This window comes from Caloenas nicobarica, chromosome 5, assembly GCF_036013445.1.
Source record: "Caloenas nicobarica isolate bCalNic1 chromosome 5, bCalNic1.hap1, whole genome shotgun sequence".
In the NCBI taxonomy this organism is placed as follows: domain Eukaryota; kingdom Metazoa; phylum Chordata; class Aves; order Columbiformes; family Columbidae; genus Caloenas; species Caloenas nicobarica.
This window is the reverse complement of record NC_088249.1, coordinates 56,505,018-56,792,508: the sequence shown is the minus strand read 5'-3', so window position 1 is coordinate 56,792,508 and position 287,491 is coordinate 56,505,018. Positions and strand designations below refer to the sequence as shown.

General features: G+C 41.8%; 7 protein-coding genes and 2 non-coding genes across 11 annotated transcripts; 8 read left to right on the top strand and 1 right to left on the bottom strand.

Moving 5' to 3' along the window:
• The first annotated feature begins 12,827 nt into the window (after positions 1-12,827).
• Positions 12,828-24,881, top strand: TMEM9B (TMEM9 domain family member B). Its single transcript, XM_065636054.1, has 5 exons — positions 12,828-13,006; positions 14,443-14,534; positions 18,457-18,565; positions 19,478-19,612; positions 23,398-24,881. Exons 1-5 carry the CDS (start codon positions 12,923-12,925, stop codon positions 23,551-23,553), a joined length of 576 nt encoding a protein of 191 aa, XP_065492126.1. The 5' UTR covers positions 12,828-12,922; the 3' UTR covers positions 23,554-24,881.
• Positions 24,882-28,624: 3,743 nt separating this feature from the next.
• Positions 28,625-29,198, top strand: ASCL3 (achaete-scute family bHLH transcription factor 3). Its single transcript, XM_065636119.1, has one exon. It carries the CDS (start codon positions 28,625-28,627, stop codon positions 29,162-29,164), a length of 540 nt encoding a protein of 179 aa, XP_065492191.1. The 3' UTR covers positions 29,165-29,198.
• Positions 29,199-30,883: 1,685 nt separating this feature from the next.
• C5H11orf16 (chromosome 5 C11orf16 homolog) lies at positions 30,884-42,864 on the top strand. Its single transcript, XM_065636118.1, has 8 exons — positions 30,884-30,966; positions 32,233-32,368; positions 33,175-33,334; positions 34,511-34,739; positions 35,509-36,171; positions 36,583-36,775; positions 38,487-38,725; positions 41,611-42,864. Exons 4-7 carry the CDS (start codon positions 34,523-34,525, stop codon positions 38,668-38,670), a joined length of 1,257 nt encoding a protein of 418 aa, XP_065492190.1. The 5' UTR covers positions 30,884-30,966; positions 32,233-32,368; positions 33,175-33,334; positions 34,511-34,522; the 3' UTR covers positions 38,671-38,725; positions 41,611-42,864.
• Positions 39,888-44,840, bottom strand: AKIP1 (A-kinase interacting protein 1). 2 transcript variants are annotated; one of them, XM_065636121.1, is made up of 5 exons: positions 44,826-44,840; positions 44,136-44,213; positions 41,520-41,633; positions 41,170-41,220; positions 39,888-40,271 (listed from the first exon to the last, which is right to left on the bottom strand). In XM_065636121.1, the coding sequence occupies exons 1-5, from the start codon at positions 44,832-44,834 to the stop codon at positions 40,128-40,130; spliced, it is 396 nt and encodes a 131-aa protein (XP_065492193.1). In that variant the 5' UTR covers positions 44,835-44,840; the 3' UTR covers positions 39,888-40,127. The 2 variants fall into 2 exon arrangements, with proteins under 2 accessions (XP_065492193.1, XP_065492192.1); XM_065636120.1 differs by having other exon boundaries at positions 44,736-44,834.
• Positions 44,841-48,664: 3,824 nt separating this feature from the next.
• Positions 48,665-225,519, top strand: DENND2B (DENN domain containing 2B). 2 transcript variants are annotated; one of them, XM_065635154.1, is made up of 21 exons: positions 48,665-48,729; positions 87,439-87,527; positions 123,323-123,421; positions 152,423-153,634; positions 157,536-157,672; positions 171,925-172,073; positions 174,764-174,979; positions 176,365-176,461; positions 177,418-177,462; positions 179,836-180,020; positions 180,669-180,778; positions 182,843-182,912; positions 191,315-191,392; positions 195,183-195,323; positions 198,280-198,428; positions 217,464-217,641; positions 218,706-218,747; positions 219,744-219,855; positions 220,848-221,087; positions 224,219-224,305; positions 224,697-225,519. In XM_065635154.1, the coding sequence occupies exons 3-21, from the start codon at positions 123,348-123,350 to the stop codon at positions 224,729-224,731; spliced, it is 3,357 nt and encodes a 1,118-aa protein (XP_065491226.1). In that variant the 5' UTR covers positions 48,665-48,729; positions 87,439-87,527; positions 123,323-123,347; the 3' UTR covers positions 224,732-225,519. The 2 variants fall into 2 exon arrangements, with proteins under 2 accessions (XP_065491226.1, XP_065491227.1); XM_065635155.1 differs by lacking the exons at positions 48,665-48,729; positions 87,439-87,527 and adding an exon at positions 88,065-88,182.
• Positions 225,520-227,889: 2,370 nt separating this feature from the next.
• Positions 227,890-230,946, top strand: RPL27A (ribosomal protein L27a). The gene is made up of 5 exons (XM_065636198.1): positions 227,890-227,958; positions 228,260-228,323; positions 228,894-228,969; positions 229,819-229,993; positions 230,766-230,946. Exons 1-5 carry the CDS (start codon positions 227,956-227,958, stop codon positions 230,892-230,894), a joined length of 447 nt encoding a protein of 148 aa, XP_065492270.1. The 5' UTR covers positions 227,890-227,955; the 3' UTR covers positions 230,895-230,946.
• LOC135989960 (small nucleolar RNA SNORA3/SNORA45 family) lies at positions 229,354-229,485 on the top strand. Its single transcript, XR_010606352.1, has one exon. It is a non-coding gene; the product is annotated as a small nucleolar RNA SNORA3/SNORA45 family (small nucleolar RNA).
• LOC135989961 (small nucleolar RNA SNORA3/SNORA45 family) lies at positions 230,309-230,440 on the top strand. The gene has a single exon (XR_010606353.1). It is a non-coding gene; the product is annotated as a small nucleolar RNA SNORA3/SNORA45 family (small nucleolar RNA).
• A 5,678-nt stretch (positions 230,947-236,624) lies between the features above and the next one.
• Positions 236,625-284,464, top strand: TRIM66 (tripartite motif containing 66). The gene is made up of 20 exons (XM_065636436.1): positions 236,625-236,844; positions 247,477-247,580; positions 252,041-252,188; positions 256,817-256,949; positions 257,569-257,685; positions 258,944-259,058; positions 260,388-260,534; positions 260,673-260,790; positions 262,112-263,001; positions 263,993-264,154; positions 272,623-272,895; positions 273,098-273,326; positions 276,647-276,713; positions 277,441-277,615; positions 278,390-278,697; positions 280,211-280,334; positions 281,880-281,954; positions 283,129-283,281; positions 283,871-284,089; positions 284,405-284,464. The coding sequence occupies exons 1-20, from the start codon at positions 236,625-236,627 to the stop codon at positions 284,462-284,464; spliced, it is 3,837 nt and encodes a 1,278-aa protein (XP_065492508.1).
• Positions 284,465-287,491: the final 3,027 nt, after the last annotated feature.

The following is a 287,491-nucleotide window of genomic DNA, read 5'->3' as shown; positions in this document are numbered from 1 at the left end:
CACTTGCTGCTGATCTGAGCAGTAAGTCAGAGGACATTGCCAGGAGTAGCCTTACAGCAACATCATTCACATGCACTTTGTATCCTGCTGAGATGCACTAACATTTTTTCATCGCCTCAGCCAGCAGAGCAGCTGATTAAACCAGACCCACTGGGGCGTCTCTCCACAGCTATCTGCAGGGTAATCTGTTACCTAACAGTTCTCCAGAGAGGTCCTTTTTATGGGCTTTTCTATTACGGTTTTGCTGATGATAATGTGATGCTCAACATGTGAAAACAAATCTGATTTGTATGTCTCACAAGCAAATAACTAGATGATTTATTTCAATATAAACATAAGTTTTAGGGCTGTATATTGCTGATTTATTGAGATCTGTATTGCTTTATCACCTGCTTGCTTAATAAATGGAGGTGAGGTACTGGGTTTCCATCAATTGAAAGTCTGCTCCTTTACTTAAGTTGAGTTTTCTCTTTTTTCCCTTTCCCATGAGCTGTGCATTGCTGGGGCTAGCTCAGCCATGTGCTGATCTCCTCCTCCTCTTCTGTTAACAACCACATCACTGATGAAAGTCTACAGACTCTGGAGATGACACTGTAGGTATCGGTGACATTTCACTAGAGATAGCATTGCTGAAAAGTCAATTGATTTAACGATTTCATTACAAGAGTGGCACTGCCATGACTTCCCCAGGATGAGACTGCATAACTCTCAAAGTGGGTGTGAAGCCAGTCAACAACCTAAAAATACCAGGAGTTCAGGAATGACAGGAAGCCACAGCAACAGGAGAACTAGCTGGGGGGACAATGTGGGGTTTTTATTTCTTCCTTTTTTTGAATGTGGCAGGATTGATGTCTGGGGTTCATGAGAGAGCGAGTGGCACAGTGGCTGTCCCCACCGTGAGATGTGGTAGGACTCTCCGGAAAAGCATCTCAGCTCACACAAGTGGAAGAGGTGAAAAGCTACACGCTCATTAAATGTAAAACCGCTGAGTATCCTAGAAACAGATGGTGTATCTGCAGAAGGTGGGGAGCTCTTCAGGCCACTTCAGCTCTGCGTGTCTCGCCTCTGCTGCCCACATGTATCCCCTGGGCACTGGCAGGGCCAGCACTGATTTATTGCTCACCTCCTCTCACCTCTCAAAGACAGGGGAAAACAACCTCCTCCCTGCGGTGGATGTGCAGACACTGCTACTGCAGCTGAGGAGACAGTGACCACACCGAGGGGCCTTTTGGGGGGTCACAGCCTGGGGGGCTGGCACAGGCTGCTCCAGCCCCGTGCCCTGCGTCGCGGTGTCCAGCAGCACGGTGCTGCTGTTTGGGCTGGTCTGGCTGGTGCCACAGCCGCAGGGACCATGCTGGGCTGCAACTGCAGCCTCCCCATGCTCCTGCTGGGCGGCAGACCCAGAGGTGACACAGCGGGTGTGGAAACCCGGTGCCCTGCTTTGGGGGCAGAAGAAAGGCAGCGGTTGCACCCCTCAAGGGGTGAAGCACTAAGAGGGGGCTGCCAGGAAGTCTGAGGGGAGAGACGTGGACCCAGCCAGCTAAAAACTCACTCAGCGGTAAGGAAATGGCAGGTTGGGCTGAGCACCGCTGTCACCTGCAACCCCACAGTGCACAACTGGCCACCACATTTTCCAGATGTTGACAGCTAGGGAGCATCTCAATGGCAATGCAGGCAAAGAGAGCATTGAAAAATACTGCTTAAGGGAAAGAGCAATATTGAGACCTATGTTCTCAATGACAAAATCAATACATTTTCAAGTGTTGCTATAAACCCTGGTCCTCTGTTCCTCCACAAACAGATCAGATGGAGCAAGGAGAGTGATCAGGCACTTGGTGGCTGCAAAACACATTGAGTCACAAGGGCAAAAAGGCTCCATGAGGGAAACTCTGCAACACCAGATGACTCTGGCTGTTAATTTGAAAAGAAAAAAAAAATGTAATTGGGGGTGAATCATTTGTCTTCCCTGGATCACAAAGCCAAAAAACACTTCAAAATCCCTGGGTGGAAGACAAAGCCCAGCATAAGTGTGTTGCAGCCCCGTGACCTGGTTTTATCCAGGCCAGTAGAGATTATCAGGATTTTGTCACTAGTCTCTTTGGGTACTGGCACAGGAGGCAAAAACCCATAATCGGTCAAAATGTGACTTGGAGCTGGCGTAACAGGGAAACTGGGTCTCCACAGTGCAGACGTCTGAGAATCTAGTGAAGTGGGTCTGCTGTCATCAGTGTCCTAGGAAGAGCTGTTTGGCCTTCTGGCTTGGCAGGTTTAGAGAGGAAATTTGTGGGTTTTAAGGTCCTTCTACTCACAGAACACTCCTCTGCTGAAAGCATAGTGATGTCTCTTGGTTTAGGCTTCAATGACATTTTTTGGTTTGACTTTTCATGCTAACAGAAGGGGAAAATGGGCTCTTGTTCCTCCAGAAGGAGACGGCAGTGTATTTTTAAAAATAAATTATGTATGAGGGCTAATTAACTTGGCATTTACCACTTAGCATTCTCTGAGATAAATTTTCTCCAAAGGAGACCACATTTTGTTGCAAGCAAGCTTCTGTATACTGTCTCTCTCCTCCTGCTGCTTCATATGCTGTGATATTTAGGTCATGAGCCATCTTCCAGTGTCCTGTTCAGTGCCTTTGAATTAAGTAACAAGTGAAGCAAAGATCTCAGGTATAGTTTAGCTGTGAGGGCTGAGACATATCTCAGTGGGGCTCCTTATGGTCCTGGTCAGTGTTTTAACAGCTAGAAAGAGCCTACTGGGACAAGTTCCTAGAGGAGCTTTCAGCAAAGCAATGATTTAACTAGTGGAGATGCTGTTCTTTCTGCTCATTGTAGTGAGACGCTCGGAAAAGGTCATACTAATGAGGGGAAGGAGACTACGTAGGTGAGGAATTTACCTCCTCCTCCAGCAGTAAGGTTTTGCTAAATAATTTGCTCTCTGAGCGTGCTGTGGTTATGGTTAACAGGCTGGGAGGATGGACAGTCTGGATGCGTGGGTAGGATGGGGCAGGCAAGAAACTCTTGTCCTGGCTGCCACAGGCCCCCCAGACCCCTGTGAGGGTGTGCAGGACATCTGTCCCACCACGGGACAGATGTTTACTTGTGCTGTTCATATGGCTCAGGGTTATGTAGCAAAACAGGGCCGCGCTTGCTCCACTGACCAGGGAAACGCAGCCTAAGAGAGAAAATCTAAGCTAGTTTTGACAAGGAATAGTGACTTTATGTTGACATTATTTACGTGTTATTAATACTCAGTAAAGTCCTCACTGTCTTGCCAACATCATTTTCCACCCCAGGGAGCATTCCCTGCCCTCAGGACAGCATCCAACTGTGCTACTGGGAATTCATGCATTATCTAAGTAGTTACCATAAAGGAGAAGGGGTTCGCCTGAACCCATACAGAGAGCAACCAAGCAGAGTGGCAGCTGGAAAAAATCTGCCCAGAGAAAGCACTAATGTCATGAATCACCACAGTCTGTATGAAGGGGGAGTTAATAGGAAGCTCTCATTCAAAAATTGCATTAGAAGATGCTGATGGCAGCGAGCCCACATCAGTTTGTCTCCCCGCACTTCCGCTCTCCGCCATCCCAAATTGAGTTAAGGTGATCCAGATGTGCCTTTTATTGCTTTAGGAAAAAAATATGGCTTATTTTTTTCCTGAGAGTCACAGGTAACTAATGCAACATATGCCCAGCACAGCAAAGGTAAAGCCCCATCCTCAGTGGTGTGACCTGCCACAGTGGCAGTAGGATCAGTGGGCTTTCCCCAGGGCTCAGCTTTGGAGGAGAAAGTCTCAGGAGCCTGCTTGAGAGGACAAAGTGATAAAAAGCATCACCATGACAGTGGTTTGTGGGAGGGCTGCAGGTCTGCATGACTAACTGCGTTATGTGCAAACCTAAAGCTTGAAATTCTTTCACTCTTTCAGATTTTTCTTTTCTTCGTTTTTAAGCCTAAATGGACACATCTTTAACTAACAAGATCAGTTATTTATTTTTCCCACTATTCTTACAATACCAAACTATAAACATAAGTGGTGGTGGTGGATAAGTAAACGAAGGAACACAAAAGACACATACACAAAAGCCAAACAAAACATTAAGTTGTCGTAAAGCTCCAAGGCTCTAATCCTGCCTCCAGTATATTAAATGTGCTACAAACAGAACACACATGGTGTTCAGCTTTTGAGGCTGTTGAGTTAAAATGAGGGCAACTTGGCTAGTGAAGAAGACAGAACAGAGGGCAAAAGGAAGGACATGACAAGGTTTTAGCAGAAACAACTGTGAGAAAAAATAATCTGTAAGAGACTGGTGTTAATAATCAACCCTCCCTCTTCTCTTACGCTGCCTACCAGAAAGCCCATCACAGTTGCATTTAGGCAGGTGCAGAAGAAGCCTCACAGGGAGCACTGCTCAGGGCAGACTACCACCAGGTAAACCTCATTTTACAGGAAGAAAAGCAAGGCTATGCATTTAGTAGAATCACATGTATGTATTTATTGACCTCCCCAGAGAGCATGGCTGCTCAGCACCACTAAACCACAGGCTGTCCCAAACTCCTTTTGAAAAAAGCTGCCCCACTCTGTTTGAGAAAGGGTCCAAATTCAAGTCTTTTTCTTGATGCAGCAAAATTCCTTTCTGCCCTTGAGCTGAGAGAAGCGGGTGCTCTTGTCAGGCAGAGGACAACCAGAAGCACATCTCAGAAGCACATGATGTACGGTGCTCTCTGGGGTCTGCTAATGATGTTTGATTAATTTTCATTATCAGTGTGAGCAATCTTTGGGCTCCCTCTGCATCTGTCTTATTTAGAGTTGTCTTTTCTTTCTTAGTTAAATGGCAGCTTCTACAGACAGTGATCTAATTGTTCCTCAGCACCTGCTTGAAGCCGTCAAAGTTACAGATGGACATTGTGTAATTCGCAGTAGACGTGATTTGGTCTTTAAGGCTCAGATCAAATAAAATGCAATAGCAGATTAGCCAGTAATTGAATGAAGTAGGAGGTAGTGTGCAGGCTCATGCTGGGGTCACAGAAATGCTTGGGCTGGGCAACACTGAATAATGGAGCAAATCAAAATATGCATGTTGCGGTCACCATGCGGCAGGACAAACAGCCTTTCAGCAGATACCCTGAGCTAACAGCATGCAAATCACTGTCTGCCTACCAGGGCAACGAGCTTTTGCAGTGGGTTTTATATTGAGTCTTTGCAGTGCTATAAAAAGCAGATGCAGCAGCCCAGGGTGGGTTATGTGCTGTCACCTGTGGGCCAACACATCGCAAGGAGTGCCTTGTACTGAGATGTGTGACGGGTAAACACAGCTCCAGAGTCAGGGTCATGCAAGTCTTTCAAGTGATGCAGAGGGATGTGCGAGGCCAGGGATGCTCAGAAGACCGCGGTCGGAGGAAGGGTGTGTTGGGTACGCCTCACAGAGGCTGCTGTGATGGCCTCTTACAAGTACTTGCTGCTCCAGGACATCAGAGGCGGTAAGTCAGCCCTCCACTCGCACCTCAGACAAAAATCAGGACACCCGACCTTGGTAAGGCCATGGGGGTGCCAAGACAGAGCACATGCTGATCCCCAGGTTTCTTCATGTTCTGGAAAGGGTATAACTTTGTCAGTATTCAGCTGCAAGCTCCTCTCGGCTGGGCTTGGAAAAGCCCTTCTGTGGGCTACAGCCCTTCAGTGGGTCCGCGCAAGGATCCCAGCCCTTTCTTTGTTATCAAGCTTAATTTTGATTCCCTCCTATCTGGAGGACAACATGCACTCGTTGAGACAAATACTGAGCAACTGGGAGTGATAACAGTCAGAGTCACAAACTGAGCCCTTAGTCTACATATAAAAACCAAAACAATCTTGGACTCTGTACCAGAAAAAAAGTTTTAAACATTATTTTTAAATATTATTTAAAATATTTTTAACTTACCAAAAAGAAAAGATCCTCCAGCTCACTACAGCACTGCACTGGACTGGGAGGCAGGAAAGCTCAGTTCACTTTCCTCTGCTGCCCCAAAGCTTCAATGTCCTGAACTCATCTTCATGCTCCACATTTCTCATCTAGACAGCCAAAGGCATCAAGTCCAAAGACTTCTGCCTGGAGAGCTGCTGGCTTGACTGATCCGTACTTGGCCCTCATGAAGGCCTCACTCTCAGGGCACTCCCCAGCTTTTGGAGGACAGGCAGGATGAGGCTCACCTCCAACAAAAGCAGATCTTCCTCTCTCCAATAATTAGTCTGAGCAACTACTTGCCTTCTACTACATGAATTCAGGAGTTAGTTGAAGTGCTATTTTATTCTAATTCACTTCAGCGTACATGGAGAATCAGGCACACTGTACCCAGCAACAATGAAAAAAAATGTAGTCCCTGGAGCAAAACCAAAAGTCCTTCCTGATTACATTACTGTGCAGCCATGCACAGTGTAAAATGGCAAACTCAGCCACCCTCCCAGCATTTGGGTAGCGGAGAGCTTAATACTCTGTGCTCTGACAATCAAAACATTGCTATTTCAAATAGATATTATTTTCCTTGTAAACCACGTTTTGTTAATTGAAGGAAGAGGTGTTGTCTGGGATTGAAAGTCTCAGCCTGGGCACGGCTGTGGGATGCAATGAGGCAGCCAGGGCAGCTCGCAGGGAGCTGCTTTGCAGGGTGTTGTCATGGGAACAGAGCAAGTAGGGCAGCCGCTGTCTTCTGCACAAACTCTGGCAAAGCGGTGGCACAAAATCAATGGCGTTCAGCAGCACTAGGAGAGCCAGTGATTAGGTTGGCTCTAGTAGAGATTTAATCTGAATGAAATGCAAAAGCCAGAACATCCCTTTGTGTGGAAGTGGTGTCACTCCTTGAGATCTGAATGGAACAAGACTTTATGCCAACCGAGTGAGCATCTCGGCACAGACATCAGAGGGAAAGGACTTACAGTAAAAATATCTGGGCGAACCACAATTTCTTTTAGGAACACTCTGAAATAAGGTCAAGTTAGAAAGCAGTTACTGAGGGCCTTGTTTACTTACATGGCTTCACTTGATTTTCACTGTTTGTGCACATTTTAACAGCCTATGAGTTGGGCATCCATAACGATCAATGGCTAAAGACAAAGGGTTGAGCCTGGTGTGTACGTCACCACAGTGTATAAGCTAAGAATACAAAATACTGCCATAGTGTCAATATTTGTGGTTGTCTGAAGTATCCGACTCCCTTTGCACAGTGCTGGTTTTGAATGCAACTCACGTCCTCTGTGCTGGTCTACGTATCTGGAATTATTAGAATTTTCTTTATGTTTATAAAAAATACCTAGTGCGATATTGTGGTTGCTAGGTGTAAGCAATGGTTAAGAATGGTTTCCTGTATAAAGAAGAAAATGGAGATTCCTGCTCTTGCAGTTATAAGTGATGATGTATCTAAAAAAAAGAAAGATAATATTGTTAATATTACACCGCAGAGACCAGTGAAAGTAGAAACAAATGCGATAGATAAGCCAAGATCTAAGAATGGTTAGAAACGCTAACTAAAAAAAGATTAAAAGAGCAAAACTCAATTCATTACCTCCAAGCTTTCATTTTATCTTGCCCAGGTCTGCTGACAAAGTAAAGAGCTCCTAATTAAAGCAGGCATCTGCAGTGTAACCATGCTGCTGCCGCTGCCCCAGGCCAGCACGATGCTGAGCGTATGCTCCTCATTTCCTATCGACACCAAAGTGTGAATGAGGGGCCCTCATCCATCCAGTGCTCATCTGATGTGTGCTTTGGAAAAGTGACCAAAATAGCAGGCAAGGGAAGAAGACGGAGCCAACACATGGAGGGGTTCCCAGTTTATGTATTGAGGTTATTGATTAAAGCCCCTCTGCTTAGCAACAAGTTTGAGAAAAGTAATGATAAACTTTACCATAAAAAGGCCGGTAGTTGTATCGTAATCACAGTCTTGCCTTGCCTTTAACGCATCTCTCACGGGCTCTGGTGTTTCCAGGGAAGTTGCAGCAAAGATTGGAATGAAATGGCTGGCACTGGGTAGTGCATGTTCTGGATTCATAGTGACTTTCCCTTTAGTGCTGACCTCTTTGAATACAAAACAGGGAGCACAGATTTATAAGAGAAATCCCAGTGGATTACTCTGTATGGGGAAGAAACTGTGGGTCCTTTTTGGACACAGCTGCCTCTATGCAAACATGGCTCTGGCAAAAGCTCTCCTGGGGAGAAGGAGGGGGAGTTCCAGACAAAGTACATGGAGCAGCACCGACCTTGTCTCTCCCAAGGGCAATGCACGCAGGGTGCCCGAGGTCCTGCTGGGTCAGGCCTGGCAGAGGCTGTTAATAAATTTTGGATTAAATAAACAAATGCAAAAGCTGTTCTTCATGCTGCAAGGGATGAAGTCAGAGTTGTGGACTTAAAGATCATGGCTAACCAGCTGAAGCTCCCTTCTCATCTACAAGCTGCTACTCCTGGTATTTGCAGCATGTCTCCTTTGCTGAAGGAAGGGACATGGACCAGGAATTGCATTGATAAGAGCATGACACATCTCACTAATTGAATCCATATGCAGAACGCGGCATGCTCCCCACGCGTGCGATATGGGGAGCCAGCCGCCACTAGCAAAATGTTCACGTGTGTGAGAGTACTGACTGACCTTGCATTAACAGAGAGGGACCTTGAACTCTTACAGCCCGCAGAAAAGAGTGGATTCACTGAGACAGAAAGATAAAATAGATGCAGAGCTCTTTCAGCACTTCCCTCCATTTGCTTCATATCATAAATATCAATACAAATATAGAAATACAGAGGTAAACAGTTTGTCCAGCTTGTCCTTTCCATATGCATGTATTTCTGTTGTGAAAGGCTTTACGTAACTTCTAACAGCAGATTGCAAAACAATGCCCCAGTTACGGAAGGAAGCCACCAGCCATTACATTGCACTAATGTAATGTAATGGGTCTCTGAGATGACCTATATTTGGAAAGCTTGCTTTTATTGTAAACCTTGAACCCCATCCACCCACCGGCATTGATTTATCTTTATATTCTCCAGAAGCCAAAGACCACAAGGCCAGAATACCAGCTAGACCTGAACACAGCCACTGAGGTTTTGGCCCAAAATGGAAACTCATGAAACAAAATTGCGCTGTTTATTTTAAGGGATGCAGCACCAGGGACAGAACGTATTCAGAAGGATTCTGATGACCGAAAGGTGAATTTCTCATTAGCCTAGAGCAATTGACATTGTAATTAATTGCTTCCCACACTTCTTTGCTAAGTAAAGGCTGCTCTAATAACAAGTGCTGCCAACATTTTAATTTTTTAACTGAACATAGGGAAGAAACAAAAGACAATCTGTATTTACTTCGTTTTTCTTTTTGTGCAAATGTCACATTGCTTTCATGTTGGCAATGACTGCAGAAGTGCTGATTCACTTACTTTTTTACATAATCCCTTCAGATTTTTCTTTTATATCATTGTTGATCATGAAAAGATTTTCTCAGCTGAAAAAAGGAAGGGAAGCAGGCAAGTTCTGAATCTGAATAGGCTGAACTGACATAAAAAGATGGTAATTTGCATTCGTAAGAAATAATCATAATGCATATGATTAAAATTATGGTAAATACTGTCTACTCTACCTGCACCAAGGAACATCCACCCTGTGACAGTGAATGCCTGTTCAGCTGCAGAATGTGAAGCAACCCTACGCAAATTGTTTGACACAGCACAGCAGAGTCCAATGTTACTACCACTTAGTGCATAAAGTTATTTTACAGGAAAAAGATTTTAAAACACTCTTATTCGCACATGAATCATTGCAGAGCAGTAAGGAAGAGCAGAGACATGGCTTAGTGCACTGCTGGCTACAGGGATGATGCGACTCTGGGAAGGCCCCTGCAATGGGAAAGCAGCAGCCTGCTCTGCACATACAGCACCTGGAGGCATAAAACTCTGCATTAGCTATTTTTATAAGATGACTGAGCAGAAAAGAGACACCCCTGGAGTGGCTCCATAGGGATGCACTGCCTATGCTGTGTCCTTCATTGCACAATCTTGCCTTTTGATCCCAAAAGCCCTGCTCAGACTGTGCCCTAAAGCCCAGGAGGATCTGCTGCACCCCATGGTTCCCCCGCTCTATGGTTGGGGTGGACCAGGATTTCAGCCTCCCCAGAGCCTCAGAAGCAGAGCATCTGAATGATCAAAGGGACTGCCAGCAGCTCTCGGGGGAATCAGGTGTGTGAGTGTTGATGATGGAGACAAACATGACGGCAGCTACAAACCTGTAAAAAGCTCACTTGTAATTCAATGCAGTGCACTGACAGTAAAGCACAAGGTTTAGCTTAGAGAGGCCAGCACATATGGCAAGTCTCAAAACAAATCTTGTTATTAAAGCATGTTCTGTGTTATTTTTAAAAAGCAAATTAGATGTGAGCGCTCAGCTCAATTAACTTGTAGAGAGTTGGTCTGGTAAGGACTGAGCTGGCAGCACAGGGAGCAGCGCATGCGCCACTGAAGCTCAGACTCACAGATAAACCTTTGAGAGCTCTCTTGGAGAGGAAACCCTTCTCCATCCCTTCTGCAAGATTAGATACCTAAAGAGCAGTTACACTCAGGGCAATAATTTAATAATATTTTTTCTTAAAATCACCTTCTCTTTAAATCTTTTATCTTTTTTTTTTTTAACCTGTAGTTTAACATTATTGCTTTTGATATTGCTGCGCTGACAAATAAATTTTTAAAAAGCCTGAAAAAATCTAAATGTTAAGATAAAAACTTCCACTACTTTTTTTTCTTAATAATTCATCCAGCAGTTTGCTGGATTTGCTGGATTTGCTGCTTACTGTTTTACAGGTGAAGAATGGACTCATCTTCTAGAAGGAGTAATCTTTACCCCCTGTAGCACCAAGAGCCTGTGGCTCACAAGTTCTCGTTTCTTTGTTTTTGTGTCCCTGGGTGGGAGTAAGCTCCAAGACTAGGCTTGAAGGTCCTAAAGGCTGTCCCAGCCATCTAAAAAAAAGTGCATTTATTACCTGTGTATGAGAACTTTTTGAGTGTGTTAGAAAATTTGTCTCTCAGACTACGTATTAGAAATTTTTTCCTACAGTAAGCTGTGATGATCTGAAACTGTGCATTACTTACTTCAGCTCAAAACTCAATCCACATTTTTCTAGAGATTCAGCATGTTTTTCAACTTAGCAGTCAATTCGGCCATTGCAGACCATGAGCGTGGGTGGTGAGGAAGACACCGAGCCACCTTCACGCTTCAAAACACTTTCATTGCAGATACAGTCATTAAACAGACAAATTGTTTGGCTAAGGCTGAAACCTGATGTATGCTCATTATACTCTGCTGGCAATTCTCCCTGAATTTTAAATAAAGGTGTTTTGTGTTTCCATAGTAACCCAAGCTCCTTTACTGAGATGCCTGATACACTGTTAGTATCACACAACTCACTGTATTAAAACAAAGTGTAATAGCACAATTGAAAAGTAAACTATATCTAAAAGATTATTTTAGTTCCTGTGAAATTATGGCCACTTACTGGAGGCTGGCGAAGGAGAGAGGAAACAGAGCAGCTTTTGACAATGTCCAGCATTGCTACTTAGCAGTTTAGGATTGAAAATGGGTATAAGAAAGACACCAGGTATAAAAAGTAGGAGATGGAATAAATGGGCTGAGTCATGCGGCCTGCTGTTCTTCTGTGACGCGTGTCAGAGAAGCTAAAATAAGGCCAAATGTTTTCCCCAGTGGGGCTGGAGCACTGGCTGGACATCGCTCCCATGCGGGGGACAGGCTGGGTCCAGCCCCAGCAGCACCAACTGGGTCTGGGGGTTCCTGCCCAAGCAGGGAAAACTCTGAAACCGCTTGGTCTGCCCGGGCTGAAGGGACTGCGGTTGGAAATGCTGCTGCTCTTCAGCACTGGTTGTCCTCTGGAAGAAGGTGAACACAGCTCTTGGGTGGAAATAATTCACCACCGTGCTACGAATAGGGAACATTGCTGGATTTAGTCATGTTTTCTCAAGAAATGTGTCTGTACATCTTATCGCTGTCTACAACTACCTGAAAGGAGGTTGTAGCATGGAGGGCGTTGGTCTCTTTTCCCAAGTAGCAAGTGGTAGGGCAAGAGAAAACGGCCTCAAGTTGCGCCAGGGGAGGTTTAGATTGGATATTTGGAAAAATTTCTTCACAGAAAGGGTTGTCAGGCATTGGAGCAGGCTGCCCAGGGAAGTGGTGGAGTCACCATCCCTGGGGGTGTTTGAAAGACATACAGATGAGGATCTTAGGGATGTGGTTTAGCAACAGTGTTGGGTCAACGGTTGGACTCGATGATCTTGAGGGTCTCTTCCAACCAAAATGATTCTGATACTACATATATTAAAAAATGCACCTTATTCTCTATTTAAGACGCTGAAGACTTGCCAGGTTTATTAATTAATTTTTTACGATCTTAAAGGTCTTTTCCAGCTAAAATGATTCCGTAGTATTCTATTCTAATGTGTCTATAAAATGTATCACAACTTATATAAATCGCCGTTGTATGTTCAGGTATGGAAAAACCGGATTACCGGCCACCCGAACGTCCCATTACGGCACCAGGGGAAGGGCTCTCTGCTGGCTGCGGCACGTCCCCCGCTATGTCACTGAGGGGACAGCCCGGCGGGGATGAACCGCGCGAGCAGCCGTTGGGGCTGTGGGGACCGGCGGGTAACGGCCACACCGCGCCCGTTGGGCGCTCGCCCCCTCGGGACCCCAGCGCTGCCCTCCCGCCGCGGGGACGCGGGTCCCGCCTGGGGCGGCCGGCACCACCCCGGTACCACCCCGGAACCAGCCGGCGGCGCCGCGGCTCCCGGCGGGGCCGCCATGGCGGCGGACGCGGCCTCACGTGAGGCGGCGGGAGGCGGAAGTGCTGGAGGCGGGCGCTGGCGGCCCGGCGGCGGGAGGCGGTAGGCGGTGGGCGCTGGCATGGCGGCCCGGTGCGGGGCCTGGGCGCTCCTCTGCCCGCTGCTGGCGCTGGCCGCTCTGGCGGGGCTGGGCGCTGCGGCCAAGGTGAGCGGGGCGGCGGGGAACGGATCGCGGTGGTGCTCCCCGCCCCCTTTCCCGGTTCCGGGGTCCTTCCCTCCGCTCTAGGCGGCGGCCGGAGCCGGTGGGTTCGGCGGGGCTCTGTCCGCGGGACCTGCCCGGCTCTTCCCACGGGGCCTGCGGTGGCTCTTCCCTGGGCACTCGGCTTTGGGTCCTTCCCAGGTAGTATTTGGGACCGTCACCTCAGTGTCTCTGTGACTCACGGAGAACCTGGTGTCTCTCCTGTTTTCAGAGTGCCCGCATCTCTGATTTTTCACCTTTTTACTGATAATCAGCTATTCGACTTTTCTACGGTGAGACCAGAAGTGACTCGGTATATAATGCAGTCGAGGTTTTCCAGCTGAGCTACGCCTATTTTGTGTTATTGTGACCTGATTGCTCAGTATAGGTGTTTATTACCAGTAGCTCTTAAGACATTCCTTTATAATGCAGTTAGAAATTGCCTTGAACATCTGATAAGCCAAGTTTATCCACTGTCTCGTTTCATTTGGTCAAATAAGTTTTTCTGATTTGTGTTTGAAAATGCTTTTATCCATAACCCCTTGCAGACCATCTCTGGTCTCTCCATGGGGTTTTTGTTCTTGTGCTGTTGGGGAAAAAAAGAAATTATCCTATTTAAATATACACAAAGGGGTCTTTTTTTTTTTTCCTGAAATTCTGTTGTTCCCAGTAGTGATCTGTTAACTTTGGATGCAGCTTCTTTCTTACTGTCCCAAACAGTAGGCAGTTAATTTTCCTTACTGCTTTCTGCAGTGCCTCTCGTTGCTTATGCAAATTTTAGTTTGTTTCTCTAAAATTTGCTTTTACAAGTTTCTATCATTTTTTGCATTTGCTTTACCTTCATTTGGAATTGCGGTTTTGTACTTTTTTTTTTCTCTGCTGCACAATATCCTGCTGCTTTTTAAGAGGAGAGCACCACAGGTTGTACTAGTCCCCCTACTAGTTTTCCTTATAGAGCTGTTTCTGCTGTGGTCAGGGAGGACAGAATTACCCACAGAGGTTTCTTTGCCAGCTTCCATTTGGGGTTGATATTCTTTCATTAGTTTTAAGCTCATTGCTGTGTCTGTGTTATACAGCTGTCCTCATAAATTCAACAGTTGAGTGTACCAACATCAGTAACTTCTGAATGTGTGTTACTTCTTAAAAAGAAGAGTGAGCTTAAACTCTCGATTTTTCTTGTGAAGAATGTGTGTGCTATCTAAAATAATAGTGTTACTTGACAAATTGCTCTGCTTGCTTGGTAATTTTGAAGAGTTGTTTGTAAACTTGAAGGAAATCCTGAGTAAGATTATTCAAAGATACTTGAAAGTAGTCTGTGTTAAACATTTCATGTATTACACAAAGCGTGCTTTCTATATCTGGCTATGGTTACTGATGATAATTTGTTGTTGTTTACTTTACAGAATTCTGAGGATGTCCGATGTAAATGCATCTGTCCTCCTTACAAAGACCATTTGGGCCAGATTTACAACAAAAATATTTCACAGAAAGACTGGTGAGTGTGTGTGGTATCAAGAACTATAATGAGTTTTACTGGTTAAGAACTTGTTCCCTAGTGATCCTGTGTGAGTCTGCTGTGGTGCTGCCAGGAGAAATTACATCTCTTGCATAACTTACTGGAACTTTTATTTTAAAAGTACTTCAGAATCAGCTCTAGCAAACGATAAGGCTTGAAATCCAATGTTTTTTTCCCCTGTATTTGGTTTTGGTTTGCTTGCTTGCATGTTTATTTATTTATTTAGACTTGGAAATAGTAGAAGGGAAGGGGATGTTGTAATTTGAATTCAGTGATTTGAAATGGCATAAAGGCAAAGGAGCACAGCCATGGAACTAGGACTCGGGAGTATTGTCTCCTCGGTCTCTACTCTTGGAACCCATCCTGTCATTTAGAGACTTTTGTTTCTGGAGATTCTGGAGATTTCTATTCCTCAGAGTGCTCTGAGATTCTTTGATCAACCTATAAAAACATGACATACTACTTATGTATTGACTCTTGTTCAGTTACAGAAAAAATTTATAAAGGCTTTTCAGTCTGATGAGTAGCAGCAGGTTGGCATCTTGATTATGAAAATTTTGTCATCCTGAGTAGGTCCACCACAGTAATTACAGGAATGAAATTAGTGATACAGCTACCTGTAGAGCTGTGCCTTGACTTATTAAAGTACTTATAAGAGAATTGTGAGAAACAACGCTGTAAACTTCAGTCTAAACTAATGAACATAAAATGTACTGTCCAATCGAATTTTTGTCCTACATGATTTACTTAACAACATTAGTCCTGCTATGACAAATTAAGTGGCAGTGATGAAACATACTGGGAGAATTCCAGCTGCAGCAAGCCTTTCAGAGTAGCAGTGTTACTGGTTTTATTGTTCATTACCGCTAATTGCAAATGAAAATGGATTTTTTCAGTGGGTATTGCTTAGCGTGTGCCTTGCTAGCAGAAAAGACCCTGTTTTCCTTTAAATAAATATTGGTACTTGTTGCAGGAAAAATTAGCTTTGAAGGCCTGACTAATTTTATGGTTACAGATACTGATGCATATAGAATCTCAAAATATCTGTTTTTCTGTCTTAAATCTCATTTCGTTGAGATCATTTCTTAAGTAACCATCTGGGAATGTTTTATGGCTTTGATCTGTTTGAGATGTCTTCCTGCCACCTCTGAACGGCTTGACTGTTAGTTCATGTGCAATAAATTCAACAAATTTAGTGCTGTAGTTTGACATCTGCATCAGTGCAAGTGACTCGTTATTGAATAAAACAGTGAGGTATAGCGTCTTTTAGGTATTTAGATCAGTCATTTGTGTGACAAGAACCAGATGAATTTTTAGTGTCTTTATGAATTATGTACAGTATAATGACCACTTACTGCTGGCTTGTCCAGACATAAAATGAAAATTTAATTGTTAATGTTGAACCAGTAATGTGCATCGTGATGCTCTTATTTAGGTGTTTCAGTTCTTTGACTTGGAGTAGTCTGTTCTCCCAGCTTCAGACTGCCAGGCGGCATGTTATGTGAACATCAGGATGTCCTGGGGTGCACCAAGCACAGCACTGCCCCCCGGGCAAGGGAGGTGATTGTCCTGTTCTACTGTGCACTGGTGCGGCCTCACCTGGAGCACTGTGTGCAGTTCTGGGTGCCACCGGATAAAAAGGATATAAAGCTACTGGAGAGTGTCCATGAAGTTGTTGAGGGGTTTGGAGGGCAAGCCGTATGAGGAGCAGCTAAAGTCACTGGGTTTGTTCAGCCTGGAGGAGACTGAGGGGAGACCTCATCGTGGCTACAGCTTCCTCACAAGGGGAGGAGGAGGGGCAGGTACTGATCTCTTCTCTCTGGCAACCAATGACTGAACCCGAGGGTATGGCAGGAAGATGTGCCAGGGGAGGTTTAGGTTGGACATTAGGAAAAGGTTCTTCACCCAGAGGGTGGTGGAGCACTGGAACAGGCTCCGCAGGGAGCCTGACAGTGTTCAAGAAGAGACTGGACAAGTCCTCAGACACATGGTGTGAACTGTGGGGTTGTCATGTGCAGGGACAGGAGTTGGACTCGATGATCCTTGTGGGTCCCTTCCAACTTGGGACATTCTATGATTCTGTGACACCAACACAAGTGTTCACCCTTCTGGGCTTGGACTAGAAATTATTGCAGGCAATCCTGGCCTGATGGACAGCGCGCTAGGCAGGTGTAGTGGTGCCGAAGCACCCGCAGGGTTAAATAACCCACTTGGAAAGTGTTGGTGTTTGTATTTTGTGCTTTGAAAGTATTGGTATTTCACGTACAGAGGCTGACTGCAGTGGCAGTCGTAAAGGTGCAGGGAGAGAAGGAGGAAGGAAGGACGGACGGACCGACAGACGGACACCCTGTCTGCCGGTCGAATGAACTGGAAATCTGTGTAGAAGCTGCCCTTCCGACCAGCCTGGCTTCCCGTGGGAGGGCTGCTGCCTTGGTGCTGCTACTATGGGCACAAGGGAGAAGGTGCTGATGTAGAGGCAGTTGAGTGGGAATATTGTTTAAAAAAGAATCAGCCTTTTCTGCATTTTACTCTGAAATTGCTGTGGAATTGCAGTCCAAGCAAACACATAATCAAAATTCTAAGGTTCTGATAGATTTTACACTTCCTAGCAACTTGAAATACTGAACTGGAGAAAAAAAAAGCTGATATTATTATTTTATATATTCGCAGTAACAGACTTACTACTGTACTTAAACTACATACTTGTGCAGCATATTGATGTAAGCTTTCAATCACATGAACAGAAATTGCACAGATGATAACTTGCATGTATTTTTGATTTTGTCACTTGAGTGCTGCACTCCCCCACAGAAGAGAATGTAATTCTACTTTCAAATAAATGGGAAAAATAAGCCCTCCACTCCCCTCCAGAGGATGTGACTTGACACTCAGTTTTAGTTATGAAGAAGGAACACAAAAAAACCAGAAGAGATGAGTTAGTGTCTGGCCAAGTGTTTGCAGCGTTGTAATCTATCCCAGCAGAGTGGTGAATCCTATGCTGCTGCTGTCACATCAGGTGTTTTATTTAATTACCTGCTTCTGACTGTACTAACATGGAGTTAACCAGGATAAATGTGAAACATCATTTTTGTTCCATCAGTGCTTTGCAGAGACGCTGGTATGTGAACGCTGAAAAACCAACCTGAGTCAATAAAAAGACCAAAATTACATAATGTATTGGTGGAAGCAGATGTCTCATGGCAGCTGGATTTTAGTGCTATGGCATACGGTGCCCATGAGATTGTCAGCCATGCTTTTTGGCATGGGACTTGATTTACCTTTTGTAATCTTTTAAGTCAAATTACGCTTTCACATCCGGGTCCGGTACTGAAAGCTGAATGCTATTTATTCAATATTTTGTTGCTTAGAGAAACAACCCATCTGACTTTTTTTTTTTTCTCCTTTTTTTTTTTTCTTTAATGCCTGTAACTTGTGATGGCAAGAAAAAAGAACTTCTGTTCTTAGACACTAAAGAGAGGTTAATCTTCCTTCAGATGGTGGAAGGGTAGAATAAGGCTCTTTTGAGTATGGTGAAGAAAGAAGCATGTAGCTCGAACTTACTTTGATCCATGATGTCGGTGTCAAATGATGTATTCATGCTGGGATTCAGATCCTTGGACTTGATTCGTTAACAGCTTTAATACTTTCTCTGAAAAATGAAAACATTGTATTGAGTTAGAAAGGTCTTAAAACTTGTTTAGCAGCTTGCCAATAGCTGAATTTCTTGTTTAAGTAAGATAATTGTGGAATAGTGATTTATTTATTTTGATTTTGGATACCTATAATTTAGAACAGGTGAATTTACACAAAGGTGACTTCTCAGCTCGTGCAGCTGGGGTCTGCCTGTGTAGTGGAACAAAACCAGCTCAAAACTGACCGAGCAGTTTCTGTCTTCCTTCAGTGATTGTCTTCATGTGGTTGAGCCTATGCCTGTCCCTGGACCTGATGTAGAAGCATACTGTTTACGTTGTGAATGCAAATATGAAGAGAGAAGCTCTGTCACAATTAAGGTAAACAATGTCATTCTGTTGGCATATGTTAAATGCTTCAACTCATTAGTCAATGTGTTTTGTCTTTTAGAGAAACATTCATTTTAAAGGGAAAGATTTTCTAAAGCAGCCTAATATTTAACTTTTTTCGTGATAGTTGCTCAGAATTTATCTTGAGGAGGAACAATAGCATCGAGCTATAACTGAAGGAGTAGGCTTGAGATCCTTTATTGAAGATCTCCACTTTTGAGATAAAGCTTTACACCTTACTGAAATTCTGAGTGTTCTAGGGCATTTTGTCAAGCTTTGGACTTTGTTTTCATTATTATTTTACAGGGCCGCTCATTATTCAGCTGTCTTGCTTTGTATGTTGGCAAGTTAAAAAGAGCAAAATCATATATGTTTGCTCTAACAGGTCATTTCTTTATTCTTCACATTCTTATCCTTTTGTAGCCATTGAGCCCTAGGCTGGGGTGAATAGATTGCACAGTGCATCTTCTTTCATCTTCTACGGTCTCCTTTTTTTTTGGTCTTTTAGAAGTTTGGTATTTCTTTTTGCCTTCCGTGGAGACCGTGCAGGATCCCCCAAATTTTTCACTGCAGTTTAATGGCCGAACTGAACAGTTATCTTGGTTGAGGTGAGATTTGTAACACCAGGTTGTTTTAAGAGTGATAGCATAAGGTTTTTAGCAAGGCTTCACTAAGATAAACTGTTTCAAGCTAACATCTGTCTGCCCAAAACCCTTTTAATACCAGGTTGTAGTTCAGGGGTTTTTCTCTGCTCATAGGCTTTAAGTCATCTAGTGACATTACCAAAGATTGACAGGCTCATCACAGGCTTTGCATGTACTGTTCTTTTGGTCCTTGCTGCCTGCTGAGAGATTGTGGGGGCAATGTCACAATTCTGGCATAAACTGTGTTTGCATTGTGTAGGTTACAATCATCATATACCTGTCTATTTTGGGCCTACTTCTTCTGTACATGGTGTACCTTACTCTGGCAGAACCCATACTGAAGAGACGTCTCTTTGGACATTCACAGCTCATACAAAGCGATGAAGACATTGGGGTGAGTTCACCAGAGTGTTTGTGTACTTCGGTTAACGTAAAGATTGGGATGGTTAGTTGTTAAATAACTCTTTGGGATGAGCAGCTTTTTTGCCAGGCAGTGTAAATGCTTTTCCTGAAGGGAGAGATAAAGAAAGCTGCAAGATGACTTCAGTGAAGCCACTCTCTCATTTTTTCACTGGGCTAGAAAGTAGTAAGATGAGGACTACTTCAGTTATCCAAGCTCTAGGCACAGATTATTTTCTCAGAGAAGGAACAGAGTAGGAATGGAGGTAAGCATACACAGGAGGTACAACTTCTTAAGTGTTAATCAGTCTTGCTACTGATCACATTTACACAAATTGCTCCCTGCTTGTATTTCTGCAAAAAGGAAGAGGGGTTGCATCTTCTGTTGCTCCAGTTTGAATTTATTGGTGCTAAAAATTAAAAAAATAATTATTATAGTGAAGTAAAACAGTGACTGATGCTGAAATAGTTTCTTAGTATTACAGCTAGAAACCAGAATGGATAGTATATTCCAACAGATCAGAACAGCCTTTTTTGGGAAGGAAAGGGGAGTAGTCCATCCGTGACTTGACTTCCTGTCATTACTGGCCTTCCCAATCTCCAACACAGTGTTTTTGACTTCTGATAAATAAGGAACAAAATTGTCTTCAGTGTCATTACAGGAAGGGAATCTAAGACCTTATGAAACCTTACACTGGCAGGAGTGAGTCACTTTAGTACTTGATTGGTGTGGATAAGGAATTCTGGTTGGTGGGAGGAGGTCATCTGTGTGTTGAAGGGGGACTTAGAATAGCATAAAAATATGGACTATGGCTCTGCATTTGATAAATCTGCGTGCATCTGAACCTGATGAATCTGCCTGCCTGGGAGAAATATCACCGTAAAGTAATGAGAGGAAAGCTTTCTAAAGTGGCAGCTGGATTGACTGTGTCAGTGTTGAACCACACAAACTGATAAAAGAATTCTTGAATCTCTGTGTCAACGTAGTTTCTCTATTGAGTCCTCAAGCAGGACTGCTTTTACTGATGAAGTACACTTCAGATGTGGCATAACTTCAGAAAGAATTTCTGAAACCAAACCCAGAGTGTGCAATGGGAAGATTGCCATTTGCTTAACCTAAGCCTTTCAGCAGACATGAGCGCTTTATTGCTGCTGGAGTAAATGGGACCTAGTCAAAAAAATGTACAATATTTATTAGTGTCTTACTATAGAATCATTAAGAATATTTTAATCATTCCTTCCAGTAAATAGGAAGTTTATAGTAGAAGATAAATAAGTTTCTTCTTGGCGAAACAAAATTATGATGGCAACGCTTTTAAAAATATTTAAAAGCCCTGTAGTTTCGCTTCAGTGGCTTCACAGATCTGAAGGTTTTGTACCCAGTAAATGCTCATGACTCTGTTATGCTCAGCATCTGTGAATTTTAGTGTGAGATGTACTCAGCTTTTCCAGGTTGTTTTTGGCATGACAACTGTCATTGCTAGTAAACTGAGGAAAAGCGTATTCTTTAATTCTACTGTTTTTTCAACAGTGGCCACATCAGCTATCCTGACTTAAAAAGGTGTTTCTGTTCTGTGGGGGGAGGATATTAAGTATTCTAAATCAAGCATTTTCCTGGATAAGAGTTTTTATCAGCTATGCCTTCTTTATTTATCCGGACCTCGCAACAAAAATACATGAATGTTGCCCAAGTTTGGGCTACCATTGTCTGGAATGAAGGTTCTTCAGACAGAGGTATACAATTGCTTTTGTGTCCCACTGTTTCTGCACTTTCTTGTGTATTACATGGAAGCACATTCCAAATGATTTTGTATTGACATCTTAAGACTTTCCCAGTCACTTCTAGGAGGATATTGGGAGGGTTTTTTGGAAAGAAGAGATTTGAATGCATTCTTACAGCAAATTGGGCAGATCCCTACCTGAAATAAATGAATGTGTGCTGTATGCTATACCTCAGACAAATTAATTTGATTTTATACCCTAGGTAAATTATAGTAATACTTCAAAATCTGTGTTAAAATATTCTGATTGTAAGCAGAAGTTAAATAAGTCCCCTGGCAGAGCTCAGGTTAACTGCAGAATGAATTTCCTTAAAATCTGAATCCATCTTGATGAATTTCATGTTTTGCTGTAGCTGTTACTATGACTCTTAACGTGTGCTTGTGGAGTTGGTAGTGCTTATATCTGCAGTAGTGCTTGGAACAAAAAGCACTCAGGTGCTTGTTTAGTTCATGCTGCTCCTTTCCTATTTATCCTTCTGTGGCAGTGAACATGAAATAATTCAAGGTCCCTTATGGCTTATCCCCATCTTTGCCTTCCCTCTTGAAAATTCTTGAGGTATTGATCCTTGTCACACTTGGGAAATACCACGTGTATCGATTTTCTTGCAGAATTTCAAGCTAGTGTGTTTATTCTTTCTCGTTGCCCCTTGGTGGCAGTGACAACTGATGAATGTAAGCTACTTCCATAGACCTCTTTCCTCTTAAATTCTTTTTTCTCCCCTTGTTTATGTAGAAATTGATGGTAGCTAGCCTTTGGGCTGAGATTGTTGTTTATCAGGAAAGCCAGTGCCATCTAGCTTGTCCTGCACTCTCCCTTCCACCATCTATTCTATGGTAGAAATGTGTTGCTATTGTGATTTTTGTTTCCCTGCAAATGAAGTGATTTGTCACCTGTTAAATTTCCATTCTAGATATATCCAGCTGCATAGTTTTTTATGGTGAGATCATAGCTCTTTGGGTCAGGGATTGTCTCTTGTTCTCTGTGAGTGTATTTCTTAGCCCAGTGAGTCTCGTGTGGCTGTGGAACTTGTAGGCATCACTTCAATGGGTATCATTAATAATAATCTCTGTGCTGTGAAGAATTATTGAGCTACTCTAGGGAGTCATGTTACAAAATAAAGTATCCATTAATGTCAATGTCTTCAACAGTGTTCTGGGAAAAAAAAAGGGAATATGAAGTGTAGACATATAAAAAAGACATTTAATATAGCATATAACTACGTTAGTTTTCATTATGCATTGTATATATGATGCTTTTTGACACAGCTTTAGCAAAATGGCTTTGTCCAAACCAGTTTGATAGCCAAATAAGAAGTTCAGTTCCAACTCTTACTGTTTTTAACTTGATTCTATTTACTAGAAGAAAATAAAGCTTTGCAGGTACTGTCAGAAAATACAGTAAATATTAAACAAGCACTGGGTTATTGTTGAGCTCTGTCACTTAAACAGCTGTATTGACACTTTACTTTTAGAGAGCTCAGTACAATAGGTTTAGTTTGGTAAACATCAGAGTGTGTTGGTTTTATACAGAAGCTGTGTGTGAACATCCTGAACTGCCTGACGGTAAATGGCTTTGAGCTGGCAGAGAACTGACTCTTTAATTCAGTTTTGAAGTGAAGTGCGTTCACGACAATAACAGGAGCCTGCTAGCGCCTGGGTCTGTTCCAGGCTTCTCTCTCACCAGCTGCTAATGGATGCAAGACTGTGCTGCTGGTCTGGCAGCTCCCTGTGAGATCTCTGGGCAGCAGGGAATTGTTTGACAGTGTGATGAAGTTTGGTCTATTTGGGAAACCTGTGGAAGTTACTTTGAATGAGAAATTGAAGTACAGTTCTAAATACTAAAAAAGTTTGCTTGGTCATTATTACTAACCAGCTCGTTGAAACAGCTTGTTTACCTTAAAAACAAAACCCCGTCTTTTGGAATGTAACAACAAAAAAAGACCAATGTAATTGCTCAGCGGAATTGTTGAGATCTAACTAGTGATTTTTGCCATTCCAGGATCACCAACCTTTTGCAAATGCTCATGATGTGCTGGCTCGTTCTCGGAGCCGCGCCAACGTATTGAACAAAGTGGAGTACGCCCAGCAGCGTTGGAAGTTACAGGTCCAAGAGCAACGCAAGTCTGTCTTTGACCGTCATGTTGTGCTGAGTTAGCTGTGTCTCAGCAAAATAACTCCAGGGAAGTAAAGTGGACTAATTGAAAGAGCTGACTTAGGTCTTCCTGATCCTGCCAATTCAGAAGGGTTTTCTTAAATGGTTCATTATTGATTTACAAAAAAAAGTAAAGTATTTGAACTTTGAAGGAATGTACTGGAATGGAAGCAATTTAAAAAACTTAGTTAACCAAAAGCTTAAATCTTTACATTTTCAAATGGCTTTTACTAATAAAACTGAAAAGAAAACAAACCCGAAGGTATCTTGGGTTACCACTGTGGTACCTTATTTACATTTGTGACTTTATGGTGGTTTTTAACTATATATTTCTCTCTAGTATTTATGTGGTTAAAAAGTACCTGGGAACACAGTAATTACTTGCGACTCACTAATCACTTTATGTAAACACCTTTTGTAAATATACTTGGATTTTCTTCTGACTAATGCTAGGTACTGGAAATCTAAATCTTACAGTGTAGTTTTCTTATCGGAGAATGAAATCCTGATTGCCTGTATTCATCATTTGGTTTCTTGCACTCGTACTTTCAAGATGCTTGTATGTCAAGTGATGTTCGCAGATTTAAGGCAAAACTTAAATGGACACTGACTCTTTGAGCTGATACTTGAAGTACTGTGACGTAGATAAACACAAATGCAGTGCATATCAAGACAGTGTTGGAATTTTGTTCTATTTTGCTTTAATAGCTTAATATATTATATGTGAGTATCTCTTTAAACAAATCTTCACCCTCTCTTTCCATGGGTAAAGTCTCAGGATTTAGTATATGATGAAATATTTATTATAAAAATCTTTCTGCATTTGTCTGGATTGATGGTGTAAGGCACATACTGTATCTAGCACCTGTCATCTTGGGAGTTAGGTGTACTTTTTTTATCTGTGATTCTGTACTCATCTCTCTTAAGAGGTATGCAGTTGCTAGATGACTAACTTTCGTATATCCCCTTTCAAATGTAACAATTAAGGATAAAACTTGTTTTTGAAAAACAGATGTGCATTATTTGTATGTCATTTTTCTCCCTCATCACCCTGCATGCAAACTCCATCTATAAAAGCACTTCTCTGAAAATGCTTCAGAGTAGGAACATGTGCTTGTTTAGTGCCTAGATAAAAGAAAGGCTCACCAAATTGCTAATTGAAAAAAGTGTTTAATCCTTGACTCAAATTTAGCTATGCATATGTAGTTACTTTATTGTCCTGTACAGTTTTCTGTTCCAGTGTGGAAGGAAATGGTACATGGGACAGTACTGTATGTTGCTGGGGGGGGGGGGCAGAGAAGCATGGGAAATAAACTGTACCTGTACACATAGCTCTGCCACATCACAAACACAGTTGTCCCATAACATTTGCACTTGATTGCAGCTCTTTTGCAGATACAGAGCTTCACGCTCTTGTCAGTCCTTAGAAAAACTGAGTTAATCTGGAGGGAATTATAATGGATAGCTAATTGGTGGAAGCACAGGATTCTTTCTTTAAAATAGAAAAAAAAGGCGGCACAAGGTGCATTGACAGGACAAAAAAATCCAGATTTGGGTTCAGTTACTGTGCTCAACATCCTACCCTGGTGAGTCAATAACCAGTTACGACTCTGATGTTCCTAGGGTCCCCTAAATAAAAATAATGTGACTTGCTTGTTGCAGACATGCCTGTCTACCAGTTTTAGTAGATATTCCATCTCTTGGCTGCTTTTCTGATGAGGTCTGATCTGGCACAGCTGGGAGGATGCAGAATACGGCGTCATTGTGGCCCCACACCAGGGCAGCAGAAGCAGGATGGCTGACAGTCCCAAGATGACAAGACGGGGTCTGTCTACTACTGTCTACTACTCTTTTGGTAGTAGTTCAGTCATTTCTAATCTTACAGTGTCTTCTGAAAGCTTTAAGATGAACTGGTTTGGTTTTGGATTTTTTGTGTGGTTTTACTTCGATTGATAGAAGGGCCAAATAGTGAGATAGTCTAAGGTGTCAAGGTAATCCTGTAAAATGTAGGGGTTTTGAAGCTAGATGTCATATTTACTTGCATGTGTACAATCAGACAGCTATATGCTGATATATGAAACATCTCTATACCTATATATATTTGATTATACACACTGGTTGCTCCATACTGTGTTTCTAAGTTCAAGCAAAACTTTAAAACGTTTGCCTTGCTACTGATTGCTCGCTGGTTTCAAATTTTGTTTTGTCTACCCCTACCAGTGCTTTATTAGAGACCTCCTATATGGTGTTTTACTTCTTAGCACTGAGAGAGTTTCCCAAAATTACAGATATAATGAAGATTAAATGTGAGGGTATTAAGCTAACTAATGTGGACCCTCACCTCAAATCTGGAGACAAATGCATCACAAATTCCTTCTAAATAAATGCTGATTTTCTGTGTTTAAAATGGAAGCTATGAAAACTAGTTTGCTTATGCCTTGATGGTAAATGTTTAGCTAAATTCTAGCTGATTGTTTGATATTTAGACATGAAAGGATGAAATGCCAATAAACGAAAATACTGCTTTAGTAAACTGTAACAGAATACATACAGGAAGTAATGTACCTTCTTGATTGCTTTTTCAGGTAATCTAGTTGTGTTCAATACAGTTTTAAAATTTCTAGCCCTTTATGCAAGTTTTGTTGCCATCGTAGCTGTGGTGTGGGTGGAAAAGCCAAACCAGAAATGAGCAGATCTGACTGTAAGCTACTTTGCATGTTGTCAGTTGACTATAAATTGCAGCAGTCATTGACTCAGCGGAACAAGCTACATAATTCAGGTAAGAGACTTGTGTATTGCTGTATTGAGCAACAGATCTTTGCTGAATGTCAATATTTTTGTAAATCACTTATGCCAGTTATTCAGTAACAGAGCTTCCGTAGTTTTTAAATTAATCTTGTTTAATATGATCTCTTATTAAATAAGGTGTAAGAAAAATGGAACATTAACTTCTTTTTTAATATCATTCAGATATTTTCAGGTATTATTCATCAGTCTTAAAATAGCACATCTTGTTTCCTTGGATTTTACTTTCATCTGAAGACTGGTGAGTCTCTAGTCTAAAAGGAAAACAATCCTAACACTTGCATTTTGCACTTCGTGCAGATAGGAAGGCAGCAGATAATTGTTTTATGTAATGCTATTATGCAGCAGAAGTGTCAGTACTAAGCAACAAATACTGCAAGTATTTCTTCTTGAGGGGTTGTGGAGGATTTGTTTTCTTGCTCTATAGCGTTGTTTCGTTATAAAGTGTTTTTTGCTATGTAACAGACTTTTTTCTCAGACGTTTTTAAGTTATTAGCAGTAGAAAGTTTTTAGACAATAACCCAAGCTGTGGAAGTAAAAAAGAGAAAGATGACTGTCTACTATTTTCATTTTATAGAGTCCATATATTCACCTCTGTTCTGCATGTATATTAATGTAAAATAGATGTATTCATGCTTTCAGCCTACGTACAGAAGTACCTGTTTAAGATGCATGTGACTCTCTCCTGTCTAGCAGCATGCTGTAAATGAATTATTAACTTGTAGGATTTTTGTTGTGAGACCTATTTGCATTAGAAAAAGAGATGACACTGAATACAGAGGCTTTTTGATAGAGTGTCATGTGAGGAAAGGTCCATACTGAGTAAAAATTCTCTCTGTATTAAATGTGGCAGGTATGAAATCATTAGCAAATGTTAAAATATGTTCTTGTAAAGGATTAAGAGGATGCCATTTATGTTATGGAACCATGGTCCGAACATTGGAAGCTTTGCAAGGTTTTTGTGAATATGTAATCTAGATGTTTCTAGTAACCTAGTTTAATGTTCAGGGGTAGTTCCCATTTTTAAGGGTGTACCTCAGTGTGTTAGACAGCAATGGGTGGGTGTGGAAGTGGATGGTAAGAGTGCTTTTGGGTAGATTCTTTGTAGGCAAGTATTGCTTGCAATCAGTGAGGATGGTTCACAGTCATTTTTAAAAAATTAATTATTTAAAATTTATTTTCAAGTAGCTATTAGGTAATGATCATTACAGTTATGCTGCTCTTTAGCTATTTGTATAATGATAATGGGAAGGCACTATAATGTAGCTTCCTATAAAACACTGCAAGATTAACTTTCTAATAAAAGTATAAGGTTGATTTGAGTAGTTACACCTGCTGTAATGCTGCTCTGAAGAGAGGGTGTGTGGTTTTAGTAGGCCAGTCTTAGTTTCTAGCAGTGTTTCAACCACTAGGTGCTGTCCCTTCTTAGTAAAATAATTTATAATTGGGAAAATACTATGAGGACATGTGGGTTTTTTTCCTTGAATAAATTGATTGTTTCGTGATCTTCTCTCAGTAGGATTGTATTTAGTATTTCATATCTGTGTTAAATATGCAGGTAAGTGCAGAAGCAGTATGAGGGCCCAAGGAGATGTCAGGTTCAGCAGAAATTAATCCTCTAAACTTTTTGTAAAACTTTTGATGTAGAATGGATTTAATACTTGACAGGCATAAAATAGATATTGAGATCCATTCCCTGCACAAGTTTTCTATCTAATTAAGTTAGTGTAGTGAATGAGACATCAAATGAATAGGGAGAAAAAGTAATTTGTCTTTGAAGGCTTTTTGGAATGAATAGGAAGTCTGTTACTGGAACAGTAGATTTTATTTTTTTCAGTGAGGAGAAGGAGGTGAAGAGAATGCCTCAGATGTTGACCTTCTTTTTTATTGTCTGTAGAGGTGTAAATTTTGGAGGATTCAGAGCAAACTATACCTATGTGGGGTACATAAAGGTAGATCATTTCTAAAGCTGAGGTGAAAGGAGACTGCTGTTTCTTTTAATAAATTTTAGTGGGTTTATTTTCATAAAATCTATAATTTTTTTTTTAAATCAGTATTGCTGACTTGCACCTTCTTGCATTTTCAAATGGGACATTGTCTGCTCTATGTAACAATCTTCCAAGACCATTCTGAAATGTCACAAATGCATTAGAAGTCTCTCCTGGAAAATGCCGGTAATGCCAAGTGTTAGTAAGTCCAGGTGAGTTTTTTTTCTCCTGTTCAGTATGACTTGTTAAAACTATTATGTGATTACACATTTCCAGGTTAAATGCAAAGCCCGATGGATGGCAAAAGCTACTGTAACCTCATGGGCAAGTTGTCTGTCTGCGCTGAGACTCAGCGCATACAACTGGCCAGACCTTTCTGTGCTGAGCCGGTGGTCACGTTGCACACGTACCCAGAGACACCAAACCGGGTCACTTGCTCTGAAGATTTGTCGTTCCTTCCTTCCATGTCTGAGCATCTCGTCGCAGAGAACTTCTACAGTGAGCCCTGCACCTTTCCCTACCAAATGTCCCATTCCAATTACCGCAGAAGTGAGTGCTCCTTTGGGCCAGCTTTCATCAGAAAGAGGAATGAGAGGGAAAGACAGAGGGTTAAATGTGTCAATGAAGGCTACGCTAAGCTGCGGCATCACCTACCGAAGGAGTACTTGGAGAAGCGGCTCAGCAAAGTAGAGACACTCCGTGCTGCAATAAAATACATTAGCTACCTACAGTCTGTTCTGTACAGTGATTCTGTGGTGGCAGAAAAAAATGTCCTGGAGCCAAGCCAAGTGCCTAAAGCAATTAACAAACCCAGTTTTTGAAGATGATCTAAACCGTTCCAAACTAAGCAAAAGCTATCCTGTCTGGGCACCTGGTAGCCACTTATTATTAGTGACACTTATTATTAGTGACATGCACGTTCCTGGCACATCTTAGGATCAGGTCATAGCACACATCAGTATCAGCCCACAGAAGAGAGTTTTAATTTTGCAGATAGTAACTATGCTTAGATATAAAAAAGGTGACCGAGGAAATTGCATCTAAATGGCTTAAGTTAGTTAATTCATGGAAATTGGAAAACACTTATAAAATTGTCACCAAACCAAAAATGTAATACCTATATGTGTGAAGTGACTGTATACATCATCACAGCCTGTGTCCTTTAAAATAAATGCTTTCCTCTGATGGGACTGAGATTCCTCTCATTTTCTGTAATTTTACTAGTTTACTCTCAAATGCGCTTTCTGAAAAGATTTTTGGTCTAATTGCTGGTGTTTCTCTTAAAAGATTAAGAGTTCCCAGGAATGTTGTTAGATGCCGACAGAAAGGATAACTTAGTTAAAAAAGGGGAATATAAAGGGCAGGGGAGCAGCTCTTTGAAGCATGGTTTCTGAACACAGGAAGAGCATAATATCTGGCAAGTGCTGTTCCATCCTTTCCTTATTAATGAATATTTACTTAAATCCCAGTAGAAACTACTGACTGAGCCTAATTTCTAGTGAAAATGGGATTCTTCAGCTCTCGGTGCCCTTAAAAATTACTAGGACTGCTCACAAATTCCGAGTGTAAAGAGGGTTGGCAAGATCTTGGCCTTGGGGAAAAAGAAAAAATCCTGCAACAGAAATTTTTTGGGACTTTCACTGCTAATGGTTGAGGTCTGGGATGGTCTTCCCTGACCTCTGTTCCTCTGTACTATTGATGGTTTCGGCTAAGTGGTATAGAATAGATTTATGTGAAGATAGTGAAGAAAGCTTAGCTTATGACTGGCAAAACGTTCTTAACATTTGCTATATGTAAGGGAATTGTATTATTGATATTAATCAATTCTGCTGACACCATGGGAGCAGGTAGTCTGTGGGTGCAGCTGAATGTACAGAAAATGGCTATAGACTTCGTAAGTGCTGTATCCTTGTCCCTAATTGCAATCATCCTGTCGTTTTTATAGCAGTGAATTGAAAAACGCCTACCAAATGCAATTAAGTATTCCTCCCCCCACCAAAACAAAAAAAAAAGTTAACATTTGTTAAGGAGAAAATGGAGATGAGGGATCACAGCTGGATTTCTGCGCTGGATTTCTGCACTGTATTCTGGCATTTTTTTGGTGTGCACTTTGCAGGAAAAGGGTAGAATTAATCCTTTCCCTTTACTGTGGAAAGTTTGTAAAGTGATTTGACCTCAGTTTGTCTCAGCTTCAACCTCTATGTCCACATTTCAAACCAATTTATTTGTCACACTCTGTGGTGGTAGGCACTTTGTTTCTAAATCTGAACCGTAACTTTGTGTGATGCTATTTTTTGCCCTGCGATAGTAGGCAGAAAGCCTAGAGGACACTGTGCCCTCTTACAATCCCTTCTCTGCCCCTGCGGTCTTTCAGTGCAATGTCTAGATCAAGGGGGAGCTGAAAATTGCGTGGATGTGTGGCAGATAAATGGTCCTCTCTGTAGTCACCTTCCGCTGGTTGTGAACTGGTGAGGTCAGGGTGGCCCGTCCTGGTAGCAGCGCCGGTGACAACCTCCTTAGCAACGAGGAAACACTGGCACGAACGGCTCCCTGCCTCCGGTGGGCAAGATTTCTGTGTTGGGACTAAATCCAAATCGACCAGACATAGTGTTGTCGATCGCTGGTAAGTTTGAAATGCTGCTGTATCCAAGTACTTGGAGTTATCCAGAAAAAAAAAAATCTCATAAGGTGTTGCTGCCTTTGTGAGTGCCCTGTTTCATACAGAAATAGTGAACCTGGCGCTCAGCAGTGACAGCACCGAATAGATTTAAAATGAGGTTTAATGTAGAAGTGAGAGTTGGTTTTCTTTGTGAAGTATTACTGATTCTGGCTTGTTTTGGTTTATAATAGGGGAGTTTGTGTGGCTGTGAAATGAGTGAATATATTGTGTTAATTTGCTGATTTAAAGATGTGTTTTGCAGCAGTTAATCTGCTCTCGTTTGGTGTGCTAGTTTTCTGCAATTAGATATATCTGGGAGTCCTCATAAAACGGACTTTCAGATCATATCTCTTGTCGAAGAGACAAAATAACATTTAAACATAATATGAGACCTTAAACAGTATTTTGTAAAGTAAATTAGGCACTTAAAATTTATATGTTGTTGAGTTTCCATGCACGTGCTAAACATTTCTAAGCAATATTAAAAAAAAAAAAGAGTGGAAGCTTGTCCATGAAATCTTGTCATATTCCCAGAGATAGCATCACGTCATCAATCTTACTGTAACAGCCTCTGAATAGTTTTCACTTGTCAAATCTGAGCATGTCGTTCTTTCTTATGACAAGCCATAATCCTACTGTTATAAAACATGACAGGACAGCTGAAAGATCAAAATATTTCCTCTTAATACATCACTATAAATAAGTAACAGGCAACTGTAATCTAATGTCACGTTCAAAAACTGTCACATCTACTCAGCTTGTCAACAGCAGCTGTAGTTTCTGTTGCAGCTTGTAAAACAGGGAAGATTTGGCTGGGACTGTGTACGAGAAAGCTTTAGAGGAGAGTGTAGGTATAAGAAAAGAGGGCTGGATGTTACAGAGGGAAACAAAAGTTGGAGGGAGGTAAAAGCTCCTGCTTTCCTGGGGATTTTCACAGCATTTCTAGTTTCCTTGGCTATTTCTGTTCCTCTGCCAGATTGGGATTTGGGTGACTGAAGATCACTGAAGTCAGTGATATGGATTCATCTGACCAAATGCCAGTCTGTATATTTTGAATTCACTCTTTTAAAATAAAAGTAAACAATAAAAGCTACTGAGTTCTTGGGGTACACTGGAAAGCATTTGTTTGTGTTGGAAAATGCCAGTGCATTGTCTCTTTTCAACTACCAGCAGATCACGACCAATTCCTGCAGGTAGCCGCTTTTGCAAGAATGTCTCATTCGACTCCAGATCACAGGTTCTGCAACGCAACTCCAGCTCTGGACAAGTTCTTGTGCTCCAGCGTCGTACCTACTGTCAGCCCCTGCTGCAGGAGCTCTTTTGTGGTGCATCCCGCCTGGATCGCCGAACCCCTCACTGCCCAAAGGTAAAACCAAGTTCTTGTTTGAGTCTGTGATTTGTTCTTTCTTATGATATCTAATAGGATAAAACAGGCTAGAATGTGTCAGATTAATAAATTAGCAGCATGAACATCATCTGAGCTTTTTCCTCCCCTGCACTGGCAGTTTTTTAGATGGTATTAACTAAAGTGATTTGCTACCCTGGAGATTATGAAAAGGAAAGCCTGAGTAAACCTCCTATCAAAGAAACATTCATTTAATATTATTTTGATAGATAAAAGCATCTTGCGTTAGCAGCCATCTTTTGTGAAATGTTCCTAATGCTTTGTGACAGGGGATTATTTTTCCTGTTTTGAACTCGAACCTGTCATATACCAGCAGTTTCGTTGTTTACTTTTCTACTTTTTGGTTGTTCCCTGAATGCCCAATGTAAACCATCAGCTACAGCGCTCTGGAGCGCACCTACGCTGTGCTGGCGATGGATCCTTTCTCTGTCCTGGCCTTAAGGGTGGTGTTGGCTTTCCATGTAAGCGGCAAAGGAGCCAGTGCAGGTGATGCTGGCCCAGGATTCCAGCGTGTACCTGGCTCATTTCCTCTAAACCCCAAACCAAAGAAATCTGGGTAAAAACAGACACTGATGTTATTTTTTTTCCGCAAAGCAAGGAACTGTTCCAGCAATAGCAAGTTTCCTGTTTCTTCCCACATGCCTTGGCCTGTGGTAGTGCTACAAAATGAGATGGAATGATCCAGTTCTTAAATTTTACAAGATTTTTGTTTTCATGGCCTGCAGAAGCTGTTTCTCTCAGTGCTGACCCATTTTCTTTTCGTCAAGGTGCCAATGGCTTAGCCACTGCCTCCCGTCCCCTGGTCCCGCATGGAAAAGGCTGAGCGCATCAGGGAGATCAGTGGGCTTAGACAGCAAGGCCCCTGTGCTGGTGAGAGGGGAACGAGATGGATTTTATTATCGTGGTACAGTAAAAGAGGAGACAGAGGTGAGTGACGGTTGCTGTGTGGCAGCCATGGGGATGTGTAGGGTGTCTGGTCCACCAGCAGTCCTCACACCACCTGAGTGCTGTGTAGCAGGTTTTGATTTCAGGTAGTGCATGAGCTGGAGAACAGATCAGCAGAACAGCTGATGGTCATGATTATGTTGATTTATAAAGCTCCCGATGTGCCTGATTCCAGGCTGTCCTCACCTCCTGCTGCCTTGCACACCGGGTGAGCCTTTTGCCTCAGGCACCAATAAACTGATGATGATCAGGCCCTTGCTCTGCTCAGCCCGCTTTACTGAGTCCATTTCTAGGAGTGGACAGGTGTGTTTCTGGGGATCCTCATCTCGTGCAGAAGACGGGTACCCCCCAAACTCCCAGTTCCCGGTGAAAGAGGTGGTGTTTGCACCTTGCAAGAGCAGGTCCTCCGCTTCTGCCAGCGCTGGGCACTGGGCCAGGCTCGGGCAGCACGAGTGGTGTTGGGAGCAATGTGCCGGCCACTGTTGTGTGTAGACACATCAACAGCACAGGGAAAGTGTTAGTGTTTTATATACACACTTCCAGCTTGGGTCAGCTACAGACCAATGGCTCAGTGTCTTTTCAGAAATGTTAGTGAAAGCTTTAATTCATTAGTTTGTTAGCACTTCAAACTTAACAGAAAAAAGAGTCTATTATTTCTTGTGAATAGGGAAGTGGCTGCTTTTGTTGTTGACAGAAAGCCTCTTGACAGGCCTGAATTTAAAGAAAATAAAAATTCCCAGCAACCCACAACCCCCTCAAGAAGCTGTGAGTTAACATCATATGTAATGAGAAAAGACTTGGGCACGACTGAATAGCAGGTCTGAACAGCTTTAGTGTCCCCTGTTACCTGGTGCACACGGTGTAGTTTGTGAAATCCAGTTGCACGCTATCTGTAGCTTTTACTTTTGAAGAAGAAAATACAGGTGCCAGCAGCAGTGAATCTGTACATATGCTTCACTTGGCCTGCTTTTTGGTGAGCCTCCCAGGGTGTTTTTCTGGCTGTCTTGATGCCAGATAGACCCCACAGACTATTAGTTATTGTTCATGCTTGGCTGGTGTTCTCGCCTCGCCACAGAATGGCCTTATGGTGAAGGTTACGTGACCTGACGCATTACAGACTGTTTTCCAGAGAAACTCTTATTTTGTTCCTGGTAACAGAGTGACAGAGGCATGTTCCTGGTAGAATTTGCCAAACCACTTGTGTCACATGGAAGGCATCCAGTGTGTGTGCAAAAAACAGGAAAGGACGACATCCTGGAATACGTGAATGGGATGAAGCACTCCTTGCTCCCTGGAGACAAAGTGCTGGCACCCTGGGAGCCAGATATGGCTAGATACGGCCCAGGAACTGTCCTCACAGGAATTGAGACAAGGGACCCTTTACGAGGTAAGAAAGATGCTGCCCTCTTCTTCTTTGCCTTGATTGGGAACATCAGTGAGACTGTCAGGATAAACTCTTGTGGCAGTACTACTGCAGAGAAATATGGTGCACAGACTGTAGTTCAGCCTTGTTTAAAGCTTGCAGGAGCTGATGGGACTTGCTGCTGGCTATCTGCATGTAACCACATCAGTCTGACCCTAAGGAAGTTGCGACCCATAAAAATGTCATCTGTGTCCACTGATGTGCACATCTGCTTGGACAAGGCTGTGTCTGCCATTTGCAGGATGGTGGCCTTTTCCTGAGCGATCCAAGTGAGGCAGCTCTCAGGAAGCACCTATCTGTGCTTGAATGCTCATATTTGTACTGAATGGTACGTCTGGGGGTGATTTTATTACCCAAGCGTAGGAGATTTCAACAGCCCTTTCATTTTTCCCATGTCTGACAGTCAGGCTCCACTGACATCAAAATACTGTTCTCAAAGTAGTACTGCTAACTTTGGCAGTAACAACAAAAGTTACTCAGTCAGCGTTTTCTTGTTCATCTGATGACGAATTGGGAGAAAAGATGCTGCCAAGCCCGTTGTCGCACCAACAGTGCCCTAGCTGCACACTCCACCCTCCATGACATGACGGTGAGGTGTTACAGAGAGGGGTCACAGCTGGTTCTACCGCTTGACCAGAGTAGAAAGTGCAATAAAGCTGCAAATCCTGATCTGTATGTGTGTGCTGCCCAGGCAGACCAGCTGCTTATGGCTGCTTACCTTTCCTCTCAACAGCCTCAGAAGATGAAGAAATTACAGTCCAGTTCTGGAATGACAAGAAAGTGAAGCTCCCACGCGGTGTGGCTCTGTGGATCCCTCCTAGCCTGTGGGAGAGGGTTACAGAGATGATCCACATGCCCTTCACCAGCAGGATGAAGCCTGGAGACAGTCTGGACACTAACTCTTGTATTTTTTCCTGCTGTCCTAAGCCAGCCCTGGCTCCTGTTTGTGCTGTACATCCCCTTGCCAAGCACTGCTTGCCCTGCTTACCCTGCTGGCCACGTTTCCACTGTCACTGTGATGGTGTATGTTGTTTGTCAGCACATGTAAGGTGCGTCAGCTGCTGCCATCCCCATTTTGGTGCCTGGTGGCCTCTTCCATCCAGGTCTCTGCTCTTTCAGAGCAAAACTGAAGAGGCAGAGTCCAGTAGTGAGCCCTCTCCACACCTTCTAGAACTGGAAGGTCCGAAACAAGAAGAACCAGCAGCTGTGGCAGCATCTCCCCCCTCTTCTGATTCAGAGTGGGATCTGGAACCCTTCCCCACTGACAGTGCTGTGGTGGACAGTGCTGTTAACAGAGGCTCCGGTTGTCTTGAGAAACCCAGGCTAAAGGGTTCTGCAAGACCAGAGGATAAATACTGGAGAAGAAGCTGCTACAAGTCTCATCTCAGTAATTCAGGTACCTTTTAACCATTTGCATAGGCAAGCAGCAGCCAGAGGGAAATAATGAAGTGTGTTCTGGGTCCCCTTCATCTGGGCAATCACTTTGCCTGGGATACAGCCTCTCATACAATATTTTCTCCTCCCCGACATTTCTGCTGCCTCACCTTGCATGCCAGCTCTTCTTTTGGCAACTCATCCAATGGAAAACTGCCAGAACAACAAATTTCGTGTTCCCCATCATTTTGCTATGCTTTTTATGATGTTAACATCTTCATTAACCTTCGTAGCTAGTCCATGCAGAATAAATTGCCTGACAATTCCCTTCAGGCTTAAAGCGCATTTTCCTCTGGTCTGAAATGAATGCTTCTCCATTTCAGTTCTGGTTTCACTCCTCCTAAGGCTAAGATACAATTTTACTCCTTCCCAGGACCTGGTAGTCGCAGCAGCACTTGCAGAAAGGACAAGTTGGAATCCAAAGCTGTTGCTGTTGTGGACATGTCCCACGTTACCCCGACAAATCAGAGGACAATGTTTGAAACCATCGAGCAGTCTCCCAGAGGGCAACTCACAGTGAAAGAAATCCCGAGAGACCAAGATTGTAAGCCATCATCGGGGGCAAGGTAATGTGTATCAATATTGTATTTAATTAAGCACATGGTTTGTTCGAATGGAAGAATGGTTATGGTCTTGTGGCTGGCTAGAAAAATACATCATTCCTAACTTAACTACCTGATAAAACCATCTGCCAGTTTTGTGATAGGAAGGGAACTTCTTCACTAATTAAAACAAAATCTCAAAACTCTAAGAAAGGGCTGAAGCTACTTGGTAAAACGGAAAAGATTATGCCAGTAACTGTGTCAGCATTCAACAATGCAGGTTTCAATTCAGAAACCTGCCAAATGCCCGTTGACATCAAGCCAGTGAAGTCCTGTGGGAGTAGGGACCTACATGAGTGGCCCTGGAAAAGGGCAGCTCTGACTGTCAGCAGCAATAAAACACAGGAAGATTCCATCTGGAAAGGTGCTGGGCTCTGCTCACACTCTGATAGTCATGACCTTTATCTCTGAACAGTGGAAGTAGATATTTTTAACTGTATTTACTGAGTATCTTCTCTTACTCCCCTACAAGAAGCAAGCAGTATAAACAGCAGATCCTTCCCCTGAAGCCAGGGGATACAGGGTAAGAAAACTATGTCACAGCTAGGAACAAGGATGACACCTTGATTTTTAGGCTTGGTTTCTATTGGCTATGGTCCCCTCTTGCTTTAGAAAAAAATTGATAAAAAATCAAAACATTAATGCCAAACAAAGAAAGCACAGAAAAGAGGAAGAAAAAAGCCTGCAGGAGGAAGGGGAAGGTGAAAGAGAAGGCCAGGATGGACAGAAACACTGCTCTGCGCCAAGAGCACCATTGGTACAGTTAATAAATTATATATCAGAAATCAAATAATAAATCTTCTCTACCTTCATACTCCTGCTACTGTGGGCTGACTGCAAAGTAAAACTTAGAATGTGCTAAACTTGCATGATCTTCTTTAGGAGAAGATTAATCTGTTAGTGACATGTCAGTGAGCAGAGAATGTACCAGAATATGTCTTGTATTCTCACAATTAGAGACATTGGTTTTAAGCAGATGCCCACCAACTTATTAACTGTATGGTTCCTACTTTATTATTTAAATAGTCATAATTGCACACCTTTGTAATTGATTTCTTAGGATTTTTTTTAGGCCAGTATGGAGCTCCAGGCAGACATGCTCTGTGTTACCAAGTGTCACAGCTGTGCACTGAAATGACATGCTTTGCCTTTTGTTAAAACTAAAAAGAGACCAGAGTGGCGTCATTCTAGCCCCAAACCGGCAGCATGAATTATGGTAGTGGACGCGATGTGATCATAGAGAGTATAATGACAAACTTTTATTCCTATAAAATAGCCCTTGGTGTTTCTAAATCCAGAAGATAGATTGCTACTCCTTGAGAGAGCTGAAGCAGTGTTATCATATAATGCAGACTGCATCCAAAGTAACTTGCAACAAGCAAGTAAAGCCAGACAGCAGGCTTCTTGGGGGTGCTCCCTGTGGGGGGCTCATATTCCCCCACTGTAGTCACCAAAAGTCCTTCTAACTTCTAAAGGAGCAAAGTTTGGTCAAAGCCTAACCACTTCTGAAAATCCCGTGGTCTTACTGTATGCTTCTGCATTTCAGCAGTAGAGTTAATACTGGCACAGAAATGATACCATTATTAAAGCTACGTGAGGCACAGGTACCCATCTTTTAGCCAGGAAAGCAGCAGTTACAAAGACACTTCCAAGGGATTTCTTTTCTGTCCTCCAGGAAGAAGGTTTTGCAGTATCAAAAAACCAAAGATATAAAACGGCAAGAAAGAGAAGAGTCAGATGTTAAACATAAAGCCACTTGCATGGAAGATGATGAATTTGACAATACAGACCATGTTAGAAGAGGACAGACAGAAAAAACAGCAAAGATCTCACTTGCAACAAAGCAGAAAGAGACATGATCAATGGGAATTCAATAAATGTACAACCGATGAAGTTTAGGAGCTGAAATTTCAGGTAAACTGCTTATAATATAACAGTGTTACATTTATTAAACAAATCAAGTTCTAGTTTAGGTACCACCTCTGTTAAAAATCTTTATGGATGACTGTATAATTTTAATAACTGATAAAGTCTATTTCTACCCAAATCTAATTTCAGCATCCTCATTCTATACTCCAAGGTGTTATATTAAGTTCCTAATTATTTGGACTTGACTTTACAATTATGGAGAGATCAGGTAAACTAGTATGAACACTAAAATCCTGAACAGATGCAGAGCAAGGGTCTAATAAACCTCAGTTTGCCTCCAGTTCTCTGGAGTCAGCCAGAGAAATTCAGTGTAGCGATTTATTTTTGTAGAATGCCAGAAGGAAATGAGAAACAGTAGGAGCTGACAGCTAAAAGTACTTTTTCAGAATTAAAGCAAAAAAGAAAGTAGCCAGAGGATAAAAGACCTGCTACTGTAGATACAGATAACAAAATGCTCGGAGATCCAGCATTCAAGCCACTGAATTCTATATTCCCATGAAAATTAACTAAAACCTTAATACCATCAGCCACAAAAAATTATAGATACATATAGGTCATGTCACTAATATCAACCATGAAATCAGATCCTTCAGGAGAGTTAAGCATCCAGGGAGTCTCATTAGTGGGACTGCTCATGGTTTAAAGCACAAGAACACGGGTGCACGGGGCAGCGTGCAGTTGGTCAGCAGGACTTTTCCCCTGTAGCAAACAGGGTAATTCAGGGCACCCTACCGCCTCCTGAAAAAGGCAGCCAGCTGGCGCTTAACCAAGGTAAGAGCCTGCAAAGGGACAGGACCCGAAGTGTCAATGGTTTATGTGCCTATACTGAACATCTGACACAGGTTTGAGTACCTTCTTGACTTGGGGTCCTAGATAGTGAATGTCATTTGTATTTTCTTTCTTTATCAGAACAATAAAAGTACAGACAGGAGAGATGCATTGTGAGCCAGCTGCCCTAAAATCAGTGCCAGCCCACAGGAGCTAATATACATCCATATTCATACCACGTGGATCATGCTGTCTGTGGTCAAGAATGTGACATGGATATTCTGTCTGAGGATAATATAAAAGAAGGTGTCACCACAAAGACTAAATTATGTATTTTATTCCATTGATTGTATCTTTGTTTAAAGCATAAGAACCTGGAATTACATAGTCACATAATTGGATTTAAGGCACACAATGTTCAAATATTTATAAAATCAGTGTACAAAGTGGGCTGCATATAATTGCATTAAGTATAAAACAAATATACAGGCCATAAAAATGGAGTCTCAAAGAGAAGGATACTATTAAAGTGCTAAAAAGAAAAATATATACATAGTTCATTACATGCATTAAAACAGTCTCATATTTTATTCTTGTGATTGCCAAGAAACAACAAACATCATAGAACAAAGGTTAAATCAACACTTTGTCCAGCGTTGACATCTACCACGTGTGTTTGTTGCACCATGTCCTCTGAGGTTGCTGTGACAGAATAAGTGCCAGGAGAAACTTCAATGTAGATGTCTTTGGAAGCTTGTCTGGTCTTTGAGGGGAGGAAAAAAAAAGTTTCATTACTGTTTAGTCATCTCAGATTTCCCACAAAAATAAAAATTTTGAATTTGGGTAAAAATTTTATTTCAGCTGCTATACAAACATACTGAGATTTTTCAAAATATACAGGCAGAATGGACAAAACTGTAAAATGTTTCTGTCAATACAAAAATCAGCAAGTGCCATACTCAAAATATTTCATCTAATGTTTCAATCAGTGGAAATAATCAACATGCTGTAATCTCTGCCTCACAAAACTGAAAGTTGCCAACCTAAACTGTTTTGAACATAAACCTGGAAAATATCCATACAATAAAGGTGCTCTGACTAATGCGTACAGATTCCACGCTTCTCGTCTTCTGTGGCTTAGTTCCCAAAATGGGTTCAGTGAGGTGTCAGGCATTTAAAAGTTAAAAAAAGCTTTCTCCTTGAGGGGTCTTCAAAGAGAGCATGTGAGGGCGAAGCGTAACTGGCTGAGCAACCACCGCATGTTTTGCTGCATGTCTTGCCTCAGCACAGGGCGGGTGTCTTGGAGCACAAATGAGGTGAGACTGGACGACTACTGTGTTGCTGTCACTGATGCAAATCACAGGAGCCTGAGGATTAATCACAGTGTTTGATATTCTGTACGAGTCCAAAATATAGAGTCTTAACTGGTTATGTGCCAGAATGCCACAATCTAGTTTATCATTAATTGTGCAAGTCTCTGTATGTCCATTCTACTGCCCACCCATACATATATCATTAATAGGATTGTGAATGCACCACTGGTTAATCTTCTGTGCCATCACAAAGTCTCCACACCTGATCACAAATTTTAACCAGCTTGATGCAAAATGATAAAGAAATGCTACACCTTCATTTAAAAACAAAGTATTCTATAAACTTACATGTTGCTGGCAAGTTTGAGCTCGACTGGGTGCTACAGAGGCTTCAGTCCTCTGCAAAGAAAGATACTGTTTTCTAATGATACAACACAAAAGGCAAATTCAGCCCCTGAGAGAGGGGATGTCCATGAAATTCTCCCCTCCACAAAAGGACTGATATGACACTGACTGGTGCCACAAGTTACTCTGCCTCCTCCCCAACAGAAGGCTCAGATCAGTCCAGGTGTTCATATGCCCATCATATCAAACCACATACATTAGTGTAAGCAAGTGTCACAGACAGCAGGTGGAAAACAATTGTCTCAAGGGAGGGAAGGAATAGCCTTCAATCGAAACAAAGACCACCTACTTACCGCTTCTTTGGAGGACCCCAGCTCTTTTTCCCCTGCTTGCCTGCCATGGTATCTGCAGATGTGTTTGATTTCATGCTCTTTGCATTTACAGGCTGCCACGAAGCTATAGTACTTCTGGACAACAACAGAAACAGATAATATTATGTGGAGAAGCATCAAAGCCATACTGACAACTACAGCACATTTACAGTTAAAAATGGAACCGCAGAGCTACTGACCTTAATTGGCTGCTTTGTGCTCACGTGAGGATGAAAACAATGCCTGGATGTCCACAGGACATGTGCCTTCTGGTACAGGACTGTCAGCCCTGATTTTATGTGCCGGTGCCCCATACATAGGGACTCTCTGACACCTCAGAAATGAATTTGTGAAAATGCAAGAAGGAATGCTCTGAAAACATCTACCTGCTCTTTGAGAAAAGCCCTGGCAGAAGCAGCCATAGTTTATGGGTCCCTAACAGGATGGATATGCAAGCTAAGCCCTTTGCAGCCTAGCCAGTGAAAACTAGTTCTGCAGGGCACACGCAGGAGCAGTGCTCTAAAAGCAGAACACATTAATTCTGAAAAATGACTTGGTGAAGAAGCTGAAGTGTCTTCAAGGCTGGTACCGGTAGCATAGCAGTTTTGAGAATTGCATTTAATTCCACAGCAGCCCTTTTTTGGCTCCACGATAAAGGTACTTGAATCTTCCCCACTGCAAATTGAATATTTGAGTACAGCTCTGCTGCCATCTGGTGTCACCACAGAACTCCTCCCAGGGTTACCTTTTTGATGACAGAGGCCAGAAAGTTCCAAAATATCTATTTTATTTCACTTGTGTTTTCCTTGTGTCTGACTCTCAAGACTAACCATAAAAAAAATGAGGCCAATAGCAGTTTTTATTTCCAAATCTATTGCTGTGCTTTATTCCTTGAGGTTATATGTACATTAACAGATTTGGCTGCTTGTATTGTGGTTTACTGTGGAGCTACATCCCAAAATACATCAAATATTCTGATCTACTGCATAAGGCTTCACAGAGCATCTGTGTATCACAGGTGAGCTGGATTCTTTTACATGATGTCACAGAGCAAAGAAATGAAGTCAAACTTTTGGTAAGAAACTTTGGTTTCCAAATAATTCTAAACAACTCATCTTAAGTCATGTAATTTTAATCATTTCCACTCTGTGGCATTCAAGCGTCTAAATGGTTATGTACCACTGCAATTTTTTATTTACACTTCGTAAACTTTATCCATGAACTTGTGGGTCTGAGAATTCCTCCCCTGCCTTCTCTATAGAAGATGACTGAAGCAGTAGTGTCTGGCTGATGCATAACCGTGGAAGTCATCCACTGCTTGTTCCCGCTCCATTACAGACTCCTAACAGGACATAGGATGAGCCTCTATACATTGTTATATTTTTGTTTCATCTTCTGTAAAACTCTATTCTGCCTGAGTTGTTTTAGGATTAACTAGTTACTAAGTAGTGCTTTAAAATGATAAAGGAGTTGCTTAAGAGCTAATCATCTGGTGTGTCTCTAATTTAATTGAAGACTTAGCCTCTGTAATTAACTCTGCAGACAAGGAGCTCCCTGACACATGATGAGAGCAGACCCCAGAAGGCAAAGATGATGTAAACTGTGATGGAGTTTTCAGAGACTTTTACTGCAGTAGTTGCACTGCAGGGCTGTATTCACAAGGATGGGCTGGCAGAGATGGGCTCCCGGTTCACCTACCCAGCAGAGCAATGCCAGGTGCAGCCCGAGCGCCAGCACAGCTGTCCCACTGCAGTGAGCACACGTGTGCCCACGTGGGAGCAGTGCAGCTGTGCATCTGCACCCACACCTGGATTTCTACCTGTCACAAATAAAGATACGGTGCTGCTCAGAAGAACTGAGCCCGTAATCCAGTAACAACATCTCAAATCTAGTTTGCATAAACGATACAAGACATGTGAGATTCAGACATTATGGATGTAAAATGTCTGAATTCAGACAAAGCAATCTCTTTGCTTGAGATTCCAAACCTCCCTTCCTTCCACCACCCAGAACACACTGATTCTATCAGCCATCACGAGAAGTTCATGTTGGCACAATGAAAACAAAGGGTTACTCTGTCATAAAGCCCATGTTGGCGCAATGAAAACAAAGGGTTACTCTGTCATAAAGCCTCTCCGTAGCAGAGGTACCTTGCAGTAGTGGAAACAATTCTGTACATTGTGACACGTGACAGGGGCTGCCACAATGTAATTTGTGACATCATCTGATGTTTCTGTCTCTCTAACCATATTGCCTTTCCACTAAAAAGTGGAGAAACCTGCTGCTAAAATCCATACAGGCCTACTGGTAGTCCCTATGGAAAATGCTGATATTGCTGTTTATCAGCCAAGGTGGGATCACTTGGTCAGGGTAACACTGGTGAAGAAGCAGTATAGAACCTACCACACGATGGCGAATGCCCCAAATTTGTTAATCCAGGCCAGCATCATAGGCTTGCAAGCTAAGCTGTTGCTATGCAATGAGCAGAATTACTCTGAAGTCTAATTTTTCCAGTTTTAGCAAGAGTAGTGCACACAGGCCTCTGCCAGGCACATCACAAACATTCCCCTTTGCGCAGGTCTGGCTGTAAAACCTCACCTCGCATTCCTTTGTGGCTTCATTCATCAAGTTCACGATTGAAGCAAATGCTGCATTGAGACGTTCTGAATCTTCTTCCTGCAATAAAAGACATTTTTTGTAACTTCTAATGTGCTCGTTGCTTAGAGATAGAATGTGTCAGGTGATTCAATAGCAAAGCACTCTCTAGTGTTGGAGACTGTCTCCGGGGTGAAGCAGACACGTGTGGCCCCTCGCTCCTTAGTTTTAACGCAGGGCGCCCACCGGCCTCCCAACACCCGGCATGCGGCAGAGAGACCAGAGCACCTGCTACAGCCCGAGGCCACCGGGCGCAGCATCGCCAAGTGCTGGTCATCCACCTGTCAGCGCCCTCAACGCTTCGCGCTGGCTTTGACTAGGAAAAACACGGAGGGGGATGCAACCGAGCGTGAAACCGCGTTTTTAAAAGCCTCTAGCTCGTTGAAGCACGTAGGTGCCTCAATCCCACGCATATATATATATGCATATATATGCACACTAGGCCTCTACAGCACCCGAGCTCCCCCGCCGCCACGCACGGACGCATCTCCCCGGCGCTCCTTGCTCGCGGTGCCGCGCTCCCCCCGCCCCGCCCGCACTGACCGGGCCCGAGCCCGCCCGCGCTCCCGCCGGCCGCCGCCGCGCCCGCTCCAGCACGGCGCGCGCCAGCCCCGCCGTCCGCCCCGCGCGCACCCCGTCCATCCCGCCGCGCGCCGTCACAGTGCGCACGCGCCGGCGCCCCGCCCCGCCCACACACACACGCCCCCGCAGAGCCGTTAGGGGGCGCCCCCGCCCCGCGCCGTGGTACCGGGGCAGGGCCCGCGCGGGGCTGGGGCCCGCGGCACAGCGCGGGGTTCGGGGGTCTCCTCACGCCATCGCTCCCGGGGCGGGCCCGGGCCTGCGCTCGCGCCCTGCCCTGAGGTAAAGCCGCCGCCCCGCACGGCCCCGCCGTGAGCTTCCCGCAGCGGCGCCGCTCCCGCTGGTGGCAGCTCCGCGGCTGTCCCGCCGGGCCGCAACGGGGGAGAGCCGAGGGAGGCTGGAGGGCACCGAGCCCCGGCTGGGCTGGGCAGTGCTGCTGTGCCCGGGCGGCTGCACCCCATGGCCTCCGTGTGTGTATTAGAAGTGGGGTGGTTAGTAGGTCGAGAGAGGTTCTCCTGCCCCTCTACTCTGCCCTGGTGAGACCGCATCTGGAATATTGTGTCCAGTTCTGGGCCCCTCAGTTCCAGAAGGACAGGGAGCTGCTGGAGAGAGTCCAGTGCAGGGCCACGAAGATGATGAAGGGAGTGGAGCATCTCCCTTGTGAGGAAAGGCTGAGGGAGCTGGGGCTCTTTAGCTTGGAGGAGACTGAGAGGTGACCTCATCAGCGTTTATAAAGATATAAAGGGTGAGTGTCATGAGGATGGAGCCAGGCTCTTCTCAGTGACAACCAATGATAGGACAAGGGGCAATGGATACAAACTGGAACACAGGAGGTTCCATTTAAATTTGAGAAGAAACTTCTTCACGACGAGGGTGACAGAACACTGGAACAGGCTGTCCAGGGAGGTTGTGGAGTCTCCTTCTCTGGAGACATTCAAAACCCGCCTGGACGCCTTCCTGTGTAACCTCATCTGGGTGTTCCTGCTCCAGCAGGGGGATTGGGCTAGATGATCTTTTGAGGTCCCTTCCAATCCCTGACATTCTGTGATTCTGTGATTCCGTACTGGAAAGTGGTACTCCCTTTTATTGATTTATTTATTTTTAACTTAAGAGGTTCAAAATAATAATTACAGTATACAGGGTTGGGTGGCTGAGTGAAGTAACATTGGTACAAGGGCAGAGCACCAGGTGAGCCGCCAGTTCAGGCCGCCTGCAGACTACCTCCGCATCCACTCTCACAAAGAAAGAAGCCCTTTCGCTTTGGTAAGTAGAAAGAAAGCGCAATGCGTTTTGGCCTATTGCAAGCGAGATTTACCAAACAAGCAAATTCGCTCCCTGGAACCTGCTTCTGGCCCAGAAGGATTTTCCGGCAGGGCAGCGCATACCCGTGAGGCCTTGTCAGCCCCACCATGTGCGAGGCTGCAGTTGAAACAGGCTGGGAAAGCGGCTGTGGCTACGTGTAAATTAGAGCCACTCTGTGGCTTTGCTTTTGCTTGTGCTGAGGTGATGGTAGAAAGTGCAAAATAAGCACAGAAACTTTAAGTGCAGTATGGCCAAGGTCAACAAGTAGGCCCTGTTTTTTCAAGTCCTTTGTTCTTGTTTGTGGAGCTTTGCTGGCTGTAATCTGTTTGGTGAGCAAGAAAAGTTCTCTCCCAGTTTACATTTTATTATCTTCCAGTTGCTTAACCAGAGCAGCAGCTAGCCCCTATAATAAACAAGCCCTCCATAGGCTGCTTGTTCATTAAAACACATTGAAGGCCCAAATTCAGTGTTCAAATACAACTTTAGATTGGGTGTCCTGTAGTCAAAGGAAGATGTAGGCAGCTAACAAGTTGGTTGAGGTCTGGGGGACTGAATGCAACATAAATGGGGGAAAAAAATAATACTTGATAAAACCAATGTTAGCATGTTTGATATGTTTGTTTGATGTGCTGGAGAAGCTGCCAGGACGGACTGCTTCCTGCTTACTTGGAAGTTGAACATCTTTCTTTGAGCATCATTCTTTGTTATCATTGGTCTCCTGGAGAGGCAGATGGGTTTGTTATCTTGCTGCACTTGTGAAATATACTTGAAAAGGCCTGCCTATGTTGTTTTCCTAACGGGGAAAGAAAATGGTATTCTTTTTATATTTCTGCCAGGTACTTGTAGCGGTAGCTTGTTATTCCTCGTGTGTTGAAATTTAAACTCTCACCATTTTTTGATGTTCAGTGACACAGTACTCCTTTCGCAGCTGAGTAAATACATCTGTCCCAAGAAGGCTGATGGCTGAAGTAGCTTTTGCTTTGAAACACACACACACATCAGAATGCAGATGAAAGTTACTCTTACTTCCTGTGCATTTGCTCTTTTGAAATATAGTGGAAGTTTGTGAAATGCTGGACATTTATACCAGATTTCATTGTCGTGTGGGATGACAGATGAGGATATCTCAAGACAATATATCTTATTTTGTTGATGAGGTGGCAAAAGCCAAAAGTATTTCATCCTGAATACTCAGCTCTGGGTTCAGATAAATGTCCTTAGGTAGGAAAGCTCGTTAGCATTTACCTAATGCTGAGCACCATTTCGGTTCTATTTCAGTTAGTGGAAGGAAAGTTAGCATGTGCGGGAATTTGTATTTCCAGTTACAGAATACACGTGTCGCTCTTATCTTTATTTGTCTTATACTCCTATTATCATTTGGTTAATATATTGTGAAGTGACTTGTTTTATAAATTCCTACATAATACTTCAAGATTTAGGTGCAGTCTTTGTATTTTCCGATACTCATGGTTCTGCTAACACCTAGTATATCCTGCCTCTTTTGTATGGTTTTTACATCAAACGTCTTGCGCGGGTTTGTCATCAGTTGATCCGGCAGAAGGACATGGCAGGCGTCCCAGGGAGCTGGCCCCCACCACGCTGCTTGTGGCCCGTGTGGAGCACGTGTGATTTATCGCTTGTGCCATGCGGAGCCCTTCCTCGCCCTCCGGTACGCGCGTTACCGTGTCCTGGCTGCGGAGGGGCCGCGGTCGGGCGCTGCCTCCGGTACGGGCGAGCCCCGCGGCTCCGCTCCCGGGGCGCTGAGCGTTACAAAGCACTGTCAGCAGCCGGTCCCAGCAGGCTGCATTCGAACCTTGAATGAAGTTCAGAGGCGTGCCGCAGCCGCCCTCTCCCCCTCTCTTTCTCTACAGGTACTGTTACTCTGAAGCTACCCCGGGGAGCTTGGAAAACTCGGGCCAGCGCCGCAAGCTCGGGCGCCCCGGCCCCGCCGCCCCGGGGGCTCGCCCGCCCCCCGCGCCCTGATGGAGACCATCTGCTCCGGCGCCCGGGCGCAGGAAGCGCGGCGCTGCGTTCCTCCTTCCTTCTCTGCCCCGTAAGCGGCTCCGCGCGGAGAGGAGCCCAGCACTCCTGGGTTTTTAAATAAAAAATAAGCGGTACCGCTCCTCTGGGGTAGAGGGAGGAAGAAGATTGTCAGGCGCGGGTCTCGGTTCTCTCCTCCTCTCCCTGCCCATCGCATCTCCCCGCGGACAGGCCTGTCCTGCCCGGCCCCGCCGGGCTGCTCCCCTTCCTCCCGTCTGGCCAAGACCCGGGCTTGGGGCCGGGGCCGGGCGGCGCCCACCCCTCCGCGGGGCCGGGGCCGGGGCCGAGCGCTGCCGGCGGGAGCGGTGGCTCGGCCGCCCGGGACTGCCCGGCCGCGGCGGGGCTGCAGCCCGGATCGGGCTGCGCTGGGGGAGCAGGTTTCTTTGTTGGCTGCCGGGTGACTGGTTCCCATTAATCTCCCGCACTGGCCGTGGCCGTCTCCACTTCCTGCCTTTGCATACTTCTCTCTCCCTCGATCTGAGTGCCTTCCCTCCCCCTTCCCTCCCCCCTTTCTTTCTCTCCCTTTTCCTAGCTTCTCCAAAAAAGCTACAACCGCTGGGTTGCGGGACGGGGGCTGCAGGCGTCCGGCGGAGGGAGCGCATCCCTGCGCGCCTCGGTAAGGGCCGGGGAACTGCGCTGCTCGGGCGGTGGTCCCCTCTGGGGACCTGGGCAGGGAAGCGGGGCTGAGGGAGAAACGATTGATCGTGCTGCGGTTCGCCGTCCCTGTTCCCTGAGAGCCTCCCGAGAGCGGGGCGGGCCGGGGATGCTGGGCGGCGGGAGCTCCCCGGGCCCTGCGGCTCCCCGGACCGCGGAGCCCTCTCGGCAGCGGAGCCGCCGGCCCGCGGGGAGCGCAGATGGGCGCTGGGTCCTTGCGCACGGGCGGAGCGGCGAGTTGGTGCTCCCACGCTGGTGCGTCCTGTGCCGCCGCCGGGCCTCGCGGGAAGTTTCTTCTCGCGTGGGTGTCGAGGGCAGAGGCACCCCGGAGGGACAGAGCCCAGGAGACCACCTCGGTGGGACCGGGCCAACGGCAACCGGGCCGGGGAGCCAGCCCGCCGAGCGAGGGGCTCTGATCTGCAGAGCGATGGGGAGCTGTGGCACTTTTTTCCCTTCCAGTGCCCACTTGCATCGTCTGTCCAGCCGGCTGTAATGTTTGCAGGCGTGTTGACAAGAGTAGGGGAGCCACCTGGACTTCAGCGGAAGACTTTAGGATCCCAAGACAGATTTAGCTGAAGAGCTAAGGGAGCTGCTTCAGCAGTTCACTTGGTGGGAAAATCAGATGTACTGCTCTTGGCTTGGTACCAAGCATTTACTTTACTAAGGAGCAGCGGTCACTGCAATCAAAGAGTAGCGGCTACATATGAGAGAGCCTTCTTATGTTTACTTCAGTTTTATAATTCAAATGTACTCAAATGAGTATTATTAGTCAAGGTAAATGAAGCTGGATGCATAGTTTTATTGCATAGAGTATGTTAGTAGTAGTGTTTTCCACACCCTTGTTTTACTGTTGCACTGACTTCGGGGGATAGGTTTTCTTCCATTTTTATTCTGAGCAATCAGTCTTTAACTTCAGCCAGATATTGGATAATCCAGTAAAAACCACCTGGAGTGTTCAAAACTTGAGGAAGATGAAAGATGAAACTGTTAGTTGTAGTGTGATTTCTGGTGATGCGGAGTAGGATGAATTGAAGTGAGGTTGTTTTGCCTTTAAGACTTGATAATTTTGTATTTATGTATGATTAATTTATAGTCAGTAGATGAAAATATTACATATAGTGAAAGGGTAAGTTAACAGAAGAAAGGTAAGAGTATCTTGCATTTAAGGTGAGATTTGAGAAAAGCATGTATGTTTTAGGAATATCAAAATTCAACTTTGATTTTGATGATTGGGTTATGCAGGTAGCATAGTGGAAATGTTACCAGGTTGAGGGGTGAGACTAAGATTTATGGCTTTGACCATTCATTTCCTTCTTACTTTACAATTAGTTATTTAAAGGAAAACTGCAACACCTTTAAGCAATTACGATTACTTTATCAAGTTACCTAAGAATGTAATCCAGCACCTTTTAAAGCTAGCTACAGTCTACATATTGTTAAGAGTGACTAGGCTGACAGGGAACTGCCATGTTGCTTCTGGAACCAATTTCCTCTGCTAGTATGGAGGAGTGGGGAGTAGGGCTCCTTGGGAAGGGCAATAGAGTGGTGGTGGTGCTGGGCCTCACTGGGCACGGAGACCATCCTGCTCCTAAAGGTGCACAGCATGTGTTCTCCTCTTGTATGCAGAAAGAAGAGAGTTCTGCCTCGCCTGGCTTTCTCCTGCTGCCTTCAGGGTGCTGAACTCCCCTAGACAGATTGTTTGGTGTAGTCACTGCCCTTCCCAAGTGCTGGGGAGGAGAGGTGCCTCCTGTCCTCTCCTACCCCTACAGCATTTGTGCTGTGGCTGCCAGAATTTGCTCCAAGGATCTCAGGACCAAGCGTTGCCTTTCCCTTTAAGCAAGTGACTTTTAACATATACTGTAGCTCTTTAAGGAGCATGTGACCCCTGATTATTGGTGACCCTGTAAACCATTGTGTAATCTGTTGACTGTAACGTACTATGCCAATTTATTCTTGGTTGGGAAGTCTTGCCAAGGATTTGATGGAATAGCATGATTTTATCCACTTTATTGTTTTCATTGTGTTTCATAAACATCTAAGACCCTCTGGGAAGAATCACTGGGGTGGCTGGGCCTCCTTTTTTTTTAATTGCTGGTTAAATAAATGTTGCCAGTTTTAAAAAAATAAAGTGGTATGCAGGATCTCAAAATGCCTGGAACTGCTAAGCACTCATGTTTAGGAAGCAGGACTATTTTTACTGTAGGGGCATTTAAAGAAATGATACTAGCCCCTGTGAAGAGGTCACTGTGAAGTGCGCTGAAGAGCCTGCTTTTAACTGCAGAGCAAGACCAAGTTTCCCACAGTTGAGTAAAGCTAAAGAATCAGATTTGTACTTTTCCCACTTGACTGAAGAGGGAGAGGATAGACTTTTTGTTAGTTCACAGTAGTGGGAGTGAAGAGGCCCAAATTCTTATAATTAAAAAAAAAAAAATCCTGGTCTTGGAGCTTTCTGATTCCCTCCAGTGAGTGTCTGTGATGGAGCTGTATGACTGAAGGATGTTTAATGCTTTCTGGGAAGGGCTGGGAACTGGCAGCTGAGGATGTAGTGTATCCCTTGGGATCTATGTTTGTGGGAGGTCACAACTCTCTTGAATGGATCCCTGGCTGCCATCCTTATCTACAGCTAAAAGAACTGGGGTAAAACTTTTTTTAAAAAAGAAAAAAAAAAGCATGAGTGTTAAGAAGCCAGGGTGATTTGGGATCCTAAATCAACTCAGTACATGGGACTGAGGTTGCTAAATAAATTACTTTGGATCCACAGAAGATTTTCCTCAACTCATCTGCCTGGAAAATAGAAGTACTTGCTTTTGATGGCTTGAAAGAATGTGGTTTAGGTCAAAGTTACCACTGTGTGCTAGACCCATCATTCCATCTATGGGGTCTTGAGTAATCTAGAAACGGTTAATGTAATCCAGTCTCTTGCAGGTCAGAGGACCAACATCTGGACTGCTCAGACTTTCAAAATGTACCAAGTGATAACTGAGCCAAGTCGAGTTTTGGTCCAAACTTCATTGATGTCTTGTTTAACATAAATTCAGTTTATATTATGAATTACTCTTTTTTTTTCTTTTCTTTCTTCTCTCGATGCTTAGTACCATGTGTGTTAATTTTGTCTCTGTGCTGTAAAGTGTGTGAAACTGTTGCTTTTCAGATTTTCTGGTCTGCAGTTGGGATTTAGTTGGCAGTGCAGACAGAGGCAAGTTTGGGGAACCGAATCCAAATATTTACATTCTCAATTTGGCCCAGTCCTTTTGCTTGTAAACACTCATAGTCATATTGAACTTTGGTGAGGTTAAAAGTGGCTTTGCCAAGCCCTGGGGAGTCACACCCTACAAGACCTGAAATTCCCCCTTTTGGGAAGAGTTCTGGAAATGTTTTTTGGGTGTATGTACATCAGCTGAGCATTAGTACTAGTCACTCTTACCCCTAATCCAACTGCAAAATCTTTTCCTGTATCTTGCTTTTTTTTCATGTAGAAATGCCTCATGCTGGTGGGATGTGTCAAGTTGAATGTTGTGGAAGAGAAGTCCTGCCCACCTAGAGGTGCTGTGCAGACTCCACAAATCCTGGTCTTCTGTGCTGCTCTAGAGCTCTGCCCTGGCAGAGAGGGGCTGTGGTGAAGATCTTCCTCTCTCCGCAGCTGTTGTTTTCCCAGTCCTTGCTGTTTGGGTGTGCAGAAACAAAGTTTGAGGACTGATTTGAACAATAGGGATGTGTGCTCATGGAGGATCATATTTAAGTCCTCTTTCGATTCATACAGACTTTGAACAGCTGTCAGGTCTTGTTAGAAACTTTTTATTCACTAGGGACTGAGTCCGAAAGTTTTGTTCTGCATTAGCAATTGAACTTTCTGAAGTTCAGTTTACCACAAACTGTAGGGATAGGGATCAGCTAGTACATTAACACTCCCTGGCCAAACCACCCTCTTGTTTGGGTCTGTCCTTCTGTTTGGGTTTGTTACTGTTAACCAGAGATTGAAATTAGATATGATAGTTTAGTTGCAGAGAGCTGGAGACTATGAATAGAGGTGACTGAGTTGCAATGAGTTACAGTAAGAGTTCCTGCTCATCAGCTGAGGCCCGTAACTTTGTATTCTTAGCCAACCTAGTTTGGAAGAAGACTGCATTAGCTTAATCCACAGTGAACATGTTTAGAGTAACCTAACTTTGTTCTCTATCTGGAGTGTATACCCAAAGAGTTATAACTGTTCAGGTAACAGAATGCTAGAATTCATACAGCCAGTGCTTTTGGGATGTTCTGCCATATGCTTCTGACCTTGGAGATGCATTTGTTAGGTTGAGGAACACAGGAAAAGAGTAGGTGTTCATTTTTAATGCCACCTTTCACTGTTCTTCGAAAATACGTTTGTCTGAGCTTTATCTGCTGAAAACGTGTCGGCCACTGCAGTGTAGATAAGACTTCGGTGAATTTGTGCAAATGGAAAGTCCTTAAGGACACACTTGAAAGCACCGTGAGTTTTTGTCGGAAATGCACCCTCTGTGTTTTTGCACACACAGGAATGAGATGTTATTTCAGTTTAAGTATATCTGCCTCCTATTTTCTCTTTAAAAAAGAGACGTAAAAATGCTTGATGTATGAACATTTAGTGTTAGCACTGGTGCCAACACAGGAAACCAGGTCTTTGAGTTGAAACATTTAACATTATTCCTCAACTCCCATGTTTTTAAAAACAGTCATTGTGTGAAGTTTTAATACTATCATTCATCTCATCGTTTTGATGGGGTCATCACACTGAATTAATGGTTTGCATTTTTTCTGCTTAAGAAAAAGATCGGTTGGTCTTCATGGGAAATCCAGTGACAATGGCAGGGGACAGATGCTAACCAGCTAGCATTATGCAAAGCACCCTGCTTGGCCTGCTATTCCAAGTATGAGGGCAGAGACCAAAGCACTTTAGGAGTGCTGCCCTGGAAGATCTCACAGCCCTTCTTCAGCGAGGAGCAGATGTTCCGGATGTGGACTCTGCTCATTGTTCTGAGAAGTCCTTCAAGTTAGGAGATGGATCTGTCTCTTGACATTTTTGCTTTCAACATTGTTACTTCTTTGAGGGAGTGCAAAGTTTTTGCAAGACAGGGTGGAATGAATGAGGAGCTTTAATGATTTTGATCCATTGTCCTGGTGGAAACTCTTATCACTCAAGGTCACTGGAAAGGGAAATACATTTGGCCTGAAGTCACGTTGGTTTCTGTGTGGGCACAGTGTGCTAAAGAAAAATGGGACATATTGACTCTCTGTGTGTGAAAGTTCTTCTCATTTGTGCTACAGGATTGTAAGAATTGGAGGTTCCAGTTTGCCTTGTCTTTCAATTCTGGCTCTAGGCTCACACAATCCTGTTAGCCGGTGGTGTTCAAATGAGCTTCATTACCAGGAATATTGTTTTGAAGATATGGCAGATCAGCAAAGTGCAAAAGCTTACCAAATCTCCTGTGTGATGGCAGGCTCCGATTATTTCCACTGTTAAGTTGCAAAATAGGCAGCAGTTCTACACCACAGCTTGCATTTTACTGCCTGCTATATCCCTGCTGTATTGTTAGCTTCAGTCTCCGAGCAGAACTTCCCCTATGCCGCTTAAACTGTGTAAGAAATGGCTGACTTGAAAGGAGACGAGATCAGAATAGGAAAGGACAGAAAGGGATCAGAAAGAAGATGCCTAAAATAATCTGAACCTCCCTATAGGCCTTATGTAAATACTACTTAATCTCCAAAATTGTTAAAACAGCATTCAGTACTTGTCGATACAATTAATATACCTTTAGGGTATGCATATTTCTCTGTTTGTGTTTTATGGATGTATCCATTACCATTTCTCCTGTGGAAATGAGTAAATATCCTGAATTATTTAATTGTAATGCAAGGAAGGCCAAGGACAAGCACTAGGAGCTCATGCTGTCGCCTTCTCGGCACCTACCTTGTCTGAAAGCCCACGTGACACTCATGGGCACTCCTGAGCTTCAATGGCACAACCTTGATTGTCTGGTTTTGCTGTGAACAGGCCTCAGGATATCTTTTAAGCCTCCCTCCCTGCTTTCGCAGGTGGTGTGCTTCAGCTCTGCCCTCCCTAGTGCCAGGGATTGGTGCTGATGGGTTTTGTGCCGATTGGCTCGGCGCTTTATTATGCTCTGAACCAACACCTTGAGCAGGACTCTCTGAGGCTTTTGCTGCTGTAGTTGCTGAGCAGCCAGCAGAAGAATTGGTCTTTGTCTCCAAGCATGTCCTCACGCCTGGGAAGCGAAGGGGGATATTGCTGGGTGGCACAGCTACCTTTGCATCCAGTGCCAAGGTGAGATGGGGATACTTTTCATTGTCTTGTCCTGCTTTTCCTGTGACTACATAGCTTGGATGACACAGATATATTCCTAGAAAAAATAAGTTCAAGAGAGGCAGGGGCTGTCAGACTCCTGCCAGTTTATGTGCAAGTAAAGCTTCATCTAAACCACCGTGCTTTGGCAAAACTCACCTGTTAGTTCCCAGGAAACATTTGCCATTCTTTTTTCTTCAGGTTTTCTTAGTGAGTTTCTTCTCTTATTTCTCCTTTTAGCACTTGAACTTCCCTCTCAAAGCACCCCAAGCTCAGCAGCTGGGCTTTAATGGACTGTGTCATACCCTCTAGTTGTGCTGCTGCTGTGTCTAGGCTGTATGTGAGATCTAGGTTTTGTGGGTACCACTTTAACTCTGACTTGAGCTTCGTTAGGATCTACAAATGGGATAAACAGTGACAGAAAGATTCTTCATTTGCCTGTGAGCCCTGGGGCTTCTTGTCTGTCATAGATGTTCTCTGATAGCAGCTATCTGAGCTGCAAGAAGTCAGCTGGTGACTTATTCCTCTGCTTGGCCATTTTTTCAAGTGTTCAGATGTGTGTTTAGTGGAACACTAAGAGAGATGTTAGATTGTACTTTGCACTCTAAAACCAGCATCACATAAGATTTGGTTGAGATTCAGCTTTAATTCTGGCTTTGTTTGCTGTTGAGTTCTCTCCCTGCAAGACAGTTTTCTCTAACGGTGAAGCTGATGAATGTGCAGCTAAGATGATGTCTCCCAAATGAAAGAGTAAGAGACCCACGAGGTCTTCAGTGGCAAGCACATGCTTCAGAGATAGAATAACAGTGGAAGATAAAAAGTTATGAGAAAAATACATTTTTTATCCATCCACCTCCATGAGATGCGCCTGGTGGGGGGACACTCCAGGATATATGGCTGAAGGGAAATGATTGTCTTGTCTCTTTTGTTGGGTGGATCATTGTATACTGTGATATTTCTTGCAACAGAAAGACCAAAGACCAATAACTAGCATAACAGCACAGCCTATAAGAAAAATAATTATTTTTAGCCAAGCACACAATTATGCGCAGAGAGTGTGAGATGAAGCAGACTGTAGTTTTTGGCCTACTACTCAGAACTACTGTGAATAGACTGGTGTGATAGAGGAAAGAATCTGGCCTGTTCTTAAGTTTGGAGAGATAGTAGAGCTTTTTGACCTGTAAAGTGTATCTGAGCTATGGGGCTGGAGGTGTGCTCTGGAAGCAGGGTAATAAGGTTCAGTGGCATGTTCATGTGAGGAATTAAAATATGTAATGAACTTTGCGAGTCATGCATACTCACGAGTCCATGGATAAAACATCAGGAATCAAGCCCTGGAGAGCTTAGTGCTTTGTGTTGGATTAAAACTTCCTTTTCCCTTCCCCATATGCTTTGCAGCAGAACAGGTGGGCAACCACATCTACTTGTCAGCCCAAATAAACATGTAGTGAGAAGGTTAGCTGGGGCGGAGACCACACAAACCAGTGGGATTTGGACCAGGTGAATTATTCCATCATATAGGATCATACATCACATCAACTCTTCCTCACCTGGCACTTTATTTCTTCTGCCTGTGACTTTTCAAATTGTTTAATTGTTTCTGAAACCAGCTTTTCCCTGCCCCAATCAGGCAAAGAGTAAAAGGCAAGTACCTATCAGCTGTTTTGAAATAAAGTTTTTTTGTGGAGGCTTAGCTTGACCCTAAATGTTGGCTAGTCAGTGAGAGTTTTTGATCCAAGACTCATTGACATAAAGGAGATACGTTTATATATATATATGTATATTTTTTTTTTCAATACACAACAAAGCGGCTTACCTCCATAACGTCTAAAAACTGTATGCAGGAATTGTACACCTGGGGCTAATTGAGGTATGTTATTTTCATCTAAAGGCTTTAATATACAGAGTTTAAAAGTCTGAATGATGAGGGCTTCTGAAGCAAATAAAGATTAGTGGTTTCTGGAGTAGGGCAAATGATAATATAAAACAGGAGCTGAAGTCAGACAATGGCAGAAAGAAAATGAGATATTGCAGCAATGTAGTATCTTTCATTTGTAAATCTAAAAGCACTTAACAAAATGTAAATGAAAGAAAGACTGCATATAACTTTGGTAGATGGAGGGAAGCATCAGGTCAGGAGAGTAATCCTGAGAACAGATAAAACCTTTTCTCTCCATTTTCAGTTTAAGTCTTAGGAAAAATAGAAATTTATTGTGAGGCAAAATATTTTCTTTCATCTTGAACTCTAAATAAATACCCAGCGTAGTGCTTTTGAGGCAATACTACTGCTGCCCTTCAGTCCTTCAACAGGCTTTTTTTTTAAAAAAAAAAAAAAATCCTAGAAGTTGATTTCAAGTGAAGTTACCTTCAAAAGGTGTGTGATTAGGTGGCGAGACTAGCAGAATAGTTTAGGCTTTTAATACCATGTTTCTTAACTACTTAATCTCGAATATTTATTAATGGACTGATGTATATAGAAAGGCATGATGTTATTCCTTTTTTTTTCTTGGCAAGCGTGAGTTATTCTGTACCTACTTATATTTGATTTTTGAGACTTAGTCTTAACCATTATTTCTGGTTACAAGGTGGCAGTTATTTTGTATCTACTCTTCCCTCTCCCCTCCCTTTCCCCTTATTATAAACCTATGCCAAGAGGCGAAGATACACTCTCGTAGATCAGTGTACAGCCCAGGTGTACATCCTATGTAGAGTATATTTATCATAACTATTCCAATGATTGTAACTTGTCCATATAATTTTGCGAGTATTCCAAGCAGCATTTTCTGTGTGCTGATTAAATTAGCTGTAAAATCCTTTTTATTGATATAAAAAGAGGTTAGCTTTGATGCACAAGGTAGCACAGCAGGTGTTTCAGTTATTCTCTAAACTTCATTTTGACCAGGGAGTGGAGGAGACAAGACCATTTCTGCCTTCACAATTTCCTATCTTTATTTATGGGTGCTCAGCTCTCTACAAAGCCTTAACCAGGCTAGATTCAGATAGCATAAAAAAATGCTCTGGCTTTTTGTACAGCCCTACTGAGATGCTCATTTTCCATTAAAGTCAGTTTGAACCAGATACAAAAATCCTCAGTGTGGCTTTGGCCTAATTGTTTAACAATAAAACCATCCACATGTTCTTCTTAGAGGGAGCTCAGGATCTTCACATTAGGAATGTGATGAAGTATTGCAAGCAAAAGTCAGCAACTTATTGTTTCAGTGTTTTTCTTGTATTAAAAATACTTATACATGTCTGTATACATTTCTATTGAAACAGAAAAGTACCTCTTTTTTAAAACAATTTAACCCCAAAATATCTGTTTTACTTTTGTTCTTAAACTTCAAAGAAAACAGCTTTGCTGTGTGTATAATTTTTTTTTCATACTCTTATCCCTTTGAGTTTTATCCATCATGGGAATAATTGCCAATAAAGAGGATTGTGTTTGTCTTTCTCCAAAAGAGAACAACTTCTTTTTCAGAAGCAACTAGTATTAAGTACAGTGTCTATCGAAAGATGTAAACCCAGGTAAAGAGATACTAGTTTGCAAATCTCTTGTTCTGTTCCATGCTTTGTTGTTTGCCTGCTCCGATGTACTCTAAGTCATTCCATTATCTGCAACCTCAGTTTCTCTGTGTGTCTGTAAACGGATAGCTAATAAATCTCTCCACGTATTCCTGAGATCTGCACATTAAAGAGGCAAAGATTACTAGATGTTTGTATTAAACTAATTGTTATAACATGTACCTTTGCAGTTTGCTGCATTTCTTTCCTAACCTGGAAAATATATGATCGGCCTGAAATTGCACTCTGAAGGCTGATGGCAGTTTTACTGTAAAATTTCAGTGAGCAGAAAATCCAGCCTGAAAAGTGCATGCGACTTGGGGAGCTCTGGACTTAGGGAGACAGTACCTTGTGTTCTGCACTGGCACTTCTAACCAAGCAAAGAAAAGGTGTTGACATTGGAAGGAGCTGCAGCTCTGCTCCTTTGCCAAATGTGAGGTGAAGCCCTGAAGGGAAGGAATAGCAATGATGTATGACCCAGCAAAGAGTATTCAAGACAACATTCTTGAAGTAGCTAAAACCACCATGGTACCTGAAAATTCACCAGCTGCCAGCTGGGCATTCCTGTTAGAGCTCAAAGCATGTAGGTTTTATAGGCCTATTGAAGCAGGACTGTGCAAGGGAACTGTTATGCCATTTTTTGTGATGCAGCACAAGTTCTGATTTTCCTTTTTCTCATCACATTTCCCATTGTCCAGTAATTGTAGCATCTGTCAGGTTACCCTTTCATTTAAACAAAATAGTACAAATACATTTACAGTTAAACATGCTATATAAATACCTTATTTTACTGTGTTATTAAATGTGTAACAAATCTGTTTGGCAGCCACCTAATAGGAAATGGTGTATAGGTCTGTCTTGAGCATTTACTGGGCTCTAAAGTGTTCAGGTTAAATTGGGTTTTAGATAACAGTTTCCCTGAAAAAACTTTTGAGTAACCTTATTTCTTTTTCAGTCCCTTGGATTCTGTAAGAACTCTCTTAGTTTTTTATATATGCTGCCTGTTAGAATTGCTAGAGTGACTTCAGTCCTGTGAAGCAAACCTCACTGCAATGTTTCCAAAAGACATTTTTGTACAGTGTATAAGGATTGCACTTGGGTAATTTTTTTTTTTTTAAGCTATGTGGATAAAATACAGAAGGATGAGAATAAGCAGTAACAAGAGCCATATTTACATCCTCAACTGTGCTTTGGTTTCCGCAGTGTCTTTTTACTCCTGCTGGGTCCCACAGCTATAAGTTTTTCTCCTGTCCCCTCTGCTGTGTAGGGGATGCAGGCTGGCTAAGTGAGCTGCTCTCTTTTCCTCCCCCAGTAATTTTTCTGGTCCTTTTCTACATTCATGTAGACATTTCCACAGAGCTTGGATCACGAGCTGAGTTGTCTGATCTTTCATGACAACACTTTATTGTATTTACCAAGTTTCTTTCAGTACCATACTAGATTTGTTGCTACTCTGGAAACTCTCTCCTTTCCTTGTAAGCTGGTGGTGGGACATTGTTTAAACAAACCACCAGTCTGGGTGGCAGTTTCTGGCTCAAAAGGAGGGCAGAATAAACACTAAAGGGACAGAAAGTGGTTTCAACTCATGTATCATGAGACTGAATGGAGGTGATTTTAGTATACTTGCCGCTTGTTTTCCTCAGAGCTGTTCTTTGGCCTGAGGGAATCGCTCCTGCAAAGTCTCCTTGGTTTAGGCAGTTTGTGACCTGCCCCCTGGCCCCACAGCTGCTCCATCCTCCGGTGGTTTGGGCATGTCTTTACACCCGGCCGAATGCCAATTGCATATTTGGGACTGAAACCCCATCTGTTTTTTGAGCCAGAAAAAAAAAATCCTGAAAATGTGTCTGTCTTTTATATTTTCTGAAGCATGTTGTTCAAAATAGGGGAAAGAGAAGTTTAAACCTTGAACTGTATAAATACTTCAATTATCTCGGCAAAATATAAATGCAATAAAATGCATGAAAACCAGCATGATACTGTGTTTCTTAGAGGAGGGTAGCGAAGTAATGGGAAAAAAATTCCCAACAAGGTGAAAATGAAATTAGATCTTCCAAGTGGTTTTGTTTCTCATTTGGAAAACTGATCCATTGATCGCTTTCTGTACTATGCTTATTAGCAAGAGCAAGTGAATTTAAAAGCAGGGACAAACAAGCATTTTTCCACGGCTGATGCTTAACAAGACTAGGGTTATGTATACTTCCCAAAAGCTGAGTGATGCCCAGTTGTTGCCTACCTGAGAGTGCAGTTGTAAGAAAACCAATGCCTTTAATACTTTGATTCCCTGCTCCATTTGTCTAGAAAGCAGCTCCTGAGGGATCATTGCACTGTGAGGAGCACGCTCCTGATTGGAATTTGTGATGATGAGTATTTTTTACTCCACTGAATATAAAAGGGGGAAAAAAAATCCCAGTATGGTATTGTTTTACTCTTGCTTAAAGGAGAATGTAAATTTTTCAGGAGGATGGGAAGCAGTGTGGAATCTGCCTTTGAGTTAGGACTAGTGGGTTTGGCAAAGCAAAGCGTTTGATGCGAAACTAGTTTGTGCAAGGTCCTTTAAGACTTTCTGACTAAACAGTTTCTCATGAGCTAAACACTACTGGGAAAGGCTCGTTATGTGAGTAGGAGACCTTCCAAGAGCATGTTTGGTTGTGTGATTGTGCATCTGTCCCCTGAACACAGAAGACGTGTAGCCATGGTCCAGCAAGTGGCTGAGGGCACAGTCCTGTTGGAGACCATGGCTAACAAATGAGATGTGGATCAAGTGCTGGACTTCAAGTAGTGTAACACTTGTGCCTGTCTGCCTGAGGAGTTACTACATCTCTTAGGTTTAAACAATTGTTCTAGGCACTCTGAGCTCACCAGAATGTAATAATGATTGCTCTGCAACCTTAAAGTTTCATCTAAAGATAACACAAGCTCAGCCCACCAGCACTATCAATCAATCATAAACCGTACAGATTAAGTTAGCCAGTAAATCAAACCAGGAGAAAAACCTCCCTTCTACCCTTTCCAACCCCTGCAGAGACTTGTTGATTTTGACTCCTCCTTGGAAGATTACCAAATTTGGAAACATGGGATATTTTTGACCAACTTGGCATCAAGCACAGAGTGCTGTTTAAATTCTGGTTTGGTTAACTGCACTTTTGCTTCTTCAAACTTCCCTTTTTGCTCTATATGGATACAATAATATTTTTTCCTTTGTGCCCTCTACACTTCTGTGGCTTCGTACTGTTAAATGAGCATTATGCTTTGCTGCAGAGACAGCTGTGTTTCAGCAGTAGATGAAGCAATTTGTGTGGGTGCCCACTTTTCACTATTTATTTTTCAAAGGTGTTGCAAGGTTATTAATTGTTAAATGCTTTGAAATTCGTCCTTGAGGAATATCATACGACTTGGAGCAGTGTTTGAGTCGATGAAGGCATAAGGATGTTCTTGTATATATTTTGGAGTCTTCAGGTCATATTTGTGCAAGTGATCATACCTATCTCCAATACAATGCTTTTCATTGCAATTCTCCAAAGTGCTTTGCAAAGCTGGTTGGAGCCATTACTAGAGCTAGCTGAAAGTTTTTGATTAAATGAAGTATGATTAAATATCCTATTTTGATGGTGCTGAACATTTTGTGGAATTAAGTTAATGCTAGGAGCTTCCTAAAAACCGGAGTGGGCTAGAAGCCGAACTGAAACAAACCCAGCAACTGCTTTTTGTGGGAAAATGGGTGTATTGGCACAATGGTCTTATTGTGCAACACAAGGATTTTTGGTTTCATTCAAATATTAAATAAAAGCAAAGAAAGAAACTGCGAATATTGTAATGTCTTTGAATGACTTTAGTCAGTATCTCCATTTTGTAGATTAAGAAATCAAAGCAGAGGGAAATAAAATTACTGGCATGACTGGAGTTGCTTAATATGCTGGAGATGGAACTGAAAGAGTCCTCTGGCCACAGAGTTACCTCTCTGGTACTTCACCTTAGTTTAATAAGGTACTCACTTTACTACTTTTGCATAAGCTCTATTATTTTCTTCCAGAAATTAGACTTACAGTTCCAAGCAAAGTGAAGTATGTACATAAATAATGACAATGAATTTCTCCTGTTCAAACAAAAGGGAGGACAGGTCTACCTTTAGCTTTAAATACACTGAATAAAACATTACCTGTTTCACTGCTGATACATTGCAACAGTTCTGACTTTCTCAGATTATAACAGGAGTTTGGGAGCAGAGGTGGAACTGGAATTTATTTCCTCAGATTATAAAAAAATCAAATTGATTCTTGCTGTTTCTCAGTATCTCTAACAATGTACCTGTTATGACACTACAGAACAGATGTCAGGAAAATACGAAGATATACCTGTGGCAGGATGGATTTCATGTTGAAGTTTTTGGAAGTAACTGATCCAGCCAAGTGATACTGTGCTGCCCCACTCTATCTTCTTTTAGGTCATTCTAGAAGACAATGCGTACTCCGCATTGCTTTGCTGTTTATGAAGTGAAAACAAGGTACAGCCTTCAAGTCAGAAAAGGCCTTCCTCTAATGAACAGCAGAGATTCAATGCCCCATTTATTGTCTTGACATTTTGTTTTAGTGTTCCAGTTGCAGAGCGGCCTCCGGAGATTTCTAAAGTATGCATGAATAAGAGAGAGAAATGCACTCCTCTTTTCTTTTGGGAACATTGGGGATCTTGGCTTGGAAACAGGTCTGGCTTTTTATCTAAACCCATCTCTCTCATTCCTGTTGGCATTGGCAGAAATCCAGGTGGCACAGAACCCTCCTACCTCATCCTCTACTTTTTCTTGCATTTTGTCTCTACATCTACCTTCATCATCCATGCCATGCTGTTTGCTAACAAGTCCTTGGTCTCCTCGGTTGTCTTTTCCACTGGCTACTTTCATTACCTTTATTCATATTCCAGTGTTGTCTACAAGCACCAGTTAGTGATTGAAGCCAGATTTCTTGATCTTTCTGTACACATAAACTGTGTGTGTGTAAGCAATAACAAAGGTCCCTTCTTGTTTAGAAAAAGGCAGATATAAGAAGTGGACAGGAGGAGGAGAAATACATGTTAACCTTCATCCATTTGTTGGTAGTGTACTAAAAAGTGGTTGAATATGTCACCCTCTAACGATTCTCAGAGGTTATGGGGTGACTGGGCTCTAAGCAGGTTTATGCAGTGTTGGTCTTGAAAAATTATGTATGGGAATCTTCATCACATATGGGAGAGAAGTTATGTTTATATCCCAGAATATAAATGAGATGTTAACTTGAATAGCTTTGTAGCATGGAATGTCTCTCTTTCCTTCAGAGCTTTACATAGCTCAGTGCTTCCCCTGCATGTCTTCATGCCTGAAGAATGCAGACGAATAGCTGAAAAAGGTTTGTCTCTAGTGCTGTTAGGTCATTAAGGTTCTTGGCCAAAAAATATCCCTGACCTCCCAGGTCAGAGGAAACCGCATCAACAGCAATGGTTTTAAGGAGATTATAGCTAGCATGTCTCAGCTGTTGTGTATGAGGCCTGAGGGTGCCTGAGGGGATAGAGCACAACCCTCTGTAACTCTTGTTCTCATCCTTAAGCATGTGTCCAGTGAAAGCCTTTATGCTTAATTTTGTGCAAGGATAATGCCTGCAGAAGACAGAAAGGCATTCTGCCTGTGTCTGTGTTTTTGTGAATCTTCAGGACACTGCCCATCAAAATCCTGGGAACAGAGCATCTGTTGACCACTCCAGCTGAAGAAATTCAGCTCTTTGAAGGAGCTGTGCATCAGTTATGCCAGCGTGTAATCGACACTCAACTAATTGTACCACAAGTTTTTGCTTTTCAAATTTTGGGGCAAACTACTTCCAACAAATCCATGCATGTGGACATGCAGCATTTTCATTTTTCTATTGGGGAGCAATCAGCACAGCTTTCTGCAATACAGCTAACGCCTCTGGCAAATTTTCTCTGAACTGGAGCCGCCCTATGGCCTTGCAGCACCAATGAACCTTTGACAGGTATGATCTGAGACTGTTTATGACATACACTGGAAATGTCAGGCTGGCACCAAGGGAGCACCTGAAAAGCTAATACTTGATCAAGGAGAAGCATCCACAGCCAAATTCCAGGATCTTGAGTTGCAGCCAGAAAATTGGAATTCTGCAGGAAACAATAGAAAAATCCTGTGGAATATTCTGTATTCTGCCTGTATTATAGCTATATATATTTGTGTATTTCTGAATATAACCAAATACCCTAAATTGTGTAAGTTGTTTGCGAAGGGGTTAATAGGAAAATAGTGGTGGTATATGCCTTATCTCTCAGTATTCCTTGTAGTGCATATTCCTGGTCCTTCACCGTTTTCACTCATAATTTGTAGTTATCTCTGCATTTCTAGCTCACTGGGGTCTGTGTCCAAGTCGTGTTTTAACTTTTGGGACCCAAAGCTTTTAACGTTGGGTTTGATGGCAAGAGGGCTCTAGGGAAACATCTTTTGGGTTCTTTAAAATTCTTCTGTTTCTGTTCTCTTACTTGTGGCACTCCCCTTTGTATACAGACCTTTTCCAAACTGCTCCAGTTTGATTATAATTTTTTATTCCCCACACCTTGTGTTTTCTTTCATCTTTCTTTTTCCCTTTGGCTTCACAGTCCTCTGAAGAATATTAATCTCCAAAACCTCCCATTTCAGTTGCCTCATGCGCTTGCCCTAGTTTTTGTTCTGTTATTTGTACTGTGACTTGTTGGATTTTTTAAAAAATTTATTTTATCAAGAAAGTACTTGAATCTTACTGCTTCATTAGAAAAGCTCACAATAAAGCGTGTGATCCGGTTTCCATATGGAAGGTGGAACACACTGTCTGTATATAAACTGAGCCCTCAGCAGAGATTCCTCTGACTCTAGGAATCCTCTTCCATTGTGTCTCTGAGGAACTTGAGGAGAGTAATCAAAGAACATGTATTTTAAATCCAAATCAATGTGCAACTCACATCTGTTATTTGAGAGTATAGTGCTTCACCCTTTCTGATAAAGGACCCATACATAGGGAGTTGACATAGTCTTCTTTAAATGGTTAATACCTGATTAGTTTCAGATAAGTTTATTTTCTTTCAGTTATTGTTTTTGTTCCTAGTCCTAAACTTTCCTGTGTTGTGGAACCTTGAGGGAAGGTTTGCTTGTGTGATAGGGCCAGGCTAATTTCACCTCATCCAGAAACCTAATGATTTAAACTTCTGGATGTGGTTCCAAGTGGCCTGTGTTCCCATAAGCCTTGTGTTCATTGCTGAGCTTTGTTTTATGTATTTTCTTTATTACATGAAAGACCTTTTGAAAGTGGTCACCGCTATGTACAAGTACCTGCAGAACTGAGTATCCTTTGGGGAAAGTGAGTTTCAGTTCTTTGAGCAAGCATGTAGTGTTGAAACAGAGCAGTGCAGACTGATGTTAGAGCCCTAAAGGTGTCCGCAGAGAGAGAACATACAGAATCTCTCTTCTTCCTCTGGGTTTCCCTCCTGGAAACCTGGACTACCTGTGGGACTCGCAGGGCACCCAAGCCAGCCCACTTTTGCCCTGTATTATTCTCTCTCATTGTCTTCGCACAGAACATGAGTGTGTCTTTTGTAGGCGCGTGGACCAGAATGACCACCAAAGGCTCAAGAAGCCAGTGTTGGTGAGCAAAGCTCCCTCTTTATCTTCTGGGGAGGAAAAAGGTCCACCCCCCCAAACCAACCAACAACAACAAACTCCCCCAAAACAGGATATGTAGGCACTGACACTGCAAGAACTTTTGCATGGCTATTTACAGAGACAAAACTTTTCTGGAAAAAAAAGAAAAAAGAATCAAACAAACAAAAAAATCCCAATGTTATATTATACTTTACTGTGTACACTGTAACAAGAAAGTATAAATTGCCCAGATTTACCAAGGAACAATAAAACTCCCTGGTGTCTCATGAAACCATTGTGTGTAATGACACGCAATACCTGAACACAGCGTTTGAGCTGAAGTCTGTTGAAATAAAGGACTGTCATTCTAATGGTTTGAGTAAGTAGACTTTGGGCAAAGCTCTTGGGGAAACAGCAATGTCACCTGAGAATTGGAGTATAGTTCATAGATTGTTTTCTTTTGATAAGCAATGCTTTCTCCATGGCTTTTCTTTTAGAAAAGTGATGTTTGCTGTGCAGGACAGGAATCACTGCAGATGGACCTGTTCATTGATTTTAAAAGTGTTGCTTCTTTACTTGACTAAGCAAATAAAACTTTGGTGCCAGCCAGGTGATGGCTGAGATTGTCACAGGCTTAATATATTTAATGAGATAACTATGTATATGTGTATATATATATATTTTTTTTTTTAGCAGAGGGTATTCTATTTAAAAGGTAGAATCTAGATTCTGTGTGTGCACACTACTGCTAAGCACAGGGAAAACTAGTGAGGTTGGCACTTGTGTAGTTTGCTAAGAGGCATCGACTTCACAGACTTTCGGGGTTATCCCTATCTGGATTAGAAAAGAGGAAGGAAGATTCGCTTTGGGATTTCTTTTCTTCTTGAAGTGTAATCTGGATCAAAAGAATTTATTTTTTTTTTTAAATTTTGCAAACTTAACTGCAGCTAAACTTCAAAGTACAATTTTTGTTTTGAAACGGTCTCAATACACTTCATATTAGAAAATGTTGCAGAAAAACATGTCCTTAATTATCTACAGACTGAGTATTTCAGCATGGATTTTGTACCACCAAATCTTACTTTTTGATGAACAAAATGTTCAAAGCAATTCAACTCGCTTGAATATTCTCATCCATTTTAACAGTCATGGAAACACCCAGATCATTTAATCTAAATCTCCTCTAGATTCTGGTAGCATAGTGATTTTTAAGGCAATCTCTACTTTCTGAAAATTGTATCGAGCAAACAAACCATGCAGGTAGGTTATCTAGAACGTAGAGAGCTGTATGTAAAATGGTACCTCTCCCAAACCATATCGAGAAATGGTATGTTGGTTTTCTGGTGGCATATACTATAGGAAGCCACTATGAAGGTGCCTATGCGGTTTATATGATATAGAAAAAAAAATAAATTAAAACTCACTTGTGTAATTTCCCTGACCTTATGCCCCATTTCTGGCTTATATTAGTTTTACACATCACTGTGTCACCCTGCAGAACCTGCAATAACTTCTCAAAGTTTGTCCAGTGCACCTGATTATTGGTGTCTGTATTTAATGAAAATTAGCCCTCTGGATTTCTCTGCCTTTACCTATGAACAGGAAAGAAAGAAAAAGAGGTTTGTTTTGTTTTGTTTGAAAGGGTGGTGTGTAAAGAGGAGTGAATCTCCAAAACCAAAAATAAAACTGCTCCAAAACTGGACTCCAGTTCTGTGCCAGTGCTTACAGCCTGTGGTCCCAACAGGCAGAGGAATGCGAGGCTGGAGCGAGTGCTCACAAGGATTACTGTATATCCCAAGGAAAGCTCGCTTGCTGTGGTAGTTCTAGTTTTGCTGTGGGGCTGCAAAGAAGCTCCCTGCCACGTTGCATTTAGTGAAAATGCTAGAAGCTTTTGATAACTTGTTTCCTCAGGGATAGCAAACTCAAAATAAGATTTTGGTTTTACATTCAGGTTAGCTAGGAAAATCTGCATAGCTGAGAATCCTGCTAGGTGTGAATAATTGAATTTACGCATCAGTCCTTTCTGTGTGCTGGAAACTGTATGTTTCTGTGATGCAATATTCCTGTTCAAAGGAAAGACGCTAGCTTGCAGAAGTGCCTTTCCTGTTCACTACGTCTTATTGTGTAAGCCGGGATGTTTTGAACTCTGCATGAACCAGATCAGTATCTTACCCTAGAATTAATCACCAGGAAAACCAGTGACCCGGTTCCCCAAAGCTTCTCTGATACCAGCATAGCTGCTGCTGCTGCTTAAGCTCCTCCATGGGTCAAAAGCAAGGTGCTGAGTACCCCTGGAGAAGATGTTCTGATACTTCTCCTTTCTCCAAAATTCACTTTTAATGCCAGCCCCCCTGGCTATCTCATGATATTAATACTTGTCCATCAAGCCCAGGAGGATGACCAGCAAAAGGAAGCAGAGCATGGTGTGCATGATACTGTCAGGGAGCATAGCAAGGGCTGTCCCCTGAGGGAGGATGAACCGAGGGTGACAACAGCACAGGCAGGACAGTGCCCTCATTAACCACGGCACAGTCCCACAGTGCCTGAGGGGGGCCAGGTTGGTGACAGTGACAGTAGTCACTGGCAGCCCAGAGATCGCTGGGCAGTTTCAAAGGGAAGTAGCCGGGTCCAAGTTCAATCCAGAGAGCAAGTCAGGCACAGCAAGGACAGGGCTGAGGGCAGGCAAAACCTGCAGGATGGCTCAGCCTGAACTGAAACTGGGCTTCTGGACCTAAGGTTGAACTGTAAACTCCTCTGCTGGCATGTAGGTGACTGCTGAGTAATGGGGACTGCTCCTCTCTGGAGATGCTTACTAGTGTAAGATAGGCATATTCTGCCCTCTAGCATCTTTCACTTAAAGCTTTCCAGGCATTACTTCTGTTCGACAAGATTTTCTGTTAAGGCAGCCTCACTCTGTCGTGCACTGGGTGGGATGATTCCCAAAGGGCCCACAAGATTGTCCTTGGGTGGTGGCACTGGTGAACTTTATTTGTTGAACCAAATAACAACAAAGTGAAAAGCACAATGAAAATGCATATATTTTCATGGCATCCTGCTGTCTTACACTTTGTGTACTAATTACATTTATGCATGCCAAAGAGAGTAGCATTTCTGTATTAATGAAGAGTTTGAGTGAGTACAGGTTTTGGAAAAAGGGAGAAAAAGACTGTTTTCCCTGAATCTGTTTCTTTAGGGCCAGTCGACATTCAGCCTACACACTAAAGGAGCATAAAAATAAATTTTGTTCAGTGTATGGTATTGTTTTGAATATTAAATTGAGCTGCTGAAAAGCCCAGGTGCAGAACCCATGTGGATGAGAAATCTAGGGAGGGAGAAGTGCCATCTGCTGACCCAAGCATCACCCCTTAGGTGGCCTTTCCACTCTCTGATACCAGCTCCAATGCTGGCTTACTTGGTGTGTGGCAAATTCCCAGGGACTAGTATTTCCAAGCAACATGAGCTCAGAAAACAGTGTCTGTCCCCTCCGGTTTTCTCTTGTTGGGTGTTGTATATGCCCATGAGCTGTCCTGGCAGGAAGGGCTCAGGCTGTGGTGAGATCAGGGTCTGGCAGTGAGGAGGTTACCTGCCTGTCCCGTGGTGGTGCCTCAGGGGTCAGCAGCCCTAGAAGGTTCCTCTTGGGCAGTCAGAGCCAAAGCCTTGCTGCTGGGAGGTGGATGTATCTCTTTTAAATGATGCAGCAGGTACCGTTTTGACCCTGTGGTTCTGCTTGTTGGAAAGCTGTTCCAGTACTTTGCTAGTCCAGTGGTTAGAAATATTTTTCTAATTTCTAGCCTACTATAATTTGCGGCCAGTTTCCGTCTAATTTGTTTTTGAGTCAATGAGAAGAAAACAAATGCCGTGTGCAGTGAATGAGGTCTGCCTTGAGCTTGTGGAAAAAGCTGGCTGAGCAGGTCGCTCTCCTGGTCTTGCAGCATTAGCCTGGTGACTCTACACTTGCCTGAAAACATTGTGCGGCTCTGACGTCCTTTAAAACAAAAGAATGTGGATCTGGTCCCAAGCTTGGAGAAGCCTGTGGAAAGGCCTATGTTGACTTGAGTGTTCTTGAGAAATAAGCCTAACAAGGTTTGCACAGATCTGGTGCCAGATGCATCTCCCACCCACAGTTCAGGCAATGAACATGTGTGCACAAGGCTGGTGCAATTATGGGAGAGTTCAAAGGGAGCTATACATCCAAGGAGAAATATTCATAGGCTCATCAGTGCCTCAACAGTAAACTTCCACACAGCTGCCATCTGTAGTGTGGGGCCTCTCCAAAGAAGGGAACATCAGACGTGCCCTGGTCGCCCAGGATTATGAGTTGTACACACATGTTCCCTGGGGACTGGGATGAAGTTACTGCATGTGGGGTTCCTGTGAGTTTATTTTGTGAAAGTCCTGATCAGGTTGTTTAGGTCAGGAGCATACAGCAGCTTGCTTGCTTCCAATTTGATCTGGAAGAAAGGTCTCTGGTAGCATGTGTTTTTGCAGTCAGCACAGATATTTTCTGGGAGTGTGTCTGAAGTGTAGGCAGCACATGGTGATTCATGTGGAAACAGTAATTCCAGGAACACCACAGAGAGGATTACAAGTAGAGCTAGTGAATAGGAAGAAGACGTTCTCAAACACCATAACCTGTTGAGAAAAGCCTGATGAGCAGATGAATATGCTTTTGTTTGTTCCAAGAAGATACCAGAAGGTTTTGATGGTGTGAAACCTCATGCCCTGGGTTGGTGGATCCATTCTCAATTGTTCTTGTTTTACATGTCCAGAAGTGCCATTTTTGGGATATGAATTCCTCTGATTTCTCAAACACAGCAGGTGTGGGGCAGGGAAGAGTTGACCTTCAGTAGGTAGGACATGGTGCCAGAACATGGGGTAGGTCACACCCTGAATCCATGTCTCCTTAGGGAGACTACAGCTGTGTCATGCCCCAGCGTGGTGGCAGCGTCCTGCAAGTACTTGTCAGCTTTCCCATGGGGAGAGAAAGGTATCATTTAAATGACAAATGGTTGTCACATGTCTCTCGCTTGTTTCATTAAATGTAGCATTGCAGACATTTTGGTCAGGGTGTGCTGGTCTGGCTTTCCAGTATTCCAGTTCCAGTCACTTCTTTTCACTCTTCATCTTTATGCATCCTGTAAGGGCTGCCTTGTTGTGGACCACATGCTGCCGTGTTTTGCTGGAAAGTGAAGCAGTTTGTGTTTGCTCTGTAGACAATCGCAGTGGCTAAGGACATTTAAAATGGGAGCTCACAGTGTTTTTTCACAGGGTGATTGTGTAGGAGGTGATGGGTGATAAATGCAAAGCAAACCAAAACAAACAATCTCCCCCCCACCCCGAACAAACAAAGCCCAAATAAACCAAACCAAACTTATTTTTTACTCTTGTCAACCCTACTAATTTTAATGTGAGATTTTTCTTTGGGGATTTTTTTTCTTCCTTTTAAGGCCCAGGTTCCTGAAGTTCAGTGATTATTAGAAATCTTGACCCTTTCTGGCTTTTAGATCTACATGTGAAAGCTTAGAAACATGAGCCCCAAATGCTTGAAATCTGTAAAGCTAGTAGAAGGAGTTCAGCCTTTATTTACACCTAAAATTTTGTGATTTGTTTAGGTCATCTCAGAGCATCTTGGAGAACTGTCTCAAGGCATCGAAGTACTTAAACTCAGTAGTATGAGTTTCTTTTTATTCTCACTGGCCACTTGCTGGTGTGGTGTCAGAGGGAGAGCAGGAGATGAGACTGTGCCTCAACCTCTCTCCCAGGGAACTGATAGGCACAACAAGAGAAAACTGTGTCCACATGGAGTGGTGAAGCAATTGCAGTCACTGAATGGAAAGGAACCGGTACCTTGTCTTGGGGCAAGGGTGAAATGGTGTCTTTCATTATCTTTAACATGGATGAGTATCTACAAGGGATGGTCAAAACCACACTTTTGTGTAACCATTATTATTTACAGCACAGTTACTTTCCTACTGATGTCACTGGAAATATATTTAATATTGCTAACACCTCATACCATGGCAGAAGATCTTACCAGAAGAGAACCTGGTAGTCCAGAATTCCAGCTCTGTGTAAATAAACAAATATTTCAGTAAATCCCTGAGAATGGAAGCTGGGGGCCTTGGCATGACAAGCAAACCCATCATAAATGGATTTTTTGTTTGTTTGTTTTGCATTTGTTTTTAATAACAGGCAAAATTTTCCAAGCAGGAGGATTGCACATACTGTATACTATTTGTCTAAAGAATACCTTCTCTAGAAGGAGAGCAAAAAAAAAAAAAAAGAGGGGGGAAGGAATAACTTTTCAGAGAGAATCGCCTACTGCTTTTGTCTTCCATTTAAAATGAGGTGCTAACTCATAAGCTGGAAGCTTTCTCTTGCATCAGGATAATACAGCTTTATGACCATTCTCTCTAATTCCCTCCTGTTCCAGGAACAAGGAAGGTGAGCAGGGGTGTTTGACCAGGGCTGTTTGCTACCCAGGCACTCCTCTCCTATAACACCTGCTTTTCAGAGCAGAGCTTTGCAGGAAATCAGATGTGATTGTGCATTGAGTCGTGGGGGTTTTTTCGTTTGTTTGGTTTGGTTTTCCCCCTACCAGCCACCCAGTCTAATTTGCTATCAAGGTTTTTAATTGGGAACAAAGTGTTTTGAGGTTTCATTTTCAGACTCTTGAAAGTTTGATTGGTCCTTGGCACCTTCGAATGCCTGTCAGTTTTATCTGGTAAATGGCAGACAGGTTGAAAGCATCAAACTGTAAAAAAACCAACCAAACAAAAAACCAAAAAAACTTCTATCCAACCCTTCTGCCCCAAAAAACCCTTCCAGGATTTGAAACTTCATAGAAACTTGTCTGTTGATTTGGACAGTAAGGCATGCAGGAGTAAGATCTTTGCATCAATTATAACCAAATGAGTGGAGTGCAGCTAGTTGCTCTGCTGCGTGGTTTTTGGGCAGCCTGCTATTTGACTGCATTGTTACAGCTTTAAACCTGGGCACATCACCAGGGCGCTGTGTTTACATGGCTGTGTGCTCCGGGTCAGCTTTGCAGCCCAGCTGCTGGTATGGTGTTTGCATTTTTGTGGACACATTAATGACAGGAACAATGTTTTGCCTTCGAGAGTCTGTGTATAGAATTTCTTATCAGTCATTTCAGCACCTGATTAGTGGGTGCAAACAAGTCTTGGGCATCTAAAACCTTGGCTAATTGTGGGCATGAGCTGCGACTTCAAAACTAGATACCACCCACTGAATGAAGCAGTATTCAGTGTCTGGTAGGTGCTGTACATTTGCAGAGCGCTAGCATGGTTTACTTTGCATTACCTTAAGGTCATAAGGTTAACCTGGTATTGCCTAATACGTGTTTGTTTTGGTTTAAAAAACTTTTATAGGGCATTAGTTGTTTCATCAGTGGTCTCAACCCACAGGTAGCTGTCACACCTTTACGGGCATGAGAAGAACATTAGTAACCTACAAATGGTAATGATCTGGCTTATTAGTAAATAAGTATATGATAACCCATTTGTTAGCCAAACACGTGTTATAACCCTGCATGGAGGCACAAAGAACTTGATGTAACTTTGGGTAGGTTGGTGGTACCAAGCTAAAATTGAAACTCAGGGTTTAGAAGGTGGGTGAGGACAGGGATGGCAGTGCCTGGCTCCTGGCTCCAAGCTGTCTCTAGGTGACCTTTCTTTCTACTGGAGGGTTGCAGAATTTTTTTCTTCTGACATCTGTCACTGCATGATTTTGGGGAACAGGGACAGTAGATCAGGACAGTTAAAATAACCTGACTATTACATTGTGGGGAATCAGAATGGCTTTACTTTGCCAGAGAAGAGTCATGCTTCACATGTGAAAGATCTTCCTTTTGACCTAAACTTAAACCATGAATTCAGGGAACAACCATTTATAGAATTGGCTAGGTCTGTAATTCGCTGTGTGAATAACAGCATGGTCTGAAAGAGAAAACAAAGATCCTTACTTCTCAGCAAAGATACAAAATAAAGGCTATCAAATTCTCTTGGGTTTTCTTGTTACTGGGGTGTGTGTGTGTGTTTTCTTTTTTTTTTTTTGAGCAGAATTGGTGGGGTTTTGGAAATACTTTCAATTAGTGTAAACTATTTCCTATTGTGGCTGGCAGCTGTTCTCTCAGTGTTTGCAGATGAAGGGCACAGCAATACTCCTTAAGAAATGATTGCTTGTGAAGAACAGATGAGTCTGAAGTTCTGGTTAAGGGAGACTGCACCCCCATCAATTACTGCATTATTATATATCAAGAATACTTTTGTAGTCTGTCATTGGAGCAACCATTGAGTGGGATTCTGCATCCCACACTTGAAAATGGTCCCAGCTCAGCCAAATACTTGAGCACGTGTTTGAAAGCTAAGCATTGACTTGAGCAGCTTGCCTAAGGGCTGACTCAGGTTTTGTGCTGGTTTGGATGGCTGCTGTAGTTCTCACAACTGTTCTCAAATGGTGTTTCCTCTGGTGAGAGTGGACAGCAATATTTGTGTGCTTCCTTTGCTTGTGAAATACAATCATCACGCCTCCTCCCTAGAAGTGCTAAACTCTCGCAATGCGAAGAAAAAACTTATTACATGGCTGGATCACTGGGGAGGTGATCCAGGGTGGGTGGGTGAGTGGGTGACATCCACTGATATGCTGCTCTTGAACTGGAGTGAGTTGGCCCAGATCCATGTTTGCTCTAAGTTCTCCGATTGCGAGTTACGGTGTTGCTGTGTGCATGGCACAGGGGACAAAGTTGACACGGAGCAAGAAGGTTATGTTAACTAGCGTAGCTGCCTCCCGTTAAGGACAGAGGGCCAAACAGAAAGATATGAAAATGATTATTCGGATTCAATGACACTTTTGATTTTCCATGCCACCATCTGATTCTTGTAACATGTGACCAGCCCAAAGCCTGCTAGGTGTTTGCTGTAGGGATGATATGTCTTAGTCGCGATGTCTCACCCTGAATGGCCTGAGATGTGGTATTACTGTGCTGGGTATGGATATTGCCATAATTATTTCCACCCCCACCCCCCAATGTTGTTTTATAGTGCTTTTTTAAGAGGAAAAGCACTAAATCAGCCTCTAAATGTTGATGACCAATTGACATCCCAGAAGGTTAGCTACTGTGGAAGGTAGGAAGCTGGTGATGGTTGGGGTCTGTGCTGCTGTAAGGTAGGAGACTGACTGCAACCCATTGAGCATAGCTGTGCTGATTCAGGTTTTCATACAGATTGCTGGGAGATCAGATTCCCCAAGCATATATTCCTTCTGTGTTGATTCAGCATGCTAAAGCAAAGACAGTTCAATATAGACATAAGAAAGAAAAAAAAAAGGGCTGACAGGCACTTTATCATTTTTGGCAAAAAGAAATGTACAATATAAAGCAGTTTGCAGAGTTGCACAGCCCTGCCTTTGTGTTTTGAGAGCGCACGTGATTTACTGCAGAAATCAGTTTGGCATAGCCTAGCTGTGCAGATTCAGCAGGACCTACCATTATCTTGTCATGTTTTTTAGCAAACTGACTTTTACAAGGCAGCAATTCAAAAACATGAAAGAGAAATGTGCTGAACAACCGACTCCTTCTTGTCGCCCCATCCAGTGTGTGCCGGCAAATCTGCCACAGCTGCACTCGCGGGCATGGCAGTACTCAGCTCCCTCACTTGCAGGCTGTGGACATTCTACGTGCGTGAGTGAGTGGGGGTCTTGATTTTATTATTGTGCTCTCATACTCCCAAGTTGCTGACTTTTCAGCTAAGTACGGCAGCTCGGACATGGCTTTCTGTCATGTTTCGCTTTACAGACTTGATAGGTATAGCAAAAGTAACAAATGCACTATTAGCACAATTTTATACATCTTGCTGCTTTTTCAACCTCTGCTCACCCACGGCGTGCAGTCTCAGATGGACAAAGAAAAATGACCAGAAAGCAGTGAGGTTCCTGGCCTTGCCCCGATTACCATTGCCTTTCACCGCCTCTGAAGGCAGGGTATTGAGCTAGATGCACCACTGGTCTGACCCAGAAGGGCATTTTCTGTGTCTTTAAAGTATGTCTCTGTTCCAGTGTCACCACTGAAGTAGCCATGGATACAATATTTCTGCATTCTCAGATGTTTGGCAAATGTGCCTGGATTTTTCTTTATTTTTAAGGGGTTAATTTAAAATGTGTAAAAGTTTTCTGCCTTCTGGGAATTCAGGACATCCAGCCCATATATGCCTCAGCAAATGGCTTTTATTTAATAACGTCTTTGTATGTTACCATTAAGAGATGGTTATCTTGGAGAGCTAAGCTGTGGATGTGCCCAGGGGTGAGAAAAACCCAAGAAGTAAGACAGAGGGGAGATGGGAGGAGGAAGGTTATTTGCAGGTTTTTTTTGTTGTTGTTGTTTTTTTTTTTTTCAATGGATAATGTGTGTGAAGGATAGGGGTGGAGGTGCTCTAAGGAGCGTTCTGAGGTAACAGAATAGCTTGATTAGCTAAACAGGATGGATTGAACTGACAGCTCCACCCATCCTTGTCTCTCACTCTTCTGCAAACCAGAGCTCAAGCACCAGTGTTCATGTGTGGAGCAGGGCTGTGTGCAGCTCCTTTTCCTCTTCCCTTGGGTTTTGAGATGAAACTTCAGGGCTAGTGCTGTTTTTCCTCCAGCTCCTCAGCTTAGCAACCTTTGTGTGAAGAAGGTTAATTGGCCAATAGCGCTGCCTGCTTCTTGCAGTTTGACAGGTCCTCTGCCACCAGTGTGTGCCTGGGTGTCACCACACTCCATGAACCTGCTCAAACCCTGTCTCAAGCCACAGTGGTCACTTTCTTGAAGGCATGACTATTTCCTCAAAAGAACTTTCCTCTGTAAAAAGTACTTTTTTCCTTTCCTCTGCAGAAACTTATTTGTCACTCAAAAGACCCTCCTGGATTTGAAGATTAGCCAGGCAGACCAGAGATGCCAGTGAGGGACACCCATCCCAATGCAGCAGGTTTCACATCCCCCTGCAGCCTGTCCCTTGTGTAGATTTTATTTCCTGCCACAAATAAGGTCTTAAAATCTTTTGAATGGCTCATCCAATAGAAAAACCTCTACTCTGCAGTAATGGGTCTTTCTAGCAGATGTAAAATCTAGTGAAACATACACAGTTTCTTTGGTTTTAACAGGAACAGATGATTTAATAAGCAGCTATAAATCCCTTGGGAGTGTATAGACATAGTCAGACAGCACGCTTCTGCCAGATTTTTCACTGACTAGACTTATAGCCTATGAGTCATAGTGGTCTGCTCTACTCTCCACCTCAAATGCCTGTTGTTGTTTGGGCTTTTAGAGCTGCTCTGTGCTGCATGTGGGGGTTTTTATCACCTTCTCCTGTTAATGCGCTTGCTCTCTCATCCAGGAGACAGCATTCAAGCCGTTGACTTCTCTGCGTGTGCTTGACAGGGCATGACATTTCTTTTCCATTCCCCAGCTCAGCTTGTGATTTTTAAAATTGTATAGTGAAAATGTTTCTGATTATTATATTAATAGAGCCTGCTAAATGGGCTTAATAGTGGGAATCTGGTTAAATTAAAAGAGATAGTCAGCCTCTTTCTTAATACAGCAGTGCTTTCCTTCCAGCAGTCTGTAGCTAATTTATGAAGTTTAATAAATTTATACTAACAGTATTTCTAATAGATTCCGTTGTTATCAGCTCTTCAGAGATAAGCAAACCATCACAGAAAGCAGAAAGCTGTTTCAGTTGCCTATGGCTAGTGCTGAATTGCCAGGGAGGTTATATTTCCCGAAGTATTGAAGTGCCATTCCAAATGGCTGTAAAATGGCAGTGTGTTTTACAAATGTCTTTTATATTCTTTTTGTCTGCTGGCTTTCCATAAATGTCACAGAAATCTAGGAACTGGGATTGCAAGCTCCTGTTTTTATTTTACAGTTGGTTTGCAAGCCATGTGAATTACATTTGAGAGCTACTCTAGAGGAGGTGAGGTATTAGAATTGCTTAAATTTGCTCCAGGTCACACCTGGGTAAACCAGAGATGAAACTAGTGATAAAACATGAGGTTTTGTATGGAATTTTTAACCATTGTGGAGGTTCTTGCAAGACAGGTGCAGTGCAGCTTATTTTGAATGCAGCTGGATGGAGGGGATTTTAAAAATGGTCCACAACATACTGGTATAGTGTGGTGTGTTTTTTTCCTTTCTTCCTTTTTTCTTTTTTTTTTTTTTTCATTTTTTCCTTTTTTTCCCCTTTTTCCTTTTACCCTTTCTCCTTTTTTTTTTTTTTTACATATATATATTGCAGTGCAAGTATCTAATATTTTAAAGTGTGACCAGATACAAAAAATATCTAAAAAACTGTGCAATGTTCTGACTTCATCATACACAGGCAGGAAGAATCAGGCTCTAAGTCTTTCACTGGTTCAGGACTGCATTTGCATTTGTTGTACTCCAGGACTGTGTAAATTGTGAGGAACATTTCATATTTCACTACCAAGAATGATGAAGAAACCCTGTTTGTGTTTGGCCTTTTTCAGGCTGGAGGGTGTATCAAAAATGCATACATGTGAAGCAGGTTAAGAAACTGGAAGCAGCCTTGGAGGCTGAATAATGTGCAGAATTGTATAATGTGATCAAAGGTACATATTGTTTGAAGTTTATGATGAAATTGCAACTTACTGCACCAGTCCAGTGCTATTTGCTTCTGATTTCTCAGTGCTTCAGAAAGCCAAACAGGTATTGTGTTACTAAGCAAAGAAAGCTATCTGAGGTCCTATAACTGGATGGTGTCAAAAACAAGAACAACATCTGATTCTTCTGACTCCTTGTTAGGTCCCTGCACACTGCATAGGAAGCAGAGTAGAGGGTTTCAACCCCATGCATCTGTAAAAAAAAAAAAAAAAAAACCAACCAAAAACCCCCCCCCAAACCCCCCCTTTCAGCTCTTTCTGGCAAACTGAGAGTGTTGCTTTATGCTTTCAGTAAGCACAGAGCTCTCATGTTTGCTGGTGGGATTTTCACATGTCAGGAAATTAGAAAACTGGAGCCGCAATCAGCATGTCTGTTCTTGAATGGGGAATTTTCCCCAAAGCAAGTTGTGATGCACGCTCCTAATGATTTGAATCTTAGAGTTCAGACTTTCCATAAGCTGCTTCCAGCATTGTGTAGGCACTAACCCGTGTTTGCAGTGAACATACACCCAACTGCAAAGGGTAACAGCCCTGTTATATGTGTTTGAATCTCGGCAGAAGTCTGTGTGATTAGTTGGGCATGGCCTTTAGAAGCCTGCACCTACTGCAGTGTTTAGATGGAGACTTTGGTGCACTGCTCAGTGCTTGTGCTGCTTACTGCAAGTCACGTTAGGGGTTAGCTAGATAGCAAGACTTCTAGCAGAGCTTTTGCTAGCACTTCTTCACTGGCAGCAAGGTCTTCTGCAAACTTTCTGGTGTGTGGTCTTTGCACACTAAACGGCTAACAGCCTGTGTTCTGGGATTTCAGCGTTTTCATACTAGGAGCAGCAAGGAGCAGCAGCTCCAGGGAGTCCATCCCCTTAAAGCAATGTACGTAGTGATGGGGAACGTCATATGATTACATGGACCTTATCCAGTGTTTTAAAGGAAAAATATCTGTAACAGAGTCCTGGCCTATATAAGCTGTATAGTTTTCCCAGACTTGGAAGGAAAACACTGGTACTTTCCCAAGTTCCGCCCTTTTCAGTTTGATGTAAAAAAATGTTGATTCTTGCTTTTCTTTTGTCTCTTAAATGGTAAATACTTTAGTTAAAAGACTAAATTATGCTTTTTCATGGCAAGAGGCAAAAATCTTATCTTTGAGCCATCCATTTCAATGAGAGTAAAGCAGAATGTGTACTTTTTTTTTCTTTCTTTTTCTTAAATAATAAGCTCTACTGGTAGAGGTGAAGAAGAGACAGGTAGGTGTGTCATTCCCTAGCAGCCTAAAAGGGAATGTCGGGAGAGACCTTGCTTGGATGTGGGGTTTCTTTCAGAGGCTTCCCTCAGCTCTGTTTGGAAAAGCACACAGAACTGGAGGAGGAGGAATGACCTTGCTTTTAAGGCATTCATCTGGAGCTCGGGTGCCGGGAGCTGAATTCCCAGCGCTGGGACCGGCTTCCTCTGTGATCTGCAGTGTGGTGCCCAGGGGTGTCTGTGCCGCACAATGGAGCTGGGCACAGCGAGCCCTGGAGCTGACTCCAGGAGGTCTGCGTGGCCCTGCAGCGCAGTGGGGCACTGTGTGGAGGCACGACCTCCTTCCCAAAAAAATACAGCTGTGCTAGTTCAAGCACTGGCTTGCGCTGTTGGGGCTGTGCGGCTTCCAGTTCTGGAGTTATGATGGTTGCAGCTCATTTGGGCATCTCTGTACCACACTCTATTGCTAAACCCAGGAAGCACTGAAGGACTGACTAACACAGAGTTCACAAAATGTTTTTGATCTGGCCTGGTTTTGAATTTCTTTTGTTTTGCATAAGCTTGTCCTAGTCACTCTGCTGTCATTGGCTTTCATTTCCTCTGTGGCACTGGAAACCAGCTAGAAGGAAAACTTAATTTCAGCTGTTTCTCATGCTCAAATTGTTTACCTGGAAAAAAAAGTCCTGATATCCCTTGGTGTTCAGCTGACCCCAGCTGCCTTTCAGGTCCCAACTGTGATCTTGTGGGAGACAACAGAGCCTGGTGCTCCAAACCCAGTTGGTCACACACTGTTTCTGAGGGGCTGCTGTGCAACCTCACACACAAAGCCACTTAACTCCTCTGTTCCAAGCAGCCACGCAGGAGTGACATTTACCCGGCTTTGTAAAGCACGCTGAGGGCTGTGAATGAAAGAATGGAAGGAGCTGTGCATATTCAAAGCAATATTTTGTTTATCTGTTCTATCCAAACTTGAGTAGAAAATAGCTTTATTGTCTGTGGCTTGAAAAATCTGCCTGCTGTGGCGATTATGGCAAAATGAAAGACAAACTCATTAGATGCTTAAGAAAACACATGCTGTGACTGGCTTTGGTTTTGATGGGGTGTAGGTGACAGGAGTAGAGCTGGGCTGGTGCTTGCCATACCCTTCCTCCCCAGAGGTGCTAAGCAGAGCTCACAGGCATCTCCCGGCATGTGCCCAGCATTTCACAGAGTCTCCTGGCCAACTTGGAGGTTCAAGTCATGACTGAAACACAGGAAGCCAACTGCAGAAGTCAGCACACAGAAAAGTCATTGCTTTTTGTCCAAAGGAGCATCAGGGTGACACTTTCTCCTCAGAGTCTCTTGGCTGATAGTATTTGGAAGATAAAATCTATCCAGTAAGAGGGGCTTGCATAAGCTTCCTGTGAACTTTCATAGTTGACAATTAAAAGGAATCACAAAGCATGTTGTAATTCTCTATCTATTTATTTATTTATTTAGACATTCAAGGAGTGCACAATGCTACTGGTTGTGATTTTTCTCATGTAAACAAGGTGATATTGTGCTGGATGCTCAGCCTTAGGCCCTCTTATTTTCCATTTTGAGTTTAAAGTAAGAGCTCTCTTGCAGTGTGTGTGTGAAATACAAAAACTCCAACCACTGCCCATAGTCTGCTTCAGAAACCAGCACTGCATTATTGAATATACCTGTCCTTGTGTCCATTGCTTTGTTAAGAGATCCTCTTCCCTTTATTAGCTCCATATACAGACCCAATGTAACTATAGAGATAGTTCCCAACAGCATCATCTTATTCGTCCCACTACCTAAATGCAGGAAGGGCTACTTGGACAACAATGTGAAAAGGGCCTCTTCAGGTGAGGATTTGACTTAAAGGATTGGTATTCCCATCATTTATGTGCTCTGACAAGGATTCTGCCTGTCCGCTCCCATTGAGACAAAGCTTTGCATCACTTGCTCAGATACACACAAGATTTAGTCCTCCCAGAGTTATATTCTTGTGAGTCCTGCTTGCATTGCAATGCCAGGTGTGAGGGGATCTGTTTTTTAAATTGCCTTCTAGTCCCATCTGTAGCATCTTGTGTTGCAGGACATGTACTATGAACAAAGGCAACAGAAACTTGTCCTTTGGCTTTTCCTTAAAAGAAACAGTAGTGAACTAAGACAAACCGAGCTATCTCACATTCATGTAGAGTCAAATCAGAATTGCTGTGGAATTTCAAGTAACTCATTGACATCTCTCCTGATATGGTTGGTTCCCAGAGGAAGCCTGCTTGTCTCATTTGCCCCTCTTCTTGGGACATAAATCCACGCTTTATGGGGATATATGCAGTAAAAAAAAGGTGTAGAAAAAGACTAACACCTATAAAGGGCAAGATTTTCTCATTTCGTCCAGACGAGGTAAGTAGTCTCTCCTCGGGGACCTCCCCTGTCCATCAATTTTGGTCCTACAGCTTCCTGCCTTTCTGTCCAGGCACGCCTGGGACACAGCACAGCCCTGCAGAGGATGGGTGTTGACTGGAGTGCAGATGGGTTGCAGACAGGGCTGGTTCTGGAGAGTTGAGGAGCAGAAGGGCTTCTTTACATGAGTTTCCCACCTTTTGGTTATCCCTATGGCTTGGCTTGTGCCTTGGCCTGGTGCCGTCTGACACAGGGGATGTTGAGGGCTGGCTGAATTGGCTGCCTGGGCCCAGAGCCAGTTTGTATGGCTTGTTTGGCTTCGCACCGCTTTCCTAGCAGGGTGAGCTGTAATATGTGTCTCCTGTCATGAATCAGACCATAGGTATGGATAATTCTCAAACCAAGCATTTACATGAGCTAATTCCACACTGTTCAGGTTTAACGTTGTTTTATTAAAGAATTATTCATCTTATTGCTCAGCAGATTTTCAGCCTCATTAGTACGTTTAGTATGGGGAGCATGTTCCAATTATATCACCAAACAAGGTCTTAAAGCTTTAATTGCCAAATAAAAACTCTTGCCATTTCTCTTTTCTGAAATATACAGCATTACTAAAGCACCACTTTGGTAAAATATTGTAGCATATGTTTGGCATATTTTTCAGTTCTTTTGAAGTCAATGTTTGAGTGCCTTGCTGAATCAGGGCCTAAAACAATAATAGTCACAAAGTTAAGCTGCTTTATTTCTGAATGGATGTTTGCACAGGAGTTGAATGTGTGTCAGCTTCTTATCATGACCCCCCTAGGTACAGATACCATCTTAGTTTCACTGAATCACTTAGCAACTTTTGCAAATTGCTGTCTTGCACCCAGTTGAGACGTCAGGGCCAGACCCAACTATGGCAGGCTTTCATTTGCAGAATGAGATCAAACTGAAACGGGATATAGGGCCATAAAGGGATTGGCAGCATCTCAAAGAGTGCACAGCTATGATTAGTCATTTCCTATATGTATATAGGATGTGTGTATGTATATACACACACACACACACACACTTTTTTCTGGGTTAGTGAAATCAGTACAGTGCTTCAAACATGATCCTCATTGGGCTATGAAAGATGTCATGGAAATTTTTTAATTCTCCTATTAGAAGAGAGAGTTGTGGAAACACTGTGGGTAATGTATCTGGTGCTGAAATGAGGGAAGAAAGCAAGTTCATAGCTGACTGATCTTAGACCTACATCTGTGCAGTCTCATTGCAGTCAGGAGGCCACGTATATCGAGTCAACTCCTTTGCTTTATTGTTTGCAGGGCCATTATATACTCTTGTACTATGATACCACAATCTTGGCAAAACCTGATGCGGTGAGGCCAAATTGAAGTTAATGTGCCACTGAAGTCAGTGGAAGTTTTATTCACTTCAGTAGAATGATGCTTTTGGGGCCAGAGGTGTTATCTTGTGCCACTCGCTTTCTTGCCATGCTCTTACGCCGTTGTGTTGGAGTGTTAACAATAAAGGCCAGTCCTGTGGACTATTAATTCAAAGGAGAACTCAATGGTGTCATGGGACTGCTCCAAAGACTATGGTGGCTACTGTCCTGGGTGTCACAGTTTTGTCCCTCTGGGTAGTCACAGAATGCCGTATGCAGAAGTGTTGGTTGCTGGACCTTTAAGTAAAGTGCAAAGAGCACAATTTTTGTAGTGTGTGCACACTTTGCATTATGAGCTGGTTGGGGCCTTTTCCCTGATTTCCATACCTCTGCAAGTCACTGCCTGGTTGTGAGGAGGTGCTGCTTAGCACTGCCTCTCCCAGTGAGGTCAGCAGGAGCTGCAGGCACTTGCCTTTCTGTAGTGTTGGGTTAAAAGTGTACTGGGACAGGGTACTCAAGCTCCACTTTTTGCTGTTGAGTCTTACAGTTATCTAGGTTCAAACAGAAACATATCCATTGAGGTCACTGGAAAGATGTTCAGTAACTGTGATGTAGCGATGACATGAGAGGAAGAGAAATAAGATGGTGATCTTCTGTGGGAAAGGGGCAAAAGGTCTTCTGAAGGGAAGTTATTTGAGGAGGGGGAGAAATAATAAATCATTTTACAAGAGTATTTTTGCATGAGACTTCATTTTATTTAGAAGCTGCAAAGGAAAATGTCATTGAAGTTGCTGCAGTGAAATATCTCAATTTATACCTACCAGAGATTTGTGCTGTTGTGGGCAGCTTTGGCTGTAGCTCATCTCTGGTTTTGTCTTTTTTAATCCCTAAATTAATGATGTGTTTTCATCTAGGAAAAGTGATAAATCTTCACAAGTCATTTAGATGCAAAGCTGAATTTGTTTCCTCTCCTGTTGCTGATGGTGGCTGTTTGATTTGGAAAGGTTCAGTAAAGAATCTCAGATCACACAGGCTCATATTTCCCTTCCCAGTCTCAGAGGCAGAGGCGCCAGGTGTGCCCTGGGGAGGACTCTCTTGCTGCACACTCATCCTTTTCTGTGCATGTCTGCTCCTGCGTGTGGCTTCTGCATCCTGCGCTTGTGACCGCCGAGCACAGGGAGGAGTGTGTTCAACCAGTCAGAAATGGGAAGCGTATCAGAAATAAGAAACTAAACATCAGTTGTATGTGAGTAATGGATTGTCTGTTTCCTGCAGGGGATGAGGATGCATATCCTAGTGCTTTTTGATCGCAGTGTAGCCATGACGCTGTAATTAATGTAATAGCAGCTGTTCATCTTGTCCTCTGTTTATGATCCTGAACTCTGTCCTGATCCTAAATTTTGTCCTGAGGTGTTGATGTGCTGACAGAAAAGCCCTGTGAGGAAAAAGTAAAAGCTGGGAAGGATTCTTGTTTCACTGGCACCAATCTGGGAAAAAATATTTCACCTTTTTGTAAGTAATTGATTAGGAATGTATTAGTGAGGCTTATAATAGAAATGTGCTTGTCTGGGGTCTTCTGTGGTAGTCACTTGCCCAAGACCAAAGTTTGGGCCGTAGTTTTACTACTGCGCTTTGTACTATGTATTTGTGCATGCATAATGTATTTTAATAACTTCATTTGTTTTGTTTGGAACTTTAAACTGTAACTGAGTGTATACATAATGCAATGAGCATTTTCAATTGTTTATAAATGCTAGCTTGTGTGCTCCCCTGATATCCCTGCCAGATATGCAGATGTGGTCACCTAATGAAGTGCTACAGACCCTTGTGATAAACTCTGGAGTGGGACATGATGCAGGTGGTTGGTATATACTCCCATGCTAGTAGTAATGGGGTCTATAGAAAACCTGGGACTGATCAACCATTTCACCTGTCCATTGATAAATTACTATTTTTTTTCCTTACTTCCATGTCTTTGAGCACTCCCTTTGCAGTGATGTAGGGTGAAACATTCCTTTGTTGGGATGAGCTACCTGTCTCCCTCTTTCCCCAAGTTACACTGCTGAAACTGTGTCCACTTACAGCATGTGATGAGTTTAACTCGGTCATACACCAAAGGGAACTTTTCAAGACAAAAACATGTCATATTTTTGTATTTGGTTCCTATGATGCTGCTGGGCTTCACTGATGCATTCTTAGAGGGAATTTAGCTTGAATTACAAGCTTAGAATGTGGTGCTTTCATGTTTAGAAAAACTATTTCATGTGATGTCATTTCAGCATCTTCTGGGTTCTTGACAGCTGAAGTAGCTGCCTTTTTATATTCATCTACCTGTGAATAGTCTGCATGCAGTTTTTGGTAACTCTAAGATACGCCTCATGTATACACCTTTGGGTAGTGTTTGGGATAGAAAGAGAGGTGGTTTAAGTGTATGATCAGCTGGGAGCTCTGTCATTCACAAAATGTACAGTTTTCAGAAGTGTACTCAATGATACACTCCAGCATAGCTTATATCTTACAATAGCTATATGGGGAGACTGGTGTTCCCATAAGACATCTCAGCTGTCTCATTGTCTAGTTTTTTTTTTTAATCCCACCTTTGCTATCAGGTCACAAACACAACAATAAGAGTAACATGTTAGAACTCTTCTATATCTCCTGGTGTGTAAACCTAGCTGTTTTGATTATGGAATGCACATACACATTTTCTTGTGTTCAGCTCCCTAAATAACATATAATAGGTTGCATATGCTAATTTTATTTAAATTTTGTAATGCATGGGTGGAATATAACAGCATAAGGAAGTGGCTGATAGAGAAAAAAGTTGATTTCCTACTTGGAATGGCACAGTCAGCTTTGCAGTTCTACGCCCGCTAGAGGGACTGTTGCTTATACTGCTCCTTGCAGAAAGCAGACTCATGCAGTCCTTAGTATCTTTTATGAAGTTTTAAAACTTTGAATGATTGACTCCAGTTAAATCCTCTAAGAGTACATCTCCAAGCTGTTTCTCAAAGTGTACAAACCTTGAGCACAGCACTGTTCTTCTGAGTCCAAATAGTCTTTACTGAATTTTCTTACGAAATGGTCTCTTTTTTTTTTTTTTCCCTGAAGTATTTTCTGTTCTCTTGATTTATCAACCCAGGCTTTCCTATTTGACATTGCTGGGGATTAATTTAGAATTTTTTTGTCAAGGAAAAAATGTTGTGTGTCTTATTTATGTTTGGAATAAGTTTTGTTTTGCAACCATGGTGCCAGTGAATATGGTAAATTAATCAGTTCTTGTATATGCAAACATCATTGAAATATGCTTCTTTTTTAAGTGGGAGATAGTGAGTTTTGGGTAAGAGGCATGTAAACTTGTAGTCAGTATGAGAAAACTTCCAAATGTATCTATTTTTTCTTGTTTGGCTGGGGGATTTTTTCTGTTTGTTAGAGTTGCATGTTCCTGACCTCTACATTTTTCTTCGTAATTACAGAAACATGAAAGAATACAGGAAGTCCTGCATGACCACGATGAATACCTGTGCGAACTAAGTCACTGCCTGGGTACTGGGAGAATAGCAAGGTAAGCAGTCGGGTCATGCCAGCAGCATTTCTTGTAATCTGCATGACTGTATTTCAGCAAAGCCTTAGTGCTTTCAGATATCAAATTCATAACAAGTCAGTCAAAGACAAATAGCCCGTAGGTTTGAACGCAATAGATTTACTTATAGTTCAAAGCTTTGGCAAGCAAACATCTCTGTTTTCCTTCCTGGGGTAAAAAAAGTACAAGTTCTGTGGTGGTTGTATTTTTTTTTTAAAGGCAATATCTCTAATTTCGACAATCGATTCATGACCAAAGCTCAGCTTCCTGGGCTGACTCTAGGGAGGGCTTGGAGGAGGGGTGGAATGCTTCAAAAACGTAGCTGATGAAAAGGCATGCTGTTTTGTGGATGCCTCCCAGAATTGTTTAAATCTGTGTGTGTGTATGCGCGCGCGCGTATGAAAAGAGAGAGAGAGAGAGATCGCCATGACAACTGGCCCGGCCAGTCTGTGTTCCCTGCAATCATTTTAGCTGGAATCAGTGCTGCGAAAGGTCATATGAAGGAGTTGTGGGAAGCACAGCAGGTATTAGATGCTAAACGACTGGTTTTCTGATTGCCTCAGATAATAAGACAGAGTTTTTTCTGGGAAATACAAATCTGAGAATGGAGTGGAGAGGGAAATGCTCCAAATTTCAGGTAACAAAAATTGTCTTTTTAATGTTATTTCCTCCTTTTTTTTTTTTTTTCCCCCGCGGTGTTTACTCCCAGCCGAGTGTCTGAACGAGCTTGGATTCCCTAGCTCTGGGCAATGATGTCATACAGCAACAGTTGGATTCTATTAGCCAGGGAAAGAGGAAACATCCTGCGTTTAAAAAAAAAAAAAAAAAAAAAAAAAAGATACTTTGGTGCTTTGTTGAATCTTGTGCAAAAGCTGCAAGAAGTGTTTAAAAAAAAAAAAATGTTTCTAACAAATTAATTCCCACAGAATGACATTTAGGAGCTAGACAGCATCTAACTTTAAAAGCACCACAACAATTACTCCTATATGCAAGAAAATGATTATAGAAGTGTTACAGAATTCAGAAGACCTTTCTTCTTGAACACTCCTATATTCATCTTTAATGAGAAAATTAATTGCACCATAATTAAGCAGAGGATTTGGAACTTCCACACACTTGGGATCCTTTGGCAATTGTTGGGAGAATGTGCTGCTAAAGAGTTTCTTCTGGATTGGTCTCTGTCTCAAACTGTTGCTTATGAATAGATGATGCTGGCAGCATTGTTCTTAACGTTTTCAGTGTTGGACTGTGTTTTTCACAGCTTTAAACCAGCCTTTTTTGGGAGAGGGTAACAGAAGAAGAAAACAGAAAGCTAATACTTTCAGCATTTTGAAAAGTTCTTTTTTTTCCCCCTCTTTCCTCAGAGATGTTTGTTAAATGCTGTGTTCAACACTCAACATTAGCATAGCATGCATAGCATTGTAAGCGGAAAAATACCTAATGATTAATGTACAACTGCTATGTCCTAATGAAAAGACTTAGAAAATTGATATAATCCTACTTGCTTGAGCATCACAAAAATACACTGTACCGATAACTGTGGAGAAAAGATTAAGTCACCCCTATGCTGTTTAAACTCCCCTCTAGCAGATGCTCATTGCGACTTTCGTGCTGCTTTGCTCCCTTCTGTGCGCTTCGGGCATGATCCAAAGCTTGCGGGGAGTCCACAGGACTTTTCCCGTCAACTTCAAAGGGCTTCAGCTCAACCTCTGCCTGAGAACTTCTCAGCCTCTGCTTCAGTCTTTTGACTGCAGGACCAGGCCACAGGCTCTCTGCTTTCTTTCTTGAACTTTCCAAACAGAAGGTCTTTTGTATTCCTCCAAACAATGCCGGGCGCTGCTGACTGGTTTCAGCGTGGCAGCTCACACGCGCTGGAGATAATGGTGATGCTTATTTCCGCTTTCTCCTAAAATCCTCCCAAAGGGGGAAAGTGCAGTGAATGGAAATTGGATCCTTCTATCCCTCCCCTCCTCGCAAACAGCCCTTGTTTATGAGTGAATCTGTGTGTGTGTGTGTGCAAATTGTTCCTTGATTAAAGGGCAGTATCGGCTGGGCTTCAGGGAGGAGCTCCAGGAAGACGGAAGGAGGAGAACACTGTTAGTGCAGCACTCGTGAGAGAGAAGCAGGCTGTCCTGGAGCAGACAATCTTTCTAGAACATGTGGACAGAACTGACAGCTGTCATCTGTGAGTTGAGGGCTGATTGGCACAGTCTGGCACTTCGTGTCCCCCTCTTGCCTACCAGATTTGACCAATTTGGTATTAAATAAAATACTGCTGTTAGTGGACATCAATAACATGGTTAAGTGATTGGAAGAAATTTTTTTTCATCCATTTAATGTTTGGGAACAGATTGATAAGAAATTCTTATGCCATTCCTGAGTAGGAATGAAATATCTGTGGACCTGTTAGTTTGAGCTATCCTTTCCTTAAGAAAGAACACTGGTGATTACCCAAGTTTAAGGCTTGTTTGCAGGAAAATGCTATTAGTCCCTGAAATTTCTCAGACAGAAAAGGATTATGATTTTTGAAATTGGAAGCACTGCTTTTAAGTGCTTATATTTTGCATAAGGTCAGCTTGAGACTCCTGAGAGATCTCTGCAAGGTGTTACACATTGGTCATTCCAAAGGCAACAGTTGCTTTTTGGCATTTATTTGTTGTGTGGTGCGATGCAGAAGGAAGCCTGGTGAGTTCTCTCCCAGTGTTTCCGTCCGAGTGGCATTTCCATTAATGGTCTGTGTTGTAGTATTTACACGTTACTTTGTAAAGCAATACAAGGCGTCATTCCCATAGTCCTTTAATATAATCTCCATATGTCCTAGAATTCTGAATGGTTCCAAATGGTGTTTGCATATGTTATATAATACGTATACCTTACCAGGAGGAAATAAATAAAAGTAATCAATAAATCATAATATATATATATACATAACACTACCCTCTTAAGAAGATACCTTGTAGCTGACTTACTATGACTGGGCGTAAATGTAACCAACAGCACATAGACATTGGCGCACTGTATTTCTTTCATCCGTTAAAGGAGTAAGCAGCTCAAGAAGGCTGCTGCTGGGCCTGGTAACACGCATGGAGTTCTTGCAGCAGTGTGTGCAGGGGTAACGGCTCTGTGCTCAACACAGCTCCTGGGACAGGTACCCCATGGTCCTTAGCCCAGCGTTTGCAGCCTGCTGCAGTTGTGACTTTATAACTGCATTAATTTCTATACCTTGAAGTGAGTGGCTTGATGTGGTTGTCCTGACATAAATCTCCTTGCTGGTCCTGTGCGTCCACCATATTTCTGTCAATGGCTTTATGCCCACATTCTGTCTGTGGATAGTCTGTGGCTCTGAGTTTTGGAGAGAGCTTAATATGTTTTTTGATAGGATTAGTTGCGTCCTGTCTCATTGCACTTAAAAGGAAAGTGAAAGGACATGGTAGAAATATTTTTTTTGTTTGTTCTCTTTCCCTGATTATCTAAAGAGTAATTTTTATATTCTGAGTTATAATGTTTTAATTGGTTAATTTATCTTGTGTAAAGTAATATTTTGTGTAACTGCTCATGCTCCCTCTCTCCATAGGTTGACAGCTCATCTTTTCCTATTATTTGTTGCAGTGAGTTCCAGGTTAATTGCTATGTTGACATATTTGCCTTTATTACTTGGAAATACACTGCTTTGTTTGCAAATAAGATGAGGCTATCTAGAAGCCTAGGACCGACTTTGTATCATTCAATACTTGTTTTTTGCTCTTACTGCCTTCTCTAAGTAACTCTAGTCCCTTTGGTTTTTCTTCTTAAGGAAAGTCTGTGAGACACTGGAAAAACACTGTAGTTGTCTCCATTTCTGCTGTTTTCTTTGAAGGTCAGGTGATCTTCAGAGCAGCTGGTGTTACAGTTGTGGGCAGGTGCAACTTTAAATTCTTGAACATGAGATCAGCATTCTCCATCTGTAACCTTATGTGCACAATAGGTGGAATTCATTGATTGAAAACAACAGTGCTTTATATTTAGGAGAGCTGCTCATGAGGATGCTCAAATGTTTCCTTATTTTCTGTAATTTCAATTCCATGTCTGTTTCCTCTTATATGCTGTTTTCTGGTTGTAGTGACTCTGAATTACTTTCTAAGGTGTAAAATGTGATGTGCAAAAGGATTTGTTCTGAGCAGCTCGCACTGAATATGAATGTGGCTACCTTGTAAGTACAGCAAGAGCCTTGAAACGATGGCTCTGTCATTCTGCTCTGCAGGGCAGTCTCTCATTAGTGCTAATCAGTGATCTCTGTTCTGCCTTTGCATCTTTGACCCAGTTACTTTGCTGAACTTAACACAGTTGCTAGTGTGACGCAAAGCAGACTCTTGGCACAGCCCTGATCACAGAGCAGGGAGAGATCTGGCAACTTTCACACAAATCTGTTATAATTAAGGCTTCCGGTTTGGGATTTAAACTTCTCTTAAAAGCCCGAGACTTTTTTTTTTTTAAATATTTTTCAGACTGAAAATCAACCTACTGCTGGTAGAGCCAAAGTCCCCTGATGGTACTAGCTGCAGGCAGACCTGGAGGCAGGTGCTGCTCTTCTTCCTTCATCAGGCTTTGCAAATGTGCTTCCACTCTGAGCGCTTTTTAACAGAACCTCCCAGTTATTCTTCAGCTTCACATGACAACAGCAGAGTCCCCTAAGCAGTCAGAGGAGTGTGCCACAGTTGGCTTTCCTCCAGTGCCAGCTCTTATTCTGAGTTCAAGCCTCATGTAACATTAATCCTCTTTGCTCACTAGGAGCCAAACTGCTGTATGCAAGGGGCTGTTCAAAGGAGTCCCATTTCCCCATCCTGTCTGAGGCAGTGCTCCCCTCCTTGAACCTTTTTTCCTTTCCTGTTGCAGTTTGACAAATAGATGAATTGGAGGCTAAAACTTCTGCCAGTGGCAAGAGCACAATTTGGCATCCCTTGTGCAGCTGGCACGCAAGGGATACAAGCCGTCAAATTATCCTGTGCTCCCGGTCCAGCAGAGCCTGTCAGTTTATAACAAGAACATCCCTCTTTAAAGTGTGCTTGGAAGTTAAAAGGCATCACGAAGCATTTGCCACGTTATGGACATACAGAGGACAGTTGGACAGTTTTGATAGTACAAAACCTGCTCCCTGCAATGCTATTTCATACCTCCTTGGTAGAGAGTAAAAAGCAATTTCAGAGCTGTAGCAGTATGGAAGCATGTGCAGCTGCACAATTCACATTCCCATGTTTCAGTCTCTCACAGGCCCATGCAGACCCTCTATTATTAGTTTTTAAAAGGAGAATAGCTGACAGCTGATTAATATGAATGGCGTATTCCAGAGAGAGCTGTTTTATGACTGAATTGTCAAGAGTGGCAAGCCAAGAAACTATTGACTAAAGTTACATAGAAAAATCTCTGATGTAGAGCACAATCCTGTTTATCCCGAAGATTTGTAGGGGACAAAACCATCTTCATAACAGTCTGCTGTCAACATGTTCAAACCCATGCTGGGGGAGGTGAGAAGCTGAACAGCTCAGCCTATTGCCTTCATCCACCAGCAGCTCCTGGGAGAGCTCCCTGGGGCTTTTCTGATGCGTTGTTGCAGGGAAGTGGACATACTGCAACTCAGTCTTCAGAAACCTGCCCAAAAAATAACTTCAAGTGACTTATTCTGGTCTTGGTTTTTGGAGAAGAGTCGAGTTGATTTCAGAAGAAAGAGTGAAAAAAACTTTTGGATGCTGGATGTGCTTTGTGTAATCAGCTGATGCTCTGGATTAGAGCTGCTCCTGCTGTGCATCAGACTGGGTTTCACCATTGCACTGACCCCGCTACACTCATGATTGGGGCAGCAGATTGGCTTTTGAGAATGTATGAAGACCTAAGGGCAAACACTGTTTTTTCAGTGGTCTTTTATTAGCAGCAGTAGTCTGCAAGTTGAGTGGTGTCACCCAGGACATGCTCAGATGTCTGTCTGGCCAACCCTTTTGTTTCCTGTGGAAAGCACTGCCCATGTGTGCCACCTGTAAGCCAGACCTTACTGCTGGCCTGGGCAGCTGAAGCGCAGCTCTCTTTCCCTGATCTGAGGCTTTAGTGGAGAAGCAGGGCCAGCTGGTGATCCAGTTAGGTCTTCTGTCTCCTACAGTAATGAGCCTCTGCCAGGATGCTGTAATACCATGGGACTGCTCTCCTGCCCTTGCTTGGGATGCTCTCATGAAAGGTGAGAGCAAAGAGTAGCATGAGGCGAAAAGGCTAAACTGTCCCCCAGTCACTGTGGGCTGGGAGGAGACAGCATGTTCTTCGGCGTACAGAGCTTGTGTCCTTGACAGTGATCGGGTGATCAGCTGGGCAGGAACACTGTTCCTTGAGCCAGGCCAGAGCTGCTGTCAAGGCACAGAGGAGATGGTCCCGAAACTGTGCAAAGCAGAGGTCCTTGCAGACCCTGCCTGTCACCATGTGCTGCCTCCACCCTCCTCCGCCTCACTTTAGGGACCATGGAGACAGGGAAAAGGGTAGCAATGGGAGTAGGGCTTCTTCACTTTCTATCCGGTGGTTGAACCCAGGTTCCTTTTTCAGCAGTCTCCCTCGAAAAGGCATTTGTTTCATGTAAAGGTTGAGTGCAGGCAGAGATTGAACGCTTACTCCATGTCCTCATGTTTGGAGCAATTTGTGTGTGGTGAGGAGGCTGCTACACAAGCTCGTTGTACATGGCAACTCATCAGCAGGTTAAATCTTTTCTGTGCCAGACCTAGTGGATAGTATAATATACTGTCAAATTTGGCATTTGCATTAAGATCTGCTTTCCTCTTCTATGGAGATATTATCCAGTTTTCTGCTGAGACACATCAAGAGCTACGGTCCCTGCTGTGTTTTATTTACTATTGGCTGACATACATGGACAGCAGAAAACAAATGTAAACATGACTCGGCGCTGTGTGCTACAATAGCACAGAATGTGTCCTGGGGATTTATGACTGTCTGGAAGAACAGGGAGTCCCAGGGGCAGCCCGAGGTCAGCAGCTGCAGCACCTTGTCAGCAGATCCCAGCACAGTTCCTGTGCCTGTGGCACTGATGGCTCTGATAACATGGGTGTACCGGCCTATTCCAAAAGTATGACCAGATCCTCATGTAGAGGAACATGAAGCCAGTGGACTTATGCTGAAAGTCATGTAATTTTTCTAGAAAATCTGTGCAGTTCTTGTTCTGGATGTGGCAGACTGATTGCAAAGTGGCCATTGACCTGGACATTTCAGGTGTCAGTCAATGGCTGCTCCGGCCAGGCTGTGTCATATCCTGAAATCCTGAGCAAATGGCCACATTCCACTTTCTCCACCTGAATAAAATTTCCACGTGGAAAACCAGGCTGCATTAGGTGAGGCTCACTTGTGCATCAGCCTCTTGCTGAGTCGTATCAGATGTGTAATGTCACTTTTGGTGGTTTTGCTGCTGCTGCGGTGTATGACCTTGCCCACAGTGACAGTGCACATGGGCTTACTGTCTTCTGAGATCTGTCATCACATATGCCCCTCAGGGACACAGGGACAGGACAGACTCCAAAGTGAACCACCAGTGTTTCTGAGAAGGGTGAGTTCTTGCTGCCTGTATTCATGCCAAATGATACACTGGCTTATGGAAGTATTAAAAAGTTTACTATTAAAAAATGATTTATCATGAGTAAAGGAGAAATGTGTTGCTTGGAGTGAGGGAATAGATGGCTACTCCTTAGTCTGGGTAGAAAAGGGAGATGCTAGGAATAGGTTGGAGGAAGAGTGAGGAAAAGTGTCAGCTTTTTTTTTTTTTTGTGAAAGAGGAAAGAAAACTTTGTTACAAGGTAAGTATTCTTTTGGATGAGTGGTTGGCTTCCTGCAAGGTGGGCAGAAGAGGAGCAAAGTCAAACCCCAGATTTCTGGCTCAGCATAACACTTATCATTTCAACATTTACTTACAATCTGATTTAAAAGCAAACAAACCCAACCCATCATTGCAAAGTGGGAATACTGTAAAGTATTTATAGGTAACACGGACATATGGTGTTCCCAAAACAAAACAGCCCAGACCCTTGCGGCAGCCGGGTGATGTTGAGAGGCTGCAAGGCTGTTTCACTGCTGCCCGCTACTGAACAGGAGCAGTGAATCTGTTGGCTTGGGCAGATTGCCCTTGTGACAGTGGCTCATTAACAGTCGTCACATCAGTTATGTTTCCATGACAGCCTCAGGTCTGACAAATGTGACAAAGCTGTGTTTTATCAGCAAATCTCCCAGCAAATCCCCTGCTGGCCCTATTCAGGAAAGCATATGGATAAGAAGAGAAAATTGTTCTTCCTGCTCTTTGTTACTGACTGATTCTGCTCTTTGTATGCGAACCAGCCAGCTAGGACTAGTTGCATTCCTCTGTAATTTGCCGTACCTCCTGTATGGGGCTGAACCAGTGAAGAACTAATATCTTTTTCCATTTGTTAAGAAGTTTTATTCATTGTTTCAGTGACTAAGGGAACTCTAAAGGTCATATTGTAGTTTTGCGGAACGGAGCAGAAACACCAATGTTCTGACCATTACAGGGCAGGCTTGGGCACCCTTGAATCAGGCATTTTTGCAGAAGGATTATGGAGATTCAGATAGTTATGTTGGCCAGGGCTGAACCTGTGGGGCAAGCAGTCAGGCTTGTTCTGTTGCAGTTATTAAAAAAAACCCAACCCAAAAAGAACAACAAAAAAGCAAATAAACCAAGCCCTAGCAGGAGCATTTTATTTATATTCAACTAATATCTCCCTTTGAAATTCCTCATTGAACACTACAAGATGAAGCGGTCTGCAACTGTTTGTTTTTTGTAGGTTATCTATTGATATGGTGTATGCCAAATCATACTCATACATAAAATGAAGAAAAAAAAGGATAAAATTATAGACATACAGAGATCTCTTTCTACCACAAATCTATCCACCTTGAAATTTAGCTGAATCTGTACTATAAATATTTGTCCCTCTTATGCAGGGAAGGGAAATACTAGTTAAATAAATTAGATAATATGACGTGAATAATAAAATGAGGAGGGCTCCAGAGCTTTGTGAAGTATAACATGATTGCCCTTTCCTGAATAGAATCAGATTTGCTTACAAGCATTCAGTCCATCTCTGCAGGGAATTGCAAACAGGATGCAGCTTTGCTAATATTGGCAGGTATTGAAGGTTTTTCTTAGCTGAAGTGATAGACCCTGGGGCTTTGCATCAGAAGGTCATGAGTTTGGATCCTGGTGCTACACAGCGCTGTGGTGCCGTTTAGCTGACAACTCTGTGTGTGCCCATATATCACATGTGCACATGAATTACTGCTCACCTCAGCTATCTGCGTTAACACACCGCGAGTGGTAAAACTCTCACCAGGAACATTTTGTCTCCAAATCAGGTAGAAACTTTTGTTTGGGAAATCCTAGCTTTGCCCAAGGGAGGTTTCCAGGAGAGTAAAGGCAAACTACTTAGTTCAAGACTATGTTCTGGGACTGACCATCTCATCTGACTGCAGCAAGCATGGCTGGAGATCGCCAGTGTTATCTGTGAGATGGGAAATGGTGATAATTCAGCTGCTCACTAGTGCACTCTTGTTTATAGTGCCACAGTTGTGTCATTCCAAACTTGAAGGTGATGACTCTGACTGAAACACAGGTACATAGGCAAATATATTTATTTTAAAACAATGACTAATAAATCTAATTATTATTTATACAGTTACTCTTATAAATTAAGTCAATGCTTTTTAAAGCATTGTTGGAGGTTCTGGACAAAGCTGCCAAATGAAACACGTGAATTCTATTTTATAGCTCATGTCTGTTAGGTGCTGAGGGGGAAGCTGAATAAAAAGAAATCAGAATATACCTCAGAAAGACAAAATTTGTCATCTACTGATGGCAAATGTCTACTCTCCTCGTCTCCATGGGAGCAATGGCAGTGAGAAGGAACAGATGATCTTTATGACTGATCAAGTGTAGTCAGTAGGAGAATGGAAGGCAAGGGATGGAAATGTGTTTATTCTCAAAGAATGCCATGTACCTCAGCACAGCTGGGTATTTTGTGAGGGAATACCTTTTGATTTACATTTTTAAGTACAAGCAAATCTCTATTTTGAGAAAGAGGGAAAAGACTTAAGAAGGGGAAGGCAATGCTTACCAAATGAAGTATTCCTCTGCAAGATTTGAGATTCTATTGTGTCTGTGGCATTGAAAGTACAAGAGGCATCATTTGAGGACAGCTGATCAAAGGAAGCCACCAACAATTTTGTACTGCATGAACTTTGCGGGTAGCCAGACTGACATCAACATGACTGTTTCCAGAACTTCAGTCAGACTTCAGGGGGGAGCCTGTCACCGGAGCAAGGACAGACCCAGCCATAGCGAACCTTGCAAGGGGAACCTTGGCTGGGAGCTGAAGGGCAGCTGGTGGCAGTGGTATGCAGCATTACTAATCATATTGTATATTCTTTTTCAAACTATAGCAAGAGGAAGTGTTAGTTGACTCGTGAAGTTTACTGCTGAGTTTTCCTTCTCTCCTAGTAGCAATCAGTTCCAGCAGGTTACATCTTCATCGCACCTTTCTGAGATGCAATGATGGCGCAAGAAACTGGAAACATCACAGCAAACTCAGCTTGCCATAATGGTTGAAGAGAAACTACTTAAGTGAGACTAACATTTTGGTTTTTGTTTGTATAGTGTTCAGTATGCTAAGTTCTAATCTGTGGCTAAGTTTCTGGGGTAGTGTGTGTAATAATAACTGGCTCAATAAAAATCAGGCCTGATAAGCATCACTGTTGAATTGAGTAGAATACTGCCTCTTTCTAGATGTAGCTCTCCAAAAGATACAGACTTTTTTTTTTTTTTTAAGAGCCATTAATTAATCTTTTAGTTAAAAGGAGAGGAGAATGAGTCAATGCATATCCATTTGCTTGTTACCTTCTCCCAAGCCTGTCACAAATTTGTGGCTAAAAATGGACTACTCACAAAATCTCTCCATCCTATATCGTAATGGGAAGTTTGCATTTCTGTTGTGTTTCTGTGGCCAGCACATTCCTGCAGGCAGGGACATGGAAAACCAGCTTCTTAGAACTATGAAAAAGTGCCTCATCTCTTAACTATCTGCATCCTACTTTGGAATTTTTGTTCTGCCTTTAAAATATTCCCCTAGAAAAATGAGTTTGAAGCCCAGGCGGTATTCCCATATAAGTAACTGAGTCATCTTCCTTGGCAATTGAGGGATCACTGTCAATAAACGACTAAGATGAACAGATAGTTAGGAATTTGTTGTAAATTTATATTGTACCATTTATTATTGTTTGTTTTGAGTGTAGTTATACAGGGAGAAAACACACATCATTATTATGAGACAGGTTTTCTTTGTATTGATGTAGTAGCAGCCAAAGCAAAAAATGGTGATACTCGCAAGGAATAAGATGGAGGATTAATATTCAGGCTGTTGTAATGCCAGGTCTCTTAGTCTCTGTAGTAACATATTCTGCAGTAGCGAGAGAACAGCCTACATGTGATGACCCAATTTGGAAGCAAAATCGTTCTTCAAATTCACAAATAACCTCTAAAGAAACACTTTTTTTCTGATATGTTTGAGCACTTGATTGCACAAAGAAATTTTAAAATTTTAAGAGGTAGTTTGAATTTCCATTGAAATAATTGATTTGGCTTGTTGATGGATGTGGCAATTCCACTGAACAGTCACATACTTGGAAATCTCTAACTGTGCTTTTGGGGTCCGAGGACAATGTTCGCAAAAGCCCTGAGGTCCCACTGACTTCCAGAAACGTTGGAGTCCTGAGTGCTCTGCAAGCAGAACTCTAATCCTGAAAGCACCTTTGCAAAGTGCTCCTGTCTGCATGCTCTGTGCTCCCTGTGGGCTAAAATACCCTGTCTTCAAACTGTTTCTAAAGTCATTGGTTGAACAGAAATTGTATTTATGGGGTTTTTTTCAGATAGAGCAGTTTATTTTCAGGCTGGCAACTATGTAGCCATTTCACCACAGTAGAGAAATATAAACAGTTTGCATTTTAGATAGAAAGAAATTGAAACGAAGTTATCCTTCTGAGCTGTGCAGAAGCTGGCTCAGCAAAGTGCATCCGTTTGGGAGTCCTGGGGCTTTGAGCAGCATTCCTTCGCAGCTGGGAGACTGAAAAGCAGTGAGAAGAAAACGGTAAGAGATGAGGGGAAAAAAAAGGAAGAAAGCAAAAGGGTAAGGGGGGGGAGTGTCTGCACCCTGCAAATTGAGAGATGTTGAGTAGAACAACAGTTGAGAGAGGTTTTATCTTTCCTCATCATCAAAACCTTGCAATTAATATGCTTCTGGAAGCACTTCATGTTTTACAGTTAAATTTAAGTTTTGCCTGCTTTAACATAGCTAGGTGGATCTTATATTTGCAGTTTCAAATCTGAGGCTACATTAATAATCCTAGGTGTTCAGGTAAAGGTAAATGCTATGAATACCTTTGCGAGGGAGTTAACTGGCCCCTAGATTAGGGGCAAGAGATCTGTGATATACAAAAAGTGGCAGATCAGGTCACAGAAAACTGTGTATGCGAGTAGAGGGCTAGTCAGATTTTTCTTCTTCTTCCCTACCTAGATAAAAAGGACTATATCCAAAGGGGCTATGCAGCATATTGTATTCACTTCTGTTCTCAATCTATAAGCTGTTAATGGGTGGGAAAGAAATCACCTGCACTTCCAGTTGTTGGAAAGATGTGAGGACAAATGCCCTGAGGAGTAAAAGGTGTGTAAGGCTGTGAAGAAATAAGGAAAGGAAAGGCTTTAAAAATAATGGAATAATTAGATGTCATTCAAGTGACGATTCATAGAGCTTGGTCTTGGCTGTCTTTGGACAGAAACTTTGGAAGAAGCAGCAGCCGAGAGGTGGATGAAAATGCACCACAGTTCTCTTGGCATATTGCCTTCCAAAATGGGTGGTGAAACTTTTCCTGATGGAGCTACAGCTGCTGTGCTAAAAGTATTTCTTACCTTAGTGACAAACAAAGCCACTCAGAGCTGAATTTAAACAAGATATTCTACAGCAACTGTAGTCAAACAGGGTTCATTTTAAATTGTCATCCATCCTGTAAAACAATTGCCCAGTGTCAGTCAAAGAGAGCTGGAAAACGTGAAGGGATCTAGACTGATTTACTGTACATGTTATTAGGTGATCAAGTAGATAAAATGTAAGAATGCTATGTAAAGGAGGCATGGTGGTGGTTTTACACTGGACAAAACACATGCTTTTAACTTATCAAATGGAAAGCTTTTTACTGGCATGTAAAAGTTTGGTTAATAGTTAGCAATTAATAAATTTTACCATAGAAGAATTCTGCACCTGATGGCTGTCATAATTTCCTTTGACTTCATTTAAAAGTTTATGTTAAGTCTAGATTCTACTTCTCCATGTATTGTGGAAATCTGATTTGTGGTCTAGTAAATTCCAATCAAGGTAGAGATTTCCAGTGCAATAAGCTTCGTGAGAAAAATTAATATTTAGAAATGATGTGTTAAATCACAGATTGGATTGCTGGGTTTCATCCTCAGGCTGAAGGACCACGTTACCATTTTTAAAGGGTTTGTGCCTTTCCCCCCTGCCCCCTTTCTTCCTTTTCCCCTCCCAAAGGCGGAAACTGTACTAGCCCAAGAGTTGATGGGGGTTTTGTTGTAGTTGCTTAAATTGCTTTGAGTTAGTGGTATCCTGGCATCAGATGCTTCTCTCATCTTGCTGCATGCAGAGAGCTATTGATGAAAATTTTGTCAGCTCTGTTGCAATTTTTGGTATAGTCTTTTTACAAGAGAAATATTTTAAGACACTGTGGAAAAATGGAGGCAAATGCTGCAAAAGGCAGTGAGCCTATATGTTGAAATAAGTCATACTGACCAGTGTTGTTGGATCCCAATTTCCCTTTAATTTGAACATTAAAGGGTAGTCACTCCCTTGAAAGCCTAGGGTGGCTGCTGAGACAGCTCTGAAAATTCACCTGGTGTAAATAACCCCATACCTTTGTGGCACCTCTTAGCTGCAGAATATGCAATGAATGAGAAGCACTGGTTATTTATTTTAGGGTCTGAAGTTGTCAGGGAGCATTACCGTGATAGTACACAGGAACAACAGAGCCAGCCTGCTCTATAGACAGTGTAGTAGTGAGCTAGAGGCAGAGCTGAGGTAGATACCTTTGAGATCCCACTTACGTGATTACTAAGGAAAGGACCTTTCTGATGCCTTTCCAGCTTAAGCAGTTGGAGCTGTGTCTATACAGTAGGTTTTCTTTTCTTTTAGCTGTGTGGACTTGCTTCTTTGTGTCTCCGGGCAGTTGGGTTCTGCTGCATTTTCCCTTTATGGATGATCCTGGTCGCGAATTCTGCTAATCTCCACTGGACTTGACAGGGAAAAATATTAGGGATATGGTTTTGAAACTGAAAAGTGCAGCACTATAATAAATTGTGGCTCTCTGGTTGAACATGAGGATAAAATTCATTCCAGACTCTGTGTTCAAATGGAACAGTTTATGAATGGAAGCACAGACCCTGGATTGTATTTCAGCATTAGTCTCTGGTTTGGAATTGTGTTATTTCCAACATAGACAAGGGTACATATTTTATAAGCTTTCATTATTCCACTGTTCAGGTTGTTCAAATATAAAATATCTTGTGCTGGAGATGACTGTGGAGTATATGGCAGAGGAAAAACTTTTTCTAAAGAAACAGGTTAGTAACTGTTGTCTGCAGTTTGCATATTGAAAATAGCTTTATATTTGGCTGAAGGAGAACTGGCTAATGTTCAGAGGTATCACAATTGTATTTGTGCTTTATGTCAATTTCTCATTATCCATGTCTTGTTTTATGGTAATCACCTCGGCCTCAGCTCTGTCACCTCCTAGGTAAGGAGAACTCTGCCAGACAGCAACACAGCCATAAGAGTTGCTTACTATCATCTGATACAATAGGATGTTTAGATGAAAACCATTGGCTGTAGTAAATGGGAATAGTAATAGTATTGGTTTTATTCAGATGGACAAGCTGGAAGACAATAATGTTGTAGTTATTAAAGAAACAAACAAATTAAAAGAAAACATGCTTAAGCAGCATGTATTAGGAAATTAGGAGTCTTGGACTGAAGTTGTAAACTTTGTAGCCTCTGCTGCAGTGAAACAGCAGCTGAGAAATAGATGCTTAAAGATGAAGAATAAGTCAAAACCTCCTGTCAACATAATGTGGTTTCACCCACTGCTTAAAACCATTTAGTTTTAAACCTCTCAGATGGATTATGCTATAATGTTGACAGAAGAAAAAATGAGATGCAAAAAGAAAAACTTAGGCAAAAAGTTTGAGGTGTGATTTTACATCTGTTAACTGGAAACTTAAAATTTTGATTTATTCTTTCTCACTGTGATATTTAAATATGCTGACCTCCTATTACTTTGGCTGCGAAAAGGTAAATTCTATTTTAAGGAAATACGTCTTTCTTCATTCTTGCTGGTTTTGCTAGGTCATAGCATTAAAGCGTAGAAACATCAGACTTTTTCTTTGAGCTAATAAGAATATTTTCTAAGTAACAGCATGTGGGGCTTGGAATAAAAGCTGAGACATGGGCAAGATTTTTAAAAGCAGCCGTTTCAGTTGCACCTGTGAGAAGCAGAAGGACAGGGCAATATTGAACGCTCAATAAATCTTTTAAAACATCAGTTACTCTTATTTTCAAAATAAATTGAAAGAATTAGTAATGGCTCTGTAACAATGTTTCTTATTTCAAAGAGCAAATTGTGATAGAGCTATAGCAACTAGTTAATAGCATGGACTGGGCTGAGTTGGACAGGTACCTAAATATGAAGTAGGCCTGGAATTTCCTGAAATTAGGGGCTCTAGACCCACCAAGAATTGTTGTCTCAGGAAGGCAAGTCCCAGGAAATAGCCATAAAGAAAAAATAGGAAAAGTCTAAAACAAAAGGACAAAAAAACTCATAGGTACATAAAGGTGCATTTTTGAGGTCAAGAAGCATAAATACCAAGTGAGGACTGCCAGAGGTTAGGTTAGATTAGACACTGCTAAAGATATTAAAACAAAACAAAGTAGTTTTCCCCCCAACATTCATGAAAACAGAAGTAGTAAAGAGACATGGGATAGGTGGAATAGTTAACATGAGAAGAATGGGTTAGTGACTAGTCACTGTACAGAATATGCAGAAACTAAACTGTGCTCTGCCTCCATTCCCAAGGGAGTAAAAGGGGGTTTTGAATAAAGTTGACCTCATGTCTGAGATTGGCCATAGGGGCAAAGAAGAAATACGAGAGTAGAAAGCACGTGAAAACAGCTGGTCCAGCAAGAAAGCTTTAAGGGCAGGACTTCTGCCATGTGCTTGGAAGTTGCAAATATAGTATCTGTGTTGCAGAAGAGATGCACATCAGTGATTCCGATTATGATAAGCCAAACTTGGAAGGAAAGGATATGTGGAGTCTTGGAGTTTAAGAGTGAAAGGTAGATTGTGCTGACTAATCTGATAGCTCCCTCTGATAGCCCTATTCCAGAGGCAGGAAAGTCGCAGGTTTGTTCTCTTTGGACTTCTGCTTGATAGCAGAACCACAGTGGAAACAATGAAGTGAGAGAAATTTGAGATCAGTAGAACAACTGGGAAGTGACTTGTTAAGGATGAAAAGATAAGGCTAGTGTTGAGAGAACAATACCATGTTGTAAGGAGATTATTAATGAACTGCTACATGACCATCTTGGGACTGGTTTTGTCCATTCTCTCCATTAAAACATTCATTAAAAGGAATATGCTAGTTAAATTTTCTCCTCTTACACAGCTGAGCTGGTGATTTTTCAGACTGAAATAACTGAAATGGCATAGCAGTGTCATTACCTGAAGACAAGGAAAGAACCGATGTACGCTGATTAGTGACAAAATGTGGTGAGAATGGCAAACCTGATCTAATGTGCATATTTTTGGAGATAAGGGAGGCACGGAGGAGGCTCACTCTGGCATGCTGTGGGCAATGCTGGTCATCCACATTCAAAGGGGTGATATATTACCTGGAGCAAGCACAGAGAACAGCTGTCAGGACGTTCAACATCACAGAAGACCAAAAATGAACAGAAGAGTGGAGTTTCGCAAAAACAAAGCAAAGTGAACGCTGAGAGGAGCTTTATCTCTCTATGAATGAACTGAGAAGAAGAGCAACAAGAATCAGAAGACAAGCAAACAGCAATTCAGACTGAAAACAATGTCACAAGAATGAGGGGCTACCTGAAGCAGCAGAGGAAGGTAGGATCACTGCACCGGCAGATCCTTTGGGTCCCTTATTTTCTATGTAGAAGGATTACTTTACACCCTTCCCTTTCAACTTTAAATTTTGCTTGGTTTCAGCTTTAGTTCAGCTTCTTTTAATAGCCCTCACTGGTAAGGAGGTATGCAGGCAGCAAAGTGGGAAGGGATCTTTTGCTGAAGTTTTGAAACATGCTAACACAATCAAGATAAAGTAGAATAGTAGGATCATAGAATATCCTGAAGTGGAAGTGACCCACAAGCACATCATAGTTCAGTGGGTTGGAACAAAGACTATATTTTGTGAGATTGTTACTGACAAATAGGTGTTGAAACAGTGCACCTTTCCTAGTTGCGAACTACTATTGTTCACAGAAAAACAAATAGAAATGCTGTTTATGATTTTGAGTGGACTGAGCAAGCAGACTAAAATGCTTGCTTTTTAAAGCTGATCTTACTGAGCCTTTGGGCTGACAGCTTTGTCAGCCCAAGGAACAATCATCTAGAACAAAGAGCAAGTAGTTCACGAGTCTCTGGTCATGGTGTTTTTCTGTCATCCTGGTCAGTCCTTTTCCTATCTTCATGTCTGATTAAGAAGCAAGGTACCTTCTGTGCAGAGTATGACAAGAGTATTTCTAATTTAGTCTGTATTTCTCCTTAAATGGTTGTTTCCAGGTGACTGGACAAGTCAGGCAGTAGTAATAACTGAAGATGAAGATTTTACAGTACGTAGTACTAGATAAAATATAATAACAATTAAAAGTTGATAAATTTCTTGTGTTTGTGTGAAACATGTGAAGTTCTTGACTAAATTAGAACTGAGTAAACACTTTTTACCTTGGTTTACCCTGATCTTAGCACTGAATTTTTCGGACAGGTTACTGTGTTAAATCTTCAGTGTGATCTGTTGACATCAAAGCAATCTTGTTCTCTAACAGCACAATGAAGAACGGGGCTTGGCTGAAGCAGGGTAGCTTTGAAAGAACAGATTTAGCTGGCAAATAGCTTTAATTTCTTCCATGAGGAAAAGCAAAGTTTTTATTGAAATAGATGTGCTTGTCCTTAGCAGGGATAAAATACCTTGTTGACAGTGCTTTGCAAGATTTCTGTAATACATTTAAAGAGATTACTAAGGTGTTTCCTCATGTGGAATTTTGACTCAATGTTTTCTGTCTGGTTTTTTTGGGCATTCACTTGCAGAATTACTCTGAAAAGATGCTGTATTGACTGACGTACACTTGAAGTCTCCCTCTTGTTTCCCTTAAGAAGTGTGATTCCTTCTTAATACCTGAAAAGCTCATTCTGTGAGGCAGGAGTGAAAAAAATCTCTCTTGAAAAATGTGAAGCTCAGCAGCTGCTCCCTCGAAGGCGCACATATACCCTAACCTGACTGCCTGACTTAATACCTTTGCATTGAATGAGTTGCCTGCTTAAAGCAGATAACATCCAGTTTATATCAGCTGTGTCGATGGTGATTCACCTTTTCAAAAGCACCTAAATGATTCACGCATTGCATGCTATTGACTTTCAGTGATACTTTGTCTCCTGAGTACACAAACCATTGCTGGGCATGGGAATAAGACTCTGCAAAGTGTTTCTGAGAATTGTATGAAGGTAGTGTTTGGTAGTTGCCTGGAGCGGTGGTGTCTGATGGAAGTGTGTTTTCTTTCACCAGCAGAAAAAAGAGATGCTATGCACCAAATCAAACGAGTGGGAAGGAGATAAAAGTGGTGAGAGGTTGGAACAAGTAGAAGCCTGGCTCTACTTCACCCGTAGGCAGATACATGCCCATATGCATTCCCTTGCTGCCGAGCTGCTCTGCTTACCTCTGGGATGTTCAGCCCGTGCTGTAGTTCCTCCACAGAAGGTCCATTTGATGCTTTGCAAAGCTGCCTTTGAATAGTCCCACATCAAGACTGTATTGTTTGTGTCAGCAAGTCAAAGACTTCCAAGTTGTGTGTGTTTCCTTTTGGGGACCATCTTTTTCCTTTTGGGGAACATCTTTACATTGGCACAGGTGTACTGTACCTCTCACATAGCACTGGAAACGAATGCTCATTCTAGCACTTGTACAGCACTGTTAAGTACACAAAATGCAGAAGAAACTGCTCTCTCTTCCCTAAAAATTATATGTAGGGAAAGGAGGGACTGATTAATCTCAGCACAGAAAATGCTGGATATATCATTGTGCATTAAATCTTTAGTTAGAGATTTAAGTATTGCACTGTCATGTATGAGTGTAGCCATAGTTAGCATCTGAAAGAACTCTCTGTCAACATTCTGTTCAGTTTCAGCTATGTTATTCATAGGATTCATTCCTCCCTCCAGCTGTTTCCACAAACTGAAAGATTTTATTTCAGTTTATAAATGCTATTTCCCCATTGTTCATGCCCACAGCTATTTTCCATCCCCAAACATCCATTCCCTCAAGAAAAGAAATACCAACCCTATAAAAAAAGCCATGTGGAGTGATCCTTTGAGGAGAAAGTCCAAAATGGCACAGTATTGGAGTTGCCATCTGTAGAACTTCACCAGCTGGTATTTCTCTGTTGCGTATCTGTGGCTGGATGGGGATATCGGGCATGGTGCAGAATATGAGCGGGCTGTGTTGCATTACCAAAGGGTTCTCATTTTTTGTGTTGTGGTTTCAGTTTTCTCATTAAAACTGGAAAGGCCAAAGCTTGCTTCTGTGAGAACTGGATGGAGCAATTGCTTGATCTTTTGGTGGTACAGCTACAGTGTGAGAAGAATTTGTCACTCACAGAAACTCCAACTGTATTGGCGTTTTGAGAGGAAGACTGATCCAATGATTAAGAAAATACATATGTCTGGAACAGCAGAGATAATATCTTGAAACCGTGCCATAAAATTAAGCTTTCTTTAGAGCCTCACCTGGAGTGTAGCTGTTATGAAGATTCAGCTAAATGGAATTTAATATTTTTCACACCCTTAGACTTTCTAGGATCAGAAAAAGGATCCTTGTCACAGCTCTTGCATCTAAAACATAAAGAAAACCCCTTTTATATAGATGTCTTACTATGCTTTCTTCTTTCAGGTTAAACAAGAAAATATTTGTCTGGTAGAACGAGGTAGGAGTTCAAATTGTCACACATATTAGACACACACCAGAAAATAGATGCAGTTATTCTGTCAGGAAACTTGCAGGAATCTGTGCTCTGTAGGAGCCTCTGAATCCTGATGCATTTAAAATGCCTACAAATTTTAAGGCAAACCATCAGTTAAAATACCTCAACCCCAAATTGTCAGATGAGTAGATAGTCATAAAACATATTTGAAGCATGTTCATAATCTCACAAATCATTACCTTTTGGAGATGCAAAAGGCATTTATTTTGTTCTAGCAGGATGAAATCTGCAGTTATTCAGCTTTTGCCTGCTGTGCACTGGGCACAGGTACGATTCTGTCTGCTTCTGTAAGAGAAATCACTGTCCTGTATCATTAAAAGTTTCACAGGTATTTACCTACCTTTTGGAGGACTAGGACTGAGTTTTGAATGAACTGTAGCCAAGTTTGTGGTATCAACTGGAAACCATGTGGAATTTTGTAATGCAGACTTCATGCCAGACAAAACTGATTCATTTTTGTCTTGAATGTTTAGATTTGTTCGTTAATCAAACCCAGGAAAAACTACATTCACATGAAGCTGAAACTGAAGAGTTTTTTGCCTAATAGATTTTATAAGCCTCAAAGGCTGTATTTGTTTTATGATGATGAAATTTCTAGTAGGAAAGCATTATTTATAGTCTGTCTGTATACTTTATTCTAGCTACTATACTTACTGGAAGACAAGTTTTGTTTGTGAAGTTTGTTAACAAATTGTGTGTGCAGTATTGTGCATATATAACTGTGCATAACTGCACTTATGTATCTGTAATAATGTGTCTATTTGTAGCTGCACATTTTCAATTCTCTGCTTACCAGTATTGGAAAGATCAGTGTACATGCAAGTGAACTGGAGGAGGAACAGTGAAGAAGTAGGAGACAAGTCTGGGATGTGATTTCATTTCTGTATCATCATCTATGAGTAAAGCAGTGTCTGAAACTGGAGTTTAGCTGACAACTGCATAAGCATAAACTCTGGGAAAGCAGAATAGAATTCAGGTTTGCCCTTTCACTAGGTCAACTATGTGTTATGATTGAGCATAACAAAATGTGTTTTGACATTTTTGTTTGTTGGTGAATTGTGTTGGGAGCAGACAGGTGTGATTCTGAAGGTCAGGTTGATGCAGAGTTACTTTTCTACAGTAGTTGCACTTTAAAAGAGACAATAAAAGTATTCTTGTATAGGGAGCAGATCCAAATTAGACCTTTGCTGCATTCATCTTAAATCCATAAGAAAGAAGAAAAGGAAGAAGGATGCCAGCTTCAGTGCTGGGGTGTACGACGCCACCATTTGAAAGTTTGCTCAAATATGGACTCCCATGAGATGGGGAAAGTTTGAATCAAACTGTGCTATAGGTGCATTCACTTTTGGAGTGAGAGAGCAGATGTGTTCAGATAATAGATTTTACAACCTGGACTTGTCTTGAAGAAGATATTTCCATATGGGTGCTATACCGAATTTACCCTACTGTGTGTGGAATGCTCTCTGCTTGGCAGGAGTCCAAAACATTCCCTGGAAGGGAGAAGGGGCTGAAATTGTATCTGATTTGAGTGTTAATCTACGTCCCTCAGGCTTATCCCGTGGCTGTTTCTGTGTTGCGAGGGCAATACTGGATATGCCTTTTCAATGAGATCATTGCAAAATCAAATTGTTATTAAATTATACTTTATTCACAGTTTTGAATTGAGTTAAAGTAGGAACACCAGTGCTGAAACTTTGGGTAGAAATGCTGGTGCTGGAATGACACTCCAAATGCTGTCTGGATAAAATTAATAATTTCACACAAATATTTCAAGTTCATGTTACATGTTTTAATGTTGCTAAACATAAGCAACAGCACGTTACAGCACTGCGGCCAGTCTGAAAACAAGAAAGGGGACCCTATTCCTGAATGCACTGGCTACTTGTTCTTCCGTGACACATCCCACTGAATGGAAGGGCAAGGGATCACGCTTTCTTCTTGGCACGGTTTTAAGTCTGCGTACTCTTGTGCCTTCTCTGGCATTACAGCTGTTAAGACTCGCAGTGCAAGCAGAGAAATAGGATTTGAGGAGTCTGGATCGCCCATGCAGGGTTCAGCATGGGCACAGTCTGCACCTGGCCGAGTGAGGAGTCTCAGTTTTTGGGCTCACGGGCAGTGGGGCTCGTCTGGCTGCTCCTGCAGGTCTTGGACTTCTCCAACAAAAGAATGAAATAGTTAAGTCTGTAATGCTGCTCTGCATCAGGTTTACTTCAGTTCTGTGGACTGTGAAGAAAGATCATTCCCTCAGCAGAACTCACCAGCACAGTGGGTCTATTCAAGCCTGTATCTGGGAAGATATTTAGTGCCTTCATTTATGAAATTCCTGTCACAGAACTGTAAGTTCTTTGGAACAGTGGCTGGTCTCTTGAGACGTCTCTAACATGTCATGTATGCAGCAGTACCTAAATTTTTTTCATAAAAGGGAAGAGGAGAAGCTCTTTCAAATCATCAAATACCCTCTCTCAGCCTGGAAGGATTTAAAAGATATTTGATATCATTCACGGTTTGTTTGTGGGTTTTTGTTTTGCCTCTGTCTAAAACCCCCTCACGGCCTTCTGGCACTCGGAAGGCAGCGCACACAGGAGCAGAGCTGGCATGTCTGTGGCCACTGCCCGGCTTCCTTGCACTGCTGGGAACGGCTGGTGCTCCAGGAAGCCTCAGCAGAAACCATCTGTTGGCAGGAGCCCCGGTCCGTAGCGGTTAGGTGGCTGCAATCAGCTCCGGTGGGTTGAGTGGGTGTTTCGCTGCCTTCTACTATAACGAATGTTAAACCAGGTTTAAGTGTTTCCAGTTGTGTCACTGTATAGTGGTTGGAGACCTGATGAAAGGAGGTTTATAACAGTTATGTTTCTGGTAGCATGTCGAAACTTTCAGGCAGATGACAAAGGTCAGTGCTGTGGGAGCTGAACTCTTTTCCCAAGAAAAGTGCCTCTTCTGACAGCCATGTACACCTGTGACTGAGCAACAGCTGGGAAGATGCTCTCTACAAATTCACAAACCAGCTTGTAGTAGTAAGGGAAGAAAGCTTATTTGCACAGTAGTTACAAAGCCAGGGGAGATGACTGAGGACCATGGTACCATTTCCTTTGCAATAGATTCAGTTCTTTGTCATTTTAACTTATAAAAACATCCTTTCTAGGAAGAAACAGCTCCTTCTCTATTAGATCTTATTGGTGTTTTTTACATTTGTGAAAGGCAACTCTTGGAATTCCTTGTGTTTCTTTTAATGGCTTTTCAGTGTTGATTCACACTTTCCTTTTTTGTTTTAGTGTGGAAGAGTGAAATTCCAGCAAGGCTGACTTAGTGAAAACTGAATTAGTGTTGATGGCTGGAGAGAAATGTAACTTGATCTTCTGTCTCCAGTGCTTGAATCAGGAACTGAAATAATTGTTCTAAGACCCTGGTGGAGTTGCCAGAAAATGGAGTGGTGCTTCTGCCAGATAGTCACTGCAGAAGTGCCAGACATTCCTCCCCTCTTTGAGCCTGCGAGTGTGTGTGTTTGAGAAGGAAAATACACACAGGCAGCGGGGAAACAAAATGCTTTTCTTCCTGAGATGCTTGCTGAGTGTGCAGTGCCCTGGCAGCCACCGTGCGTGTATCACTGTGTGACGGCTGGCAAGGGGTGTATGCACAAAGACTCGAGCACAGGAGTTTTTTGCCTGATTTTCTCTGTTGAGTAGTGGCTTTGCTCACTCTGTTGCAGGGCTTGAGAGAGGATGTGAGGTAAAGCCACTAGCAGTGGGACTGAAGGGCACATTGCACCGCAAGAGAAGCTAGTTCAGTCCCTGAAGAAGTCATAGCTCACTGGAAGAGATGATGTTGTCTGCCAGCTACTAAGCCCAGCTGCACTGGTTAATGATTCCTGCTTTTAATTGAAACCATTGTGCACTACTATAGCCCTGCCTTGTGGGAGCTGCTGGTGCAATAAATTTTAATTTTTCCATATTAGAAAGTTGTGTTCTTTGGGGATTTTAAAAAGTCTTGGGCTTCTTTTGCCCCCCTCCCCCTTCCCCCCCTCCTTGTTGCTATAGCTACTATAATTTTTGTTAACAAAGGCAATATGAAGTAGTTTGCTGTGTTTAGTTTATGTTATTGTGATTCTGGTATAGCTGCCAATATTCCCTCCATCCTTTCTCCTCTCTCATCTTCCCCCCCGAGTCAATTCTCTAAAGAAACTGCAGGAGTCTGGGAACTGCTGGTCTCCTGCAGTCACTGCAGGGCTGTATGTGTGTGGGGGATGAGGCTTCTACCCATGCATTAGGGACTCAAAAACTTGAGTTTGCATTTGAGTTTGGGCTTGTGTATTGAATGAGCAGCTACTCAGAGTTTGACCACTTTCCACACTCATGGAGTCATACCCACTTTGCAAGACAGCAGGAGTTTCTGTCTCTTTCAGTGACATCTCATGTCAGGTTACCACAGTATCATGAATCCATTTTTTTTGAAGTATCTTTGGGAAAATTCAAAGTTTATTCCATGAAAAAAATTTTAGCCTTGGAATGAAAATGTCCCTGAGCATGAGGAAAGATGGGCTGCTTTCTCTGGGGGACACAGAACGCATTGCCAGCATGGGAGGAAGAAGGGGAGTGTATTTCTGTTCCCTCCTGGTGTTTCTTATTGCCTTTGTTTGCTTCTAAATATCTCTTCACTTCCTTGTTTCCCACCTGTGTTTTTCTGACACAGTGTGTTACCTATCCTTCATCTCACCCATGTTCTACCAGTCTTCGACTCTACCAATGTTTGTCTGGTCCCCACCCCTCCTCCCTGTTTCTTCTGTAATGTGCTTCCTCTGTTTCAGTGGCGCAGCCAAGAGGAAGGTTGAGGTTCACTCATTTTGCTGGCACCACGCTTCTCTCCAATGGTTCTTTTCTGTTTGTTCGGCCGTCTGAGCTGGGAGGTGGAACTTAGGCAGGCAGGACGTGGACTGCAGCCTCCTGATCAGCCTGCTTGTGCCCTGCTGTGGCTCATCATCCTGGGAGCACAGGGGGCTTGGTTTTATTTGTTTTGGCTTAGAATGTGTAGAGTTTGAAGGAGAGGGAGGCAGTATGCAAGAGGTTCATACAGATGAAGGGAATCGGAATCAGAAAGCCACCATGCACAAAACAGGTGCTCGTTGCCCTGAGAGATGCCAGTTTGCAGGAAGGCAGCCATGGCAGATAGGAGAAGGTGGGCTTGGTGTCAGCAGGAGCTGCTGAGGAATGGCTTGTCTCTGATGCTGATGTGTTTACCATTGGTGAGAACCACGTCTGGACCCCACCATGTTTCTGGAGAACTGGAACTTACTAAAGAACATGTCCTCACTGCTTGTGTGTGAGCTAAGTCATAAAGTTACTCATGGTTCGTTAGTAGAGCAGTGATATTTGGAGAGATCAAACTATAGATTTCTGGAGTAGAAAAAATAGGAGAAACCCTGGGAAAATGGGCCACTCAACCAGATGCCAGAATGTGGGCGATGAGTTGTACCCCCTGGCACTGAATTTTCTGGTCTCGCCTCTATGCAGCTTTTCTAAGACTACACAAGAAATACATGCCAGAGCTGAAACACAGCTCAGAGCTCCTGCATCCTGCAGATGTTGTTTTAAGTGCAAGAACATCATTTCTAAATGTAAACAGATAGCTCTCCTGAGTGGTTCTTGCACAAATGCCTAATACAAACAATGGACTTGCTTGCCATCCTGTTTGCTGCTGATAATGCCTGTGTTCAGGGTCACTTCTGGATGTACTTTGGATACAGGGGAATTAGGATCTTCTCTGTGCCTTTCTACAGATTCCCTGGGTAACTGCCAAGAACAAAAGACAAAGACTCAAGGTTCTCATCTTTTTGTAAAAGCCAAGACAGTTTTGGCTAATATTCTTTACTTACATCCATGAGGTCTCCAGCCAGTTCCTCATCCTCCCAGGATGCTTTATATCATCACATTGAGTCAGTCCATCCAAATTAATAGTTGCTTCACTAGAAGTGCTCGCGTTGGCAGCTGAGGTATCATGGACATGACCTGCTTCTTGGAGATACTGACTCAGAACAGTAACACAGTTACTAGAACATACTGATCTAAACAGAAGGAGATTCATAGTAACACCACATATCACTTCTTGACCTTGTTGACGAAGTGGTATCAAAGATTTTCCATTGTGGCTTGAAACTTAAAACAACACTTTGTGATAATGTTAGCTTGCCTTCTACTTATACTGATGAATTTAGTTTTCTTTTAGTGCATGGTATTATATTAAAGTCAAAGGACTCTGTGCAGGATAGTAGTTGCCATCAGTTACTTCCACTGAAGACCTCTATTTTTCAGTCCTCCTCACACTCATGAGGCACAGAATCATACAACCACAGAATGGTTTGGGTTGGAAGGGACCTTAAAGATCATCTAGCTCCAACCTCCCTGCCATGGGCAGGGACACCTTCCACTAGACTATCCATTCCACATCCTTCTTCAGATGCTGCTTGCCACCTTCCTCTGAAGTTGGTTTTCCTGGTGACATCTGCATTGGCCAGGAGAGCTGATTGTCCTCAGACTGTCCTTCACTGGATGCTCCTTACAGCCTTCTCTAGGAGCACAACACTGTTTGGATCTCTGTACAAACTTGGTCCTTAAATGATCTTAGATTTTCTTCTACTCGTGTCAGCCATCTTGCCCATTCCCTTCCACTCAGCATCGAGGAAAAGCGGTTACACACACTGGATGCTGATCCAGGGCTTTTGCTTCATTGCTCTGACTCGAACAATGCAACTGCTTTGTTTCTCTCTCCGTTTACAGCCAGGGCCAGCATACTGAGGGTCACCTCATCTTCTAGCAAAGCAGGCTTGAACCTGAATACTCAGTGTGGCAAGTGACCTGACCTGCCTCACTGATTTGGGAGTAACATTTTCATAAATCCTTGTTTATTTTTTTATTCCTCATTTTGATTCTGTGTTTGCTTTCCCACTAAGACCTCCTTTTTAATTTTTTTAAAATATTTTTTTAAATATTTTTTTATCCTCCTCCCCCTGCAGATCTATCTTTTTTTTTTTTTTCCAGACCATTTCCTTTTCTTGCTGCTTACTCCATCGGGGAGGAGAGCCAGGATGAGGTACAAATCTGTTTGTCACTCTTCCCTCCCTTCCATCACTGACCATTTGTCTGTGTGAGAGATGGAAGCGAAGTGTCTCCCCGACCATCCTGGCCTTGGTTTGCTGTCTTTCCTCCTCTCTGCTCTCAGGAATGGCTCTGCAGGAGTCTGAGGCAAGCATGCTAAAAGTAGTCTCGTGGCCTTCTGAAAATAGTGCCACCAGCTGCAGTGGCCACGCTGGTCATTTAAACCCTTAGATCTCCGTTCTTTTCTCAGTGGCACTGTTTCCCACATGGTCACAATTAGTTGGTTGCACAATGAAAGGCCATTTCAAGAGTCTTCATACTTTGTGAGTGTCAACTTCACTGCTGTCTATCAGGATGTGGGAGAAGAAGCTCAAGGTTCTGTTTGTGCATGCAGTGGGAAGCCAAGTTATTAATTTATAGCTCACTGCCTGCTCTGAGATAATTCTAACTCCTAAGCATCCCCTTATACAAGGTGATTCAGAAAGTGTGTTACCATCCTAAACATGTACTAAGAACATCTGCATGCAGAGTTCATATGAAGTATTTAGGATGCTGTGAATTCTCCTCTGTATACAGGCAAGTTCTGACTTGTATCTGCTTTGTGGAGTACGAATTGAGAAATGAAAATTAAGGTAATTTGTCTACACTGGAAAGTTAATTCAGGTTTAAAGTACAATATAATAGAGATCTTTTTAGGCCACTCTCCATATGGCGGAGTGTACTTCAGACTTTATTGGATAGCACAGCTTGCTTCTAGAAAAGATGTCCATACACAGACATAGTCAGGAAACAGCTCAACTAGCATAACTCGAGCCATTTACACAGTGACTCATAAGAAATGTATGGCAAAATGAAGACTGAATCCATCTCTCTAAAGTCTTTGTGCAGCTGCATCAAGATTCTCCTTCCTCCCATCATGTGTTATTAAAACCTTGTACAAGGCATATAACTGCTATTAATTTTGCAGTTTGCACTGTAGCAGTGCTCTGAGTGGAGGCATGTGAGTCTGGCAGGAAGGAAGGGAGCTGTGCTGACAACACTGGGGACAGCAGCGTGCTCTGTACTACGGCTGTGACTCGTGTTTTGCCTCACATGATACTGTAATGAATCAAAACCTACAGTACTTGCAAAGTCAGGATGCTGCTCAGCTGCCCAGCAGACTTTGTCAGTCAGCCTTGAGGTGAGGAAGGTTCAGTCTTCAGTGTCAGCTCAACAGGGAAGTTCCTTTTAAGAGTCCCTTAGACTTTCAGCTCAGTTTGTTCACTGTCTCCCCTGCAGCCTGTGCTCCCAGGCACTCTGTACTAAGCAGTGAACTGTTCTTTGTATTGTGATGTTTTTAGGGACTGGTGACACCCTGTGGGAAATACCAAAGACCAGCCTATTTTCTCATTTCTCATATTCTTTGTGAATCAAAATAATACTAATGAAAAAGAATCTTGGTTCCTTAAAGCTAATATACTCTCATCCCTCAACAAAATTATATTTTTTGTGTCACAAGAAACAGTTCAATATTGTGCAAATGATAGCGATGTTGCAATTAGAGGACTGTGACTTAATTGAGGAACAAGCAACAGGAACAGGTGAGCTCCTGAGACATGAATCAGTGTTTTTGTGCAAATATCCTGAGGATGAAGGGAAAGGACAAAGGAAGAATTATACCCGGGAACTGTGGTATATGTTAGGCACAGTTTGTAAGTAGGTGGTTTTCATAGCAATGTCTGGTCTTCATGGAAATGTTTGTTGCAAAGGCCAACATATATATGCCTATGATTATTTTATGCTAAGCCTTTATTGCAAAATGCAATTACTAAGGGTTTTCAGCGAATCAGTGAATCATTAAGTTTATTATAGGGCTTGTAGAGAGGATTTACCAGATTGTGACTGACACTCAAATGCAGCAGAAGGAAACCAGAAGTCACTTTTCTGTAGTAAAGCCTGAGCCAGATCTGAGGTGCACACATATTTTCCTTGCTGAAGACACATGAGGGTAATGTAGATGCTTTGCATCTAAACCCAAATTTTAGTGTATGAAATCTGAGAGTTTTTGTTACATCAAATATAAGTGTTTCTACTGCATTCATATCAGAGAAGATGTCTTTGTGAATGTTTTTTATCCTTTTTGCCTCTTTTTGTTCTCAAAAAATTAAAAGCGAAAATGGCTTGCGTGTTTGCAAGAGCAAAGTTGTATTTTATACACTGTAGGAACATCTAGAGTTGTGTCCATAATAAAAAAGATTTCTCTCTTAAAGAGAAAGCACACAAATTTAGTTTTATGTAACACACAGTTTGAAGGCGCTTTTAAGGTATGTTTTCCTGACAGTTTGGAAGAACCCAAAGAATGGCTGAAAATCAGCCTCGCCAAAAGGAAAAAAACAAAACAAACAAACAAACAACAAACACAAACAAACAAAAAACCAACAACCCCCTTCAAAAAACGGTTGATTTTCAGATGAATCAGTTCGCTCAACCAGATAGCTGTGTAAGTGATGGGGTGAGAATGTGTGGCTGTAGTAGGCATGAGAAAATAAACCAGTAGCATTTCAGATTGCCATCAGCTTTGATGGCAGGATGAGGGTGTGTTTCACGACTGGCTAAAGCCACATGAGTTCACACTTCCACCAAAATGTATAGTTAAGTTTCCTCTGAGCTCATAATAATACCAGCTAAACTGTACTGTTAAATATTGTAAACTCCTTCTGCTCTGATGTCTCAAATCAAGACAGTTAATCTTGAACTAGTCAATGTATTTTTAAAAATACAAACCTGTTCTTCAGCCCACACAGGGAAATACTGACTTCTGATTCGATAGCAGCCATTTCTTTTTTGTTAACGTCTCCATCTCACTTCCCTGGGCAGTAGTCGCTTTTAAAGGAACCTTCAGCTTATTCCAGTTTGTTTTGTCAATAAATGTGAACTTGTTACATTCAGTGAGAGCTCTTTAAGCACTCATTTAGCACAAAGGAGCAGGTAGAGGTCACAGCGAGGTTACTTCCCTGCTGGTACAACAATCGCTGTGATTTATCTAAACTGGAAGTCTTGTATAGGCTACTACCTAGGTGAAAAGCAGCTATTGGTGACTGTACTAGATGTGGCACAAATCAATACATCTTTCCCATATGCAGAAAGGGAGAAAGATTCAGTCCAAAGCCTGGATTCAGTCCAGCTTCTTCAGCTGAGATGCAATTCCAGTGATGTAAGAGAGCGAAGAACAAACAAAACCTTATTGGTCCTTTTTAATACTGAAGCAAGATAAAGAAAACACTTTGCCAGAGAGTTCCCATAATTATATTCAGAGTTTTGTCAAGTACAATGGGCGCTCCATAGGCTGAGAAACATGGTCACCCTAATATTAGTGAAATTTCCTACATGAAAGATAAGCAAATCTGCACACTAGCATTGATGTCTTTGATTTTCATGTTGTTTTCCTTCCATTTTGAAGCTGTGATTACCTGAGCAGTGCTGAAGGTAATAGAAGAGCTTAGTGTTGAATTCTTACACAATTTAGACAAGAGTTTTGGACAGCAGTGCATTTCAAGTGAAATGTGTTCTTTCCACCAGGTGTTGCCCATTTTCAATTCAAGGGAAAAAAACAGCTCGAGGGAAGAGAAATGAAGTAATAAGAAGGTAAAGAAGGGTGCAGGAGACAGAACAAGGAAGGTGTGAAATAGGCAAGTGCAAGAATATCAGAAGGGAAAGGTATTTTAGGTGGTAGAGAAGTAGGAGAGGAGGGTGGGGAGTGAGTGGAGAGCTGTCTTTGCTGTAGGCAGCGTGCCGGCTTTTCACCTGCCTGGCTCTGCAGCCCTCCAGTTAACCTGCCAGTTACCAGAGGACGTCACTTCTTTCTCCAGTAAGTGCTGCAACATCGTTTTCCTAGTGGTATCGGTTTCAGTGCAGTGGAGCCTTAACTGCTGAGAGAGTGTATTGGCATCACAAGGTTGCAATGACAACCAAGTGCACCACCGCTATTGGTTATCCTAGGGAGCCTGTGCTGGAAGTAAACTTGTCACTTCGTTGTGACAGCCTAGCAGAGAAGACCGTTCATTGACTTGGTTTGAAACAGGCTATCTGTGGATTGTAGGAGGGGAAACTTTGGATGAGATTGTGGAGTTAATGCCAGTTAAAACCTGTGCCTCTTGCAGTGTCATGAATGTGAGAAGTTTGTCAAACCCTCATCCTTTGGCTGTGTTATCCACAAACATTGTCGCTTGCTCTCAATTAGGAACTTGGATATATGTAGCTGTGTGAATGGCTTGATCTTGTTTTCTCACTTAGCGATTACGCTTGAGCATTATATGGCTCAGGCATGTACACACTGCTGACAGCACAAGGTCTGTTTCTTCAGTCTTTAAGACTAACTTTGAAGGCAGTTAATTCTTGTGTCTTGCAAGAAGCCTATTGATGTGATCATAGTTAGTCTATCTGTGTGCTGTAAAGACTAAACTTGGGATTAAATAGTTAAATTAATACTTTCTGAATATCTCCATGCCCCTGCTGAACAGATCATATAACTCTTCATGTTAGTTTGTATGGTATTGCATGGCTGAACTTACAGTGGCCCAGCTTAGAGAACAGGCATACCTGATAAAAGCAGGTCTAACATTCTTTGGAGTCTCCACAGAAGCTCTCTCAAGGCAGAAATCTTTAAAGATTTTGTTGGACTTTCCAGTTCATCAGAACTGACATTGTTCTGGGAGGACATAATTACCTGTTTTACTGGAAGGGAATAGGCAAATTGCCACAAAGCTAAGGTACGACTCTTAAACAAAAATTTAGCTATGCAACACCACTTGAGATGTGGGCAAGATTTCCTTAAAGCACTCAGAAAAGCGTATTAATGTTTTAAACTGACTTCTCAATGCTAGAGGAACAGCTTGCACTGTAATGGGGCTAAGGGTGGGTGCTTCCAAAGTGCTGGGATGCTTTAGAAAATTAAGAATAATTTTAACTGATAGTGGGGAGTAGCAAAGGATTTATACCTCCCCTGCTAACACCTGTTAATGGAAATAAAGATTCAATGATGTCATAATGTTCACACTAGCACAAAGTGTGATGGTTTTCAGTGCCTCGTCTGTCCATAAAACAAACTGCAGGCTACGCTTTCATTTTGGAAGTGGAAGGAAACCCTTAAGGGCAGGGAGATGGTCCATAAGGGATATTCTGTCATCGGGGCTTCCTGCAATGATAAAACTCTGTTAGGAAATGTCTGTATTGCAGCAGCCATTTTCAGTCAGGATGATGAACCTTGCCTGGTACTAGCAGCAGGTCCCATGTTGCCATCACACCATTTTTTATATTTGTCTGTTCTTTCCTCTTTGATCACGCCAAATGGTTTGTGGAGGTTTTAAACAAAATGGATGTAATAATGAAGAAGGTCCAGATTCTACCATCTGGGCACATTAAATTACCAGTTTGAGAGTTGTCCTAGTGAAATCAGTGAGACCATGTCTAGAGTAAAGCACAAATTATGGCTCAGTAAGGGTTTCAGAGTAACTCTTTACACTTATAGACAAAACAGAATTCTACATTTTTAGGCAAAGTGTAGTTAGATGGTTAACTAGGCAATGTGGGATCTGTGTGACATGACTATTTTTGGAATTGTTGTTAAGTTTGTCACAATACTTGAGACATTTTGGTTTTCATTGCTTTGTGAAGAATAATTTGTAAGTGCTGTGATGGAAAATGCTCTCACACAAGCCCAAGGGATGTGATTCGTAGCATACAATGATTCATATAAACTCACAGGGCTGTCAAACTCATTCAAAGGTTCTGAAGTAACATGCTACATGACCATAAAATTTAGTTTAGTCTTTGTCTCTGTTTTTCTTTTAGTGTGGTGCTTTTTTCTGCCATGTTCAAGTTATTTGGGTTTTTTTTCTGCATATGGTGGGATGATACCAGCATCACCTGCAGTAAATATTCATGCAAAATAAACATTAAAGAAAAATTGCATAGGAAATTAAGTTGATATCATCATATATACCAGAGTCTCAACTGCATGGGAGGAAATGCACATAATCAAATTTGACATATCTTGTGAAATTGTCTTTTAGAACTCAGTTCCTCTTTTGCAGAAAACAAACCAGTTTGGTCTATTTCACACTTAAGGTAACTTTGAAAGGTGAGGTTTAAATAATCACTTTAAAAAATATTGACCATCGTGGTTTTTATTAAACTTTGATGTACAATTATGCATACTTTTTTTTTTTTAATTGGGTTTTGGTATGGGAAAAGTAGACTCTTAGAAAACAACAACATAAAAGCACACTATTTTTAAATTTTAAAAATTTTTTTTTAATGCGCCAAGTCAGTATCCCATATTTTTGAGAGTCCCTTCAGCTTATTTTGTTCTTGAACAGAAAAGCAAATATTGGAAAAGGAATGTAGCACATACATGCTAACTGTTTTTCACCTTGTGCAACAGTTGTATCTCTTATTTTTCTCACCTTAATAAGTGATTTAGACATATTTAACACAGTAAAAATATTGAACTGGTGAGTGCAAAACATTTTAAAAGCTGCTGGCTCCCTGTGGAATGTACAGTCCTAGAAAGCTTGGCCAGCATCAGCAGGTTTCCTTTCTTTTCCCAAGCAAACCCTTTTCCAGTCGGAACAGGGAGTTCTTTAGCAGTCTGTTATCTTGATAATGTAGCACTAATAATAACAGCGAGATACTGGAGGAATCTGGGGAGCTTCAGTGTAGAAAAAATGTTACCAACTGGGAAAAAAATCTCCACTTAATCAGGGAAAATTGGTACACACAAGGTGATTGGAGAAGGACAAGTGGACCTGGAGTCTGTGGTCAGCATGATTGAATCTGCCTCCTGAGCTGCAATCTGTAGATTTTCTGACCTTATTTATGGCAGAATCATTCGGAATTCAGTGGTTTAGAGAACGTTCTCTTCACCATGATCAGTCTGTTAGTACAAGGATTTTGTGTGTTGTCAGTACCCAGCTTGCTTTTCAGCAGCACATTACAGTTGGCTTCTCAAGCAGTCTGGACTTACTGTGGGTTTGAGTAAACAAGAAGTTTTGTAATACTCCTTATTTTTGCATTAGCCATTAATGGTCATAAAAATTGGTAGTTCTGGTTCAGACCCTGGGTGGCAGTTCTGCAAACCATGGTAGATATTTTAGCCTATAAACTAAGCAGCATCTTGGAAACCACCCAGAGCACATGCCAGCAGAGCCACAGAATTCTTGATGAATAACTCCTGTAGCATCAGGTGGAATAAGTACTGTTCCATTTCTTTCACAAAGGACTCTGCTGGCACTTTAGAAATCTTATCATGACATGAAAATACATCTTTTCCCGCATTTTGCAAAATATTTCTCAAGTGATTACATTGACAGAGGAAATTGCCACAAAGAGCCGTGCTCTACATCAGAGGAACATTGGGATATAGTCACCAGAGGGCTATGATGTTATCGGTTACTCCTTTTGCGTCTTTGGGATTAGATCTTGGCCTGTATCCATATCACCATATTCTCCCCTCAGCCACAACATGATATTGCTATTAAGATAATGGGATGAAGGCAAAATAAATCACGGTAGCATTACAGAAGTAAGGCCCATCTTTTAGGCACTTAACTAGACATATAGGGTTTTTACCATGACTGAAATTAAATATACAGCTTTTGGGTTGTTACCAAATTACTAGGAAACAACTATGAATTATTAATGATTCTTTATTTTACCTAAGGTCTTAAAAGTGTCCTAAGATAGCTTTACTTAAAGAATATTGTAGCTAATAGAGAAAACCATTTGTAGATATTTTCATATCACAAGCAGATTTGAAAATTATATTCAAGATATTTTCTATTGAATATATTTCATTATTAGAAAATATTTCCATAATGGAGCTGCACTTTAAAATTGAGAAAATTTCTTCATTCCTTGGAATAGCTTTTGTGTGGCCAAAATTCCAGTCATTACTATGGTATTTGCAAGTATCACGAAGTGCACTTACTGGATTCTCCTTGAACACTGATGGATGGAAGAACCACCCCAAACCTGTGAACTTACTATTAAGCTGTGTTCATTAGACATGCCAGAAATTGAAGCACACACCTAATTCCCATAAGATATCTCCCTTTATAGCACTGGGCTCTGATAAACTTGGCTGTGAATGTAAAAGAGCAGCAGCAGAGAGGTAGGGTTTAGATATTTAGGTTCATAACTAGACTGATTGTATTTTATGGACTCTGCCTTTATGCAGCATAGTACTTCTAGCAGTCTTGAAGGCTGTCATTTGGGCTTGTTGAAAATTAATTAACTTTTCTTCTCACAGATATACACTTTTCTAGAAAGCAGAAATGACTGCCAACAAGAATGCCAGTGTCAACAGCAGAGCTGGAGGGAGTAAAGTGCCTCAGGACACCCTGGATAGGTAAGTGGTGAACTGCAAGCTTTGTGGAGTACGAGAATGATTTGTCTGTGTTTGGGACAAAATCTCTGTTCAAAGGTAAGTGACCTCTGTTCTGACACAGAAAGATCTTTTCTGAGCTGAGAGAAGTTTTTGTAGGGATTGGAGGAACCAAGGTATGAGAAAAGGTCTGCTTCTGGCATATTTCTCTCGAGCCATTGCTGTTTGCTGGCTGGTTGTGATGAAAGCGATGGCAAGGAAGGATTTCTGTGGAAGGCGCTGTGTACGCCTCTGGAGGTTTGGACTAAATTTCTTGGCTATATGACTGTGTGTAAGCTTTTCTACATTGCCAATCTCCAGTTTGTATTTTGTATTGGTTTCTGTCACATTTTTTCTGTTGTATCTGCCTTGATAGGCAGTGGACAGAGACTGCCTCCTGTTGCAGGTCAGGCAGCGAGTGTGAAAGGGCTGAATGTAAAGTACAGGGCTTATCTCTGTTGTTTTCCTTATTTGTCCTCCTTTCTGTAGCATTTAGGTAATTTACAAAGTAGATGAACTTTATTATTCACGGCTAGGAGAAAACTGTAGCCAAGGACACCTTGAGTCCCCAAGCCTGGCAATACTGAGGGAATCAGTCTGTTTAGACTAAACCAGACAACAAAGTGCACTTGCAAATTTGTGCATGTTTACTTGTGGCTAAGAAACACTATCCTGACAAAGTTCCAGCCTATTAAAAGGCTGTGGCATGACTGCATGCAGTGGTGCAGGTGTCTGTAGATAACAGATACCTCTCACTCATGAACTGGTACAGTGAAATGGCAACAAGGGTAGAGTCAGTTATTGCTCCCTTGCCCTTCAGTTTACACTGATCAAAGGCTGTGTTTTGAGGACAAGAACTTTTCTTTGGGCAACTCTGCTTTGAAATATTGCTTTTGTATGCAGGTAAACAACTCAACAGCTGCCAACAAGTTCGCATATCCATGTTAGAAGGAGTCTAGTTCTCAGCCACAGCCCTTGGAAAGTAATCCTGACTGATTCAGCCTGTAGCCTTCGCGTAGGACAAGCCCACCAGCTGTTCTCGTTCTGGGACTGACAATTGCAAACCCCTTACTTAAATCTGCAGTCCCACTAGGGCAGCCTCGGTATGCTTTGGCTGGGAAAGTTTAGGCAGCCATTGGATTAAAGAACCTTTATGAATTAACTGTCTGAATACAGGAGCAAAGCTCTAGGCTTTGGATGTCATCTTAGTGAGGTGAGCAGAAAGCCATCCAAACTGTGCAGGGTCTCTCTTCAAATGCATGGTGTCTGTTGACATATCTCTCTGTCCTTGCTGTAGCGTTTTGTCCAGCTCTCCAGGGGATTCTCCCATGGGTACATTGTCCTCTTGTGTTTTGAGGGGCTGTTTTACACTACCTTACATAATAACATGCCAGTGTCTTCATTTTTCTTGTGGTTTGACTCAAAACAAGACCCCATTATAAGCAAGCACAAGGGAGGAACGTGCACATAACTTGCATTGACCCTATAGAGTCTCCGTACTGTAGTAATGCGTTTATGCGAGGTATTGGACATAGAAACAAGGAAGACGCTCTTTGTCTTACAAAGTCCAACAAGTAACTCTGCGAGGCATTAAGTAGGCTGCGGTAAAATGGGTCTGTGCCCAGAAACGAATGTTGTAGAGGAAAAAAAGCAGTGGAGGTCCCATTTATTTGTTGGACACCTTGAGATAGGAGTGTGGGTTGTGCCAATGTCAATGAAATGCTTCGATTGCTTTGGCCAGGCCAGGTGGCATCTGTTCTGGCCATACCTGACTGAGGGCACCACATCTGAGAAGCTGTGCCAGAGTTGCTCCTAGCTCACAGCAGCACGGTACGTGCACAGGAAGATTTTATTGGGAGAACTTTGCTGTTTCAAATACATTAGTAAAGACTGTGATGCAGGTGAGTAGATCACAGAACTATTGTTTGATTTTATCCACTTGAAAATGAAATGTCAGAGGCAAAATGTTGCTATATTGGCAACTGCCAGGTAGAATAGCTGGCATTAACTGGAGAAGTTAAGACAGAGAAACTGAGGAGAGTTGGCTTTGATCCTAGCAGGGACCTGCAGGTTGACTTGAAAGTGATATTGAATATTGGCTTGGTTTGGCATACCCATTCTTGTGTTCTGAACTTCTCCAAGCACAAACAATGGAAAAGGGAAAACCTGAGATTTTCAGGATGGAAGCAATGGAAGAGATTTTTTTTTGTTGTTCAGTTTATTTCTTTTCTGTTTTTATTTAAAGGAAAACATCTTTTGAATGACACATCTCTGTTTTGCATTTAAACACTCTGGGTTTATTTTATTTTGGTTGTCTTTCCGTATTTCATGCACATATGGCTGCCTCTGCATTTCCGTCTATATCAAATAACTTATTTCTCTGTTTCAGCTCTCTGCCACACCTTCCCACTTATCTACACATTACTGAAGCACAATAATCCCACGCAATTTTCCTGAGTTAGATGAAATGACCTTATCATGATTACCAGGGGATGGGTTGGCCTACAAAGTAGCAGTGAATTAATAATAAAGAGCCTTAGGTAGAACCCTGACCCTAGTCTGGTCTCTGCTAGTGACCCCCTTTGTGGCATTGTCACACCTTTCCCATGTCTAAATCCTTCATTAGGTTGATTTACCTTTCTTCCTCCTGGTGCTGTTCTCCTTTCACTTTTTAAATTGTGCAGTCAACTAAAGAGACAGATAACAGGCATCCGTTCTAGAGTCTTTGATTAGGCATATTGTGCTGTGTTAAAGCTCAACAGGAATGGACTCGATATCCTTGTAAGCTTTCCAGTTTTAGTCTGTTTGGCATCTCAGTACAAAAAAATAAAACCAGTAAATTAATTGGGGCAGGGAGGGCGGCTAGAGGAATTTCTAGAGAGATATTTGTATGTAAATATTAAAACCAGATCCCTAGTGATATCTGGCATCCTCAAGTTGGTTTTCATCCTTCCATCAGTGCAGTCAGATTGGTGCTGGGAACTTGGGTCTAGACTTTAGCAAACTTTGGACCTAATCTTTTGTTTTAAAATCCTTTCCATTCTGACTAGATTAGAAAGTACGGTGAGATACTAAATTATTGGATAATAACTATCAAATAAACTGTCTTTCCCTCTCATCACCATCTGTTTTGATTAGAATTTGTCAGGAAAAGGTTTTGTAAGAACAAGTATAGACCTGAAGCTAAGGGAAATCTTTGAGCTGCACTTGCGTGACAAGGGAGGAGATGAATAAGTTGTCACGCATCAGTTGTCCATCCATTATTTTGCCTTCTGTAATCTTCACCTGTCTTTTTGAAACCCTATAAGAAGATGTTATTTGAGTCAACCATGAGGATTCCTCATTTTATTCAGACTGTAAATCAGTGGAGTAAGTGCTGGCATAATAAAAGTTTAAGGCTTGCAGGATTTATTGCAAACATGTTCAAAGATTCACTTAAACTGAACAGCCATTGTCTCTGTTTAGTATGGGATTTGACTGGAGATGGGGAAATCTGCAAATGGTGCTTTCCCTATAATTTGTGGGAGCAGGTTTTCAGTAAGTACTGGCATAACTGGTGACTAAAACATCTTTTTACTGTTATTTTCTTGACAGTCCTAGTTCTGGTGGCATTTATTGTTGCAAGACTGTTAGGTTGGACTTGATCCTAAAGGTCTTTTCCAATGTAAATGATTCTATGATTCTAAGACACAAGGTGTGTTTCAGTCATATAGTGTCACCATCTGGTTCAACCTTTTGTGATTCCTTATGGGTCAGAAGCAAGGGTCATTAAAGTCTATAGAAGTCTTGCTAATTACTTTGGCGGTGAATCAGACCCTTGTAGATCATGGATTTAAATTTTAATAATAAAAATCTTTGGTGGAAAGGAGGTGCCTACAAGTAAGCATCTATACACCTGCATACTTTCCAAGCATCAAGATTCTTGCAGTGACTAAGACTTGCTTGGTCCTTTCTGGGGTGCGGGTCCACTGGTGTGAGGCACCACAGCCGTTTTTCCACCAGAGCTGTGCTAGTGGCAGTTTAGGAAATGAGGGAGAGGCAGAGAGCAGAGTGAGGATGTTATTTGGGAGGATAACAGTGAATCTTGTCTGAGAAACAGGTTGTGGGCTTCACAGGTTTCTGCTGTGAGCACAGGATGGGAAAATCTGTGGATCTGAAGAAAGTGAAGCAATTTAAATAAAAATCCACACTAAGGCATTCTTTCTGAAGTTATCGGAAGTTCATTCACCACATGTTACAAAAGGCGTTTTTTGTGTGTCTTAGGTGAGACAAACTTCACCGTGCTCCAAATAGGAAAACTGTAGAAAGAAACAAGGGTGGTCGAAAGTATAGAACACTTTCACTACAAGGCAAGAATTAGATTGACTGGGTCTCTTCATCCTGGAAATAAAAGAATTAGGGGGAAAGAAGAAGTAATAGAAGTCTCTGAATTGATATATGGAACAGAGATAGTAGACAGGGAAAAAAAACCTCTTTCCATTTAAGAACTAAGACGAATCAAATGAAAATAGAACACAACAGGTTGAAAATCGGTTGAAAAGAAGGTACTTCTCTGCAGCATGTTTTTAAACTAGGGAACTTACTGCTACAGGATGTTGCAATTGGACAAATTCATGGAAGAAAAGTCTACCAAAGGCGTTTAGCCATGGAAGCAAAATCTGCGAGTCAACAGTGTTAAGCTGGTTAAGTTGCACTGCATGCTCGTCTTGTTCTTACTCTCTTCTCTAGGCACCTGCAAACTGTCACGGCCAGTGACCAAGCCTGGACTGGGAATGCCCTTTTGTTCAGGCCAGGGGGGACACTGATATTGCTTGGAACTAGACTCAATTATAGGAAGTGAACATTAGAGTGTTTGCAAAGGGATTGCTATACTTACGAAATGAGACTTTCTGGCTTTCGGGCAACTTCAAGGACACAACTTTGATCCTTCCTTATGAGTCACTGAGGTGAACGCCAAGGAATAGGAGGTTAGGAAAGCACCTTATATATAGCTGAAAGTGACTTATTAGCAATTCTGGCGGGAAGCATCTCTGTGCAATCTTACTACCTCTTCAACAGGAGATAAAGGAGCCCATACCACGCTTGCAGCTAATGCGTGAGTCTCTTGCATCAAATGACTACTTGGTTTGATTGCACCATACTTAAGAGGATCAGTGGAACTCTGAGGAGACCTTAAGAGAACAGAAAAAAGAAAAGGCGTAGCAGTCAAGGAAAAGGCATAGTGGTGTTTGTAGCTCTCTCCCCACAATGTGGCTTGCTTTCCCTTAGCAAATGGTTTGAATTGATCTGGAGTCCGTGTTTTATGCTGAAACTTTAGTCGAATTAATGAATTAATTTATAAAGTATTTGTCCTCATCTTGTGTTTGCTCCAGTGCAAAGTTAAATGTAGAAATGAAACTATGAGCTCTGACTTAAAATCACCTCAACATTACACCATATTAAAATGTGCCTATAGTTATGTCTATGAGGTCATGCTCTACTTAACAAAATATACTGAAAAAAATACTGAACAAAACAGTTACATATTAGTGTATCATTATCTTAAAATTGTAACTTAGTTTGAGATACTAGATGTGACAAGCAACATTCTAGACCTGAAAAAGATTTAGAGTAAGCCTGGCTACACAACTGCTGTAAATCACTCCTAGTGCTTTCACCTCTGGCTAGTATGCTGTGTCTTAACTTGGGTTCTCAATGTGTTTTGTACACTTAACTTGAGCCTTCTCACCTGCTGCAGTTACTACTGGAGTACAGGAAGTGTTTGTTTTAGAGGAGCCCATTGATTTACAGTTTTTTATCTGAGGGTATTGCATGAGGCTTAAGCAATTTCAGAATTTGGATATACAGCCTTCTTCCAATGTATTTGTCAGTAATTGTTATCATTTTCCTTTACCTCCATCATTTCACGTGGTGCACGCTGTGTCTGACATGCGAGTCCCACCTTGTGAGCTGGATGCAGAGCTGAAAATAGTAGAGCTGTGCTCCTGCCAGGCAGTGTTGCCCTGATACAGGCCATGGTGGAATGAGAAACAGAATAAATATTTTAAGACACATTTTTACTATAGGATAGGATTTTAAAATAAATTACCTAATTAAAAATATTTAAAAATATGAACAGTATCCCTTTGCTGCAAGCACAGAATATATCCCTGCAACAGGGGTACTTAAACAATGATTTGATATACTTTCTCAATTAATAGCTTTTGGCTAAATTTCTGTTAATCTGGAAAAAAAAATTAAACACATTAATATGTATTTTTGTAAATGGAGTACTTAATGTAGACAATACTAGGAAGATATTTTGATTAATTAAGCAATACATGCACTTTACCAGATATCTCAGAATAATATAATAAGTTATTATCAATTTCTTGAAAAGCAAGTAAAGGTGATTGTCTTCTAACTTCTTACAGAACAGTGCAAAGTCTATCCTATATAAAGCACATTTAAAATGTGTGCATATGAGTTTCACAAATCAAGACTTAGAAGAGAGCTTTTGAAAGCTTAAGCACATTTGTGTATCATTTACAGTGAACAAAAATCAAGTTTGCTGTGAGCAAGTATTTTACTAGTGTGATAACTTTAGCAGGATATATAGAGAGACTGCTATGATGAGCTAGAACCAATATCTTTTTAGTTTTATGTCTCTGGGCTTGACTTAGGAAGACAGCCAAAGCAGAAACTGATCCTGGTTCCAGTTGTGCAAAAGGACTATTGCGTCTGAGGAAAACTATGTCACCAGAATCATGTGAACTTCGGTGTGGGTTGGATTTTGTGATGTGGGCTGTCGTCTTTCCACCCAGTGTGCACAGGAAAGGGATCGTACTCAGGGGGTTGGAGAATGTTCTCCAGCTGAGCAGTCATAATTTAATGACACAATAAACTGAGGGTGCTGATGTCAATCGGTTGTATAGCAAGGCATCAGAAATTTGAGCTAGCAAAGGATTCCATCTGCAAATTTCTGCGAGCATGGAGTTACAGGTTGTTAAGTTCCTAGCCTAATAACATTCATAAAACTTCTCCTTTCTACATACTTTTAGCTGAGCCTTTGAATGCTTGTTCAAACTGAAATCTGATTTCTGAGTTGCATCTTTTTCCTTGCCTGGGAAGAACTGAGCTGAGTACCCACAAACCTCTAAATACAGGCTTTGGTTTTTATCTCCCAGCAGTGTGTGAGCCCATTCCTGCTGTCACTGACAATTTGTCAGCCCCATTATTCCAACACATACTGGGATATGTTTGCACTGGCTTTGTGGCCCACGCCTTCTTCAGAATTTAAGTTAATTGGACAGAATTTTAATTGGCAAGAGATAGCTTACCTCCAGTGAAGGCAATGGAGATGCACCACATAAACCAAATTATTAGCTGGACTAATATAACTCTAGAGGTACCTAAGGAGTGTTTCAGCTGAATCATTTATAATTCTTTAAATATCAAATTAAAAATTGACTTATGTTTCCTAACTAAGCATGCCTGTGGGGTAGTGTTATGTCCAGCTTTATCATGAGTCCAGGATTATTCGCTGTTGTTAATTGTAGGTAAAATCACAGTTGGAAGTTCAAAGGGAAGGCTCCTCAGGCTGATGCATTCACCTGCTGCTGGCTAAACCAGAGGCCAGAGCTGGACCTGCTTGCACAGGGCCTCAGCTTCTGTGTAGCCATCATCAGCCAGGCAGAGGAGAGGCCAGATGCTCCCCTTCTGGAACAATGGCTCTTGGCACATGCTCTGTGCTTGTTGCTTTCTTTTTGGGGTTACAGAGGGCTGCAGGAGGTGCGAGGCTGTGGAGGACTGACTGGCGGTGTTAGCAAAGCCAGCAGAGTCCTGGAGAAGTGCTCCACCTTGATTCTTTTGTTTGGGAACCTGGTAAATAATCACTGCATTTGTGTAAGCAAACACAACCTCTCTTGTTTGTTTTAACAGCAGCGGTCTTCTGCTGTTCTGCATGAGAGAACACAGCAAAGCTGGGCTATGGTAGGAGAAATATTGCTTGGGTTGGTTACTAGGAGAGGTATTGTTTTGGGTTGGTTACCTGTCCCCATCATACGTGCATGTCTGTGCTCGGCTGCTTCATGTGCCCATCCAGTTCTTGTGTTTTATCACTGCAAGTCTTAGTTAAAGGAAGATTTAATGTCTGTGTTTCAGCCTTAAAAAACTGAGATGTGCGATCACTTCCAAAGTCAGTCCTAGTCAAGCCAAATTAGTTCAGTTTTACGGCAAATTTATTTATTCATTTAAAAGTGAAATTAATTATTGGCCCACATTAATAAACCCAGCTGAAATACTTTGTTTCCTTTGAAGAAAGGATTACGTGGTTGTGGCCTGGGCAGAAGACTAGAAATATTTTGCTTTTGGAGTTGAGACCTTCAGAATTCTTAACTAAAAGAATGTGCAGATGTGTGCAGCGTTGGGGTTAAGCAGCGCTGCACTGCTGTCAGTGCTGCAGTGCAGGTGGCAGTGGCAGTTGTTTGCTCTGCTGGCTTGTCCTGGGAGTGCTCTATTCCTTTCCCTTTCCACAGGAAATTTTTCATTTCAATGGTGGTCTCATGTCAGGAGAAAAACCTGTCTGTATAGGGAGAAGTATTGTCTTCAGAGAGGCAATGCCTGTGCAGTACTTTCTTCTCATTTAGAGAGATGCAGCTGTAGTGCCTTTTGCTTGCTGTTACCTGATATGTAACAATATGATTTTAACTTAATTCGTATAATTTCAATCCTTCTGCTATTGTAGCTCTCCACCCCTAATAAAAGAAAAAACCCAACCTCTTCAGCTCTGTGTTAACCTGTAGACAACCATTGAAACTTATTGCCGGGTCATTCATCCAGATGTGGTCCAGTCTGCCTACATTGACAAATGAGTTATCTCATGACTAATGCGAAAGAGCTGTCTGTGTTCCCGTCCAGGCTGCGTGCCTCGAGGGACAGATAAGGCAGCTCCATGCAGAGCAGTTCCCTCGCTGTTACTGCGACAGAGCATGGTGAGAGCGAGCACTCTGCATCCACCACGCTGGAGCCCTGATCCTACTGCAAGAAAAATATTAATAGTAGGATAAACAAAATGTTTGTATTTTTATTTATGTTTTTCATGTAAATATAAATTTAAAGACTACAATACTTATTACGTGTCCTGACTTTTCTGAATTGAGAGGGTTGTGAAGAAAGCAATAACTTGGAAATCAAAGGATGCATCTCCAACTCACTGTATTTCTCTAAAACAGTGAGGTTTTGGTCTTAATTTCAAACTCTAATGAATACAGTTTTCCCACTGATCATTATGTGTGATTGCCATTGTCTTAGCACAGTTATGATAAAATATTCTTTCATCTCTTTCTTTGCTAACTATATGGACAGTGTTGCTGTGAGTGGTAGAAAGCTGCCTCTGCGTTTTTTGGATGGCTGCATTTCAGTTACAGGTGAAAGGCTCTCTCTGGGCCCTAGAGTTAGTCGCATGGTTTAAAGAAGTCTCCATAACACATTGTCTATTAGTATAGCTATCCTGTTCTTCACAGTTGGATAAAATTTTCTGCGTGGATGATGTTCCCATCTATGCTTACTGGAAAGTTTAGTGGGATGCTTGATTGCCAGTTCAATCTGTGTTATAATGATATGCTGTGGGAAAAAATGCTGGTGTGTTTGCTGCTGCCTCGGCTGTGTGCTGACATGCTTCCCAAACCACCCAGGGTGGTGTGTCTGCATGAAAACCTTTCTCTGGAGGAGACACACGGGTGTAGATGCAGAAAACGGTGACAGAGAAGGCAGCGGGTCTAGGAGTGGTTGACGGTTTTGCACAACTTTAAGGAGATTTGTGTGTGGTTTGGTAGGTTAGTGGTTGCCATTTCATGCATATTGGGGTGTATACGTTCCTGTTTTCAAGGCACTCTGGCAGGGGAGGGGTGAGACTCTTGGAAAGGAGAATGAGCTACATATGCCTAAAGCAAGGAGTCAAGTCTTCATTATATACATCTTAAAACAAAAGCTTCTTTTACTCAGTCAGTTGTGGAGTAGCCTAGGCTAAAACAGTTCCCAGTTTTCCCAGTCAGAGCAGCCCCCGGGGACTTTGTTAGAGCACCAAGAGGCCAGTGGCATGAGTCCAGCTGATGTCCCTGCCTCACCAGGCAGCAGATGAGGCAGGGCCGGGGCCGCTGGCCTTCGCTGCAGGAGAGAGCTTCTGGCAGCTGAGCCTGGCTTAAGGCAACAAGGAGCTCCGCACTGAACTGCTCAGGTGGATTTTCCTGCCAAAAGTATTTGTCTGCCGCTCAGAGATACTAGTGAGAATCTTTTAAGCTCTTTATGAATTTGTGAAACGAATGCCATAGAAAATCTTTTATTACTTTAAAAAAGAATCAAGTTTTAATATTTTGACAGTGAGCTTGAGAACAGGAAGAACAGTGATTCAGTAAAATTCTGCTAAGAGTAAGTAATATGCTCAGTTATTTGGGCCATGATGAGACTCAACAAAACACAAAAAAACAACCAGTCAAAAACTAAACCATTGAGGCTTAGAAAACTATACAAATAAACTTCAGCAAAACAACTGTGAAAACCAAGTAACTGATGTGGGTTCTGTTGGCAAGTATTGTAGTCCTTTAAAAGCAGAAACAACTTGAGCTGTGCAGCTGACAAATTTTCAGCAGGTCGGTTTCCAGGAGCACAAAGTTATATTTGGTTCGGAAAGGAATAAAAGCTGTTATTTACCCTGTGAGGTTGGAAGTGTGTTTGGGACATAAAGCTCAGGCAGCTCCATTCTGAACTGGGCCATGGAAGGTGGGGGGACGCCTACTGTCATCAGGAACAGAGACATCAGCAATGGGAACAAGTCAAAACACTGATTCAAATGACCCTGAAACTGGGCAGAGCTTGAATACAGGCGTTGACTGTATTACTGTCCTTTATCTGGGTACGTGCCATCCGTGGGCTGCTGATTTCTGATGGTCTGGGGCGTGATGTTCCCCTCCCTGGCCCTGCTCAGCAGTGACCTCAGGGCGATGGATCAGAGGTCTTGAAATCTCTTTAGCAGGGTTGCAGAAGTATTCTTATAAGCACAGTGGTCTGGAGACATCAGAGAAGAATGGTTTGTAAGACAAGGTAACAGCTTCTAATTAGATCAAGAGACAGAACTGAAGAAATGGAGCTGCTTTTGCAAACATCCTTTGGGCTTCCTCAAACAGTTGAATATGGGACTTGGGGACTTTTGGTATTCCATTTCAGTCGTTGGCTATTTTGTTTCACTTTAAATTTAGGTATTTGTTCAGAAAGAAGCATTACTTACTTTATATGCACTTGTCATTCAAGCAAAACACTTTTTCTTAGACAGAAATTGTGTTAATATATCCTTCCCATTTGCACAGGTTTTTAAGAAATGAAAACCCAACCTCCTAACATTTTGATTGCATTTTGCTTCATACAGCTTCAGATCAATTTTGCTTTGTTATTACTTAGAGGCTGCAGAAATGTACCCTGGCAAGTTACTTCCCATTGTAATTTAATTGTCATGGCAGTTTGAATGCTTTATGCTTTTCTATGCAGCAAATCATACATCCTCATTAAAATTACCTTTTCTCTTCTATTAAGGTTTATATTTGCTAAAAACACTGGATGCTAACTAAAAATTGAAAAGTAACAAGTCTTTTAAAAAGAAGAGTTGCAGTTGACAGGTTAGACTAAAAGTGGCATGTTTTAATGCAACTGTGTCCTGTTCCAGTACAAAGACTACTTAGACTAACACTGCAATCTTAATTTGTTTAATTACTGTATTTATATTAGCATACTCAGTAGTACTAAGACCTGAACTAAACTGTTATAAATTTTTGCAGAAAATAATTACAGCAGCATGGTTTTGGAAATGTTTCTGATATCTTTCTTGTGCTTTTACTGTACTGAGATATAGTGAATAAAAACAAATAGTAAGATACTTGCCAAAACACTTACGAGAGTCCTTCTCGATGTAGTGTCAGAAAATCAGAGCAGGAGTCTTATGTGAGTTTGGTTTTTTTGGTGGTGATAAGAAGTGAGACAGAAGTCCACAGGGGATATAGCGTAATAGTCATGTGCAAAACATATTTACATCGTAATGCCAATATTTCAATTTTTCTGGAGGAAGTCATTCTTAGGAATGAAAATCTATTGCCTTCTGGACCAGAAAAATGCTGGCAATCTCACTGAAAAAGACCAACAAAGGTACAAGTCATGAGCGTTACTAATGGTGTTTCATGTTCTGTGAGTATCTGTCCATTAGGAACTGGTGTAAGAGCCTCAAGTCTTTACACTTGAGCTGTTGAAAAGCTGTCAGTATGAAAGAACAATTTCTGTTCTGTGCTCTAATCAGTCTGGATTTGAATTAGTGGTTTAGAAATGAAAAAGTCTGTGTTCTCTTACCAGTTTCCTGCACTGTTTAGTTGTCCTAGAAAGATATTTTCCATTTAAGCAGAACAGAAAATTAAAAGACATAGCAGAATTTGTAAAGAGTAAGACTGAAAGGAAGATTGAACATAATGAAATAAAGATAAGTGAATGAATTATTGTGCATTTTATCCCTGGTAGGAAAAACCATTTGTCCGGAAAGCCAAAGCAAGAAGTGCATTGATGTAGCATCCTCACAGTGTTTTCACAGACTTTATCCTCTAAATAGCATAATAACTATTCACCAGGTAATATTGTGTACAGAAACTGGGAATTTGCTAAATGCTTCATTCAGTCTCCACACTGAGCATCACCCTTACATTTGCGCTTGAGGAACATTAACATCAAATGGGATTATGTTTTCTTTCAAGCAGGAAAATGGGAGCTAATGGAAATAAACAGGTGCCATCCATGTTATTACAATATACACATACAAAACCGCCCAAAGTGCCTGGGAGACTTTGAGCAAGAGATGTGTCCACGGGAGCTCTTTGTAGGAGAGCAACGAATCTTGGTTGTTCTGGTGTTGCTGTCAGCACAGAGCAAAGGACCTGCAGAAGCATTCCTGGAGGCTTGAGCTGTGCATAGGACTTTTGGGTCAATCAGCTTTATTCTTTTGCATTAGATGTGGCTTTTTTCAAAACTTTTGTCACAATTCACATAACACACTCTGAGATTATTTCAATTTTGGCCAGCTCCTGTGTATAGAACTTGTTTTCTTCTCTCCTTAGCTGTAGAAAGACAAGGTTAGGATTGCAAACCAAGGCAACTTCTTCAGAGTAGGCTGTCCACAATACTGTGGCGAGTACACCTTTATGGCAAAAAAATAGCAGATAATAGATGGAAATTGTATTTTGCATTTTGCATTCATAGAATAAGCCCATTTTGCATCAGAACTTCTCAGAAGTAATCTTTTTCCAGGTAACAATGTAACTATTTGAACTGTGAAAACAGAATTCATTGTGGTAGCCTTGAAATGCTTTGTGTGTCAAATCCTGCTGGCAAAACTTCAGAAGGTCTTTTTTCAGCTGATGCTCGCAGGCAGGTGGGCTGGTACAGGAGATGCCTGTGGGTTGGGATGGGGTAGTGTTGAGGATGTGCAGGTATGAGTGGTGTGGGTTAATCCTCTTGTTATCACAGCGCAGGTAACTCCAGCTTACTCACAGGGACACTGACCCAGGGAAGCTGCTGCATGGCTGCGCAGCCGCTGAGGCCGTGAGGGACTTGTCAGTACAGAGACCTGAACAAATGCCCAGTAATCGGACTGCTCTGACACGAAACCTCTACCCTGTTGATTTGCTGCTGATTTGGAAAACCACTTTATGTCAACACAGGCAAATAGGGGAGATGGCAGATAGCCTGTGTCTGTTTGGAACTGTTGGCAGAGACCCGAAAGCATTTTAATGTGGATTTTTAACCTCTCCCTTTCCTGCCAAATACTACTGTCACCCATGTGGACTTGAAGATATGTGTTGAGTCTGGCAGGCTTGTTCTCTGTGTCTGTGTGTGTGTGATTTGGTACCTGATACAGCTGCTTTGAGTTTGTTAGCAACAGGCTGCTGGATTGCCTCTGCTCAGAGACTCGGGAATAAATTCTAAACTGTTGCTCCCAGCAACTTTAAAATAAAAACCTAAACAAAAAAAGATTTTTGCCAAGCCATGGGTAACCAGGAGGAAACTTCTGGCTTGCCAGGTTTCTCACACACCTGTCCCTTCAAAGTCAGAGTGTCGGCTTGCAGAGAAAGGCTCTGCTACTGTTAGTTTTGTTAAACATTAATGCCAGTTTCCTCCCTTTAAGCATACAAAGGGACAGAGGTTTGACAAACGCGCTTGGACCGTGTGTCATTTGTTGCTCGAGAAGCGAAGCAGGCAGAGTTCAGGAAGCACGGAGGCTGTGGCAGGACACAAGGGACCGAGAGCAGAACTCCATCTCCATTCTGCATCTTTCCTGGAGGGAAGAGCTGCTGAGTAAGTCTGGGATGGGTAGCTGAAGCAATCGCACTGATGGCTGGTTGGGTGGTTGTCAGAGGCTTGAGAGGAGGCAGCTAAATAAAGCAGGAGTGAGGAGGATGAAGTGCCATGGGACTGAATACTTTAAGATCCTTTCCTATAACCAGTTTTGCAGTAGGTGAGCTTTCTACTCATAGGCTAGAACTCACCACCAGCCTTCTGCTTACTAAAGACAGCGATAGGAGTACCTTTAATTTCCAGAGTTTGCAGCTCTGGTATAGGACAACGGACTTTGTGAGACTAAAACTTGCTTTTACAGCCCTGTTCTTCCTCTCCTGCCCCTACTTCTCTTGTTCTAAGACAGAAGCTAATTTCTCTGCCTGGCTAAATGCATGTTTCTTGTCTAATCTGAGATTCCACTTTTTCATCTTTATTCTTAAAGGTGATTTTAAAGTTATGCAGCAGTATTCATACCCATGTATTCTGCCACTGCTCTCTTTCCCCCTCAGATATACCCCTGGATGACAGTGTGTATGAGGGCCGACACCCTTTTTCTGGCATACTTAGGGTGCATACTTTGGACATACTAAACTAAATTTGGGGTTATTCTACAGAAAGTGTTAGTCCATAGGGAAAGGCCACATTTATACTGAGGCTGAATGTGGTTTACAGTGACTGTGCTTTTCTAAATGCTGGCCAGCTGCTGAGATGGAAACTCAGTGTTAAATGCAGTGCTGCTGGCACACTTTTCTGTGTTGTGTTGGCTTTGATGCCTGGTTTCATGTTTGTGGTGTGGTTTTATTTTATTTTATTAACTTATTTTATTTTATTTTATCTTATTTTATTTTATTTTATCTTATTTTATTTTATCTTATTTTAATATGTTTTCTAAGAAGCTTACTTTCCAGAGTATGAGACAGCTTGAGGTTTTTTTTCCACTGAATAAATAGAAGTCTTATGGGTTTGTGCTTTTCAAGAAAAATCAGAATTGCGGGCCAAACTCTGTGGGGCTCTGAGGGATGTAACTTAGGGTGAGAGTCTGGACTTCAATTTGTTGCTTCAAATATTCATTAGTTGAGAGCCCCTGCAAAGAGTTTGTTGTTAGTTTTTGTAGTCTTTACAGAGCAAATATTTTCACAGCTGATGAGCTTATAAACTTTGCTAGTTGCTTTTTCTTGCTGCCTTATACACAGATGTTGAAATTGCCACATTTGCTCCATAAAATTTTCGTTTTCTTGATGCTTTGCCTGATGCTATCTACGTATCTTCCTGTAGGGACATGATGTTTATTTTTGGCTCTGTTCTGAAAGAAAAGGATGGGTGATAGAAGAAATGTCTACTTGTTTTTAGTCGCTCTAACTTAAAATTTAGTTGCTGTAAATTAAGTAAAACTTGTAGTTCCTTACTACTGTGCAGCATTCCTGTCACATGACAGTGGTAGCAAAATGTTTTCATTCTCAGACTTATAATACATGCAAATTGTCTCATAACATATGAAAAGTAAAAATGTATTGGCCAGCTCCTTATAAAACCTAATAGGCCAGCAGAAGAGTATAAAACTAAATTCACAGTTTTATAAGAAGCCAAGGTCTTGTGAGAGTGAAGTGTTTATAAAACATATATAAATCCCCCAGATATTATCCTGATTCCAAATTTAGGCTTGAGATCCCACAGCTCTTGTAGGTGTGGTGATGAAATGTGGTCTGGGAGGCTCATTTCAGCTGGGTGAGTAATGTACACATTTATGTTACCCTTGATCACGGTGAAGAAAGTGATGGGGAGTGTCTTTCCCTGACCTAACTCTGCTCCCGTTGACAGTTACGGTCAGCAAAAAGCAGAGAGAAGCCAATGTCTGAATCTTTCGGAAAGTTTCTTTTAGATCATGTTTTTGGCTATTGGTGTGTGCAGTGCTTGAGTACTGGCTGATCGTTCTTTTGTTAATATTCGGTGAAACTGAATTAGCGCCAGATGTAGCCTTTGGTCAAGTTAAATTTGGCCTCGTCTGGACTCTTAAGTAAATAAGTATGATAGCAACAAGCACTGCATGTCATAGCTTGGCTTTTTCTTTTTCTTTTCTTTTTTTTTTTAACTTTTTCAGTTTACGTGTGTCTGCCAACAGATTGGGGAATAAACAGGCCAACGATTTTTTTCAAAGCTGTGTTCAAGTAAACAAACCCCCAACAACTCTTGGCCGGCAAAGTCTTTCATATGACTCTCAGTTGTGGGTATACCCTACACATTTCCTTATTTTCCTGGCTTGTTTAGCTAAACAAAGTAGAATGAAGCATACAGTAACCAGTCAGATATAGTAATGTGATTTATTTTTCAGTGCAAATGTTATTTAGACTGAAACTTTGTTTTTCGTAAGTGTGCGTTTGCGCCAGGTTAATGCCTTGAATCTTCCCATAACAATGAGTTTTGTATCAGTTTGCATCTTTTGCAACTTCTCTTTAGTAATTCCTGATTTGTGCTGACATAACTCAGAAGAAAATCAGATGCTGATTCATAGATATTTAAAAACATGAACGAAAAAGGGCCATCGGTGAAACTGAAAAAAATTGCCCTCTTAAATTCAAGCGAAGTGTTCAATTTCTTCTTAATCTGTACACACTTAAGATTTCTTCTTAATCTATGCGCACTGTAACGTGTACCAAGGGTCATGTTTGTCTGTCATAGCTGGAATTTATTTTGCATTCCATAAGGTCAGAGCTACTAGAGCAAATTATCATGATAAGAGAGGCCAGGGTTGTAAACCCTCAAATCCTTCCTCCTTCAGAGGCAGGATGCAACCTCCAAAGATGAAGACGTTGGATACTCAATTAACAGATACAGGATAGACTCTTAAGGTGTATTTTATATTATTTTACCCATAGTTATGTTCTTTTACTCCTCTCACCATAGCATCAGTAAAACTTAGAGTGTATCTGTGAATGTCAGGCGGTGCAGCTGTGGTTTGCTGTACAGGTTTGGATGGGCTCTATATGAGGATATGAGGAATGTCAGCTCACAACTTACAGGTCAGTAGAAGTCATGGTGGGCAGTGGCACCTTCAGAGATGCTGTTTGTATCCTTGATCTGTCCTAATACCAAACCTGTGCTGCAAGTCTGTACCAGTTGTTTCTTCTGAATATATGAAGTATTATGTATCACTTGAGTGTGTATTTCTGGTAATTGAGAAAGCAGCAAATGTCTGTGTGTTTCCTTCCCTCTCCCTTGCTTCAGCACCTCTATGAGTCGTATTTCAGTGATTAACTGGTTCTTCTCTTTTCTGCCTTTTCAGGTGCTGGAAAAAAATCCTGCATCTAATTTTGTTCTTGCAGTTGTTCACATATAAAGGTCATGTGTTTTGAGAATAATACAGTATCAAACAAAAAGCTGTCAGACTGCTTCATCCGTATTATAGAAACGTACAAAAAGTGGCCTTCAGAGGACAAATGGGCATCCTCAGTGTCATGTAACCTGGAGCGTGCTGATTGTGTGCCATTATTTCAGCTTTTTACTTACAGAAGACATGTTTGCAGGAAGTTGAACTGAGTTGCTGAGGTTGTCTTGATGACAGGATGGTACCCACCTACTGGTCAGAGATGAGACAACTCAGAGGCCTGAGCATTCTTTAGACAAAGATTAAAATCAGAATGACTCCCTCTTTTCCTCTGCCTCAGATAGTCCTTATTGCTTGTGAACTACCTTTGCAATACATGAGCTGCAATTGCGTGGCGGTCGGACAGAGCTGGGTCGGACAGACTGTCTTCAGGCAGGACTGATGTTGAGGTTGTTCTGGATTCACAGAGATAATGCAGGAGCTTCCGTCCTGCTCTTCTAGGCTGCCTTCTCACTGTGTTAAATAAACTAGTTCACAAAACCAGAAAATTGGAAAAACGAAAATCTCTACAGAAAGACCTCGCTGGACATTGGGAGCACACTGGGGACCAGAGCTAAGCTGGTGCGTCTGGAAGGAAAACGGGGAGACTGGTAGGAGAGACAAATAATAGAATTTTGTATTTATTCTGAAAGCAGTTTCTCTGAGTGGATGAGATTGAGAATAGTCGTTAAAGATGGGATAGAGTAATGAATTCCTTTTCTTTTTCTGTCTCTATTAGATATTTATTCTTAAGGCTATTTGTTGAGGTTTTGTGTGACCTAGAAGTTGATTTATATGTAAAGCAGGGAAAGTAAGCTTGACTGTAGTCTGGATTAGTGTACAGCCAGGAATCACGACTTTTTGGCTCCCAGCTCAGTTCTTTTCCCTTTGGGTATAGAGTATTTCAGTAAAGTATACAGTGACCTTGTAAGGTTTTCTGACTTGTCAGAGCAGAAAAGGGATGAACCTATTTTACAACAGCTTTTCCAAACATGAATTTCAGACTTGGAGCTTGCCAAACCCAGAATGGCCTCAGAAATTTTAAAAACTAAGCATCACAATTTATAAAAGTAATTTTAACCCTTCCCAAATTGTGTGTGTGTAAGTGTAGAAGACTTGCAAAGCTCTGACAGAATGGTTTCCAAAGAGTTTATTGCTTTGAGATTCCAGGGTAGATAAACAAACATGTTGAAAAATCACCTGTGCTTTGAAAAAGCAAAGCTGAGAGCTTCTATGTGTGCTAGGATTTTGAACAGGCGTGTTTAGACATGCTGCTAAAGAACAAGTTTCAGGGCCTGGCAGTTCTTACAAAAACAAGAGCTTGTGCATTCTGCTTGATTTAAGAAAACACTATCAGTTGATATGTTGCCACTCTCTCTCCAACAAAACCCCAAGATCTTAAGAATGCAGGTGAGATGTAAACATGCTGAACCATTTCCAGAACATAATAAAAATAAGTAACGGTGGAGATATAACAGTGGAAATATCTGTTGCATAAATTATTATTCAGAACATGTTATGGGAAAAGAGTAACTGTGAGGGAGGCTTCCATTTTTCAACTTTGAATCATATTATTTTTTTCAGGAGAAAATGAGAGATGGTCCTGTGAAGCCAGTGCACTGTACTTCAGCAGAAAAGAGAGAAAGGTGCTCTCTGATATTTCAGTTCTTGCTTTTGATATTTTTCCATGTGCAGGCAGCTTCTGATCACTGTGATGGAAGGTACAGCACAGGCTAGTCATTCTCCTGTGCTTTGGGTAGCATCGGTATCCAAACAGAGGGGCTGAAAAAGGCTTAAACATGACATTATTTAAAAACCATCCTGCACTTGCCTAGTAACAGAGCAGAAGACTGCCATAAATCTAGAGCAGCAGGGAATCTAGCCCTCTTAGTCTAGATAATTTCACAATTTCCTGTTATCTTCTTCACCCTTAGAAACTTCTTGGCAAAGGCACGTACCTAGTGCATGTTGCTCGATCACATTTTATTTTATAGTCACTTGTCATTGTCAAATTTTCTTGCTGTCTTTACAGATCCAGTCAAATTCAAGTGTTTAAGATCTGACTCATCAGCTTTGATTTATCTGCCCTTTCTTTGTACAGTTGTGGAGCATAGTTGCCACTTCACGTAATTTACTTTGGCAGAATGACTTCAGAATTTCACTGGTGTAAATCAGACATTTTGCTTCTAAGCCGTAAAAACACAGTTCAACTGCAGTCAGCTGGGTTTTTGTGTACTTCTCTTCATGAACTGACTGCAAAGACACTGAGCTGTGGAGGGGTTTTATACACAGGAATTCACCACAGCGTGCTCCCAAGTGTGTCCCACGATTGTTATCATTGACTCAGTACTTCTCGGAACCCTGGAAACCAGAGCTTTTATAAATGATCTTTCTTTGTTTGTTTCACAGTCCTAATGGCCTATTGTTTTGTAACTAGTTCTGATACTGTCTCAATTTTTATTTAAATGGAAAATATCAAAATTCCCTGGGTAAAAAAAAATTCAGAAGTACAAACAAAAATAATTGGTGTTTGTATTTTTGTTCTATCTTTAAATATTTTGTGATATTAATCCGCCTTGGTTTTATTGCCTCATTCTCTCTAAAAGCTGTGACTTTTCTATCACTAGCATGTGTTCATGAGAGTGAGCCTATTTCAAATAGTCTTATAACGCAAATTCATTTTTCAGTTTGGAAGGTATTTTCTGTCTCGTTTTTGTCACGATCCCAAAGTCAACAACAAAGGGAGGAGGTTACCTGGAATGCAGATTTTTGGGGATTTTGGGCTGTGCTCCTGGTGGGAGCTCAAAAATCATAAAGAGTCTGGTGGAAAAAGGGTTGTTCTGTTGCCACTTACATCACTTTCCAAGCAAGAGGCAAGATATGACAAGTTGTACTGCTTTCTTCATTACTGGTTGAATCAGCTCAAAACCCACCTTAACTACCATATGCCCAGCACTGAGTCTGAAAAGTTCAACTCCTTTACTCACCATAAGCTCTTATTTATTTTTAAGATAATTTAATGTAATTTCTAAGTGTGTACTTGAGTTATGTAGAAAACTACAATGCTGTATGCTATGCCGGAGTACAGGATATATTGTGATAGAAGGGTTTACTTCTAAACAAAATTGGATTTAAATTCAGTAGTGCAGGAGGTCCTTTTTGTCTGGTCTTCCCATAATCTCTAGTTACAAGGAGTAACAATAACATTGATTTTGAAGTCCTTTTCTACACCTGGTACAATTAATACAATGAAAGATTCAACTAATTTTCTTCGTAGTATACAGGGCAGTTGTCCAAGCCTAGATGCTCATTTATATTTGGAAAAAACCCTCAGAACTCAAAGTATCATCAATACATGGGATCCTTTTGGGCCACCGCAGCTAAGCAAAGAAGGCCTTCCATACCACCTATTTTGGTGATGGCTGTATGTTGGACCCTCGTGCTAACCACCTGGTAGCCCAGTCAGACCAGTCTGACTACCTGCATCTGTGCCCTGAGCATTCCCTCTTGCTGCCCCGCAGCGATGCTGTGCTGAGCGCTCTGCAGCAACCACGCTGCTGCCGCTCTGTCCCCACTGGCGAGGACATAGCTGGGGTGAGGGAATGGAAGGGAACAGCACAGTGTCACGAGCAGATGGTGCTGAATCTTTGCTTCTCTGTCCAATGGTTTGTTTCATAACTCGTCTCAAAATGCAACCAAACCACCAACTGGTAGTGTTGGATAGCTAACAGTGGACTTCTCATAGCTCTTTGGAGGAAAGCGCAGAGGAAATTATTCCTAGCTCTTGTACAGAGAGGGGAAGAGGGATTTTTTTTTGAGAAGTGCCCCTCAACATTGCTTCAGTCAAAGTCATTAAGGTTTTTTGGCCTTCTTTGAATTACTCTGCTTTTTTTGCACCTGAAGAGGCACAACTGTAGATTGCTGTACTGCAGATAGTGCCTCTGGTTTTTGTTCGTTTAAAATTATTGATTCGTGACAGGAGCTTTCACAAGTGTGTGTCTGACAGAGGCAGAAAGGTGCTTTTCTGTTTGTTTGCTGGGTGATTTCCTGGCAGCAGTGCCCTTAGGGTGGTGTGAGACTGTTCCGGTTACAAGAAGCTGTCAGTACTGAACCTTTCAAAACTCCAGGTCATAGAAGTAATGACACAGAAACACTAGTTCTAATCAGAGCTGCTGTTGATCCCTCCACATTTTCTCTCCTCTACTTACTATGTCAAATCAAGTAGTTCAATGGAGATGAATACCATAGCAAGCTGTTACATCTGTTCTTGGTAGTGGTTCATCAAAACGTGTGCAGTGCACTTGGCTCCAGTTAACAGGTGAGCAGGGTGTGCTTCCCTGTCACTTTGCCTTGCTCTGGGAAGGATGGATTCCAGTATTCCCACTCGTGCTGACTGACACCAAGTTGGAGCTGCTCCTGACTCCAGCGACCTTTCTGTGCTGCTGAACCGCTCTGTTGCAGTGTGGCCACACGAAGCTCTGCTTTCAGGTGGACATCGTCCTCCCTCTTGCCGAGTTCAAAAAACGCGCATCCTCACATCCTCATTTTTGTTTCTGCATCGTGAGTATTGGGTAGAAGTCAGGTCTGAACCCACGATACAACACATTTTTAGTCTGAATACAAAAATGCAAGTAGAGCTTTTTAATATGGTGAGAAGTTACACTTGTGTGGCAGAAAAAACCCTTTTGAAAATCCAAGGATCCAATAAGTTATATTTTGTACTCTGAGTTTCTTATTTCACTTGCCTTTCAAATATTTGGAAGCTTATACCAATTGAAGATCTGGACATAGATAAAATCATCTGGACACACAATGAAATCCCCAGGATTTAGGGTTTTTTCAGCATTGTTATAAAGATAATTTCAGTTTTTCATCCTGAAGTCTGAACAAATCCATTTTGTTTCCTCAGTAGCCAAAAAGACTAACAAGGTGCCAGAAAGGTATGGGCTTTACTATTCTTTCCAATGGAATATTAACAATAGATGTCTGAATTAGTGCTTCAAATGATAATTTTTGTGCAATCTTTTGCCTGGTAGAGGTTCTTTATTTAAAGAAATGAAGATCATCATTAATCATAAAAAATTTTCTTAACTTGTAGTGTTGTATGAGACAATTTGAAAGTTGGTAGCTGAGCATTTCCTAGCATTCTCTCTTCCAAATTTCCAGAGAATTTTGTAGTTGCATCCTCAGTTACCTGAAATCAGGGCAGCTGCTCTTGCAAGGAGAAATTTCTGTGGCATTTGTTTCAGATTTCTTTAAATATTAGCTAGAGCAACAAGAAGTCTCTAGTCTTGTGTCGCAGGCCCAATCTGCTCAATGCACAAACTAAAACGCTTATGGTCACAGCTGATTCTGACATTATTATCATTACTCTGAAACAGGTTGGGTTGTCCTGACGAAATGACACAAAGCCCTGAGAAAAATCAGGGATAATCAGAAAACCTGAATAAAAATACTAATAAAGCAGTATTTTCCTAGGCAAGTGGGGAAGTCCTGAGGACTAAAACCATCACCGTGTGACTTTGCGTGAGCTCACCAAACATCAGTGTCACTGTGAAATGACAGGATCTCATCAAGAGGAGCCTGGAAAGACCCAGTACCTTTTTGTCAATGCATTTCTTGCTTTTTTTTTTTTTTTTCGGTAAATGGGCTCCTGAGCATGAGTATGTTGAAGTGGGAAATTCCCTGGGCCAGAGAGCCAAAAACTTGTCTTATTATTCTGTCAGTGTTGGTTTTAGCAGGGCAGACGGGATTAGCAAAACTGAGCAGCTTCTGCCAACTTGTCTGTCCTCAGCACAGGATGATCTGTGGAGTCGCTCCCAATGCTTCAGGAGAGCTAAACATGCGCTGTGGAGTCTGAGCTGCTTCGCTCAGAGGTCAGAGCAGGGCAGTGGGAGTCAGGAGTCCTGTAACTCTGTCAAGGCAAGTCGTTTAACCACCGTCCAGTCACCTTTAACACCGGGGCTGAAATGCAGCTTAGTATTGTTATTAGTGTTTATAAAAAATGTGTGGATCATGGATGAAAACTCAATAAATGCACATTCTCATTATTAACCTTACTCTGCCTTCCAAAAGACATATAAAGGCAGCTCTTTGGCTGTCATTCTGACTGCCTCCTGTTGTTGAACACTATCTCATGGAGTTGTGGGAGTCATCTGCACTCTGCCATTCATTTCTCCTCTTTTCTGGAGGTAGTGATTGGCAAAGGAAGCAGGCAGGAGCTGTGTACCTGCTCAGCCGGATCAAAAAGCCAGGCACACTACTTTTGGTACTCATTTTGTATTGCTTACTTTCAGAGTTGTCTCCAAGAACTGAATTCTTCCTCTTCTGCACACAGCCTAATGTCAGCACCCATGTTTTGCAGGTAGGAAAGATTTTTGGCTTTTGGGTAAGGTACAACGTGATGGGTCAGGCATTTTATGGCACCAAGAACCAATCCTTCCCCATCAGTATGGACTTTTAGGACAAGTCAGCCTTGCTAGAGGCCTCATAAAGAGGACAAGAATTCCATGTTTTCATCTTTTTTGCTTTATTATGAGTAGGGCACAAATTATATCAAAACAATGTGGCAAGTGATTCTGTTCTACTCTTGATGTTGATGAGATACAGCTCCACTGTTGTCTATGGGTGTTCATTGGAACTGGTGGAAGGAGATACTTGACTTTATTGGAGAAAACAATATGAATACACACATTGTTATGGAAACTATATATTTGAGAGCAGGCCTGAAGATTTACAGGTTTTGTAAATTAAAGTTTTTTTCTATGTATGGGTGAGTGTCGAGGTTTGATTGCGGGGTGACAATAAAACCGTGGCAGATGTATTGTTAACCCCCTCTCCCCCTCTCTCCCACGTTCGCCCCTCCCTCTCCCCCCTCTCCACTAAGGACAGGCGACTGGGAGGGAAAGAAGGGCAGAGAGAAGAGAGTTGAAAAAATTAAAAATGTTTTACTAATGCTACCAATAAAAGTAGAGAAAATAATACAAAATATACAAAACCAATCTTGAAAGTCCCGGCAACAGCTCCGGCAGGTGTAGGGCCGGCACCCGAAGTCCTGGACTGGACTCTGCAGCCAACCGGAGCTGGATTCAGTCTGTCACTGGGCCTCAGTTCGCAGGGACAACTTGCAAGGTCCTCTCCCAATGTCGGCCATAAGGAAAAGGGACAAGATCCTCGTGATTTCCCACTTTTATATGAAGTATCACATGAATGGGATGGAATATTTAGTTGGTCAGTTTTTGGTCAGCTGTTTCAGTTCACTGCTCTCGCGGAATGTGCATCCATCCTTATCAATGACCTCGCATTCCATTGCTATGTCTACCAAAACATGTATCTAGCTTTCAGGAAAACTGCAGTTAGTAAGAAGACTTTAGCTGACAGAGAAATTCACTAAAAGAGAAACTTGTTTTGAACAAAACCAGGACAGTGAGAAACAGACAAACTGGAGAGAAGAGACTGCATCATAATTTAAAGCTTAATTGTATCTAGGGTTCAAAATCCTACAGAGTGTTGCTGATATCTCTGCCCATGGCAGCAGGGTTGGACTAGATGATCTGTAAAGGTCCCTTCCAACCCAAACCATTCTATGATTCTATGATATTATAAGTTTTCTTCTACTTTGGGTAATTCTGCTGACTTTTTGGAGAGCAACTCACAGCAGCAAAGCTAAGCATGGTCTAGAGGGCTGGAAAACACGTCTCGTATTGTGTCTGCTCCCCTCCCTGTGCAGCAATGAGTCCCACCAGGAAGGCAGTTTCAGGGTCCGTGACCTGTTTACAAGACATTGTGGGCTGCTTGGGGAGTGACTTGCCTCCGAGACTGCAATTCACTGCCGGCTCACCAGCGGTTTGAGAGCTGCACACCTGAGGGTGTGTGGTGGAAGAATACTCCCAGCAGATGGGCAATGGGAACAGCTGATTGCAATGTGATTTGTGAAATGCTGCTATTCTCAAAGAAATGTCATTGCCCAGAGAGAAGGTACCGTTCAAGTGAATTTGTTAAGAAATCTGAATTTGACCCCATCATTTTTATTTATGCTGTTCATACATAATATTTTGAAGGTGTATGTAACAATACGCTTTGTAAGGTGTTGCTTGTATCATGTATGTAGAAAACTTCAATAAAAATGTTTTTCTTTACAATCTTTGTATGGAAGATTGCAAATTATTTAATTATTTGTCCCTGCCCAATAATACTTGTTTTAAAGTCTGTGGAACTGTTGTGCCTTCAAGAGAATATTCTTCTAATGGCAGCAGGTTTCTTGGGTAAGGACCATTTTATTATCCGCTGATTGGCTTTTGGACCTTTTTTTTTTTTCCATTCTGTTACTTGCCACTGTCTTTTAGAGAACGTGTGCCTGAAGTCATACAGACAAAACTTTGCTTCTCTTTCTTGTTTAATTATTCCTATAGCTTCTATCTCGGTTACTTCAGTTTATAGTACAATGCAATGTAAACCAGAATCTTTTTCTTAACTTGTGATATCCCAAGTACTTAATAGCATACACCTCCAGAGGGCCTGTTTCTCTGCAGCCCCAGCCTTGTACAGTGGAAGCGATTAAGACTTTTGTGACTGAATTCGGGGGTTTCAAGATTGAGTCTTTAAGCGCAGTTACCTCACCAGGGACCTGGGATTTAAAAGAATGTCAAATATCTCTAAGAAGAGATGTTGTACAACTTCTGCAGTTTATGCAAATCATGCTTTCCCCCTTTTCCTCTTGTCCTATTGAGTCAACAAACTTTTTTATGACAGTGAAAACAACTTAAAAAATATTTCTTGGAGTGCAAGGAGATGAGGGACTATGCCTACAGTATTTTCTATATAGTGAGTCAAAGGCAAATAAAGGATTGTCAGCATGTCCTTCACCTCTGCTGTCCCATTATTGACTTTACCCCAGTCATTTTGTATTTTATTCTTGCTATTGTCAATATGGATTATCATTTAGAATCTATTAAATAAGTTTTAACATGCTAAAGCATTCCTCCTTGCAGGGTCTGCTCCTATCCCTTGGCTGAATCCTGCCAGTGGATTTAGCCAACACATGACTTTAAAGACTGCAGTGGAGGATCTAGTCTTTATATGTAAAATACGCTTTCACCAGGCAATACCTGTTTCATTGAGAGAAATGTCAGTGCAGCTCTGGAGCCAGGCCTGCACAACATGCAGGAATTAAGAGAATCTGATCTCAAGTCTAAGATAAAGGAGTGTCAAGAATAAAATAAAATTTATGACTTTGTGGTATTAAACTGAAGAGACCGAGAGATGACAGACGGGAGTCATGAAGAACCAGGGCACCCCACCAAGTCTGAGGAGGCTGATTGAGGTTGCATCTTCAGGCATCGTAAGGGTAGTTGGGCCAAAGTAATTCCAGGTGATTCACTACAAACAAGTGTTGCAACAACCAGCCAAAACTATTAACCGCCTGTCACCTACCTTTGATCTACTGAGATCTCTTAAGACACCTATCTGAAGCTACATAGAATCTCAGGAAATTTAACTTTTAGGATGAGAAGAGTATATTCTGACATGCATCTTTTCTGTCCTGAAATTAGGAAGCTTTAAGCAGCTGTTAGTGGAGTATTTTCTATTGTCTTTGGCATGAGATCTCTCTTTTCCTGTGGGCACATTTATTTTTCAGAACAATGAAGAAACAGAAGTCATCAAGCAGTGCAGCTTCTGTTCCAAAGAGACTTGATTGTCACAGGACTCTAAAAAAGACATAAGTTCACTTTTGTGGTAATTTAATCATTGTCCTTTTCTGACCAGAACTTTCCTCTTTTGGGATACTTCCGAGCTTCACTTGCAAAGTATCCACTGCAGGTAACTGGGATGAAATCTGATAATTTGGTTTGGGAATGTGTTTGAAGGAGAAGAAAATACCTCCTTTGTCAAAGCAAATTTGTCAGAAATTGTCCCAGTGCTCTGGACTTTCAGATTAGTGCACAGAACTTGGCACCGGTGCATGTAGGTATTGGCCGACCTTTGGGGAGAAAACCATATAGCAGCAGGGATCTTCTGAATCTTTTCTCCCTTTGCTATAGCAGAGACATTTGCTCCCATAATTTATTTTGGTGAAATAGTTCTTTCGTTTAGATTATGTGTGTACAGGACAGTTTACAAAAAAGCAACTTGTTGTCCACAGTCTTCACAGAACAGAAACTTAAATCTGCATGCAAGGCATTACCTTTGGGTCTTTCTTCTCCCTTCCATGGTATTTGGAACAGAAAGGTTGCTAAGGCAAAATGTTGAAGGAGTCATGATTATTTCTGCTATGGTTTGTATGTATGTATTGTGGCAGATCAGTAAAGCCTCTTTTTTAACATGTTTTTGTCTTAATTTTCTTATTGTTGGCTCATTGGTGATGACCTAACTGATTAATGTGCTGTTTAATTTCCTAGTGTCTTTTTGTTCTTAAGAGTCTTTGCAACAATGTTCAAAATCCCAGTAACAATGCCTGATCTTGCAAACTGTGGCAAAAATTTGTTCTGAGGGTTTTTTCCTGGGTAACACTGAGACCTTTCTGTATAGTTGATATGCTTCAACAGGTACTGTGCGTGAATTAATGTGTTTTTTCAGTCTGTAATATTATCTTGATAAGAAATTCTGTTTGATCAGGAGAATTTAGTCTGTTGGCCACGATATGACACCAAAGACAATACAGGTCTTCCATTTGCTGTTTTATTTAGTTTACTGTATACATCAGGGACTTGAAATGCCGTGGCTAAAATACTGCAGCAGTTGAGCGTGGAGCTACTTTGCTTCAGATGTTATGAATTAAAAACTGACACATTTTAAAATTGGTTTGCTCACTGCAAGCGGTCAGTAAACTGTGCTCCTTGTTGGTCAGTCTTTCCCGTTTTTGTTGCAGTGGGAATCTTCCCCCTGACAATCCCCTCTTCCTGCAGGAGGAATCCTTAATTTGGGAGGCCAGGGAGCTGCACAGCTGGAGGTGGTAGATGCATTTGAAGCAACAGTTTGCTATGAGAACCTCAGCTGTTTTTAAACTTGAGAAACTTGGGAAAGCTGGGAATCAAACAGAGGTGAGAAAACCGGCTTTGGGTATGCTGAATGCTCTGTTCATCAGCTCATCACTGACATCAGTTAATTGCTGCCACCCCTCCACCCCCAATTCTGCGGCTCAATGGTATTCGGTGTCTTCATGATGCTTTGGGGTAGTTTTGTGGTGCGTAGGCATCCTCTGCTCTACCTGCAGCCAGAAGAAATTTGGCAAATAACTCTAGTTTCCCCAAGGACTTGATTTTTTTATTTCTTTCTGCTTCTAGGTGTCAGTCAGCCTCTCCACCGCCTCTTTTGTCCCTGCGAAGAAGCCCAGCCTACCCCCTCAGCGACAGCGAGGACTCTTGCCGCTCCACCCGGCTCACCAAAGCCTCCAGCTCCAGGTCGCGCCTCAAGGACTGGAGCAACCGCACATCTACGCTGCGAAGCACCTCCACAAGCCCGTCAGACACCGAGTCCCCGAGCCACCCTCTCAAAGCCCTCAGTGTGGGAGCTTTGGACAAAAGACTGTCTGTATTCAAGGCCGAGGACCAAAAGGAGAGTCCAAAGGACGCTCAAGATGGGGACACGATAGGGAGCCATCCACTCGCCCGGAGCACTCTGTCCTTGGGCACCGCTGCCAACTTGAGGAACCTCTCCCTCAGCCGGGCGAGTGTCCGCTCCCAGGCACTGGACATCAGGCAGAAGATCACAGAATGGGAGTGTCGCCGGGAGCTGTCCCCCAGGCTGAGCGCGTGTGCGGACAAGAGGGACGCTGGGGAGAGGTCGGGCAGTGAGAGCTGCCCCAGTGTGCTGACCTCTCCTTGCAGCGAGAAGACTTTCGACTTCAAAGGGCTCAGAAGAATGAGCCGAACGTTTTCCGAGTGCTCTTACCCGGAAACGGAGGAGGAGGAACTGCTGGATTCCTGCCATCGGTTCGAAAAGAGACCAGGCAGGAGCGAGCCTCCTGCTGCTGCTTTCCTCAAGGGCCACGTGAGGAAAGAGTCCTCTGCCGTGCTCAACAGAATACAGAAGATCGAGCAGGCACTGAAAGAGCAGCCCGGCAGAGGCCTCCCCCAGTTACCAAGTAGCTGTTACAGTGTTGATAAAGGGAGGAAAAAGTCTGTGACTCTGACTACTGTAGAAGGACTGAGTGAAACCCTAAGCGATGGCAAAGGAGGGAGTGTTATTTTGGGGAGTGAACCAGAAACACCTACTGAGGCTGAGAAAAGCAGTAAGACAAAACAGGGGGTTACTGCAAACTCATCTTGCCCTAAACTTCTCCTTGAAAGCCCAGCTAACACTGCGGTGAATCCTGTCCCCAAGCCCAAACGCACCTTTGAATATGAAGCAGACAAAAACCACAAAAGTAAACCAAGCAATGGTCTACCTCCATCTCCTACAGCTGCTGCTCCTCCTCCCCTCCCATCCACTCCTGCACCCCCCGTGACCCGCAGGCAGAAGAAAGAGTCGCGCTTTCACAGAAAATCCCAGAATAGGTAAAATTCAAGGAAATGTCTTATTATCGATCTTCTAATAAACAAACATGCTGTATTTTTTTAGTAACAATGTTTTAAATTCTCCCTCTAATGCATTACTTTTGACCTGAGAAATGCTAGGAATTGCGTGCAAGGCAAGTAGTTTTTCTGCTGAACTGCACTGATGGGATGCATTGGTACAATACCTCTACATGGCTACAGTTTGGGAATTCTCCAACCTGCATTCCTTAATTCCTGGAAAGGCTCTAGGCCATGTGTACTAAAGGTTATCTCATTCATTTTGGCACAAATGCCCTTACTTGAGATTTTTAATGGAGCATAATTTCATTATCCTCTTGTAGTAGGACCACAGCTGATCTGTCACAGTCCTGTCTGTTCACTGCAAAACATACCTGCAGAGGCTTTGTGTTTCCAAAGCTTATTACCGTAGCAGTTGTGTCAGTTTTATGCAATGTTGATGATTTTTTTTAATTTAGTGCTTAGAAATGTTGTCTTAAGTTACTATCAATAGCTGTAGAGGATTAATGCTCAGGAAAATTATATTTTAGCACAGAAAGGCCTTTATATGCTTCCTGAATTAATGAAGTGCAGAGTGTATGGCTAGATTTCCCCAGCAGCCTGTGGAGCTTGGCTTGTTTCAACTACATGATTCCCCTGGACTTTTTGGACATGGTACAACTCTGCTCACTGCTTGGAAAACTGTAGCTGGAGTTGTTAGTAAGCATTCAAAGTACAGCATTTTTAACAAGTTCATCTATCTGTGCATGCGTACGATAGACACACACTCTTGGTATTTAGTGATAAGCTTTGCAAGTAACTGCTAAACAGAATCTCAGTGCACACTATCAGTTCAGTATTTGGTGTTTGATGTTAGCTCAATTAATTAAAAGTTTATGTCAGCACAACCTGACCTGAAGTACGCTGAGGCAGGAAAAGGAGAAGAGGAGCCTTCAGATTCTGCTTTTTACTTTCAAGAGACACCTGCTTCTGAAATGGATCAAACAGCTCTTCTGGTGATGTCTGTTGTTTCTCTGAGAGAGGCGAGGGAGAATGCAGAAAGCCAGGCTCTGATTAGCAGTGCTTTTCTTTGTGTTCTGGCAATAATCTCAGTCCAAGAAAGTAAGTCTTGTTTTAAACAAGAGTTTGTGAAATAAAGCTGACCTCATTTTGTTCAGCACAGCATTTCCAATGTACGGAAGACCATAATTTTTGAATGTTCAGCTATAAATGATAACCTTTGTTGAAAAATGAAGGGGCAAGTGGTAAAATGGTCGGTGGGGTGGGTGGTGAATAACAGGAGATAGTTCTTGCACAGAATCACTGTGTGACCTACAGCTAAGTGATCAAAGTCAGTCTCCGAGTACACACACTGAGTTTGAGACCGTACAAGTCCTCTAAGAACCACGGTATTTTGTTACAATGACTTTTGAAGATTAAGTTTTAAAACTTCTTTCAAGAAGGGGTACAATTCATGCTTGCATCGGCTGCTCTGCAGGTTCAGTCTCCCATCGCAGCAGAGTTAGACAACAGGATGGTTCAGCAATGGAGCCTTAGCCCTGGGTGGGGCTAGTAGGTATGAGCCCAAAACAACAGCACTATTTATCAATTTAAGTTGTGATTAGTGGAGTATACGTTGTAGGATTTACAGTGTTAATCATGTATACCAAATGATTCTTGCAAATCAGTTTGACATTGTACAGGGTAGGTTTCCATTTGCCTGTCACACCTTTACCCTACTGTAGTTTGGTGATTTATTTGGACTTACCTCTGATTAATGATAATCTAAATCCAACCTCCTAAAATTGCAGGCTTGCCATCTGACTTCAAGGCTGAGTGGAAATCCTTTATAAAATCTTAACTTTATTGTCTTTGCTACTGTCCTTCCTTTAGTTCCTGTAAGCAGAACTCCAGCATTTACAAAGCACTTGACACCATACCAGTCATCTAAGAATGACAGCATTTTGTTAATATTAGTTATTGAAATCTCAGTCTCTGAACTGTTTGAGAACAGATGTAACTCATTACATCTACAGCTTGTAGCTGTGTGTTTCAGATTGAACATACATGTGGTTTGCACTCCCTGGAATGTCATGAGAATGGATGTGGATATTTATTTTTCTAATATTTTGGTTGAAAACACCAGTTTGTGGTGACTAATTCAACATTATAATAAAATGGAGAAAAAATCATATTTGCCTGCTGGCATAGAGCCAGTCTGTATTCAGAGGACCTCCTGTCCATGGTAGCTCCTGCACTTTAGATCGATGTGAGCTGGACGTTCCCTGGTGGTTGGAGATCCTCTGGCACAGACACAGCACAGGAGAGGAGTGTCATAGGACAGGCTTGGGACACCTGGACCACAGCTGAGTGCCGGTCCACAAAACCACTCCTGTGGTCCTATGCGGTGTCACTGCATCGTGGCATTTCCTTGAAATCTACGAGAGTGGGATATTTAACACCTTTAGAAAGTCTCGTTTCATACACAGGTATGTCTTCAGTGCCTAAGTATCCTTTATAACTGCCAGTAGGTGTGGAGGAGCAGATGTCTGAATCTGAAAACACGGCTTGTTTCTGCCACTATCCTGATGTGCATAACAGGGACCTGACTATTCTTAAGATTACAGAAAGGAGGGAGAGGGATCTCCTAAGCCTGTCCCAGACCCGTAAGTCTGCTCCAGCAGACAAATAGGAGATGCTCTTGTCAAATGCAGTGTCTGTATGATGGGCACTGTACTTCCTAGAGGGACATTCTTGAGTCAATTAACAGGCTGAAGTATGTCTCAGGAGACTCTGCCACTGCCATATGGATGTGCCATCAACATGTGTTTGACTCCAGCTGGGGAGAAGAGGAAAGGGGGTTGATGGCAGGATGATTTACTGTTCATCTGGCGTGGGTATCGATGAGTGAATTCAGGGCATCAGCACAGCCCCTGCAAGCCTTTCAGCCCCTGGGATTCACACTTCTCAGTGCAATTTTCATACCATTTCACCGTCAGCCCTAAATAGATGAAATGAATGCTAGCCCTTGTACAGCTGCAATGCAAACTGTGCACCTCCCAACTTCAGTGTAGATATTGCCTCAGAGAATGAGTGCTGGGCAAACTGGAGAACGGAGTGTGCTTGGGCTCCTCTTTACCCAGAGCTGTTTGGCAGCACTGGGACAGGTGTGGGTGAGAGGCGATTAATCACCTCTCCTTTAAGTACCCAGGTGGGAGACAAGTTTTAGGGATTTATCTGAACCAGTTACCCCTTACCTTCCTGCCAGAAAGCCCAAACCTTCGGGCCCCCAGCCACCAGTCTGGGCTGCTTGCCTACCCTGGAGAGCCTTAACTTCCTCCGTGCTTTGTCCTTTGCTGCCAGGGATTGACACAGGTTGTGCAAAGGAAATGGCTGATTTTCACACCGGTCTGCCTTTGGCATTTGTATGCTGACCTTTATGCAGGAACATATCTGGAGGTTGAAGATGTGTTTTCAAACTCCGGGCTACATCTCCCAGAGCAACTGGAGGAGGAACTCTCCGGAGAAATGTCTTTTTCTTGAGGAGAGATGGCCACATGTTTCTGGGGCCCCTGGCAAGAGCAAAGCGATTTCTATTCTGAGGACTGTGCTGCTAACTTACTCTGTAACCTTTGGAAAATGTCACATACTTTCTTGGTATTTTCTCCCTGTCCACATAATGGGGATAACAATAGTTTCAACCTCATAAAAGTGTCACAGATTGCTATATAAAGAATACTGTGAGTACAGGACTTGAGGTTCTCTAAAAGTTAGTCCTTAAAGCATGATGTGTAATTTTTTTCTTCTGGTCTTTTTTAATATATTTCTTAGTAAACAATGCTCAGCTAAGTATTTGAGTCTTTTTGCATTCTAGTTACTAATTACTTATTGTTTTAAACTTTAGAAAATCCTTTGAGTTTGAGGACGCATCAAGTCTGCAATCCCTGTACCCTTCCTCCCCAACTGAAAATGGGACTCAGAGCCAGCATAAATTTGGATCCAAGAGCACTTTAGAAGAAAACGCCTATGAAGATATTGTAGGTAAGAACCTGTTGCAGTTCATGGGCTCACAGCACAATGTTGAGCAGTTGTGGTCAGACTGTGCGTTGTTGAATATGTGCCCTGTGCAAGAACATTCAGTGCTGTCAGTAAAGATGGACTAAAATGGAGGGTAAATGGTTTTGATGCATCAGTGCAAATGTAACTCTCTGTCTGCATGCAGGAGGTCTTGATTCCTTTGGATTTCTTTGAGCAGTGTTGGAAACAAACTGGTCAGCTTTTTGCCGTGCTTTTCAAGAACCAAATCATTCTTTTTATCAAGGCCTTGGCTTGAAGCCTTGAGCGATGTAGAAGTGTGAAGAACTGAACTTGAGATAGTGTTTACAGAACTATCCAACAGCAAGATTAACCTCACAGGCCTTGTGTGGTCAGCCTGAGCTTTTCAGGACTGCTATGTGGACTGCCCCAAAGCAGTTGTTTGCAGCACCATTCCTTGTCTTCCCTCAGTCCCAGTTGCTGGTTAAAGAAAAATTAATTTCCTTTAGCTATACAGCCATCAGGAATGCACAACAAAAACGCTGTTTTGATTAAGCTTCACAAGAAAAACATGTTTCTTTTGGTCTTAGAAGGAAATGTATGGCCTATGCATACATTCTTTTAACATCAAAAAAGTTATAATTACCAAAAATTGGGCAGCCCTTCAGAGCACAGATTTACCACACAAATGATGAATGTCTGCATTGTTTTTAACTCTTTCAGTGTTGTATTATTACAAGAGATACAAAGGGCACTTCATTTTACTTTGGACAATGAACCTTTATCTACTGAAAACTGGAGGGCAACCAAGATAGTCGGGGCCCTGGAGCACAAGTCCTCTGAAGAGACACTGATAAGCTGGGCTTATTTAGTCTGGTAAAAACAGGACCTGAGGCACTGTAATACTGCTTACAAATGTTTGAAGGGCAAACAAAGATGAGAGAGCAAAACTCTTCATGGTCATATCGATACAGCAAAGAACAGTGGCCACAAATTGCAGCTTGGGGCTCTTTGTCCTTATACCCAAATTCTGTCTCAGGCTTGTCAGCCTCAATGAAAACAGGAATTTACTTTTTCCATTTTCATCTGTACTCTCCCTCTATGCCATTCAAAAAAATGCTTTCAGAACACAAAAAAATGCTGCTGTTCAGTGACTGTTAATAAAAATGAGAGCTTCTGTAGACACTAAAAAGCTGTTTCTGTGGCGAGCATCCTTATGTGATTGTCAGCCTTCTCTACGAACAGTCAGACCACCATGCAATTCACAGTTGAAAATTTATTACGCCTTAATTACAGTGCTTATCCTTTATCAGGACCTGTTAAGATGTAAGGTGGTAATGCTTCTTTTCCTTGCTTTGATTTGTTAAATGTCAAAGTAAAATCTTCAGGACTGGTAAGAAGCTTTCTTCAAATGAGAAGAAATCTTAGATTCAGTAAAACAAAATCTTAATGGGCTCTTCCAACTCAAGGGAACTATAAGACAGCTCCCTGCAGATTATAATTTGGGCATTTTGGCAGGGCAGTGGGAAGAGAATGCAAAATTTCAGATCTGTGGACAAACACAAAACGTCATTGTTTCATACTGCTTTTTAACAACCTCTTTCCAAACACTTCATTCAATACAGGCAGTGTGGGGGGAATACCAAATCAGTATAATTCTTATAAACTGTCAGGCATGATGAAAGACAAGCCAAAATAGTTTGATCTCTGGCTTTAAAGAAACTGTTGTAGTTTTGTGTATCACATCTGCATAATTTATACCAGTAGTGCGAGACTCCAGTCTCTAAGTAGCACTTTTGTACTCATGCAGAGCAGGTGTCTGTAAGAGTGAGTTTGTTTTATAGATTTCCATCTGCTTCGGAGGCATAAAGGACTCTGTCACTGCTGCTTTGGGTTCTCTTTGCAAACAGTTACCTTAAAGGTGGTGGTGGGTTTTTTGTCTATACCTAGTTGAATCTCCTGCCTCCCTAAGTGCTTTTGTAGGTAGTTAAAACATTGTTACTGTAGTAATAAATTCAATATAGTCCCCTCCCACCCTATCCCATGTAAAATTAAGATTTCTAAAGCACACAAGTGTTGAAACACAAGAAAAAAAGGCTATAGATCTTGAGCAACGCTCTGGGTACTCTAGTGTGAGACAGAATCAAAAATAAATGCAGGTTGGAAAGGATTCTAGAGTCAGCTGGTCCGACCTCTGTTCAGAGCAGGGCTACTTTCAAAGTTAGATCAGGTTTCTCAGGGCTACATCTGATTGAGTTTTCAAAATATCTTAGGAGGGTGGTTCCACTGCCTCTCTGTGCAGCTTGCTCCACTGCTTAACTTCCATTGTGAGGAACTTTTTCTTGATATCACCATGAAGGAATTTTTCTTTCTATCCAATCAGAATTCTCCTTGTTGCTATTTGTGACCGTTGCCTTTCATCCTTTCACCGTGCACCTCCAAGAACAGTCTGGCACGATCTTTTCTATAACCCCTTCTAGGTAGTGGAGGACAGCAGTTAGATCCCCGTGACCCCTGACTTCTCTAGGCTAAACCATCCCAGTTCTCTCAGCCTTTTCTCATTTATGTCATATGCTCCAGCACCCAGCCAACTTAGTAGCCTTGTGTAGACTATCTCCAGCCTGTTGATGACTCCCTGGTACTGTGATTACTCCCGATGTGCCCTTGCAAGGGCCAAATAGAGGGGAATTACCACTTCCTGTGACTTGCTGGCCACGTTCTTGCTCGCGCAGGCCAAGGTGTGGTTGACCTTCCTTGCCACAGGCACACTTTGATGCCTTATGTTCAGTTCCTTGCCCACTGGGACCCCAGGCCCTTTCTTTTGCAGAGTTGCTCCCTGGCCAGTCAGCCCTGACATGTACTGTCGCAGGGTTAGTCTGACCCATGTATGAGACCATATTCGTCTCAAACTTCCTCAAGTTCCTGTTGAGCTCTTCCTTCAGCTTGCTGAGGTCCCCCGCGACAGCAGCCCACCTCTCCTGTCTGTCACTGTGTACCGCAGCCTGGTGCCCCTCAGCAGGACATTTCTTCCTCACTGGAAAGTGGAGGAGAGCTGTGGATAAGTTGTGAATTACCTAGCAGAGAGTATCTTCTAAAAAACATATTTAGTATGAGAGATCTACAAGATACTGTGTTGGGGTATGAGTGCTCTCAGACCAGTACAATGATCAAAATACAGCTTCTAAGCATGTGAATGCTAGGATTAGAGTCATTGGTTTTGAGGTTACTACATGTCCTCATCATCTGATGCACATGCATGCTAAGCCTTTGTCTTTCTTCTGGTGTCCTGATGCTGTTTCCTTCTTTATTGGCCAGGACACTGATGAACTGCTGTGGCTAGTTTATATTATTCTGAGATCTGACTTAAAAAAAAAAAAAGTTTTAAGGTACATTGAAACCAAAAATTATTATGCTTTGAAATCCAGTAACATCATGAGCCAAAAGCTTTGTTTAATTTTGTAATATTTGTTTACACTTTAAGAGACAAAGTATCTGCACGTTAAGTTCAAGACAGATATTGGATTGGAACATAATGATCCATTCTGCATTAATCAAGAAGCAGTCAATAAAAGGGTGCACATTCCTAATATTAATCAGAGCTGTATTCCATGTGCAAGGAACCATGTGGACTTCATTCATCCTCTGTACTAGCACTCACAAGAACGTGGCAGTCATAGTAAACTTAACATTGTTTTGCTTTTTGTGGTTTTGAATGAGTCTTTAATCAGACCAAAATTGATGTGGCTTTATGAATCCAATTGGGGAAACCATGCTTGGCTTTGTGCAAATTCAAGAAACTATCATGGTATTAAGAGATGTCTGAGACAGTTGCTTCTGCTCTGTTTGTGGACAACAGAATTTCCTGTCATATGTACCATATGGTTTCAGTTTTCCAGTCTGTTTCCCTAAATGCAATTTAGATATTTGAATATTGTTATTTAACCTCTGGGGTGTCTGAGGCATTTTTCGCCTGACGTCTAGAAGAAAGCACTTGTTATCATCATGAAAAAAAGCTGAATGCATAAAGTGAAGGCAAAGTTAAGGGCACAATATTAAGTTTAACTTAAAATCTAGTAAAACCATGTAAATTATAGTTTGTGTTTGTAAGAGAAATTGTGTTCACAATTCAGAAATTAAATATAGTGGAAAACATCTTTGACAAGGCAAGCCTTCTTACTCTGCAACTCCTCAGAGTGCTGGATACAGTAGAATACGTGGAGATTTCCTCTAAGAAGACACTACAGAGGTGTGTATAAGACACATTGCTCAGCTGGGCTCTGCATGTTGCATCACAGATTGAGAATGTTTAATATGATGTTGCACAACTCCATCTGCTCTGCCAAACAAGAGCCATTTGCTCTTATAGCTGCCTGGCTTTCATGTAAAACTTTTTTTTTTCCCCTAAGAAGAATAAAAGTAATTAAAATGCTTTTCCTCCTTGGAGATCTGTGACTAACAGGTTTTCTTGCTTCTCTGCTGGTTTTGAAGTCATAGGTGGACTATTCAGCACATAGCCCAGGTATATGACTATCAGATTATGCATCTTCTAAAAGGCTTAGCATGTTACTAGTGCAATAAGAACAGTTTGTGTAAGAATGGGTTTATTTCACCCACATAGTGCAGAGAGGTCTTGCCCCAGGAAGGTTCCCATTCTGTCTGACTGGCTCACATGCAAGACTGGTGCCTGCTCACTAAATTGCAATGGCCCAAAGCACTCTCAGAATTCTGTTAGTTAACATGAAAGACTATGCTAATGAATTACCCTCTTTGAGAGTCCCCAGATCATGCTGTGCTTTTCTTTGGGACAGGACTGGCTTGACTTTGTGGCTGAAGCTTTCTGGAGTGGTCACCATACTGGGTTGCAGTGAACAAACCCAATACTCTGTCCATCTTGGCATGTGCCTTGGCATGTGCCTGGAGTTTGGGGTGACAGTAGCCCTTCTTCTGTGTTGTTTGACAGGCTTCATGCTAGGCCTGTTCTCAGGGCATAGATCTGCTGGAATTGCTCCAGGGCTGAAATTGATCTCTTCATCAAATTCCTGTGAGGAGGAACGTAAGTGTCTGCTATGGCCCTGGGGAAGTTTTGGTGTTTCATAGGCAGCAAAGTCCCTAGAAACACAAAGTCTGGGGACATCAGCCAGTTACTTATGGCCAGGCCTGGTCTATGCCAGAAGTTAGGTAGCCTGCCAAAGGCATGGTGGGCATCAGTGCCAAAACTTGTGTTAGAGCTGCTTGGTGGCAGGTCCCAGTGCTATGTAGATCAGTAGGCCATGCATCTCTCCTTTAGCCTTACAGTTGATAGAGTCAGCAGTATGGGGCTCCTTTCTTCATTAAATGCAGGTATCTTTTCAAATGACATTTTAGGACATACTGTGGAAGATGGAGTCCATCAAATATCCACTGGCTGAAGACATGCTCTTCTCAAGGAGACACCAGCAGCTGGAACATGAACCTGGGCAGCTGGAATAGCTGTTAAAGAGGGACAGATAACCTGGGTGAGAGGAAGGATAGTCAGAAGTGCATGGTTTGGGCAACTGGCACTAATTTCTGTGAAAAAAATGGCAGGCAATGCCACAGTTACGCAAAGTTAAAAGTTGAAAAGCTTTTATTTTAAAGCTGCTATTCAGCAGTTGATTTCTCGTTTTAGAAGAGCACAGGACTTTGGATCCAGGGTTTTCATATTGTCCATGGCAGCAGAGGCCAGCTTGAAAGCTTGCCTTGGAACTCAGTTCCATCTTCTCATTTCTCCCTGCCTCCACATCACAGTTTCTCTGTGGTCCAATGGGAAGACTAGAGTCAGTCACAAATTCTTGATGGTTATACAGACTTCTTCCCAGCTCAGAAATAAACATTCAGAGGCAGAGCTTGGGTTCAGGCCCGTCTCTGTCTGTATTTATGTTTGTTGAGAAGTAATTGATGGTACCTGTGAAGCTCTCAGTCAGCAGAGTCAGATTGTTTCACATCGGCTTTAAATAAAAGGCGACAGTTAAATTGTGTGGGAAATCTGTCCAGAGGGGTAAAAGTGAGAAAAGGAAGCAAACAGCAGAACTGAGACAGTCGAAGCTGCCGACAGCTACCGAGTCTGCTTTGACAGCTGGAGCTGAAGCAGTCTACAAAGTAAAGCAATGCCCCAGGAGATACTTCTGTGGGATCTCTAAAACCAGGATGAATTTCTGAACTGGATCTCGCTGGTAGACTCTCATGGGAGCATCTTGCAGTCCGTGGTCTGAGGGGCAGCTGGGCCTCCTGGGGAGGGTTTCTTATGCGTCCTTCTGCTATCTGGACCTGTTCATTGTCACCTTTAGGAGATTTTAAGCCCTTTCAATAGCTAGATACCTCTCTTGACAAACATTTTTTGCACCTTAAGAGTAGTTAGACTGATGATAGCAACTTAATTACTGTGCTTCTGGAGGTATATAATTAACCCTTGTTAAAAATGACACACAAGGTGACTGAAAAGTGAAACAGTGTAGTTATACACAACTGTTTAACTGTTTTCCTCTGTCAATTTGAGTATCTAGCTTCAGTTTGGGGTGAATCGACTTCTTGTTTACTTCTGCACTATAACAGGACAACTAGTCAGAGAGCTGAGTGAAATATAAATAATTCTAAAGCCCCAAACCTGCCAGATTGGTACAAGGCCTAGAAAAATGTGTGTGTGGTGGGTGGGTGGTTGGTTGGTTGGTTTTTTGCTGTGTGTGTGTCTGTGGTTTTGTTTGTTTTGTTGGTTTGGTTGGTTGGGTTTTGTTTGTTTGGTTGGTTTGGTTTGTTTAGTAAAATAATATCCACATAAATCTTGTATACAGGTTTCAGATAATCACTCAGGAAGCAAAATGTCCATCCTTTGGTGTAGTCATCTCTTCTTGATGTTAGTGAGGGCCAGATTGTTGTTGTATTTGACTAAGTACAGTCTTTTTCAGAGAGATGAGAACAGACACATCTGGGTCTCTGAGCTGTTTCCCAATATGTCAGAACTCATAAGAGAAGAGATGGAGCAATATGTCTCAAATTAGCATTATGAAGTGGAGTGTCAGGGCAAGCCAGGTCAGTGGCTGAGCAGCTAAAATAGGCAGGTGTGGACCCACAAGCAAGATCTGGAGTGTGGAGGGAATGTCGCTGGCATAACCTTCCTTGTGGAGCCCAGAACAGTGTGTCATTCCCTTTATCCCTCCTGCTAAGGCACCTCGTCTCTCCTAAACCAGTTAGTTGTTTTGAATTCTGATGTAAATTGGACATAGTGCTTGTCATGTAACAAACGGGATGATTTAGCTGTTTTACTGAATCCTCCACTGTGGGTGCCAAGAGCTGCAGAAATTATGACTGAGGTCCAGTTGGAAGATGTTGCAGTTTGACCTTGCTTTCAAATTAGAACATTTGCAAAGTTCTTCCAGTAAATGTGGAAAAAGGTTAAAATGACAGCAAGCTGATCTTTCCAGTAAAATTCAATCATCACATATCACATTATTGCCTGTCATGCTTTCATATCGTATGATTGTCTGTCACATTATTGTCTCACATCAAAAGGGTTGTACAAACCTGGAAGAATCTGGCATTGCTGGCCTGCTGTGAGCTGAAACAAACTCAGAGATATTGCACCTCTGCCAGCAGTGCTGTGCTAGTTGCTTCTCTGAAAACATGTTGGGTTTTTAGTCAGACCCTTACCAGGAGGTCTCTGGATAGTTGTGACTCAAAGTCAGAGCTAGGGCTGCTACAGAATGATGGTGCAGGTAGTGATCAGGGAAACGTATGTTCTTGTCTTCTTCTACACTCCCAGTCTGCCTCTCCCAGTCTAAAAAGCATGTGAGTTTTTGGAAAGTGTAATAGTGGCAATTTTAATAATAGACACTGTAGGGTAATGGCAGCCAGAGCACATTAAATCTAACAGTATTCATATGGGACTGCCAAAGAAAGACCAAATACTCCAGATATCTGATCCTATTGGTGATCAGCTTGCTGCTTTGTTTCTACATTGGGATGTGTGGATTTCAGTTATTTTTAATAATCATCTCATGCTTTATTTAGATCTCCAGTTTTCTCTGATGAGTCTGTCTCACAGCCATACCATGCGCTACAGCTTCTTTTGACAGTCTCTGTCAGCTTTATCACCTGGTTTTCTAGTCAGTGCTGCAGGTTAGTAAAGAAGAGAGTAAAATGACCATGAGGCTTCTCTCCCAAATCCTAGTTTAAATTCAGAGACTGTATTGAAGTCAGCAGGGTTAGACCTCTGTGACGTGCAAGCAGTTTAGGCATGCTGATGCTGTACTGTGCTAACAGTTGCACATCAGATGTTTTCATGCACATGATTTTGGATTGAGTGTTAAGCGGGTAATTTTGGGGGGTGAAATTTCGTATTCATTTATCAGCCATGCTAATTCTTCTCCATTTAATGCTTCATTGTGTTTACAACTCCAAGCTCTTGCAGTCCCTGTGGAGATAGCAGGGGGCTGAAAGACTCTGCAGTGTTTCTTCTGCTTATTGCAAGGCAAAGCAAAACTGGAAAAGTTCAGAAAGCACAGGCTGTTGCCTACAAACTCTATGGACCAAGGCTCAAAAGGCTGATTGCATTTTAGATTTGTCACTCTGTGTGTTATAGATGCTGTATTACGTCTCTGAGAACATGGTACTGAGCTCATACACTGGGTGGTAGGATGGTCTATAACAGGGGTGTCAAACTCATTTTCACTGGAGGCAATAAATGCAACTACTCCTACATTTATACAGTCCTAAAATTACATTTGGCCCTTTGAAGGCAACCACGAGGCTGATGTGGCCCCCAGTGAAAATGAGTCTGACACCCCTGATCTGTAACTTAGTACTGTTCAGCAATAGCTTTTCAAAGCAGCTATAATGTGTGTTAGCTGTAATTTGATATTGCAATAGTTCCTCTTTCTGCAGATTCCTGGGGTAAATTCCTCAGCTGAGATGCACAGTTGCAGATTCTCTGATGTTGAAAGAGTTCATCTATGTGCTAAGGATCTAAGCTCAGCTACTTTATGAGACTTTGAAGATTTTGTGGTTTTCATCCATTTGATCTGAACATGCTCATAAACATGCCGGTGGCTGAGTTTTCCTCCAGCACTGGCCATGTGAATCTGCATTTGTGCAATTTTATGAACAAAATGAATGAGTAATACTTACGCACCTGGATTCTCACCATTGAGCAGTTCTTTGGACTTAAGTGCCCAAAGATGCCAGAGAGTCGTAAGTCCACACAGTGCATGAATCCTGTGCTGTTCCCTCGTGCAGTGTTTGCACTCCGAGGTTCATTCCCATTGCCTCCTCTTTAACAGCAACAAAAGCAGAATTCCCCAGCCACCCTTTTCTGCTTCCTTCTCCCTTGTCCAGTTGTATTCCATCATAATCTTCTGCAAGGGCTCGTGTGCACCAAATGTGCGTGAGCTGGATGCATTGGGCTATATCTACAACTGCACAGAGGTCAGGAGCAGCGGGCAAAAAAGTAGTTCAAGGATTTGTAGATGCCATCAGAGGGATTATGTATGGAAAGGAGTTGATGTTGTACCTTGTGTCTGTTATAGAAACACTGCAAAACATTGAGGGGATAGGAGCCAGAGGATGAGAGGTTCTTACAGACAGCTCACTTGGGTATTTTCACTTGTCTGATAGTCAGTCCTGATTCTGTCTATCTGGGCCTCTTTTTCTGCTGCTTTATTGCCACTATTTCCAGCTCCTTGCCTTTGGAAGTATGTGCTGCTTTTTCCCAAGTCTCTTCTGGGATGGCAGCTGAAGTTTTCAGCTCCCAGTTCATTATATCGTAAAATACATTCATTGCCCTATATTTTGTGCACATACTCTGGTATGCAGGTCATACACACTTTGCCATTTGAGGTGCTGACTCTGTCTAACTCAGCCATACAGCTCAGGACCCTGGACTTTCTGTGTAGCCAGTGGGGAAGGCAATAGGCTCCAAGCCTGGGCACTTGGCATCACCCTTTGGAGACAGTACCTACTCTGTGAACACTGGCTCCTGATTTAGGCACCCAAGGCACCAGTTGATGACCTCTTTCCCTTACTGTATGGCTGCTGTTCGATCCTTCTCACTTCCAGGCAGTGAAAAGGCAGGAGGCATAATCAGCATTCAGTGAACCACTTCATTCCTCTGATAATTATTTCTCCCATCTAGAAAGAAGTGATGCATTTCCTTGCTTTCTGCCATTTATAGGGAAGTGTCTGCCTGTGTTTTTTTTTCCCCTCTTGGCCTTATTTTCACTCCTTTCTCAGCATGAGGCAGGCTTGCTGAGTCTGCCTGTGCTTCCCGTTCACCACGTGCGAGAGGCTGAGCAGAGGAACATTGTGTGCTGCCCCAGGACTCGGCGGGGCTGACTCGCAGAGCACCACTGAGTGAGGAATTGCAACCACTGGAGGAAACTTATCCATGCTTAAGCTCAAGGCACTACATTCCTTTTCTAAAGATCACTGGTTATTTTATCTTTCTCTTTTTCTTTCCCCCATGGACCAGTCATTAAATTGCCTGTGAAATCTTCTGGAGATGATTGTCATGTAGATAAATGTCCTGAGTTAACTCAGCAGTTTGATACACAGAATTCAAGAGAATGGGAAACTTGAAAAAAATGCTTGTAAAGGGAACTGATCTGGAAGTAGGGATGGAGACTATTTGCCAAAGGCTTGCTCTTCATGTGACCATACGCATTCTGGGAGTCTGATTCAGCTTCCTTTGAAGTCACTGATAGTCTGCTGTTGTCTTGGGTGGCAGTTGGATCAGCCTCACTAAGACAAGCCTGGCCTCTATACTGCATAATGTTTCTCCTTTTGGTTTCCAATAGAGACATCCATATGGAAGGCACAAGGATGTTTCCTTGCGCTTTCGTTGTAAATATGTTTTCTTTTTGCAGCACATCCAAATGAATGCAAAAGCACTGCAGCTTGCAGATTGGGAACATTCCTTGCCTGGGTATTGGGACTGAAGAATTGATGGTGTTGGAGTGAAATGCAGAGATCAAAGCTGCAAACCTCTGGGCCAGCCCAGCTGTATGGAAGATTTCTTCATTTTTGTGCTGCAGCAGCAGTGGCCACTGCCGCAGCTCTTTCCCCAGAGCCTCGCTCCAGTGTGGGACCTGCAGCTGCTGGCGGCCATCAGTTCCCAGGTCTTTCTCCTGTGGAAAGGAGTCACAGTGCAGAGTGGTGGGGTTAAACGCTACTCTAAGGCAGTTCAGGGGACCTTCCCACATCTTTTTAGCTTGCTGGCCTTCTTGAGTTTCTTGTCACTTGTCCCTTCCTACTCTTGGCACCCAGAAACCAGTCTGTCTGGGCTGCCTAGTGCTCTTTTTGCATATCTGGTCTTTTGGTCTCATCCACCCTGGTGAGTATATATACTAAAAAATGGTGGTTGTCTAAGGTTTTAAAATCACTGAAAACCTAGACAAATAAATTATCTCTTTTAGTTCACTGGCTGAACCAAGTGCTGGGTTCAAACACCAGATCAGCAAAACCAGATTGTTTCAGATTGATCAGAATATTTCATTATCAGAGATTTGGTGGGGAAGTTTATTCTTAAAAAAAAAGGAATAGGTCAGGCATATTTGTTCTGAAGGCATAATGTCAAAGTGAAAAGAAAACATGAGATAATTTTTAAGCAAATGAGAAAAAGAAAAGAAACAAGTGTTCTTGAACTGCAAGCCAGTCATCTGAAGAAACTCTCACAGCTCTAGGGAAAGGGTTAAAACCCTGTGGTTTCTCCACTGACCTCCACATTACACTAAAGAGGAATTTGGCCTGAGCTTTCCTTTGGTAGAGAATCTGAGTCAGAAAAGCAGCCTCTGCTCATGGTTCCTTGCTCCTCCCTCTCCTCTCATCCAAGACTTCCCTGGGCCTGTTTCTATACTTAATATTTTAGGTCAACATTAGAAATGCTGAGTTTAACTGGGTTCAAGCAATACTGTTTTACATTGTGTCTCGGAAAGAGAATCACCCTAAAACTTTTAAATGCTTTACATTTCACAAAAGTTTGCTTTTCAACTGAAGGGATTGTTTCTTCTCAGGAGTTCGGATACTATGCAGACTAACGTAATAACATTTGTTCTCACAAGGAAGCATATGTTTAAGCACTGTCTAATGTAGCTGGTTATTTTGAAATCTGTTAATCCATCCTAAAATGCTTACTTGACATATACTTGACTTGGCCTTACAAGAAATTTTATTATGCCAGTACAGTCCAATTAGCTGTAAGCAACAACATTTTGTGAAGTTGACCATTTATGGTTGTTATGATTATCATATCTAGAGCTCTAGAGTTTACAAGTAATAGAATTAGTGTGCAATATCTATTTATTTTTCTTCCTGCAGAAGGAATCAATCAATTCCATAGTCCTCCTAGAACATTTGTAGCTTGAAATATTTGTAGGACTATTTGTTGCTTAAGATTTATCCCACTCATTGCATTAATGAAAAGGTTTTTCTTCTAAGTACCCCGTGCACCTGGGGGTGTTCTTCCTGTGTGGCATGCAGATTGACTATGATGATAGTGCAACCTCTAGAAGCAGATTCTCTCTGGATGATATAATAAGCTGTGATTGCCAATTCAAACATTCTTCAAGAGCAGCAGTTATTCAGGCTTCTAATTAAAACAAAGCTAAAACATTCACTCTTGTGCTTATATTTAACTAGAAATCATTAGGGTGATGCACTACTTAAGCAAAACTGTACTTTTACTTGTATTGTGAATAGATGAACTTGCTAAGCAATAGCTTTTATTGCTGTAATTGATGAATCAAGCAGTCTCACACTTCCAGACTTAACAATAAAGTAGAAAGCACAACCTACTTTTGTCGTCTTTAGTACAACGAAGAAATGCAATATTCTGTCTAGAACCAAAAAAACTGGTAGTCAAACAAACTGGGTATTAATCCAGGCCTTGCTCTCATTGAAAACACCTTGCCTTAGCTGTCATCTCTGTAAAAGCAGTGAATATTTTCTGTAATGGCGTGAATAATAAACCATGCTATATCTTCCTGTCCTCAGTTCTTAATTGATACAGTATGAAGTAAAATCTGAATTTCCTATATTTAATAGCTTGTATTGCAATATATATTGTACCAAACCCATGAGTGTTAGAGTAATCTTTAGATATAACACCAAAAGCAAGTTGGTTCAAAAGCTTTGAACTTCCTGTATGTTTCAAGTTTCTGCAAATTCAAATCTTGAATTTCGGTAGGTTACTCTTTTGGGGATGATTTTCTTTGTAAGACAGTTGGAAAACTGGAAGGACCCTGTGTTTGAAGAACCTGAAGTTCTAAACCAATTGCTGATTATGAACTGTCTGAAGACATGGATTCAAAACATTCATTTTACTGATGCCACTCATTCATCTTCATGCCTCATGGTTCAGTGAGAGGTTTAGTGAATTCAGGAATTTTGAGATGGTGGGTTATTCCACTGGTCCTTAGGCTGCCCAAGGGTAGTGGAACTTACTTAAATCTGGAGTATACATTTTGGTTCCGGTTTTCAAATGCTAAAATTCAAAGATTGCAGTCTGCTTTTTGATGTATTTTTCATGTATGTCTTATTTAGTGGTTAGCTGTTCAAGCCTCTCTATATAACTGGCAAGATGAGTTTCCTTCTGGGAGACATTAATTTTACATAATTTGAAATGAATAGCTGCTTAATTAGAAGGCATGATGTGTTGTAAAGAACACTTTGAGGATGCAGTATGGTTGGGGCAGGAATTCTTCCCTCATCTTCTACATTTTCCATTCTTCTCTCTTGGGACTGCTGAGTTGAAGTGTTTATTCTGTCTTTGCCTTCTCTCAGGGGAAGAGAAAAGTGAAGGTAGCATCAAATAAAAGTTGTCTTATTGTGTGTAAGGGTGGTATGCCGAGAAAAGTTATTTATTGCTATTCATTTCACCCTGTGAGTGGCTGCTATAGATTTACAAAATCTACTGATACACTTTATAAAGTAGTTATGTGCCTTAGCTTTTATATATCAATAAATTTTCCACAGCTGCGGATGCTCAGGAGCACGTCTAGTGAAATCTTTGCATTTTATTTAAAAAAAAAAAAAGGCAGTAAAAAAACCCCAAAGAAACTTGTCGACCTCATAGCCAAGTTCTCTTCCAAATACTTCCAGCTGCAGCTCGAGGGATGAGTCATGCTGAAAGCCGAGAAGCTTTTCTAAAAGCTTTTCACTTGGTTCACATGATTTTTTTTTTTTTTTTTTAACTTTACATTCCTGTCTGTTTTCCTTTTCTTGGGAAAAAAACCAAACCAAAACAAAACATGAAGGCGAGTCACCCAAGGAAAACCCGTATGAGGATGTGGAGCTGAAAGGCCGTCACGCGGGCCGAAAATCCCATCAGCTCTCGGAGAATTCCCTGGATTCCTTGCACAGGATGTGGGCGCCGCAGGACAGGAAATACACATCACCTCCCCAGGTACCAGCTTGAAGCTTACTTAAAACTTCTGCATGAAAATCGGTCGTGGCATAGGAGGAAGAGCAGCCGTACTGAATGAGAAAGGGTGTGTGGAAAAAAAGAGTGCGATCAAATGCATAAGTGGTCTCTGGGAATGCTCTTGGCAGCTGCAGCTCGGCGGCTCAGCGCTGATGGCTCTTTGTGCTGGTCCCTGATGAGTTTGAGCAGAATCCTTCCACCGGTGGTTTGTGAGCTGAATCTGGCCCTAAGTTATTTGTATGACTGCACCTCTCCGTGAATTGCCTCTGTGTTTGCTGCTGGGCTTTTGGTAGGGACAGGAGAGAAAACGTCGGCTGCTTAATCCCCCCATGTATTGTTATGTGAGGCCTGCTGCGACTGTGCTTATGTGAAGTACGTAGTGTGGCATGCTTTATTGTAAAATGGAGGAGGCCAAGAATGCCCTCCTAATAAATAAAAGAATAATAAAATAATCAGAAAAATCTGAGCGTCTGCATTTAACAAGGCTGTGTAAGTTGTGTTTACAGCATCAAGTAAAAGACCAGGAACTCTGCAGACTTTCCATTTTGTGGTGAATTTTCCAAAGCAGTCTGTTTTTTTGTGAACGCTATGAAATGCCAGCTTGCTTTGTTGTTTACGGGATATTTGTGTTCATAAGGAAAAATATAAATTTCATCACATACTGAATTTTGAGATTCAAAATGCCCTTTAAAGGAGCTCTTGTTTTGCACTGAACCAACAGAAAATTTGCAGACAAAGAAAAGGTCACAACAATTTACATTTTTGTCTTGTAAGGAGACCTAAACCAAAACTGAATATATTTTCTTTCACTTATTTTGTGTGCTTTTGAGCATCGCAGTCCAAGAGAAAAAAAAGTGTATCACCAGGTTTCTTATTATGCACCTAACACATCATTTGTAAAACAGGAATGATTTCAGCAAAGCTACTGAAAAGGGAACGAGTGGAAAGTAGTAAACAGGCAGAGTAAGGAGAAACAGAAACCACAGCCATGAAGATAACCTCGTAGTGGAGACATACGATTATGCTTAACAATTATTCTGGGTTGTGTGTGTGTTAACAGGAATTATGTAGCATCTAGAGGATCCAACACGGTGTTCCATTAGAGTGGGAACCATATAGGTCCGTAGTGAGGTACTGTCGTTCTCTGTTTTACACAGGGTGACTAAAGATTAAAATGACTTCAATAAAGTTGCTCAGTAAATAAGTACTCTCTGGTATCTTTGCAGCAGGGCTATCTTTATTCTGGTAGCTTCTTTTTGAAATGCTGCCAGGAGTTTCCTGCCAGGAGTCGGTCCTGCCATAATTGCGCTGTCATTGTGCTGATATATAAAGCGAAGAGACACTAAGAGCAGGTCAGCTGTGGGCCTGGGTAATTCTCCAGTGACCAGAAATAGAAAAGTCTCAATTTCCTGAAGAATGTCAGTTTTGGCAACGATTTATCACCCGGTTTTTCCAGCATAGCAACATGGCTGGATTAGCAACATTAGCAACTTTTCCGTCATGGATGATGATAAACAAGATGGAAGAGATCAGGAGGTCAGCAGGCTTGCAACGATCATCACCGAAAAGAATCTCTTTTGTTAAAGTATAGGCTGCTGGAGATTCTCCTGGCATGCTAACCTGTGGTAAGCAGAGACCTCAGAAACAGTGGCTTGTGGTCATTTTGAATCCCACTCTGTCTTCTCCTTTCCCATTTGTTACTTGCAGTTTTTGAAGTCACCAGATATAACAGGAATGTTTTATTGATGACACTGTATTTGTGATGCAAACCCCACACATACAGAAACACCTGCACTTAACCCCAGATAGTATGGCGCTGTGATAGGTGAGCCCTCTGAGAAAAACAAATGGGACATTTATTACTGCAGATTTATAGCTCATAATACTGCTAATAGGATATTAGTGAATGCCAATTGACAGCTCTTTGACATAATAGGACTTTATTCTAGACATACTGGTTAAGCTTCTTACAGTGTTTGTGTTTGGAAGGAGAAGGCAGGACCCGGCCTTGCCAGCCTGCCGATTAACCTTTGTGAGAGCTGGGCAGAGCTGCTTGAAGGGCCGCTCCAAAAGAGCCGCAGTTTTTTAAAGATAGCTGTTACTTGGTGCTTAATCCTGTCAGTGAGCTTTTCCCTTCCCCCTGCAATGAGAACAGTTTTGGGTTTTAAAGGGGATTCTTTGCAAATGCAGGACGAAGCTGTAACCACACCTCTGCATGCTGGGAGATATTAAAACATCTTAACACCCTGGAAATATAGCAAGCTTGATTTTCTACTTTTTTCTCTAGGACAAATAGCAACTTCAATGTAATTGCTCTTGATTTTCACTACCGCAAGTGAAAGAGACAGATCAGGCCCATTGGGTCAGTGTTCCGGTGTCAGCCAAGCCTTCAAGTTAGGTTTGAAGGCTTATAGAGTTGATGTGATGTGGGTGCATGGAAATTCACCAAAGCCAAAAGTATTACTGTTTTGTTTTTTTTTTTTACTTTAAAGTCTTAGATACTGACTCCTGTCTCTTCGTTTTGACCTTGAACCCTCTCTTTGCACGTATCCCACAGAGCAGTGGCTCACCTGGCATGATGTCCTTGTATGGCCACTGCTCACTCACAGAGCTGCCTGTGCACTAAGCGTTGCGGAGAAAGGGAAGAGCTCAAGCTGTTCTTGTTCCTGCAGCTCCCTTCGAAGCCCGGCAGCCAGTCTCTGCGCATCGGGAACTGGTCAGAAAGGAAGAGCCACCGCTTACCACGGCTGCCCAAGAGGCACAGCCACGACGACATGCTGCTGCTGGCTCAGCTTGGCATTCCCTCCTCCCCTTCCAGCCTCAACGAGGACAGCCTGAGCACCGCAAGCGAGCTGCTGTCAACACGGCGGGCCAGGAGGATCCCGAAGGTACTGCCAGTGTGATGAGGCTCATCCTGAGGATAGGTCACCATCCAGCCTTTAGCCAACACTTCAAACTATCCTTCCTAGGCTAGACCCTTCTCCTCTGTTGGAGGGGTTCTGTGAGTTTTTGTTCCAGTCTGCAATTGTTCCTGGCTTTCTATTGTGCCTACAGTGAATTGGTTTCTCTCACTGAGTTTATTTCTCTCTGCAAGCTGAGGTAAAACAGCTTTTGCAAATTGTATTATAGTCCTATGAGTAAAGCTGCTATGGAATGAAATATACTATTCCTGACTCATAAAAACTTTATGAAGATTAATTGCTACATTCTATAAGATGTATAAATGAGGTTCTTAGGGACATGGTTTAATGCTAGATTTAGATTATGGTTGGACTCGTTGATCTTAAGGGTCTCTTCCAACCAAAATGATTCTATGATTCTATATTTATGACTCTTTAGAAGTTAGAATATTCTGCTTAATTACAAATTCTTAGTAATCCCAACCTCTTGTTGAAGGCACTAAACACAAGTTATCTCATTAATATTTTCTATCAACTCAGATTTTTTTGGGCAGACAGTTATTATCTGCATTAGCCCTACTGAGGGAAGTCATAAAGATGATTACCAGGAGTTAAAATTCTAGCTAGTGCTGGCTAAAGGCAGCACTAGTAGCTAACTTCAAAATGCTTTTGTAGATAAGGAAAAGACTGGAGAAAGTAGATACAACACCTCCGAAGTAAGGTAAGTACAGCATGAGTTGGAAGGGAAGGGAGCAGAAGCCCATATGGACCAGATCCTCAGCTGGTACGATGTGGCTTCAAAGCAGCTGGTTCACTCTGTACCTGAAAGGGCTTTAGAAAGTCAGGACCATCTCCTTCTGTGCTTATTTGAACACACTAACATCTCAGTTCAGAGAAGTACTAACACATGTTACTCTTCAAAATGAGAATATGATCTTAGGGTCCATGAAATTTTGGCAAAGTTGGAAATGGCTAATGGATTGCTGCTACTTAGACAATGCAAGTGAAGAGAGAAACAATAGCACAGAGAGAGAGGAATGAGGTGATAGAGAATAACAGCTGTCTTGAATCCTCAGGCTCATTGGGCTTTTATTGCAAATGTCTACAATTTTTGAAAATGGGATTTAGGATTCTGAGTAATTTGGTTTTTTAAATGCATCCATAGCTAAAGGAGTGAGACTCAAAATCAGTGATTCAGACAAATGGGATTCAAAAGAAGGGAGATCAGAAATGCACTTTGAAATAGTAAAGGCTTTAGGGGCTTCAGCTGGTCTGTCATCTATGGACAAATTCTTTGTTTGGATAGATTAATTAAAAGTTTCCTGGCAGAAAAGTGTTTGGTATTAGTGATTCCTCATTTTCTTATTTTGCAGCTTGTCCAAAGAATTAATTCCATCTACAGTGCAAAAAGAGGAAAAAAACGACTGAAGAAACTTTCTATGTCCAATATTGAGACAGCGTCCCTACGAGGTATGACACGAGCATCACAGTTCAGTGAGTCCATTTGAATGTTACAGGATTAAGAAGACTCCCTTCTTTCCTCCACATCTACCCTGGGCTCTACTTTGTTTAGAATTTTCTTCTCCAAGCAATGATAAATTTCTGTCTGCAAGAGGAGAAAATGGGGATGAGCTAAAAATAAACGAAATTCTCAGCATTGTCTCTCCTATTCATCCTATGAACATCTAGAATTAACCAGCTGCTTCTTCAGTTCATTTTTTGAGTAGTTTGCTTTTGTAAGTTTTGTCCAAAATTCACAGTTTTGACCTCGTAATTCACTCATGCTTTTTCCTGGCATGTGAATGTGACTCACATTGCACTTCAGACTGCTTCTGGAAAAGCAGGGACCAAAAGCAAATTCAGGGCATGTTTGTAGCAGGAGTACAATAGAGCTTTAATGCGTGTACACCTCAGAAATGCGTCTTGTCATAAGATTACTTTTGCATGTTACTCTTGCTCAGTTTGGTGAGTTCCGGTGATTGAAAGTGTTACCCAGACAGACAAAGCACATAAGGCTTACTTTGACTTCTCAAGTGCTGCATAACTTTTTTTTTTTTTTTTTTTTTAAAAATAGCCTGAAAAAGAAGTGGAAGGGTTAAAATCCATTTTCCAAATGGCACATTCACCTTTGTAGCATAGCACAGATGGGGATTCACTGCAACCAGTTGCTGTAATGGAGAGTGAATTTTACACTTTCATCAAAACAAAGCTCTTATTCTCAAGCAAAATTGAAGGTTAATCCAAGGAAAACACAATCTAAGGAGTCATTCAAACTGTTTATTTCAAGATATTTTAGAACTGAGGAGAGAGCATGCATGGATCACGAGGCTCAGTGCGAGATATGATTTTTCCCAGTTTCACTACAGTAAACCAAGTTTATGTTTGCTCTGGTTTTGTATTAACTGATCCCTCTATCTCCTCTGCAGATGAGAACAGCGAGAGTGAGAGTGACTCAGATGACAGGTTTAAAGGTAAGGGGTCAGCCTGCAATAATTCTAGTCAGCCACTGTCACAGACCTTATCAATGTACATTCTCCTGCTACTGCACGTTGTTCCTGTCCATGGCCTATATTTTCCTTCCTGTACTATGCTATCGCCATTACTGCAGAGCTCACAAAGCTCCCAGCACAGGAGCATGAATGTGGAAAGCAAGGACAAAATGAGCTCTGAGGATCTAACAAGGATTTGGCAACCGTGTCATATAATGAAGAACAGGACCTTTGATAGATTTGCTTTGTCAGCCTCTTCACAGATGCTGATGTTTTCCAGACTGACTACTGGGTGCAAACTTAGAGGGATGAGATTGGATAAATATGCTGTCTTCTTACTCATATGCGTCTTTAAAAGTTTACTGCTAGCTGCTGTTGGAGGCAAGATTCTGGGTCTGATTCAGCGTAGAAGTTCTTATACTCTTTTTTTATAGGTCTGCAGTCTCCAAATTGTAGAAGTCCCTTTATTGGTACACAGCACCTGCACAAACTCTGCTTGAGTCAGGCCAGTAAATGAGTCCCTCATTTTCAAGAGTCCTGATACAAAAAGAGAACTATAAAAAAGTTGAAGACAGCAACAACAGGCTTTTACTAAAAACCTCTCAAATTCTTAGCAAGTGTGGGGAAAAAAAAAACCAAACCAAACCAAACCAAACCCCAAAACCAAAACAAAACAAGAGTGTAAAGCTGTGGTTATAAGATTAGGGGCAAACATATGTGTCTATCTACTCCAGATGTCACCTGCTTGCTGTTCATGCAGGAAGACTTGCTGTAAAAAATTGTCTTAGGGAAAAAGATTTGTTCCAGGTAGGTGGCTGGTGGCAAGAGCACCCAAAACAGACTGTATGCAACATTGTACAGTGATGTGTGGAAAAAGTCTCATTGCTCCTTTGTAGACCAGTACCAGCCCAAAAGCACTTTCAGTTCTGTTTCTCTTTGTGTCAAAAAAAATAGGGGTTGCTGGGAAGCTCTTTCCCCCGTTGTCGTGGAATGGAGGATCTTCACTTTGATGACTCCCTAACCAACTGATCCTGCATGACCTTTTATCTACATTGATACTCTCAGGACATCCTGAGCCAAAGATCCACTTATCACGTGTAATGTGACCGGATTCACTGGGTCCCCATCTGTTGGGGTGGGCTCTGTGGTTTCACGTCTTGCAAACATGAAGCACTGGCCAGCAGCGTGGGGCTATCTCAAGGCAGGACAAGGCAGGTCATTTCTTGGCATTTAGCTTCCCTAGTTATGCAGTCACACCAAGACCCAAGTGCTTTATCGAAATAAATTTTAATTTTTTGTGTTGTTGAACCAGTTGTATGACAGCTCGTCATTAAGGGGTTTCCTTTTCTTTCTGTCAATTAATTACTGCTGTAATCAAGTGCTTGTGACATCTTATTTCCCTACCACAAGGGACAGTCTGCCTTGTACAAACCATGGGCAGTGTCAGTGAATATAGCCTTAAGGTACTGGCATGTGCTGCTGCTAATTCATTTGCCATTGCACAGAGATCCTGGTGTGAAGAGGTGGGAAAGAGCACGTGGGACACTGGTTTTACTAAGCTGTTTTCACTTCCTGGTCTACCAGAACTGGTAATGATGTTACTGACTAGTCCACCCTAGATGTCTCATAGCAAGCCACTGGATCAAGGCATATCTTTGAATCATGACTAGATGTGACCATGAATCCAAGACTGCCCCTCAGTCAAATTGACACAAACAAAACAGTCCCACAGGAGGCAATTTGCAGCTTTTCCTTTCCCTTCCCTTCCCTTCCCTTCCCTTCCCTTCCCTTCCCTTCCCTTCCCTTCCCTTCCCTTCCCTTCCCTTCCCTTCCCTTCCCTTCCCTTCCCTTCCCTTCCCTTCCCTTCCCTTCCCTTCCCACTTCCCTGGAGATCATTCCAGGACTATGCCTGTGCTGTTGGGAGGGAGAAAATACACATTCAGTAGTTCTTGGCATAAAGCTGTGCTACATGGGGACAGGTCACAGAACTGGTTTTCACCAATGTAAACCAGGTCCAAGTCAGGCCTGAGCTGCATCACCCTGGAGGCCCCAGTTGCATTTGCACACCCACATAAGGATTATAAATCTTGGCAGGGGTAACAGTTATGAGCTGTAAATTGTATTAGTGAGTTGGAGTTGCATCACTTGCATACTTGGAGAGAGTTTTGATTTATGGGTGTAATTAGTGAGGGAGACAACAGTATGAAGGTTTGGTTTTGAAAGGAGAACATGCTTGAAATTGAAAGTCCTTTGTGAATGGTCATGGCTTACACATGCACATCACAGACCCAGGTAATGATCTGTCTCTTTTCTTTTTCTTCTTTTTTTTTTTTTTTTTTTTTTTTTAAATACTAGCTCATACCCAGCGTCTAGTACACATCCAGTCAATGCTGAAGAGGGCTCCAAGTTATCGAACCCTGGAACTCGAGCTGATTGAATGGCAGGAACGGGAGTTATTTGAGTATTTTGTGGTAGTGTCACTGAAAAAGAAGCCCTCTAAAAACACTTACCTCCCAGAGGTGACATATCAGTTTCCCAAGGTAAAAGAAAAATTCTTACATACATTTCATTCTAAGATCAATAAAGTGAATAAGTCAGAAAAATAATAGAAATCTGTTTTTTAAATGGAGTTAATAATTCAGCTTTCATAATTGTTCCAAAGTGATCTGTTACAAAGTGAAGAGCATAGGGAAGGTGACTGAAAGCTTTCCCTGTTTACAAATCCATCTTTTCCAGTGCTGGAGAGTTTGCCCTGACGATAGGTGCTTTAAAGACTGATTTTAAATGCAGTTTCTAAATATTTCATTTTTAACTCATTTTGGCTATATTAGGATTTGTTCCAAAACTCACTGAAGTCAATGGAAAGGCTTTTGCTGATCTGTGGCATTTCTCTTGTGCTCTTGTAGCAGAGAGGAATTTGAGTTAGGACTGTGTTTTAAGTGGCCATTGTGCAACAAAAGAGTTTTGGGCAATTTTAAAGAAAATTAAAAAACCTCAGCAGTGATTATTTCTATTGTACTAGCATCTATAAGCCTGTCCTGGGGTCATGCCTCACTCTGCCAAGCACAAATAAGGTACAAGCTGATGGGCTCTTGTTCTTCAGAGTTCGTTAGTAACCCCCCTCCTGAGAGGTGCTGTGAAGCTGGCACTGACAGCAACTGAACAAACCTCAATTTTCTCCCCCGCAGCTAGAAAGACCAACCAAGCAAATGCGTGAAGCGGAGGAGCGTCTCAAGGCCATCCCTCAGTTCTGCTTTCCCGATGCCAAGGACTGGCTCCCCGTCTCCGAATACAACAGGTAAAGCCTCCGGTGCTCCCATGCCCAGTTAAGGAATTAGCAGTTTGAGTCTTGGCCACTTTAGGCTCGAGCAGCTGTATTTATTTTACTTTTTTTTTTTTTAAAGTTCTGTGTTGTATTTCTTCCCTTTCCTACCTGCCTCACAGGCCTATATGGCTGAGGGGAAAGGGTTTGAAGGTTCCTCTCAGTGCTAAACCCAGAAGCATAAATGGTAGTATTTAAAAAAAAATCTTAAAAAGGACAGGGCCCTGCCCACCACCTGCCCTAGTCATTTACCCCAGAATGGTTGTCCAACATTGCAGGACACCTCTTCATTTGGCTCAAAGCAATGCTGTTCTGAGAACTTTTTGGGAGTCAATCTTACGTCATCAGAGGAGCCCTATCTTCCTTCCCTCAGAGATCAATGACTAGAGGAGAAGGGCAAGGCGAGAGCCAGGCTTGCATTTTCTTTTTCATTTAAAAGAAACCTCAAAAAATGTATCTTTTTTTTTCCCTGCATCCATGTGTCAGAACCTGTTGATCTGAAGATGTACAAGTAGTAGAATAGGCAGAAGGGACAGAATCACAGAATAGTTTGGGTTGGAAAGTACCTTCAAAGGTCATCTAGTCCAACCCCCTGCAATGAGCAGGAACATCTTCAAATAGTTCAGGTTGCTCAAAGCCCCGTCTAGCCTGACCTTGAATGTTTCCAGGGATGGGGCATCTACAGCCCCTTGTCCTATTGCTACAGGCCCTATTAAAAAATCTGTCCCCATCTTTCTCATAAGCCCCATTTAAGTACTGAAAGGCCGCAATAAGGTCTCCCCAGAACCTTCTCTTCTCCAGACTGAACAACCCCAACTCTCTCAGCCTGTCCTCACAGCAGAGCTGTTCCATCCCTCTGATCATTTTTGTGGCCTCCTCTGGACCCTCTCCAACAGGTCCATGTCTTTCCTGGATTGAGGGCTCCAGAGCTGGACACAGGACTCCAGGTGGTGTCTCCCCATGTTCATCTAGAATATTACATGGCTTTTTAAGATGCATGGTGTGAGATGTGTGTAAATGAAGAAAGACCTGTCCAGAGTGTGTCTGGAGGGACTCTCAATGATGGCAAGGAACTAGCATTCACCTCCAGAAATTACTGTAGCCGAGAATATGTATGGAACTTTTTATTGGCTTATGTGTGGCACATGCAGCATAACCATGTTATATTCTGTGTTGCTTGGCTGTAAAATTCAGTATGTGGAAGCACCTGAATAATGAGTTGTTGAAAACAGTGAAGGAGAAGTGGACAACTGTGTGGGTAACATTGGTATTAGAAGCACCCAGCCCCGCCTACACAGCATTTCATCTCCGCTGCTGCCACTCTTCAGGACAGACTTTTAATGAGCCCATGTTTGTGAAACAAGATATTCTTGCCATATACAGCTAAAATTATATAAACCTTGGCATTCAAACACAAAGAAAAAGTGGTCTATATAATGCCATTTAAAACTTGCAAAGCAGTCAGGAATGTTTCCCATTCCAGGCACAAATTCACAGACCCATCCCTTTACCTGTGCTGTAGTTATAGCCTTAAACTGTTGTTTTACTTCTCTGTCACAAATGGTCCTTATCCTGGACAGGGATAAAAAATGGGCTGGATTTTGGTAATCTCGGTTGTTTCTGGCTTAGAAAATGATTACTCTTAGAGAATATCTAGGGTTGTCCCTTTAAGAACAATGCACAGTCCAAAGATGGGATCTAACCAAAAGGTAAGGGAGATACAGCATTTGAATACTGCCCTCAAAATCTGATTCTTGTGTTCCTTCTGCAGTACAAAGGGACTGCCATGTCACTGAAATTCAGCACCCATCTTTTCTTATAAGAACATAGCTAGGTTGTCCACAACCGTGCAGATATTTTTGCTCTACTGCTGATGGAATTTGTCCACAGAGTATGTCCAGATGATGGGCAGAGGGAGAGAAGACCCTCCAGTGAGTAAAATCTCTCACTGGATAAGGCAGTATCCCTTTCAAAATGATCTACCTCATAGCTATGCTGTAGTTCTGATTGTAAGATCTGGTCAATTTTATTTTCTTCTAGTGAGACCTTCTCTTTCATGCTGACTGGGGAAGATGGGAGCCGGCGGTTTGGTTATTGTAGGAGGCTGTTGGTAAGTACATCATGTTCACCTCAAAATGCAAAATCCTTTCAAACAATATCTCAAGACTATAGTCTGAACTTTGAGGCTGCTTCTCATGGTTTTAAAAGAAAACAGAGTTATTCACTCTGAAATTTGGAAATGTAAGGAGCTCAAGTAAAATAAGAAGCATATAATAATAATAAATAAGAAGTGTCAGTTAAATAGATCCCAAGTCATTCATGAGAATGTGGGAAGTTTATTGTGTGAGCACTTTTAAAATTCTTTACATTATGTGCTTTCAAGCAGAATCAGAAATACTATAACACTGCAAACAAAGGCAAATGTGGTATTTCTAAACATTTGTGAGTAGCATTTATCTCTTGGACAGCTGCTTACATCTCCAAAGTACTCTGCCAGCACCGCCTCATCAGTCTGCAGCAGGTCTGTGATGGAGGTAAATCAACCCTCATGACCAGGGGTGGTCAGCTGGTGGTGCGGGGTCCTGACTCAGCCTGCCAAATAGTTTTGTCTCATCACCTGGAAAATCACTGGTTACCTAATAAATTGAGAGTCTGGCAGCCCGAGTGTGTGCAGGGAAACAGCACAAAGGCTTGCAAAGTGTATTAAGGCAGGCGAAGCACAGTGCAAACAGGGGTTTTGCTGTCCATCCTGCAGGCCTGACTGGATGGCAGCAAAGCCTAGAGCAGTTGGTTGTTCCTGAATAAGCCTGTGCTCATCACCTCTCAGCTAGGTTTGGAGCTGGTTGTGAGTGCCCGGGTGGGGAGCCATGGCTGTTCACATGGTGGTTACCTACACTTGGCTGGAGAGCTTATGTGGCCATTGGGTGCTACAGGAGCCTTTTGCTACTCTCATGGCAAAATGAATGCCTGCAGCATCATTGCAAACTTGTAAATAGGTACCCTCTATTTAAGAGAAAGGGACAATGGCACTTTCCCTTTCCTTCCCTCTCTGGCATGATTTCCCGTCTTCCCAACCAGTGAGCACCTGCCTGCAGTAGCTTTCAGTGGCTTCCAGTAGCCAGAGCAACTCGCTGTTATTAGAACAGCACTCTCCATCCTGCTCCCTGTACCTGACCCTGCTTCTACCCTGCTCTTTGTCTATGGCAAGGCTCCTTGTCGTGCAGACAGCAGATGCTCTGTCTGGGAGGTATTGCTGTGTGGGGTTCCTCTATTTGTAAGAAGTTTTGTTTAAACTAACATAACAGAAAACTTGTTTATCAATTCTGTGGGTGGTATTTGCCATAGGTAGCATCACAGAGACTTGCTTACGCTGTGTAACACTGTACTCAAGTGTGGGTCACAACAAGGTTTATATGTGGAGAGGAAATGCCAAAGGAGGCTTGTGTTGCAGCAAATCTAGGGCTGGTCAGGGGGTTATTCAGAGATAAACAAGTGGAGCACCTAGAAGGTATCCTCACTGCTGTAAATAAGCATAACAAGAGGCAGGGCAGCAATACAATTCAATTACTTTTTGTGTGTTGTAATTTAAAGGATAGTAAGGTATGTTTGGAAAAAATAACAAAACCTCAGAAAGCACTGGCTAGAAATAAATTTTGGAATGTTTTCAGTCTACCAGGTAAAGGTGGTTTAAGACTTCTGTATTTCTGGGAATGTTAGCAAGTTTGGAATCATGCACAGAGCTTACATTTGTGAAATGCAAAACAGTTGATCCTGGACCAGGCTGAGACTGAAATAATCAACCACAATAAAAAAGATGTATAGACAAGGTTGTTGAGTTAGTCAATGACAGTTTAATGTATGCTTTTTTTTACTCACTTAAGGCTCAGTGAAATCCACTCTACATTAAAGGCAACATAAAAATAGAGCACTGACTTTCAACTGGTACAGAAGATGGGTTTGCATAGTAAGAAATACCAGGAACAGAATTAAATCAGTACTGCACACTTTTGTATAAATGGTGTTTTGAGAAGTCTTGGAGATTGTTTTTATCCCCCATTGTCCATAGCAAAAATTGATCAACCAGATAGCAAAAAATAATTTAAGAAGGGGAAAAATAAGTACTGTCTTGCTAAATCTATGTAATAATTGTGAAGTCAGTTATAAAGGTGATCTGCTGCTGCCCTGGGAGATCACTTAATTCAGGATGTTTCCTCTGGTTCCAAAAGCTGACATGCAGAAGCTGACATCTCATCTACCTGGCACAGCCTACCCAGTAGAGGAAAGCAGGGTGATATCAATGTACTTCACCAGCTTGTCCCCTTCTGGGGCAAATCCTACTGTGCCTTCTGAGAGCAAAACTGACACTGTCTGGGGCTTAGAAAGAAAGAGGATTTTGGAAGCTGCAGAGAAATATTTCAGCATTATTCTCTCTGGTGAAATGGCAAAACTAGCAGAGATTTGCTGCTATTTGGATCCTGTGACCTCTTTCTGTCCTGCTGGGAGAAATGGTAGGATTGGGGTTGTTACCTGAAGTGCCTCCTCCATAGGGTTCAGCTGTGCTCACAAAGCGTAACAATATCTTGTCCCCTGCAAATGTCGGTGCATGGGTGGAACAGCCTCACTGGTGTATACCTCCGTGTGTATTTATTCTATTTACAGACACATGCATACTTTCTTATTTCATACATGCAAATACAAGCTTGTACAGACAACAAGGAGCAGGTAAATTCTGCAGGCGCTGTTTACGTGCCAGAGGCTTGGGCTCTAAAGCAGATTTTTGTATTTGGGTGTACAGTTTCCCGAGCAGTTTCTGAAAACTTAAGTTAGAGTGGTTCTGATGTCCAGGAGTGCACAGCATCTCCTCCGATTAGTCCCATTCCTGACCGACAAGTTCTGTCAAATGCAATAACCATAATTTGGGAATTACATGCAATCTCTGGCAAATGTTACCTAAGAGAAAGGTGGGGCCGTAGTGTGTAATATAGAACCATAAGAAAACCCAAAAATCATTATAAACTGCTCTGCTTCAAGACAAGCCAACTGCTGTGAGGCTAATTCCTTAGAAAATATTCCCCAGCTGTCCTGGCGAGGGATGCTCTTCTAACACCCAGCAAGAGGTGTCTCACACCTTCTGGAGCATTTGCCAGTCCTCGGCAGCAGCTCCATGGCTGGACAGGCCAACCAGCCCGATCCTGCGAGGATGGTGAGGAGGACGATCTGTGTCTTCTGCAGAGGCTGGTGTTACCATTCCTTTGTTTATGAAACAATTACTTTTTGTCAGCCTTGTTCTCCTTTGGCATGTTTTGATACAAACAAACTGCTCCACTTTTTGTTTTCTGCCTTCAGATTTCAGATTCTTCCAGACCCATTTTTTTGGGGAGTGTCTGCTAAAACCCTGCCAAAACTACCTCAAGGGATACAGTGACAATTACGTCCTGTTTGTACTACAAATCCTGTACAGTATCCCCTTTAAATGTCTCTATATTATTTTGTTTCATTTTGGAACAGGATTAGAATGGAATGTAACCTATTGTACCACAGCAAACAATCTCCACTTGCATAGATAGCACAAAGTTTTCCAGCTACATCTTGATACCTCCAAGGCAATTGTGTAACAGTTTTCCTAGTGACTTGACATGAGAAGTATGCATCTCCATATAGAAGGAAATGGGCTGATACATAGTAGAGATTTTGACTCTCACTACTATGCCATTTTCCTGCAATAAGACATTTTTCTTTAATAATCAGATTAATTTAACTTTCTTTTCCATGCTAATTAATCCATCAGCTTGCTAGGCTCCTTTCCAGAGCTGTTCTTGGACTGTGGCTCTGCCATATGTGCATGTTGGCAGCAGAGATGATTGGAGCAGTTCCTGCTGATGGTTCAGTCTCACCTGGCTGGTCATGGCCATCTCCAGTGGACATTCCAATGGCCCCGGTGCTGCAGTGCAGCAGCCTGGGTGGGGGCGGAAGGGAGAGCAGAAGCACAGGAACAGCAGGAGAACATGGTGGGGAAGGAACAGGGTTGAAGCTGTTGTAACATGAATCTGTCTGTACCTTGCAAAATGCAAATTTTTTATTTGGTTCGGTGTATAATTTCATTTTACTAATTGCCTTGGTTTAGTATGTTAAAAAATTGCTTTCTAAAGGGTGTGACCAAAGTCTTAGCTCTTCTCTGTCAGTGCAACCCCATAGGCTTGTGCCCAGTAAGAACACAGTGGATACACAAGGATCACAGTGGTGAAATCAGGGACCTTCTCAGCGGATTTCTGATGACAGAGCCTCAGCTGCAAGACCCACCAGTACAGGAAAATCTGCAAAACTTTCCTTATTGGGAGTCCATGAAAAGTCTCTGCAGCCCAGAAAAAGGGTGTAGACAGCCAGAGGGACACCAGGCCTCTACCCTTTGGGAGATGCTTGGAACCCATGCAGCTCCTCAGCAGCCTGGGCTGTCAGTGGCCTTATGGCTGGGATCCACAGCTGTGCCAGCCACTGTCCCCAGGGACAGTCATGGCATGTAAACTGCTCTTTTATGGGATCTACACAAGCATCTTGGCTTTTTTTGCCATGGGAGTTGCTGTGGTTGCTGAGAGGTGCTAGTTCTAGCTGCTGGAGCAATACTGGAGTATAAGATACTGCATCCTCAAAACAATGTTCTGCAGTTTGTTGCCACAGCTGGCAGCTGGTCCATGGGAACAGTAGGAGAAACACATTTCTATCATATAAGGCAGACATCTGAGAAGGCACAGTTCTCAGAGCAGAAAGCCTGGCAATGTCAGGATTTTCTTGGCTGGTGACTTTGTACTTGCAGAAATAAGATGAAAACTTGCAGGGTCTGTTTCACCCTATCCTACCTCTCTCTTCCATCTCACATAAAAAATGCTCTTCCAGTACTTTTCCCAGGTAAGATGAGTCAGTGGAGGAGCAGATGCCTGAACATGAAGTGTGTACGTTAAAACATGAAAAACAGTCATTAGGTGGGACTAGTTCGTCCTACATTTGCTGGGGCAGGAGAGGGGAGTTCATTACACTGTGAAAGCAACTTTTGTGGGCTGCAGACTAATGTTTGTGAAACTGAAAAAACCTCACTGGAAAAGCTTTTCATCTTTGAGATGGCAGGTGGGACTATGGTGCATGTTCCTCTCTCTTGCTGTTTGGCAGTCTGTTGTTGCTGCCTTTCCTCTCCACAGTGTATCTTCAGGTCGATGCGAGAAGCTGGGAGGAGAAGGGCAGGAGGAAAAATGTTGTGTTTGGTCCGCACTGCTTTGGTTCCTCTGATGTCAACAAGCTGGGACAAGCATTCCCCAGTTATTTCTGGGGCTGTGAAACCAGGAGCTTCCCTGACACCCCACAGCCTCCCCCAGTATCTTAAAAAACCCAAACCACTGAGTTTTGTGTCTGAATGGCTGATGAGGACACACACTGCAGGGATGGCCTGCCTTGCTTAGAAAGCAGGTGTGTGCAGTGTGTGAGAGACTCTTACTGCTGTGCCAGGCTGGGAGGAGATCTGTGAAGGCTGAACATGGGCAGGGAGGTACGATTTGAAAGAGAAAAATGGCAGGCTTATTTTTTGGAGCAAAAGCCTCCTGTTTGTCCTGCCAAAGCAGGTTTTGGAGTGGGCTTTAGTCAGTAAACTTCAGATTAAACTCGCTCTAAAAAAGACTGTCTTGAGCCACTTGCCGACCAGCCCTGATGCAGATCTCCGCTTCTCCACCTCGTAGCCAAGTTCTTGTCAGTTTATATTCATCCTCTTGGGAAACCGTCTTGTTATCAACAAAACTCCTTAGCATTTTCATTTGTGATACTGAACTAAGGCTGAAAATATCCTGGGATCCATGAAAACAAAATGAAAACAAAACAAAACCAAAACATCATCCTCTCCATCGCTTTTCTTCCAGCAGGAGTGCAGTGCACTACGGCAGTCACTCAGATGCCTCTCAGCTGTGCTACTTTACCACACAGCTTCCCTGAACTGGACCTGTTCATTGTGTGGAAGAGTGGCCCTTGGAGGATACAACTCCAAGGCTTTGTAGTCACCTTGTCTGCAACTTGGAAGCATTCTCTTCTGGGAAGAGAGGAGGTTAAACCAGTACTGTTAGCCAGACCCAGTGCACAAGTCTCCCCTAGTGAGGAGAGATGAGTCCAGGCAGAGAAGGGAGGAGTGTCATGTCCTATATGATGTTTTTCTGGGAAAGAAGCAAACTAAAGCACAATGAGCAGGTGTTTTAGATCCGTCTTTGAGATATAAACTAATGGCTGAGAGGACAGGTTACGTGAAGAGTTGCCAGTGTCAGAAATTTGAGAAGTCCTGCCCCTCAGTATGGCTCTGCCTGAGGCTGTTGCCTCTTGCCTCTTACAGATGATTTGTGTGCATCTGGGAGACTGTGCTTTTTGCAAGAAAAAGTCTCTGAAATAACAGAAAAGGATGTACTATATGATGAGTGTGAGGAGGGAAGAATCCCAGCTCTCAGATACATGTAGCCTTTAAGACATTTGAAAGCAATGACATTTCATAAAGGAGAATCTTTGAGTAAGCGCTGAACAGTTATTGTTTCTGGTCTTATAGATGACCCAGGAATGCGATGTTTTTACTGGCACTCGGTGAGACAGCTCTTGGTTGGGAGCTCTCCAAGGCTCCTGGCATGGCTTCGGCATTCCTGCAGATTTGACACAATGATTTTAACCAAAATCCCACATGCTTGATATAATCACTCAGTGCCTTTAGAAAGGGTTTTATACCTAATATGGACAAAAAAGGGCTCTGCTTCTTCAGAGATGTGACGTGTAGTGAGCAGGTTTGGATCCAGAAATAGACTCATCTGTGTTCACTTAGCTTTGGTATTTTTTTGTGATCTTTATTATAACAGGCAGGCACCTGCTGACTGTCCAAGTCTAGATTGCAATATTCAGATTTAAAAAGCACAGTTACCCCTCATTTTCTCTTGATTGATATCTGTGTGGCATGTAAATGTCAAACACACAGTGGGGAATTTAATCACTGTATTAGCAGAGCCTAATGGTGAGACAAAGATAAAAATGTACTGGCCTTCCATGCGGATACAGAGGAGATGATCAGCCACTTTGGCTAAATGTACAAGTGGGCAGAAGCTGATGGAAACAGTGACTGAGCTCCTTTATCACGGAGTCCTTATTAATGGGGACAATTCTGTCACTGCTGCATATCAATAATGTACAGCTGCACAAAGAGGCTAAGTGACGCTAAGTGATTCTTTCACAGCCACTTTTCACTCCATGCTGCACAAGCACAGCTGACTCCATGAGATGCAGAGATGTTGTAGGCAGCCTTGCCTGTTGTCTCAGACTCCGCTTGCAGCTTTTTGCTGCCGGGGTGCTGGGCCTTGCTGTGGACCCTCAGCCTTTCTGTGCCTTGATGGACGTAGCTCCTGGACGAGGCAGTGCCAGGACTTCCCTGCATTGTATCTTGGGACTCTGTGTGACTCCATCTGAAGTCAGCAAACTGCCTCGTTAAAATAACAGCCCCTGGGAAGTACGTGCCTGCTGATCTGGTGAAAATTGGTTGCAACCACACAAAGCTGGAATGCTGCATTGCAGCTTATTAAAAATACAGTGGGAAGCTGCTGTGCGTGGATGTCGCTGCCATCTGTGCTCATTGTACACATGGAGGACACAAGCAGACCAGCTTTCTGCTCTGAGGACCTTGCCAGTGAGGATGGTTTTTCTAAAGTGCTCAGCATCGGCCTAATTCTGATTGTTTTCTAGTAAATAAGCTGAATCCAGCAAGTGGTTGTACCCTTCTTTCATAGGGCTTCCCTGCAGTGGTACAGGTGGGGTTGCAGGGTCCAGTATGCTGGATGTCAGTCATGCCAATTCAAACCATTTGCTTTTCTAGGAAATGTCTTCAATAGGATGGTTATAGAGGACAGTATTTATAGGGTTTTTTTTGGGGGGGTGGATGGGGTGTGCATCATTGGTTCATACTTGACACTGTTTAAGTTATTTAAGAATTCAATATTTATCATGCATTAATGTGAGGAAATTAACGATTTAGCTCACGCAGCTTGCCTTTGTTTAGGTCTATAAGCTTGCTTTCTGTGAGATGAGCTCTCTTTGAACATCCTGGAGTGAGTGGGGAGCTAAAGCCATCACAACCTCCCTTAGCATTGCAGTTCTCATCTCCCAGCACATGGCCCCGGGGTGGCCCTGCTCCTCGTGCTGCAGCCGGAGCAGAGGACACTGATAGCACAGGTGTGAGCTGCAGTCGTAGTTAAATGTGCTTTTATGGCTGCAGGCTGGAGCAATATTGGAATACCGCTCCAATGCGCTGTGATTTCCAACTGGATAAGCACTATTTATGCTTTTTAGTTTCCTGTCTAATAGAAGAAATATGATGCTTTTCCACGAGTGGCTGTTTTGATGGAGAAATGGATAGTGAAAGATATCACATGATGGCTGCATGATCAGAGAGAGAAGTGTATTTCCTTATGACTCCAAATTAATATGTCATCTCAATCTCCTTTTTACTGTTATTAGCCAAGTGGAAAAGGCCCACGCCTACCTGAAGTTTATTGTGTCATCAGCCGGCTGGGGTGCTTTGATTTATTTTCCAAGGTAAGATGACTTTTTTGTCAATATTGCTTTTTAATTTGATTGTTTACTGAGAGACATCCGCAGTGATGAACCAGACAAGAAGAATTTCTTCCTTTGATGGGAGATAACTATATTTTATAGTTGCTGTTTTGAACATTCTACTCCTATTATTTGGTTCATCAAAGAATGTCTTATTACTTCTGTGACTGAGGCAGAACTTGATTCAAAAAACATCTGGGTGTCTGTATGATCTGGCTGACTGAAGTTTTTTCCATTGTTTTCTAAAGCCACTCTGTGCTGAGCTGTAATTCTTGGCATCCACAGTTTGAATGATGGGCCAGTGCCACTTTTACTCCAATATCCTGTGAAACGATGAGGTTAAGAAGAAAGATTTTTTGATATATGAGTTATGCATGCTTAACTCTATTGACATGGTTTTTTATCTTAGGAGGCTAGGAAAGCATGGATAATCTTTTAATTGGCCTCCACATTAATGAATCCAAAGTTGCATCGTATGCTGGTGTGGTTTACCTAGGTAATACATTTCTTGACGCAAGAGTTTCGAGACAACAACCAGGGTGTTGCAGCTAAACTGAGGGGTTGAATAGCCATAGAAACAGTTAACTGCCAGTCAGCTCTAGAGCTGCTAGCATTAGTCTTCTGTAAGACAAAAGGTTATTAAAATTAACTATTAAAAACATTTGTGAGTGATTAACATTTGAAATATCTCTCTAGCTGCCAGTTTAGGGCCTCCTGGTCCTCTGAAAGCATGTTCTCCAAAATCCAGGGAGCAGCTCAGAATATTGTATAGGATTTGCTGGTGATGTGTGGAGAACAATATGTCAAATGGCTGCCATTCACTTCTCCAATTTCTATACAGTGTTCATAGAAATGTCATTTTAACTTGCCAACAATTTCCACTTCAGGTATGGGAAATCTCATAGAACTTACACAGATTTTTCTTGTTAATTTATATGGGAATAAAGTTGAAAATAACTGTAAATCACTGAAGTTAATAAAAATCAAAGCATTTATATTGTCCATATGATCTAATAATCATACAGAATGTTATCTTCAAAGCAGGTTTCAAGCTTTTGTAGATAAAACTTTGTTTAACACAAGTCTTGTGTGAAGAAAAACAATTGGCTTGCAGTAGTTAATTGCAATTCTGTGACGTCTTTCATGAAGCTCTGAAATCAAGGTTTTATAACAGTGTCTCTTAGACATAATATGTATCTAAACACAGATATCTGTGTGTGAAACAGAATGCATTGTTCTGGAAGGATAACACAGCTCACCAGACTCATGGTATGGACAGATGTCCTGAGGCTTTTTGTTTGCTTTTCTGTTTTTATCAAATTTCGATAATGCACTTATTTTCAAAGGAAAACATTTCAGAGAGGGATTTAAAAAAAAAAAAAAAAAAAGAGAGAATCTAAGCATCCTCATTACAAGCAAGTATCACAGCAGCTGAGGTATAAAGTGTGCAGCAGACAAGGCAGGTCATACCAAAACTGCAAATAGTCTGCTTTCCCAGTTCAATCTGTAACCTGAAAAAAAGTGCCAGATCGTCCAGCCAAAGTGAACTGGAGGCTGATGGGTGAGTGCAACTTCACTGGCTTCAGCAGGGGCTGTGCCCAGGCACCGTGGCAGGCAGGCTCTGGCCACCCAGGCTTCCTGCTCCTGCTCTTGCAGGAAGGAAGGATCTCATCCAATTGCACATTGAGCCCTGAGTGGGGCTGTAGCACACCTGGGCTCTTTTTTCAATACATGGGCTCCTGGAGAGGCTGGGCCATAAAAAAACCCCATCGCACTGGAGTATGGCCACCGCGGTGTTGTCCTACAAAGGGCTGCTCACCTCCTGACAGCACTGGTGCCAAAAACCTCTTGGTTCTGAAGACAGATGTGGTGTGGATGGAGACAGAGGTTTTTGAAAAGCGAGACAGATTCTTTTTTCAGTCTAGTAAGAAGAACCTGTGCTGTCCTAATTGATAATCCAGTGAAAGAGAGGAGAATGATCATGATGGTGCACTTTGCGGAATTAGTCAAAAGAAGGAACAGTTGTCTTTATAGAAAAATGGGAGTGAAGAAAGACTACAAGATATTAAACCTTGAATATTATTTATCAGAAAAGCAAAAGGCGTCCTCTGTTTTCAAATGTTTATCATCCTGTTTCTGATAGCCTGCATTATTTTCATCTTCCTCAAAGTCTTAGATGTGCACTGTTGTAATATCTACTGCTAAGACAGACTTGAGAACCACGGATGTCCTTCCGTCCAGCCAGTTCATTTGGTCATAATTTCAACAGATTGTTTTGACCATTTTCTCTCCTGAGATCTCTCTGTTCAACTTTTATTCGGTTTAAATGCTCCTTTTTATTTGTGTTGTGAAGCTTGGTGGGACATGGCCCCCAACTCCAGCAACATGAAGCATCAAACAGTGACTGCAGAAAAGGAGCTGGATGTTGGGTGTGTTACCACGTGTGCTGGTGGTGTGCAGGAGCACTAAGGGACCTGGGACATAGCCTGGGTTCACTGCTGCTTCCCATTTGGGCAGCTGGTTTTGTTTGGTGGGAATAATTGTTGTGCTACAAATTACATCAAGAATGAAATTAATATCTTCGTTTACGGTTATTTGCCGCTTCCACAGACTGGAATGCAAGCTATGTACATAAGGTGGGCTCTGCTTTAGCTAGGTCTTTACTGTGTTGCAAGGACAAAAGGGAAACTATGCACCAGTGAATGTGTCTGCTGGCATTGGTGTCACTAGTGATTGTTGTAAGTCACCAGCTTGTGTTTAAGCATCTTTTAATATTCCGTTTCAGTGAAAAGCATTTCCAAGAGAAACAAGGGAAAATGCCTGGCTCAGACCCACTAACTCTTGTATGGCCTTTTGCTCTTGAGTAGTGGTTGAAAGATCACCATTTCAGGTCAAACCACTAACTGCTTTGAAGCTTGCTTTCTCATCTTCTTTAGGTTTATCATCTATATGGTCTGTCTAATGTGGGAAAACTTAGCTGTGATCTAATTTATGTTGGCCCGTGTGACCAAAGAGAGAAGAAAATAATAGTACTCTCTGTCTGTAAGAAGTTCCATCTGCTTATTTCAAAAGTGGGTTGCCTGCTCTGTGTCATGTCAAACAGAAAATGACCCTAATGCAGGCACTCAGTGTAAACAGCCGGGCGCGCTGCATGCGGCTGCTCCCGGCGGGCTCCAGCTCAGCGCAGACTCGACGCGGCTGCTGCCGCCGCGGCCAGGACTCCTCCGGGAGCCCTTTCCTGGTGGACTTCTGCTGGTATCGTGGGCAGGGTTGCTTTTCTTGCTGGTCTGGCTTTTTCCTGCCCTCTCAGTTGAAACTGAAGAGATGCCCAGGGGAGAAGAACATGTTTCTCTTTAATACGAATCTCAAGATGTACCACTGAGATGTGATGCTGAACTGGCCTGTGGTCATGGGATTTGTCTTGATCTTTCTCTCCTTCAGCTCACCCTGTTGTTCAGGCAAAATCCCAACAATATAGATACCTTTTGCCATGCTGAGTCTTTTTTCTCCTTTCCAGATTTGTTATTTTTTCCTTGTCTCTGTGTTAACTGCATTCACAAACAGGCTCCATTTTGTAGCTGGAAAACGTATCATTTTTAGAGTATGATCGAATCCCGTCTCTTTAACAGTAGTGAAGAAATGCATGGCAGAGGAGAATAAAACTTAGATCTGCCATGTGTTTAGGCAGATGTGGGTCAAAAGATGCTTCAAAAGTGTATGTGGTGCTGACATGTTCTGTCTTTTTCTCTCTTGTGTCTTACTAATCGATCAGATCCTGGATGAGGTTGAAAGGAGAAGGGGAATATCTGCTGCCTTGGTTTATCCATTTATGAGAAGCCTGATGGAATCTCCTTTTCCTGCACCTGGAAAGACAATCAAAGTCAAAACCTTTCTGCCTGGAGCTGGAAATGAGGTAAAAAGCAAATGCAAACATTAAAAGTCAAAGCCTTCCCCCCTCACCTCTCCAGTATCAAACAGCAGAAGAAAACCAGGAGGAGATGTGGGGATACTGCAAGGCATGAGAGGTGGAACACCCTCAAAATGAGCAGTGCGGGAGCTACACCAGGGTTGATTTGCTGATCCTGGTTCCCATTGATGATTATAAACCAATTTATTGTTATGCATTTGTTATTTTAAACTTATTAATATGTTGCATTTAAGAAAAAAACACAAACACCACCATGTCCTAGTGTGCCTGGCGTAGTGAGTTAACAGAATGACAGTGTTGCCGGGCTGTATCACAGTGATAATAAGCAAGTGTGAGTTTCTCATGCTGACTGTGCTTGAACTGTTCAGCAGCTGATTTTTTTTGCAAACCTCATTACTGCTGCTCTTGGCCTTGGTAGGAGGAGTGACCAACAGCACTTAAATGGCTCTTTTTGGCAATAAATACTCTTTAACTGGCCCTTAAAGAAATAGTCTATATTTGGAAAAGCATGTCATATAGTTTGTGTGTGTGTGCGCATATTTAATAGATTTCATTTCCTTTTATTACTGACTCAAGTAAGTAGAAGCCTAGCATTATACAACATAGGCCTTACTGGAAAATGGCAATATTGGTGCCTTGCTTAAAAAGTTTTTTGTAACTTGAGGCTTACTTGCCATTTGCTGTGTCAAATTCTGCTCTCTCCATGTTCTTATGTAAGTATACAGTAGCTCCACTCAGATAGGCAAGCATATAGAGGAAATACATTACTGCGGATAGGAATAGAATCCGGCACAGTTAGCGAAAGCAGGAAAAAAATCCCCTCTAGGGTTATTTTGCACTCCTGAGGGTTAGTTTTACAGTGCTGTTACTATTTTTACGTTGAATCGTATTTTCTCCAAGTGTAATGCTGCTGACTTTGACAGAGTGGGCCTGTAATGTCATTTGGTATGAAATGTGACGGGTTCCTTGTGTAAATGACTTGCAAGGCATGCTTAAGTCACAAGCATTTTCTTGTGGAGAAACAAAGGAAAATTAAAAGGCTGATTAGCATAACAGCCATACGATCTGATAACGCTTTTTTGATGTGAATATATCTGGGAATCATGGATCTGCAACTTCTCTGTCCTCCGCTCAAGCTTCTGAACTCTCCCAGAGAAAAACATTGAGATAATTCCAAACAAACAAACCATTCTCTTCTGGCTGAGCTTTGCTCTCTGTTTTGCTAGTACAAACTCGTTATTTAAATGGAATGCACTGGCTTAATTAGGAACAGAATCTTGTCCTTCCATTGTGGCTCCTCTGGCCTAAACAAAGATGATAATTAATTGGGAAGCAGACAGTATATTTCTTTGTGATGGGCAGACTGAAGCAGAAGGCTTTGCCAGGCAACAGAAAACATCCATGGCATTTGTAAAAGCTGCTGTAACTTGCATTGCATCCTACCCCGCAGCAAGATTTTACCATTGGAAGTTTTGCAGTAAAACCAGCTCCTTGTGATTTGGCACATAAACGCGACATATGCTTGTGATCCCAATGCAAAGGAGTGGAACTGGGCACCTTTGCTGAATGTGAGGAAGGGACAGGCGGCATTTCTTGGTGCATCATCACTCCACAATTTGATTCTTACCGCTGTTTGAGGCAACAGCTGAGTGATGGGTATGTCATACTCTGGCACCGTAATGTTTCTGTATTTCAGACTTTAAAAAAGTACATCTGTGCACAAATACTGTTCTAACAGTGACTTTCTTTTTACAGTCCTGTGTTACCAATCACAATATTACAACTAAACTGGTATGAACTGGTTTTGTTTCCATTATCCTGTGATCTTGCTGCTGATCATATCCTTAAAACAGTGTGTTTGTGAGGAATTTTTCAAGGGCTACTCAAGTTTAAACCCAATACACTATGCTCATGGAATGTGGTGTCATGTGCATGAAAACATAAAAGTCATCTAAAGCAATAAAGTGACGGTGATTTTTTGGACATATGGATAGAAGGAGGTGTATATGTGTTCCTGTTAATATGTCTTCAGAGATTTCAACATAGCTTCAAGTTGGCCAACTTTTCCCCTTTCCCTTCTGTTTCCTCAAATTCCTCAGTAGTTCATCATTTGCTGCTTTGCACTTCGCATTTTTCTTCCTCTGTTACTCTCTTCTTCATGTTATTTTTCCCTCTTCTTTTTTCTGTCCTCTGCCTTCAAGTTCCACATCTGAGCATGTCAATTGCAAAGTAAGAGGAAGATATAATAAAGGAATCAAGCAAAAGGCATTTGAGAAAAGGAAGGAGAGGGCCTGAGGTCATGGATGAAGTATGAAAATTAGACTTAAAAGGGATGTCACAAGTCACCATCTAAGACCTTTTCCTGTCTCCCCAGTTAAGTATATATACGTACATATATTTATGACAAAAAAAATAAAGGTTTTAAATATTATGTAGTGAACTATGTGTCATGGAAGAGTGAAAATGAAATAAATTTAAATTTTGCCTGGCCTCTAAGTTCAGTCCCTGGCTCCTATATAGAAGTGGATTTGAGTTGCTAGTCAAGTTTAGACCAAATTTGCCTTATTGTTATGGCTGTTTTAATCCTGTAAACTTCTGGTTCCAGTGTTCTCAGTTTGTTACTTGCATCAATTTGTTGACTCGGCCAAGCTTTACATCTCTGACAGAGTGTTTAGAAGGCAGAATTATGTTTCCCTTGGAAATGCCAGCAGATTTAATGTGCAGACTTGTATTCTGGGAAGAAGAATGACTTGATAGTTAATTGTGTAACACACCATTTCTCTGGAGTGCTGTGCCTCAGCCTCGGTTTGCAAAAGAGGATGGGGGTTGTTCTCTGTGTCACCTCACCAGGAGAGCACAGAGCGGTGCTGGAGGGCCAGGGCACCCCGGCGCTGTGAGCCTTGGCTGGTGATGCTGACTGGTGTTTGTTGGATGTGTTCAGGTCATTGAGCTGCGGCGGCCGATGGACTCACGCCTGGAACACGTGGACTTTGAATGCCTTTTCAAGTGCCTCAGTGTCCGTCAGATCATCAGGATCTTTGCCTCTCTCCTGCTGGAGCGGCGTGTGATTTTTGTAGCAGATAAGCTCAGGTAAGTGCCAAAGGGAGCTGAACCACATGTTGTTCAGGTCAGTACTATCTCCAGATACAAAAAGCTTTATGAAATGTCCAGAATGGTTGTCAGATGTGATGATCCCCTCACTGTAGGATTTGAATACTTTTTATATCAATAGAAGTTATTTGCATCGGGTGGGGCGCACATTTGCTAGCACTTGCTACAAGCCACTTGTTCTGTCTTCCTTGTCTGTGAAATGGCAATACCAATACTTACCCATTTCACAGTCAGCAGACGTTTGCACAGGGTTTTGAAGCAATATATTCCTAGTAATATTTCATTTCAGGTTTTGGAAGGGAAAATTTACAAACTGTAGCAGACAGAGATCACCTCTGAGGTGCTTCACCTTGTGGCCATGCAGTGCAACCAGTGAGATGCTGAGACTTCACCTGGTTTGCTCCATGCAGTACAAAGAGTTTGTAATGGCACTGGGTTCCAAATCCTGAACTACCAAACCCATCCAGTGGGAGTGTTAAGAATGCTGTTCCGGTCCATCCCAACCCATTAGGATATTTTTCCTGGTACTGACATGACCTAAAAACATTTCCTTCCCACAGCTCCATCTTGGGCTCCTTGCTGCGTCCTTTCAACATACCTCTTCGTTCCCCACCCTTTGATTGCAATCTCCCCTCCTTGTCTCCTCTGAGGCATGAACTCTCCCCATTGTGTAAGGACTGAGAGCAACAGGTCACAACTCCACATGGCCTTTACCAAGGAAATGGGAGCCCTGTACTCCTGCCCCGCAGCAAAGAATCATCCCTTTTTTATAATAGATGCTTACGTATCCATATAGAAAAGTGTGGACATTGTAAAGAAGATGTTCTTTGCTGTGGCATAATAAATAATAAAAGATGGCAAATAAAAATAAATACCATAGTTCATTAGACTGAGGAACATCCAGTGTCTTTTAAAAGGACACCAAAGACTGTATGGGTGGTTAAAAACACAGATGGATCTACCCAAACAAACTCTGTTAAACACTTTATCAGCCTCGACCTTCTCTGAATGACCGCCAGGAATAATAGCTGCACTTAGTGGCCGCCAGTGTATATAATAGCAAAAATACTTTGCATAGTAAAAGCTTTACAACCTTTAGGGGACAATTTCTTAAAGCTGCAGACCCTTCTCAGGTTATAAAGTACTTCCTTAACAGTCTGTTTTGTTGTCTAGAACAACAGGAACATTTTATTTCAACCCTTCCCTTGTCAGTAACTCTTAGTTTGAAGGACCACTCGGGGTGCCTTAGTTTCACTAAACTCCTGCTGAGAATTGTTTAGCTAGTCCAGGATTTCTGCAGTACTTCAGTAGATATTTGAGTCACCCCATGAATATTGGGGCAAATGGCTTTTCAAAATACTGCTGGGTATTTCTTCAGACTCTTTTTCTACAGTATGCTTAATTACATCATTCTGCCTGTTTCTATTTTAATGTTCATTGAGCAGAATTAGTGTCACCCACAAATCTGCCTGTCACTCAGAAAGACTCAGGTCTGTGTTCCTTCAAATGGCACACTGGTTTGCGCGGAAAGTCACAGAAATGGTACAGGGAAGATGAGAGCTGTGCTGTGCTGCAGCCAGCTGTTGCTCTGCTTTGCAGTTCCAAATCGCTCCTTTGTAATGTTGTCCTGATTTGGTGAAGTACCTGGAGCCTCGATCTGTGGATTCCCGGCACAGGACTGTGCGATGGTTTGCTGCAGGAGACATCCTCAGCCGTGAAGGCTGGGACAGAAAGCAGCTGTTCCTGGAGCGTTTCTCTGGGACAGCTGGCCTAGCCAATGTCATGTAATGCTTCTGGGTACTGTTCAGAGAAAAGAAGCAACAATTAAACCTACTTTGACAGGCATAAGGCAGCTTGACTTGGAAAAGAGTCATGCTGCTGATGCTGAGGGTTCATGATAACCTAGTACTTCATCAGACAACCAGGATTTTATACACATTGCAAACCTGACTGGAAGCTAACAGCTCAGGCTTGCCCATGCAATTACCTTTCTCCCGATAGCTGCCTGGTCCTATGGGCCTTAGAGCAGAGGATAACAGAGTCCTGCTCACCAGCAAAACACTGCTGCTCTCCCTTTTGGCACACAGATATAGAGCACCAGGACCAACACGAACCTGAAATGACGAAGATCTCTTTCGGCAAACACATATCCAAACATCGAGCTCTTCTGCAAAAACTGTTCTCTGGTGAACTGTTGCTTCTGTTTTGAGAGAAAGACATCAGGTTAGGGGCCATCAGCAGGTCCTGTGAGAAAGGACAGGATTCAAGTGGAACCAAGAGGCTTATGCAGTTTTGTGGTTGCTCCTGTAAGAAGAGACAGAACCTTTCGTACAAAAAGGTTTATATTCATTTACTTCGTTATATCCACATGTGCCCTTTATTATACACATATACTTTGTTTTGTTTAAAAAGAGTATGACAAAATCTGATGTGGTAGATAAGGCCCTGGATTAAGACGCTTGAATCCTGAGCTCTTCTTCTGAACCCTGTGACCTGCTGTGTGACACATGCAGGAAACGTAACTCCACTTTCTTATCTTTTGTCTGGTCTGTCTGAGATCCTAAATGCTCCAGGACGGAGACTGCTTCTTGCTCTGTGTGCGTATGCAGCTCTGCTTGATGGAGCATGGCCCCTCTCGGCGTGGGGATCTAGAAGGTACTGTAAAATAGAAGCTAATAATGAGTCCTTTGACAAAGGCCCAGAGAAAGTGACAGTGGATTTAAATTCAATACTTACTGAGGTTTTCATAGTTTAAATGGGGATGAAGTCTAAAATGAAACACTCTGGCTTTGAGCTAATAACTGTCTGTCTTGGAACCTTTGCCTTGTCTGACATGAATTTTGTTTATGGGCATCATGGCTGAAACCGAAGCAGTTTACCGGTAATGTGGAAAAAAAAGAAGTGAAATATCTTACAGGTCCAGTCTGTGGGCCCAAAGAACGAGAGCAGGAAATTAAAAAGATTTTACAAGGGTTTGATTTCTGTATGTACCCAAAAAATAGCTTAGAAAGAAATGGTGTTGAGGTTTAGGCTTCAAACAATGAGATTCAATGGGCTTTTGTGGCTGCCTCTTTAACAGGTCTCAAAGCAATAAATGATTTCACACATTATACAAGTTTAGGAAAGTCATGCTAGTGAAGTGAGATTCATTCAATAAATTTTCTTTATGGTTCTTGTAGTGCCCAGAATGTGAAAATTTGTAGTCCTTGATCTTTGCACAGAAGGGGCTGCCATTTTTCAACACAGAAAGTGATGCTACCAGCAAGGAGGAAACAACAGTAAAGTTTTGAATGACAGGACTGTGAGGTTGCCTTGGTTAGTTATATGCAGTTAGGTTTGAGAAGTTTTTTCCCCAGTAAGTTGCATATATATATTTTTCTACTTGAAACTGGGTGAATAAATCCCTGTGGCTATTTGCTCACTTTCAAAAATGTATTTGAATCTACCAGTGACCTTTCAGTATTTTGATTTCTGTACACTGTCAAGAAGACAACAGATAAATAAAGATAACAGTAGAGAAACTTGGAAGAAGAATAATAACAACAACTCACAAAGAAGTAACTTAAAGCTCCCATTTCTTAAACATCTGCTGAAAGCACAACTGAGATGGTATGTCTCATCCGAGCTCAATCCCCCTCCCAGCTGGGAGCCCCTATTTATGTTTCCAGTGTTCTGCCTGTTCACCCCAAGTCTGAAACAATCCCACAGCTCTGCCGGCTGCAAAGGGGGAGCTGCTCCAGCGCAGTCTAAAACGCCAGGGCAGCAGATGCAACATCGCCGAGTCCTGGGGCTCAGGGAACATTGGTGTTGCTGCAGGCACAAAGGTAGCAACAGAAAATAAACGGAAAGTAAACAGGGGAAAAAAATATTTCTCTGCTTGTTTTAGTTTTGTGCTGGGGAAACAAATCTGTGGACATGTTTGCTGCGGAGGTGATGTATCCATGCTTGTGAGAACAGTCTCTTTGCCTTTTCCCCTGAATGTCTGGAGAGAGGGAAAGGGAGGCCTTGGGCATCTTGATCTCCCTTTGTTATAACCCATTTTTTTATAAATAAAACCCACTCTTGCTGTAATCCACTATATTGTGAAGGACTCTGAGCATATTTTGCTTACATTTCACATGTGGGTCCAGTCCAATGCCAGACAGAGTCAGTGGGAGTGTTTGGGTGAGGCTTGTCTTTTGCTGTGGATCTAAATCCAAGAATATTCCTTTCAATGACGTTTCTGAAGCTTTAGGGGCTGTGAAAGGCTTCTATAGAGTCCTTGCTCTTGTAAAAGTCAAAATAGCTTCTCATTCTGAATTTTGTTTTTATGAGAGATGTTTCAGCTACTTCTCAGTGAAGTGGGAGCATGGGCCTCGAGGAAAAAAAGTCTCTGTTGGCAGCAATGAGTTTTATCCTCCTAAACCATAGAGGTGAACTTGGAAATGTACCCCGAGGTGAAGGTGGACCAGGCGTTTCTCTAAGTAGCAGTACCAGCTCAGAGGTCCCCCCATCCCTTGCTTGCTTCTGCTCTGCGCCACACTCTCCCTCACCCAGGAGGCTGTGCCAGCCCAGCCATAGGAGGAATTACTCGTTTTACTGTTTCTCCAAACCAGAAGGGCTCCTTGGCCAGGTCACACCAGGAGCTCCTGTGCTGGGAGAGGGGCAGAGCGGGGGGCTGGGGGTGGGCAGGAGCACTGGGATGGGCACACTTCAGGGTGGTGTTGCCACATCATCCTTAGGTGTAAGCCAGCTGAATTTACATTCATGAGATGATACTGTAAATTTGTGAATAAACCCACAGGTTTTTACCTGTGTGCAAGGCAGATCGATGGGAATGAGGCTGTGGAAATGTTGGATGACAGTAAACTTCAGTGCAGCTAAAGCTTCTGCACATCAGGGTCTTTCCCCCTTAGGGATGGCCACAGATTACTTTGCCTTCCCAAGCAGAGTATTCTTCTCTCTATGTTTCTGTGCCAGGACACATCCCTGGTCCAACATGGACCAGCGGTCAGTCACCTGGTGTGCTGCAGCCCCCTGAAACCCTCCTCTGCGGTGCTCACCCCATGAAGTCAAGAGGTGCTGTTGCAAGCAGAAGCCAGGCACCTATGAGGTGGGAAGGCTTTATCCGGTTAAGGATAAAAACCTTTTATCCTGTTAAAGATAAAAACCTTCCTTCCCCTCCCCAGAGTATTTTGGACTGGCAGGACGAATCTGTCTTCCAGCACAACTGTAGAAAGTCCAGGCAGATCCCAGACCTGACCAAAGGTTATGGGCTCCAGACAGAAACACTGACTAATACAGGACAGAAGCATAAATATGTAAATACTGGGGGAAGTCATCCCACAGGCATGTCTCTGTTAACTTTGTGGAGCAGAGTGTACTTGTATACAAGGGCAAAGGCTTTCAGAACAAACAATGGCATTTCCTTCATCTCAGGGACAGAGACATCTTAGGGCTGTGCGTGTTAGGCCTGGGACACTCAGGGAGCGTTAACGTTTGTCCTCATATTTGAATCTGTTGTTCTGGGAGTCGTGAGGCCATGCTAGAAAGCAGGATGGTGAGCAGCTGAGAGGCAGCCTGGTCCCCATCTCTCAGTGCCTACCTAGAAAAAAAGTATTAGGGATCCTTTAATCTAGCAGGTAGAATCATAGCATGATCTCGTAGTTCGAGTTAAAATATAGGAGATAAGTGGCAATGTTTTAGTAGTAAGAGTAAACTATTGTTCCTCAGCCCTGTCAAATGGAAAAGCAGGAGTAGCTAAACTTTGGGGCAGATTACTAAAGTGAAAGCTCATTCCCAATTTCCTTATTGTTTAATTATTTTTAACAAAAGTAGGATATAATTCTTATGAACTAATCACAGCAACGATAGGCCTGACTAGGCTCACCTGCTGCCTGGGAATGCTCCTTTCCAGCTGTCTGTCATATCGTAACACCTGTAAAATTTGCCAGCCTGCAGGTTAAAAGGTAAAGACACATGTGTTAGGACGAAGACAGAAAGTGTGCTTGGTAAACAGACAGTGAGCTTTGACCAGTAAGAAATATTTGCTTTACTCTCTGATGTCACAAAAACCTCTACAAAAAAAAAGGTGAGATAAAAGTGACAACAAACACATGCCAGAAAACAGCTTGCGAGGAACAATTTACTGTTGCCAGTCTCTAACTGGTCTGTACCATTTCTGAGCACAGCTACAGGAGACACAACTACCTCTTCTCTTGCTCACGTCTGGTGCAGCCCTATATTGAGCTAGAAGTCCAGTTCTTCGTCTCAAAGAAAACTTTTTTTTTTTAAAGAAAGCTGTGCATTGAAGGAGGAGATGCTTAGAGATGCAAGCTCTTGTACCTGTGGAGTGTGTAATAGCTCCCAGATCTTATGCTAAACCCAGGAGAAGCATGGATGGCTTACATTTCTTTTGTTATTTTTTTAATCAAAAGATCTTGAAGTGTTTTCTTAATACTGTTAAGACTATTGTGCTTGTCTGGTCTGACATGCTGAACATAAGCTGGAGAATTTTTTCCACTAATTTCTGCAGTAGAAGGAATAAACCCTCATATAATTATCCAATATGTAATCATGCCTTGTAGACAGAATTTATGCTACGGCAAAAACATCAATTTTTCACATAGGTGACAAAAGAGTTTCCATTTCCTCCAGTGAAAGCCAGATCAGCCCCTGCTGAGGAGTGATTTAGAACGTGCTGACCACCCCTACTTTTCCTAAGGGACAACAGCTTGCAGCACCCTTGATCTTTTATAAAAGAAGCATCCTCTAGAGTTTGTCTGAGTCTGTTACCTGCCCTGCAATCACTTTTCTTTTGTGGGACTTTGATTTTTCACAGTCTGTTTGCATTGTGAAGCTTCACTAAGTAGAAACATACATACTTGGAAAAAACCCTTCTGTAACGTAGGTGATTATTTGGCCTGATGTAGCTGCAATTTCTTGATATTCTGCTTCTTTCTTTCCTACCAAACATAGCTGGTAATCTTCTTTGAGTGGGATGTTTGTATGCAGCGCAGTCGTGCAAGACGCTGATCGCCTTGTCTCACAGTCTAAATGCTAGAATTGAAGGTGTTCAATGTGATGTGAAACTGGTGGTTTAAGGTTGTCTCTCAAGGTTTTTGAGAGAAATTTTGCACTTTATTCCCCCCTTTCAAGAGATACCATTGTACCATTGGATGACATTTCTCTGGCAATCAGATGTGTGACATCTGATGCCAACAGAGGAGCTGTATGTGGACAATAGGAAAATGTCTTGTCAGGCAGAACAACCAGCAGGAGAAACAAAATGAACTTTCTAAGTCTCTGGTTTGTTTAAGATTCCACAGTCCCAGAGAAAAGCAATCTAACAATGACATTTTTAATATGCTGTAAACTTTGATGGCATTTTTAATAAGCCATATGACAAGAAGGGTAGAGCCTGTGTGATTTTCCTTTCCTCCTGCCCTCCTTTCAAGTGCTATTTGTTTATGTCACTTCAGGCTTTGGCCAAAGCTCTACAGTGGGAAAACATTGTCATTTTTCCACTTACAATTTGTGCAACAAAATTCTTTCTCCATTCCCCTGCCCCATGAAAGGGTATGGGATAAGAAGATGACCATGTTTTTTCATAATTATCTTCTGGATTGCTTATTGGCACAATAGCCATATGGCAGTTGCGACATTTTCCCAACTTGGCCTTTAGCTCCCTGCAAGGGGATTTAGACAGATTCCCTCTTTTCCGCTTTTGAATGAGAAAGGATTAGGGGGTTGGGGCTGTTCTTCTCCTCCTTTGTTATTACCTAGAAAAATTCTTCATGCTTCTTTACAGCTGCCATGTTGTTAATAGTGCAATGATTGCCTGTGAATCTTAAACCACCAATGTGAACATTAACAAGGACTAGTGGGAGCAAAGGTCCTAGTGAGGAGAGAACAAGTAGTTAACACTCCTCTGAAGCACCTGGGCCAGAACCACTACTATTATGGATCTGTGCTAAGAAACGCTCTTGCAGAAAGTGACTGGATAACTGTCGGCACTGAGGATAAAACTTTCCACTTTGAAATGTGTGGGGGTTTGGTTTTGTTTTTTCTTGTAACCACCTGACAAAGCTTGGGCAGGTGGCTGATGTGTCAAAGCAATGATTTTTTTGCTAAAAATCCCGCTTACTTTGTGGAAAATATGGTTGAACACCAGTTGCTTGAAAAGCCATTTTGCATGTCTCTTTCTCCAGGGACTTTCGTGTGCCTCTCTTCTCATGCACAACTATTACAGGAGCAAAAAATGATGTCTTAGTTAAAACCACATTCATCTTTAATCATCTTTTCTCTGCTTTCTTTTAAATTAAGCACTTCAAAGCCATTCCCCCAGAGAGAGATCTCCTGACGGTGCATTCTCTGCTCTGCAGCTCTCAGCTCCATGTGGTGCAACCTTGATTTGTGCCATGAGCCAGGATTGTGCTTTGCTGGTTATTTGTGAGACCTCAGACTCTCTGTCACTCAGGTGTTCCAGCCAGGTGTGAGCTGGATTCTGGAAACCCAGCTCTTAATGCAGTAAAATAATTTACTAAGTAGTGTAAAGTTATGATAACTTCTGGAAAATGTGCATAAAATATCTGTCTTCCAATATTTGGTTGAAAAACAAAAATAAAGCCTCCTGTATAGTTAAAATGAACCCTGCGCTGCTTCTTTGATAGTATTTCCTAATGAGTTATTATACAACATTGATAATCTGAATTACTTTGACATATCCAGTGAGTTTAGAATAGGAATCCCTGAGAGCACATCATATTTCTGTCCATCTCTGTTTAGCCAGGAGGCATCATCCCAGCAGGGCAGGCAGCTCCTGGGCGCTGGCTGTTCCTGACTCCCCTCTGGCCGCACTGCGGCATTGTATCATAACAGACCTGCTCAGTCCTTAAGCTGTTGACCATAGATTGCAGTTGGGTACAGATTGCTGCAGCAGCCCTCTTGCATCACAACGTGGGCTGCCACGAGCATCACAGCTATAATCTTTGGTCTCTTTGTTGTCATCTTAGACAATGCCGAAATGTAAGGTACTTGCTCTTAGCATGAATCTTAGCACAGTGCCCAGACTATCAAAATATTACGTGAAGTTCTGTAGTGTTCTCTGCTCTGATACAATGGGACATTTATGGAGACAGAAAGGCTTTTCTGTGCATGTGCTTCTGAACAAAGTCTCATGGGGGAGCGATGAGCAGACAGGCAAGTGCTGTGCCAGACCCTTGCCCCTTCCGCTCCACATTGCCTGGTGAGGTGTTCAGGTAATTACAGGGAGGCTGCTGATGAACCACTCTGGTAGGATAAGATAGCACGAGATAGGAGAGGAAGTTGCGAGGTTTAGCTAAAGGGAATGTGGTCAGAGAAGAGTTTATGGATGGAGATGTTGCCCACTCCATTTTCTGTAAAATATGATAAGGGCAGACCAGAAATAGGACACAGGTGATGATGCAAATCTTTGGGCAAGTCTGCCTCATGAATTGTACTCGTTGACATGGCAGCATGGAGACCCATGGCTCCATGAACTAAAGTCAGAGAAAACAAGTCCAGGAGCTGAGCTGTGACCACTGTGTTTATCATAAAAAAATGACCACCTGGAATCATCGTCATCAGGGAGGACTCGGTGCCTGAGCTCTCCATGACTCACCTTCAGCAGTCACTGCAACATGTCCCAAAATTAGCTGTGCCACTGGTGCCCCACTGCTAGGAACTGCAGCACTGCTTTGCCAGACAGGTGAGGCTGTATTGTGATTCTTTTATGAGAATTTTGCTTGGCTTTTCTCAGACTGCATTGTAGAAAGCACTAGATAAAACCTGAAGTGTGACTCATTTCTTACAAAACAAGGTTTAGGTTTGCCTTGTTTACCTGGTGGGTAAAAACCACCATTTGGGGGGTGTGAGGGTTAAGTAGCTACACTCTTTGAGTTGTAAGCACAGTTAAGAAGATTCTGCAAAAGACAATAACTGATAATTGGGCTGATGTGATGTGGAAAATATGCATTTCCTCCTCAGTCTGTGCCCCCCTCTCCCTGCCGGCGTTATCGCTGAGGCCTTGTTTGCACTCTGTGAGATATCATAAAGGTCACTCACAGCAAACGTGTCAGCATTCAGGTTAGAGGAGCCACGGTGACTCTGCCTTTCACCCTTTGGCAAGAGCACAGTTACGTTCTCACTTTCGCGTCGGGCTGCTGCTGCCAGGTGCGGGAATCCTGGCTCAGGGGACGAGGGAGCTGACGGGCACGGTGCGATACCAGTGCTCCTGGTTTGCTAAATCAGCCGCCACCTGGGAAATGTCCATCTCTTGAATAATATTTTTCCTTTGTCAAGCTCCTGTGCAGAGTGAGGGATTTTTACCTGTTTCTGGAGTAAGAGCTGTTACCTCGCTGCTAATACTGGGTAATATATGTTACAGTGCATAACAGATGAGGGACATCTCTCATTTGTGCTTTAGAGAGCTCCTTACCCAGCCGCAGAGATCGACTGCAGCAGTATTTGTTGTAATGTGGGTAATGATTAAGTATTAAATGTTCAGAATTGGCTCTGCTGCATTTGAGTTGGCCCAAGTGGACTCGGCTCTCCATGATTCTCACATGAATTGTATGTGTTCCCCTCCGTCATGATCGCACTTATACTAAGGAATTGCTTATTTTATTTAGACAATAAAAGCAGAGCTTTCTATTGGCAGGTCTCCACTGACATCAAGAGAAAAAGTAACCTAAAATATGCACATGCAAATTTGTCCATATTTATTGAAAAGAAGGATGTTGGGTACTGATCAGAGGTACAGTATTAGCAGCGTACTTTAGGCCAGATACTAAAGACCTCATGTCATGACTTACTTCACCTCTTATTTACGTGTTTGCTTTGAAAAATAAATGGCAATGCAAAATATTACTCTGGCTTTTACGGCCTAAATTCTCTCAATTGTCCGTGAATATGTGCCGCCACTAATTTTATTTTAAACATCTCATTGATTATTCTAGAGAAGGGTCAGGTTTAGTAACAGGAAATTCAGAAAGTTCAGAACCCCCTTTCAAGTCGCAGATGCAGCCACTCCATCCCTCACTGCCTGCAGCCATCCAGATGTGCACAGCTTTACCTGAAGGTCCGGGGAGGAGAGGAGCCTTGGCAGGGAGGTTGTTCTCCCCATACACCCCTACACAGGGCTGGGCCCTTTACAGAAGGATTCTGCCACAGGGAATTGTCAATCAGGGGAGGATATAATTATGTAATTAAAAATTAAATTACATTATTAAAAGTTAATAAATATATTAATAATACATTAAAATTAAAGTTATTTAATAACTTTAAAAATTATAGACTCAACTTCCAAGCCTCCTTATACAGGCTTGAAAGATTCTCTGTAATTTGCTTTAACCCTGAAGGGCTTCTAGAAAAGCAAAAAATTATTCAAATTTCAGAAGCTGAAACATGCCTTGCTGCCAAGGAGCTGAGTTTACAGCCATTCAGACAGCACTCTTTTCCATAGCAGTCAGGGTACTAATGCTTCAAAAGGGGTGATCATGTCTTGTGTGTGTACTTGCGGGCTGATCTGATTAAAATAGAAGTGGAAAAAGAAAAGGTCTTTGAGGCTTCATTTCAGCAAAGTATTTCAGCACAATGAAAGTTAATTAAGGCCAAAACTTGTGCCGAATCAAAGCCTAAAACAGTATTTTGCTGGTCCCCTCATGCTTTGTTTTCAATTGGTGAAGCCAGGCATGAACTGACTGTAATTCCTGCTGCTCTGTAATCTTTAGAAATGTTTTTTCTGTCATTGTCCAGATAAATGACTGTATTAGAATTAATTTGCATTAGGGTCAAGCAGCAATAAGCTGATCACAAATTCTGGTGGTTTTTTTAAATCACAATCTTCTGTCTCTCGCATACAGGTAAATGTAGCCATTGTGGAGGAAACTTGTCTTTTCAGTTTGAAAACTATTGCTGACAGAAACTGTGTTTTTGTGTCTGTCTGATTATAGCAGGCTGTGCGCAGTGGGGCTGGGGGGGAGCAGTGCACAAGTGGCTGACGTGTACGAACACCCATTATATTGGATTTACAGCTGTACCATGAGTGAGCTTTCAGCCTCTGTCACACATCTTCAGTGATGCCGATATCTGACCTTCCGTCCCACAGCTGCAGCTCCTCTCAGCATCTCTGGTACCAAATGAGGATGGGTCATTGGCATCAGCCTGTCTCACAGTCCTTGGACCTGATAATTTGGCCGCATGTGTATGACAGAGCTTTATCCATGTTCATATTAAATTGTTTTCCCTGGTCCTCATGTCATTCAGCCCAGCCAGTCACTGTTTCGTCCCTTAGTTTTGCACCCCAGCCTCTTCACCCTCAGTCCATGTTCCCTTTTCACCTGTTCACCAGGCTCTTTTTATCTTCCTCCCCTCCCAGTTCTGCCTCACAGGTCTTATTTTTACCCCTTTGCATTTAATTCGGCCTCCTCCCCTTCCTTCCTTTCCTTCTTCCTTTCCTTCATCCTGCAGGATGAAGATGATCTTCCTCTCCCAGATGAGCCTCCCATTTCTCTGTGTAGCCCAGGGCTACAATGGAAAGGAAGGTGCTGCTTAGTGTGAAAAATTTCTCCTGAAGAAATTAGCAGCTAAATAAGTCTCTTTTTAGTATGCACAAAAATATTATTTAAAGATGCCTTCTAATATAGCCAAATCAGAGTGAGTTTAGACATCACTGGTAGAAGTCCTTGGCACACAGGGCACTCCCTCCTGCCAGCCTTCACGTCCTTGCCACCAAAACATGCCAGTCTTTCACAAAAAGAGGCAGCAAAGATGTTTCATATAACAAAATAACGTATTTTTTAACTGGCTTTGGAAATAAACTGATCTGATGCCAAGCAGAGTTGGATCAGCTGACCTCCTGAGGTCTCTTCCCACCTGAATTACTTTATGATTCTGTATAATTTTGCCTGAAATTGGAAAACAAAATCGTTATCCAGAGGTAGACACACAAGCTTAAAAATTTAAGTGAAAAGAAGTTAAATATTGAATCCTGATCATGTGAAAATGGTACCTTACAAATGCAAGCAACCCTACAAACAGGCAGCTCTCCCAGACCCATCAGTAATTACACGCCTCATGCATGAACACGCAGTGTCCTGTAATCCCTGGTCAGCAGTGACATTACCCGTGACAGCTTCGCTTCTCAAAAAATCTCCACTTCAGCTTCGCCTCAGTATTGGTTTACAAGCACAAAGGTATATATTGCTTCTTGTTGTTCCTGGTGAGAAGGTTGTCCCACACACTTCCCGCAGCCGTCTCTTGCCACGGCCCTTCCCCAACCCTCTCTGCACCCGATGTGGAACCTCTGAACGTGCCCGTTGTCCCCGAGCACGTGTACTCGCGCGTTCCCAAACTCGGGGCTGCAGCCGTGCAGTCAGATGGCTCCATCACCACGCTCACTTCTCCTCTAGCAACATTGACTCACATGATCTTATTTTGAAATGTTCACGGGGTAGGTCTGCTTGCTAAAAAGCTGAAAAAACATGTAATTTCTTTGGTTTGAGTCAAAAGAGAGGAATTGAAGATCTTTTCCCTTTTAAATGTCCTGGAGTGGTAAGAGAGAAACAATCAGCAATAATTTTGCATAGGAAGAAATGCTGTTGTGTCTGACACTTTTACACTGGCTAGAAAACTGGAGGTGTTCTGAAGCATTGTATCAAAGACTTTCTGGAATTCTCCTTTCATTCCTCCCTGCCCTTTTTGGCGAGTAGTTGGTGGTATCTGGGTTAATGAAATGTGTGTTCCTACAGCACAAGCCATTGATCTGGGGGGCTGCGGGGGCACAGAGCCTCACTCGCTGGGGGTCAGGGGAGTGCTGGAGCTGAGCACCCATGCTGTGGGGCAGGGAGACTGTGGTGACATCTCCCCGTTGTCAGCCGGCTCTTCCGACAGGCCAGGGATCCCCGAGGGCTTGCTTTAGAGTTCCTGCAGGGATGCTGCAGGAGCTGGTTACAGAGAGACAGCTGGAGTATGGAGGCTGCCACTTACAATACTGATACATTTTCATTTACATTTACATCTTGTCCCTGATGCTATTACTTAGTCTTATCCACCTGAATAAAAGTGCTGCTGCTATTTATTCTTATGCACTGAGAGAAAGCTTTATTTTTTCAGAGCTGAGGTGTGTATTGTATCCAGCACACCATGGTTCTGCTCCAAATTACTGCCTGTGCAGTGACAGCAATGCTATGTGCACTCCACCTCCCACCCAAACTGTAGCAGTCTGCTACAATTTTTACTTCCATTTTGTCTTCACTTGATGCTTTTCAAGCTTTCTGCCTTGTCGTTCCTCTCTGCCTCTGCTGTCTGTGTGTGTTGGAGGGGAGATGGGCTGAATCCTTGGCCCTGTAGCCTTTTCCCAGAGTGTTTTACAGAGTCCTCTGCAAACCTCTCCCGCTGTTTTCTCTCGCAGAGTTGTCACAGACTTCTCTGTCTCTCTGTCCGTCAGAGACTGGAGTTGATCCAGGACCTGGGCAGGCATTGAAGGGTGTAGGAGGGAAGTGTCAGGCATCTGGTTTTGCTCTGCAGTTCGTCAACGGCACAAGGGCAGGAGCCATCACAGTAGAGCACGGCCACGGCCCGTGAGGAGGCAGGGGGTGTGTAACACCCACCTGAGTCCAGACATCACAGCTGGTAAGGATGGAGCCTCCAGACTCCAACCTCAAGAGGAGGAAGCTCTCCTGAGCAGATGAGAGGACGTGGGTCAGGGAGGTATCTCGGTCACAGAGCCGCTGGGGGCCGGAGCAGGCACACCTTAACGCAGCAGGTGAAAGCCTTCAGCAAATGTGGACAGAGTCATGTTATTGAATCAGCAGGGAGAAATGAGGAACATGAAAAGGTTGTGGAAAAGTAAACACAGGCAGTGGAAACACTTCTGTGTGAATTTACATTTTTTGCTACGTTTCTCCATCTGAGGAAGCAGAGGGACCAGATTCTGACAATCGGCCCCAGTCCTGTGCGTGGTCCAGAGCGTGAGCACAGCACAGAGCTGGCACCAGCCCTGCGGTGACGGAGCTGCTGCGTGGCTTGGCCCCGCGCCCAGGGGCTGTTCCTCCCTCCTCTGCTGGCTGAGCGAGCTGGTCTGTCCCTTGGGAGAGGAGGAGGAAGGGAAGGGATATTCTCGCCATCCTCTACTTCAGTGCAAATGCCAGAATGTCTGTAGAGGTGCACGAGAGTAGCAAGGTAGGATCAGGGAGCTCTGCCAGCAAGTGGTTGTCTGTGCTAGCGGCTTAGGCCTGGACTTGGGAGATGCTCAGTGTGTGAGGCTCCCCTGGGTCTGTGAGAAATTGCAGGTGGTAGAGGGGGAAGTGAGAAGGAATATAACTTCAGGCTCTCCTTCTGCCGAAAAGAGAGTTATCAAGTGTATCTGTGGAATATTTCCAATGTGAGTAGTACGTGTAACTGAACATGACTTTCATGTTTCTTGAGAGTTGGTGACTTGCAGTACACAATGAGCCGTGGTCCTCTGAAGCAGACACGTCCAGCAGCAGCACCCGCATGGGCAGTGCTCCCCGCAGCCTGGGCAGCGTCCCTTCAGGGTTCAACAGCACACGACGCGTTTCTCAGAATGTGGTAGTTGTGCTGTGATTAGATATTAATACAGCCTGGGCTTGGGGTTACTTTTTGGTTGGCTGATGCAGAAACTGGTAGCAGACCTAAGGGATCAGCGAATGTTCTTGTAAAGTAACGTCGATTTGCTTTTGACACGGGCCTAAATCATGTTCACAAGCAGTCTTCACAATTCAGCTGAGTCACGGTAATGTCTGAAATTCCTGTGCCTCGGCTCTTAGTCTGAGCCTTGTGTCTCCACAGCCAAGTAAACAACAAGGAAACATTTCTGTTCACTATCATGAGAAAATGATTTAGAAAACAAAATAGCCCAGAGGAAGAGAAATCAACTTTGAGTGGGAAAGAAGCATTGTCATCTTTTTTCTGTAACATGATGAAAAATCTCTTCTTCAAGAGAAATTTGTGATTAAGAATATCTCCATAAGATGATATAATATCTCGTATTAATATTTTCATGGAGAGAAGATCAAATACTAAAGGTTTTTTTTCATCTAGTGATTAAAAGGCACAGGAAGAACCAAAACCTGGGCAAAATCCAAATAATTTTTAACAAGATGATAACCATGGGGAAAAAAAAAACCTAGAAGGAGAAATGGTGGATTGCCTTTGCTCCCTGGGGTTGTCACAGTGCATCTCACACTTGTGCACAACTCTGGCAGCGCTTGCCCTCTAAAGTACATGATGCTTTATGCTCCTTGTTAGTGTGCGGCTCATGCAATAGTTGGGTTTCTTGTGCCCATGTATAAAATTACCTGCGTAGGGGTAATATAAGAAGTGTTTTCCAGGAGGACGACAGCTAGAACATTATGCAGCGTTCCTGTAAAATTGCACAGACCAAATGAAAAGCCTATTCTCAAACCAGCTCTCCAGATTACCAAAACTGCCCTAGACTTAAAAGTGAAAATATTTCTAAAACCTAATTTCTTTGACTGTTCTGTTGCTTTACATTGTGTGCTTCACACATCTTAAAGAAAATAAATCATCTGACCTTACTTCTTATTTCTCATAAACAAGAACAGTGGGACAATGTGTGGGTTGTACATCTTGAAAGGAAAAACTGGAGTGGAGCTGGTTTCCCAGGGCAGGGCTTTCTTTTTTTAGTTTTCCAAACACGCTTTTCTGAATAATACCCTTTTAAAAGGATCTGAACCACATTTTAGAGATTTAAACTGGGGGGCTCCCTTACATCCATCATCTCTTGAATTTTACCTCATGGAATGTGAAAAGCTCACGCTGAAGTGAAAGATGTGTATCCTGTCTAAATGTGAATCTTTCCAGCTACGGAACAGACACGGGCGCTTTGTACAAGCAGGAGTTTGGTAACGGGATGTGCGGGTCTGGGAGGGAGGGCAGCGGCGGCGACTCTGGGGACTGAAAGTTTGGAGCGAGGGTTTCATGGGGGCTCAGCCTGAGGCCTCTCAGGGAAAGGTTTTCTGAGGCTGAATGCTGAAAAATTCTGTGCAGAGCCTTAAAATGTGCATGCCGAGGTGGTGACAAGGGTGATGGTGTGACCTGTGGGATGCTGGCAGGGCAGAGCGGGGTGCTGGCGCAGGACACCCTCATGGCCCCCACTGCTCCAGCTGCTGCCTTGTCCCTGCCAGCACCCGGGAAAGCTCTGGAAGAGAAACCAGCGTCCTGGGCTGGAGCCCGAAGCCTCCCTTAGTGTGGGAACAGCACGGCCGAGAGGATGCAGGGGCTGATTTACGTCACGGCACTGCGCGTAAAACAACAAGTTACAAAAGGGCATTCTATAGAAAGGAAAAAAATACTAACCGAATATCAGAAGAATGTTTGTCTTCCTGCTTTTAGCTTAATGTGGCTCTTTTTTTAGTCACTCAGCTAGGATGACTGACTTTGTAGTAGTTGAAAATGCCACAGAGTTGTTAAAGTGAGCTTGAGATAGCACTGGGAGCCTGTACAATGCTCCGCAGCTCTTCTGGAACACACCACTCCGCTTGCTATGGTAGACAAAAACACGAGGCAACTGCAGCATCATTGCCTGCTATTTAAAAAAAAAAAAAAAAAAAAAAGAGAAACAGCATCATTTTTACAATAAACTGGTGTCAGGCAACATATGTTATAAAATCATGCTGCAATTGATAGATCTTAAAGTAAGTGTCAAGTAAAACCAACCCAACAGATTATTTGCAGTAAAAGACAAGCATTCGCTCTTCCCCAACCTTTTCTCTCTTTGTTCTCTAATTCTCACTTTTCCCATTCAGCAAACTGCAAAGGTTAATCACTGACAGGAACAAACAGGTGAAACCTTTCTCCTGGCCTTGGAGTAATCCACAACTGAAAATGTTCACAAAGGTTATTCTGGTGGAGGTCTGATGCCACCTAAAGTCTCCAACAAGTCTTGCAGCAGAAGAAATCAGCATTTCTCCCCAGCATTCTCAAGCAGTAACAGCTCTGAAGTTATCAGTTATTTATAGTTCTTTGTGGCTACATTAAGCACAGCAGAAGTTTGCACTGTGAGAAAATTAGCTCAGTCATGCTAGGCTGGGTAGAAATCCAAATTTCTGTCATCCTCAGCTGGTGAGAAGCAGATGTTGTAACTCAGTCCAAAATCAAAGTTCTGAAATGGAGAGTCTGTCTTATTCCCCTGATGCTAAAACTAGCTTGGTAATCATGTTCCTTTATTTTTAACATTTGGAAACCACGTGACTGTAAAAGGGAATCAGATTCAGCAGATGGAAGGACAATGTATGCAAGAAATTTTCCGTAAATGATACGAAGCATTAACGTTTAGGGGATACAAATGTATATTTTAGAGTCCTCTACTGAGCAGAGTTAATACCTTTATCACTAGAGGTGGTCAATAAGCCCATTAAAATGTATTATAATAAAAATATGCTGTTGGCACAAAACTAAACAAACTTTGAAAAATGTGTTGCTTTTATTTGATTTCCTTTGGAGTACATATTGATTGTTGGGGTTTTTTTGCATCTGCTTTAGTAGAGTTTTTCTTTAGGATTTTTTTTTTATTTTTTATTTTTCATTTTCCCTTGTTTATGCATTAGTGCTCAACATAAAAACATCAGTGTTATGCTTTTTTTACTACTGACATGGTTGTAACAGCTAACAATGGAAGTTGCTTTTGGAGTTCAAGCATCATTCACAGTAGCCGCTGTAAGTGTTGCTGAGAACATTAAACCTCATCTTCTAGATCAAAGTGTCTCCTGACTGCTATGTTGAGACAAATTGATTTCAGGTTTTTACCTTTAGTTTCAAATCACCTGGAGGTGAACGCAGGTGAAACTACCTCAGTGCCCAGTACAGGACTGGTAGGGACTGGAAGGGGACCCGGGCTGTCTGCAGTCAGGGGTCACAGAAGGGCAGCCCCTGGGCACTTGCATTTGAACACACCGGGTTTGTCAGCAGGTGGTAGGTGTTCTGGACAAAGAAGAACCTCTGCTAACGTGGTCGCCCCTCTCTCTCCAGCACCCTCTCGAGCTGCTCGCACGCCGTGGTGGCCCTGCTGTACCCCTTCTCCTGGCAGCACACCTTCATTCCCGTCCTGCCCTCGTCCATGATCGACATCGTGTGCTGCCCTACGCCCTTCCTGGTGGGACTGCTCTCCAGCTCTCTGCCCAAGCTAAAGGAGCTGCCCGTAGAGGAGGTAGGAGATGGCACCGGGATTGTTTGCCTGGAGTAAAGCTGGCCTCATCCTGGAGAAGGCCTGCCAGTCCTCACATGTTTAATTTTTAATCTGCCTCTTTGTTTCTTCTCTGCCCAATTCTCGTGGGCAACTGCCGCTTGGTAAAACCGCAGTAGTAAGTTTAGTCTCCTCTTTACTCCGTTCCTCTTCCCATACCTGGCACCTCGACAGAGAGAAGTGAATGTTAACCTGTTCAACAAGTAAGTACAGTGTAAATATGCTGATTTGTTCTGATTTTGTTGGACCTCGAACACGAAGAGGAAGACATGAAGTGCCATTTGCTATGACACCTATTAATGCTAATACAAGTTGTGCATGAAGCCATAGCCAGCACAGAAAAACAAACAAACCAACCAACCTTTAAGGCTTTTTTTTTCTTTTTTCACTTCTAAGACTTTGTTAATACTATATGGCAAATCAAATCAGAGTTGCACTTCATTGGCTCTTCCAGTAAAATACCACAAAAAACCCCCAAGGGGACAGTCTTCTCTCTTACTTCTATTAGTTTCCTGTCATTTATCGATGAAATTTTCTTTTCTTGTGTTCGCATTCAAGGCCCTCTGTGCCCCCAGCCCACGTAAATCTTGGCTCTGTTTTCCTCCCACTTTCCTAACTTTGCTCTCCCACATCTGCCCAGCTCCATCTCTCAGCTTTGCTGCTTCATCATCACTAATATTTGGAAACCTCTGAAACACTTTTCATCTGCACGTTAACAATAATTATTAGCAATAACTTGCTTAGGTTTAAGAAAAAAGACCCGCCTAACCCTTTTAGCTTTTTTTTTTACATATTAACCTAGTATGAGATCTGTTTTATCTAACTACATTAAATTAGATTTTAAGCTCTAAAGAAAAGCTTTATCTTCTTGTTTTATAAACCACATAACGTGTTGTTTCACAGCAGGAATTTGATTCATGTTGAGGCTTGGGACTGTTCAGATGATCTTTCACTATTAAAAGGCAAATACAAAGGAATGTTTTCTGTCTCTTCAGATATATTTCACTATAGTGTTTTCCTTTTTTTAGGCTTTGATGGTTAACCTGGGATCAGATCGATTCATCAGACAGGTAAAGTACAGTTCGAAATGTTGCCATACAGTCTAGCAAGCGGTTTACTCCTGTAATATGATAAGGTTTCTTTGGTTAGAGATATTTGGCAGGAACTGGGCAGTGGGAAAGAGATTAGGAAAAAAAAAAAGTGCTAATTTTCTGTCACCTGCAAATAAATACTCCTCAGATGTGCAAAATGGATTGAGGCTGTGACTGTCAGAAGAAATAAAGAACTGTGTTCACAGTGCAAAGAAAACATCCAAAGTTAATAACATCATGTTAGCAAAAACCCTCATGCTGTTGGAGGTGAAAAGGACAAAAACTGCAAAGAAAAGTTTCCGAGTGAGAGAGAAAAGGTGAAGAATAGTTTAATGTGGCAGGAAAACCGTGACCTTGTAAACAGGGAGACGAAGGATCACATCTCCTGATAGTAATGTGGCACTAGTTTCAAAAATAACAATCTGCAGGTTAGATGAGTAAACTTTCTTGTACAATTCCCTGGACAATATGGCTGGTGAATAGTGGTTGCAGAGCTAAGATTCTTGTGTCTACTCGCTTTTGCTGAACAAGCTTTAAACAGGATGAAGAGAACAACACGGGGAAAGCCCAGGAAACAAGATATACTAGAATATAGGTACAAACAACTGTCAAGAACCAAAGCAGCTGCCTAAACCCGTCTAGGGCAGCTGTGTGTACAGGTAGCTAGGCTTGACGTGATGTGTATTTAGTTAAAAACAACTGTTTGGACTCTGTCATGTAAAGAGCTGATTCCAAGTTTCTATAGGTTTACCTTGCTCTTTGGATTATCATTCCTGACCTCATTAAGAGTGACAGAAATTTTGTTTAGAAATATATGATAGTTGCATATAGATTTTAATTATTTTGTTTACATAGGTATGACAGTAGCATAGAGAGAAAATGCTTTTCTTCTGAATTTTAAACCTTGGAAAAGTATTTGCTGTAGTTGCTGCATAGATTATTGTGATTCAAAGATTATTTTTTTTCCTCTGTCAGATGGATGATGAAGACACACTGTTACCTAGAAAATTGCAAGCTGCTCTGGAGCAGGCTCTAGAGAGAAAGAATGAACTGATAAATCAAGATTCAGATAGTGATTCAGATGACGGTAAGTTCATTTGGAAACAGGGACTTGTATAAAAGAGCATACAGGTAGTATTGACTTTCCATCCAGGAGAAAGGAAGATGGGACTTTAGTGCTCAAATACCTTTTACAACATCAGAGTCTCTGAACACGCAGGCAACGGGACTGATAGCATCAACCCGCAGTAATACATTGCCAGCGATCTACTTTAATTTCTTTGTAAATGACATGTCCTCCCATGAGTGCCTCTAAACCTTTACTCAGAGGTTTGCAGTTAATTTGGCCTTAATTCAATCCAGATAATTATACATGCTTAGGGGTGTGTCTGAGTTCGGAGTTGCTCTTGGCACTTAGTGTATTCAGAGGAGAGAAGCAGATACCTCCAGAAAATAGTTTCAGTGCAACAGGGACTGAGTTGCCTCTGAAGGCTCGTATTTCTCTCCAGCAATTATAAAAACAGCCCAGGATGCATTTAAATGCCTGTGGTTAAAAGGTATGAAACAGGCCCCTATTCAGTTTTTGAAATTTATTTCTACTCCTTTGTGTTACATATGTAAAACTACTTTAACATCTCAGAAATGATGAAAACGCAAATTCTACAAATACTCTTTTTGATCGGTTCTTGGTAAAGGCTTATTACCCCCAGAACAAACGTTTTAATTCTGAGTCATCTACACGGTTCTCAAGAAAACTTACTCAAGAGCTAAAAAATGAGGCATAATTTTGATGAAGCACCCGTAAAATTCTTAATTTTCTGAGCTGTTTCCTGAGGATTTGTATTTCTCATTGACTCTTGGTTATGCAACACCGATTATGTAGACTGGTACTCTTGATTAGAAAGCCCTCAGCCTACCTGATGTATACCCGAGGCTGCAAGGAGCCGGTACCGCTCCTTTCGGTCATTAACACGGCACGGGCAAACCACTAGATGACAGTACCTGGCCCCTTGTGGGTGACAATGCTGACAGCTCTGGTAGCAGCTGATTTTGGTGTCTTATTGCTGCCTTATTTTACAGAATGTAACACCCTGAATGGATTAGTGTCTGAGGTTTTTATCCGATTCTTTGTGGAGACAGTTGGCCATTATTCCCTGTTCCTAACCCAGAATGAAAAAGGAGAGCGTGCCTTCCAAAGGGAGGCGTTCCGTAAATCTGTGGCCTCCAAGAGCATCCGCCGCTTCTTGGAAGTTTTCATGGAATCCCAAATGTTCGCTGGCTTCATCCAGGACAGAGAGCTGAGGAAATGCAGGGCAAAAGGTAAGGGCGGGTTTGTGTCCCCCAGCGCGCGTCCCTTGTGCCGTGCCCACGTCCCCTGGTTAGTGTCCGCCTGCTGTTGGGGCAGTGAACTCAGCGGGGCTGACAGATCTCCTGAAGCACATTGTCCACTTCTGGTGGGCCTAGATTGTGGCTGTGAGAGTCATAAAACAGATACTTTAACCAGAAGAACTTTCACACCCGAGCGCTTTACATCACTCAGCAGTGAAACTGGGAATGACCCTGGGAAGGGCACAGCCCAGCCCTGACGGGACCCGCCCCCGAGAGCATCCTCAGAGAGGGTCCGTGTAACCTCAGCTGGCTGGCGGCAGCGCTCAGGACCGGACTCGCTCCCGGTTTAACCTCAGTTCATTGGCCGCAGCACTCAGAACCGGCCCCGCTCCCGGTTTAACCTCAGTTCGTTGGCCGCAGCGCTCAGAACCGGATGCGGCCCCAGTTTAAGCTCAGTTCGTTGGCCACAGCACTCGGAACCGGACCCGCTCCCGGTTTAAGCTCAAGTCATTGGCCGCAGCGCTCAGATTCAGACGCGGTCCCGGTTTAAGCTCAGTTCACAGATTCACAGAATCACAGAATGTTAGGGATTGGAAGGGACCTCGAAAGATCATCTAGTCCAATCCCCCTGCCAGGGCAGGAACACTTAGGTGAGGTTACACAGGAAGGCGTCCAGGCAGGTTTTGAATATCTCCAGAGAAGGAGACTCCACAACCTCCCTGGGCAGCCTGTTCCAGTGTTCTGTCACCCTCACTGAGAAGAAGTTTCTTCTCAAATTTAAGTGGAACCTCTTGTGTTCCAGCTTGAACCCATTACCCCTTGTCTTACCGTTGGTTGTCACCAAGAAGAGCCTGGCTCCATCCTTGTCACACCCACCCTTTATATATTTATAAACATTGATGAGGTCACCCCTCAGTCTCCTCTTCTCCAAACTAAAGAGACCCAGCTCCCTCAGCCTTTCCTCACAAGGGAGATGCTCCACTCCCTTCATCATCTTTGTGGCCCTGCACTGGACTCTCTCCAGCAGTTCCCTGTCCTTCTTGAACTGAGGGGCCCAGAACTGGACACAATATTCCAGATGAGGTCTCACCAGGGCAGAGTAGAGGGGAAGGAGAACCTCTCTCGACCTACTAACCGCCCCCCTTCTAATACACCCCAGGATGCCATTGGCCTTCCTGACCACAAGGGCACAGTGCTGGCTCATGGTCATCCTGCTGTCCACCAGGACCCCCAGGTCCCTTTCCCCTACGCTGCTCTCTAATAGGTCATTCCCCAACCTATACTGGAACCTGGGGTTGTTCCTGCCCAGATGCAAGACTCTACATTTTCCCTTGTTATATTTCATTAAATTTTTCCCCGCCCAACTCTCTAGCCTGTCCAGATCTTGCTGGATGGCAGCACAGCCTTCTGGCGTGCCAGCCACTCCTCCCAGCTTGGTGTCATCAGCAAACTTGCTGATGACACTCAATTCCCTCATCCAAGTCGTTGATGAATATATTGAATAGTACTGGTCCCAGTACTGACCCTTGAGGCACTCCACTAGATACAGGCCTCCAACCAGACTCCACCCCATTGACCACGACTCTCTGGCTTCTCTCCTTCAGCCAGTTTGCAGTCCACTTCACTACCCGATCATCCAGTCCACACTTCCTCAGTTTTACCGTGAGGATGCTGTGGGAGACAGTGCCAAATGCTTGCTGAAGTCAAGGTAGACCACATCCACTGCTCTGCCATCGTCAATCCACCTTGTTATGTCTTCATAAAAGGCGATGAAGTTGGTCAAACACGACTTCCCCTTGGTGAAGCCATGTTGACTGTCCCTGATGACCCTCTTATCCTTGATATGTCTTAAGATGGCACCAAGGATAAGGTGTTCCATCACTTTCCCAGGGATGGAGGTGAGGCTGACCAGTCTATAGTTACCTGGATCCTCCTTCTTGCCCTTTTTGAAGACCGGAGTGACATTTGCTTTCCTCCAGTCCTCAGGCACCTCTCCTGTTTCCCAAGACTTGGCAAAGATGATAGAGAGTGGTCCAGCAATGACTTCAGCCAGCTCCCTCAGCACCCGCGGTTGCATCCCATCTGGACCCATGGATTTATGGATGTCCAGATTGCTTAACTGGTCCCTAACCCAGTCCTCATCAACTGAGGCAAACTCCTCCATTGCCCTGCCTTCCTCTGGGGCCTCAGGGGTACGGGGCTCCTCAGGACAGCCTCCGGCAGAGTAGACAGAGACAAAGAAGGCATTCAGTAACTGCCTTCTCTGTATCTTCTGTCACCAGGGCACCTACCCCATTCATCAGTGGGCCTACATTGCCTCTGGTGTTAGTTTTATCTGCCATGTATTTGAAGAAGCTCTTTCTGTTGTCCTTGACCCCTCTCGCCAGGTTTAACTCTAAGGAGGCCTTAGCTTTCCTAGTTGCCTCCCTACATCCTCTGACAACAGCCTTATATTCTTCCCAAGTGGCCAGCCCCTCCTTCCATGATTTGTAAACTCTCCTCTTCCACTTGAGTTTGCCCAGCAGTTCCCTGTTTAACCACGCAGGTCTCCTGGCTCCCTTCCTTGACCTCCTGCGCATCAGGATGCACTGATCTTGACCTTGGTAGAAGCAGTCCCTGAATGTTAACCAACTATCTTGGGCCCCTTTACCTTCAAGCAGCCTTGCCCAGGGGATTTCCCCCAGCAATTGTTTGAAAAGGCCAAAGTTGGCCCTGCTGAAGTCCAGGGTTGCAATTCTGCTCGGTATTCTGCTCCCACCACAGGAGATTCTGAACTCCACCATCTCATGGTCACTGCAACCAAGGCAGCCCCCCACCTTTACTGCTTCAACCAGACCCTCCTTGTTAGCGAGGATGAGATCCAGCAGCGCACCTCTCCTAGTCGGCTCCTCCACCATTTGCATCAGAAAGTTATCGTCAATGCACTGGAGGAACCTCCTAGACTGAGGCTGACTGGCTGAGTAGTCCTTCCAGCAAACATCAGGGTAGTTAAAATCCCCCATAACAACCAGGGCCTGTGACTGTGAGGCCACGCTCAGCTGCCCGTAGAAGGCCTCATCAACATCCTCACTCTGTGGCCGGACATGGGTCACCCCAGCGCCGTTTTCTCCTCCTGTCCACAGGGCTCTTCGAGCAGAGGGTTGAACAGTATCTGGAAGAGCTCCCAGACACCGAACAAAGTGGAGTAAACAAGTTTCTGCGAGGCCTTGGTGAGGAAAACCTTTAAAGTATTTCTGAAATGAATTTTCATGTCTTTTTTTTTTTTTTCATAATTTGAAAAAGCCTTACTGGAGGTGAAATCAGCCAAGCAGTTTCAGTATGATAGGAAATATGAAAAGGAAAACAGTGAAACCATACAAAGTTGACAAAACCAGATTTAATTATGATTGTTGTTAACACGTTCATTTTCACTTGGGAGTGGGGGAGAAGGAGAACAAGAGGGTGTCTGACCACTCGGGGTTCTGTCAGCGGGCTGTCCCTGCTGCTGTTAAGAGTTACTCTACAGCAATCACACTATAAATTAAACCCATTTGCTAAGTTACTTTTGGTTGCCCTCAGCTTTGCAGCATGTGCTACAGACTGATGGTGTGCTTTCTTTAGGAAACAAAATGAAGTTCCTTCACAAGAAGAACTAAGTCCTTTCTGCTGAAATTCCAACCCAAAGACTCCGTATGACCCTGTGCGAGGCACCTGCGGCGTTTCAGGGTTTGATGTGGGAGGAGAGCGGAGCAAGCTGAGCGCAGCGTTGCGTGATGATCGATGCTGGTGGACAGTGTGCCAGATGATACAGCTCCTTTATGTATCTGGGTAGAATTTGTAAATACTGTGCTGTAAGCTTTTGTAACTGATTTTGTAATGAGCAAGGACAACTGTGGTAAATATTTGTATATTCCTGAGAATAACAGGTGCTTTTTTTTTTCTTTAGTATGAATTGAGTTATGCTTGGTGCAAAATTGAAAAGCTGATGATGTGCAGCTGACTGTCTCAGCAGAACCACTGACTTCACGGGGTGTTTGTGAGCTACACTGATGCCTGGACACTGCGGGGTGAATGGACTTGGGTACGTGGGAGAGGTTGTACGCACGGGGGCTGCTTTCATGTGGCGGAGTTGGTATTTTTTTTTTCTAATTAATTTTAAAAGAAAGAAATAACAAAGTAACTTGATAATAAGGTACTTGGTTCACAATACAAAACTTCCACTTGGTTTGAACTCTGGTCAGTAAACTACTTGTAATCCATTCTGCACTAAGACTGCTAAACCTGAGGAGAGCTCAGTTCTTTGACATGCAAACTGCAACCAGTAGGTACAGTACATCCTTTCCTAATGTATGTATGTATGGTTTCTAATAAACTCTGTAAATATACCTGTTTGTTTATATTCATTGCAAACTTCTGCAGTTTCTGATGTTGAGCAGGTACAAAACCAGTGACTTTCCTGTGATTTTAATGAATTTGTAATTAAAATATAAAGTGGTTATTATGAATGTATCTTTTAGTAGGCTTGCTGTTTCATGACATGTAGTTTGATTTTTCTGTAGTGTTTTTCACTGTTCTGTTAATTTTATCCTAACAGAAGCATCTCTTAAAACACTTTTTTCTTTGCCATTGTATCACCGATACTGCCCCTGAACTGTGGTATTTTCAGGTTGGTTTTGTGCTGCCTTGGTTAGATGATCAGAGGAGCATAACTCCTGTGGAGATTCTGTAGAGTTCTGCCTTAGTCTGAAGAAGAAAATATAAAATACTTGAATATATTTGCAAGTCTGACAGCTAAGGAAAATCAGCTTAAGCTTATTACCTTTTAAAAAAAAACCCCAACACTCTATTTTTCTTCATTTGTGGTGCAATTCTGTTAGTTAGATTGGCTTTGAGGCTTGCGCAGTTCCTAACCTGACAGTGGTTCTGGTTTGCTATCAGCCTCATAGAACAAAACTGAGGGATTATTCACTAAAAAGGTGAAGTCGTTTCCTCTTTTCCTTACCTCCCTCACACTCCTGTATATACAAAAGCTGCTTAAGTGTACATGAAATGTCTGTAAAATATCAAGTGCTTCTGATTCAAAGGAAATGTGATCACAAATGTTAATTTCCATTACTTTATAATATGCTGTAAATTCTAGAATTATTTTTAGACGTAGTTCTTCAGAGTGGAAGGACTAACTTCACTTGTACAGGTAGATTCTGGCTATTTTATAAACCACAGCTGCTAATACATATATGGGGAAATATATTTCTGAAGAAATACATCTGTAGGGAAAATGATGGTTAAAACATCATCCGCTGAAGGAAGTGCTGTAGAGAAGAGTTGCTACAAAGGCAAGAAAAAGCTGTGGAATGCTGATGTACAACGATGCAGTGCTGTAAAACCCATCTCCCACACCAAAGCTGTTTCATACACCTGCACTTTAAAAATCTAAGCAGAAAGCTTTTAAACATTTTATTACCCATCAACATGTTGTTCCAGTTTGTTTAAGGTGGATCAGAGGAGAGTACCAGACAAGGTGAGACCGCATTTCAAAAAATCTGTAGGTGTTTTCTTGATACTCAAAGGATACTCTTATAGAACTATCCTAGTGTAATCTGGAGATCTGTGTTTGAAAGGATGGGATTGATGAAAAACAGAAGTGTATTATTTTGCCTTTTGTATTAGTTGTTAAAACTAATGGTGTTCCTGAGCACGAAACACTACTGGTACGCTATTTAACTGAGAAGGAAATCCAGAAGAAAAACAAATCCAGTACTGAGACACCTTTTAAATTGGTAAAGATTTGCTTAAAGTCTTGTGGTATAAAATACATTAAAAAACCAAGCTTGAGAAACAATGACCCTCTCCAGGAATTGTTACCCTAGTTGTGCAGTTGGTTGTGTTTAACTACGTAGTATTGTGTGAGCCAATGCAGGCAGGTCACAAGAAACAACCAGAGGCCATGAATGCAATTGCAAAGAGCAAATTTATTTCAGTTACTTTGCTACCAGGGAATCTCCAAAACAGCACCTGAGCTCGCGGGCAGAGGTGACAGGCACTGCAGAATCCAGCCCTGGTAGAAGATCCCTGGGTCTGCTGCGTTCGCCTGTACTTCAAGGCTTCAAGCGGGTGCAGCCTCGTGCTGTGCTCTGCTCTGCTCTTTCTTGCAACAAAGCAGGACTCTCGGGCACAATAAAAAAGTTTCTCACAGGCCTATGTTATCTGACACAGACGTTCCACTTGTCAAGCACACAAGGTCAGTAAAACAATTAGTGATGTGTTTTCTCTACACCCCAGCTGCAGTCGCTTATTTTCAAGGATCCTCTTCGCCGTTCTTCCACTATATTCCCATACAAGTATTTATTTTCCTATTGTTGTCGATGTTTAATAAAGTGACCCAGCTTGCAAATTTTCCTAAATTCCGCTCAAAGTCCTATATTTGCTACAGAACATAGTGGGAAGCGAAAGCAAGTTGTGTCTGTCGTAACCCGCAGCAGCACTTCGCTGCCTGCTGAATTCAGCGCCCGGTAAGGGCGGCTGTTCAGAGCTGCTCCCCTTCCGCCGCCGGGACTGCGGGCCCGGCCGGGGGCTGCGGTGGGGGCAGCCCAGGGACCGCTGTGTCCCCTCTGGAAGCCGCGGGTGCGGCGGGGCGGAACGCCGCGCTCCCAGACCGCCCCCGCTTCGGAAGCCGCCTGAGGCGCCGCTCCTGACCGGCTGCCGGGCCCTCAGCCCCGGGGCTGCCGCGATCTCGCGAGACTCGCCCCGCTCCGGGCGCCTCAGCCAAACCTCGCGAGATCTCGGCGCTGCCCAGCCCCACTTCCGCTCCGCTCCGCTCCGCCTTTCCCCGCTCTCGCGAGCGCCGCCCTCTTTCTCTTCCGTCTCGCACGCCGACAAGATGGTGGGTGCTGCCGCTGGGCCGGGCCGGGCCGGGCTGGGGGCTCCGCGGCCGCCGGCCCTGGCTCCCGCGGCGGGACATGGCTGGAGAGTGGCGAGGGGACGGGGAGAGACGCTTCTCCGAGCCCGCGGCCTGCTGCGGGCGCGGCGGGGCAGCGCGGTGCGGTGAGGCCGCCATGGCGCCCGGCTGCGTGGCTGCCGAGGGGCTGCGGCCGCGGAGCAGCGCCGGCCGCGGGGGAGGGCGGGTGGTGGCCCCGCCTGTTGCTGCCCGTTTTGCTCACAGCTGCTCTCCCGCTTTCCCGCAGCCTTCCAGGCTAAGGAAGACCCGGAAGCTGAGGGGCCACGTTAGCCACGGCCACGGCCGCGTTGGTGAGTGGAGGGCCCGCAGTGGTTGTGCCGGTCGGTGCCTCTCGGCGCCCAGGGGCTGCTGCTGTTCTTCACGGGTTGCAGAGAAACGTGGCTGTGGTGCAGGGTCTTGCACACGCTGTGGGTCGCAGTGAGCAGTGCTGAAGGCTACGGTGTGCGTAGGTGATGCTGGCGCCGTGGGGGCAGATGCTACAGCGCTGGGCTGATCCGAAGTCTGGCAGATTTTCTAAATTAAGTGGTGCTCAAGTGATAGGTACTTGTTCTGTGACATATTAAGTTTACAGGGCAGTGCTGTGTCCCTTCTAACTCTTTGGCCATTCCTGCCTTTCCTTGTTAGCCCACTTGTGCTAGCCCTGATTTCCTCTTGCACTCCTATAAGCTAACCAGAGGCATGTTGTGGTTATTTTTTTTTCTCCTAGAGCGTTAGTTTTCAGTTGGTTCATCTTGCTGAATTGTGATGAATTCGGGGGATAGAATCAGAATAATTAGCTTAAATTGACATTGAACATGCCTCTAAACTCAAGTATTTGTTGTAATATTCTTCGTGTAACAAACCTGAATTTTTCTTTCTAGGCAAACATAGGAAACATCCTGGAGGGCGTGGTAATGCTGGTGGTATGCACCATCACAGGATTAATTTTGATAAATAGTAAGCTAACATTTTAAATATATGCTAGCAAAATGTATGTTTCTAAAGTAGAAATGTGAATAAACAAAATTCCCTGCAGTCCTATGTGTTTTTTCCTCTTACATGAAGTGTGGCATTATAGCTGTGGTCAATTCATGTCCCTGTTTACCCTAAAATCAAAAGCCTTCTCACTTAAAACAAGTACCTGTAAGAGTTCAGTGCAGCATTTGGTAAACTTGACCAAACTTGCTTGTTACAATGTGTTTCCTGCTAAACAATCTACACACAAAATGTTATGTTAAATTTGTTACATTAAAAATGTTATGTTAAAGTCCTATTTATGTTAAATGTTATGTTAAATCCTATTTAGCTGCATACTGTAAAGGTAAGGGATGTTGTCTTATTGCCGAGACTAGAGTCACATCTGGACGCTGCCTGTTGTCCCGGTGTGCTAGAGTACTCGGACAGGAACCACTAATCTATATTCACTGGCTGTGACCATTCTTGACACAGTCAGTCACCAGGTTAGTGACAAGGATGCTGAAACTCCTTGGGCAGGCGCAGCCCTCCCTGGTGTCACTGGGTCGGGGTTGCCTCGGAAATATGGGACTGGGCCAGCCTCACCAGTGAGCGGGGTTGAGTTGTGAGTTCAGGGGAGAAAAAACACTTAAAGACAAAATAATTTTCCCTTGCTTTGGATACTAATGATTATTACACTTGAATATTAAGTGTATTAATATGAGTAAAGGTATCATGTGAAATTTGATTACTTTGATCAAGTAAGATGCTTGTTCCAGTGTTAGTTTGTAGTCTTACCTGTTCAGGATGAATTAAAAATGTGATCTAATGAGGAATGTATTTCTTTCACAGTCACCCTGGATACTTTGGAAAAGTAGGCATGAGACACTATCACTTGAAGAGAAACCAAAAGTTCTGTCCTACTCTCAATTTGGATAAACTATGGACGCTTGTCAGTGAACAAACAAGGCTCAATTACGCAAAAAATGAGGCTGGACTTGCCCCCGTGATCGATGTTGTGCGCTCAGTAAGTTTCTGCTCATGTTGAAATCTGCAGTTCCTGGTCACTTCATGTGTAATGTAGGTTTGCATATCCAAGTAGGAAGACTGCAAATGAGCTGTAGTGCTTGAATATTTGTAACCTTCTCAGGACAAATATCTTGGCATATAAGTAGTTACACAGGTACTTCTGTTGTTACGTTTTTTTTCCTGTAAGAACATCTCATATTTCTGCATGATTGCGGGTGAGGACTTCCCTTATTTTGGAAGGTGGTGAGATTACTGAGAGCATGTATAAAAAACACGGTAGAACTTCTCATTTGTACAAAGCCGCTTCTCTGATATCGAGACTAGAGTCACATCAGAACATGTTTAATTGTCTTGGTGTGCTATAGTTCTCGGACATAAATGTCTGATCACTATTCACTGGCTGCGATGTCTTATGTCTCAGCCAGCCACCGAATCAGCGACACTTACTAGTCTGCCAAGTGGGTGTGTTCTGTGTCCCAAATCAAGATACCTGTGTTGGCCAGTTATGCCACTCCTAACAAGCAATGACTTCAATGGCTGTAGTATTAATGGATCTTGTGCCATATTTGTCCTTTTAAATGTAAGGGACAGGAATGAAATGAGAATATTTTTCTCCCTTTTATTCATACTAGTTTGATATTGGAGACATACTTGGTGAGGTCATGGAGATCATGGTTTAGGTTTTAACTGGTACATGCTGAAAGACAAATCTGAATGCAGGAGCCTGCAAGCTGATCACAAACACTTAATGTTTTTTTTTAATTTTCTAGGGCTACTACAAAGTCCTGGGCAAGGGGAAACTGCCCAAGCAGCCTGTAATTGTGAAAGCAAAGTTCTTCAGCAGAAGAGCAGAGGAGAAGATCAAAGCAGTTGGTGGTGCCTGTGTGCTTGTGGCATGAAGGCCTGTGTTTTATTCAAATTTTTTGAATAAAAACTGTGTAAAATTCCTGATTTACAGAAGTTTCTGATTTTTTTTTTTTCTCTGACTTGTCCAGACACTGTTTGTACTTGAGTCTTGTCCAGGTAGTTATTTCTGACCGTTTTCTGATTAGTGACTTGACTGCTTCTCACTGGCTTTTGGAATTGCCTGGTTAGAGTGTCCAGCATTTGGCGTGTAGAGATACCTCATCGTTTTGTCTTTACGGGGTTGTGAAACAAGTTATTCTTGTATTTCTTTCAACTGGTGATCCTCTTTACAGCTGTCTGTGAAAAGGTGACTTGGGATTTTTGTACACTAAAATGACATGAAGGTGAAATCTCTTGTGGGAATCCTGCTGTGGCCTTGGGGAATGAAACAGCAAGAGTGCGGACAAAGAAATGACATGGGAAGTGGGTAGTAGTATGTTAAAAATCACTGCGTGAAAGAGACTTAGTATGGGAAATTGCTTTCAATAAGCTATGCGATTAATAGGCTTCTTTTTCAGGTAGTGAAACAATTCTAGTCTCATTTTCACTAAGGTGGGGTATAGGAAGGAATAAATGGGAACACCCTGGGAGTAGTGTAGGACAGTGGGGAAGAGCTGAAATGGGTGGGAAGAAACAATCTGTGTTGTTATTGCCAGACTTACGTCACAAGAAGCACTTCAAGGGGGTTTCTGCAGCTGCTGTGAGGGTCTGCCTAGAACACAGCTTTCACTAATAATCCTGGCTTTTGAGCAGAGGATGCTGTGAGGTGCCTCTTTGCACCTAACAGCAACTGCGCTTCCAACAGAAAAAGCAATCAACGTTTCTTTTCTCTTATTGGCATTATGCATAGAAATAAGATGTATTTTGAATTTAGCTCAACAATGTGGTTAAATGATTATTTGCTTTTTCATGGCACTGTTAATGAAAGGTCTTTCTAAATTATGGCTTTTGAATTTGTCCCTCTGGTGCTTCAACTGCTGCTAAATGGCTGACAGCTGTCTACCTTCTGATTGCAGTTAACATACAACATGCAGACCACTTAAATCCATGTGCTCTTTAGAAACTACTGGTGTAGTACTCTGAGTACTGAGGTGTTTGCATCCCGTATTCATCAGAACATGAGGCTCATAGTCATATATAGTGTAATACAGTGATTTTGCAGTCTCTTAGCTACACCACAGCTTGTGAACACATTGGATTTCTTTGAGATTAGGCTGAATTCTTCCACCACAGGATGAAATTGCTTCTGCACTTATTAATTCTGAATTTCACTAATTCATAGCAATCGTAGCAGCAGCATGGTGTCCTTTTGGTAATTGTGGCAGACTAGCTGCACAGATTGCATTAGGCTAAAAGCTTTTAAAGCTTCTTGTCAGTGTTGCTGGACTGATGGAGGCAATTCCAAGTTGTGCTTTTAAGGGTTGGTAACAGCAGCAATGTACTGAAACTTACTTAGTGACTGAAATAATACAGTAACTGTTCATTTACTTTTGCAATCGATACCCTCCTCAAGTAGGGTACACAATTTCTGAAGTCCCCGTGTGTGGGACAGAACTGGTGCCAGGTACCTTCAGCCTTCCCTACAGCTCGCAGAAAGCAATGGCACAGCTCTAGAACTGCATGATGTAAATTTCTGACGTATTTGGCTTAAAATCACTGTGTAAAATACCGCTTGCTTAATTGTAACATCAAAATAGGACTTCAGTTGTCAATGCAAGGCTTGACCCTGCATGCCAAAGCAGAATCTTTATCTAGTGGCAAAAATCAAACAATTACTTAAAGCTAGTGAGCTAGCTCTTGTTTTAAGTGTCAGACCCAAAGCACTGACACCTATTTTTTTTATGTTCACTGCTAGAGGTCTTGAATTATTGCTAATAGTTGCAAATTACCTTCTAGTATGTGTGATATGGTCCTAGCTAATGAACTCCAAACCTAGTGTTTGGCAATAATTAAATTTAGAGGGCTTTTAAGCTAAAGCTGACATGCATTGCTTTGTTAAAATAGTTCATCTTAGCCAGTGGTACTGCTAGTTGTGAAGAACTTAAACAAGCAGTTTTTAAAATTCTGAGGTTAAGAGTATATGAACTTTATGTCATTGACTGTTGGGACCACTGGTTCCAAATATGTGATACTATTTATCCGCTGGCAAAGCTAAATCGTTTCAATCATCAAAGGTAAGTTGCGTTGGTACTGCAAGGAATGTTGTTACTTCCTCATGTCAGTAACCTGATGACTGACCAGATCATAAGGACAGTGAAAGGCTCTATTTACACTGAAGCACCCTGTGCACAGGTGACACCAGGCAAGCGACGCTGGCTCACTAATGTGTAGTAGGACACCACTCTGAATTATTTGGTAGTTAATGTCTTAATGTTTTATGTCTTAAATCTTCCATGTTTTCTAGTCTTACGAGAAGTTCCTTGTGAAAAGTGTGCAGGGTCGTCCAGCTCTGATCTCTGCTCTGCTGAAGGCCAGCTCGGGTGTTTTGAGTGCGGTTTGGCAGAGTTTCATCTGTAACGTACCGATGGGACAGGACATCTTCCTTGCCGGCTGCCTGTGCTGACTCCTGAAATAACCGGAGGAATAAATCAAACTCTGGCGGTTGAGCTGTCCCGAGTCCTGTTCCCACACGGCCGTTTTCCCGGCTGACTGCTTGCGCGGGGCCGGGGCCGCTCCTGCCGCGCGATCCGGCTGTCGAGCGCCGTGCCGGGGCAGGAGGCGGCGTGCCGGGGCAGGAGGCGCCGTGCCGGGGCAGGAGGCGCTGTGGGCGGCCGCCCGGCCGTGCCAACGGCGGCGGCTCCGGGAGGCCGCTTCCGCTGCCGTTCCGAGCCCGCCCTAGTCCCGCCCCCCAGCTGTCACTCATGCCGCGCGCGGCGGCCGTTGGGCGGGCGGTGCGGCGGCGGTTGGGCGCGTGGCGGCCGTTGGGCGCGCGCCCTCCCCTCACAGCCAACGCGGTCCGGGGGTCGCGCTGCCCCGGGCTGGCGGACGGGGCGGGCCGGGGCAGGTTCCTCACAGCGCGGGGGTCTGAGGGGCTGCGACAGGCTTTGCTGGGCATCCCGGCGTTTCTTGGGGTAAAACGCTGGCGGGGGGTATTTCCGAGGAGTAAGCGGGCTGAACAATCGCAAACGAACCGCACTGACCGGTTTAACGAGAAGCTCCTGTGAGCGCCTATAGGAAACCCCCAGGATGGCTGCCCACGAGTTCCGAAGGAAAGATTTTCCTATATAAAAACAGGAGAAATGAGGAAGCCAAATAAAGACCGACTACTTAAATGTAACTTTTTTTTTTTTTTTTTAAAAAAAAAAAACCCTGATAGACATTATGCTTTAATGGACAGGAATATTTTTATTCAATGTTTTCCAAATTCTTGGCAAGTTGCAATACTGCTGATGAAGTGATTGTAGACAAACTTGGCAAAGTTGATGTTGTAACATTTTAAAATGCTGTAATGAGCCTCATGTAGCAACATCCACATCTCATGGAGGGAAGAAGATACAAAAAAAAAAATTGATTAAATCTGAGAAAAAGAAACACAGGAAGTTGAAAGAGTTGCATAGAGAGTTTATCCCTAAAATAGAGAAATGATAAAATTGTGAGTGTATATCATTACGAACCTCTCGTGTGAAATGTATTAATTTTCACTGGAAGTTCCAGTCCCGTGGTACCTGGATGTTTCCATTGGATTTGTGGGGGGGTGGCCGCTGCCATCCCAAGGCCAGGACTGCTGCCCTTTGCCTTCATCTGGGCTGGCACACCACAAGCCCAGCACTTCTCTTCCCATTCCACGTGTGATCCAGCTGCCTCCCCAGCTCTCCCCATCTTCATCCATTTCTGTCCTGCCTCATTACCTTCACCACACATCTCCAAATGCAATTAACTTTATTTTCTTTGTCATTGCTGCTGTTGGACTTGGTGTTTCTTATCAGCATAGCCAAGTCATGGGTGATGTAGCTGTCTGACTGCTGATTTCCACACCTACCTCAGCAAGAAATTTTAAACTTTTTATCACCCTCACCCTTCCCCCTCCTACCAAAAAGCTTGTATGTAGTTTCATATGTTATGCAAAAAGCATAAATTAAAATGTATGGTAACCTGCTTCTTGTTCAGCTGCAGGTTTGACCTTTAAGGTGATACAGCATTTCTCAGAGTAAGGCTTTGTTTGCACAGATTCTCTGTGCGTGGATGCTTTGGTCCCGGGCTGTGGTTTCTCTGTCTAAGCAATGTGGTAGCCTAATACCTCAACTTCCTACTGCAGAAATTACATGTTTTTGTAGGTGCTGGTTTGTTTTAGCAACAGCAGTTGCGAGAAACAATAGAGATGGAGTGAGCAGCGAAGCTGTGCTGCTCTAATGACATTTGCCTCTAAAAGATGGTTGATGAAGTGCACTGTAAAAAGTGAACTCATAAGCACTGATATAATGTTTATTAGTTAAATCACAGGTACAATTGCCACAGGTAATTTTTTGAAGCTGCAATCAGAAGTTTTAGTGGTAGGTTTGAATTTGTCTAAGTGAATTCAGTAAAGCTGGTGGATATCTACCTATTTTAATTTGTTCCTAGAATGGGTCTTGGGTATGAAAGATGATGTCGACTTTAACATATGGCCCTTTTTTCTTTCTAAAATATTTACATAGCAATTACTTGAGGATGCAACACTTACAAATTCCTGGCTGTCAATTTCTAAGACTTTTTATGTTTTTTGCATTGTGAAAAAAAAAGTCTCACTTACTAACCATTTTGACTGGAATCTGCCCTGAGACAGAATCCTTCAAGAGAACACACAGCCTTAAGAGTAGAGCTGCTGCTCTTCTGTGCTGGGGAATTCCGAAGATTAGTAGCTGCAAGTTATGTGCTGCTGGCAGCAAGGACAGGGCAGTGGACAGCTACATGGGCTCTGGCCCCAGAAGATTTGATCAGCTGGAGGGTGATTCCAGGGGAGGCGAGACTTTATTTGCTTTTTCTCCTCTGATGCAACTTGCAGAAGTTTCCCTTTGCAGGCTGTATCTGATTAACATCTCTCAAAATCTCAGACTCAAGGATGGAACATGAACTGCAAATCTCTCGTTTTACCTCGAGGAGCTTAGGTTGGCAGGAGGAACACTGTCCCGCTTGTGAGAAGCTCAAGTTTGGTCTATAATTTGATCTGTGGTCATCCTGATCGCTGAAATCTTCTTACTGCAAAGTTCATTTTATTAAATTTCTACAAAGAAGACTGGCAGAAGATGCCGTACATTTACCAAGGCAGCTTTTAACATGCATTGCTGAAATCATGAACGTATGATCAGTTATGCTTATCATTTGCTTTACCTGAAAACTATAAAATATTGATGTGAAATTGTAAAAGCAGCAGAGAATATAATCATTTTTATTGCACAGTTTCAGTGCTTCTAGCAGGAAATGTATAGCATGTGACAATTCAGCTTGGTAACAGCATGGTAAGTAGATCAATAGAACAGATTACTTCAGTTTTTACAGAAGTTGCAAATACTATAGAGAGATAGTGGGATCATGGTTTCTAAACCGTAAACCACACCTTCCTGCACAACAATCTGCAAAGATATTTTTTTTTTTTTTGTAAAACAGGTATGTGATTTTCAGCTGCAAGGAACTTCCTCTTTCTTCAAAAGGACTAAATAAATGTTGTTGTTGAGAACACTCATCCCGCTGTTGTCTTCTAGTTTGCGCTTCAGTGATCAAGTGTTTTGTTAAGTGAAAGGGTTGTCATGAGCCATTTTGTGACTCTTCGTGTTTTTGATGTCAAACTTCAGCCAACAGAAATGGAGACTCTGGATCTGTTGAGGAATTGTTTGGTGTGCAAATGGGACCTGCGGAGGAGAGAGCCCAGAATGCTGCCTTGCCTTCACTCCTTCTGTAAGGACTGCCTTCCAGATCTGATTCAAGGATATAGCTGTATTCCCACTGAGTACGAAGTTCTATATGAAGGTAATATTTGAGAATCTCTGACTTGTGTAATTTGTGTTATAGTATTATAAAAATAGATGGATTGAGAAGTACTTTTTGTATTTTATTCCTTTAAAGCACGAGTTTAAAAGAGTAGGAGACTCAAGATCTCTATGATCAAAGAGTGGATTTAGAACAATATTCCTTCATTATGTTTTTCATCCAACAACAATGTTCTGAAGAGAAATGACAGAGTCAGACAATATTTAACATTTTCCAGAATGGGATAACTTTCATTTACCCAGTGTGATATTATGAATAGTTGATTTGCTTAGCTTAATAAATGGATAAATGCTACAAGGTAGTTTCTAGGCTACATCTTTATCCAGTATTTTGGACATGTTGGACCTTTCTATGGTGGCAATTGTAGTGATAATTTTATTCTTCCTTCTCTCCCCGTTCTGTGCCCACCTCCCCAACACCAACAGCAATACCAACACAAAAACATCCAGTTCTTTGTTCCTACAAGAGGTCATAATATTTGTTATTAGAATATATTGTGTGTATTGTGGTGTACTGAAACTCCTCCTTTTATCTCATTGTAAATGTGCTTTCTCTCTATCTGAACCCTTCTGACTGTAGACTGTACTTTAACTCACCCTAACAAGCTGACTAAAGTAGTGACTGTGGCTTTTGAAATCCTGAAGTTATTTGTACAGGTTTTGGTAGTGATGTTAATAGAAAATACGTGACTTTTTTTTGGAATAAGACAGGACTTAGATCACAGAATACAGTAATTTTAACTCAATGTGTCTTAATTGCCATGGGGAAGCTTTTCAGATTCATTACTGATTTATGAGAAGAGCAAAGGCATGTAGATTACTTGTATTTTCATAGGCTTTGAACTTTAGATGAATAAGAGGCATCATTTATTATCTCTTCAATAGCAGATTTTAGAAACACGTAGGAAGATATGTTCCCTGAGGTGATGGTAATCTGAATGGATAAGATAACATAAATGAGACAAGTTCAGGTTTGACAACAAATGGAAACAACGTTGAAAGGCTAGCAAAACTCAAAAGGTAAAGGAAAAGGGAATAACTTCTTGGTGAAGGAGAAAAGCTTTTTGTGCATAGGGTACAGACAGAAAAACACAAAGGTAGGAGAAGAAGACAAAGAGAGCAAAGCAATAGTTTCATGTAAATATCTCCTTAAAGTTTTAAATGCCCAGTCATAGCGGGCGTAGAGTCTGAGGAACTTTATAATAAAATGCTGTTGAAAACAACCACCCCATTGCTTTTTATGTATCCTCATTTGACATCTAAGCTATTCCTCTCTCCCCTTGTTACTGTTTATCAAGTGGAAAAGTGAATTTATACCACCTGGTGATCTTGGATGATGCGCAGCTAGAGGTTCTCATGAGTTGTTGACATATTAGATATTTCTTCAGGCTCCCAAGTGGATTGGGAATTAGTTATGTAGAACAAATTGGAACAAATACGAGTTTATTTCTGTATTATTGATGTTTCTCTGTTTACTTCCTCGTTCTCTTGTAGACAGGGAACTTCTGTGGGAAAGAGCAAGATTAGAGAAAAGAGATAATGAACAGTGATGATCCAGTAAATGAAGTGAGACACCAGGTGCAGAGACTCAGTTAATATATGAGCAAGGAGAGCAGCAAAACCAAAACATCTGTGTCTCTTATTTAAGTCAATGACTGAAACTGCAACCACCATAGGTCAGCCAGGATATATTTGTGAAATCTTCTGATGGCATGATGCTCAAAATTGCTTGTCTTAGCTGCACTGATTGCTGAGTTATGGGCAGTAAAGTACCAACTAAATTTTCAGCATTATCTTTAAGTATGATCATATATAAGTGCCAATGATAAATGGTAAATACAAGGGCTAAACCATTTTAGCTGAATAAATGTGAAACACAGCCTGTGTGAAAAATGTGTTCCTTATTCACTATGAATTTTTTAAGCAAAATGTAAGAATGGAAAAAGTGAATATATTTCCAAGCGAAGTCAATCTGAGATTTGCTCCAAAAGCATACTTGAATTTGTGGGTTTTGGTATGCTTTAGTATAAACAGAACTATACTAACATAAAGCTCTTTTCTATTTTATTATTGTTTTAAGATTGCTGAGGTGATGGAGGTAAGTGGTCCTGCTATTTGATGGGGTTGATGTTGTAAATTTACTTTTATACCTGTGACTGTCTAAGATGACTCATGAATGAAATCTCTGAGATAGCCAGAGCTCTTATGGAAAATCTGCATACACATCAGATTTTTCTCACAGCTGTGAGAACTGAGAGTTTGGAAGTAATTTGAGCGAACAAAGAAAAATAGCTTTCTGAGTTTAGCTCCTACATATCCTTCTTATATGAAGGGAACTTTAAGATTCTCAGTCTTTCCTTTCTTTTTCTGCAGGCCAGTGTCAGTTTCCTTTTTTTTATTCCCCCTCTTCATGTGAGAGACAATCCACATTCTTCTCTGCAGGTCTGCATGTGTGTGCTTCCAGTCTGTTTAGTGCATGGGAAGGAATATTTTTAAAGAGAGGTACTAGGTAAGAAAAAGAGAGAGAAAATTCTCCCATCTCCTGAGATGGAAATTTCTCAGATGAGAACTTTCCCAGTGAATTGCCACTCACAGTACAATGTGGAAACACACAAAATTGGTTATTGAATGCTGCTTTGGCTTCTTGGATCTGGCGCCTTCCCATTGAGTTCTGAATACATTCAAAACCAGATTCATCCAGATTCCTGTGCTTATTCGTCCTTTCTGAATTGGAGGTGGGTGCCAAAATAAATTACCCTTTGTCTGCAAATCTTCCTTTGCATAAGATGTTCCATGATTTAAATTGTTTTAGTGCTTTAAATGTCATCAGTGTATTAACTTCAAAAACAGCTAAATGAGGACAGGTGGAGGTGCATCATTATGAGAAGTTCATGTTTTTGCAAGACAGTTTCAGCTTGAGGGTTGTGGTTTATTATTTTTTTTTTTTTCCTTAAAAAAGAAGTCACAGTTTAGACCCCTGAGAACAAGGCAAATCAGGAAAGATGTACTGGAACACCCTGCAGATTTCTGGTAACTCATCAATCCTGGGTGTTATTTACATTTTGTGACTGAATTGGGTAATTTTTCGAACCTGTAAGGTACACTTTAATGTTTGTAAAATGGGGTTAGTAGTTGCCCAGCTTTGTAAATTTATCTGGGAAGTGGTAGGTTTAATTGTGTCATGATTTTTTATTGAACTTGTGTGTTGAACTACTTTTTCTGAAATTCTATTTTAAAAATATGCTTTGCCCTTTTGTGCTTCTCTAGGTTGGATAACAAAATTAATGACAAATGACTGCATAATTTCTGTCTGCATTCTGTGCATAAGTCAAAAACTGTCCACACTTGAGTTATGTTAACGTCCCACTTGCAGGAAAGGGTCTGAGATCCCCACTTAAATGCCAAGAAATGTAATAAGGTTATGTGTTAGAGAAATGCAAATCGATTGGATAAAACTAAGAGAAAGCAGACTATTAAAGCAAAAAAATGTGACTTCAGCTGTTGACAGATGTCCACTTGCTGCATTATTTCTAGCTGAAAATATACAGTTTTCTTTATCTTGTAAGGTAGGTGCTATATATAACCATAGATGCCTAATGTGAACGCTTGTTTGCAAGGCACATCCAAAACTCAGCCAAGCACTGGTCACACTTGCATTTAATGTGTGCAGAGGTGTCTTCAGGGGGATTTGTTTCAAGAAAAAGATTGAGCACTAGAAGTCCTCTGGCTCTAAGCTCATTTTCAGTATGATGCTTTGATGTAAGAGACTCCAGGTGTTGACACATAGTGCTTTATCTTGTACTAAGTCTGTATGTAAAAAAAAAAAAAAAGGCAAGCACATCTACACTACAGAGTTCTTTAAACCATATTTAGGCTTACAGTGGAGTACAGTTTGGATGCATTTGTGTTACAGCTGTTATATCACAAATAACCTTGTTTTGATGCAATCACGTAAGGCAAGTGATGCAATTCATCACATCTATTAATTCTGAAGGAGAATACCCATTTGCTTTAATTAGATCCACTTAACACTAAATATGTTTTATTTCTAAATAGAGAAGTAGATAGGTAATTCTAAAGAGGGAAACTGTTCATAATGTACATATTCAGTCATCTTAAAATGGATTCAAAGTTACTCAGCCCTTCTCACTCTGTTGTTCAGTTGCCAGATAGAAAAGTGAAACAATGGGGGCTTTAGTTACATAAATATGAAGCTGTAGAGTGGGAGGTTGTCTTCAGAACTGTTTCCTATAACCTATAATTGGGTCTCCAAGGAGGTGTAAATTATGCCTGCAGCTTGAGCTGTAGCTAATGCTCTCTGAGAATAATTATTCTGATGGTTGTTGGAAGAAAAGGAATGGAGGAATAGGTGCAACATGTGGACAGCAAGTATAAATGTAGTGTGTATGATAGCTCCGCTGTTTGTTTCTTTATGCTAATAAATTCTCATTATAATAATAGGTTAATTATCTGCATTGATTTATTTCTGAGACAACCAGCTTGAGGATTCTTTCTGTTTAAAGCTGACCAGATTGGAAGACCTTGAAACAAAACTGAGAGCTGTGGCTTTTGATGTTCAAAACGTCTTTGTGCTCAGTTTCTACACTTGGTGGAGAGGTTACAGTTTGCACTTTCAGAGATGATTGCTGCAAACTATTTGCAGCTTTGTCACTTACAAATTAGATTGCTGCAATATAGGTGGAGTAAAAACCTGAGGGCACTCAGAAATTTTAGTTCTTTCTTTGTCTGTGCTTCTACAAAGGAGCACACTGCATGAGGGCCACTACCTTGATGTCCGCTTACTGTTCCCTGAGTCTCATGTAGTGTGGCAGCTTTCATTATCAGAAACGAAAGTGCTGTGGGATGAGAGAGATCTGGAACTAGAACTTGAACAGTATATGGCAGAACCCTTTTGTTTTCCCAAAAGCTGATTTTGGATATCCCAGGTGTGGAGCTGGAGTGTCCAGACTGGTTATTTATGTCTGACTACTGGATCCACTACCTTTGAATTTCCATTTTCCCCAATCTGCTGTCTAGTCACTGTTGTTGATGGGAATGTGGGAGTGGAAATAAACATACAGCTTACGAAGAAGGGCTGCAAACTAATTCAGAAAAGTAAAAGTCCGCTGCTGAAGCTTTTCAGGGTCAGAGATATCTGTAGATAAACATAATACAGGCACACACAGAGATATGTCTGTACGCATGTTGCTTTCTAGTGCTGGTGGCTTTTGTGGTGGTGTTCAGATGCATTAGCATACTATGGATGGTAGTTAAAGGAGTAGTGGAGCCCTGGAAAGATGTAGGTGTAGGATGTGATGGAACTTCATGAGAGTCTGTTCAATACAATGTGGTCTTCAGTGATTGTTCAGTACTAGCTGATAACTCAAATACACTGAGAATAGCTTATATGTGGTTTATCCTGCATATAATTCTGAAATAGGGTTTTATTCTGCATATCACAATGAAATGGGCCTCAAATTCAACATTAGGATCCTTGCTAGCCTTTCTAAATCTGTAGTCATCTCTTTAGCAATGAAATATGTTGTCATAAATAATGATTTCAAATGATAAACAGCAAGAGATAATGAACTTCTAAAACATAATTTATGCAAATATTCCTACCTCCTTCCTACCAATATAATCTCCATACAAAAATAAAGCATGTCAACAGCTCTCTTAGCTTTTTGCTACTTTTATTGGTTGTGATAACACTAACGGACTTCATTTGGGCATCACAATTGCACCATAGCTGAATTTGGCTCCTGATCTCTTAATATGTGAACTCTTTGAATCCTGTAATTCATGTTGAATTGCTATTTAGATCCAGAAATTGCATCATTCTCATATGTACAAACAGCGAGTCTCTAGGGCTTCTGACTACTCTTCCTTTCACCCACAGTGCTGTAATAATGATATATTTAAATGAGCTGTCTGCAAAGTACCTGTCCTTAAAACAAATCAACAATGTTGTTTAGAGACAGTAGCAAGGTAGGAAGGCAAGAAAAATATTTAGGGAACGGTCTGCAAAGCCTATCATGGGAGTGAATGGCGTTGTAAGACCTGCTGCTACCTGGATCTGGAAAAGCTGTTCTCTTTCCTTCTGCACACTTGTTCCAGGTGACTCTGAGGACTGAGCGAAGACCCAGGCAAGAAGGGAAGTAGGATCCTGCTGTTCATTCTCACAATGGGATTTTTATTTCACCACTTCAGGAAAAATACAACCAAGGCAAGTTAACAGAGGCCTGAATGAATCTCAGAGAGGTAAGGGCAAGAAGGAAGGCAAGAGGAAAAAAAATATGCACCTTGTAGTGGCCTAGTACATCTTTCTGCCCTGCTGATTTGTCAGCATTTCTGGCTGAAGAAGGGGGAGCAGCCCCAGATGGTTGGTGAGAGGTGTAGTGACTTCTCTCCACAGTACAGCAAAGCCGGATTCCAGGGAGCGCACAGCATGTGCAGTTCTGCTTAATAACCACCCGCTCCCTGACACAAGTGACTTTGTGTGTAGCTCTCAAAGTGACTATCCAGAGGACAGAGAAGGGGTTTCTAGGAAATTGTACTTTACTGGTGATTTGTGCTCTGAGCATGAGCACAGCATCGTGCACTCGCTTTGTGTTGTTGAAGTGGCTGCTGCGTGTGGCTATTGATAAATAGGTATGTAAAGTTTGCTTAATTTCAGGGTAATTGCTTCACAAACCATTCTGTAGTGCATTTATTATGCCAAGGTATTATTAGATTCTTTGGGCAATTTATATTGAAAAAGGTTTGGCATTTCTAGGGAGCACAGGTTTTTATTAAATGGAAAAGGAATCAAACAAGAAGCCCAATTAACTGAACAAGTATGATCTCCAAAGCTACCATATTCAGGGAATCCCTTTTTTAGAGAGATGCAAATTTGTCTCCTGTGCTTTCAATAAAGTCTTAAATATAGAATTCAGTATTAGGACAAGCAAGAAGGTGCTTACTGATTAGTCCTCCTATGGATAGGAGGCTGCTTCCAATACAGTATTGCCATGGTGTCCCCATTATTTTTCCTGTTAACTGTTATGCCCTTTGTTCTGATTTTTGTATTATGCTGAGGGCTGTACATGTCTTATGTTCATCTCAAAGGAGTTTTGGATTTGGAATCATTATAATTCACACTTACGTGGATATTTAAGACACACTTTGGCATTTGCACAGTTAAAGCTGTACTTCACTTGACAGTCTGTGGTAGTGAGTCTAATACAAAGTTCTGACCTGTGTGTGTGTGACTTACTCTGTGTATGCCTCTGAAACAACACTGATTTTGGTAGCATAACTTGGATCTAAAACATAGGAAAAAATTTCCCCATGGCATCCAGGACACCACTTTTAGATATCCCCTAATATTAATCAGTAGTAATGTCAAAATCATGAGTGTTCCATATTTCTTAATACCATTCCATTTTTCAATATATAGTGAGGCTTTTGTGCAGAGCTGAAATCCATTCATAAAATATATTTTCTTGGAGTGAAAATTACTGAAGTTTTCCTTAAATGCATTTAAAAACATTAAAAAGACAGTCTTTCCCATTGTCAAATTAATGTGTTCTTTATACAATGTATTTTGTACTTCACTGATTTGTAACGAATTAGCAGAATTTAAAGTTCTCATGAACCTACCTGAGGCCATAAGCATTCCATTAAATATAATTCAATTGGTATAATTTGATTTAACATTCTGCACTAATTGAATAGTGTTGGAATGTAATAAAATGGTAACTTTGGTATTAACTTTTTATCCTTATGTGGTGTGTAGAAAGAAGTTGTCCTTGCTATGGCAAAATCCTGAGTGCTGCTTTTGCTTCCCAGTCAGCAGCTGTTCCCAGAAATGTTTTGCGTAAGACTGTGTGCTCATCCATGCAGCATGTGGATAAAGGAATAACTGTGAGAGTTGTGCACTTCTTACTTTGGAAAGTAACGTGTGGATAATTTCCCCTTTGGTCAATTTGTGGCACATTATGTAGTCTCAGTATGAAGGTTTTCTCTTTGTATTAGCCAGATCAAGAACTGGCACTGCTTGGGCAATGCTGTTATGGGAGTAAGAAACTGGTTCCAAGTCTCAAGGGGCTAGAGGTGATTCCCTGTAAAGTCAGTAGATGGTTTCCTATTGACTGCATCAAGAATTAGACTGTGTCCTGTGAGATTTATTTGAGAAGCTCCTTGAAAAGTAGGTATTTAGCTTTCTAGCTTATCAGTCAAAAGGTATCAGTCTCTCTATTTCTGCTACTGTTATAACTGTTGCTTTGTAAGGTGTTCACAGGGAAACTTGTTTCACTGTCTAGGAATTAATGCTATAATTTATTGGTGCTTGTAGTATGCACCATTTACAAGGAATAGGAGAACACTGTCTGTATAACATATCTTGTTTGAGGTACTGCAGTGCTCCTACTGTTTTTACATTTCCCTAGAGAACCGAGCTGTTAAGTGATATGTAAAAGACACACACAACCATAATTTGGGAAAGCATGTTCAGTTTCGGTGTGACTAATATGAAAACATTCTGTTGTCCTAGGGTGTTACATATGAAGGTGATTAACTACCAGTATTGTAGGTAAATAAGATACCTTTTCAGCTGTTCTCCTTAGATCAAGGATGCAAAGTAGAGGAAGAGTTTAAGAGACTTCTACAGCTTTCTGCCGTCACAGGCATCTTTATCAGATGAATTTTTAGCCTCTTTGTAACTCCTATCACTGGAACAGACTTAAATGAGACTCTAGTTACACGCCCAGAAGATGAGCAAAGCATTGGCAATTACTTGCATGGCCCTTTCCCTTGGGGTGACTTGTAGCTGAGTAGCACAGGCACCTGTGGATACTGCCAGTTCCTTCTCATGTCTACATGAACACTCAGTGTTGTATGAAATGCACCATTAAACAAGCGTGAGATAGGCCACAGTCTGCCATTTGGGCCCCCAAATCACAGTTTTATTGTAAATGCAACCTTGGAAAATAGTGAAAAAAAATTATATACACACATATACATATAAATATAATTTTGCCTTTATAACAAGATTTGGGCTGAAAAACCTAAGCCTCGTGGAAGCAGTTCTTTGTAAGATGTTCTCTTCAAAGGAAATGTAACAGAACCCAAAGTTTATTCAAAACATTTATGAATGAAACTGAACGTATTCAGACACCTGACTGCAGAGTGCTTTTGTCAGAAGTGGTAATGTAGGAAGGGTTTGGGGTTTGTGTGTCTCTGTCAACGTAAAGTGCAGCTCTTAAAATAACAATAGCCCAGTTCTGAAAATGGGAGACATTCAGGGTTAGAATTGTGCATCTGGCCAGGGACTGCAGGAGCCATGTCCCAGGGACAGGTAATACCAAGAGCCTGGAAAACATGGGAGTCTCTGATAGCTGTCTAATGCAAAGAGTAATAGGCATCTTAAGATTTAATTAATCTGCAGGCCACTCTTCTTATTCTAAAATAATTTTCGTTAAGGAAAATAGCACATTGAAAATTGTCAGCTTGGTAGAAAGTTGTTGTTGGTCTTGCTTTTAAAATCTTGCTTTAAGTAGGTTTGCATCACTTAGTAATGGAAAATACTGCTCTTAGTTATCATACACAGATCACTTGGCAAGGTGAGCGTAGCACTGAAATTCTGTTCTCAACAGAATGGAAAAACTTAGATTAAAAAGACTTGATAAGATAAGGTAAAAATAGATTGTCACACCACCACCATCTCTAGAGGACTGGAATCACATCTACAGTAGTTTACAGAAATGTGGTCAGAAACTTGCATACTCCTTTTCTAAAAAAAAAAAAGGAAAAGAAAAAAGCACTAGACCTTCTACAAAAATGTAAGTCCTAGCACAAGGTGTCTAGGAATGAAATAGCAGAGATGCAAAAATGCAAGTGTGCAGTTATGGACACCTTATTGAACTGTTAGTTCTCAGGCCAGACAAACACTAAGATTCATCCCAGTTGCATCAGCAGCTAATGAAGGTGGAGCCAGGTTTTGCTCCTTACCCTGCTTGCTTAGCTTTGCTTTAGGAGTGATCACATTTTGCCACCTGTGGATTTGTTGTAATAGATGGTGTGCAATTCTGACTTTTATTTATGCAACTTTTTTTTTGTCCTTTACCTTTATTCTGACTTGTTGCTTCTGCTAGCAGCATGTTACTCCTCTTTCACTTTAGTTGGATAACATGCTGCACTGTAAAACTACTGTTAGGCAATGTGTGTTTTATGCCTTGATATACATCTGGTAATGTAAAGCTGGTCTAGAAGAACTGTAGCAAGTATTAGGAAGCACAAATAGATCTGTGACAAGGGAATACAGTTTAAAGTGCAGCTCAGTAAGCCCTAATGAATTCATGGGCATTTGGACATGCAAGTATCATTGATAAATACTGAAATAAGTCAACTGAACTTTAGTGTATTTCTAGGGATTTCATTGCTTTGTTTTTATTTCCTATGTATTGAACTGGATCTAGCCACAAGTAACTTAGGGCTTGAAGAACGCCTTAGTTTCCTGGAACTAAATGTGTCCATGTGATGTAAAAAAGCCAGCAGTCCTGAAGTGTGGTTTATGTAATTTACTGGTTCACATGGCTGATGTGCGTGTTTTGTTTTTTTTTTTTTAATTCAGGTGTCCTTTCGTGCCCTGTGTGCAAGCAGACCTGCTTTGCAAGGGATGTAGTTGAAAATTTCTTTCTCAAGGACTTTTCCACTGGTAATTCAGCTATGGCAAAGGTAAGTGAAAACCACTAAGCAGGGTGCCTTGTGAGTTGTTGAAACACTATCAGATGAACACTGTGTGAAAAGAGAGCAAATTTTGTATTGAATAACAGACTCTCGTACAGTTTCCTTATGCAGCACTCTAATTACTTCACTCCTAGAGATGGGCATACTGCCTTCGTAGTACTTTATACCTTTGTTTGGAGAATGAGTTTAACTCTATATACTTAAAATAGTTGATTAAAAATATTGATACCTGCGGTGTAGGACTGGATCTGTGACAATATATTAGGAAGATACTGAATCTCTTGGATTCCTCATTGTCCCTTTTCTGCTCTCAACACAAGGTAAACAGAAGATGACTATTGGCTGAATGGTGATGCCAAGATTATCCATTAGGTCCTGTAGGAAATCTAAATTTTCTGATTGTATGTTTTAATGATAAAAAAGGTCACATCACATTGCAGTTTCCCACTGGCAAATGTATGAAAAGGGTAACTGGAAGGCAGAGGATTACTACCTCAGCCTTGTATTGACACAGTATGTAGGTGGATTTCACTTCTGTTAAATACCCATTTAACAGGTAGGACTATTCTCACACTTTTTCAGTTGTTACTACTTTGGATTGTGAGGAGGGACAGAGAAAGTTACGTATTTCTGCCCCCTCTGTTACAAAACAGTATTCTATTATTTGCATGAATAAGATTGATTTCAGAACATGGTAGTATTACCTGTAGCTGGGAGTTAAAACAGGTGAAAACTTATCAAAAGTATTCTGTAATCTGCTGACTGGTTTATTCAAAGTGTGGTCCAAAGCAAGGGAAGACTAACAAAGAGACAGTGATACTGGACTTCACCTTCTGCACCAGCTCACGGACCTCAGTCTGTCTCTTTTGCACTTTTGATTCCTAAGTAAACGGGCAATTCTGATAGCCGCATTGGATATTCAGTTTCAGGGCCTTTGGGTGGAGCGGAACACTTTTCCTGTAATGTAGACCAGAAGATATACCTTTCCACTCCTCTTAACTCCTGCAGGGGCAGCAACAATTTGTAGGTCAGTTCTGTCCCCTGCAGAAGGCTTGAGACCACTTTAAATTGTGCAAGTGACTTGCCCAGTGACATGGTTACAAAAAAGTATAGAGGGGATGTACTTGTTTCCTGTCAGTCATTTCTACATTTTCTTTTCTCCATTGTTACAAAGAAAAGAACATATAACCTAATTCATGAAGTGTTCCAGGAAAATTAAGAAATTAATGCCATCAAAGTGTGTTGACGTCTTCAGGTGTAAGGTGCTTGAAGAGTACAACATAACTTTAAAACAGGAGGAGGTCAATTCACATGCATTCTTCAAAAGGAAGAAGACAATTCTTAAGATATTGCTGAATGTTTAGAATGCACTTACTATACTGGGATTTCTTAATTACCATGACTCACATCATTTACCTTCCAATGAGAATTTGTGCAGAAAAGAAATCAAATGGGCATATCTAATGTCTTCAAAAGCACTAGATTACTTTTTCAAGCCTTCTTTAAAATAAGTTTTTTCTTTCCTATAATCCCTTAGGAGTCCTAAGAGCAATACAGCAAAGCAGATTTCTCACTGGGGCACAGGAGTACCCCAGAGGGACTCGTGAACCTTCCTCATAGTTTTTGGCTTACTTCCTTTTTATTAACAGTCAAGTCATGTATCAATGAAGTTTGCTAACCGTCTTTTAACCACCATCCCCCACCAAAGCTAAAGCCATAGTTTTACCATCAGTGATATCAAAAGGAGAAGCACCAGCTCATCCAACTGAGATACAGCTGAACTGCCATAATTTTCTTAATTTACCTAATATGTTAAAATGGCAATCTGTCAAGGCTTGTAACAAAGTGTTCGGAAGCAAGATGTTTCTCAGTGTGTGAGATAGTGAAGCATAAATGATAGAATGTGCTATATACCAGCAGCAGAGGTTTCAAAAATATGCAATTCAGAATCTCTTGCCCAAAAGCCCATTTCCACGTCATAAATAATGTAACTCTGGGAACACTTTGTGCTCTGCAACTTAAAAGAAATGTTGACACAGTACAGTGTCAATATAAGTTCTAGTCAGACTGACAGCTGAAGAGGTAAACCTGTGATTAAGCAGTTTTGGTTATTGCAGAGAAGGCAGAGCATCCCTCAACTTTTGGCTGGTTCCCTAAGCTGTCCCTTCACGGGAATATTTTAAATTAGATGTTTTCAAAAATATATATATAACAAGCTTTGCTTCCCAGAATAAATACCCTTGCATTTTGGTTATATAATTTATATTAGGCTTTTTGGTTTAAATTATTACATGTACCTTTTGGAAAACATTGTTGACAAGCAAATGGCTAAAACAGCAGAATGGTTTACACAAATACTTGCCTGCCTAGACAATCAAACACTTGTAAAACTTTGTTGCCTTATTGTCAACGATTGCCCAATCTCTTTGAAAAAAGATTGGGAATACTTAGAAGCTCTTGAACACCCAGTGGAGAAGAGACTTGTGAAATTCCAGCCCCACTGAAGGTATTGATAAAATTTAAATTGATTTCAGCAGAACAAAAATTTCTTTTCTTTCGCTGAAGTGAGTCAGAACATGGCTCACTTGCGTCTCAGAGTTTAGGTGAATATAGATATTCCACTTTATGTTAAAGCCAGGATTTAAAACTAAGATGACCAGCAAAGAACTGTGATTGTTCTTTCTTCAGGCTTTGTATTCCATGAGACACCACAAAGAGAAACTCATCTACTGAATTCGCCAGGGTTTGCATCAGGGCTTATGTGCTAAGTGCATGCTGCTATGTCCTCCTCTTCATGTTTCCCACCAGAATAGCTGGGATGCAGTTGTAACCAAGCCGATGCTCAACAGAAAGGACACCATCAGAAGTCATTTTTCCATCTATTATTAGTTGCTTGAGTAGCCCTGAGAAGCAGCGATATTTAGGAACTATGCAGAAGTACAGTAAATATATTGTAACTCTGTAGGAAATGGTTGAGTTTGATAAACGCATGGCAAAGCTTTTATGCTTTAGTGGTAAAATTACATCCCTATGTTCACTCTACCCATTAGTACCTATTTGTGGCTACGGTAAGTAGAAAACATTAATATTAGCTATTTTCAAGCAAGGTATTTTATGCCTAGTGCAAATCCTTTTAAAAGAAAGTATCATTATAGCTATCTTGAAATAACTCTTGAGTTCATTCTGGATACCAAGGATCAAATTATTCACTTCATTTACTTGTTGATTTATTTATTTCCCCTTGGCACTTCCAGACAGCATGGCCTATATAACCAAGGGCATTTCCCAAATTATTGTATCAATAGAGATGATCGTTAATAAGGTTTCCGCTTCTCATGTTCCCATGTCTTATATTTCCAGTTCACCACATGGGATATCAGTATATAAATTGAGCTCATTTCTGGTCAGTGCTTCAGAGAATAGGAACTAAGTTTTTCATTGATAGTATGGGGGTGTCCCTATATTGTTTTCTAAATTGCCTTATTATTGGCATGCTCTATGTATTTTTCTGACAGTTACATTGTATCAGAGTACTTTATACAATGTTAAATAGAGTAAGCTCTAATTTTAAATAAAGGAATGTAGATGTAGAGTAGCTCTGCTGAAGTAGCTCTGGTTTACATTCACATACAGGAAAACAGAAGTGGATTCTAGCCTATAGATGTTTATAGTTTGTTAAGAAATAATTTGTAATGGACAGAAATTAATGAATAACACTGGAATGATATGGTAAAATGCTTCTGCATAATGTTGTGTTTAGAAAGGAAATGGTAGTTAGATTAAAAACTTTTTGATGGGCCATGTTTGACTCTTTAATAATTCACATATTTACTTGGCAACCTAGACTATCTTTTCTGAGGTAGAAAATACCTCTATCTATCTATCTATCTATCTATCTATCTATCTATCTATCTATCCATCCATCCATCCATCCATCCATCCATCCATCCATCCATACATACATATAAAAGTAAGGTATATGCTCATTTAGAGCCACCAGTAATACAACACTAACAGAAAGAGATTGCAAAGAACACCACTCATTTTCAAATGTAACTTTAAACCTAAATCTCCTTAACTGAAATCAGCCAAGTCTTATTTCATATTTTCACAGCTTTTCCACAGGAAACAAGGCATTATGATTATTTCTTCTGACTTCATGTGTAACACGTATGCTAGAATTTTGCTGAATAATTCTTGCATTATATCATAATTGTGGTTGATTGTTCTAGAGCACAGAAAGACAACAAATTTGATTTAAGAGCTTCAAATCTTAATTTTATTCGGTTCCCTTTTACAACAATAACCGGACTCTTAAAATCACCTGAATTACATTAGTCTGAGGAAGAAAAATATTAAGCTTACCAATCTGAATCTTAGTCTATTCAAGATAACAGTTTGTATAGCTAATTTGTTTCCTTGTATGTAATTGCACTTTGTGTTCTTAGAGCTGCTCCACATGTAAAGAGAAGAGACCTGCTCACAGTCTCTGTACAAGCTGCAATAAGTGGTTGTGCAGCTCATGTACAGAGGAACACGAACATGGCAAGGAAACCGGAGACTGCTTCCTGGCTGTGTCCATGAAGGGCTGCACAGGTACTGAAGATGCACTTTGAAATTTTGTTTATTCTCGTATAATTTATTGAGTTGAGGTTGCAGGCTCTGTGACACAGACACCGTGCTCTATGTGTGTGACTCAGAAGGAAATGTATGTGTCAGGGAGAGATTATGTGATTTTTCTATAACTTCAGGACCATTACCACAACCAGCATTCCACAGTATTTGAAAAATATTGAATATTTGAATATTTGTGTTTCACAGAGACTTTTCCACCTGCCTTTTCAGTCTGTGTAGTGATGGGCTAGGGCTTCTTAGGCTACAACAGCAACAGACCTTGCCCTTTCAGTATTTCTGTTCTCTTTTGGGTAATTTCATTCAGGAAACTACCATAAAGCAATTCCTGTGCTTATGGACAAGGTGCAGGAGGGAAAGTCACAAACAGTGAAATGCTGTGGTCACTGTAGGATGTTCCTTTTCTAAGCCTAGAGTGAAAAACACGGTTCCTGAGTGTGACCACTATATTGCCATCAGCAAGCACAAATGAAGCCCACTGGCAAGTTTGTCTCATCCCTGTATAATTATCATCCTCATAAATGGATATCATCTCCTATTACTGCTTACTATTTTTTTTACTTATATCCCAGAAATCTGCTGAGGAGTATGCTAACCTGAAGTTATGTCAACATTTTTAACCTAAAATAGGAGTTTTGAAATTTTATATGATGATTTAAATTTATACTTTGCTCACATATGAAGTCACTATATTTGTGCTAAAGAGTTTATGCTGCACTATCATTCTTCTTCATAAGAAAGATGAAGGGCAGAACAAGGAATATACATAAGTGTAGCCCACTGATTATGATTATGCTATTTTTTTTTTCCATTTCTTTTGTCTTTAGGATTTTGCCTGTAGAAGCCTATGTTTTATACTTGCCATAAGTGGAGTTCTTTTAAGTCTAGGGTGTTCATATCAGAGTTTGAGGCACTTGAGATGCAATATACCATTGCCGAATAGAGTGTGAACAAAAAAAAGAAGTCTGTAAGAGTAGTGATAATTAAAAAGCACAGATGACATTTAAATGTGTGCGGCGTCTTTTCTAGAGAATATTATAAACTGAAGTAGCCCTGTTCCCCCTCAAATACCCTGATTGGATGGACAAGGTGGTTTTTTTCTTGAGTTGATGACAAGATAAGGACTGTGGTTTTGAGGGTCCAACTGTTTATAATTTCATTTCACTTTGAGTAATATTGCCAACCCATATTGTTGACAAATAATGGTAAGAAAATATACCTGTGGCTTAGTTGTGGTTTTGTGTGTGCTGTATAAATAAAAAGATGGAAACACATAAGCTAAAATGCTTTCTCATCTTTTTAATCCTAAGTTATGTGTGCTGAAAAACAATGAACCAGGAGGTTGATAGTGTATATATAGGCTAGTTAATCTAAAAAATTGATTTGGGATGTAATCTGTGCTTTTTAATTACTATTATTATTTATGTATATATTATTTACTTAGGACATAGATATCCCATCAGGATATTTCAAAGAAAGCAAATACTAGGATATACTGGAACTTGGGCTAATTTTTTTTTCCTGGAAATAAAGCACCCTCTGCTTTCAGATTCAGTCTGTGTATGGTGCTTCTGAACAACAGTCACCTTCTTTGTAGGCCCTCGTAACCATTTAGAGACTCTCTATCCCATTGGTCTTGCACCTTTAAACTGTTCTATCTTTTGCCATTTGCTTTACAAGTGCCAGACATTCTTTTGTCATCTGAAAACTGTAAGATTCCCTGGATCTGGAATGAAGTAAAATAGGAAAAAAAACCAACACCAAATGCGTTGAATCCTGCCTATTCCTTTTCTTTTTGATAAACAATTTCTTCCTTGAGTGTCAGAACTAAAGTAATCTGGCTTCCCTGGGAAAGCTTTCTTTCTCTTTTTTTCTTCATGATGCTGTGCTCCATGTAACGCATCTGATTGCTCCCTGCCATGCAGAACCTGCAGCTCTGTCACAGTTCCCCATCCACGTCCCCTACACATCCTCTTGCTTCCTTCCTGGGCCGCTGACTGCCCACTGGGTGAGACTGGCAGCACCCTCAGCCTGCTGACTCCTGAGGTCATGCTGCAGGTCAGTGTGCCAAACTCATGTACAGAGCTCTTGAATTGCTAAAGTCATGAAACCAGGACTTCTTCCTACATTAGTCCCAACTTTCTGAAAAGCACATTCAGGATCAATACAGATTCTTTCCTCCCTCATTTGGGCCCCTCATCATAACAAGGACATTGAAGTACTAGAGAGAGTGCAGAGGAGGGCGACGAAGCTGGTGAGAGGCCTGGAGCAAAAGTCTGATGAGGAGCAGCTGAGGGAGCTGGGGCTGTTTAGCCTGGAGAAAAGGAGGCTGAGGGGAGACCTTATCACTGTCTACAACCACCTGAAAGGAGGTTGTAGCATGGAGGGTGCTGGTCTCGTCTCCCAGGTAGCAAGTGATAGGACAAGAGGAAATGGCCTGAAGTTGCACCAGGGGAGGTTCAAATTGGATGTTAGGAAAAAAAATTATTCACAGAAAGAGTTATCAGGCACTGGAACAGGCTGCCCAGGGAAGTGGTGGAGTCACCATCCCTGGAGGTGTTTAAAAGGTGTTTAGACAAGGTTCTTAGGGACATGGTTTAGTGCTAGAGTTAGGTTAGGTTGTGGTTTGACTTGATGATCCTGAGAGTCTCTTCCAACTGAAATTATTCTATGATTCTATGAAATCTGTGCTTTGCCACTGACTAGAAACAATCCTTTTGCAAAAACTACGTCAGAAGTAAATGATCTTGTACTGACATACCAACTATGTATAGGCTAGTGCACAAACTGAATGATTTTCTCTTTCCTATGCTGTCCCTGTCTTTCAGTCTCTCGAGGCTGAATAGGAACCTCCAAAATAAAAGTTTGAGTCACTGTGGATTATGCAAGCTGAGGGAGGACTCTATTAGCCAAGATGAGATTGCTTTTCCAAAGTTGACATCAACTGATCAGATGAACAGGGATTAAAAACTTTCTGTTAATTATTCAAGAGATCCACCTGAGATTAAAAAAAAATACAGGCTGTAGAAAATGGTGACTCAAATGATGTTACTTCAGAATTAGGGCAACTGAACTTTCCCTGTTTTTCAAATTACGTTCTTTTCAAGAAGCTAACATAAATAGTTGCAGTCAAGTTGTCTGTTCCTAGAAAAACCAGGCTTGTGCCCTTGTTTAGTGTCTGATTTGTAAGAATTGAATTTATTTTAATACTGAAGACTGTAGCTCTGAGCTGAGTATAAAGCAGGTTGAGAATACTGTAGCTCAGTGGCAGTTCTCACTGATATGGCAATTGAATCAGGGAATTACTAGTGGCAGAGGCTGTGGTTCTGTGTCGTAATTAGATAACATTGATTTTTATCCATAGTTTGCATTTGAAATGTGCTTATCTCTTAAATCTGATACAGTACTAAGAAACCACTGATTTCTCTGGGATGATTACAATCACCCAAAGGCTAAAGAACCCTTCAGAGAAAGAAATATGGAGAAATCGTTATATAAGACTGTGACTAGGCTTCATTATACTTGGACCTTAAAGACTGCATCTCATTATAAATTGGAGTTTAACATGGATAATTTGAACCTGAATTTTCAGAAAAACAGTTTGTGTGCTTTGCAGGTTATGAACACTTATAGAAGCTTTTCCAACTTGTGAAAATGGAGATAGTTATTATGGGCTTTTTATTTTTCTTTTAAGACATAATATCTGACCCCATAGGGGAGGCAAAGATGATCTTCACCATCAACCATATCGGTTATACAACCTGCTTGGTTACATATTATTTGCATTGTCAGCTGCAGCTTTTAATGAAAAAGTACATATTTGCAGTACAATCAGAAAAAATTGCTGTCGAGGTGAGTTCAGTTTGTAGATGTACTTGTGAATGTCTAACTTCAGTGGAAGGGGTTTTATTTTGCCATGGTTTAGCATTTTTTTTCATTCTTTTATTGACAGTGTTCCTTCTATCTGAAATGATTCTACTGTATCCAGGAAGAGTAGATTTCACAGGAGCGACACTCCCACTTTACATATCCACTGTCCATTTTTAATCTTCATCACATTACTCTTTAGACAATCCTTTTAAGAACAGGTTTTAGTGCTTAATATCAATATCCCTTAGCTGCTCAAGTTTTTGTACTACAAACACAAGTTTGAAAAATATTGCCCGTGTAACTTTTTAGGAACAATGGATGTCCTTGCTGCTGCTGTGACTTCAGGTTTATTCAATGTATTTGCTTTCCTATATTCTACAATACAGTTTTGTTGACTGGTTTGCCAGACCAGGGCATTCAAAGTTGTGAGGCAGGGGCCCAAAATCATGAGAGATATTTAAAACTTATGGGAGTTTAGAGGACAATATGAATTTGGGTCGATGACTTGTTTCTGAACTGTTTTGAAGTGCTCAGTTTGTAGGGTGTATAAGGCCAGGAAAAAATAAAAAAAACCCCTGCTTTATATAATCAAATTGTTCCAGGGTCTGGGTCTTTTAAAAATAACATCAAGACTTTCAATAAAATTGTGGGAGTTTAGCAACTGTTTTCTTGAACTATAAAAGTAATCCTTGACAATGACACCATTGCTTTGTATTCCTCAGCAACTGAAGATGAAGCAAGCAAGTTTTCCTTACTTTGCCCAGTGCACGCACAAGAGCCCCTCAAGCTGTTCTGTGAGACTTGTGATACCCTTACATGCCGCAGCTGCCTTCTGACAGAGCATAAGGAACACAGGTACCACATATTGATTGCATAATCATAATCCTGTCTAAAACTGTAGCTAATTTAGATTTAATACTGTTCATCTGCATTTCCTGTCAGCTGAAGCTGCAGGCTAGGCCAAACTTAAAAGCCACCACAAACTCAGTTCAGTTGTCTTATGCCCAAGCAATGTGACACATGAGTTACTGCTCACAAGGAATCACTCACCACTCTCAGCAGTGTGTACCTTCCCAATTGTATTGTCTGCCCAGATACTATGTATGCGTGCATGTAGTTCCTTGTGATTGTGCTCAAAGGCACAAGTTGAACTCAATACTTAGCATAGTTCAAATATTTCTGTTTTTCTTTATCAAAGACATCATGACTGTACAAGACCAGAGTTACCAACGCTTAAGCATGCTGCTTGCCTGTAGAAGTGTGTGAGCCATGTGAGGAATAGTCTATACACAGTGACACTTCATGTGAGATGAGACTGCCTGTATGAGGGGCAGTAAGGTTTAGCTGTCACAGAGGACATTTGTAGTAGGAAAGGAGCTGGGGACCATATTCAAACAAGTATTAAGGCTACTGGTTTCCTAAACTTTTCAACAGGAAAAAAAACCTTGTATGAGAATTTCTCCTACTTTCACAGGTTCAGACATCTTGATGAAGCTTTGCAAAATCAGAGAGTTATCCTGGAAAATGTCATAACTAAAGTGGAAGAGAAAAAAAATGGGATTCAGGTTTCAGCTAAACAGATTGAAGACAGGTAATTGTTATGTGTTTTTATTTTTTCCATGAAAGTGCGTGATCAGTAAAAGTATTATTTTCACTAAATGTAGGTTAATAGAGTAAATGCAGATGCTGTTTTTAGTGTGTGTGGGTTTTTGTCTGGGTTTTTTGTTTGTTTGTTTGTTTTTTCTTTCGAGGGTAGGAAATAATAGGAAGATTTAAAATATCAAATCCATGTTTAAGTGACACTGACAAATAATGACATTGTAATACATGATTCCATAGCCTTTATAAAGCATGTGACAGCTGACTTCAGAGTTAAGATTCCTGAACTAGAATTTGAAAAGATTAGAAATAAAGACTATTTAAAAAAATATCTTATTTCTTCAAGAAACCTCAAAACAAGCTACAATTCTGGTCAAGACTAGTATAAAATGAAAATATTTCATTATATGAACTTGATTCTGGCTACTGATTATGTATTTATTAGTTGTTTGGTCTCTCTTCTGCATTAATAAAACCATTTCCAGCACCTCGAAAAGAGTATAAATCTATTTATACTATTTACACTCTAATGTGAAGCTTTTTGGCTATGGCTTTTGTGAGTGTTTGTTGACAAAGAACTTAAGGCTGTTCTTGGCATGATGTTTGAGAGAGTCAAACAGCATTAGCATGTCACATCCGGAGGGTAGTGGTCAGTGGCTCAATGTCCAGATGGAGATCAATGACGAGTGGTGTCCCTCAGGGGTCTGTACTGGGACCAGTACTGTTTAATAAATGTAACTGCTCCCACATGCTTTATTTTCTTAAATGTAACTACTCCTACATTTATACAGTCTTAAAATTACATTTGCCCTTTGAAGGCAACCGTGAGGCTGATGTGGCCCTGGTAGAAAGGACTTTGACATCCCTGGACTAGATATAAGGAAGAAAAGTTTTATGATGAAGGTGGTAAAACACTGGCACAGGTTGCCTGGAGAGGTGGTAGATGTCCCATCCCTGGAGACATTCAAAGTTAGGTTGGACGGGGCTCTGAGCAACCTGATCTAGTTGAAGATGTCCCTGCTCATTGCAGGGGGGGTTGGACTAGATGACCTTTGAAGGTTGCTTCCAACCCAAACCATTCTGTAATTCTATATTTGAAGACAAGTGTGAGAGAATTCATGGCAAATGGTAAAACTTTCATTGGAGTTGCCTGTCAATAGTTGCATTAGTTCTTGTAACAAATAACTACTAAGCTCTAAATAAATGACATACCAGTTGGCTCATCCAGGGTGTGTATCTCTTACCCATAGGCTGCTTGAAGTAAAGCATTTGTATAAAAAGGTTGAAAATCAAATAAAAATGGCCAAGATGGTTTTGATGAGTGAAATCAATAAACGAACAAATATCCTTCTTGAACAACTTGAAGTAAGTAAAGCTAGTTTATTTGATACCTTGGGAAATTAAACTAAATTAAATTTAATCCCAGTTCCAATGGAAAGAATATAGACTGTGAGAGTTATCATCCCTTTGCTTGTATTTTCAAATATATATTTTTTTATTTGCTGAAGAATTTTATGGAATCAATGGTTGACAAAGCTTCAGGATGAAGTGGCAAAGTGTTTGCTTATCATGAGTTAACCACGCTTTCTAATTCAGTTACAGAGAATATGTGTGCACCTTTTGAGAACTTGCATACCAAACCAGCTTCTGGTCTTAATGTTTGATTTGTAGAAGACTGCTAGCAGCACATTTAATATCCTGTTTTGAGAATGATCGTATGGTCTACTTTCTGTAACAGAGTGCGCAGTTTTAACTCTTCAGTTTTTGGATATCCATTTGAAGTATATGTGACTTTATTTTGAAATGTGCTTAGTACAAAAAATTGTTATTGGATCTGACCCGAATTTGCAGTTCTCGGTTATTCTTGGGTAATTTCAGCAGGTATTGGAAAGACAAGGCACTCAGCACTTGCTGGCTACCTTTGAACTTACATGTTTGACTCAAATATGGCTACTCAGCTAAGTAGCTTTACAAAAAAGAGAAATGTATGTTCTCATTTCATTGATATAAAACATTAGGCTAATGTGTTTTGACAACATTTCAGTGTTTGTGTTGTCTCTAACCACAACTGAACTGTGTGCACCCTTGAAGTATATGCACAGTGTTCTGTCAAAGTGCACATAGGGGGCATCAAATGAAATTGGGAGGGCAGATAGTTCTTCACATAAATGGTGAATAAGCGTGGAACTCCTTGCTGCAAGATATTGTGCATGGGTTCAAAAGTAATTAGACAAATTCATAGAAAAATACACTGAGGGGTGATAATGAAGATTCTGCCTTTGTGGTCCCTAAATCATGAATTGCTGGAGACTGGAAGACCATTCTGAGGAAATGTAGCATGCTTCCCCTCTCTATATATTCTTTCTTGAGTCTCTTCTGTTGTGTACTGTGAGAGACATGGAAGTGGTCCAGGTGCAAATTTGATCCAACTTCTACAGCTTTCTTGGGTTACATTATTCTATTAAACTGAGGCCAGAATGATGTAGGTTGTTTGCTCCTGGAGAAGTCATTGTCCTTCCTGAGTTCAGACATATCTGCTGAATGGGATTTGTTTTCTTTTTATGATTGGTGTTTTAGAGAGATTCTGAATAACACTCTCCCCACAAATAGTGCATAATGTAGTGCCAATGATTGTATGCATTATGTGTGTCTGAAGAATGACACCTGTCTTCTACCGATTTGCATTATTAACAGAAAATCACAAGTGAAAGGAAGCAGAAATTGGAGCAACAACTGCAAGGTGTTGTGGTTTTAGGCAGACAGGTAGAACATGTGCAGAACTTCATCAGTTGGGCAGTGTGCAGTAAAAACAGCATCCCGTTTCTCTTCAGTAAAGAACTGGTAAGAGCAATACTTATTTTGTCAGTAAATTGAAATTGTGCGGTAAATGTAAGAACTGTTTTGAGGATTCAATATTTCTCAAATAAAACATTTTTCATTAATTGTTAATATAATCATCATCCTTTGATTTGTCACCAGATTGTATTTCAGATCCAGCGCTTGTTAGAGACAAACTGTAACACGGACATAGGCCCTCCTCTGAAGATCAGATTTACTTGGGATCCCTCCTACTGGACTAAACAACTGTCTAATTTGGGTAAGAAAAAAGTGTTGTTATTAGGCAAGTGCCCAAAGCTAGACAAGACAGATGTAGACAATACAGTACTTTCCCTGAAATGCTCTCTTTTTTTTTGTTTTGACTTCCAATTTTGTACCTCTTTTCACATTCTGAAGAAAAACTGGTGTGGCTGAACTTTACTGTTTTTCCCTCCCATTGTGTCAATTCACCTGTTAAATGACATTGTTATATACAAATATCACCTTATAAACATTACCTAGAAATACACTCTATAAATATAATCTTTGATGGTCTTACAAAATCACAATGTAAGAGCACACTACTAATTTTGTAGAAACACTGTGCAGGACTGAACAAATAACTTTCAACTGAAATTACTTAAAATCTAGTGTCACTGGCTATCAAAAAACCTTGAATTTGCCCAATATATTTGAAATTCAGTTCTGTCCCAGCAAGTAATAGCTCTGTACCACACTAACTCTGGCAGTTCTGTAAGGAGTACCCTGGGTGAAATGGAATACCTGCAGTGGGCCTCGTGCTGTTGCCTCTGCCTTATCCATGGGCAGCTGGGCTCAGTCATGCCAATGCTCCTCAGGTCCTTTAGTACCTTAGTGGCTGAGGGACCAAAGCAGTGCTTGAGACACAATTAATGGGCACGAAGATGGCTTTAAGGCATCAACTCTGTAATAATTACAGTGTTATTTATATAATGAATGTGCACACTGTGACTTTGTTTCCCACCAGCTATAACTTTCCCAACTGCAGTAGGTTTTTACAGTAAATTCAGTTTGGTGGGCTGATCAATGCTCTAAAAGATTGGTTCTCTTCCCATTTTATGATATCTAAAACTAGATGGAGTAAAACACTATCAAAAGTATTACAGGGAATAATCTTTTGACTAAAAGCATGGACAAGATCAGTCATAGGTCACTTCTATTTCTAGCTTTTATGATTCTCATCTACATAACATCAATCTCTTATTTTTGTCACTTTCACCCTGGAAGCAGTCTTCTGTACTTGTGCTTGTGAAGGAGAAGATATGCTCATACTTCAGTAAAAAATGGAAGAATAAGCCATATCCATCAGTTAAAATAAGTTGAGGACAAATTTTCAAAGCATTTGCTGGTAATTCAACCATGAGTTCCCCTGATATCAGTGGGAGTTTGGTGTGATTTTAAAATCTTGAAAAAATTGTCATGAAGGTATGTTGAAGGACTGAATAGAATATTTGAATATATTTTATATTTGAAATTAGGACAAGGAAATGGCTGTTGTTCGCAGTTTTTATTATGTAAATTTGTCAAGATCATAAGAGGGACTAAATTTGCTGCTTTTCCAGGCTGTTTCACTATGGAAGGTGGACACATTTCTCACTCAGATGTGCTACTCTGTGGAAATGTGCAAGGATTACAGACCTCCTTGTATCACGGGCAGCGTTCACCAACATCACAGCTGGAGCCTGTGAATATCCAGCCACTTCAGTTTCCACCTGCAGTTCAGTGTCCCGCACCTGTGTGTTGCTCACACTGCCTCAGCATCCCTCACCCAAACAAAGCTCAGCCTTCTTACCAAGACATAAACCGCCATCAAAATTTCCGACAACCTCCTGAACTGCATCAGCAGCACTTTTCTCTGCAGTGCAGCGTGCAGCAACATGACAGAGAGCAAAGGGATGTCCCCCAATCTATGAAGCTAGCACAGTCTGGGGTGGAACGGCAGCCACGGTCAGAGCCAGAGAATGTGTCCGGGAGGGTGGGAAAGCACTTACCATCCCAGCAGCTGCAGCAGACCGCGCCCCTGGGTTATGCCGTTGTATCACATGAAGCCCAACAAGTTCACACGAGCCATCCACAGCCATTCCGCACACAGGCTGCTTTGCAGACATCAACTGTGCAAGTGCAACTTGGTCATCTCCAAAAGATAAAATCTGGCCACTTGCAGCAGCCACCACAGCAGCAGCAGCTGCCACCGGCATCACCACCGTTAGGTCAGAATGAGAACACCCATAAACAAGTAATTCAGCAGAGCCTGGACATAATGCACCACCAGTTTGAACTGGAGGAGATGAAAAAGGATCTGGAGCTGCTTCTGCAGGCCCAAGGACAGTCCAGCTTGCAGCTGAACCAAGCCAAGCCACCTCAGCATGTTCAACAGACCATAGTTGGTCAAATCAACTACATAGTGAGGCAGCCAGCCCCTGTTCAGCAACAAAGCCAAGATGAGGCGCAAGTAAGTTCTCTAAAATTTCTTTCCTATTGTGTTTAGTCAAGGTAAGCTGAGAAATGGGAGACACCTTTGAGATTTCATGTATTTGGTTGGACTTTCTGTTGTCTATGTTTATATTCAGCAGAGGTTTCATGCCTCATGCAAATTGGGCCAAAATTTTCTGTGAAGTGCTGCATAAACAACCTGGATCCCAAATATCAGATTATCTAAATAGACAAGGTGAGCAGCAGGTCAGAGAATAAAAGCATCATCATTTCTCCTTTGTGAATAGGTAACTGGAGGACTGCAGTAGTCTCACTCTCCATTTCAACTCCTTTTTTATTGGAAACTTTATGCCCCGAGTCCTTGAAAAAGATTCCCTTTTGATTCTGAATGACTCGTGAAAAGAGGGTGAAGAACACCTTTTTTCGATCTGAGAGTTATTTCCCATTCTACTAGTAACTGCTCTTGCTACTGCACCATGTCCTTTAAGATTTTCATGAGTATTCATACATGTTGTTCTGTTACAGTTCTGTAAGCAGGGCTAATTTCTCTAGTTTTCCTCTGTTGGTAAGAGTCCTCCTTTTGAAAAAGGGACAGCGCTTAGTGGTGAGCACCCAAGCTACAAGGCAGATAAGGTGCACAATAAGGTGGCTTTCAAACACATTTGAAACAGTGGGGATTGCAGCAGAAAGGTGGCTGTGTCTTGCCATGGTGTAAATTCTGTGGAGTTCCCACCCTGAGTAGTTGTCAAAGTGGCTTACCTGTAGGGGCAGACTGCAGGCTTTTGGAATAGCTGTATATTTCAGCAGCTTTTTTTTTTTTTTTTAATTCATTAATGTTTGAAATAAATCTTTATTCATTTATCTCTCTACTTAGGGTTATTTTGAACATCTTCGTTGTTTTAAAGTCTTTGCAGTCTTGTCATATTGTATATACTGTGAGTTGATGTAAATTTGTTACCATTTTTCTTTCTGAAATTTTTAAAACACAAATTCTCAATTGTGATTTCTAGATCTGTGAGAGTTCCACTGAACTTGATGCCCAGAAGCCTGTAATTCCTCTTGACAAAAGTGACAGTCCCTCTCTGCCACAGTCACAGGATGAAGAAGCCAGTGTGAGCAGTCGCTCCCCTGAGAGCACATTGCAACAATCAGCTTTCCATCCACTGAGAAAGGTATAAAGAACTTTTTAAAAAAAATATATATTTTAAGGCAAAACCATTATTTGATAATATGGAATATAATATAGCATTGGAATTTGAAATCAGTTTGAAAAAAATAAAATACAGTAAAAGTTGACAAAACAGCTTGTAAATCTTGGAAGACAGTCATAGCCTAACCTAGTGTGCATCTCCCAGTAAGATGCCTACACACTACTCTGTAATCAAGATCAGCAACGGTTCCATAAGCTGGTAGTGTTTAGATCTGGCTGGCATGATTGTTAAGCATGAACTGGTAAATAAAAAGAAAACTTATTTCTTCACTGAGTAAATTCTGTCCAGTCCCTATCTCTAGGGGTTTAACTATCAGGACTTGCTAACTACTATGCTAGCAGCAGTTAATTGGGGGGGGAAAAAAAAAAGAAAAGAAAAAAAAAAAGGCAAAAAAAAAGGCAAAAAAAAAAAAAGGCAATTCTGATGAAATCATGCCTGAGAAACATCCTTCAAAATAGTTGCCCTGTAACTAACAACACTAATTATTACTGAAGATGTGGTATCTGAAAGGGACATAGTTCTGTTATACTCCTTGTTTGTGTATAAGCATAAAAATAATAGATTTCTGTATTGCTAGAATATTTCAGCACATTACAGAGCCGTGCTTTGATCCTTCCACCTACTTAGAGACCATAACTGTGGAAGAGGCAACATAAACAAAACCAGGAGGGCTCATCTTTACCAGTAGATCCTTGCTGCCTCTGGATATCACCTGTGCCTTTGAGGCAGAGAAGCTGCTTTTTACCTCTCCATACAGTTTGTTTAAAACATTAAAACTTCTATACATGACTCATGTAGTGTACCATGTAGAAGTCTTTCACAGGTTTTTTTTTTTTATTGGAATATGTTTGTGGAATATTATTGAACTTGTCTTTCCATACTAGCCCCAGAAAGGAAGTTATTTTATCCTTCTTTAATATGTAGCTTTGTTGATCCAACAAATTTATGATGCAATACCCGTTCAGAGAGTTGGAGATCCTTTTGGGAATTATAAAGACATGGAAAGGTAATTATTACTGAGAGTCTGGAAGCAGTATGCAAATCAGATTCAGAAGCCACAAAGAAATCTGCAATTGCTAACTTAATGCTATAGATGTGATGGAATTTCTGGATGAGGCTGATGGTATTACAACATTATAAGAAGATGCTCTTTGGCTCCGAACTTTCACATGTGGAAGCAGATCTGCCTTAACCTCTGATGACAGAGGAAAGCTCTTCAAATTTTCTAGAGTAGGGCTACATTTACTCTAGGATATGACTGTAAAAATTGAAGGTATGTATTTAAGGCCTGAGCAAGACCATGAACCTGAGCACATATTTTTCTTTTAATGCAGTCACACCCTCAAAGTTATTTGTGAAAATGAATGGTGATGTTATCCAACTAGTTTTCAGAGGCTTTTTCTACATGCATGTTGAAGAAGTTGTCCTTTGTCTTCTGGACCTGTAAAAGAAGGTTGCTCCCAAGAGCTTAGACAAGAAAAGTCAGAAGGAGGGAAGACAATGGAAGTAAATGTGCAAGACAGAAACTAGTGGAGTCTGATTGGAAAAGAAGGTGGGAAAAAAAAGGAATGGCTGACTCATTGCTGTACAAGTTGAGAAGGTGGCAAGAGGAGGATACTCCTAGAACAAAAAAAAAGGAAATTTTTGTAATGGTGCTGAAAAGTGTATGCTCTTGTGCAGAAAGCACAGATATGTCTGGTTTTTTACTAGTTATGTGGTACCTTCACAAGAAATTAGGACAATCAACAGCTACAGTACCCATCTTTGCTTGTATTTATCTCTTGTAATGAGTTGTTTGGGATGAAGCCATAATGTACTGACAGCTCTGGCAATGTCTAATTAGAAATAACAAAGTAAAACAGCACAGTAATCAAACCCTTGAAATATATTCTTCATTAATGCTGTTGAAAGGTGTTTGACTGCTGTTGCTGACAAATAGATTAAATGTAGGTTTACATGGGAGATCAGTTCCTATTTAAGAACAAGGGTATGGGGCTATTCATTCTCATTTCTGTTTCACTTGATTAAATATTTTCACACTCATCTCCAGACAAAAATTTCTGTATTGGTGTTCGTCCATTTGCTTTCATATGGCCTGTATTCAGAACTTTTCACCTCTCTCAAGTTCTTGGAGGACATGGAAAAAGTGAATATGGAGAAGTCTAAGATACCGCACTTGGAAAATATGGTAGAGAAGATGGCTAGAGAAAGCTTCTGCTACCTGGAGAAGAACTGTGTTCTGCCTTTTGGAGAATAATTGGTATTGGACTTCTTGGCCTTGTGTTGCAGTTCTGCTGAACTCTGACAGCCTTCATTGTGCACAGCGTTCCTAGTGGAGTAGGTAATTCTCTGGCTGCTGAGGTTCTTCCATTAAAGAGAAAACAGTGTGAACCAGGATGTAGCAAAACTCAGAATTAACTCTTTAGAGATGTTTGCCAAGATCTGTCAAAATATAAAAGCTTCCATTAGTCCAGTGGTTTCCTTTGTTTCAGAGGGAGTCAAGGCTTGATTGCTCATATAATTAAACATCTGTGCATTAATTTTGGAACATGTTTATGGTACGCATTTGATCTTATTTACTGCTAGCCAGATGAATTGTCTACATATGGGATCATATTTATATGTGAAGCAGTATAGAGCAGATGCTGTTAATAGTCTGGGATCAGAACATTATTCATAAATGGGGAAACCACAAGTACGTTATTCAGATCATCCCAGACAAGTGCTAGTGCAGCCGTTACACCACGGTGTGAGGCATTCGTATGTCATGTGAGTGCCTTTGAGTTCAAAGTATGCCTGTTTTAGTTATTCTGCTGAGTGCTGTTTTCTGTCCCTCACATTTAGAGCTGCTTATTGATAAGAAGTAGAGAAGCAAGGATGAAACACTTCATGCATTTGTAAAATGTCCTTGTGTGTTACATTTCACCACCTATCAGGACAAAAATTAAATCTGGCTTCACTGAGCAGACAGAATTTTGGCTTTCCAGTTGTATAAAGCAGGGTTTTCTAGCTGATGCCAATCAGAAACACTGGCATCAAGGCTACTGCTGTCTCAAAGTTCTGAGTAATTCCTGTCTGTGCCCACCTGCTCTGTATGCATGTGTACAGTATAGCCTCTAACTATGTAACTTTGGTTTATAGTGCTTGTTTTCATTTGTTTCACTGGTTTTGGAACATGAATGGCGATATTTTGTCAACCTTTCTATCTTCCTGTGTATTCCTCTAACTATTCTTTCTCTGTGAATTGAATTTTTTGTGCAGAATAAATGTTTCTATACTTAGATCGTTGATTGTTTGACATAAGTACTGCACTTAGCATAACTTCGGACTTGATGAGAACATTTTAAGAATGCAACACTAGAAATGGAAGTTTTCTTTCTATGTGCAAAATGGATATAATTTTCTCTTCACACTCACCTGTCAGTATACTGCACTTACATAGCTGGAACCTCTGTTTTGGATTGTGGAGTTGTTCCATCTCCATGCCTGTCAAATACCCAATGTCTCCAGTAAAAATGCCTGTAAGACAGAGGACAAGTCTCAGAATAACTTTTGTGATACCCACACTTTTGTTCTGGGGAATTGTGCCAAGCTCTAGCAACCAGATTCTGTACAAGTTATTGAATTGCTAAGATGCAGTGTGAAGAATATGTACTGAATTAGATTAACAGTTTTCTGGAAAGAGTTACCCATCTTCTGCAATGATATGGTCCTCCTGTTGCTTTTACATAGTGTGATATTGAGTTATTAATTTATACACAGGATTGGAGAGGTCATCTATTCTGGAGCAGAGGCAAAAATAATAAGATATTTTTTGGCCTAATTGTGTTTTCAGGAGTAATAAAGGGCATACAATCCCTGTTTTTTGCTTACATGCACCTAATTATCACTTGTGGCTGTGATGAGCAAGGGGTACCTAGCATTTGAAAAAATGTCACTGTGCATCTATAGTACAAATTTGTAGTTTGAGCCTCAGATACTGCTGCAACAGACATTGGCACTGTCCCAGGGGCAGCTGGACATCTCTCCTTCTCAGACTCCAGAAGTGCCCCCCTTTCTCTAGTTAGGAGCAGGGACCTGGCAGAGAGGTTTACGTGTCTTGTCCAGCTCTTAGGTTGGGTCCTGGGCAGTAGAACTAAAAACCTGACTGACCTGGGCACAGTTAGTTTGTCTGCTGTAGGTGACATTCTTTGATATTTTGCCTCAACACATTTGTCCCAAGCTTTATTAATGACAGCTCCTCCATCTCAGTGGCAAGTGCTTAACAATTTTTTTTTCTTCCTTTAAAACCATGTGAAATTTGTGGGAGAGGGATTGTGGGGCACAGTACAGCGGTTTTTTTGTTAATATTGCACTGAGCATATTGTGATTACTTAGTGCCTAAAAGTAATAATTTAATATTCTATCCTAAGACTTCAAATCTGAGCTTGCAACTGGGGTGAGTTTATTTTTACTGTTTTGTTTGTTTGTTTTCCCTAATTACTATTAATTTTAGGGGAATTAGAAGTGAAGGAAATAATAAGAACAGCCTGGAATTTAGGGTCCTGCAAATTCAGAAAGTATCGGAGTCTCTTTTGACTTTAAAGAATTAAGCCACTTGCAGCACAAATGCCTTCATGCTTGATGCAATTAGATACATTTCTCAGAATGTTAATTTCACAAAACCTTTTCCTTTGACCTGGAAAAAAGGATAAATAAAACATGATGCTGCTTGCTCCATACAATCTCTTCCTCCTTCCGCTTTAAGCCAGTTCCAGTTTATTCAGACAAAATGTTAAGAAATATTTGGATTCTTTTTCTCGTAAAAATGGAAAGGAAATCCTTTGGATTCTATTGTGAAATTAGAAAATACAAATAGGAAGCATGTGTAGACTGTGCTATCAGTGCTGCTGTGTGTGGTGAGTTAAACAACTGAATTGGAGTAGTACATTTGTTTAACCTCCTAGCATAATGAGCTGCCAGGGGGATTGCTCCACTTAATAGCAGTCTTTCATTACTCTGCAACCATTTGCAGCGTGTTATTTCTCTTATAGCAAAGAGAATTGGTGATTCCTAGTTTTAGCTTTCTTTATCTGTGACACTTAATGTCAACAGCCTTGAGACTTTGCCAAAACAATCCTAACAAATCCTAATCCCAGTGTTTCAAGGTAAGTATTTGCTTCTCAGAATTCTTCTGTATTAGTGCTGCATGTTTACACTGGACCTTTTAAAATGCAACAGTGATCAAAGAAATATTGGAACTGAACAATATGTTTATTTTTTGTTCTTTGAAGGTACTTTGCATGTTCTTTCTTCTTACCTTTCACTACCATAGCTATGAAATTTGTGGTAGAAGGCATTTTGGGGTGGTGATGCTGCTGCCATTATATTATAAGGATCATCAGACCAAAATTAATTATGAGACAATGAGAATTCCATTTATAATGACACAGATGTAGTTTATGCCAGGCTGTACATTAAAATGTCAAAAGTTTCAAAATTAACGTAGAGATGAAGCCGCCCTCTACCCAAGAGCATAATTAATGCTTGTTGTTGTTCAAAGGTTGCAATGTAAAAGCAATAGAGCTTTTATAAAACAGAGAACAATTCTTTAAAGGCATACCATTTTCAAAAACTAGCTGAATTGTCAAGGGAAAAGAGAAATTTTTGCTAATGGCAAAAGAAATGATTATTTTAGGGAGTGAATTAATAGGCTATTAATGAGCCTTGTTCCCAGTGCATTGTTCACTTCACACTTGACAGCAGCTCCATGGATCAGAATGGAATGTGTCTGTTCTTAACTGTGAGTTTTAATATTTTGCACTGAAAGATCATAATGTTGCTTCATCATTAAAATAACCACAAAATTAACTTTTGCCCCAAGGGAAAGACAGATGGCAGTTTGATGGCCTCATTATTCTTTTTTCTTTTTAACAAGAGAAAGGTTTTATATTGGCTTATATAATCTAAAAAGATCTGTGAAGAAACTGATGCTAGCTAGAAAAGTAAAAAAGATATAGCCATATAATGCAATTGAATTTCGCCTTTCTAAAAATTTTAGTTATAGCAATGTCTTATGCCTGTGTCTATTGCTTTTTTTCTGCAGTTGGAGTTGTCCCAGTGACTACTCCCAGTAAGTAAACTTGTCTCGCTGAAGCCAAGAGTAACCCTACCACAGCCTCAGCGGGACTAACATTTTGCCTACAGTGCATAGAGTTACACCCAGATGGCTCTTCACAGGGTCATGTCTCTATCCCTAATAGCCGATGGCATGCTCTTTTAACATAAGTAAAGCAAGATGCATGTAGCGATTAGAAGCAGCGAAGAGCTGCAAGGTCTCCAGTTGACGTACTGTCCACTTCCAATGTAACGCGGTTTTAGGTAGTTCCTATTGACTTGGACAGGAATTTGTGGATGCTTCATGCTTTTGAGAATCTAGCTAAATAAATATTTAACTACCTCACAGGAACTTAATTAATACTTACAATGGACTGTGAAATAAGGGGAAAAGGCAAGGCTGATTACAGTCCATCTGTTCAGTTCAAGCATGGATTCTGCTTATTTGTTTTATTTTCTGCAAGTGACATGAGAACAATTCACATTTTTGATCTTTGTGGACTTCTTTAGGATATGTGACCATGAAAGTTGGGTTCCTTTCAGACCTACATATATTCCTTTGGTTTGAAAGGTGAGCATTCTTAGACAGAGTATATGGAAAATTGTGACTCCACCAATGCTTTTCCTCATTTGCTGTGTGCTAGTTTTCAGCTCAAATATAAGATAGGAAGAACATGTTTGACTAGTTACAACTGGTTCCAAGAAGTTATTATAGCTCAGACAGCTTAGATTCATTTGCCTTAAGAGGAGGAAAATGGCCAATGCCCTGGCTGCAGAGACCCTGTACTCTCTGAGGTGCCTTCTACAGACAGGACTGTTAAAAACAGACTTTGTAGAGCACTATGTGGTAGAATGGCACAGACCTTCTCCAGCTCTGCAGAAGAGCTGATCTCTTTCTGTATCAAATGGAGGCTATTTTGTTTCATTGAATATAAGAAGTAACTGTTGAGGCAAAGCTCCTACTTTAGTGTCTCTTGCAAGGTAGAAATTAATGTCTGTGGACAGAGTGCTCTCTTAGCACAGAGGTGATACGCATTGCAAGCAGAGGAATTCAAGACTGGCTTTGGCATTATGTTGGATTTACACAGGCACAATTGACAGCTCCATCTAGGCTACCGTCTTTGCCACTGTTGGATTAAGATGGACACAAGGATCAAAATCTAAAATGGAGTAACAGTTGAGAAAAATACTAATTAAATCTAGGAAATGGGTCCTGTCTCAGATCCACTTCAAAGTCACAGGCCCCTAGCAGAAAAATAAGTACAACGATGAAATGAAACTCTAATTTAGATGCAATCAACACATTTCTTTTGTCTTGATTTATATTATGAGTGCTACTTGCTGTATTGTAGTCAAACAAAAATGATTTATTCGGTCAGTTTTCAAGGGTGAAACCCCAATAAACTATGATGAAATAGAAGGAAAATTACATATTCAAGTGACACAGATCTGCTTACTTCTTAAGACTGCTTATATATATTGGATGCTTGAAGAGTCCTGATTTCAGCACAGTCCCACATTCCTGGATGTAAGGCAGCTTAAGGAACTCACCTAGATGGGAGGATTTGCTTTGTTTTGCATAACAGTATTCCTATGGTTTTGACAGTGACAAATCATGAGACAGTAGAAAAGGCATGTTGCTAAAACTATTTCAGAGACTTGGGTGAATGTTTTCTTTCTTTTGGAAATTAGACATGTACATCTTTTCTTTGTTAGTACATGTAGGATGTTTCTTGAGTTACGCTATGATATTTAAAGGGCAAATGCCCTTTAAATGGTATGGACGCACTAACCAGCATAAAGTTTTCGGCAGCAATAACTGTAACAATAGTTTCATCCACTTGTGTCAGATCCGAATTATATTTCTTCTTAGTTTTCTTTATAACTAAAGTCATCTGATGATTTTTGAATAAAATGCTAAAATTTCTGATATGAATCTTATTTCTTCTGGAATAACTTAACAGAAGCTAGTAGGGTTTATATCAAGGATTGATTTAATACAATATTCTACATGCTTAGATTTCCCATTCGTTATAGAGAGTGAAAAATCAGGATGCCTTGGACTGATCAAAGGAAGACATTTTTTGTAAATCATAGAAGAATAACCTTAGGTGTCTCCTTTTCCAGTTTTCAGTTTTAATGATGGAAACTCTAAACCTTTTGGAAATGGTATAAGATTACAATAGATACTTTCAGGCCCTCATGACACAACTTGTTTATTATGTATAGATGAAAGAGTATCTCATCCATTATGGAAAGAAAGAACAGTAGCATTTTGCTGCTGAAAAACTTACTAACCTTTTTAAAAATTATTTTTGTCTTTCTTCTCCCAGCGTTCAGCATCCTTAAGTGTTGTGGGCTTTTCAAGCAGTTTAGAAATGGAATTACCTTCAACAAGGTCATCTAGCTCGGCCGATCCACAGATGCAAGGAGCAGCTGCTGTAACTCTTGGCCCGTCCCCGAACGCCCTTTGTGACTGTGATACTGCACCAGAGTCAATTCCCAGCTCCAGCTTGACCTTGGGCAGAGCTCCAAGTGACCTGAGCCCCAGGGTTGCTGCTGACCTCACACTAGGTGATGCACTCCAGGGCAGCAATAAGTGCAAGGTAAGAATCGCTCAAACTCCTCTACTGAAAGGGAATCTGCTTTCATTGATAGCACATGTTATTGTTAGGCAGTCAAAGGCAGCCATTTCAGTAAGTAAAGTTTTCCTTATCTGGTATTTGAAGACTGATTACAAATTATTTTCTTAAGATGGAAAGGAAGAAAACTAATAATAAAATTTGATTTTTTTTTTCCCCCCTGAAGCTGGAAAATGAAGACTTCATTATTGTAGATCATCCTCTAGAAAACAGCTTGGCTACTGCTAGGCAAGATGTAGTTGATGAATCAAGTCTTTCTATGCAAAAAGTGCTGGAAGAACCTATTAATCTTTCAGTCAAAAAATCTCGACGTTGCACTTCTCCTTCTGAACTGCTCAGCAACAGTCCTTTCCTGCCTGTGAATGCCAGAATGGGACAACTTAGAAGCAAAGAAGGTACCGGGATTTTCATTATTTAGTTTAGGTTTTTAGTCTTTCTTAGCACTGTGCATTGCAAGTGCTGCAAAGCAGTATGCTTATTAATGTACTTGCATATAAATGTGCTTTTCCAGCAAGCTTCAAATAATATCAGAGTACTTAATCCAATGGAAAAGCGTGTTTGATCTCATTTGCAGAGGAAAAACATGGAAATGATATGCCTTGCATTTGTAACATCCTTCATCTATGAACCAGAAACAAGTGTGTCTGTGTGAAGTACCTGGAGCATTAGTTCTCTTAGAAGCACTCCTGTTAATGAGACCTGCAGTTATGACTATTGAAGAGCTGTTTTGAAGAATCCAAATTCAATTAAAAAAAGAAATTGCTTCCAAAATGTAATGTGCCTTCTGCTAAGTCCTTCACATCAGTGGCATAGCAAATTTTTGTTAGGTTAATATATTGCACAGTATGTGCTTTTGCTTGGCTCTGTCTACTGTGTAACGTTGCCTTCAGTCAAGACCTATTTCTTCAACCTTAATGGAGAATTACACCTTACTCAGCTCTTTTCATGGGCAAATTGCTAGCATCCTGTGCTACACTGTAAAGCTTCATTCCTGAAAACTCTGAAAGTCAATGGGACTATTCATGCAAGCAAGGGATTGCAGGATCAAGCTGTTATCCTGTGACTTATGCCAATATTTGGCTGCTTTTCTCTGTAAAAGATGAATTAATAATTGTATCTCTGTGCTGTATTTTTATTCAGAGAATTCTAATTAGTACAAAGGAGGCCTAGCTCAGTGAGCCAAGGAAATGTATTTGTCTTCTCTTATATGTGCTATGCCAAATTGTGGCAATTATGCCACAATCATTTGTGTGAGTTGTAAGAATCAGGCACACCCCTAAAAAGCTGTGCCTCAGTAAGGCTTAAGTGCCTCTGAGAGGAGCAGCTTTGTAGTATCTGGTTTGGATCGTGTGACACTGTACACAGAAAGCAGCCCCAACATACACAATCTCACAATCTATAGCAGATGCTACAAATTTGTTCTGTGCAAAGTACGGGTCCCGTTGCGCAAGAGGATGGGAAGACTAGAGTGTTGAATTCAATGGTGCTGCTTCTTCACAAGGCAGGCTCAGGAGTTAGCAATTCCCATCCTGCTCTCCCTGTTTAAATGCATGCAGCGAGGGGAGACCTGAGGAGATGCAGTCACCATGCACGGAGTGCACAGCGAGAGAGATTAGCTCTGTTGCAAGGCAACGTTATCTTTGGTAGTGGCTCTCAGTGGGACTTACTGGCTTTGGCAGTGCTGGGCTGCCAAACCCCACTGCTTCTGGTATGTATTTCCAATGACTTATCCATTTCTAATATCAAATCTAAACATTTCATCTTAATTTATAACAAAATACTTCTTATACTAGCCCCAAGGGATGTGGTAAAATTTGTACATAATTTCATCATTTTCCCTCTTACAGCCACTTTTCTTCTTATCATGGCTTGTGTAAACACTCTCCCCTCTCCTTCTCTTTTCTAGACTAAACAAATCTGACGGTTTCAGTCTCTCCTTATGGGTCAGGGTTGTGATTTTTTAAAAACCACCTCATTCCTGCTGTGCTATTCTGGGTTCTGTGCAATTAAGGAGTGCTGCCCACAGCCAAACGCAGTGGTGCAGCTGAGGCCTCTGGGGTGCCACGCAGAGCCAGGGTATCAGCTTCTTGTGTTTTGCATTTCTCACTGGTGGTAATGCACTGCAGGATGGCATTTGCTTTTTTGCAGCAGCAGCATTACATGGTTGACTCATTTGTAGTGAATGGTCCACATTAACCATTAATTCCTTCTATAGAACTGTTCCCTAGTCAGTTATCTTCATTTGTGATAACATTCATCTTATCCTTTGTAAGCATAATACTTAGAGTTATCTCAATTCAAGCTTACTGATTTAGGAGACTTTTTCTTTCTCTGATGTTTTAAAATAATTTTTTAATTGTAAACATTCCCCACAATGTTTGCAACTCCTCTAGTTTGGTATTTTCCACAAATTTTCAAGATACTATTATTTCATGAGCCAAGTTGCTAATGGAAATGTTGATTAATATTAGGAATCGAGCACCACTGGAACATCCTCAGGTTTGACAGCATGCAAGGAGAGCTGCTCCTTCAGCTCAGTGTGCAGTCACCCTTTAGTAATTCTGTCCAGAGACACGACTACGACCCTTCACCTGAGCAACAATCACAAGAAAATAACACTTTAGGAGTGACGTGACATGCACTTTTCCTTGGCAGTCTTGATTGTATTGTGTTTCCTGTGGCTGGGAACAAGAGTATCTTACAGGCATGATGCTTGCAAGCCATGAGTTGGGTACCATTGACCTGAGCTAGATTTTCTTTAAAAAAACATGTTTTCCTGACACTTACATATCTCCAGATAGTAATGATATTGGTTTGTTTTCTTGTTAGTATTGTCTACATCAAACTAATTCCTAAAAAAAGAAGGAGTTACTATGAAACTTGCCAGTGGACTGGTATTTCTGAGGGCATCCACTGAGGCATTCATCTCTACTCCATCCCATCTATCCAGAGTTGTTTTGTTTCTCTTGTGTCTAGTATCAGCCAAGAGCTACAGTCACTTATGTGCTTATATAAAGGATAGTTCTGAATTCATGTGTTTATATTAGGTGTTTAAAAGATGTGCAGATGAGGCTCTTAGTGACATGGTTTAGTGCTGGATTTAGGTTATGGTTGGACTTGATGACCTTGAGGGGCTCTTCCAACCAAAATGATTCTATGATTCTATGTTACATAGGTTGGAGGATAGAAAGGAAACATACAGAGTAGCTTTCGTCCCTCAGTGGCAGATGGGAGACACAATTTCCTTCCTGTTTTCAAGTAACTAGAATTATCTAGAAGCATCTTTCATGGAGCAGGAGACCACAGAGACTTCCTGAGCCTTGGGGGTTCAGACCTCAGTAGGTCTGTGTTTCTCAAGTGAAGGCTGTATAGCGAGGAGGGTTACTTATGTTGTTCTATGTATATGGATGAATGTGGCATGGCTGTGTACATATGTAATTCCCTGAGAATGTAACCATTATGACAAAATATTTTGGAAAGCCTTCTCATATCCAGTACAGAAGTGGTGGTTAAAAAAAAAAAAAGAGAAAGACAAAGACTGTATCCCAGAATAGAAAACAGCATACACATTTTCTATACATATAGATGAAATGGTTCCATAATTCACTTATGATACCATATTAAACACCAGTCAGAAGTGCATGAATATTGAAGTACTTTCTACCCTAATCTGACTCGGATATTATAAATATTTTATTCATTTTCTTATCTTCAGTTCCAGATTCCAATAACTGTGAAAAGGAACATTTTGAAATGGATATGAAAAGCAATCAGAATGTCAGGTAACAGGGTCGTTTTTTTTTAATACAAAAGTACTGCCCGTAAAATTTTATGCATATATTTAGAAAATTTGTCACACTTAATGAAAACGGAGAACTTAAAAAGAATGCAAGACCCTTTACAGATAATAATTCTGAAAGTTTTAAAGTATTCTCTTAAACTTGAAACCAACAATTTAAAAGACACGTTGAGTTCATGTATTTCTATTATTCTGTGTAAATTTCCAAAATGAATAAATATTTGCAAAGTTATCTCATCTGAACAATTAGAAACTCTTTAGCCCCAATTAATCCCCCAAACCATAATAGGAACAGGATTAACATTATCTCAACTATTTTATACAATTTTGTTTTCAGCTACCGCTGTGATAATATTTTAAAGTAAAGTTGATGATGTGCTGTGTTCCTGCTTGAAGCCACCCACACTGAAAAGTATCAAGCACGACAAACTGGAATAAATAAAACAAAAATATACAGAGAATGGCAAAGTTTTAGCACAGAAGTTAGTAATACATTTACACGTATGATTAATTTAAAGTAATTGTATTCGCATTTCTTAAGGAATTGACATGTGAAAAAAACATCCATATTTTCCGTGTTTAGCCAGCAGAGTCACTATGACAAAGGAAAAGGAGCACAAACAATAGTGCACGAAAAATGTTGAAACTGAATAGGGAGGCCAATTCTGTGGAATATGACTGAATTCAACCCTGTGTCGTTTTGATTGTAGAGCTGACTCTAAGGAGCAGAAGATCCCCTATGTGCGACTGGAACGTCTAAAAATATGTACGTCAGAAGCAGGGGAGCTCCCGGTGTTTAAGCTCCAGCCACAGGACAATGAGCAGGAGGGCAATTTCCTCCTGATAATTGAATGTGGGACTCAGTCTTCAAGTTTGTCTATTAAAGTGAGTGGAATTTCCTTGAGGCTTTACCTGCTTTCCTCTCCTTTATCCCACTGGCTTGTACCCACAGTTTCTGAATATTATTATACACTAAAGAAGTGTTAATTGATTTCACTCTTGGACAATTCTGTGATGGGTCGAAGTAATAGAGAATGCAGCTTTTGGTTTGCTGTGTAGCTCCCTGGGACTTCCACTTCTGAGAAGTCTACCTCTGGGAATGGATAGCCGTAGTGTATTTGTATTCTAGCAAACAAGCTGGCTCGTTTGTCTAGTTACAAATATAGGATAAATAGCTTAAAACTGACTCGAATGCATATTTGAGTGATAAGAACTGATGCCAGAAATAGTGTAGTAGATTTTTAAAAGCTTTGTATTCTGTTCCCTCATTGGAGTCTCAAGTGTGAACTTTCCACAGAAAGAAACAGGAATTTCTGGTGGGAACAAAAAACTATACTATTTGTTTGGTTGGTTTTTTTGAGCTGTTTACTTTAAAATTTTCAAATAAGATTGTAAAGTATCCTGTTTCTATCATCTGTGGTATGAAATCTGGACAGCTCTCTCACAGTACTATTACATTGTGGTATGTGGAGGAAACGACCAAGGTGACCTGCCCAGCCAGTGGCAGACACTGAGCTGAGCATGGGCTTGCTGAACCCCAGTTCCCCCTCCAGTAGAGGTCACTGCAGAGAAACCATTTTACCTGCAGATAACCACTGCTGTTGTATGCTTGTGTATGAAAATGATGATTGTATGATGCCAGATTTTTCTTCCTTCAAGATAAATAAAAATAGTCCACCTGAAGGACTGAAATCCAAAGAGGAGAACTCAGAGAACAGAAAATTTCTTACATCCCAGGCTGCAGGACAGACACAACCTGCTCCTGTAGATACGCCATCTGTGGATCAGCAGCTCAGCAATGGCACCTCTACCATGAAAAAATCTCCAGTTACTCAGGAAGTCGATCCAATTGAAAATGAGGATTTCTGTGCTGTGTGTCTTAATGGAGGAGAACTGTTGTGCTGTGATCGCTGCCCCAAGGTCTTCCATCTCTCCTGCCATGTTCCAGCCCTGCTTAGCTTTCCAGTGTGAGTATGTATGACATTTTGCGAATGTGCTCAGTTTCTGTTTGCTGCCTTGGGGCGGAATATATCCTCAGGGATGTATATGTCAACCTTATATGAGGGCTGCATCTCTCGCTTGCCTTTTTCGTTACTTTTCTTGCAAAGGGAAGAATTGTCTTACACACTTGCAACTAGATGAATTATTAACAAGAACGGTTTCCAGCCATGTATGCCCTTTCTGCAGTTAGCTGGCCAGTGTGACAAAAGAGGTTGTAGACCTGAGCTTTAAAAACATTTTTAGGACTTACTGGAGAAAAATAAAATCCTAACTCTCATGTAACATTCGTGGTGTAGGTGTCAGCTCTTCCCTGCAAGAACAGTGCCTAGCACAAGGAAAGGGCAATCAGTGACTTTATATTCAGTTTGCTAGCCGGTTTTATGGGAAATTCAGGATTACTGGGGCTTTTGTGGAAATGTGTAGAACATTGCTTTCCCTAAGACGTACATTCCCTAGCAACTTGTCACAGATTAATCGTATGTGACAAAGAGCCAGAATTAGGTACACATCCGCGTACCAAACTTTAAAAGTGAGGCTGAATAATGCACGTTGTTGGTGTTATGTAATTCTGAATTCTGTTACAAATCATTGCCGGGTGGGATCAGAAGTTACTTCATTTGTGCCAAGCATAAATAACATGCTCAGCTGAGAAAAATACATTGTGAGATATTAGTTTGAAGATTCTGATGTGTTCTTTTTGTTCAAAAAGCAGAAATTTCCATCTCTTGGCTTTTCCCTCTTTTCTTTAATAACTGAGTAATTTTTAAACCTCCAGCTTCAAAACAATATGAAAACAAGGTTTTATTTTTAAAATAAACTTCCTAAGCAAATTTAAGTTCTAATGAAGTAAATTAATCCCCTAACTAGAGTTTTGTATTCATAGTTCTTTAATATACCTTCATCTGTAGTTATTCAGACCCTGACGTTGTAGAAGTTGCATCACTGCCTTAAGAAATTGTTCAATGTATCTACTAGGAAGGACACTTATGCCCATGCAGAATTATGTCTATTTGGTTTGAGAATCTGTGTACTTGCACACATTATGACCTTTTCTGATAATGTTGACTTCTTAGATAAATATGTCAGTTATCATATCAATTAATAATAAATATATCAATTATCAAACAAATCTGGTTTTATCTTATGACCCAACTGTTGGCTATTTTTCCTTTATATTTTTTTATAAAACAGTACTTGAATCAATGCAGCTGCGCACACTGTTGGTACATGATTTCAAACACTATTTTGTCTTTTTCTCTGTAGGAGAAAAAGTGCAATGAGTAGAATCTGAAATTATCACACCTCTAATTAGATTCAAATCTCTTGAGGAACATCTAGTACAATGGGCTTCAGGTTGCCTGCTGTTGTAATACTAGTTAAAGATGAGACTTATTTCCAAATACAGTGGTTCCTGAGGTTTGTTATTTGGTGAGGTTGCTGAAAAAACTTGACACAAGTGTTTGGTTTCTTTTTTTGCAGGGGAGAATGGGTGTGCACGCTTTGCCGTAATCCAGTGAAACCGGAGGTAGAATATGACTGTGAAAACACACGCTACAGCCACAGCTATAATGCACAATGTGGCCTTGATGACTGTGACCAGAAGGTGGGAATAATTATATATTTTACTATTTAGAAAAGGACATATGATCTCAGCATGAGGGTTTGCTTCTTCATTGGAAAGATGAGTGTTCTGATTTGGTTGCTACTTGAATGTTTCAAAGAGTAGTAAATACAACAAAAACATTGTTAATATTTAGTTATATCATTCTCTTCTATCTAGACATTGCTGTTCAATTTTAAAATTAATGACACGGTATAAAAAGATGAAACAGGCAGATCTGTATTTCCTTACTCCTTTGAACAGGGAAGTCGCACTCAGCAGCAGAGCTAGCTTCCCTGAGTCGACTTTGCCTGGCTTTCTGCCACTTGAATCTTTTTCCTTTAAGACCTGGCACCTTCTCAGATATCTACTTAGGCCACTTGCAATGACATTTTTGTGATGTAGTCACTTTTTGACTTTTAGTTGGATTGAAATCATCAGACAGTCTTCATATGTGCAATTAATCCCCTTGAAGAAGACATTTAAGGCACTGTTAACTCAGCCTAGATGAAAGTTTCTCTCTTTTCATTTCCATTACCAGTTTCCTCTACCAAATCACTCATTAAAAAATGCCTTTTCTTAAAGTCCACTTGGTATTTGGAAGTCAATTTCTGAATAAATGTCCTGTGTATATTGGTGACAGCTGGACAGGGAGGCTAAGTCCACACAGCTGAGTGCAGATGTTGAGCTGGCCCTGCACAAATGAAGCCAAGAAAAAGGCACTGGTCTAGTCTGGGCACCATATATAAACACGGCAGCAGTGGTTCTTAGAACACTGGGACTCCTAGACAAGGCCTACGAGCATAGCCACAGCACTGCTCGAATTCGTCCATGCTGCTTCCAGACCTGAGTTGCTCTGCTCCTAAAGAGCTGGACATAACTTCTTGACATTGATGTGATCCGTGTTTCTATTGGATTTGGTACAACAGGCCAGAAATAGTAGGGATCTGGGTCTTGATTAGTGAGGCTCTGTTTAGAAAGAGTTAATTAGAAATCCCATTGCTTGTGAGCAAACATGACTTGTAATGTTTTTGTAGTGCATTTTTTTTTGCATCTGTGAAAAAAAATCAAAGACTAAAAGTATTTTACAAGTTAACGGTGATTAAACGTACATACCACACTACCAGCTACATAACTTGCATCCATTTGTATGAGTGGATATGGATAGTGTTGAAACATTTTCCATGTAACTGTTTCCACACTGTTGCTCCTGTTCGTTTAGTCAAGAGCCAAGGAATGGATCTGGACTGCAGAAAGGAATTAGTGATAGTGACGAATTCCCAAGAGTTTCCAGGAAAAATGCATGCATACAAAAAAAATGATGTGATGTTCCTTTTCTTGCATTTCTTGACTATCCTCACTTTCAAAACTGTAGAAATCCTATGAGGCAAAACAACCCTCAGGTTAGAGTAAATTGTGTCATTTTGCATCAGAAATTCCCAGACTACATGAAAACTCCCCTTGTTCTTAGTATGAGTGATCAACTAAGGGCAAGAATGAAACTCACTTGTTTTGTATTAAAATGTATTTCAAATTTGGCTTCCACAGAAGTGTGAAAAGCTGGTACTTTTCCTGTTCTGCAATAGTATGAGCCTTCCATTCCATGAACCTGTCAGCCCCCTGGTAAGTACCACACACCCATGGGTCAGAGGGAATCCAAAAATCCTGTGGCACAGCTTGCGAGTTTCTCCATTTTCTTATTGAAAGATATTCTTTAACTTTTTTTCTGAACAGTATTGCTTCCCAGGGAAGGGCAGATGTTTCCCTTTTGCAAGTGCTTTTGAAGGTGCCAGGTTGGAGGCAGGTAAATGCTGGTCAGTGTTCTCAGGCCAGGTTTGGGTGCCAATGTGAGATTCTGGTAGGACACTAAAGGTATATGAGGGGTTCCAGTGGTTAAAAAAGTTGACTTGCTGCATACATGGAGAATGTTGCACTGCCAGAAGAGAGGTCTGCTCTAGAAATAACCTGGACTCTCTCTTTTCTGGTGTTTTGCGCAAAGGTGGTAATGTGGCTCTGTTCAAGGGGATATGTAGAGACTGCACTTTCTTCCATGTACTCAACATTTGCAATGTTAACTGGCTATTTTAAGGAAGATGTAGTTTCATGCTATTGTAACAATAGAACACAATGTGAAACAAGTTGGAGGAGAAAAATGAGAGAAAAAAAAGGTTTTATGTGAAGGAGTAGGACAAATAACAATATAAAAAGCATTCCTTGTAATAAAGCTTGCAATGAACTCATGGAACACATTACCTAACAAGTAGGTTTTGACCCAGAAAGATTTAAGGAGTGGGATATCCTGGTAGCTGGTGCCCATTGAAAGAGACTTTTGTTGAACTTTGCAAAGAGTGCATGGATATGCATGCATATGTCTGAAAAGAATGCATATTTTTTAATCTTGGCAGCCTACTTCCCACAGTATCAGCTGCCAGTATTTCAGCACACCATTTTTATAACCGCTTGGGGGAAATGTTAGTTAACTGTCAATGTTACATGTATTGATTATGGTTAAATGACAATATTTATATCTGGGGATAAACTTTAGAAAGTGCAAATAGTAGAGTAGTCACTGAAGTGTGCTATTTTCAAAATCAGTCTTGCAGCAAATATGTTTTTAATCAAACTGAAAAACACCCAGGAAGATGATGTGCAAGTGTAGGCACCAAAAGACTAGAGCTGCCTTTCTTGATGCAAGGAATCCTCTGCAGTGTCTTTTGTCCAAATTTGGATAGAAGTTACGACAGAGGAAATGTTTTAATTAAAAAGGTTACATACTTGTGTTTTATTCTTATTGCAGGCTCGGCATTATTATCAGATCATCAAAAGGCCAATGGATTTGTCAAGCATACGAAAAAAGTTGCAAAAAAAGGACAAGTACCACTATTCTGCACCTGAGGAACTTGTGACTGACGTGCGTCTCATGTTTTGGAACTGTGCAAAGTTCAATTATGTAGGTTTCTAAAACAGGTGCTGGGAGGATACAAACCAGAGGGTTGCACTTTCAAGCTGTCACACTGGTGTAACTATTGGTTCCATTGACATCAGATATGGGATTGGGATAAACAGAAGTATTAGTCAGTTTTGCTCTTTGGAAATGATTTTTTTTTTAATGACAGAAATGGAGATATATATGGATTTGAGAATTCGAGATACATATGATCTGAAATTAAAGAGGGGCATCTTAGCGGACAACTTTTTGGAATGCCAAGTTTGCTGTGAGAAGCCAGTCATAGCCAGCGAAATAGCCAAGTAAAATTCAGGTGCATAGAAGCTCTTAAGCAATGATGACTGCTATTCTTTCTAGTTCACTGCACTTTTCTTCTTAGAGGTGCAGAAACGTGTTCCTTAATAGCAACATCTGGTTCTTACTTGCATTGTAAATGCAGAGGGACTAATGGGCTGTAGAAAGTGCACAGAAGACTAATAGAGATGTAGCAGGCAGAAGCAAGGCGAGACATTAGGGTAGGGTAGTCATTTGGGTTTGATCCTAAATGATTTCTGTGTGCAGTAACACTGAATGGTTATTTATTCTCTTACAGCCAGATTCAGAGGTTGCTGAGGCTGGACGATGCCTAGATGTATTCTTTGAGGGCAAACTGAAGGAGATTTTTCCGGATAGGCATTTTCCTTCAATGCAACAAGAAGACTCTGATTCTGAAGAAGTGGAGAGTCAGAATAGCAACATACCACCCAAGGATTTTCTGTGGCCATCATATGGACAGGAGTGCATTCAGCCTAAAAGGAGACGGCGACATGCTGTAAGATTGCAAAAGCAAAAGCATTTGGTTGCTAAGTGGCCACACTGCTAATTCTGTTTACAGCTACTGATGGGAAGTTTTGACAGGGCTGTATGGGAAAACTGTCAAGCTTCTATCACAGAGATGTGACCAGTTCTACAATTTTATGTCATGATCCTCTGAGTGGAATAAAGTGTCAGTTCTGTATAAATGTGTGAGCATGAACAAATGAAGTCACTCAGGCCGCACCATTATCTTCCTAGCAGAAAACTCTGTCAAGATTTTTGAAAAGACTAAGCCCTCTAGCCATTCACTGTTTGTTTCCTTTGTACACAGGAAAGAGAAAAAACTAAAAGAATGATGTTTCAGCCAGCTAACAGCCTTCCTCAGGTATGACCTCCTCAAGATACGAGATTTGGTATGAGGAATCCAACAGCATAACTGACAAGAGTTAAGGTGTGTGGGAGGAAAGCAAAGCACTTGGGCTGTTTATTTAAACTCTCCTAATCTGCTGACCATATGCCTTATTTCTAGATCTTGTGGGTAGATAGCAGATCCAAAGTGTTTGAATCTGTCAATATTCAATCTGTTAAATCATGTATATGTTTTGCAGTGTTTACACTGAAGTACTAATGTTTTGGTGATAGGTAATTATGATTAATAAAAAAAGTAACATGCTAATAATATCTAATACTGCAGTACCATTTTATAATCTGTTCAACATGACATCTCTGTTTTATAGAGCACAGGTAACCATGTAATAATCTTGCAAGCTCAGTGTGAATGTTGGCCATGCTTTGTGATGAATACAGTGTGTAGTCAGAAAAGCCATAATCATGTTGTCTAATTCAACAACTTTTCTGGGAGCTTGACTGCTCAAGGCCTATGAGATACAGTCTAATATGATTATCTGATTAGCGGTTTCTTTTGAAGCAGGGCATTTTGATTAGATCATGAAAGAACAAGTGCTAATAGTGCTAATACTAGGGCTCTGCGTGAGCTCTTTCTGAGTGCACACTGGATGCTCTGTTTGCAAGGAATGACTCTTCTGGTATCTAATTCATGTTCAGTAAAGCAGTGTGGGATTTCTTGGGTCTCAAAGGTTGCATTTTTATACAACCCAAGCCAGTTGTTTTTCTTTAAAGTAGATATTGGAATTCAGTAAATTAACTATGAAGCAAATTACATGGTTATAGAAATGCCTATAAAATAAAGTCATATATTCCTGATTTTCTCTTTGCTTATTTCTTGTAGTTGTGATTATCAGCAGTACTAGAAGATGATGGTGATGTGTATATGTAGAAGCTCAAACAGAATGAAAGGATATCTTAGCTTTTTTTTTTCCTATCTTAAATTCCACAATGTGTTGGCAGAACACCACCAAGGGCCAGAAGAGCAAGTTTAGAGTTAACTTGAACAAAGGGTAGCATGTAATTGTAGAGCCTGAAGGGTGGGATAGGTAACAAGACATGACACCTGATCAGAGAGTGATGGTTTACAAGCTGCTTCCCACCTCTTCCAGAAGCAGGTGAGCCAGATCTTTGTGTGGCCAATGCTTGCTTCGTGTGTGTGAGGGCATCTTCCTCCTTAGAGTTCTGCCCAGCAGTGTGAAGCTGGGCTGTGGTCTGGCTCTGAGAGAGAAGGGTTGTTGCAGATCTCAAACACAGCTGAAGTTCATTTTAATTAGGTTTCTGTAAATAAAAATGATATTTTCAGCATAGTTTATATGGGCTGTTTGGTCTGGTAACCATATATGTTTTTTAGATAACACTTTAAAGTAAAGGTTTATATATGAAATAATAAGACATGAAAGTTGTATTCTACTATCCATGTGACTTACTGTTTGCCGTTACCTTGGTAGTGAGCTAATGTTTTGTTTTCTTTGAAGAAATGAAAATCTGGATATTATAAGCTGACTGAAAAACTGTGAGATGAAGGAACAGCCTTTACATTTTCTATATGTGAATTCCTATGTTTTTGCTTTTTGTCAAACTCCTGTTCTCAAAACAGTAAGTGTCTTGGCACAGAGAAATGAGTGCAGGTTTGTAACTGAATTAATCACCCTTATCTGTGCTACAGGTATCACCTTTTCTCAGTTGGTAATTAATTTCTCCACCAAAGACCCATCTTCTACCATTTATAGTGCAAAAATGATATGCTATATAGCCTTCATCTAAGGGCAAAGGTAGAAATGGGAGAGACTACTGATGAATTCCTCTTTTCCTGGAAAAGCAGAGTCAACAAGAGCCTGCTTCTGTTTCTTAAAGGCTGTAAGTTTGTTAACTTTACCATTAGTTTTGGCGAACGCCTGTTTTAATAAAATTTATCCAGAGTATATTATACCTTTATTAAAAATAGAAGTGTAGCAGTTTGTCGTCATATGTAAGACATCCTTTGGATGTGTGCTGGCAGGACTCTATAGCCTGAGCACTCTTAAGGCTAACTTTGGTTTTGATTACTTCTCTAAGGCATAGTAACAGTTTAAAAAATACTCATAAGCTTCATGTCATGTTGGTAAGCAGAACAAAAACTGAACTCATAGGTATGACTTCACATACTTTCAGACACAGATCTGTGGGTCAGCAACTTCACAATACATTGCATGTTGTGAGAACATTATCTGTCTTGGATGTTACCTTAAAATTGCTGGCTTGTTGCTGCTGCTGAACACCATACCACCAGGGCATTCTTGTGGCATTTACTGTGTTGAAGTCCAATTGCACACTGGTGATGGCACTGACAGGTATGACAGGAAGGGTCTCCTAAAATTTAACAGCCCAAGTGGCCCGAAAGAGGAGCAAGTGATAGGTTATGCAGTTACTTTTCCTTTTATCACGCAGACTGTTTCACAATCCAGAACACGTAGGAAAGGAAGTAAGGAGGAACCCCTGATGTTTTCCGCCAGAAGTAAGTATATCAGAAACAAAAGCCAGGAACACTGTGGAAACCCCAGCAAATACATTAGGCTCCTGCAAATGCAACCAAGGACACAATTTTCCCTTTTGTCTTTAGTAACGGGTTACATATAAAATAGGAAAATCTTCTTTGTTCTTAAGCAGCTGGAAAAGAGATTGATTACACTTCAGTAATAGGTCTGTTGAAGAAGAAATGGCAGCTACAAATTTGACTTTCATTCCCCTACAGACAATTCCAACGACATACTCTTCCAGTATCATTACAGCAGAATGGCATTAGAGTTAATACAAACAGGTATTTAACAATACAGATTATCAAATGACTGCATGTTTTTATGTGTAATGTGCTTTGCTGAACAATAAAATATGTGAAATGTATATTTGCACATCAATCTGAAATTTTGCTCTGAGTACATCTGCTTTCTATTATCATTTAATACTTATTAGCTATGTTGTTGATAACTACTGATTGCAAAGCTGAATGGTTACAAAAGCACCTATGCTAACA

What these genes read in the sequence shown, in the direction of transcription:
- DENND2B (XM_065635154.1), top strand. Translation starts at nt 123,348, where the DNA reads ATGACTGCCAACAAGAATGCCAGTGTCAACAGCAGAGCTGGAGGGAGT. An exon ending in CGCCTATGAAGATATTGTAG is followed by an intron (nt 157,673 to 171,924) that starts GTAAGAACCTGT and finishes CAAAACATGAAG; the next exon opens with GCGAGTCACCCAAGGAAAAC. An exon ending in TGAGACAGCGTCCCTACGAG is followed by an intron (nt 176,462 to 177,417) that starts GTATGACACGAG and finishes TCTCCTCTGCAG; the next exon opens with ATGAGAACAGCGAGAGTGAG.
- RPL27A (XM_065636198.1), top strand. An exon ending in CCACGGCCACGGCCGCGTTG is followed by an intron (nt 228,324 to 228,893) that starts GTGAGTGGAGGG and finishes TTTTCTTTCTAG; the next exon opens with GCAAACATAGGAAACATCCT. An exon ending in AGGATTAATTTTGATAAATA is followed by an intron (nt 228,970 to 229,818) that starts GTAAGCTAACAT and finishes TTTCTTTCACAG; the next exon opens with TCACCCTGGATACTTTGGAA.
- TRIM66 (XM_065636436.1), top strand. Translation starts at nt 236,625, where the DNA reads ATGAGCCATTTTGTGACTCTTCGTGTTTTTGATGTCAAACTTCAGCCA. An exon ending in CTTTCCATCCACTGAGAAAG is followed by an intron (nt 264,155 to 272,622) that starts GTATAAAGAACT and finishes TTCTTCTCCCAG; the next exon opens with CGTTCAGCATCCTTAAGTGT. An exon ending in CTTCAAGTTTGTCTATTAAA is followed by an intron (nt 277,616 to 278,389) that starts GTGAGTGGAATT and finishes TCTTCCTTCAAG; the next exon opens with ATAAATAAAAATAGTCCACC.
- C5H11orf16 (XM_065636118.1), top strand. Translation starts at nt 34,523, where the DNA reads ATGTTCCTGGTAGAATTTGCCAAACCACTTGTGTCACATGGAAGGCAT. An exon ending in GACAAGGGACCCTTTACGAG is followed by an intron (nt 34,740 to 35,508) that starts GTAAGAAAGATG and finishes TCCTCTCAACAG; the next exon opens with CCTCAGAAGATGAAGAAATT. An exon ending in AAGCCATCATCGGGGGCAAG is followed by an intron (nt 36,776 to 38,486) that starts GTAATGTGTATC and finishes TCTGTCCTCCAG; the next exon opens with GAAGAAGGTTTTGCAGTATC.
- AKIP1 (XM_065636120.1), bottom strand. Translation starts at nt 44,834, where the DNA reads ATGGACGGGGTGCGCGCGGGGCGGACGGCGGGGCTGGCGCGCGCCGTG. An exon ending in AAGCCACAAAGGAATGCGAG is followed by an intron (nt 41,634 to 44,135) that starts GTGAGGTTTTAC and finishes GTTGTTGTCCAG; the next exon opens with AAGTACTATAGCTTCGTGGC. An exon ending in CTCAAACTTGCCAGCAACAT is followed by an intron (nt 40,272 to 41,169) that starts GTAAGTTTATAG and finishes CTCCCCTCAAAG; the next exon opens with ACCAGACAAGCTTCCAAAGA.
- ASCL3 (XM_065636119.1), top strand. Translation starts at nt 28,625, where the DNA reads ATGCAAAGCCCGATGGATGGCAAAAGCTACTGTAACCTCATGGGCAAG.
- TMEM9B (XM_065636054.1), top strand. Translation starts at nt 12,923, where the DNA reads ATGGCGGCCCGGTGCGGGGCCTGGGCGCTCCTCTGCCCGCTGCTGGCG. An exon ending in AATATTTCACAGAAAGACTG is followed by an intron (nt 14,535 to 18,456) that starts GTGAGTGTGTGT and finishes GTCTTCCTTCAG; the next exon opens with TGATTGTCTTCATGTGGTTG. An exon ending in GAAGCTCTGTCACAATTAAG is followed by an intron (nt 18,566 to 19,477) that starts GTAAACAATGTC and finishes TGCATTGTGTAG; the next exon opens with GTTACAATCATCATATACCT.